The sequence below is a fragment of the Podarcis erhardii genome, assembly GCF_964252035.2.
Source record: "Podarcis erhardii genome assembly, chromosome: 7".
In the NCBI taxonomy this organism is placed as follows: Eukaryota; Metazoa; Chordata; class Lepidosauria; order Squamata; family Lacertidae; genus Podarcis; species Podarcis erhardii.
In genome coordinates, this window is record NC_138511.1 from 26405507 (window position 1) to 26641193 (window position 235687).

Genomic DNA, 235687 nt, shown 5'->3' on the forward strand with positions numbered 1-235687 from the left:
TCCTTTTATAAATGATTGTCCAATGCCCATTAATTCCAAATTTTTCAATCATAAATTTCCAAGATATATTATCAAAGGCCTTTTCTTCATCCACAAAAACTAATATCGCTTGCTTTTCATTCCTGGCCATCAAATATTCAATTATATTCATGACATTCCTTATATTATCTTTCATCTGTTGGCCAGGAAGAAAGCCTGCTTGGTCCTTGTACCGTCAGAACATTCTTCCTAATATTTAGTCAGAATCTCATTTCTTGTCACTTGATTCCATTGGTTCAGGTCCTAGCCTCCAGAGCAGGAGAAAACAATGTTGGTGGCAGTCATTTAGCTAATTGAAGATGGATATTGTATCTACTCTCGGTCTCCTCTTTTCCAGGCTAAACATGCCTCTTATTTGCAACAGGCCCCAGATCTTCTGCTGCTTTCCTTGCTCCCCCCCCCATCTGCATTTGCAGATTGTATGCAAATTTGGGTCGTGAGCCTGGGCCACTGAGCCCTTGAAGTAACTATCAGTTCCCTGGTGGACATGCTTATGACAGCTTCATTGCCAAAGCAAGGGTCAAGGAGTTAGAGCACACCCACCCCACCATCACATGTATGTCCATGGCCAAGTAAGCCCTACTCAGAGTAGACCCACTGGCCCAAAGGGAGGTGCCTCCTAGAGGCACCATTCACCTGGGGAGCTTGTAGCCAGGGCTGCTGCAACAAACTGCTGTGTAAGCCTTTGGGAGGCAGAGACACGAGAGGCCATCAGAGGAGGGAGGGAAGGAAAGAGGGACAGAGGCCAGTGTTGTCCATGGCATCCCTGACCATCATTCAAAGCACCCCAGGGTGCCACGGCACACTGGTTGAAAACCACTGCTCAGGGCAGAGTGTGCCAATGCAGTTAAGCTAGCACTTGCAACTTGACTGATCTCAAGGTCTCCCAAGACGCAGTCAACCCCCCCTCCCCCCGGCTCTTAGGTTTATTCAGCAAGCCCTAAACTACCTGGGCCCAATGTACCTTAATTATTTGCTATTCTACATGCTACACTTTGATCACTGACATCTTCTGGCGGGGCACTTTCATGGGTCATCCCATGGCCCTGAGATTTGGCAGGCCTCCACCAGGAACCAAGTCTTTGGAGTGCCAGACTGCCCCCTGCAGAACATCCCACCAGTAGAAATCCTGCCAGAATCAGTTCTGCTTTCTTTGAGATATCATTACAAACCTGTACCTGTTCAGATAGGTCCTTTGGGAGGCTTTTGTTGTTGTTACACAAACCATTCTTAACTGATGATTTGGTAGTATTACATCTTTACATTTTGCACCGCCTTGGTTTTGCATATTCTTTACTTAAATGAATACAAAAATAATTCTTTAGGCTGGACTCGAACCAGATGACCTTCTTCAAACAGAGAGACGGTCCTCTCTAAAGGCAAAACACAGAGCCACCCTAATGCAAATAAGGTATGCATTCAAGGTGAACGAAAGTCACCGCGTTCCTGTCAATTCTCTTGTTCTCGGTGCAACTTGCAAATAAACCTTTCCGTGCCCTTGGCTTCAGTAGACCTTTATACACCCTTGGCTTTGAAGGTGTGTACATCGCCCGGCGCTCTGGGAAGCACATTATGTACACAAAAGCAGTTGGAGATGCACTGAGCCAGCAGGTTTTGCCTTTGCTTTGTAGAAAATGAGGACACAACCTTCAAGTTAAGGCTGCCAGCCACCTGGTGGTTTGTGTGTTTGTGCGTGTGATAGAAATTACCTGGCCTTTACCTTTAAGTGCTGATGGAGCTGCAAAAACCTACAGCTGACGTCTTTCATGGGATGCAGATAAAGCTTGCCGTTTGCTAACATTTGTAGGTCAAGCCACGGTTAAAAAGCACAGAGGCTGGCCACCAAATTCTCTCAAGGAGACCTTGCTGTTTTGTTCATTTGCAACAAAGAAAGCTACCTTATACTGAATCAGCTCCACCTAGCTCAGTATTTGTCTCCACTGGCTGGCAGGGGTGTCTCCTGACCCTACCTGGGGGTGCCAAGATTGAACATGGGAACTTCTGCCTGAAAAGTGGGTGCTGTGCCCTGATATGCTAAAACAACAGCCATGGCATAGCGCATCCCCTGGCAGGGGTCCTGAACCTCTTACCATGCTGAAGTCTTACAGGTACAGTTCCAGTGACAGGTAGGTAGCCGTGTTAGTCTGCCGTAGTCAAAACAAAATAAAAATAAAAATTCCTTCCAGTGGCACCTTAGACACCAACTAAGTTTGTTGTTGGTATGAGCTTCCGTGTGCATGCACACTTCTTCAGATACAGTTCCACTCCTCCAATGGGAAAGAGAGTTAGTCTTTCTTTTTCTTTTTTTGCTCCTTGTACAGAAGTTAAGTCACAAGATGGTCCTGCCCAGGGTGGGAGCAAGGGAGACAGAATAAAGCAGCTGACAACACTGAATATTCCTACTTAAATTATAAATCCACATAGGTGAACTTTGTGCAAATCTCTGGTTCTCTTTGTTGGTGAAGTGTTAGTGTCCACTCTAAACAGAATCCCCAGCCCCAGATGTGCTACTCATAGTCCTGTAAACTTAGGAAAGTCAGGATCTGCCTTATACCAAGTCAGACCATTGCTTATCCAACTCAGTATTTTCTACACTGATTGGCAGCAACCAGCATGGTGTAGTGGTTAAGAGCGGTAAACTCATAATCTGGTGAACCGGGTTCGCGTCTCCGCTCCTCCACATGCAGCTGCTGGGTGACCTTGGGCCAGTCACACTTCTCTGAAGTCTCTCAGCCTCACTCACCTCACAGAGTGTTTGTTGTGGGGAAGGAAGGAAAAGGAGAATGTTAGCCGCTTTGAGACTCCTTCAGGCAGTGATAAAGCGGGATATCAAATCCAACCCTGTATGATTTCAGAGTAGCATCTGTCCAAGCCCTGCCGGGAGATGCTGGGATTGAACCTGGGAGTGCCTGTGTGCAAAGGCAGCTGCTTACATTTCTGAGGACTAAGCGATTGATTAAATAACTGATTTTCCTACTCCCAAAGTGCAGCTTTCCCCATCACTGACATCAAGTTAACAGGAAGCTGCACCATTTGAACTTTGGCCTGCAACCAGCTGTCAACAGGAAGCACAGCCAGAAGATGGAGCAGCCATGTCCTTAATGAAGCACGGTGTACCTTTTACACTAATTAGCAAGCTTCTTTTTCTGGGATCTGGATACTTCACACAGGCTGGCTCGACAGTTTTTATTTATAGGAGAAGTGTCACCGAGCCACCTCTCCCAAACGGCATGTCCTATCGTCTCGTTGCTGCAGGCAGCATGATGCTCCACTTAGAACCCAACAAGATGGTGCTTTGATGATGCTCTTTGTTCTATTTCCCCTCACCTGACTCTGTCACAGCTGCTAAGAAGCCTGAGCTGCATTTCCCACCAAAGCTGTTATCGCCTGGAAGGTGTTAAAAAAGAAAGACTAAGATTAAAACAAACACTGAAATAGCTCGCCAGCTACATGGGAAGATGTCTTTTCTTCTTCTTTTTTTAAAAAGAGGATTAGACAATTCCATAGAGGGTATTGCTAGTAGTGGCTACTAGCCACAGAGTGTTATGGACCATCTGGACGAGGAGGAATGGTGGGAGGCTGCAGCCAGAAAACCCTTCAGAAAAGTCTCAGAAGAGGAAAAGGAAGAGCCAGGGGAGTGGTGGTGGGATAAGGAAGATAGGTCAGAGGATGAAGTGAGGGCAGAATGGATGGATGCTGAAAAAGCAACAGGTTAGAGTGACAGAGAGGAAGAAGAGGCAGAGAGCACTGCAGACACAGGACAGGCAGCTGAGGAGGAGGTGGGGACTGAGATTCACAGGAGCCTGCCAGTCCTACTGTATTCAGCTCCCCTCCTCCCTTGTCTCCAAGGGCACAGAGAGCTTTGCAGAGGAAAGAGCACAGGGCCCCTCTCCCCAATGGAGTTCAAGACTGCTGGGAAAGCAGCCAGACACGAAGGAGACTTAGAGGGAAGAGGGAGGCACAGATTGTCAGTTCTGGCTGTAGGTTTCTCTGTAGTCAACTTTATTGCTCGTCTCTGAGATGCTATGCTGACCAGCAGCTGAACCAATCCTGACCCAGACAGGGGCTGTGCTCTACCTCCACTTTCTGAGGCAGCACATGGCCCTGAATATCAGCTGGTGGGCATCGCAAACAGAGAAAGGAGTGGTCCAGATATTGGTGAGGGGTGCATTAACCCCATTGCCTGTTTTTAAGCGGTGGTTCTTGCTTTTAATCAATCAGCATATATGTTTTGGGGGGGCGGGGTTGTCATGGTCAGACCACTTCCTGGTGAAACTTGGACTTTGGGGAGTCCTGATCCCTGAGATCATTGTCTTGAACTCCACAGGAGATGTGCATTGTGGCCCCATTTCTGGCTGAGATCATACAGGCCCTGTCTCTGTTGAACTTTTGGTGTGTGGTGAAGACTTTATTTATTTCAGCAGGCATTTTAAGAAAGCTTTTCTAACTTTAATGTTAACCTCAACTGAACTATCTCATTCATATATACAAACCCTCCAACATTTCTTCAATGAAAATAGGGATGTCCTAAGGGAAAGCAGGATATTCCGGGGACTAATCAGAAACAGGGTGGCTTCTGTAAATCTAGGACTGCCCCTGGAAAATAGGGAAACTTGGAGGATATCTCTCTATAATCATTGTGTGCCACTTAGAAACTGTAGCATTAACCAGTATGAAAGTTGTTGCAATGATATAACTGTGGCCAGAATGATTATACCAAAAAATTGGAAGGGAGGAAAAAACTCCCACAATAAGAGAATGGCAAATAAGATTTTGTGAATATATAGAATCAGCAAGACTTACAGCAGGGGTAAGAGGCCAATCAAAAATAAAAAAACTGATAGAGTGGACGTGTGTGAAGGAATACATCAAAAAACATTTTTCTGGTATTAATATATCAATATCAATATATCAATATGCAATGAATGAAACTTATAGAGTAAAAAATTGAGAAGAAATGGGTATAAGATGAGATAGTCAAAAATAAGATTGATAACACAGCAAAAAGAAGAAAAGAAACAAAGGAATCCACATATACAGAAGTCAAAATTTATGTCTGTATTTTTAGTTTGTATATTTGTTGTTGTTGTTGTTTTGTAATCTAAGTTGAGAGGTGTATGTAAAGGTAAGGGTAAAGGGACCCCTGACCATTAGGTCCAGTTGTGACCGACTCTGGGGTTGTGGCGCTCATCTTGCTTTACTGGCCGAGGGAGCTGGCATACAGCTTCCAGGTCATGTGGCCAGCATGAGGTGTATGTATCTATGCATAATAAGTTTATTTAGTGTTCTGGTTTGTGTTTGTAAGTATTGCATTTATCAATAAAAGTTTTTTTAAAAAAGAAATTATATAACTTAAGGGTTGTGTCCAATGTTAGTCCTACTCAGAGCAGGCTTATTAAAAATAATTTCAGGGGGTCTTCTCCAGGTAAGACTTAGTTGGACACAACCCTAAATAACTAAATAACTAAATAACTGCATTTAATTAGAGAGGGGGGGGGGAGAGTTCCTTTTTTTGGAAAAAGAAAGACATGCTTCTTTTTTGTAGATGGATGGGGCAGATGTTAAACAATCCTTGCAGGTGCCTGGTCATGTTTGGCTGCATTACAAATCCTGCACTAACCTGATCTAATGTGCAGCTGTTTCTCCGTGTTTGCCCGATTAACCTATTAAGAATGGAATTTAACCACAGGCATCATTTCTGCATAGCTGCTGGTTAATTTATTGACAAATTAAACACACTGTCCTTTCTCTCCAACCAGCCCACAGCAGGGTGTGTGCTCGTGTTACAGCAACAATCGCCTTGAAATGTAACTCCAGGACTTTCTGCAGAAATGATTCATATATGAGCTCACCACTGAGGTGTCCCTCAGAGTGACATGGGATGGTTGTAACAGAGAAGGTTGTCATGGAGATGCCTTCAAGCCTGTCTTTGAATTCCCCAGCAACTGAAATCCTGGCCAGTTCTGATACACACTTCAGGCAAGCGGTGAAGAAGCCCCGTGGCCCTCCAGATGTTGTTGGAAGTAACCAATGCATGAACCAGTAATAGCTCAGTCGGTAGACCATCAGACTCTTAATCTCAAGGTTGTGGGTTTGAGCCCCATGTTGGGCTAAAAGATTCATGCATTGCAGGGGGTTGGACCAGACCACCCTTGTTGCCCCTTCCAACTCTACAATTCTATGATTCTCCAGTGACATGGCTGGATCCCAAAGCACTCCCAAAGAAATCAACCTGCTCCTTCATATGACATTTAAATAGAATCATAGAATCATAGAGTTGGAAGAGAAAACAAGGGCCATCGAGTCCAACCCCCTGCCAAGCAGGAAACACCATCAGAGCACTCCTGACATATGGTTGTCAAGCCTCTGCTTAAAGACCTCCAAAGAAGGAGACTCCACCACACTCCTTGGCAGCAAATTCCACTGTCGAACAGCTCTTACTGTCAGGAAGTTCTTCCTAATGTTTAGGTGGAATCTTTTTTCTTGTAGTTTGGAACCATTGCTCCGTGTCCACTTCTCTGGAGCAGCAGAAAACAACCTTTCTCCCTCCTCTGTGTGACATCCTTTTATATATTTGAACATGGCTATCATATCACCCCTTAACCTCCTCTTCTCCAGGCTAAACATGCCCAGCTCCCTTAGCCGTTCCTCATAAGGCATCGTTTCCAGGCCTTTGACCATTTTGGTTGCTCTCCTCTGGACACGTTCCAGTTTGTCAGTGTCTTTCTTGAACTGTGGTGCCCAGAACTGGACACAGTACTCCACGTGAGGTCTGACCAGAGCAGAATACAGTGGCACTATTACTTCCCTTGATCTAGATGCTATACTCCTATTGATGCAGCCCAGAATTGCATTGGCTTTTTTAGCTGCCGCGTCACACTGTTGGCTCATGTCAAGTTTGTGGTCAACCAAGACTCCTAGATCTTTTTCACATGTACTGCTCTCAAGCCAGGTGTCACCCATCTTGTATTTGTGCCTCTCATTTTTTTTGCCCAAGTGCAATACTTTACATTTCTCCCTGTTAAAATTCATCTTGTTTGTTTTGGCCCAGTTCTCTAATCTGTCAAGGTCGTTTTGAAGTGTGATCCTGTCCTCTGGGGTGTTAGCCACCCCTCCCAGTTTGGTGTCATCTGCAAATTTGATCAGGATGCCCTTGAGTCCATCATCCAAGTCGTTGATAAAGATGTTGAATAAGACCGGCCCCAAGACAGAACCCTGTGGCACCCCACTAGTCACTCTTCTCCAGGATGAAGAGGAACCATTGATGAGCACCCTTTGGGTTCGGTCAGTCAGCCAGTTACAAATCCACTGAGTGGTAGCATAGTCAAGACCGCATTTTACCAGCTTCTTTACAAGAATATCATGGGGCACCTTGTCAAATGCCTTGCTGAAATCAAGGTAGGCTACATCCACTGCGTTCCCTTCATCTACCAGGCTTGTAATTCTGTCAAAAAACGAGATCAGGTTAGTCTGACATGACTTATTTTTCAGAAATCCATGCTGACTATTGGTGATCATAGCATTCCTTTCTAGGTGCTCACAGACTGTTTGCTTAATGATCTGCTCCAGAATCTTCCCTGGTATTGATGTCAGACTGACTGGGCGGTAATTATTTGGGTCCTCTCTTTTCCCCTTTTTGAAAATAGGGACAACATTTGCCCTCCTCCAGTCTGCCGGGACTTCGCCTGTTCTCCAGGAATTCTCAAAGATGACTGCCAGTGGTTCTGAGATCACATCTGCCAGTTCTTTTAATACTCTTGGATGCAGTTCATCTGGCCCTGGAGACTTGAATACATCTAAACTAGCCAAGTATTCTTGTACTATCTCCTTAGTTATTCTGGGCTGTGTTTCCTCTGCTGAATCATTTGCTCCAAATTCTTCAGGTCGGGCATTGTTTTCTTTATTGGAGAAGACTGAGGCAAAGAAGGCATTGAGGAGTTCAGCCCTTTCTGTGTCCCCTGTTTGCATTTCACCATCTTCTCCTCTGAGTGACCCCACTGTTTCTTTGTTCTTCCTTTTGCTACGAACATACCCATAAAAGCCTTTTTTGTTGCTTTTAACCTCTCTAGCAAGCCTGAGTTCATTCTGTGCTTTAGCTTTTCTGACTTTGTGTCTACACGTGCTGGCTGTTTGTTTGAATTCCTCTTTGGTGGTTCCCCCCCTTTTCCATTTTTTGTACACATCCTTTTTTAATCTTAACTCAGTTAAAAGTTATTTAGATAGCCACCCTGGCTTCTTTAGGCACCTTCCATGTTTCCGTCTCATTGGTATTGCCTGAAGTTGTGCTTTTACTATCTCCCTCTTAACAAACTCCCAGCCATCATGAACTCCCTTTCCCTTTAGTATTACTGTCCGCGGGATCTCACCCAGCACTTCCCTAAGTTTTATGAAGTCGGCTTTCTTAAAGTCAAGAAATTGAGTCCTAGTATGCTTGGCTGCTCCTTTCCGCTGTATAGTAAACTTCAGAAGAGCATGATCACTCGCGCCTAATGATCCTTCCACTTCTACCCCACTAACCAGGTCATCAACATTGGTTAGGACCAGATCTAAAATGGCTGTTCCTCTTGTTGCTTCTCCCACTTTCTGGACAACGAAGTTGTCTGCAAGGCCAGTGAGGAATCTGTTTGACCTTATGCTCTTGGCTGAGTTTGACATCCAGCAAATATCCGGGTAATTGAAGTCCCCCATTACTACTATCTCCCTTCCTTTTGCATGCTTGGCCATCTGTTCCAGGAAGGCATCATCTATGTCCTCCGTTTGGCTTGGGGATCTATAGTAAACTCCCACAATGAGGTCCCTGTTATTCTTCTCTCCCTTAATTTTGACCCAAATGCTCTCACTTTGGCTTTGAGGTTCTAAATCTTGGATCTCTTCACAGGTATACACATCCCTGACATATAACGCCACTCCTCCTCCTTTCTTGTCTGGTCTGTTTCTCTGAAATAGATTGTATCCCTCCATTATTACATTCCAGTCATGGGACTTATCCCACCAGGTTTCAGTGAAATGTATTTTTAATCCTTGTTGGAAGCCGCCCAGAGTGGCTGAGGAAGCTCAGCCAGATGGGCAGGGTACAGATGATGATGATGATGATGATGATGATGATGATGATGATGATTTTAATTTATACCCCACCCTCCCCAGCCAAGGCTGGGCTCAGGGCGGCTAACAAGCAATAATAAAAGCAAGTTGAATGAATACAACTTAAAAACAATATTAAAATACAACATTAAAATATTGAAACATTAAAATATTAAAATGCAGCCTCATCAAAGGAGGAGAAAGGAAAAAGGAAAAAGAAAGAGGGGGAGGGAATCAAATTGGCTCCAAGCCAAAAGGCCAGGTGGAACAACTCTGTCTTACAGGCCCTGTGGAAAGAAATTAGATCCTGCAGGGCCCTGGTCTCATGAGGCAGAGCGTTCCACCAGGCCGGAGCCAGAGTTGAAAAGGCCCTGGCTCTGGTTGAAGCCAATCTAACTTCCTTAGGGCCTGGGACCACTAGGGTGTTGTTATTTATGGACCTTGAGGCTCTAATTAATTATTAATTTATAATGGACCAATTTCTTAGACACAGGAACTACTCACCCACAGTGTTTCTATCATTCCAGGATTCAAGCTGAGATTGGTTTTCCTCCACCTCACCACTGCATCCCTGGTTTAGGACTTTAACGGCTAAAGCAGTGTTTCCCAAACTTGGTTCGCCAGCTGCTTTTGGGCTACAACTCCCATCATCCCTAGCTAGCAAGACCAGTGGTCAGGGATGATGGGAATTGTAGTCCCAAAACAGCTGGAGACCCAAGTTTGGGAAACACTGGGCTACAGCCAGCACCTTGAATTGCACCCAGACACAAACAAAATTTTGATAAATTCACCAAGTTAAACTGGAAGGGCAGGGGAGATTGAATCAGAAGAATGTAAGAATCCACCTTAAACAAAAGAGGATTGGCTCAGTACTGACTGTGATGGCTGGCAGTGGCTTTTTGGGGGTTCCCACAGGAGTCTCTCCCAGCACTACCTGGAAATGCCAGGGACTGAACCTTGGAACTTCTGCATGCATGCAAAGCAGAGAGCCAGTGTGGTGTAGTGGTTAGGAGCGATAGACTCGTAATCTGGTGAACCGGGTTCGATTCCCCGCTCCTCCACATGCAGCTGCTGGGTGACCTTGGGCCAGTCACACTTCTTTGAAGTCTCTCAGCCCCACTCACCTCGCAGAGTGTTTGTTGCGGGGGAGGAAGGGAAAGGAGAATGTTAGCCGCTTTGAGACTCCTTCGGGTAGTGATAAAGTGGGATATCAAATCCAAACTCTTCTTCTTCTTCTTCTCTGCCACCGAACTGTGAACGAGGAATTCAGTGGGGGAATTCCAATATCCCTGTGAGGCATTCTGTCTTTTATACAGCAGCCACAGTGACCAAGGGTATTCAGAGGCAGGAAATGCAATCTCTCCTCGCTCTGCACATAGGCAGGTTGCCACCCTGAAAGCCTCAACCCTGCTTCCATTTGAAGCTTCTTCATTTATATATATAATACGCATTTGGGAGTCTGATGCAGCAGGGGGAAGAAACAAATTGAATCAGCTCCCTAAAGCTGCTCATCAAGGAGATTACATGGAGCAAAACAATTACTTTCTGCCTTTAATTTTAATCCAAGGATCAGTAGCCTGGGGAGGGAAGTCACTCTCCCCCGCCCCCCTCGCCTGCTCCACAGTCTATTCCATGAGTCACAGAGTTGGACAATCCTTTTGTCTGACCCATCCTCTGCAGAGATTAAGAATATGATCTGGGAGGCTCAAATGCATGGTACCACCCGATATCATCTGCCTCCACTAAGGAGGGAGAGAAATTCAACTCGCCTTCGCATTTAGATGCTCACTCGACTAATTCACTCTTTCCAAAACGATATGCAAACTGAGACTCAACAATTTTTTTACTTCTCAGAATTTTGCAGGGCAGTTCTCCAGCATGTACAAAATGGCATATCATGGGGTGATATGTCCCCCCCCCAAAAAAAAATTCACATACTTGTGAAACTAAAGTATGAAAATTATTTGGGGGCAAATTGCTTTGCAAGAATGACCACTCCCTGCTTAAAACGAGGGGCGCCCTTTGCGTGGACGCGCGCAGCCCCTGGATCTGGAGTGGCTCCATCAGCATAGGCTTGGCTTTGCCTTCCCTCAGGTGGGATACCTGGAGGTCTCCGCCTACCTCAGTCAGTTGTCCAATCCCACCTGGGGGAAGTGTTGCCAAGGAGACCAGGCCAGGTAGGGGAGGGATTACCTGCCCACACAATAGAGGGAGGATCTTACCTGGGAATCCTCACTTGGTTCCAGAGCTTCTCCCACCCTACCCACCCTCAGTTAATGTCTTATTTTGCAGGTTAACTTTTCTTCACAGGTTTTTCAGGTTAACTTTTCTTCACAGGTATGCGGGCGCTGCTACGTTAAGGTCGCTGTTAAAGGGCCGGAAAGGACTTTCTCTGCATTGGCAGGTTTCACCTTTCCCATAGCAAAATGTCACAACTTTGGCGGTATCAGGCCTTGGGCGGAATCCTTTAGTCCATCTTCCTCTTTGCGGCGGCGATACCAGGGTTCCTCGTTAAAGGGGTTTCTGAAGGGAGGCTTTGACCGGACGCCGAAAGGTCGTCATTGCTCTCCCCTGCGGCGGCGGCGTAACGGGGGCGGCTATCTCTGCTTGAACATATGTTCTCCAGAGCCGGCTCATCCCCCCCCCCCACACACACAGGATAACCCTGATGCTCCCTAGGTCCCTGGCTGGGGACTGGGGAGGGAGAACGTCCAATGCCTGAGCCAAGGTCTACCCACATTTGAAATTTAATAAAGTTGTGGCCAATTTAATCCCATAGCACATTGTCTTGAGTCATTATTCCACATGACGGGGGGGACCGCTCGGGATCTGGGGACTCCGCCTGTCCACGCAATGTGTCTATTGGGCAAGAATGCATACACAAATTTTGCACTAAAGGGCTGGCGAATTTTCATAACGACTTGGAACACTCTGGTCTGAAGCAAACGGAACATTCTTGTCGGGAACAAACAAGGCTCAAAGCTGCTTGCATACTGAGATCCACATGGAGACTGGGATAACAAAAGCCTTGGTGATCCTCATGGACCAAATGAAAAGGCCTGAAGGACCATAGGATAGGCTGGAGGTCCCCACTCCCCGGATTTAGGAGGTTTGGAGGAACAAGAAGGCACTTTTTGGGCTGGGGGGAACCACAGATGGGTCCTGCTCCAATTTTTAAAATTGAATTTTAATAACAGCTAGCGAGTCACAGAAAGAAAGGAATGAAAGAAAAAATAGCTTTTCAAAAAAGGACAAGTTGTTGCAATTGCTAGTAAAGCAGTATAGGGTACAGCTATGTAATTTACTGAGTCAATAATAAAAATACCAAGAGGAAAAGGATGTGTGGCCTCTCATTACAAAGAGTCACATGGTCAGAAATAAAGCAATTGTATTTTTTTCAATTCAAAAAAGAATATTAAAAAATAACCATGGACTGTACTGAATCCAGGCACTCACATAGAGCTGTGGCAACTGACACACCTGAGGCACAGTATCTGTGTATAAATTAGACAAAATAGCAAAGAAGCAATTTGCCCCCCCCCCCCGACACTTTTAGCTTAGGAGAGGTTTTTAATTTTTTAAAAACAGTGACTGCCAAGTCACAGGTGTTTGAGGGAGAAAGCGTTTGTACCCATATGTGCTCTCAATGACATCATCAGGAGCATAGCGTAATCTGAAAAATCTGAGCTATTGTCTGATGAAAAAAAAAAATATGGAAAATGCAATGGAGGAAACCATTCTCATTCCTTGAGAAAGCCCTACACAACAGCTGCTGAATTCTTTCACACATAGCTGATACCAGCACTCAGCAAAGCCAGGCCACTTCCTGCTGTTTAGAGATGGATGCAAGGCTCTATGAAAGGAAGAAAGGTCAATGAAAAAATACAGCAGACCAAGCTCCCAAGAGATCAGGGAGCATTGCAGACTCGACCACTGAGTTTCCCCTGTCTTTGTGCTGGAATCAGTGCTGATTTCCTGAACAAATCTCTGCACGAGAACCCCTTTCTAGTCTAGTTCTGATATGTGGAGGTCGAAGGGGTTATTCAAGGAGACGGAGACATAGCCCTGGGCCTTTTCACAGCTATATTCTAGCTCTGCACTCACAAAACTGTATCTAGGTCATGCTCATTGTTTTGTGTCCCCCCCTCCTTGCAGCAGGTACAACATTTGCTCGTTTCAGGGAGACAGCGTGAGAGAAGTGAAAACGCTTGCTCAGTACCCCAAAGAATTTGCAGGGGCGCGGGTGGCGCTGTGGGTTAAACCACAGAGCCTAGGACTTGCCAATCAGAAGGTCGGCAGTTCGAATCCCCGCAACGGGGTGAGCTCCCATTGCTTGGTCCCTGCTCCTGCCAACCTAGCAATTCGAAAGCACGTCAAAGTGCAAGTAGATAAATAGATACCGCTCTGGCAGGAAGGAAAACAGCATTTCTGTGCGCTGCTCTGGTTCGCCAGAAGCGGCTTAGTCATGCTGGCCACATGACCCAGAAGCTGTACACCGGCTCCCTCAGCCAATAAAGCGAGATGAGCGCCGCAACCCCAGAGTCGGCCACAATTGGACCTAATGGTCAGGGGTCCCTTTACCTTTACATTGGCCTTACTTTGCTCAGATTCATTGTGAGATGTCTGGACATGTGCTTGGGGATGCGTCTGTGCAGGGCTATCTTAAGCATAGACGGCACCGGGGTGCAAAGATCCACCCGGCGCCCCCCCCCCCGATCGCCCAGTCCCAGGCACACAGAAGGGTAGAGCCTGCCAACTGCCTCAGTGCCTCACTGGCTGGCTCGCCCCCCAAACTCGTGGTACAGAGCCACCCGCAGCAGAAAAGCCTGCCATGGTGCTCCGACTGACAGGCGGGCTCTTCCCAGACTGGACTCAACTCTCGGCCTGGTCCCATGAGAGCCTGGCGCCCGGGTGTCCCGCTCCCCTAGCACCTATGGGTAAGACGGCCCTGGGTCTGTGGCTCACCGGTAAAGCATCTGCTTTGCATGCAGAAGGTCTCTGGTCTGATCATTGTTTGTTCTGGGAGGTCGAGCATAGAGTTGCTGCCGCCAGATGGAGAGAGAGTGGCTGTTGAAGCTTTTCTCCCTCCCCGATAATTCGGGAACTCAGTTATGTTTCCTATTTAGAAACTGCATGCCATTGGATATCAGGTGATGAGGAGCAGGAGCAATGAATGGTTGTTGCTTCCATATCCTGGTTTAGAGCTTCCCAGATGTAGCTGGTTGTCACACAGGATCCTGGACTAGATAGATCTGTTGTCTGATCCAGCAGGGCTCTTCTTTAGGATTAGAGCTAGGATCAGATAAAACTGAGATGGTGTTTAGTAACTAGTGTGCTGCCAAAGATTTCTGTGGTTGTTACTGGGCAGGAGAGGTTAGTGTATCTGTGTGTTGTAAGTAGCTTAGGGACCTCTGGGTATCAAGCAGCTGTCAAATCTAATAAATAATAAGAATGTTGAAACTTGCAATTTGCACACATGGCATAGTCTTAATAATAATAATAATAATAATAATAATAATAATAATGTGTATTAAAGCTGCTTTTACTTACCTTCCACCTGTTACCTGTAGGGCCAGTTAATCCTGGAGATCTGGCAACCTTAGGTGGGAATGCCTCAAAATCTTTTTTAGCAGGTGAAGTACTTAAGGAATTTGGGTTGATCATAAACAAAAGAGGTTCCCCCTCCCCACAAGGTATAAATAATTTATTTTTATTTTTATTTTTATTATTATTATTATTATTATTATTATTATTATTATTATTATTATTATTAGTGATGTTACTGAGCCTATTTGGGGAAGAGGACAAAGATTTGCTACATAAAAAAATGGGTCATTCGCTTTCCCCCCCGAAGATTTCCAAATGAATGACCTTGAATAGCAGTATCACAAGGTGTGGTTCATTACCTCATTAGAGAAACTTATGAACAGAAAGTGAACATTTCCAGGGGACAAAGGACACAGGAAAAGTTTGCAGCTGTGTGACATTGCTTTATTTTTTTATTAACAACTTTTTATTGGGTTTTATAAATAAGGATCATAGGAATAATAAATCATACAAATAAATAGACTGAGTCTTCTCATGTCACAAAAATAGCATAATAAATTTGTAGTAATATCTACAATATATGGTGCATTATTAGTAGTCAGTGTATAGGTTCTTGGTTTGTGAATTAGTTTAACGAAAAACAAAGGAGCAACAGAATAGAACAGAATTATCAGATAACATTCAACATCGCATAGCTAAACGCCCAGTCAAGAGCCCTTGTGGTTGTGCTTGGATTAAGTATCAGTAATATTCATTTTTCCTCCTATGCTACCAATGAAACAGTATAAAATGTTGGTATATTGATGAACAAGGGAGGAAGGGGTTCAAAGTGAAGGTAATATTTATGTTTAAATTTAGATTTAGATCAGCCAGATTTAACCAAATGCTGATGGGAGGGATTGTTCATTTTCTGGCTTACTTGTGTACGTTATGAAATTAAACCAGGCTGAGATAAGACTGTCTTTCTTGATCCGTCCTCTTATCAACTGCAGTTTAGTTGCTAATCTCTCAAGAAGGGCTGCTTCCCAAACTGTTTTGTACCAATTGTCTGTGCCATAATGGTATTTCCAGTGTTCTTTGGTTATTTTGCGTCTCACCACTTGTAATAAAATGTAAATCCAGATTGTTGTCTTGAAATATATCTAATAATAAAGAGAATTTTAGATCGGCTTCCAATTGTTATTTCATTGTTTCATTAATTCCTTGGAATATTGAATTCCAAGAAGGCTGGATTTTTGCACATTCACATGACATGTGGCAATATGTACCCTATGTGGGGCAGCCCCTTCAGCAACATAGTGAGGTGCCAGGATGGAGCATTTCCAGCTTCATAGGGGTTAGGTGGGGACGCGGGTGGTGCTGTGGGTTAAACCACAGAGCCTAGGACTTGCCGATCAGAAGGTAGGCAGTTCGAATCCCTGCGACAGGGTGAGCTCCCGTTGCTCAGTCCCTGCTCCTGCCAACCTAGCAGTTCGAAAGCACGTCAAAGTGCAAGTAGATAAATAGGTACCACTCTGGCGGGAAGGTAAACGGCATTTCTGTATGCTGCTCTGGTTTGCCAGAAGTGGCTTAGTCATGCTGGCCACATGACCCGGAAGTTGTATGCCGGCTCCCTTGGCCAATAAAGCAAGATGAGCGCCGCAACCCCAGAGTCAGTCACGACTGGACCTAATTGTCAGGGGTCCCTTTATCTTTGCTATTAGGGGTTATGTATCACCTACATATGAGTTTAAAGGTTAATTCTCTATTGCTCAGTGAAAAGAAAAACTTAAAAGCCCCCCCCCCCAAGTCTATTCCATTTCCCCTGGGTCAAGTTCATAGCTGTAATCACCTTCCCATTGATGTTTGATAGGGTCAAGTGAACTCACCAAAGCGCTAAGTAGAATTTTATAGATTGTGGATGTTATACATAGGCCTAATCTGGCACCTGCAAGGAATACGCTTCTTAATTCTTAATGCTCAACCATCTATATTGTCTGCTTGGTTCTTCCAGTCGATTACATCAACAGTAGATCATTCATTTGTAACCATCCTTGACCCCGAAATTTGTTTTGCACCGAGTGAGATGGTTTGCTTTCATTTACTCCCACTCCGCCTGCAGAATTAATAAAAGTTATTATTGTATTTATTAAAAAAAAAAACCTCAAGAACAACATGGCTTGGGAAAGCTCTGGGAGAGATGAGACCTTCAAAGCTGTCAGAGCCCTTGACTGAGATTTGTACTGATGTCCCTACAAGGCACGCACAGAGAGCATATCATCTGGTTCAAGAGAGCCGTGAATGAATCAACAGCTCCCAGTCCCTAGTCCAGGGGTTTCTGACCCCCAGTTTAAAGGACTGATCTATCCCATCCCCCCCATGAAATAAAAAACAACCCACCCCTCCAAGACCCCACTGGTTTGGGTGGCTGCAAAATAAATGAATCAGAAGGAACGTTGCAGTGCTGGAGAAGGCTGAGCCCAGTGACCTGTTGGGGATGTAAACCTACCCTACCCGGCCATCTGATCAATCACTAGGTGAACAGAGAGTGAGTGACAAACCCCCTCTTCAGCTGATGTGCATGGAATAGCTGAGGAGAGCGGACTGTCCCTCTGTGTGTCCTGGGTCCAAATGTCCATGCAAGAATGTAGGGTGGATGCCATCTCTCTTGGTCATGGCCATCACTGGCATGTGAGCAATGGAGAGTTGGCCAAGGATGAATGAAGATATATGGCCTAGTCCCACCCACCAACTTATCCCATCGCACTGGCTTAATGACAGAACAATTATATTACACTCATGCATGCATATTCATGCGCACCTAGACCATGCGTGGAGGTGCCCGCCAACATTTCTCAGGTGAAAATAGGGACATCCTTAGGAGAGGGTGGTGGTGGTACGGGAGCAAGCGTATTCTGCAATGACCTTTCAAAATATGCAGAAACAAGGACCTGGTCCTTTCCTGCATCGTGCAAAACTCACAGAGTATGTATATGTTTTGTACTTGGTTGCCTAGTACTGCATATGCAACATAAAAAGTAGTCTGCTCCAGCACCCCCAGACATTTTGGCAAATTCAAAAAATCCGCCTGGACAGATATTTTACCCCAGAAAAAGAGGACATGTCATGGAAAAAGAGGATGTATGGCAATCCTATAATTCAACAATAATAACAACAATAACAACTTTATTATTTATACCCCGTCCATCTGACTGGGTTGTCCCGGCCACTCTGTGCAGTTTCCAACATATATAAAACCATAACAAAACATTAGATATTTTAAAACTTCTCTATACCAGGCTGCCTGCAGATGTCTTCTAAAGGTTGTATAGTTACCTATCTCCTCGGTTCAGGGGTTGCATAACTCCATACCCACCAACATTTCTCTGATGGAAATAGGGATGTTCTAAGGAAAAGTGGGACATTCCGGGATCAAATCAGAAACTGGAATGGCTTCTGTAAATCTGGGACTGCCCCTGGAAAATAGGGACACTTGGAGGGTCTGCCTGGATAATGAGAACACCCTAAAAGAGGGGTGAGGAGCTTTTCTTAGCTCAAGGGCCAGATGAACATCTGGGCAACCTTCTGGGAGCCAAGTGGGAGTTAAGGGGCAAGGCCAGAGGCTAAGGTGAGCAGAGCATCAAATGTTAATTCCACCTTTGTACAGTTAGGCTAGTTTCTACCCTCACTCATATGCCCCTCTCTAACCAGACAAGCAAGAGGCATTTATCAAGGATACATTCCCGCCAGGCAAAAACACTCAAGGATTGGTGAGGCTGCAGTATATAGAGGAATCTAAGAGCCAGATGAAGAAGCTTGAGGGCCACATTAGGCCTATTCTCTCCACTGCTCTATAATGATAACAGTTTTTCTGGGTGATGGTGGTGTGGAGAATGGACTTAACAATAAATGCACACTGGGAGGTTAGTTGCACAATCCTTTGCAGGTTTACTCATAAGTAAGCCCTGCAAAGTTCAATGGGGCAAATTCCTAGGTCAGTGTGCAAGGGGCTGCTGGCCAATTTGCTCCATCCAGGTTTGCATTTTCGGTGCCAGTCCTCTTGTCTGCAATACGAGAACAAATAACACTGAAGACAGTAGAACTGAGCATATAGAAAGTGCTCATCATAGTTTGGAAGGCAAGGTTTCCAGTCCACGTGAAGTAGCTTCCATTTCCAAAGAAGCCTTCAGCCCCCAAACAAAATTAAACTTAAAGAAATAAGAGATGTATCATGTTGATAACAGATGGCCAAATTTATCATGATCACAATCATAACACACCAGAGAGTCCATAAATAAAGGAAAAATAGTAAAGCAAAAATTAAAAAGAGAGAGATTTGGCTTTCCAACTCTTCTCAGATTGCCCACCCACCCCCTGTTTTGCAATATATTCTTTTAAGCTACAGATATATAGCATTTTCTAAATTACTAAAATAATTTCTCCTTTAAAAAAGTGTCCTTGCTGCAGTATTTTTTTTAAAAAAAACCACAAGCAAACAATTACAACTTAATGAAACATAACTTGTAATAAAATCTGTTTCAAAGTATTTCTTCTGTGAACAGAGACATAGATCTCCTGCATGGATGACACACAGTCAAAATTTGTCTCTCTGTATGTGTACCGAGTTTTACTTTATTTATTTTCTGTCGTCATCATCATAGTTTCATTTCTACCTCACTTTTCTTCCAAAGAGCTCAAGGTGACATACACAATTTTCCTCCCTCCGTTGTGATCCTCAGAACAACCCTTTGCAATTAGACTGAGAGGCAGTGAAACCGCCCAGTGGGCTTCATGGTCAAATAAGGATTTGAACCCTGGTCTCCCTGGTCCTGGGGCAATACTCTAACCGCTGCAACTTGAGACCTGCTCTCTTTTGTTGGGTGGTTAGTTTGAGATGCTGGACGGCTTCTGCATTTCCTGACAGTGTGACTACTTCACAATGCCTTCTCAGCCAAGAAAACTCACTGGGTTAAGCTCAGGCCAGTTCTCATCCTTCAGCCTAAGCTATCTCTCAGGGTTGTTGTGATGATAAAGTGGGTCAGGGGAGAATGATGCGCCCCTTCTTGAGCTCCTGGGAGGAAAGGTGGGGGCATGAATGCAATCAATCAACAACGTTACAGCAAAGAGCAGGATGGAAACGTTCTAAATAAATATAATAAATTTTCATTTTGAACTGTTGGAGTATCTCATGGAGTTAAGGATTCCACGGCTTGCTCTGCCCTCCTTTCCTCCCCTCCTGAACTCTCATTTAGCTAGAAGAATTCCCTGTTTATGAAACTGAACCATGCACAGTTCTCTTCAGCTTTATACATTACTTATTCACAATGCTATCCAGGGTTGTAAAGACTGCAGAGAGAATAATTGGGTGCACTCTTCCCACCTTAGATCAAATCTACGCTGCCAGGTGCCATAAGAAAGCAGCAGAGATAGTGCAGGATAATACACACCCTGGAAATGATCTCTTTCAGCTTCTGCCTTCTGGAAGAAGGTATAGGGTTATAAAGGCCAGGACTAGCTGCCTGAGAAGCAGTTTCTATGCAAATGCAATTCTGGTTCTAAACGCAGCATAAGGGGTCTCTATAGTATAGTGTATTTTAAAATGGGGTTTCATAGTTTTTAGGAGTTTTTGAACTTTTTATGTAGTTTTTCAATTTCATTGTTCTGCATGGGACAATGACAAATAAAGATATCGTATTGTATCGTATCGTGTGCATTGACCATATATTTTTTTTCAAAAATACTAGTCCCTCCCCCCACAAGAAACTATGTTGATGTGACCGTGACCCTTCTTGTGTGGCATTTTACTGAGGCAGACATGCAAACAGATCTCATTGGTGCTGAATGTACAATCATATCAGGGATGCTTTTTCTTTGCTGTGTGTTATCATTAATGATATGCAGGGTATGAAGGATCAGAATACTATGGCAAATGGCACCTGCACAGTGCTATGACTATGATTCAGAAAGAGGAGTTTTTTAAAAAAGCAGAGCAACAGAGGCTCTCGGTGTATTCAGGCCACATTCACGTTAAGCTATCATAGCTCCCGCCAAAGAATTCTGGGAGCTGTAGTTCATTAACTGTGCTGAGGATCATTAGGAGAAGCCTGTTCTCCTCCCAGAGCTACAATTTCCAGAGTTCCCTGTAAAGAGGGATTGATTTAGTGGGCTTATTCCACACTACCTCTTCCTCTTGTCCCACTGCTTCCACCTGGGGGGAACAACTCTTTAGTGCTCAATCGGAGCAAACAGCAATTCAGGTTTTCTCTGGATTGACATTTGCTCCGATTTAGCAGTAAAGAGCAGGCTTTCCCTTGGAAAGGAATGGGGCAAGAGGAAAACCACTCAGACCCATGCCTAGAAAGTGTGGTTCAAGCAGAAAAGTACTCGGACCCATGCTTTCTAGGTACAGGACAAGCATAAGAGTGGACGAGCCCCAAGCCCAGCAAGACTTTCTGTTGTTTGTCCAAATGCATCCCAAATGTGATCTTGTTGCAAACGAGAGGTCGGGTGCCCCAAAGCCAAGAAAACATGCTTTTCCTTTCTGTGATTCTGCAGGGTCAGCAGAGCTTAATGTTTCTTCAGACACCAAGGGATGAAACACTTTGATAGACATGTAAACTTTGAAACAGGTGGACAAAATAAACTTCATGAGAACATTGATGCAGGTATCCATAAGAAGGCTTCCTTCCATACCAGGAACACACTGTGATTTACAGTGCAGCTGGGCTAATAATGTTTTACTTCTCTTCCTTGCTGCTCATCTGTTAATCGAAATAACTCTGCTATCTGAAATTGCATCTCACATAATCATAGAATGATAGAAACTCAGAGCTAGAGGATCCTTTGAAGGTCATCAGGGCTAACTGTTTGATGCAGGAAATCCAGAACTGGAACATCTCCAACAGATGGCTGTCTTTATTCCTTTAAAAACATTGTGAAAAAATTCTAAAATAAAGACTATAAAAAAAATAATAGAGAGAGAAAGAGAGACACACAGAGAGAGAGGCCAGAACAAAATCCCAGCCTTCTCCAATATTGGCGATCTCTGATCTTCTTTATTTTCTTCCCTCCTAGTGAATCTATTTTAATATTAATTTTAAACTCTGGATTGGATCAAGAGACCTAACCAGGAAAGGTTCCATAAAACTTAAAGCATTTCCCAGGGATATATAAATGGGGAAATACCATTGAGACTTTGATAGGAGTACTGAGCCCTTAGACATTTGTTTAGTTGCGATGCACTTTTGAACGGTTGTTGTCTCTTCCTACCCTGGTCTTTGGACTTATTCCGTGACATGCCAAGAGAAGGGGGTTCAGTCGTCATCATCTTCATCTTCATCATCATCCTTACTGGGTGCACATCTTTGGAAGCAGTTCACAATCAGCGCCAAAACGAAGCTTGACACGATAGCAGCGATGGAGACGGCGACGCCAGAGAAGATTATGATTATAAGGTCTGTGAGTGACAAACTAAATTTGCAGTCCCTGAAACTGGCCTCTGATAATTCACTGAGAAAGACGGTGATGTCTTCCACAGGGACAGTACACTGGATTTCATCGAGACCTGCACAGAGAGAGAGGGAAGGAGAATTTTTTTTCCCAAAAAAAGTAGCAATATTATTATTTATCCAGTTATAAATGTGACTCTTCCATACAAAATGAAGCACAGCAGCTCACTCAAGGAAGGCAAAGATTTTTGATGGTAAGATGAAATCCTCCATATAGCAATACAGATATATAACTTTCGTAAGCATACCCAGTCCATTTAGCATGTTTGTAAATTGGGTTTTATTTTATTTTGGGTTTGGGGTTTTGGGTTTTTTCAGTTCTGTGCAAAGGCCAAATAATGAGGCAAATCAAGTTGATCTAGGAGACTTCCGTACCCCCACCCCCTGAGTTGAAGTGCCGTGACAATACCCCCGCAATTGGATCAGTCCCCACCCAAGCCTCCTAGAATCATAGAGTTGGGAGGGACCTTGATGGTCATCTAGTCCAGCCCCATGCAATGCAGGAATAGGCAGCTTTCCCATACAGGGATAGAACCTGCAACCTCGGCGTAATGGGTACATCGCTCTAGCCAACTGAGCTATGCAACCTCTAAACCTCCTGCCACTCTTCCACTCTCATTTCCCCCCGCCCCCTGTAAAGAACAACTCTATAATTTCCTCTCTATATATATATATGTTTCTCTAGGACAGTTGTGTCCAAACTTTTTTCAAAGAGGGCCAGATATGATGAAGTGATGGGTCGTGGGGGCCAACCAAAGTTGATGAGCTTCTTTTAGGATTGAAGTTGTTGAAGTTTTTTAAGGATTTTACCCCAGGAAATAAACTGCCACAGAGGCTGGATTAGACCAACCGACAGGCTGGATTAGGCCCCCGAAACGGACTTTGTATGTGCCTGCTTTAGGAGCTCATACACACTTCTGCTTCTCCCATTACTTTCTCCTGAGAAGACCTGTTGTTTACCACTGAATTGAAACAAACGGCAATCTGTTTTTTAGTTTCCAGGCACAGAAGTGGAAGTGTGGATGATCACTTAATCCATGGGCTTTGCAAGAAGTGAGAATGTCCAAAGTGTTGCCTGTGGAGCACTGAACAACTCTGGATTATTTTATTTTTAAGGAACAGCAGAAGAGGATTGTGTTGTTGTGGTTAAAGCCTTCAGGGCCCATAGAATATGTTGAATCTCTGGTCTTCTTCCCTGCCACCACAAGCTACATATGTCCCAAGGTTTTATTTATTTTAAGAAGAAGCTGCGTGCTTTAAATACACTTTCAATTTATGGTTTTGGAAGTGACATTAGGGCTCATCTAGACTTCCACATGTCCTGCCCCTTTCTCCTGGGAAAACCTGATCTTTGCTACTGAATCGGAGCAAAAGTCAATAGAGTTTTACACGGATTGGTGCCTATAAAGTGTGCGACAAGCAGAAAACTGCTCAGATTCATGCTTTCTAGGCACAGGAGAAATGGGAGAGTGGGTGAGCCCAAGTAAGTGTGTCTAGGATCACAGACTAAAGCAACCCTTGTGTTTAAAAAGACTAGGAGACACGCGCGCGCACACACACACACACACACAGAGAGAGAGAGAGAGAGAGAGAGAGAGAGAGAGAGAGATGAGCATTTAATTGGAGATTTAACCAGAAGTGAATCATTGCAGCATATTGCAGATTAAAATGAACAGGAAGACCGGAGTTACAGCAGAGAGGAGACGGATCACTCTGAGATTAATCGTAGAACAGGAGACAGGAGGCCTGGAAAAAATCCAGTTCCCTGCGGAGAGGGCAGAAATTCACCCAGATCAGGGAGTGGCATGCAATCCCCAGGGTCAATGCTCAATCCATGTGCAAGCCTCTCCCCTTGCGAGTGAAGAGACAGATTGGGGGCAAGAGCTACTTTGCAATATGAAATTGCCCAGCTGGTGATGCTCAGCCTTATTCCAAACCCAGCGCTATCCTTCCCCTCTCTGGGTTCTTCTTTAGCATCCATTGCAGCCAAAACCAGAGAAGGACTCCTTGAACCCATCCTGCCCACTTTTCTGGCAGAGGTAGGGTGGTCGTGTGTCATTCTACTATATATTTTGGGAAATGGTTTGTATGTTCTCTCTATGTTTGTCTGCCTCTAGATATATCGCCACCCAACTTGGCATGAGGATTCCCAAGGTGGGGCAGTGGTCTTTGTTGGTGTTTGGACTTCGGGCACTATTTTCAATCAAGACAGTTGGTACTGGGTCTGTCTGCCATTTTCAATGCCCATAATGGGCAGTGAATCACAACAGAATAGCAGTTAGACTCCCAAATTGCAGTTGTGCTCCCCTGACAATGAAGGAGAAAAACCACTTGATAAGAACACTTTGCTTAGGGACCATTCAAACCCTGATGTTGATTATAATTACTACTATTATTATGGAGAGCCAGTGTGGTACAGAGGTTAGAGTGTTTCGCTAGGACCTTGGAGACCAGAAGTCCAAATCTCCTCTCAGCCATGAAGCTTGGGGTCCAGTCACTGCCTCTCAGCCTAACCAATCTCACCGATGGGGAGAACCATGGGTACAACCTTGAGCAAATTGGTGGGAAAGTTGGATAGAACGAAATGCATAAAATAGTTATTCCACTTGATGACTAAATAGGAGCAGTTTAGAAAGTATAAAATATCAGTTACTCAAACATTAAAATATAAGCACTCACAATTGAAAGAAAATGAAAACAACACAGAGGTGTAAACAAGAGAGCCAGGATGGATCCTAATCATAGAACTGTAAGAATTGTAAAGTTGGAAGGGACCCTGGGGGTCATTTAGTCGAACCCCCTGCATTGCAGGAATCATGACTGACAGAAGACCATCCAACCTCTCTCTGCTTGAAAACCTCCAATGAAGGAGAGTCTACCACCTTCTGAGGGAGTCCGCTCCACTGTTGAATAGCTCTCACTGTTGTAAAGTTCTTCCTAATGTTTGGTCCTTTCTTGTGTGAGATCGAGGGGATGCCTCTGTAAACAGGTGTGTCTTCAGAAGCTGGTAGAATTCCAATACCAATGGGGCCTCTTGTTGGGAAACTGTGTGCGTGCAGCTGCGCACACAGAGTCAATTAAGGTTTGGCAGCCAGCCAGAAGGCAATCTGAAGGAGTAAGTCTGCCTGATGATAACAGAGACATGGAGACCGCTCCCTGATTGGTCAAGCTCTCTCAAGGGAGGGATAATTAATGGCCTACTAACAGTTAGTTCAGGAGTTCAGAGTTTGGTGTTCAGAGTTGTTCTGTGTCAGTGAGTATAGTAGCTGTGAGTTGTGTATGAGAGAGTTAGCAAAAGATCCGTGTTCTGTTCCTGTAAATAGTCCACTATATATAATAAGCACCTAACTACAAGTTCCTGGTTCCTGCTTTGTCTATCCTGTCTGCAACCAAGTCGCCAATTGCTTCCGTGGATTCTGTGTGTACTCTGCTAGGCCTGGCTAAGGTCCTGCAACCAGTCAGAAAGTTGTGAAACACCAAATAGGTTTTGCCAATACCTCTTATATCTGAGAAGGAAGTGCACCCCATTGCATTGGTGCTACCAAGGGAAAAGCCTGTCTCTGTGTAACCACAAGCTGATGATTATCATTTCGTGACAAGACCAACACGGTTCCCTTTGTCAATCCCAGAGTCCTATCCAAGCAACAGAGGGGAGATCTGCCTTTGTTTAAGGCTTCGAATGTAAGTAACAAGACCTTGATACAGGCTCAGTGTCTTATCAGTCAACCAGTGCAAGTCTCTCAACGTTGCTGTGATATGTGACTGGTACAGACCCTTCAAGGGACAGTCCCAGATTTGCAGAAGCCATCCCAGTTTCTGATTTGATCCCAGAATGTCCCTCTTTTCCTTAGGACATCCCTATTTTCATCGGAGAAATGTTGGTGGGTATGAAGTTATCCAGCCCCTAAGCCATCAGAGACATCACCTTGCCAAGAAAGGTCTGTATAGTAAAAGCTATGGTTTTCCCAGTAGTGATGTATGGAAGTGCTGATCGCCGAAGAATTGATGCTTTTGAATTATGGTGCTGGAGGAGACTCTTGAGAGTCCCATGGACTGCAAGAAGATCAAACCTATCCATTCTGAAGGAAATCAGTCCTGAGTGCTCACTGGAAGGACAGATCCTGAAGCTGAGGCTCCAATGCTTTGGCCACCTCATGAGAAGAGAAGACTTCCTGGAAAAGACTCTGAAGTTGAGAAAGATTGAGGGCACAAGGAGAAGGGGACGACAGAGGACAAGATGGTTGGACAGTGTTCTTGAAGCTACCAGCATGAGTTTGACCAAACTGCGGGAGGCAGTGGAAGACAGGAGTGCCTGGCGTGCTCTCGTCCATGGGGTCATGAAGAGTCGGACACGACCAAATGACTAAACAACAACAAAGCCATCTGAAGGCAGCCTTGTATAGCGAAGTTTTTAAATATTTAATGTTTTTATATATTGTAATGGGATAAGGGGTTGCTTGTGGGTAAGCGCTAAAACGCTCCCAGTTTTGTAGTTGGTTTTAAACTCTCCCTAACCGGACAGCCATAAGTGCGTGACTGCCTTAATCACTGGCAAAATCCGTCAGTGGGCGTTTCCTGAATTTCTTCCAACATAAAAGTTCTTTGACAGAAAGTCTCCTCCTTGATTCCCTGCACGACAGCTTTCTGCGCAGAGTGGGCGTTCCAAGGGGAGGTCCTGAGCTCTCACCACTGGTCTCGCTTGAAGCGTCTCTGAGCCTCACCTCCGACGCTGTCTCCTCCTCCCCTCCTTCTTCAGCGGAAGCTCTCCCTCTCCCCCTGCTGGTTCCTTCCTCAGCATCCGAGGGTCTCCCAGCATCCGAGAGCCTCTCCACCACCCTGAGATCCGATGGCAGTTCCCTGACATATATGTTGGAAGCTGCCCAGAGTGGCGAGGGCGACCTAGTCAGATGGGCAGGGTATAAATAATAAAATCGTTGTTGCTGTTGTTGAAGAATAGGACATCCCTATTTTCATCAGAGAAATGTTGGAGTAATATTAGCTAGAAAAACCAAGGATTGAATGAGGGATCTTTTGCCTATAGAGCATCTCCTCTGCCACTGATCGCCTTTCCTGGTTGCGCAGAGCATCCTTTGGTAGCAGGAGTGGTGTCAGACCTCATGCTCTTGCCCGATCCCAAGGACAACCAGAGGGATCAGAGGAACATAAGGCAGATGCTGCCTCAGCTTAGCCGCCTGCTTTGCTGACAGATGCTGCTGGAGTTTATTGGGGTTTCAGCTTCGCTCTTCCTATCTGCAGAAATAATCAAATTGGCACATTGCCTCCGGAGGCCCATTGCCCCTGCCATTGACGGGAAGCTAGGGAAAGAGCTTCCTATTGGGTGCATTCCCAGCAGAGGAGCTGACTTGCCCCCTTTATTGAGGGGGCCCAAGTCGTGTGACTTGCTGACGTGGCGCACATGACATTACCACTCAATATGCTCTCCTTACAATGGGGGTAGGGCAAATAGTCTCAGCCCCCCTAGCTGGCATGCCTACTTCCTGACACACCTTGGGAGTAACAGAATGTGAAGTAATCTGGCCTCCATTCCAAGTAGTGATGATGGTGGGAGATTTGGTTCAGCTTGCACTTAAAGCCAAACTTACCTAATTCACACTTTCTGATACAATACAAGAACCACAGCCATCCTTTGAAATTTACACTTCTCCAAATTTTGTAATGCAGTTCTCCAGTCAAGTAATGAATACACTAGGGCAGAGGCGGAGCTAGGTGCTCTGTGAACCCAGGGGCGGGGCGAGCATCCCAGGGGGGTGCCACCCGCAGTGAGCATCCCAGGGGGTGAGACGCCCATGGGGGGTGGAGCCAGCAGCCCATGGCAGGCTGCTTCCTGGGTGGAGTGGGGTGAGCCACATTGCTTAGCCAGCAGCCTTCCTCCCTTCCCTCTTCCTTTTGACAGCTCTGGGGAGGCTCCCCCCCCCCACAGGAGGCAGCCCGGAAGCAGGGGGCAATGGCGTGCTGCCCACCTGCGACTCCCAAGACTACCCCGAGCTGTCAAAATGAAGGGGGAAGGGAGGAAGGCCGCCGGCCAGGCGGCGCAGCTCCGCCCCTTCCCCCGGCAGATCGGGGTAGGCTTGGGAGTCGCGGGCGGGCAGTGCGCCGAATGTCACCCCCCTCAGTGAGGGCACCTGGGGCAGACTGCCACCACCACCGTCCCCCCTTCCTCCGCTCCTGCACTAGGGTAAAGCATGCATATAAATGCACATGTTTGTGAAAATATAGAAGTCCTCTTCCCCCCCCCCCAAAACCCCCTATGGCTTTAGAGTGGCCCTGATGCAACCCATATCTAGGCCCCAAACCAATTTGGGAGCCTTACACAGTGTTTGTTTGTTGTTTAGTCGTTTGGTCGTGTCCGACTCTTCGTGATCCCATGGACCAGAGCACGCCAGACACTCCTGTCTTCCACTGCCTCCCGCAGTTTGGTCAGACTCATGTTTGTAGCTTCGAGAACACTGTCCAACCATCTCGTCCTCTGTCGTCCCCTTCTCCTTGTGCCCTCCATCTTTCCCAACATCAGGGTCTTTTCCAGGGAGTCTTCTCTTCTCTTCTCATGAGGTGGCCAAAGTATTGGAGCCTCAGCTTCACGATCTGTCCTTCCAGTGAGCACTCAGGGCTGATTTCCTTAAGAATGGATACGTTTGATCTTCTTGCAGTCCATGGGACACTCAAGAGTCTCCTCCAGCACCATAATTCCAAAGCATCAATTCTTCGGCGATCAGCTTTCTTGATGGTCCAGCTCTCCTTCCATTGCACAGTGTTTAATTAGTGCTTAATACCCATTTAAAGGTATTAAAGGTATTTTAAGTCCCTTCAACATATGGTACATTTAAAGCACATGATTTATTCCAATGAGTGCTGGGATCAGTAGCTTTCCCCCTCACAGAATTACAATTCCCAGCACCCTTAACAGACTACAGATCACAGGATACTATGGGGTAAGTCATGTGCTTTAAATATGCATCAAATGGGCTTTAATTGCATTGTGTGGATCTTCCCTCTCTAGTTAAACATGTGGTTTGGAAGGGGCCTGTCTCTCTCTCCCCCCTTGCCCTCTTGCCTTGCCATCAGAAACCCACTCATGGGTGTGTGGGTGTGTGTAAAATAAATACTTTTTCAGTGCATTGGTTCAACTTAAGAAAGAAGCCCAGTTACTCCAAAATCCAGGGGGAGATTCAGCCGAGCATTTCAGAACCATTCCTGGTGGTGGAGGTCACATACTTCTTTCAATTTTTTTCCAATTAGCTGCATGCATTTGGGTGTCCTACCTCCCGGAATTTTGGCATCACCCCCAGTCCCAGCCTCAAATTTCAAACAGTTGCAGTTTGTATTGCAACTCTAGCAAAGGTCCTGAAAATCTAATTACAAGGAATTTTGGTGCTGGCTAAGTAAAGCATCTGGGACATGACGTTTCAGCCACTGCAGAGACACTGGGATTTGGGAGACCCTTTGAAGTGAAGCCACACTATCCTGGAGTTAATAATGTCATTTCCTGGCCAGACAGATTCGTGAAACATTACATGGGACAGAATGTCGCCCGCTTTCCAAATTGATGGGGGCCGGTTCTCCAAGGGCAGAAGCAAAGACTTCCTCTTTCCTTTAGAGCCAACACAAGGGCATAAAGCTAAGGATGGAAACCACAGGAGGGGAAAGTTTGCCAGGCATCTGCTTGGCCACTGTGAGAACAGGATGCTGGACCAGATGGGCCTGATCCAGCAGGCTCGTCTTACATTCTTAAGGATGCTTCATTTTCCTCCTCCAAACTGCTATCAGGATTTTAGAGTTGCAAACGCACCAGGATGGTTTCTGAAGTGATTACATTGTTCTGCTTTTCTTTTCTTTTTATTTATTTCTCCAGAGACCCCCAAAATACATTATGAAAACCTGTATTCCCCATAGATGCAACACAAGTTAGTACAAAACTTTGAAACAGGTCTTAAGAATTTGTAAACGAAACAAAGTGCCTGCAGAAACAAAGTCCAGTCTGGAGAGATTCACAAATCAATCCCTTTACTAAAGTACAGTGGTACCTTGGGTTACATACGCTTCAGGTTACAGACTCCGCTAACCCAGAAATAGTGCCTCAGGTTAAGAACTTTGCTTCAGGATAAGAACAGAAATTGTGCTCCGGCAGCGTGGCAGCAGCAGGAGGCCGCATTAGCTAAAGTGGTGCTTCAGGTTAAGAACAGTTTCAGGTTAAGAACGGACCTCTGGAACAAATTAAGTACTTAACCCAAGGTACCACTGTATTACCTTAAAAAGGGGGCAGGGAGCAGTACTGTACAGCGAAAGTTGCAGTCAACTAAGTCCTACTCAAAGTAAACTCATTGAATTAACAAACCATATGTCAGGGCTTCTTTAGCTGTGGTTCCTGTATAGCAGGGGATTTGATGAACTGCATAATTCTATGATTCTGTCTTTGTGCTTTGTGGGAGAAAGAGGAGGCACAGAGCTGCCCTCTTTCCTCACTCCCTGACCACATGCTCAGCCATGCTTAAACCCAGATTAAACATATGGTACTGGGGTGGGCAGGTCTCACCTCTTTCTCCCTTTCCCCAACAACATGAGCGTGCGAACCATCAGTTATGCTGTTTCCTGCTGCTCCGGGGGGGGGGGGACCCGAACAAATGGATTCAAATTACGAGAAAGAAGATTGTGAATAATTTTCTGATAGTTAAGAGCTATTGGATAGTGGAACAGACTACAGTGGTACCCTTGGTTCTCAAACTTAATCCATTCCGGAAGTCTGTTCCAAAACCAAAGTGTAGCAAAACCAAGGTGCGCTTTCCCATAGGAAGTTATGCAAAACAGATTTATCTGTTCCAGACTTTTAAAAACAATCACCAAAACAGCAATTTAACATGAATTTTATTCTCTAATGAGACCATTAATCCATAAAATGAAAGCAATAATCAATGTACTGTACTATAAAATAAATAAGACAGTATTGTAGATGATAAAAGAAAATTTTTAAAAAAATCTTATTTGCACTGATTATAGTCATTGTTTGGATGGGGGGGGGCTTTTATCCATTTCCACAGTCACACAATCAATCAATCAATCAATCAATCAGTAACTGAACTGGGTTCCACACAGACACAAAAACAAATTAACCGAAAAAGCCTCAAAAACAAAAATGCAAAATAAATAGCAAAAACAAAAGCGTCAAATACAGTGGTACCTTGGTTCTCAAACTTAATCCGTTCCAGAAGTCTGTTTGACTTCCAAAATGTTTGGAAACCAAGGTGCAGCTTCTGATTGGTGCAGGCACCCTGGAAACAATAGCCGACAGCCGCATCAGACGTCCGGCTTCCGAAAAACGTTTGAAAACCAGAACACCTACTTCCAGGTTTTCGGTGTTTGAGAACCAAGGTACCACTGTACCTCAGAAGGTGATGGACTCTCTATCAATGGTTTTCAAACAACAGATGGATTGCCACCTGCCAGGGATTCTCTAGCTGCGATTCTTGCATTACATTGGGTTGGACTAGACGACCGTTGGCGGCCCCTTCCAACTCTACAATTCCGTGATTCTATCAATTCAGTGCTCTTATCTAGGTCAGCCCCAGAGTTTGAGGGCCACTCTAGATTGGGGGTACCCATGAACAGTCCTACCAATGACCCCAACTGCAGGGAGCCCTGGGGGCCTGGGCACCCACAATCTTTGGTCGCTCCAATTTGCCACTGCTGCCATGTATTCCCAGCACCCCTGCCACATGCCATCCCACTGATACCCCCCCCTCGCTTTCCACCTCACCATGAAATTGGGGAGATTTCACCCCTCCCATATCCAAGAATCTCCTGAGGAGCCTGCTGATTCTACAGAGAGGAGGAGCAATGTTCTGCTTTCTACTTATTCAGTGAGTGAATCAGTCAGCGAGTGAGTCAGTCAGTGTATCGGAGAGAGAGAGAGTGTTAGAGATCGTGTCTAGAGATAAGGTTGCTGCTAAGAGCAGCTGCAGACTCTCAGTGTAGCATTGATTTATGCTTAGATCTTTTAGCTCTGTATAGAGTTTTGTATCATAGTTGTAGCTATAGAATAAAAGGAAGATATTCTACAGAGCTGCTCTTCGAGTGGTTTATACTCTGCAAGACTCTGCAGAACTCTGCTGCGCAACGACTGTATTATTGAGACAGTGAATCCGGTGCTCTCAGCTCTAAGCTGTGAGTCCACAGCATGGTGACCTGTCCCTGTGAGAAAGGTGGTCGCTGGCAGTGCTACCCAGCTCGCCTAGCCCAGTCGGGGTTGAAGTGCATGAGTCCAGTTGGTGCACTGGCTCAAGGGGCGATGCTGACAGAAACAGCATCTGCCTTGGGGCCTCTGAGGCCCTCCGGTGGAAGCACAGGTCCCAGAAGCGCAGGCCCAGACCAGTTTTTTAAAAAATGGCACTTGCACTCCCACATGCAGCACAATGTCCTGGCATCATGTCACCCACAGTCAAGAGTCCAAGTTGGTGCCCCTGAGCCCTTCAGCAACCCCTTGTTTTGCCTCAGGCACACCTTTACCTGGCCCATCCTAAATGGCTCCACGAGCCAAATGGCGAGGCCTAGTGGATCTCATTAGGTCTCCTGTGCCACTAAACACTTTGCAAACAAAATAAATACTGGGGGCGGGGATTTTTGTTTTTTGGCTATGTTATATAACTTTGTGTTTTAGTATTGTGAACGGCCCTGTGGTTCTTGGATGAAGAGCGGTATAGAAATTTAATTTTAAAATACGTGCACAAATAAAAATAAACAGCTTACAGGTCTGTCAGCTTGCTTGCACCCACAAACTCCGCATCACAGATTGTGCACATTGGTGGAAAAAAAGCGCAGGAAAAGCAACCTTCATTTATTTCTCTCTCTTTTTTAAAAAAAATGTGAGGGATATATAATCCGCTTTTTGAGGAAGCCCTCTACAAAGAGGCTTTGCGACACATGTTACAAATCCCAGTCCAGCTCACTTAGAAATGCAGCCAACGGTAATGATAAAATCCAAAGCATACAAGAGCGATCGTATTTCACTGCAATAAGCCTTACAAGCAGGGAAACTTTCTTTAGCTCAAGGGCCACATTCCTTTTTGGAAACACCTCCAAGAGCCACATGCCAGTGGTGGGGTTAGGCCAAAGGCCAAAGTGCGTGGAGTGATGCCAACTCGCAGCCTCTTCTCTACCCTCTGTTCAGGCAAGGAAGAGGCCTGTTGAGAGTTCAAGGATGCATTCCACCTATGTAGAAATACTCAACAAGGACGTAAAGCAGGGCCAGTGAGGAGGCAGAGCCTGGGAAGAGAGGGCGGGGCTCCAGAGAGGGTGGTGCCTGGAGACAGTCCCAATGGCCAGAGAGTGAGGCCTGGAGAACAGCATTTGACACTGGAAAGTACTAGAATCTCCTTCATTGGAGGTCTTTAAACAGAAGTTGCATTGCCTCCAACATTTCACTGATGAAAATAGGGACATCCTATTACTATCCCCCCTTCCATGAAAGTAGGGATGTCCTACTCTACCCCCTCCAACATTTCTCAGGTAAAAAATAGGGATGTCCTATTACCATCCCCTCCATTTCTCAGGTGAAAATTGTTGTTGTTGTTTAGTCGTTTAGTCGTGTCCGACTCTTCGTGACCCCATGGACCAGAGCACGCCAGGCCCTCCTGTCTTCCACTGCCTCCCGCAGTTTGGTCAGACTCATGTTTGTAGCTTCAAGAACAGTGTCCAACCATCTCGTCCTCTGTCGTCCCCTTCTCCTTGTGCCCTCAATCCCCTACAATGAAAATAGGGACACCTTATTCTATCCCCTCCAACATTTCTCCAGCGAAAAGGAGGATGCCCTATTTCATACCCTCCAACATTTCTTCAGTAGAAATAGGGGCATCCAAAAGTGGGAGCTACCAGAATCAAATCAGAAACCAAGATGGCTTCTGTGATTCTGGGACTGTCCCTAAGAATCAGAACACTTGGGGGGGGGAGTCTGAAGTTGGATGGCCATCTGTCAGGGATTCTTCAGGTGTGATTCCTGCATCCAACTCTACAGTTCTATGATTCTATGACATTAGGAGAATGCACAAATAACACTTCTAAATAGGGCTGGAACAGCTGACTATATAGACCGTGATAGCAGGGTCATGTGTGGCCTCACAGAGATGGAAACAATTGACTGCCATCTTGTCCCAGGGCCTCACCAAAGCTTCTACTAGCTCTGCGAGCCATAGAACCACAGCCTTCCAAAAGGTAGTTTTGGAAGCTACACATAGCCCTGCCAACATTGGGTGGGCAACACAGTGTTCAGTGTCCTTCAAACAAGGCCACAAAACAAAAGTGAGGGGAGGAGATTTGCACAGCACAAGCATGTGACTGTGCCCTCTGGGCTGAAATCATTAGATAATGTGCAACCCAAGACCAAAATAACAGAAGTGACCTATCTGTAATGCTCTCACCACTTGTGTGTTCGTTTACAGGAGGGTTTTCTGCACCAAAAAGGCAGCGCCTCAGAAAACCTGGAGGGCACCAACTCAGCTTGAACTTTAATTGGCAACAGCTAAGATTGGAAGTGCAAATTCCTGTCCTATAAAGAACAGGGTTTCTTTAGAAGAAGGAAAAGGGAGAAGGGGCATGGGCAAAGTGCACTTTCTTCACATTCCTGAATTGCCTTTCTAGTGAAACTGAAATTTGTGAGGAATGGAAAGCAGAACAAAGCAAGCGAAAGGAAAGATAAGCATGGAACTGGTGGTGGTGGGAAAGACCATTCATCTCTACTTCTGTGTAAGGGGCAGGAATTGTGTGTGATCTGCTCGCTGAATCTGGCTGAGCCTTCCACAAACTGCTGCCTCCACGAAAACCCCACATTGACGCCTCCTGCATTTCTGCTAAAGACGTTGGAGCCCAGGGAACTGAGAAACATGGTGATTTCAGAAGCGGCCTTATACTGAGTCAGACCTTTGCTCCATCTTGCTGGCAGCAGCTTTCTGGGGTTTCAAAAAGGGGGCTCTCTCAGCCCTACTTGGAGATGTCAAGGATGGAACCTGGGACCTTCTGAATTCAAATCGGATGCTCTACTCAGAGCAATGATGTTTCCCCTTAAAAATAAAGCAAGGTTTCACTCTTCGTTGTTCTAACTGAGGAGCTTTTTAAAAAGAAGCTGAAGAACACGCCTTTTACTGAGTCACCATGCTAGTCTATCCATCTCAGTAATGAACTGAAGATCTCCAGGATCTTCAGGCTAAGGTCCCTTACCTAGCTTGTAGCCAACCCTCTCCTTCATGAAACTTGCCTAATCCTCTTTCAAGCCATCTGCGTTGACGGCCATTGCTGCCTCCTGTGGAAGAGAGTTCTGTAGATTTATATGCTGCATGTTTTAGTATTTTAACTTCTGCATGTTTTAAAGTACAGTGGTACCTCAGGTTAAGTACTTAATTCGTTCTGGAGGTCCGTTCTTAACCTGAAACTGTTCTTAACCTGAAGCACCACTTTAGCTAATGGGGCCTCCTGCTGCCGCTGCACCGCCGGAGCACAATTTCTGTTCTCATCCTGAAGCAAAGTTCTTAACCCGAGGTATTATTTCTGGGTTAGCGGAGTATGTAACCTGAAGCGTATGTAACCTGAAGCGTATGTAACCCGAGGTACCACTGTACTGTTGTAAAAAATAATAATCTTGGTTTTCTCATTTTATCTTTTTGAAAAACCACTTTGAGGTGTTTTATTTTTTAATCAAGTGGTGTGTTTTCTTTATGAAATAAAGAACAAATTAACCACTATCCTGACTCTTCCAACATTCAGCTTCCTTGGATGAGAGAGAGATAGTTCAGTCGGTTCTGCATGCATCTCTTCATCTCAGGGCTGTGAGTGCAAGCCCCACGCTGGGCAAAAGATTCCTGCATTGCAGGGAGTTGAGGTGGATGACCCTTGTGGTCCCTTCCAACTCTACAATTCTATGATACTATGATTCTATTCTAGGATATCCATGAGCTCTAGTGCTATGAGAAAGGGAGAAGAATATTTCTCTAGCCCCTCTCTCCTTGCATGCATAATTTTATAAACTTCTATCATGTTGCCTCTTAAGGGCTTGTCCACACTATTGCATGTCCCATGTCTGAGCCAGTTCCCCCTTGCACCTCTCCTTTCTCAAAAAAACCCTGCTCTTGAGTGATAAATCGAGCAAATGCCTATTTGGAAAAATCCCAAATTGCCATCTGTCCTGATTGAGTCCATGAGGAAGTGTGGACAAGCCCTTACTCATGCTTACTAAAAAATCCCAAATGCTTCAACCTTTCTTTCTTCAACCTTGCTCCATCCATTTGATCTGCAGCCATTTCTGGACAAACCCGGGCATCCCTGCTAGCAGTTTACAAACGAAATGCATCCTGCTTAGTGCTTTCATGGCTGTAGTTTTGCCTGCAGTGACTATCTCCTTCCTCCAGCCCCACCATCTGGGATATATTTGGCTATGTAGCAATAAAGACCTCAATTCTTGAGCGGGAGATGAAGCGGCTCTCAAATCCTGCCTGCAGCGACCTGAACAAGGAAACATGGAAAGCACACATCAAAACTAAGTGCCTAACAGAAGACAACCCAGGAACCTGTGCTTTGACAGCTAAATGGAGCAGATGAATGCCTGGGGGGGGGGTGACCGTGATTTTCTCGTCTTTAGTGGGCGTGTTTGAGGTTTGTGCATTTTCAGAATGCAGCTTGAGAGAGTGTGTGTTTATTGAAGGCTGGATTTGGGGGGCTCCCAAATGCCTGAAGGGTTGTCAAGATGGCACCTTCTGGGACCAAGATGGCACCTTCTGGGACCAGTGTGACCACCAGTACTTCCTATGGCGCCTGGTATATATGTCTTGGTATATATGTCCACTCAAAAACCCACAAAGTTCAAACCTTTGATCATATTCCTCCTGCTCACAGTCCATCCAGCTATAACTGAGGACTGGAAGGATTCCTTGACCTTTACACTGACCGTGTGGTATAAAAAGACTCTGTATATTGTTTCCTTGGAGAAGCTAACTAATGAGCTGAAAGTCACCAAGGGCTTTGCTGCACCGCAAGATTAAGTGGCCATATCTGGCGCAGTGGGGTGGAGATCTTTATTTACGTACAGGAGGTACTCTGAAAGACCACTTAACCATTTTTCCGCCTGTTTTCTGCAAGCCGTGTCCTCCATCATGTTGCGGTGAGATCACCGTAAACTGCCTCCCTGTTGTGGGGCGGGACTGCTTGGATGGCCACGAGTCCCCATTGGTTGCCCCTCTGTTGCTGGGGCAGAAATTTGGCTGGTTGGGATGGCTATTGGCTGCTGAGGGGCTATTTAAGCTGCTGCACGTCTCTGGAGAGTTTCTCTTTCTTGCGACATGCAGTGGATCACCTGCCCTCATCTTTATTTAGGCTTGTTCTTTTGTCCTTGCTATGCCTGTCTAGGGGTCATCTGTGTTGGAACAAGGGTCCGGTAGGAATTTTGCCATTTGGCTGATTGGCTGGTGCCACTTGGTTTTTGCCTAAAGGTAGAGTAAAGGGACCCCTGACCATTAGGTCCAGTCGTGGCTGACTCTGAGGTTGCGGCGCTCATCTCGCTTTATTGGCCGAGGGAGCCGGCGTACAGCTTCCAGGTCATGTGGCTAGCATGACTAAGCCGCTTCTGGCGAACCAGAGCAGCACACGGAAACACTGTTTACCTTCCCACCGGTGTGGTACCTATTTATCTTCTTGCACTTTGATGTGTTTTCGAACTGCTAGGTTGGCAGGAGCAGGGACCCAGCAATGGGAGCTCACCCCGTCGCAGGGTTTCGAACCGCCGACCTTCTGATCGGCAAGTTCTAGGCTCTGTGGTTTAACCCAGGCCTACCGTGTAGCAAATTGTCACAACTTTGTAAGGTTGGTGGTTAGGCATTTGGTTCAATGTTTTGAAGAGGGGACGTGGTTGGCTGTGCCTGCCCCTCCATCGCTGCTGCTAGGGAATTCTGCTAAAGAATCCAGGGGCTCGCCTTGCTTTTGTCTGAACCTTGTCAAGGGGCTAGGGCCACGCCAGAGCCCCTGTGAGCATCTGGGGTGAGCTGTGAGATTAAAGTCAGCTTCTTGCTCCCCCAAGATGCTTTCCCTTACTGACATATGGTGGTGCCCAGTGTCAGTCCTGTTCCTACCACTGTGCAGGTTCAGGTAGTCTGGAACCAATGCCTAAGCAACCACGCACATGCTGTCATCAATAAAGTTGTGGCCAAAATTAATGCCAAAAACCTTAAACTAAAATCTGTGTCTATTGTGTCTTTACAGTGGTACCTCGGGTTACAGACGCTTCAGGTTACAGATGCTTCAGGTTACAAACTACACTAACCCAGAAATAGAACCTTGGGTTAAGAACTTTGCTTCAGGATGAGAACAGAAATTGTGTGGCGGCGGGGGGGGGGAGGCCCCATTAGCTAAAGTGGTGCTTCAGGTTAAGAACAGCTTCAGGTTAAGAACAGACCTCCAGAACGAATTAAGTTCTTAACCTGAGGTACCACTGCATTTTGGGGGTGGTTTGGGGGGTCTTCACATGCAATTGCAATTTCACAGAATTCGAATTTTAATACAATTTGTATTGAAATTTGAAGTTACGATATTGCAATTAAAGTCAAAATGGATACTCAGCGAGACAGGTGCCCCAGCCTCCCATCTTCAGACACAGACACACAGGCATGTCAAGTCTGTTCTTGTACCCAAGAAATTGCTTTGGCGAGATGCAGATAAATTACCGAGGGCAAGCCCAGCACTTCAGCCCAGCCATATTTATTTAAGTGGTTTGTAGAGGTGACCATTTAAAGCCTTTTATGGGAATGTCTTGAGTCGTCGCAAGAGTGACCTTGTTTACTAATGGCTGATGCATTTTTAACATTACTTTTAATTAGAGTTTAAGTAGTCCTCGAAGTGTGACAGCGGTGTCTCCTTTCCCTCATCCTTGACCTTCTTTCGCTTATCTCTCCCCTCCGCCACCACCATCACACCATCCCTGCTGACTTACAGTACCTTGGGAGACATTTTCTTTCCAGGTAAGGCAAAAAGAGAGAGAGAGCCTCTCTCGTAGCACCACAGCTGAGTCCATCAAATGAAGGCTCTCTTCAGACACTTCGCCAGTGAAGGCCTTGTTTGGATACCATGCTAATGGTTCCTCTGAGCCAAAGCCCTTGCTCCACAACACACGAAACACACACAGTGGAGACTAAGGATGGGCAAATCTGTACAGTCTGATTTCACACAGTTCCTCATTTTCCCCATAATCTTGTTCAGTTTCCCGTGTTCACACATCAGTTAGTTTGCAAATTATTATTATCCTTGTGAAAATTCATCAGCATTTTGGTGCGAATTTCTCCCAATATACATTCTTGTATATGGTGCATATTTGTCTAATATACACAGTTGTGCAAAGCAATTGCCTGTAACATAATGCAATTGTGTATGTTGTTTTCCTGAGTACAGTTGTACCTTGGTTTTCGAACAGCTTAGTTCTGGAAAGTTCTGATTCCCGAACACCGCAAACCCAGAAGTGACTGTTTCGGTTTGTGAACTATTTTTGGAAGCCGAACGTCCAACAGGGCTTCCGTCTGGCTGCAGGAGCTTCCTTCAGCCAATCAGAAGCTGCACTTTGGTTTCCTAATGTTTTAGAAGTCTTCCAAGGTACAACTGTATCTGCATTTTGGAGGGTGCATTTACCCTAGTAAATAAATGCAGCTCGTAGAGGATAATGGGTGTATCTACATTCAAACTTTAAATGTTCTTTTTACATTTAAAAGAGCCTAGGGCACCATCACCAAAAGGAAACATCAAAGATTATTTTGAGTGGGGGCTAATCTTTATTATTATTATTATTATTATTATTATTATTATTATTATTATTATTTATACCCCGCCCATCTGCTGAGTTTTCCCAGCCACTCTGGGTGACTCCCAATTGGGTACTGAAAACAATACAGCATTAAATATTAAAAACTTCCCTAAACAGGGCTGCCTTCAGATGTCTTTTTTTAAAAAAATAGTTCCTTATTTCTTTGACATCTGATGGGAGGGCGTGTGTGTGTGTGTGTGTGTGTGTGTATGAGATCCATTATTTTTATAACACTGCCAATGGTCTGGAAAAGCATTTGGGTTGAAATCTTATTCATTATCATTATCCTCTGAAACAGTAAACATATATTTATGGTTCTGAATCTGGCTGGATAAATTCCACTCACAGCTGAATCCTAGTTGGGAGTTCGGACTAGACAAAAAATGATTCCCTGGTTCTGTGTTGGGCTGGGGAGTCAATGCATCCCTGCAGGGGGCGGGGAGCCACCTAGTGTGAACTTCTGTGCAAGAATCACAGCATTTTCCTCTACAGAGCATTGCTTCCCAGCAAACACACAGTTACAACTCCCTGGTTCCGTATGAAGGCTATTGGAAGGCACCCCAGCTCCGGGGCTTGGGGGGGCAGGAAATCCCGTATTAAAACACAATCAAACTAGACCAGATTGCTGGCATTTTTTGTTCTGCCAGACATCCTGCTCTCAGCGGCTGTTCTTCTTTGGGGAACTGAGCACACAGAGGAGCAAATAGTTTCACACTGGAAATGGATCTGCATCCCCCTTCAAAACATATTCCAAGAAGTCCTTTTTTAAATAAATAAATAAAAAGGTGTTAGCATCCAGCCAAGGAACCATAATAATCTTATCCCCAAGGGGAATTAAGCTTAGGTATATGCAACTACATTTGCTGTGTCCTTTAAATATCCTCAAACTCATATTCTCACCTACTGTTAACATTCAAATTGGGAGATCCTCACGGCGGAGTATCAAGGGAATACTAATTCCAGAGAGATTACTGAATCTAATGTCCTTTCTGAGAGGAGAAAAGGCATTGGGGTTCCTGTTTCTGGTGGCATAAGAAAAGACCTGCTGCAGGATCAGGCCAGAGGCCTATCTAGTCCAACATCCTGTTCTCTCAGTGGCCAAACTAGATGCCCCAATGGGAAGCCCGCAGGTCACCACACAAACTTCCTAAGAGCTATTTCCTTGATAAAGAGGAGCTGTGGACATTTTGAAAATGGAACAACACCTTTGTGTGTTGGTGTGTGTCTGCCGTTTTCAAATACGAGAAGGAACAAAACGTAACCAGGATGTGAATGGTTCTGGGAGTTGTTGTTATGGTGGTGGTTGTTCTGTCTGTCAAGGGTAAGAATGAGAGGAGACAGACTGATATCTAAGGAGGAAAAATCTAGAACTCAGGGATCAAATACCGTGCTCCAAAATATAATATTCGTTGGGCAGCAGGGCTCATTACCAATTGAGACTGCGTCATTACCAGTTGAGACAGTGTTGCTGGAATCATTTAAGCTTGGTCAGATAAACATCGTAAGGTTAGATAGATGGTTTAGGTGTCGCAGGCCTGGATAAAGGGGAAAGAGACGGAGTCCAACAGCACCAGAACCCATCTGGTTTGTTCTGTGGACCAAACATGCAGATTCTCAGTGGCTGGTTTTTAGGTGCATAATGCCTCTTGACAATGGAAGGCAGAGCATAGCCATCCTGGCTAGTAGCCATTGATAGCCCTGTGATCTACGATTTTATCTGCCCTGAGCCTTCCAAACTTAGAAAGTTGAACTGCTGCATTCAGAAGTGTCCATGTGTCTTTCTAAAAATCATTTTTGAAATGTAGACATGAGTGATGGTGCTTATGTAGCCAAACTGGTGGGTGTGATCAGAGGGGGAAAGTGGACAGAGCAGTGGCCCTAACTTAGATTTTTTAGGGTAGGCTATACATTTCAACCATATGAAAGTTGGGGGATTCCACACTCATATACCTCTCTTTATCCTCCATTGATAAAGAGACATTATTCCAGTTCTGGGAGAGAATTCAGGCAGGCAGAAGCACTTGGGAAGGGTGTGGATGAGAGAAGTGACCTGGAATATAAATTTCACCAGCATATTTTCCTTCCTTTAGAAGGCCCCATACAGATGTCAGTCCCAGGAGATCCAGTAATTTTCTAATTTGCAAGAAGCAATGAGACACTAGTGAATGTGGAAAGGCATTTCCATCACTCTCCCAGTTTCACTGAAGTCTGGAGATGAGGAGGAGGAAGGGTGTCACCAAAAATATAATGATGAGAGATTGCATCTGCTGGATCAGTGGCTGCATCAGTTTCTCACTTTTCCAATTTCAAGTTCATTTCTCCACATTTCCACATCGGTTTGTAATTATTATTATTTTAAAAAAAGAAGTTCTCATGAAAATTCACCAGCATTTCTGCGCAGATTTCTCCCAATATAAATCTTTTTTGTATGCCATTTTGTACACATTTTTGCAAAACAATTTTCCTCCGTATAATTCATTTTTGTATGCTATTTCCACTAATATATGCATTTTATACATAGACACTTTTTAATGTGTTTATCTTGGAGAGGAGAACTGCATTTCAAAATTCGGAGAAGTGCAAATTCCAAAAGGCAACTGTGTTGTGGCTTGAATCTTGCTTTAGAAAGTGTGGTAAGTTCACCTTTAAATGTGAACTGAATTGAATTTTTCCTTGATCCCTAACCAGAACCCTCTCATAAGCCACTGTCATTCAACATCTGGGGCAGGCAGGTGACAGTGTGCCTTCTGTCACATCAGCCTGGGTGGATCTACTGCAGGGAGTACCAAACATTTTGGACCAGTGGGCAAAATTAGATTTTTGAGAAAGTGTTGCAGGTGGCAGTAGTGGTAACATTACCCAAAATCGCTACCATTTGGGGGTGGTATGTGACATAGAACAAATTGATTGCCACTTCTAAACAGGCAGAAAAGGAGGCAGAGACACAAAATAGTGTGGGCATGGCCATCAGTCAGTGAGGAAAAGGCATCTACATCAGCTGCACCCAGGCACACTCCTAGAGAGAAGCTCTTTGGAGCTTTCATAGGGTTGGTGTCATATCCTGGTATCCAACAAAAAGTGGACATGGAACCCATGCATGTCCAATGTAGGAGAGGCCAAGTCAATCGGAACAGGAACGGGGCAAGAAGAGCAAACAATCACTTGTGCGTTGTAGATTTTTGAGAACTTTTGAGGAGACCTTTTGCAGGCACCATAGGAGGTGCAGATGGCCACAGTGGGCACCATGTCGGTGACCCCGATCTGGTGACATTTAGGCTGCAATCTTATACTCACTGACTTGGAAGTGAACCCCTTCCTTGTGCCTTGTGGTCCTGATCCTGATGATCACCCAACAATGGATGCAATTTAAATTTTAAAAATGAAGCCCATTTCTTGCATTCACATAATTAATGTGCCCTGTTTAGGGAAGTTTTTAATGACTGGTGCTTTAATGTATTTTTAAACTTCTGTTGGGAGCTGCCCAGAGTGGCTGGGGAAACCCAGCCAGATAGCCAGGGTAGAAATAATAAATAATTATTATTATTATTATTATTATTATTATTATTATTATTATTATTAGGATTTACTTCTCAGTAGACCAGCATAGGATTGTACTGCTAAACAGGAGAAGTGTGATCTGCAAGCTTTGGTGATTAGCAGGAATTTAACAGGAGACAGGTCCCTGAGTGATTATTATACTGTTAGAAAATCTGTGGAATGCTCTCCCCAGGGAAGTTCACCTGGCGCCTTCACTATACACCTTTAGGCACCAGGCAAAAATGTTCCTTTTCAACCAGGCCTTTGCCTGACTTGATCCATGTCCTATACCCTGTTTAAAAATGCTGGCTCTTTGGGGTTGGTTTTTTTTTTAACTGGGTTGCTGGTTTTGTTTTGATTTTATGCATTTTATATTTTATATTTTACTATTTTACCCTGAGACCTTCGGGGTAAAATAGGGCGGAATAATAATAATAATAATAATAATAATAATAATAATAATAATAATAATAGAAGAAGAAAATGAACATGGAAGTCACAACCTGCATCATCTTCCCCAACCTGGTGCCCTCCAGATAACTCTTCTGAATTACGTTGATTGGAGTCATACCCCAACATGTCTGGAAGGCACAAGGTTCAGGAAGGCTGGTCTACAATTAGCCATTGTGTGAGAGAGACTGTGTGTGTGTGTGTGTGTGTGTGTGTGTGTGTGTGTGTGTACAATAGGGGCTGCACCCCTGCTTGTTCCACTCACCAACCCCTTGCCATCCCCCACCCTTTACTCTCAGGAGCTTCCCCTCCACACCCCCTGCAATTACTAAGCTTTCCTTGGCCTCTTGAGTTTATAAATCCAGCATTGTGACAAGGCACTACAAATCCTCCAATGGGGCTGTGATGACAGACTTAACATTTTCAATGTGTGCAAAAATATATGCAAAGAGGGTCATTGTTTTTTCAGGGATGTCTTTTTTCAAGACATCCATTAAATCTTCCCATAAGGAAAAATGGGGACATGGGATTCTCCTAGGGAGAAGTAGCAGGAATCAGAAACTATCCCTGCTAGAAAAAAGAATATCCCGCAGAATACTATAGAAATACTATAGTATACTATAGAAACAATTGGAGCTTATCACTTTGGGCAATTCTACCTAAAATGGAAACAGAAGCAGAAATTGCCAGTTTTCATTTAATTGTCCCTTGGAAACCAATAATGAACCCAACACCTAGTCACTTTTGTTGCTTCAAGTGTGCAGGTCATATACTATTATGTTCCCCCAATACCATTGTATTTGCATTGCATTTCCTTTGCACTGAAATGTATGGGATGGAATAACATGATGGTATAATTTACATAAGTAATTATGTAAATTACATCACAGCCGATGTTGAAATGAACGGTGCTTTTTGCGGTAAACGAACTGCAGCAGAATGGAAACAGTGCTGCATGGATGAATGCAGGGAAGAATGGAAAATGTTGCCTCCTTACATCTCTAAGGGAACCCAGCACCCATGGAACATTACAGGGGGGACTGGAGTCCATGGCCTAATTGCAGCTCTTAACATACTGAAGCAAGGCGAGTGTCTATATAGGAGCAGGTGCTTCAGAAAGGGGGGGGAGAGATGCAATGCTTGATGCTCTGGCAGTGCTTTGTTAAAAGCTCTCTGATGGCCTCGGGGAGAGGCCGGCTTGCTGTGTCATAAGGCTTTGTCCTCCATCAGCTGATCCAAAGTGGCAGAAAGATCTGGTGTAGTTCTAGAGATGTGGAAACTGCTGAACTACACACACACACGCACACCAATTCTTACAGTTCTTTCACTGGAGCAGCAGCCTCTGATATCACTTCAGGCAAAAATGCAGTGACAAATCAAGTTATTTTTTTTTTTCAAACTATCCACACCACTCCAATCCACTTGGAACTTCTAGTTGTCAGGAAATTGTGGTACAGTACTTGACCCAGCCTAGCAATTCAGTGGTGCACCCCCTGTTTCTATCAACTCATGGAACCCATCCCTCCACTTCCACTTGACTTGGAGAATTAATGTGCCCTTCCCTGACAAACGGGATGCACAATTTCATATTATTATTATTATTATTATTATTATTATTATTATTATTATTCAAAATGGATAAATACACAGCAACTATTGAAGTGCCTCTACACAACTTCACACGATTTGCAAAATCCATGTTATCTACAAAAGCTGGAGTCGCTTTTTAAATAAATAACCTAAAAGAATCTCCCCTGCTGTTCCATGTGTGAACTGAAGTAGCACAAATAAAGTAGATATTCCCAGCACAATGTCACAAACCATTCAGTATTCAGAGGGCTTATTGCATGTGGCGGCGGCAGCGCTCCTTATTTATGTATACAACCTCCAAGAGTCTTTATTCTGCGCTATCCTATTTCACAAGGCCCCCTGTCTCCCTATGTAGTTAAAGAGCGTAAGAAGCTCTCATTATTAGGAGTTCTTAATTGCATGCAGGAGGAGTCCCCCCTCCCTCCTGCCAGTGAAGAAACTCACCATCAACCTGCCTTAGACGGCATAGATTTTGCTCTCACGGAATCAACAGACCCAAGAAAGAGACCATCTGTCCGCGAAGAACAGCCTGTACACAGACAGGAAGACAGACAAAACAAGACAAAGCTGGGTGGCAGGCAGCATGCCCTGGGAAGCTTTGGAAAAGATTTACCTTTCTGGAGCTTGGGCGCATTAGCCTCCAGCCAGCTGAAGAGGCTGGCAAAGTCACAATCGCAAAGCCAAGGGTTGCCCTCCAAGCGGATGGTCCGGAGGTTGGGCAACGCATCAAAGGTGGCCACATTCAACGTCTGCAAGTTGTTGTCATTCAGCTCCAGGACCTGCAGCTGCTTCAGGCTCTCAAAAGCGGCCTCGTCCACCTCAGCCAGGTTATTGTTCCCCAGGCTCAGCTTGATCAACTTCTCCGCCGACTTGAAGATGCCAGCATCCAGCTGCGTCAAGTTGTTGTAGCTCAGATCCAAGTAGACCAGCTTGCTGGAGCTGCTGAAGGTGCCGTCCTGCAGGGTGGCGATGGAGTTGTTCCTGAAGTCCAGGTAGACCAGGTCACTGTAGAAGATGAAGAAGTCTCCCGGGATCTCCTGGATGTTGTTGTCGGCGATGAGAAGTTTCCGCACGTCCAGCGGGAACGGGCTGGGGACTCGGGGAAGCCCTTGGTCCCGGCAGTCAATGGTGTGGTAGTCCATGCAGCTACAGACGGAGGGGCAGAGGTGCCCCGAGGGTAAGAAGAGCAGGCAGAGAAAGAGCAAAGGAGGTAGGCAGCAGAGCGAAGAACATGGCCACATCGTCAGGCACAAGCCAAGTGGGGGTAAGCTCCTGCTGCTAGGAGAACGGCATTTTTCGTCGCCGCCGCTGTTCAGTAGCAGTACCCGTGTGTTGAAGAGATGGAGCGTGCGTGCGTGGCTTGGAAGTGTGTTGTTTTATCCGAGAGATCACATATCGTAGATCAGATAGCAGCAGGCTAAAGAGGAGGCGGGGAAGAGAGAGAAAGAGAGAGAGAGAGGGAGACTAGTGGAGAGGGGGGAGGAGATGAATGAGAGGATTTGTGCAGGCAGAGGAATGAGAGTACCATCGAACGGAGGGGGGAATGAAAGGTGGCCAAGCAAACGGATGAGCCTCTTAAGGGTTCAGCGCTAAAGGAAATGAGGGTTTTGCTGCCAAAAAAAGGCCTTGTCAGCAGCAACAGGGTTTCCAATAAGGGAGCGGATAATAAAAACGAGGCTGGCTGTGTCTGTCATTGAATGCATTTTTGAACACATTGGCTGATGCTGCAAAGGCAGAAGGAGGCAGAGGGCAGGGCCAGACGTGGCGTTATTGCTCCTCAGTGCCTCTTTCTCCATCTCTGTGTGTTCCACATTGAATGTGGGCTCTTGCAGAGGAGTTTTGTTTAGAGCTCACCTTTGGAAAGGGAAAGCTGCCTCTCCCCACAAAAGCTGATCTGCCCCCCCCCATCAAGAAGGACATGATGTAGGGCTTAACTTGTGCCTCCGTAAATGCCATACTAGTTCACAGCAAAGCCGCTTTTATGGGGCTGTCCTTGGAGACCCTTCAGAAACCAGGGCGGGAAGTTGTGTCGATGCACCCAGTGAGAGAAGTTCACTGGGAACCACAGTGTCTGCCTATGAGTTGCTGGCAATCACAGATGAGGAGAGCTGCTATCACTCCCAGGTCCTGTTTGCAAGCTCTGACTTGAGACATCCAACTGACCTAATGGAGGAAGAGGGTGCTGGACCAGATGGGCCCACTTTGGCCTGATCCAGCCTCAACACTCTTCCTGTGCTCATTCATTCTTTCCCTCTTGAGGTCATCCAAGCTCCCACTTCCATTCAGTTTCGGCAGCAGATGGGGGGGGGGTGTTTGTTTTACTGGCCCCAGGGGAGGTGGAAGGCTATCAAAGTGAATGGAGCAGTTGATAAAATAATGTGCCGTCAGCTGGTTTCTACCCACACTGACACACCCCTCTTCGCCTGCCATCTTGTGAAGAAAGAGGCATTATCAGAGTTCAAGGACACATTCCACCCAGGCTAAAATACCCAAGGAGCGTATGAAGGAAGACTAGTGAGGGGCATTGCCTGGGGTGAGTCCCAGGGGCCTGATCGGGGGAGTGGTGTGTCCTGTTTCACTGCTCAAAGCAAAGCGGGAAGTGCTGCCTCGCTCTGCCCCACAAACCTCCCTGCCACCATGCCTCCTGCCACCACGCCACCTCCATGCCTCATCTTGCAAGATCTTGCCAGAAATCAGTGCCGATGCCAGTGGCGGAGCCAGTGGGCTGGGTGGGGTGCCCATAGGGGCATGGCCTCAGGACCTTTTGCTGTTTGAGGAAACTGCTTCACCCTGCCTCATGGGTGAGCCGGCCCTTGGCCAGATAGAGAGGCCTAGAAGGCCACATTTAGCCCTGGGTCTGAGGTTCTCTTCTCTTACCTTGAAGACCCATTCAGTTTCAGCGGCATATTGAAACATGCATGTTTCACTAGGCCTACGTGGGTGATGGGAGAATATCCTTCCTATTTTATTCTCAGGTTCGAGAAGTCATTTTGTACTGGGTTTTTTATCCACTAGGTTGTGTACTTGGTATTCTCTGTTGTAGAGTATATTGTGCTGAAACTCACCCTGCAAACTTTGGGTGAAGGGCAGGATATAAATACTGCAGACAAACCCAGAGGACATTTGCATGGCATGAGTTGACTCTCAACTCCTCTCTCGCTATTTACATACAGTATTGTTATCTGCGTTTCCAAATTGCTCCTCATCTGAATTTTGCAGTGGATTTTGGAGTTCTGAATCACCTGAGGAAGGGTCATAGGCCAGTGTTAGAAAATCTGCTTTGCATGCAAAAGGTTCCCAGTTTCAATCCCTGGCATCCCCAGGTAGGGTTGGGAGAGAACCCCACCTGGAACCCTGGCAAGCCACTGAATAGAAGTGTGGACAGTGCTGAACTGGATGGATCCATGGCCTAACTCAGCATAAGACAGCTTCCTACATTTCTGTGTTAACAGTTGCTCTCCCACTGTTCCCCATGGGAGACAAAGGTCACTCACTCTGGGCCAGCTCAGGACTTCATGGCTGCCCTGTTGATGACCATGGAGCTCCCACAACATATCATCATGCCATTCTCTGGGTCTGGTTATCTCAACCAGGCCAGAAGAGGGTGATCTGAGAGTGGGGGGATATTAACATCAGCTGCTTTTTTTCATGGTCAGATCACCTCTTGATGAGATTTAGACTTCCAGTGGCTTTTCCCTTCTGCAGAGTTTGGGAAACCTATTAGGATGGTCCACCTATGGTGGCTAATGGGTCCAGGTGGTTTGCTGGGATTTTCCAACTTATATGACTCATGCTCCTGTTGAAGCTCTGTTCTAATAGTAGAATACTTGGATAGACTCGGCTGTTGATACAATGGCCTCTGAGCACCCTCTCCCAATTGATAGGGACTGGCTGGCTCCTTGGTGTGCACCAGAGCTAAGGGTGATGAAAGAAGCTTGGAGATGGCTTGAAAGCAAATAGACGAACACTCCAGGTTCCCCATTCCTGATGCATAGAATCATAGAATCATAGAATCATAGAGTTGGAAGAGACCACAAGGGCCATCGAGTGCAACCCTCTGCCAAGCAGGAAACACCATCAGAGCACTCCTGACATATGGTTGTCAAGCCTCTGCTTAAAGACCTCCAAAGAAGGAGACTCCACCACACTCCTTCGCAGCAAATTCCACTGTCGAACAGCTCTTACTGTCAGGAAGTTCTTCCTAATGTTTAGGTGGAATCTTCTTTCTTGTAGTTTGGATCCATTGCTCCGTGTCCGCTTCTCTGGAGCAGCAGAAAACAACCTTTCTCCCTCCTCTATGTGACATCCTTTTATATATTTGAACATGGCTATCATATCACCCCTTAACCTCCTCTTCTCCAGGCTAAACATGCCCAGCTCCCTTAGCCGTTCCTCATAAGGCATCATTTCCAGGCCTTTGACCATTTTGGTTGCCCTCCTCTGGACACGTTCCAGTTTGTCAGTGTCTTTCTTGAACTGTGGTGCCCAGAACTGGACACAGTACTCCAGGTGAGGTCTGACCAGAGCAGAATACAGTGGCACTATTACTTCCCGTGATCTAGATGCAATACTCCTATTGATGCAGCCCAGAATTGCATTGGCTTTTTTAGCTGCCACGTCACACTGTTGGCTCATGTCAAGTTTGTGGTCAACCAAGACTCCTAGATCCTTTTCACATGTACTGCTCTCAAGCCAGGTGTCACCCATCTTGTATTTGTGCCTCTCATTTTTTTTTGCCCAAGTGCAATACTTTACATTTCTCCCTGTTAAAATTCATCTTGTTTGTTTTGGCCCAGTTCTCTAATCTGTCAAGGTCGTTTTGAAGTGTGATCCTGTCCTCTGGGGTGTTAGCCACCCCTCCCAGTTTGGTGTCATCTGCAAATTTGATCAGGATGCTCTTGAGTCCATCATCCAAGTCGTTGATAAAGATGTTGAATAAGACCGGGCCCAAGACAGAACCCTGTGGCACCCCACTAGTCACTCTTCTCCAGGATGAAGAGGAACCATTGATGAGCACCCTTTGGGTTCGGTCAGTCAGCCAGTTACAAATCCACTGCAACAACCTTGCAGAGTGTAAAAGATAAAAGGAAGCTTGTTTTCCGTCGTACGTGCACCAAAGGTGCCCATTCTACTTTCCCACCTCGCAAAGGTGTTGGATACAAAAAGATGAGATGTAATTAGTTTCCTGTTGGCTGTTGACATATGGTAGCAGGTAACTTCAGATGCTGGCTAAGTGCAGAGCTAAAGTTTCAAAGGGAATTAAGGTAATGGATAGTCATGGAGGGGGTGCAGCCTGGTTACTCCACGGAAAAGTAAAACCCAGGATCCACTGACTGCAATACTTTTGCCAGGACAGTAGGTAGCACTTCACCATTCCCTCCTGAGCAATTTTCTAGGGACCATGTGCCACTGGTGAGCGAGACCAGAGGGAAAGATGGGTGGAGCAAGGACTGAATGTAAATTTCACCTTTACAGATGCTCTGCCACTAAGTTAGCACTGAGATTCAAGTCCTAGACCAGCAAATTAAGACGGCCTGCTGTAAAAAGCAGGCATAATCAATTTTGCCTCCCCCCTAGTGAAGAATTACAAATGTGACAATGAATTGACTGACTACTCCACCTGTAGTTCCAGCTACTCTTTCAGAAATAATCGTTTCAGAGTGCCGTTTCCCTCCAGAGCAATTACCTTTTTTCAGGTAGTCTGCAATATTCCTTTGGTCCATTATTTCAATTGTCGTTGAGTTTCAGACTCAAAATGTTCTGGCCATTAATAAATTGCTTCCAGTATGCTTTTGAGGTCTACACTTGCCTTGGTTCTGAAAAACAGCTGAGATGAACTTCAAAATGTGGACAACTGTTCATGAGAACAGATTCCTTGAAAGATGCATTTTACTCACACATTTTTTGAATGCTAAGATTCAGGGCAGCAGTCATCCTTATTTTTCTCACCCGCCACTCTGAATGTAAAGATGGGGGAGAACTTTGATTTGGGTCACATTTCGGTGCAAACTTACATATTTCACAACTTCCTGAAATGATGTACCAACAGAAACATAGCTATCCTTTGAAATTCTCAACTCTCCAGTCCAGAAAAGTGTAAAGAAATAATGTATATCGGGGTAAACGTGCATAGAAATACACAAACTAATGAACATGATGTACAAATATATATATATTTTATTGGGGAAGTTTCTTGCAAAAATGTGCACATTGCAGGAAATGGGCCATAAAATGATGGCAAATATTCGTGAGGACTTTTTTTTTTTTTTAAGGCAAAGTGTTGTGGAAATGTGGAGAACTGAACTAGTTTGGTTTTTTGATATTCTGCTGCACACTTCACTTGAGGTCCTGTTAGTTTGAGAATCAAGGTCAGGAGGAAGAAAAGGTAGAGTATATAAAAGGATCCCACTGTGCTCAAAGGAAGCTGCTGGGTACCAAAGCTCACTTTCAAACCTCACATTTTAAAGAATGGTATCTGGACAATTCAAGCTCCCCAGATGTCAATAACTTAGTGCACCGGGTTTTAGTTTTAACAGGAAGGAGACGAACAGACACTTGAATTTACAAGTTCTCTCGGCTCTCCTTCAGGATTCCTTGTTAATGGATGGCAAGACTTATTCTATATGCTTGATTATCTTTAATGAAGCTTTCCACCAATTACCCAGAGTGGATGTGAAGCTCACTGGCCTGTAATATTCTGGATTCTCTCACCCCCACCACCTCCACTCCCATATAACTTTAAAAAATTCATGTTATGTTAGCCACGTCAGAAACGAGTAGCATGTTTTTGCTTTGAGAGCATGCAGTCCTAACAACATAAGAAGAGCCAAAGGCCAGGGCCAGCCCAATACATTTTGTCACCTGAGGCAAACCATAAAATGGTGTCTCTTTCTCCCCACCAGGAAAGAAGGTGTGAGTGAAGATCTATATCAGGAGCAAGGGGGAAATAAGACAAGGAGCAAGGCGGATCTCTTGGCCCCGTGGAACTTGCCAGCTGAGGCAGTCACCTCACCTTGCTTCATGGATGGGCCAGCCTTGCCGAAGGCCCATCTGGTCCAGCATCCTGTTTTCACAGTGGCCAGTCAAATGAAGGCATAGGAAGATTCACAGAGCGCCAGGCTATCAACAGCTACTAGACACTGCAGCTTTGTTCTATCTCCACTGCCAGAGTCATTATGCCTCTGAATACCAGTTGCTGGAAACTGAAGATGGGCAATGTGCTGTTGTGATTCAGTCCAACTTGTTGGCTTACTAGAGGCATCTGGTTAGCCACAGTGAGAACAGGATTGTGGACCTGATGGGCTTTTGGCCTGATCCAGCAGGCTCACCTTACCTTCTTAGGCTTGTAGCCAACTAAGTCCAACTCAGAGTAGACCCACTGAATTTAATGGACCTATGTTAAGCACATTCAATGAGTCTACAGTGGTGCCCCGCAAGACGAATGCCTCGCAAGACGGAAAACCCGCTAGACGAAAGGGTTTTCCATTTTGGAGGTGCTTCGCAAAACGAATTTCCCTATGGGCTTGCTTCGCAAGACAAAAATGTATTGCGAGTTCCTGCGGGGGTTTTTCCCTTCCCCCCCCCTTTTCCTAAGCCCTAAGCAGCTTATCAGCTGATCCGCTGATAAGCCGCTTATCAGCGGATCCGCTAAAAGCCACTAAACCGCTAATAGCGCTAATCCGCTAAGCTGTCAATGGGCTTGCTTCGCAAGACGAAAAAACCGCTATACGAAGAGCCTCACGGAATGGATTAATTTCGTCTTGCGAGGCACCACTGTATTCTGAGTAGGACTAGCATGTGACACAACCATATATAAATCAAAGGTGTCCACATGCAGCCCCTAGGAGGGGTTTTTAAGGCCCCTGATGGAAAGAGAAGGTCAAATCATCTCAGGAATGCCATCTTGAATTCAGGAACATGGAAATCCTGGAATGCAAGGTCCAGGAGTGACCAGAGCTTGGCTGGGGGATATGCTGGGCACATTAGTAGGGATTCTGCATACGGCTTGGAAGGGAATCAGCCAGAACATGCAATAAAGGTGAAGAGTGCATTAACATAACTAGAATCTAGAAATTGTAGCCGACTTAGACCTACTCAAAGTAGACCCATTTAAATTAAGGGACCTAAGTTAGTTAGGCCCGTTAACATCAATGGATCTACTGCAAATAGGACTGGCATGGGATAAAACCCCAGCTGTTCACCAAGTGAACCATTGAATCATAGGATTTTAGGGTTGGAAGGGACAAAATGGATCATCTAGTCTAACCTCCTGCAATGCAGAAATAAAGATGCCAGCTGTCTTGAAAATATGTAAGTCCTAGCTAGGCCAGAAGCAGAAGAATGTGAGCCTGCCTGGTGGGGGCAGGAGCTATTTGCTGGAACCCGGGATAATAATAGACCTGCTTCAACCTTATTTCTGCAGCCTTGGCCTGTCTTCTTCAACAAAGCTCCAGAGCCCCTGGTCCTAGCCCTCGTGAAGCCAATTCCTATCAGAAGTGCTTTTCTTAAATGTAAACCGTGACATTCATTTGTCCATAGGATGCCAGCTAAAGAGGAAACTGCTGGAAGGACTGATATTGCGGAAGCTCAAAGGGCATTTTTGATGCTCTCCGACAAGCTGCTAACTTTGCAAGAAAGACGACTGTCAGTTCATATGAATCTGCACACAGCACCAGAGGCTTCAAGTCCAGGAAGTGGGTCTAACAGGTAGATCAGGGCGGGCACAGTATCCGCTTCTCTGGCAGATATATTGTCTTTTCCAGATTGCCAGCCCCATAGCGCTATGGTTCTCCTATGAGCGTTCTGGGCTTTTCAGCTTAGGGAAATGACAGGTAAGAGGTGACATGAGAGAAGCTTATAAAATTATGCTACACAGGGAGAGTGTGGCTAGAGAAAGGTTTTTCTCCCTCACCCATAACACTAGAATTTGTGGGCATCCAAGGAAGCTGAATATTGGAAGTTTCAGAAGGAAGTTTCAAAATAATAGACGTAGTTAAACTATGAAACTTGCTCCTACAGGAAGCAGTGATGGCCACCAACTTAAAGGTAAAGGTACCCCTGACCATTAGGTCCAGTCGCGGATGACTCTGGGGTTGCGGAGCTCATCTCGCTTTACTGGCCGAGGGAGCCGGCGTTTGTCCACAGACAGCTTCCGGGTCATGTGGCCAGCATGACTAAGCCGCTTCTGGAGAACCAGAGCAGCGCATGGAAACGCCGTTTACCTTCCCGCTGGAGCAGTACCTATTTATCTACTTGCACTTTGACGTGCTTTCGAACTGCTAGGTGGGCAGGGGCTGGGACCGAACAACAGGAGCTCACCTCATTGCGGGGATTCAAACCACCAACCTTCTGATTGGCAAGCCCAAGGCTCTGTGGTTTAGACCACAGCGCCACCCGCGCGCCTGGCCACCAACTTAGATGCCTTTAAAAGAGGATTGGACAAATTCAAGGAGAGGGCTGCCAACGGCTGTTAGACATGACGGCCGGGCTCTGACTCCACAATCAGAGGCAGTGATGCTCCTGAATGCCAGTTTCTAGAAACTACAGCTCTTGCATTCGGGCCCTGCTTGTCGGTTTCCCACAGACCTCTGGTTTGCCACTGTGAGAACAGAATGCTAGGGTAAATGGGCCATTGACCTCATCAAGCAGAGGGCTCTCCTTATAACAGCCAGGATCCCCCTACATTCCAACCCACCACCATGACTTAGATTCAGATTGCCATGTTGCTCTCTTACCTGGCTGGTGGGTCGCTGATACTTCCCAGGAAGGAAGGGAAGGTGACAGAGAGGCAAATGCACCAGGAGGAACATTGGGCGGGTTCTGCCACCACACTTGCACCACACCGCCCTTGCTGCTAATGTGCCCCTCCCAATAAGTGACAATGACTCATCTTGCTGGGAAGCTTGCGGAGAGACTCCCTTCCACCCAGTGAGTCGCTTCTGCTCGGATCCATGGGTGGAAATTTTGGATGGTGCCCAGGGCCAGATTTAGGTTTGATGAGGCCCTAAGCTACTGAAGGTAATGGGGCCCTGTATATGCCCTGCTGTCCTTTGTCAACAACAAATTGTCGCTGTTTTTTGTGTTGAATATATGCTATATGGTCATTTATGGACCTAATAGGTATCTACAGGATGCGGGTGACGCTGTGGTCTAAACCACAGAGCCTAGGACTTGCCGATCAGAAGGTCGGTGGTTCAAATCCCCGTGACGGGGTGAGCTCCCGTTGCTCAGTCCCAGCTCCTGCCAACCTAGCAGTTTGAAAGCATGTCAAAGTGCAAGTGGATAAATAGGTACCGCTCCAGCGGGAAGGCAAACTGCGTTTCCGAGCACTGCTCTGGTTTCACCAGAAGTGGCTTAGTCATGCTGGCCATATGACCCAGAAAAACTGTCTGCAGACAAACATCGGCTCCCTCGGCCAGTAAAGCAAGATGAGCACCGCAACCCCAGAGTCGTCTGCGACTGGACATAACTGTCAGGGGTCCTTTACCTTTTAATAGGTATCTAAGGCCATTTGTACATGACAAAATATGTATTTTATCAAAGTAATTGTTGAACCTGTATTTTGGAAATGTACATCCAGGTTTTTTTTCTTTGATTTTTTGGGAGGGCCCTAAGCTATAGCTTGATTAGCTTATAAGTAAATCCAGCACTGATGGTGCCACAGGCCCCTGCATTAAAAGCATGTTGCCACTTGAGCACATTCCTTTAGTGGTATTCCATCAGCTCTCTTGAATTCTCTTTTGTTAAGAGGTGAGGTGAGCCCCAGCGTTGTTCCATTTTCCACATTTGTCGAAGCCTTTCCTTTTCTTCCAAGCCTTCCCAAACTGGGCTGCAATCCAAACCTCACTAACCTGGGAGTAAGGGTGGGAGAAGAAATTGTTTGCATTTTAAGGAGAAGCTACCTAATTTGCACTTCTCAAAGCAATACATGGGCTGAAACATAGCCATCCTACAACATTCACACTCCTCCAAACTTTGCAGTGCAGTTCTCCGACCCAAACAATGTGCACAAAAAATACATATATTAAGAGAAAGTGTGCATAATGATGAATTAATCAGTGAAAAAACATTAGAAGATGCACTATATTAAGGGGAAATATTTGCAAAAATGTATGTATTAGTCAATAATTCATGCACAAATGGTTTTATTGGGAGAAATTTGCACTAAATGTTGATGAGCTTTCATGAGGATTAAAAAACAAATAAATGGAAAATAGATGCAGAAATGTAGAGAACAGAATTTTAGGCTGTCAAACTGAGAAAAACAAAAATTGACAGATGTGTCCATCCCTACCTGAGATTAAGGCCTATTGAATTCAAAGCGACTTACTTCCGAGAGTATGGGTTGTATTGCAGCTTTAGTCTGTTTTATTTTTGCAGATTTCAATTCCTGATGGATTTTAAATGTTTTAATACTGTTCTGAGGATAAGTATTAGAGCGGTTTATAAATCCTTATGTAAAAATAAGCAAATTTGTGACATAACACTGCATCAAACCACCAAAAAAGGGTAGCCGGGCACTCTGGATTGGATTAAATTATCAGCACTGGAATCTCTGAATAGTCTGTCTGAACTGGTGTGATGACCCATTTACTCTCCCAGCTCCATTGTAAAACAGAGCTCCGTGGTAAACAGAGATAGATGCAAAGGGAGAGAATGCTTGAAGCTGAGAGTCGTGTTGCCTAATTAGGTGAATGGTGCACTAATTGTTGGGGTTGCAAGTTGCTGTTGGGTGTGGGTGAGCACACACATTCTGCCCAGGTGATTACACTTCAGCTAAAACCCAGGGGAAGATGTGATGAGGTAACTCCTCCGAAGGAGCTTCTGTCGGCAGAGTAGCAGAATTGCAGCTAAGAAGCCCTGTCATGTGCAATACTGCCCCTTTCCTTGAAATTAAAACAATGTCCAAACACTTGTTAAAATATTCCAAAGCTTGCAGAACATATAGCTAATGAAAAATATATGCAGAGTATTTGCATTTGCATGCTTCTCCAAGCATGGCCTTGGTTTTTCTTAATTGAAGATTACAGCTTCTTCCTTAAACATTCAACAAACTGCATCTTTCTCTCTTTCCAGTACTTGCATCCAGCCTTCTCCACATGCAGGCCATGAAGTTCCTTCTTGAAGGTTTCCACTTGTTCCTTCCAACAGACTACTGCTTATTGCTTCTTTGAGAGAACATCAACTTCTGTGCCTCTTTCTGTCACATACACTCGCACAGAAACATTAGAACTACTCTCCTCTATTGCATTGAGAGAGAGAGAGTTATCTAACACTGTCTCTTCTTCAGTGTTCATGGAGATGCAGCCATTACAAGTCCCTCACACACAAAACAAAATGGAGGGTGCAATAAAATGCCTCCCATGTGACCAGAGTTAAGCTATCATACAAGAGTTCCTGGGGAACATTCCAGAATCAAACACACTGCAATGCATTCAAGCAACCCCAATTTCAGTAAATTAAATTACAGCTTCTTCCCACCCTTCAAAGTTCAGGAAGTGCAGGCAACTGAAGAGGCTGCACAGAGTCGGAGGAGTATTTAACAAAAAAAGAGAAAAGGACAGCGTGCCAAGCCTAGCATCATTCTAGAGAAATTCTAAAGCACCCTGAAAAGGAGGTTTTTTAAAAAAATAAATTTGGACATTTCTTTTGCAGGAAAAGAAAACCTATGGGAAATGGGAGGACAGATTTCAGCACTGCACAAGTCCTTATCCAATCAACACTAGATGTGAAATTGATGTTTCTTTGTGGAAATGTACCACTTCCTTCCTTCCGCCCTCCCTTCTCCCTTCTGCTGTCCCTGAAGGAATTATTTGTGGGTTAGTTTGCTTGTTTTTGACAGAGAGGCCCATACAAATCGATTCATTAATTCAGTTACAACTCTCTGGGTTAGCCTGAAATTGATACACTGCCCTGGACTTAGCATGCTGTGCTAATCGATCAAGCAAGTTCAACATGAGGCAACTGTTACTGCTCAAAATGGGTTTCTCTGGCGTGTCAACGTGTAGCATCCTATCCCCACCCCAAATACCCCCCAGGACAAGAATGCAGCCTATTTATGACTTGATGTTTTTTGACATTTCACTTGCCTTGCTAATAAGATGGGTGAGATGTCAGGACAGATTAAATCAGTGTGCACAGCAAATCCCCAAAGGCCAATACTGGGAGAATTGAATGTGGTTTATCTCTCTCTTTGTGTATGTGTGTGTGTGTGTGTGTGTGTGTGTGTGTTTAAAATAAAACAGAATTCACTACCCAAATCTAACAGCTTGCAATCACAGTGTTTTGAAAAGCTTGGAGAAATCATGCAGTCTGGAAAGAGGCTCTGCTTTTGTACAAAACAAAAACCCCGTGTCTCAGGAGAAATCCATTTGGATCTTTGCTTCGGAGAAAGAAAAGTCACTCAGGTGCCAGAGGAAAGAGAGGGAGTGGCCAGTCCTCAGCCTCCTCAAGCTCTTGACGTGATCCAAAGACTGTAGCTCAGTGGCAGAGGACCTGCTCTTTGTGCCAAAGGTCCACAGGTTCGATCCCCACCATCTCCAGGTAGGGAGGGGAAAGTCTCCTGTGTGGAAACCCCTGAGAGCTACTGCCAACCTGTGCAGATGACAGGTGGGGAATCTCAAGCATGGGGTCTGAATGTGGCCCTCATGTTTCTATGTCTGGCCCTTGGGCCACATACACACTGGCTTTGCTTCGCACCACCTTGAGTTGTGTTGGCTGCAATGTGTCCTTGAACATTAGGTCAATATTCTGTCATTATTGTCCAACTCTGCCTAAATGTACTAAGTATATGAGCTCCTTCTTTCACTCTTAAGTAACTTTTACACTGTTGCCAAGACTGCATTTTCTTACACTTTCACTTCCTATTCTGTAATGAGTGAGATATGATGATGATGATGATGATGATGATGATGATGATGCCTTTTCCCAGTATCTAGCCTCATTGTGCTGATGGAAATTGTAATCCAACAACATTTTGATGCCACCGGGCAGTGGAAGTGTGGCGTTGCGTTACATAAACTTGCTGTAACAGCGGTTTGTTAACTCTACTTTTGCAGGTCCTTCTTGTTTAGGAATTGGTTAATAATGGAAATGTGTTTTTTTGTGTGTTTTTTTTAAAGAATATTTATTAACATTTCCAAAATAATACAAAAACAAAAGAGACACAAAAAATAACAAAAATACAAAAATATAAAATTGAAAACAATTAAAAACAGATACAATTTCCATTACTTATTTTCTATTAACTTGTTTCCCAGACCTCCTCTCACCTCCCCTTTTTGTATTCCAGTTCAAATTATTAGCTCAGCAAATCCTTATTGTAACTTATTATAACTTATTATAACTTATTATAGCTTATTTCTCAGCCTTTACATTACAGCTGGTAACCACTTAATTTCTGTCCAAAATCATTCTAACATCCATTAATTTTACAATGCTTCTGTAAGTAGTCTTTAAATTTCTTCCAGTGTTCTTCCGCTGACTCTTTTCCCTGGTCTCGGATTCTGCCGGTCATTTCTGCTAGTCCCATATAGTCTATCACCTTCATCTGCCATTCTTCCAGAGTGGGTAGTTCTTGTGTCGGTTAATAATGGAAATGTTGCAAGCTAGATCTAAGTCTACTTCTTATTATTACTTTTAATAATCACCTTCTAAACCACCATCTCAAGGCAATTTACACATAAGATCATTAAAACAGTTAAAACCACAAAAACAACAAACACCTGTGAAACAAGGCTAAAAGCCTAAAAACATTCCTTATTTGCAACCAAAACCATTTTGCTTTGTTACGGGGCCACCATAAATGGACAAAGCTTCCAGTCACTGTTCCACATTTTCCAGCACTGACTTGGTCAAAATCCCAGGAGCAGAGGAGGGATAAAAAGGCATTGACTCATCATCACCATTTTTTGCAGTACCAAACCCCTCAGAGTCTGGGGCAGCTGCTCCTTGTTTCCTTAGCCACAGACTGCACTTTGTCTTCTTGACAGACTAGACCTCAGCACAGCGGGAAGAAGATAAATCCCACCCCACCATGTCCTTTAACCCATCTTGTAGTGCTCCAAGTTTTGGTAGACCACATCTGCCAACATCTTTGACCTCTGGCCATGTTGGCTGGGTCTGATGGGAATAGAAATCCAACAGAAGGGGGATGGGCACCAGGTTCCTTATCCTTGTTTCTGACTTCCTTCAAGAGGCATCCTTAGGTTTCTCCTCCTCTCTCTTCCCTGGAATTCCCTTCAAAGCTTATTATAAGCCTTGAGGAGGTGTCTAGAGCAGTGTTTCCCAACCTTGGGCCTCCAGCTGTTTTTGGACTACAACTCCCATCATCCCTAGCTAGCAAGACCAGTGGTCAGGGATAATGGGAATTGTAGTTCAAAAACAGCTGGAGGCCCAAGGTTGGGAAACACTGGTCTAGAGTAAGGCTACCAGACATCCCCATTTCCCAGGGACAGTCCCCGGATTTACAAATCAGTCCCCTGACAAAATCCCATCTACAGTGGTACCTCGGGTTACAGACGCTTGAGGTTACGAATTTTGCTTCAGGATGAGAACAGAAATTGTGTGGTAGTGGTGTGGCGGCAGCAGCGGGAGGCCCCATTAGCTAAAGTGGTGCTTCAGGTTAAGAACGGACCTCTGGAACGAATTAAGTTATTAACCTGAGGTACCACTGTATTTAGTAGAAGTTGAAAAGTGTTCCCGGATTCATTGAAAAAATCTGGTAACCTTAGTCTAGAGGCCTGAAGCCAACCTTCAATCCCACTCATACCCACCTGAGCTAATCACTACTGAGGCGACTCATGAGCAGTGGTGGAGCAAGAGGATTGGGTGCCTGGGGTGGCACGCGTGCCCTGAGCCCAGGGGCGGAGCCAGCTGCCCATGGGAGTGGGGCCAAACACCCGTGGGGTGGGGCAAGCCGAGCCAGTGCAAGGTGCTCCACAGGGCCTCCAAGGAGTCTGCCTGCCTCCTCCCACTCAGCCACCCTACAGCTGAAGGGGAGGCGGCGGGCGGACCATTTGGTGCAACGCAGAGCCTGTGGTCCCGCAGTGAGTGCCGCCCAGCATTTTGTCACCCCCCTCAGTGGTGACACCGAGGGCGGACCACCCCACCACACCCCCTTCCTCTGCCCCTGCTCATGAGCAATCAGGTAGCCTAGCAGATTCTTCCCCACATTTATTCCCCATCAAAAAAGATCCTGACAGATTTCAGTTCAACTGATCAGGAACTTTATTAAAAGAATATAGCCTCAGCTGTGCCAAAGAAAAAGGACTTAATCTGTTTCTGTTAATCTAAGGTTGCCAGACGTCCCCATTTCCCTGGGACGGTCCCAGGATTTACAAATCAGTCCCCATACAAAATCCATTGAAGTTGAAAAGTGTCCCCAGATTCATTGAAAAAAATCTGGTAACTTTATGTTAATCTGGAATCAATTTGGGGAAAATCAAGTAGCAGTATATGTAAGTCATTACATACTCTCCAACATTTCTCTGATGAAAATAGGGACATCTAACTTCAATTGTTATTGTTTCGTTATTGTTATTTTACTATTTATACCCCACCCATCTGACTGGGTTGCCCCAGCCACTCTGGTCAGTTTCCAACATACAGTGGTACCTCGCAAGACGAATGCCTCGTAAGACGAAAAACGCACAAGACGAAAGGGTTTTTCGTTTTTTGTGTTGCTTCGCAAGACGATTTTCCCTATGGGCTTGCTTCGCAAGACAAAAACGTCTTGCGAGTTTGTTTCCTTTTTCTTACAACCATTAATACCCAGGGAATCCGCGCTCTGCAAGACGAAAAAATTGCAAGATGAAACAACTCGCAGAACAAATCAATTTCGTCTTGCGAGGCACCACTGTATATGAAAAAATAAACAGACATTAAACATTTTAAAAAACCTTCCCTATACAGAGCTGCCTTCAGATGGTGCAGTGATCGGATAATTCCATACCATCCAACACTGATTAAATGAAAATAGGGACCTCCTAAGGAAATGTGGGACATTCCGGGATCAAATCAGAAACTGGCATGGCTTCTGTAAATCTGGGACTGTCCCTGGAAAATAGGGACACCTGAAGAGTCTGTCTTTATTATTGTTGTTGTTTGTTTGTTAACTGTGTGGATTTTGAATTAAGCTGTGTGATTTGCAAAATCGTGGCTCCCTCTAGTGTCAATTTTGGAAGCTTACTTTCAAGCTCACATCAACCTTTTCAGGTGCCTAGAAAACTAGATGTGTTTATAATTGCTGCATTTGGCAATGGAAAATAGTTGCTTTTCAAAGGACCTTTGCTTTGAATCTGCATTGCACTGATGTCAAGGATTTAATATATGAGGAGTGCACAAGAGATACTGCATCTGTTTTTCCTAGAAGAAAGTCTCCAAGGAAATTACTAAAATTCTTAAGGAAAAGATCTGTTTCTAAAGTCTCTTTGAAGGGTACAACTGAATTACAAAATATAGAGAACTGTTCATTTCTTACCATCTGCACAATTATATACCCAATTCAAGTTGTGCCCCACTGCTTCAAATTGGGCTGCACTGGCTAGCCCTGAGTCAAATAGTTGCTGGACCTGAGTTGCCCTGCCCTTGCATGAAGTCTTGGGTTTACAATTTTGGGAGAGGGGAGACTGTGGCACTGGGGAGCAGGCAGCCTGGCAAGGCCCCCTAGATTTAGAGGCCCAAGTTATCCTGTCCTCACATGAAGTCTTGGGTTTGCAATTTGGGGAGAGGGAAGACTGCCCACTGGGGAGCGGGAGGGCTGGCGAGGCCCCCTACATTTAGAGGCCCTAGGCTTCAGCCTACGTAGCCTATACATAAATCCTGCACTGCCCTTTGAAATTCCTACCCTGCATCAGCTTACAACAATCTAAAATTCATTTTTTTTTAAATAATTTTTATTAATTTTCATAAAACAAAAAACACACAAATAAACAATACATGACTTCCCCATGCCTCCCCTTCACTGCACCCCTGTTTCAGAAGTTTTTAGCAATCCTTCATTCCTTTTCAATAATTAATTTCCCTCAAAATTTTCTTAACTTAAATATTTACAGCTATAGTTCTCTATTTCTTAACCCTTAACATTTTATCAGTCTGAAATTTTGCAACAGTTCTTAAGATATAGTTTAAATTTTTTCCAGTCCTCTTCCACTGTCTCTCTCCTCTGATCACGGATTCTGCCGGTCATCTCTGCCAGTCCCATAAATTCAACAACAATCTAAAATTCAGCATTGGAAACAGTTAGAACAAATCATAGCCACAGGGTAGTCAAAAACATGCATCTCACATGTCAAAGACTAGGGCAAAGAGATTCACATAGCAAAGCCGTGAGATGAACCTCTGTGGAGAAGGGATTCCACATCCTAAGAGCTACCATGAAAATGTCCTCTCCCAAGCTACCACCATCCCTGATGTCTGAGGGTGGTAGAACTACCTTTGTGAACAGCAGCACCAGAGAGGGTCTATAGGGAAGTAGGCAGTCTTTCAGATATTTGGGGCCTACGACATTTAGGGCTTTGAACGCTAACCTTGAATTTGGCCTGGAAGCAAACTGGCAACCAATGCAGCTGTTTTAAAGCAGCTGTTCATTTGAGTTCTAAAGGCAACCCCTGCCAGCAATCTGGTGGGTGCATTTTGGAGCAGTTTCTGAGTTGTCTTCAAGCCTAGCCCCATGTAGAGTTCATTGCAAGAATCCATTCTGGAAGTTACTAGAACACAGAGTACTGTTTCCCCACATATATTTCCCCTAATTTGAATGCCCCTAATATGACTCATTTGATATTCCCCCTAATATGATTCATTTTCACATGCTATTCAGTTGTGCAGTTTTATGTCTACATTACCCTAGTTTGTGTAATTCTGCACACACTTCTTGGCTGAAGAACCACACTGAAAAATTCGGAGAAGCTTGGATTTTGAAGGAGGCCGATATTCAGTTTGTGTCCTCCCCCCCAAAAGTGCAAATTAGGAAGGTCCATCTTTAAATGAGAACCAAATCCAGTTACTCCCTCTATCCCTAGTTCCATTACATAAAATTTGTCCCATTGGCTATAAGGGTCTCTTACCAATTCCTCGACTGCACCTCCACCCATTGAAATCTTCAGCCCTGATTAATATTGTCATCACAGTTGTCCGGTCAGTAGTTTAGCAGAGGATGCTCTCCGTGGATCAGCTGCAGCTGGAAACGGAGGCTCAAAAGGCAATTGCCGCTGTCCGCTGTACGTGGCGGCAGACATGCACATCACCCATTGAGCCCATGGCTGTTCAGCCAAACCCAAATCCACAGCTGTCAGAGGCTGAAAGGAAACGTTTGTGTCTACAGCTGACCCTGAGTTGGTACCGTGCTGCCTTTCAAATTGGCCTCATGAAGGGCTCTGTGGAAGGCCAGCAACTAGAAATAAGGAAAACTGAATGAAGAAATGAATGGTTTATCGCCCTTTTGCCAACCAGGCCTAATGCATACACATACAAATGCACACATCACAAGGCAAAGGTAAGCATCAAAATAAGCATTTGTCAAAAAAGTGCCTTTAAATACCTCCTAAAGACCCATCTCTTCAGTCATTCCCAGGTTCAAAAGTTCATCGTACTGTTGAGTTTTATTATTCATTTCTATTTAATGGAATGACTTCTCTGATTTTACAGGTTTATTCCTTTGATTTTTTTCATTTAAATGTTGCATATAAATTCTTCTTTCTCTTTGCACAAAACACAGTAAGATAATTTTTAAAAAACTGCTTAGGGAGTTGGCATTTCAGCTGACTTCCTATAAGTGCCAGTTGAGTCTTTCCTTGCCGTGAAACTGCAGCTTCCAAGAGGCACTTTTGCGGGGATTGTGCAGTACAGCCTAGTGGATAGAGTGTCATGCTAGGACCTGGGAGATGAGGGTTCAAGTCTCCATTCAGCCATGAAGCTCACTGGGTGACCTTGGGACAGTCCCCATCTGCCAGTTTTACCTACTTCACAGGCTTGTTGTGAGCATAAAATGGGGAAGGGGAGAACCACATATGCCCCTTGGAGCTCCAGCAGAGGAAATGTGGGCTATAAATTAAATAAATACTCTTTGCTCTGTTTTTAGTGGTGCACATATGTCATTCTGCACATAGGCAAAAAACACCGCAAGAAAAGTCATCATGGCGTGAGAGTATGATCAGTTATATTAGGGTGGGGTTTGCATCCTGTAGCGCATCAGAAAAACCACTATTCCTCGCTTTATAAGAAATCTTGATGAATTTGCACATGGAATTGATTGAAGTGCAGGTTGTTGTTGTTTTTAGGCAATGTTTGCTGAATACATGCAAGAGCACCATTAACGTATTAAGGGGCAGGGGGAGCTGCAAAGGAAATGAAGGGGGGAAAAAAGAAAATCCTGCAAACTGCACACACAGAGAGAGATTCCATAATCATAGAAATGTAAAACTGGAAGGGACCCCAAGCACCATCTAGTCCAACCACCTGCAACGCAGGAATTTTATAAATCAATTTTATAAATTCTGCTAGTGAAAACCAGAGTTCTGTTTTTGGTCTATAGCCTCAATCCCCAACCCCATGGGGCTGATAGGAAGATTGGGAGGAGACAATACCTGGGAAGACATCACCCTCCCTTTTCAGGATCTTCCAGGGTTCACCTAAATTCTTACGTGGGTTCACGTAAATCCTCACTATGCCAATGCAGTCACCACCACTCCTGAAATGTAGGAGATTTAGTCTGCCGGATCAGACTAAGACTAAGAAAGATGGCTCCTCAGAGAGGGCAAGGTTGACAGAGAGGGTCCAGGTCAACCAACCTTTAGAAGGCCTGACCCTCCTTCTGAGACAACCAGCCAGCACCTGTCACAGAGATCTGTCCAGGGTGCTGACGATGCTTTGCCTTGCCTGATTGTCATCCTGTCCTACTGGGTTTTACTTTGCCTTTCTTGGGAACGGACCTCCAGCGAGGCTCAGGCTGACCACTGAAAGAAGAGTAGAGCGTTGATGTCGTTTCAAGGACATCAGGGGCACCAAGTGGGGGAGGGGAGGGGCTGCCCCCCTCCCCCAAAAATCAGCAATTTCCATGTGCTGATGTCACACAGCCCAGGGCCACTCAATCAGAGGGGGAATGCGGTGTGCATGAGTGACACTGATATTGATTGATTGATTGATTGATTGATTGATTGATTATTTTAAATCTGTATACTGCCATTCATCCACAGGGGGCAGTTCACAACACAAAAATACAAAATGAGACCACAAAATACACAATAAAACAAAAACAAACCAATAACCGCCCTCTCTCACAAACACATTTAAAAGGCCATAGAAAGTTAACCAGCCAATCGTGGTTGGTTGAGAGTGGTTATAGAGAAATGTTTTGGCCTTGCACCTAAAGATATGCAATGAAGATATAAATATGTGCAGAAGTGGCAGTCGTGTCTTAGTTGTAAGCTTCACCTTCCCTGTAATGTGTTTCTTAAGTTAAACCCACTCCAGAATACCTCCACTCCCATGAGGTGAAGGAAACTGTGGTTGGACTGGGTCTCCTGCAATGGAGACTCCTGCGTTGGAGGGTGGCAGAGTGACATGTTCTGGCTGAAGGGGCTCTGGCACAACAACCTTGTGGGCTTGCTTCTGGGGCGGGTCCTGCATGCAGTCTCCTTTCTGATTCAAAGATGCTGACCTCATCCCCTGAACAGAGGGGATGTGGCCTGGATAGAGATGACTCTGCACATCTCGATGGGACCCTGCCCTTCCGGTAAGTGTGACTGCTGCAACCCAGTCTGCCCTTGAATCTTAAGTCAAGGGAGAGAAGGGCAAATCCAGAAGGACGCAGCAGGGTGAAGCAACAGAGCAATAAAGAAGCGGAAAGGAGGGAGTCCTCCCATCCCTTGACAACACTAGCAATTGCCAAGCGCGAAGGCAAAAGTCTGTTTTCCTGGCATGGCTCTTCTTCACGAGGTCTGTGTGTAATTATTTTAAGGGAGGAGGTGGAAAAGGTCATTGAGTACAAGCCACTCGTTTGTTTTGCTTTCATAATCTGTTTTCTCCTCTGAAATGAATTGCCAAGTCTTTCAGCCTCCTAAGAGGCTGGGCAAACTGTGTATTGTGAGGGCAAGTTGTTTGTTTGTGTGTGTGTGTGTGTGTGTGTGTGAGAGAGAGAGAGAGAGAGAGAGAGAGAGAGAGAGAGAGAGAGAGAGAGCGCTCTGATACTTACAAAACATGTAGCCAAACACATCTCAGAGACCAGACATTTTAGGGTGTGGAGAGTTTGAATGTTATTATTGGAAGGCACTGGTTTATAGTATAACTGAGCATCAACATTCAGACCTCCGTGAATGTAATAAAAGATACCCAAGTTCTTTAACTATCACGCAAACAGTTCTAATAATTTGTTTGCTTGTTTAAAGATCCCACAAGTACATCTCTTGAGAGGATCCTGCATGAAGAAAGCCTTGGAATTTAAATCCAAGAAGAACTTCACAAGTACAAGCCAAACAAGAACTGAAACAACAACAACAACAACAACAATTCATAGATCCAAAGATCCCACGACAGAAAAATACAAATATACAAACTACATAAAAGCAGAAAAACAGAGAAGAACAAAAATACAAATACATAAAAAGCCATAGTTTCTATGGAAGGGGAAGAAATTCATCTGGTTGGCAGAGTTGCACTTCCCAAACCAATACATACACCAAAACGCAGGTATCTTTTGAAATTTGCACTTTTCAGAATTTTGCAATGTAAGCTTTCCAATTAAAATGATGCATACAATAAATACATATGTTGGGGGGACAATTTGCACAAACGTACTTTAAAAAGGAGCAGGATGGTACAAAAATGCATTGTGCTGCAGAAAACTCATAGAATCACAGAATTGCACACACAAATGAATATGTTAGCCAAAATCAAAGGCAAAAGTGCATACCTTGGGAGCAGGGTACATGGAGATACACACAAATTTGCACACCCAATCTCCATCTGATGTGGATAAATAGTGTGAACTGAATGGAAGATTGGGGTGGGGGGAGATGAAATATCTGAAACAGGCAGCTTCATCCATCAGCACATTAGTTGGGATTTGGTATCTATATGGACGTGTGCTTAGAGACAGGTTGTCTCCACCCCCATCCCAGTGTGTAGAAAGGATTATGTTAGACCAGTTGTTACTTTTAGTGCAGCTAAGATTCTTCCAAGATTCTCCTCATCCACTTTCTCTCTGATGATTTCAGTTTCCCAAACTCTCTGGTGCAAATCATGCTTTGGGAATTCTCCCACCCGCTTTTTGATTTTTCAATTCCCAACCAACCCATTAACCCTAGAGAACTGTACAGTAGTTTTGTACAAGGCCAATGCATTACCAAGACAAAAAATCGGGTTTTTGGTTTTTTTACATATAACCAATATTCTCCTGTCATCATCACTCTCGCCACTCCACCCCTCTACCCTCCTGTCCAATTAAACAACAGCAAAATAATTCTTTTTAAAAAATGGGTTAGCAATAATGGAAAATACAGCATGCCCTTCTATGCTCCTCGAACGTAAAGGAGGGTGTTCTGTCTTCACCTCTCTCTCTTTAATCTTTCTTGTGCACATCACTATATATAACTGTCTCTGTAACTTTAAACCTGAGATCTTTTTTTTTTTTTATGAGTGACCAAACAGATTGCAGAGGGAGGGCCTTCCTTTCAGGACCACTTTGAATGCCTGCTCAGCCTTCCGTTAAAGTAAAAAACACCGATTCTTTTCTCAGTTACTTTCCCGTCACTCTTGTCAATGCTTCAGAGAAAGCAAAACTTTCAACTTCTTTGGCAGGCGGAGGAGAACTTGAAAACCCAAGCAAACTTTTTTTGCAAAACAAGAAGGCGCTTGATATAACTGGATTGCTCAAGACCAGACTTTTGTTTTAAAGAGTTTATCAAAGATGTTTATCAAGATGCAGCTCCTTCTTTTCCTGATAGGGAGCTTATCATTCCATGTTCTTGCTGAGGAAGGTAAGGAAAGTTTTCTTAGATATGCAGATGTCCAGAAAGGGATATATTCATACTTTCCTTTTTCTCTTTTTGGTGGCTGGCTGTGTTGTGTGTTATCAGTGCAAAGTTTTGCTTAGGCTGCGATCTTAACCCCACTTCTCTGGGAGTAAGCCTCATTAAAGTCCATAGGTTTTACTTCTTCGTAACCATTTTTAGGATTGCACTTAGTTCCCATCCTATCTTGAGATTCTATTGCTGCAGAATTCAGTATGACCGAGGCTGGTAAATTAAAAGTTTTTGGCGGGGCCTCCCGCTGCCGCTGCGCTGCTGCTGCACGATTTCTGTTCTCATCCTGAAGCAAAGTTCTTAACGCGAGGTACTATTTCTGGGTTAGCGGAGTCTGTAACCTGAAGCGTATGTAACCTGAAGCGTATGTAACCTGAGGTACCACTGTACAGTGTAGCAGAGAGCAAAAGAAAAATAATGAATTAGTAAATATATACATTATGGACCGTGGATTCTTTCAGGAAACAAAAATACAGCAGTGCAACCATCCCTGCCTTTTTTCAGGCATTTCTTTAAAAAAACTATGCTTTTTATACCATATGAATTTTATTTTTTAACCAACCGGTATCTATTTATGTTTTGTTGATGCTTTGGATTATACTTTTTTTAGGAAGTAATTTAATTATTGTTTGATTTTATACCAATGTTATATATTTGATGTTAGCTGCCCTGAGCCCGGTTTCGGCCGGGGAGAGCGGGATACAAATAAATTTATTATTATTATTATTATTATTATTATTATTATTATTATTAGATACTGATTGATTTTGTTGTATTTTATGTTGTAAGCCTCCTTGATGTTTTATTAAAGTGCAGATCATAAATAAAGATAATACATGCCTACTCCAAAGTAAACCTCACAATTTCATTGGGAATGTATCTCCCCCAAGGTAAGGTAGCATAGGACTGCAGCCAAAATCTCCTCTATTTAGTAATAACATTTTACTATTGGGCAATATTTCATATGGGAAACTTTCCAGTCAGACTGCAAATGATGGGGGGGGGGGGCAGTTATTGGCCCCTGGTTTTCCTAGGTTGCAGACTCAATTCCCAGAATAGCTAGTTCAAGTGATTTCAGGTATCAGAAGCAGCAGAGATCCAGAAGAGCAGTTGGCAGTGGAGTTGGACTCAGTAGAAGACAGATTTCACGTATATGAGGAACACCACCACCCATAGCTCAGTTGTTGACAACATGCTTGGATGCCAAAGGTCCCGTCTCTTGCCAAAGGATGTCAGATATCAAGCATAGGAAAGACCCCTCAAGAGCCAGGAGAGATTTCTTCAGCCAGAGCAGATAGTATTGGTCTACCTGGTAAAGAAGCCATGCTGATACTTCCTCCTCCTCCTCTTAATTTATTCTTTTTAAAACAAACACACACAAACCCTTAACAACAACAAAAACCCCAAAGCATACAGTGAAAGTCAGTGTTGGAACACACTGCAATCTAAAGCATAGAATATTATTTAAATCAGAGTAATCAAAAAAGTCTGGATGTCTGCAAAAATTCAGGGTTCTTCTTCTTCATTAAAAGAATAATTCAGTACCGGTCAGTTGTAAATGAGTCTTTGTGTCTCTGTCCTTTAGCTAGTCATATATATACTTTTAGTCAATTTGGGCCAATGGCCAAACTCTGTTAAGCCAATTCAATCAGGATGTCCCTTGCAAGTCTTTCCAAAACCGGGTTATATAACAAGTCTAGCAAAACTCATTTTATATTCTGATGTTCAGGGATCAACTCTCTTTGCAGGGTCTCTAAGCCAAGAGTGGGGAACCTGCGACACCCCAATTGTTGGTAGACTTCAATGGCCACCATCCCAATAGGCACTGGAGTCCAGCAACACCCCGAGGTCCACATGTTAGGCCACCCCTGCTCTGGACAGTAGGCTGTACCCAAGAGCAGACCCATTGAAATAAATGGACATGTCCATTCATGGAGGATCAAGCTATTGGTGGCTACTCATGCTGATGGCTGTGTTCTTTCCTCTACTGTTGGAGGCAGTAGGCTTTTGAATACCAGATGCTGGAAATCACAAGGGGAGAGATCCATTATTTCAATTGGTCTACTCTGTGGAGGCCTTAGTTGGATGCAACCCAGTGACTCTTGGAATGAGAAAGCACATTGGCCATAGCGCACAGGCAATGTAAAGACAGCAGAGGAGGCAAATGAGAAACCCATAACAGGAAAGCATATTATTCATTTCAAATGGTTGGTGGACTAAACTCATTCTTGCAAACGTAAAGTAATTGGGGGGGGGGGGTTGCAAAAGCAAGCCATAGACTGGTGGTTGTTTTTCACTTGTCATCCTGTAGGCTTCGTGCCAGCTGCATGTTGGCATAGCACAGGCCCCAGAGGGTGCCAGGCCCAGATGTGAAGAGGCCCAACACCCACAGAGAGGATAGGCAACATATTGCTGGGTCTGTTGGCGTTGAGCTGGGCTGCCTCCATCGGCAGGCTGAATCAGTGTTGCCCAGAATCAAGGCGTTCTCAGCTGGCTGCCTCACAAATTCCTCCTGTTTCCATTTCTTGGCAAAGGGAAAGGAGGAGGAGGCAGAGACAAGGAAGCCAACATGGAAGGATGCAGATCAATACTGAGGATTGTTGTTTATTTCCAGGATGAGTCCTGGCATGTCTAGCCAAAGATGTCCGTCTCATGATGGACCTGCAGGAATACTTTGTGGCTCTAAGAATGTAAGGAAAGCCTGTTAAACCAGGCCAATGGCCCATCTAGTCCAGCATCCTGTTCTCACAGTGACCAACCAGATGCGCCCACAGTCAGAATTGACTGTAGTTCAGTGGCAGAGCATCTGTTTTGAATGCAGAAGGTACCAGGTTCAATCCCTGGCACTCCCAGGTTGGGCTTGTAAAGATGACTGCCTGGAAACTGGCTGCCATTCCGTGTAGGCAATGCTGAGGTCTATGACTTTGTATAAATCCACTTCCTAGGTTTTCTTTCCCGCACACTGTATCAAAAGGAATGTATCTTGCTATGGATGAATTCTTCTCTTCAGAGGTATTTGTGGGTGTAACCTACAACCCACCTGAAAGAAAACATCCAAGATCAAAATTCAGAGTTGCATTCCAGAGAGACTGGAATTCCTTGGTGCATTCTTGGAGCTTGCAATTTCATCTTCCCGGAACAATCTCACATACTTGGGTCTGAGGCAGCCTCCCGCAACCCGGTGCTCTCCAACTATTTAGGACCATCATTCTTTACCGCTGGCCATGCTGACTGGGGCTGATGAGAGATGTGAACCAAAATATCAGAAGGGAGCCAAGATGCAGAAACATTTGCTTAAAAGTGAGGCAACATGCACTCCAACTGCCCCTAATTACTGATCGTAGCTCCCATTTTCTGGTCATATCCCTAGTAAGACATTGTCTCTAGCGCAGCCTTTGTCAACCTGTCTAGGTTGGCAGGAGCAGGGACCGAGCAACAGGAGCTCACCCCATCGCGGGGATTGGAACCACCGACATTCTGATCGGCAAGTCCTAGGCTTTGTGGTTTAACCCACAGTGCCACCCGCGTCCCACAATCAGTCAGATTGCTCGTCTCCAAATATTGTGATGTAGTTCCAGTTGTTGTTGTTGTTGTTGTTGTTGTTTTAAAGTGTATAGAAGTGAACATTTTGTGGGGTTGTGAACATTTTGTGGGGTTGTTGTTGGCATTCGCCTTTTTTGAGAGACAGTGGAGTACACCTCTGTGGGTGAAGTTAAACAGCAGCACTGAAATGACCTGGGCAAGCCTGGGCAAGTATGGAGGCCCTGGGCTGCCCAGATGACAAGACCCCCCTCTCGGTTTCACTGATGTGGTCCAAAGGAAAACAGAGCAATACGTTTGGCATCAGCTTGGCTGCAGGAATTGCTAGGAGGCGTACAAGGCACCATCCAACTGCCTTAGGGACTCCACTGCAGATTTGTGTAGAGTTTACTCCTTAGCTTTTTCTTCTCCCAAAGAGTTCCCACAAGGCAGCAGAGATTTAGGACCAGAGTTTTCCTTCTCCTAGATGGGCTACCTTCCCAGGTTGATGAGCCCCATCGTCCCCTAACTTCCCTCTACAGCACGTGCAGAAATAGATTTTTTGACCGTTGGACTCACTAATAGTCTGGAGTCTGTCTTTGCATGCAGGGGAAGTCCCTAACTCACTGAGGGTTTGAGACCCATCAGCTACCCTCACCTGGCTTAGCCGGCCAATCTAAGCCATTCCCAGGATTGTGCCTGCTGTCGCATGGTGACAGCTTCTAAGAGCCACAGGTGAGAGCTGAGTGCAGGGTGGGGACCAAAGGTGGACAAAATGCCCCAGAAGGAGCATGACATGTCCCACACCAGAGGTACTATTCTACAAGAAAAGACACTGAAAAGCAATATGTATTTTAGGAAGTGAACAGAGTGCAGAAAATGTCATTTACATGCTTTTGGGAGGGGAATGTGTTTCTTAATCTTCAAATTCAAAGAAAATTCAAACTCAAAGAAAAAGGTGGTGGAGGAATGGATCTATGATTGAGCAAGTGGGGGGTCTGACACATAACAGAAATAGAATGATCCCTTCCTCTATGAGACGTCAGAAACATCAGAGACGCAGAACTGGAATGTGCTATATCAGATTTTTGGCACAGCGAAGTGCATTGAGTAATTCACATCTGCACAAGCCTGCATCTGGAAAAACAAGAGAAATTTGGGAAGTGAGCTCATCACAAAGCCCTCAAGAGAAGAACACTGACAGTGAGATGTCTGTATCCGCTGCTAATCCTACTCAGAGTTGACCCATTTAAATCAATGGATACGACTGATTAGGCCCATTCATTTCAGTGGTTCTGCTCTGACTAGGATTTAACAGGATGTAACCCAATGTTACCTCAAGTCTATCTGGACAGTATAGAAGTACCAGCCTCTATAAATTAAAAAGGGGCAGAATCTTTTTTAAAAAAATAAATTATTTGGTTTTTCAGATTACAATCACATATCCAACATACAACATAAAAGCAAGATTCCAAAACTTCCCTCCTTCCCTTTGTGGGTCCTATTGTTAATCGTTCCCTCCTGCATCTTTTATTTTATTTATACCCTGCCCTCTCCAGCCAAGACTGGGCTCAGGGCGGCTAACACCAAGTATAAAAACAATTGATTAAAATACAACATAAAAACAAGATTAAAGTACAACATTAAAATGCAGCCTCATTTCAGTAGAAACTCAAATCAAAAACTTTTTGGGGATGAAAACGTCAAATCTTCACCAAGGCCAACTATCCAGACTGGTCCTAGGTGGGCCAGAAAGAAGCCAGGGAAGTCCCCAAATAGGAGTTCCATCACAGAAGGAGAAAGGAAAAAGGAATGAAGGGGAGGGGATCAAGTTGATTCCAAGCCAAAGGCCAGGTGGAACAACTCTGTCTTACAGGCCCTGAGGAAAGAAATCAGATCCTGCAGGGCCCTGGTCTCATGAGACAGAGCGTTCCACCAGGCCAGGTCAGTGTTGAAAAGGCCCTGGCTCTGGCTGAGGCTAATCTGACTTCCTTAGGGCCCGGGACCTCTAGGGTGTTGCTATTTATGGACCTTAAGGTCCTCCGTGGGGCATTATGTAATCTTTTAAAGCCATCCAAGTTGGCAGCCATCACTGCCTCCTGTAGGAGAGAAGTTCTATGGTTTAATTATGTGCTGCGTGAAGAAATCATCAATCCCTGACATCTCTAGCTAGGGCTAGGAATGTCCCCTGCCTTAAAATCGGTAATGATACATTGGGCTAAAGATATTGGCTATAATATACAGTTAGATGAATGGGAGAGGTTATGAAGCTATTAATTTCACTGCTTGCAGTTCGCTTAAAGAAAACGTAATGAAAATTATGTATAGATGCTATTCAACACCAGTGAAATTGGCTAAAATGTATAGAACAAAAAATGAATGTTGGAAATGTAAGGAAAAAGCGGGTACTTTTTACCATATGCGGTGGACATGCAAAGAGTTAAAAGCTTTCTGGGAAATGATATATAATGAGTTAAAGAAAATGTTTAAAACACTTTTGTTAAAAAACCAGAAGCTTTCTTATTGGGTATAGTGGGTAAAGAGATACCAAGACAAGATAATAAAAAAAATGTTCTTCTACGCAACAACTGAGGCAAGAATTTTGCTAGCCCCAAAATGAAAACAACATGAAATACTAACAAAAGAACAGTGGTAGATGAAACTGATGGTCTTTGCAGAACTGGCAAAACTGATTAGAAGAATCCAGAACCAGCGAGACCAAGCATTCCAAAAAGACTGGAATAAATTTATACTATACAGTGGTACCTCAGGTTACATACGCTTCAGGTTACATACGCTTCAAGTTACAGACTCCACTAATCCAGAAATAGTGCTTCAGGTTAAGAACTTTGCTTCAGGATGAAAACAGAAATTGTTCTCTGGCGGCACGGCAGCAGCAGGAGGCCCCATTAGCTAAAGTGGTACTTCAGGTTAAGAACAGTTTCAGGTTAAGAACAGACCTCCGGAACAAATTAAGTACTTAACCCGAGGTACCACTGTATTTGAAAGACAGCTGTAAGCAACTAACATCACTAGCAGGGTTAGCTGAAGATTTGTAAGATGAAATTGCTACCTATTCAGTTGGGTAATGGAACTTTTTAGGTAATGACATAATAAAAATAGGAAAAGAAGTGAAATTTAAAGAAGCAAAACCTAAGTTTGTAAACCATTAGGCAGAAGGGATGGAAGTCGTTAGGCTCAGTTGAGCCAAAAAGGTTAAGTAAGAAGATGTTACGTAATGTGATTATATGTAAGACTAATTTTAAAAAATTATTAAAAAAGGAATGTCCCCTGCCTGACACCTTCAAAGGCCATTGATAATTCCACACCGAAAATACTGGGCTAGGTAGACCAACGGTCTGATCTGGCAGGTAGCAACTTTCTAGGTTTCTATGTTCCCACATCCTCTCATCAGAAAACAAGGAACCAGCAATAAAAGCTGTTGGCCACGGAGACAAGAGTTTTTAATGCATTTCCCTGCTTCAGTATCTAGATTTCCTGTTCAGTGAGTGGATTTCCCCCCCCGCCTTTAAATATTTGATGCTCAATGCTCAAGGCAAGACTTTTATTAAATATTTGATGTTGAAGTACCACTGCAGGGAGAAGCTGGACTGTACATCATTAGATGTTTTTTCTCCTTCCTTAAAACTTTTGCCAAAAAAACTTTTTTTAATGGATTTAAGAGAGAGAGAGAGAACATAATATTCAAACCTCTTAAAAGCCCTTTGGATCTTTGGATGTAGAAACACATGTTAGTGTGCTTTTGCTTTACTGCAAAGAAAAGCCCAGTATAAAAGATGCAAGCAGTCTGGATCTTAATTTATATTTTTGTGCTAGGGACGCTGGTGGAATTTGATTGCATTCTGCCCTGAAATGAGCAGACTGATAGCTCCCCAAGTAATGTCCAGGTTGGAACAAAGGCACTAGTATTTGCCAAGTCCCGTTAGGGTTTACTTTTGAGTAAACACGCACAGATTGGCAGCTAGTTAGCTGGTGGTTGAGTGCTTCCCACATGTTCCAGCCCATTTCTCTGCTCAAAAAGAGAGCAAAATGTGTTTAAAATTGTGTATTTTGCATAGTGTGTAGGAAACTGTCTTATACTAAGTCAGATCGTTGTTCCATCTAGCTCAGTACTGTCTGCACTGACTGGCAGTGGTTCTCCAGAGTTGCAGAAAGAGAGTCTTTCCCCCGTACCTGGAGATGTCAGGGATTGAACCTGAGCCTTTCTGCATGCAAGGCAAATGCTCTAACCACTGAGCTTTGGCACTTATATTTTGATTTTTAAAAACACACTTAGAAATTTGTATTTTTAATATTTAAGTGCATATTCAAAAGCGCATTTAGATGCTTGTTTAAACAGGTATTTAAATATGTGGGGAGGAAGTGAGAGCTGGACCATAAAGAAGGCTGATTGCCGAAGAATTGATGCTTTTGAATTATGGTGCTGGAGGAGACTCTTGAAAGTCCCATGGACTGCAAGAAGATCAAACCTCTCCATTCTGAAGGAAATCAGCCATGAGTGCTCACTGGAAGGACAGATCCTGAAGCTGAGGCTCCAGTACTTTGGCCACCTCATGCGAAGAGAAGACTCCCTGGAAAAGACCCTGATGTTGGGAAAGATGGAGGGCACAAGGAGAAGGGGACGACAGAGGACGAGATGGTTGGATAGTGTTCTCGAAGCTACCAGCATGAGTTTGACCAAACTGCGAAAGGCAGTGGAAGAGAGGAGTGCCTGGCGTGCTCTGGTCCATGGGGTCACGAAGAGTCGGACACGACTAAACGACTAAACAACAACAAAATATGTGGGTAAGGGTGGCAGCTCAGTGGTAGAGCCTCTGCTTTGCATGTAGAAGGTCTCAGGTTCAGTCCTCGGCACCACTATGTAGGCCTAGGAATGTCCCTTATCCAGAACTCTGGAGAGCTGTTGCCAGTCATTGTAGGCAATATTCAAAACTATATTGCAGTCCAAAGACCCACAAAACAATTTCAAAACTAGATACAGTTAAAACGACCAGACAGACAGATGGAAGAAACCAAGGCAGTCATTTTGTTCTATCTAGGGCATAATGATCTTTGTTTCTTATAACCTCCGAAAGAAACTTTGCCATGGCCAGTGTAACATCATTTGACCTGTCTTTCAAAAGATATTTAATATGGGAGGCTTCAGATTTTCCCGGCAAATTTGCCAGTAAGGGTTTGATCTGTTGATCCCTTGCTTGCTCGTATTGCCCACAATGCAGTAGGCTATGCTTCATGTAATCAACGTCCTGATAACATAAACAAAGCCTATTCTGATAGGGGATGCCTCTCAGTCTGCCATTTAGAACTTCCAAGGGAAATACATTTAGTCTGGCTTTGGTAAATAAACACCGATAGGTAGGTACAGATAAATTCCTACGGTATGTAGATATCTGAAAGTCGTACCCGTATTGGATTCCAGCTGTGACAGGGTTACAAATTACATAAGATTGGGATCGCAGGTCGCTATGTGAGATGTCCCAAAGCCTTTGCCTCAGGGATTCAAGGGCAGTGTCATAACCCAGATGATATAAGAGGGATGATGGCAGTGTGTAGGCAATATTGAGGTAGATGGGCCAATGGTCTGACTCAGTATATGACAGAGCCCAATGTTCCTATAGCTCATATATTCAAATACAAAAGGTCCGTTTATGAATCACTTCCCATGAACTGTCCCAAAGCCATGTAACAAGTGAAACAAGAAAAAATGTGAAATATATAGACGGTAACCATTTCAAGTTCAATACAGGAAAAGATTGCGATAAAAACAACAGCATCAAAAGGCTTGTTGCAAAAGGAAGATCCTTAGCAGGTGCCCAAAAGGTCAATTCATTTTGTGCTTAAAGAAGAATGAGGTTAACTCTCACTTTCCAAAACCACGTGTGAATCAAATCCTGCAGAATTTGCACTTCTCTAAATTTCACAATGCTGTTCTCCAGCCAAGTAACACACAAAAAGAATGCATTCACTGGTGCTAAATATGCATATATTACAATGTGCAAAAAATGCAAGTCTTTGCGAAAGTGGTATAAGTAAATGGATTATAGCAAGGAGAATCGCTTGCAATAATATTATCAGGCAAAATGGTGTGAAGAACCTGTATGTGTTAGGAGAAATTCACACTTAAAATGTGGACGGACGACTTTTTATGAGGGCTCTTTGTAGGTTCCATTTGAGTCCAAACCACCGTTGCAAGTGGACAATGAAAGGGGCTTCACACGAATACCGATCAGTTGATTGGTGCAGATAACAGGCCCCTTTGAACTTAGATGGGTCACGGGGTACCACAACTGGGGAGGGTGCAGTTGCACTCAGGTCCTGCTTGGAGACTTCCCATCAGGCATCTGGTTGGCCACTGAGAACAGGATGCTGGACCAGATGAGTCATTGACCTCATCCATCAGGGCTCTTCCTACGTTCTTAGAAGAGTGCTATTTTTGACTGCAGCTCTGTGATGAGTGCAATGCATACTTACACGCCTAGCTCCACACCACATGGGCCTTAAATCTGAGGTATGACTCTCCTCTCTCATCGCACCCTCTTTTAAGTGGGAGAACTTCTAATAGTCTGGGAATTCTATTTGCAGCCAGTTATCTGTTGACATATAATAGGAGCTTAGCATCATTTCCTCCTCGGCTTTTCTCTTGTATTTTTGAAAACCAAAGGTTAACAGACAGAAGTGTCCCATTGCACACCTTTCCTGTCCTGATGGGATGCACAGGGTGATGAGTGATGCATGAATAGTGCTGCATTGTACACTCTTTAAGCCAGGAAACCCAACCGTTCATCGCTCACCATTTACGACAGAGCAAGCACATCCCAACAGCCCATTGCATTGCATTATTTAAAGGGAAGAAACGACTTAAGAGGATGGTTTTAATATTAAACAGCAAATCTGCCCAAGTTAAACCTTGTTTTTTAATGGGTTGACAAAACCTCACTAATTTATTACATGTGGACCCTATGTTCCTGGGGTATGCATGGTGGACCACAATGAGTTGGAGTGGAGAAGGCAATCCTCTTGTCTTCTCAGAAGGTTTGTTCATTTTGCTCTGTTTGTAATTTAGGTCCTTGAATTTCACTGGGTCAACTCCCGGTTGGATACAACCCAACTAAGTTGGCCAACAGAATCTTGATAGTAGCTCAGTGGCAATATGTAGCCAGTAATCTCAAATCTCAGCCGCTTCTCATCTGTTTCATTTAGCAAGTACAGTTTCACTGGAAGATGAAGCACCAACTACTGACAGCAGAGACAGTGACGTTTCTGAATTTCCAACGGTGAGTATCATTTATACGGGGATAAGTCTGTTTTATTCCTGAAGGTTATTGTATGTATGTATGTATGTATGTATGAATGAATGAAAATTGCATACTGCCCTTCATGCAAAGATCACAGAACAGTTCACAACATAAAAATACGAAATGAGAACACAAAATACGTAATAAAACAAAAACAAATGAATAACCCCCCCAAAATATATTTATTATGATGATATCAGGCTGTCCACCCAGCTCTAAAGGCCTTCATTTATTATGGCAGACCATGAAGACCAGACCAAAAAGTATCTAGGTTCATTTCAGTGAGGAGTCCAGTGGCCTCATATTGACAAGCTGAAACGTGTGCAGAGGTGGGAAACCAAGGTGACCAAGGGTCTGGGAACCAAGCCTTATGAGGAATGGTTGAGGTTGATGGGTGCATTTAGCTTGAAGAATAGAAGACTGAGAGGCGACATGCATCTTCAAATATCTGAAGGGCTGTCACGTGGAAGATGGAGCAAGCTCATTTTCTGCTGCTGCTCCGGAGGGTAAGAGCTGAACCAACAGTTTCAAGTGAAGAGAGACTCCACCTAAACATCAGGAAGAACTTTCTGGTGGCAAGAGATGTTCAACAGTGGAATGGATCCCTTGGAAGATGCTGGACTCTCCTTCATTGGAGGCTTTTAAGCAGAGGTTGGATGGCCATTTCTCATGGATTCTCTACCTGTGATTCCTGCATTACAGTGGGGTTGGACAAATTGCCCCATTAGGTCCCTTCCAACTCTACAATTCTATGATTCTAACAACTTTATGTTAGAGCCCACTTCATCAGACAAAGTTGGGTTTGGCTAAGGATTTTTTTTGCTGGGGATGGTGGGTGCGGACTTCAGGGATGGGGGTTGAATGGGCCTTAATTATTCCCCAGGCCATACCTTCTTCCCACACCCTGCTTGAGTGCTTTAGCCTGTCTGAAATGTATCCTTTTGAATTGTGATAATGCCACCCATTTGCCTGCTGGATGAAGGACCAAGTGTGAGTATGCAGAAATCTCTGGCTTTTGCAATTGCCAGAATGTAACTGACTGTGCAAAGGTGAGAGCCCCATCCAGTGTGCCACACATTTTGGCCATTTGCTTACTTAGAAGGTAAAACAGCAGCAAAGTACATACAAAATGCACTAAAATATGGGACACTAAAATATGATTGCACTAGGAGCTGTGCCTTCTCAAGGACTCTGCTCACCAACGTGCCTCAGCTGGTTGGAATGGTGGTGCTGATAACACCACAGTTGCAGGTTTTATCCCCATAAGGGACAGCTGCATATTCCTGCTTTGCAGGGGGCTGGACTAGATGACCCTCAGGGTCCCTTCCAGCTCTATGGTTTATTCTATTAAACCAACTGTCATTCCTCTCACATTACTGTTATTGTTATTAATTAAATTTCTAGACTGCTCTTCATCTGAGGATCACGGGGCAATTTAGAATATAAAAACACAAAAATACAGTGGTACCTCGGGTTAAGTACTTAATTCGTTCTAGAGGACCATTCCTGAAACTGTTCTTAACCTGAGGTGCCACTTTAGCTAATGGGGCCTCCGGCTGCCGCCGCGCGATTTCTGTTCTCATCCTGAAGCAAACTTCTTAACCCGAGGTACTATTTCTGGGTTAACGGAGTCTGTAACCTGAAGCGTATGTAACCCGAAGTACCACTGTACAGTTTGGAGAGGAGGGGCAGGTGTTATGCAGCTGGCTCCCACATCTTTTCTCCAGAGGAGGCTGACAGCACCAAAAGTTTAATGAGTTCTTAACCTGAGGTACTATTTCTGGGTTAGAGGAGTCTGTAACCTGAAGCATCTGTAACCCGAGGTACCACTGTACACAACAAGGTAGCAAACAAAAGTAATACCCCTCACCAACATACACAGTTTAAAAAGCCATAGGTTGTTTAATTAGCCAAAGGCTTGGCAAAAGAGGAGTGTGTTCACCTGGTGCCCAAAGATATGTTATGAAGGTGCCAGGCAAGCCTCCCTGGGGAGCGCATTCCACAAATAGGGAGCCACCGCCGAAAAGGCCCTTCCTTGTGTTGCCACCCTCTGGACCTCTCGCGGAGGAGGCACACGAAGAAGGGTTTCATATGATGCCTGCAGGATCCAGGTCAGTTTAGGGCTTCCTCTTCACAACCCAGTCGGCTACTAAGCTTCATTTTCCCTGGTCCCAGCTTGCTTTATTTATATATTACATTTATATACTGCTTTGATTTTCCAAGGATTTCAAGGTGATGCACATGGTTCTTCCTCCCCTCATTTTATCCTCACAACAACCCTGTGTGGTAGGCTAGGCTAAGAAATAGTGAGTGGCCCAAGATCACCTAGTAAGCTTCATGGCTGAGTGGGAATTCGAACTCTGCTCTCCCAGGTCCTAGTCCAACACCCTAACCATTACTCCATGCTGGCTCTCAATGTCCTATTCTCTCTTAGGCTGTAATCCTACACATGCATACCTGGAAGCAAGTCCCATTGAAATCAGCAGAACTTCCTTCTGCAAAGACTTCCATAGGATTATTTTGTTACTGTTTCAAAATAAACAAATAAATACTGGCATTTGTAGCAGAGCTGTATCAAGGTGGATCAGCATTATGCATGTTTCAAGAAGAGAGACATAGAAATGAATTATGCTTGCCTTTGTTTTCCTCTCTTTAAAACACATATATCCCTAAAACTAACAAACATAGTTCCCGGTGACAACAGAAAGCTCTTCCTTGGATGATGTGGTGACTACAGACAGTCCCCTCTCAACCAGTGATGATGCTGAAAACTCAACTGACCCAAGCTTACCAGAATCTGATGGTATGTGGTGTGCATGTTTCTAAAATGTTTCCTATGCAACTTAGGGTCATTTGCAGTGGAAGATTTTGTAATGCCCTGGAGAGCTACCTAAATTTAGTGCTTAATAAACAAAACCAAAAACTTTGAAACTCTCAAGCCTGCCTAAGATTGCATTTGCAAATGGTATCTAGTCCTCTCTTTTTGTTAACTTGTTTGCTAATGCACTTAGGAAATGGATTTTTTTCCATGTAAACAAAGTACTGGGGGAAGTCTGAAAAATTTAAAAATGTCCACCTCTTTCACACACACACATATATGTGAAAGATTATGATTCTTATTTTTTATTCAATTAATAAGACACATGCTGCTTGCAAATTTTAAAAGCAATAAAGCATAACGTAAGATCAGAAAAAGAACAGTGTGCTACAGCAATAGCTATTCAATACCAGCAAAACGCAAGGAAAACATGTTGCAGAATAGTTTTTTATTTGGCTAGATGGAAGACAGGCAAGGCTATCAAATGCAAACTGGATCCTTAGAGCCATCAACCATTACTGGTTACAACAAAAGTGAACAGGAAAGGTTTTCCTGATACTCGCTGCAGTGAAATATGTCACTATACTCACTACAGAGAAGCTATACTGTACTCACAACCCACATAGTTTTCCGCTCCCAGATACATTAAACACTTGAGTGTATTTTTCTTCTCAATGTAATAGGTCTTAATGAAAGGGCGTTGCTTGTTCTAGCAAAACATACCATCCATAGGCAGCAAAAATCAGCACCAAAATCATAGAATTGTACAGTTGGAATGGCCCAAAGGGTTCATCTAGCCCTGCAATGCATCATAGAGACAGAGGTTCTGCGGGTGACACCCAGTTTGCATGGGGGTTCCCTCCCCATGCACATTGGCGGAGCGTGCCCTGCAGCATGGCGAAGAGACAGGAATGTTGGGAGTTGTCGTATGTGGGTGCGATGGCCAGGACTCCCTATTCTCTATACAGACACGATAATTTTGGCTTCTTCTTTTTTAACAAATTACAAAGCGGTTTAAAATAATTTTTAAAAAATAAATACATCCCTGCCAGTTTCCACGAAACAAGCTGGTTAGTCTAGCCAGCCATTGGAAGAGTGCTCCACAGGCTGAGATTTCGGTTTCAAGCCAAAGGTGAATTAATAGTTACATAACGATGTATTGGGTAGCATCCCAAATTAGCTATCTGGTCCAAAAGTGTACTGTCATCTCCTTGGCCCATGCCTGGTTCCAGTCCAGGCAGACGACTGAAGCCAAACTTAATCCAAAGAACAGCACTGAGTGATTAGGTTCCTTTCTTAAATTACCTTAATCCGTCTTTGAACCTACAGGCATGCTAATGAGCCTCAGCCCTCTCATGAAATGAATCCGGCAACAGGCCCTCTTTCCTGATGAAGTAGAAACCCTTTTCATGTTCACTGGAAGGCAGCCAGATTCTGATTATTCCAGAGAAATCATTGCTAGCTACTTAGCACCACTGTGACACCTCAATCCCTTGTGCACTGTGGACTGCAGCACTGGAAGGAAGCCTCGAGGACATTAAAACATGAGCATAAAGATTTGCCAATCTGCTTGCACAAAGCTTACGTAGAGGTTCAATTATATTGGTTATTCATTCTGATTTGTTTGATGGGAGATTATATGACAATCGGCATTCACCCTAACCAGCATGCACTTTTCAATGCATTTCCCATCACTGCAAAAATGTCAGTTCCTTTTTTCTAAAGGGAATCCGACGATTCTATGATTCTAAGTGAATTCTACTGCAGGGGGCTGGACTAGAGGACCCTTGGTAATCCCTTCCATTTCCACAGCTTTATGATTCCATAGTTGAACCATGTGCTGTGTGTCCACGAATTCCATGTGCTATGAGAGAGGGAGAGTAGAGTTGCCATATTTCAAACAGCGAAAAATCCAGACAGCTTTTTTTCTTTTTTGCCAAAAATGTTGAGCTTTCATTTAGTTTTGCCCAAAGTTGAGTTCTTTTGGCAAAATTGCAAAAATGGCACTACCCATTTCTGCCCGGACACTGCTGCAAATTTACTGTATATGCTGCTCACAGTATACCGTATTTTTCGCTCTATAAGATGCACCAGACCACAAGACGCACCTAGTTTTTGGAGGAGAAAAACAAGAAAAAAAAAATCTGAATCTCAGAAGCCAGAACAGCAAGAGGAATCACTGCGTAGTGAAAGCAGCAATCCCTCTTGCTGTTCTGGCTTCTGGGATAGTTGTGCAGCCTGCATTCGCTCCATAAGATGCACACACATTTCCCCTTACTTTTTAGGAGGGAAAAAGTGAGTCTTATAGAGCACAAAATACGGTATATTGTACCTGGCTCTAACCAAGTGCCTTTGCATCTCCTACCAGCTTTAGATGTGAAAAGAGATTTCAGAAGGAAATACTGTAGGGGGCAAACAGCTTCACACTGCCCTCTGCCCCTGGTCCAGACCCCCCACTCGCTGGTAGCTAAAAACAGACATCAGTCAATCTGACCATGGATCTCACCAGCCTAGTTTAGCTCAGAAGGCTCTCCTTCCCCACCTCTGCCACAGGCAAGCACTAATAACAAATGTAGTGTGAAATGTTCGCATCAAATTTCCAAATTAGATGCTGTGCCCTGGTTTCACATTCCATCACAAGGTCTGACTTCAGAAGGCTGCGCAGCTCACGGTGACACTTTATTTCAAAGTCAGCCCCCGAAAAGCTGACGGCTGTGTCTGTGATGACGCGTGGAGATGTCCTCCTGTGGGTTTTGTACAAAATTGGGAGCGACTCCTGCGTTTTCTTTCGGAGGTCTGGGTTTGTTTATCAGCTGGATACAGAACTGCATGTTCTTAATTCTCCATGTGGCACATGCTTCCACCAGCCACATTCCTCCCACATTCCTCAGGAATGACCTGACCTCGATAAGGTAACAACGCATCAACCAGGAAAGGACTGATCACATCCCTGGCACATACCTATAGAATGACATTTCCAACCTAGCAGTTTCATTTTGCTTTTTGTAACTGTGAATCGTTCCCTCACTTCTCCTACAAAATAAAAAAATAAAAATCTGAGAAATGACTCTATAAATGTGCACCCTGAGGCTGAAATCAAGGTTGAGCTGTATGTAAGCTATTCCCCAAATACAAACAAGCTTCTGAGACCTGTCCCCAGGGTCAGTGTGAGACGAGAAAACCTTACAGTAAAACCCAAGCTGGAGAATAATCCATAGGTTGCCATCCTTGACAAAATGCAACACTGGAGAGGCCGAGTTAGTGACCCATATCCTCCTGTTTTGCTCCCGTTACCAAGATCTGAACAGTATCTTCATTAAACCCCTCTCACCAAATCTGCCAGGATGATCAAACACATTTTATGCCTTTCTACTCCTCTCAGATCAACGTGCATCTACTACTCTCAGGGTTGCCAAGCAAAATCCACCAGGAACTGACCCCGAGGGATGTAGCAATTTTCCTCTTTGGAGTTCGTGGCATGACTGTAACTTTCAAGGTGTCGATGCTGATTTGATATTGAACTTGGCCATTTGAATTCCCCTCTCTGCAGATGGCCTGGAAACGGCTACACTGGTTGGCATCATCTTTGGAGTCATTGCTGCTATCGCAGTCGCCACAGGGATTATCCTTTTCATTGTGAAGAAAATGGGGAGGTACTCGTAAGTATCGCACAAAGCAGACACTGTGGCAGGGCTTTCCAAACTTTTCAGGTTGGTGACACACTTTTTAGACATGCATCATTTTGTGACACAGTAATTCAGTTTTGGGACGCGGGTGGTGCTGTGGGTTAAACCACAGAGCCTAGGACTTGCCGATCAGAAGGCCGGCGGTTCAAATCCCTGCAACGGGGTGAGCTCCCATTGCTCGGTCCCTGCTCCTGCCAACCTAGCAGTTCGAAAGCATGTCAAAGTGCAAGTAGATAAATAGGTACCGCTTGGGAGGGAAGGTAAACGGTGTTTCCGTGTGCTGCTCTGGTTCGCCAGAAGCGGTTTAGTCATGCTGGCCACATGACCCGGAAGCTGTATGCCGTCTCCCTCGGCCAATAAAGCGAGATGAGTGCCGCAACCCCAGTCGGCCACGACTAGACCTAATGGCCAGGGTCCCTTTACCTTTACCTAATTCAGTTTTATTAGCAAACCAGGGGTTAAACTAACCCCTTTCCGGCCCCTGGAGGAGCGCAGGGAATGTTCACATGAAAAAACCTACACACTTCAGCCGACACACTAATGTGTCACGACCCAGTTTCGAAAGCTCTGTACTATGGTGCAGAAATGAGGAGAGACTCAGGTCACTTAGACTTCTAATATAAACCTACCTAATTCACACTTCCCAGAGCACACTTTGTACAATGACATTTTGCCTAATGCTGCTAAGGCAAGCATAGAAACTATATTCTGGCAAAATAACTGCCCTCTCCATCCTTGCTTTTCTTCTTCTTTTTAACAGTCCCTGAAACTCACTGAAGAGAGAAAGAGGAAACACATCAGAAGATTTCTTCCTTTTTTGAGTGAGTCTCCTCCCATGCTAACCATGGAAGATGATCACGGACAAATAGCAATTTGAGGACTTATAAGCCCATGGAGGAGATCTCACACAATTTCCTGGAGCAAGCTTTTTAAAATACAAATATGCCTTAAAAATTGAGCATTTCTTCACCTAAAATAGATACAAGAGGGGTGAGGTGGGGAAGATTTTGCAGGGAAGATTTTGAAAAGAACAATGCACAAGGCTGTCTCCTAACAGTGCTGTTTACAGGCATTATATAAAAAAGTATGTTGCTAGTAGGAATTCCTGAAAAAAGATGGTTTCTGCACTTTGTTTCCTATAGGGCTGGCAAAATGGTAGGGTTGCCGTATTCCCAAAAGTAAAAACCAAGACACCTCAAAAGTTGTAGAGGTTTTTAAATAAAAACCCCAAAATTGTATTTTTAGAAAAAACCATCAGCCCTAAAAATGGTGACCTGGGGGCCCTCCAGATGTGTTTGGACTCCAAATCCCATCAGTCCCAGCAAACATGGCCAATGATGATTGGGAGTTGTAGTCTAGCAATGTCTGGCGGGCCAGAGGCTTGCCAATCCTGCTATAGGGATGACTTTGGGCTGCAACCCTAAACCCGAAGAGTTAACCTTATTAAATTAAGTGAGTCATACTTCTGAGCAGTGATTTATCAGGCTGCACTGTTTGCTGTTTTTGTTTTGTTTTTCAAGAGACAGATCTCTTTCAAAGTCATTTTTAAATAATAATAATAATTTATTATTATTCTGCTCTCTTTGGGGAGGGAGAGTAAAATAGGGTTGTGATAGATTCTGCACTGGGAAATTATGAATTTTGGAAACTCGGATTTTACAAACTGCACTGGGAGATTCTGAATGTTTACAATCAGAATAAATTGTGCCAGAAAATGCTTGTTTTATCCTGCTTTCGAGTTTAAAGTCTCCCCAACTGCCTTCAAATAAATTGGCTTCCATGACTGCCTTCTTCCAGTGCTGGATTTAGGGCCATGTGGACATTTCCCCCTGCAGAAGGCACCAAGCTGAGGGGGCGCAAATTGAGAAGGTCCATTTGGGGGCACAAAATATTGGCCATGCACAGGGCGCACCATATTACAAAACACTGCTGAAGTCTGCACCTGCCCCTTCTGACCCAGGTGAATTTATTTTATTTTTACTGAATCAAACTTATTTACCACTTGATTGTTGTAAGATCTCTAAGCAGTTTCAAGAAATATTAGAAATTAAAAAACAGTTAAAAACAATTAAGAACATTTAAAATTAACAGCAAAAGACTTTTTTAACACACACACACACACACACACACACACACACACACTGATGTGCAAATGTGGAGAACAAAATTGAAGACTAGAAAAATGAGAGATGCAAATTGACAGATTTCCCCATCCCAGACTGTGAGTGTCGCCAATTTCAGAACTAATTTTAGGCTTTGAGCAGGAGTAGAAGAGAGGGCAGAGCAAAGCCAATCGAGAAATGATATGGGGGAAGCCTCTTTCATTTCTGGATGAGTGGCTCTTTGCAAAGTCGTTGCCTTGCATCATGGCAGCGGGTGGGATGAGCTGATCTCCTGGGTGCAATCCAGCTCTGACATTTGCCACAGCCTACAATATGTCAAGCGCATGGCTTGCTTCCTCTTCCTCTCCTGAGCAACTTCAAGAGAGGAAGGGGAAGTGGGGGTGGTAGCCTCTGTGGAATTTCAACAACAGAGGGCAAGTGCCCGCTATCCCGTTTGTCATGGGCTAAGCCAGACATGACCCAAAATTAGCCATGGAGTTGGCAAGGTTGCACCAATGGAATATTTTATTTTCCAATGCAAAGGGCAATCACAGAGACTCGATTCACAGTGGGAGGGGAAAGGTTAAATCCTTGCTACACACATAAGCACACACAAGGGTCCCAATTGGGATCCTACACACACACACCTGCTTATTTACTTTTAAGTGCATGAATCAGTGGAAGGTGATTTTTCCCAGCCCGGGGGCAACATTCCTTTCAGAAAAACCTTCCAGGGGCTGTATACAATGGATGCAACTCTTACCTTTGCTCAGTAGCCTACAGTTCCAGCAACACAATTCCAGCTACACACAAACACTCCATTTTGACATTATCACATTTCAAGGGCACAATCCACCCAGGCAAAAGCCTTCACAGCAGGACCAATAAGAGGTGTGGTTTGGAGAGAGGGGTGTGGCCTGGAAGAGTCCTGAGAGGCACTAGCTCTATGGGACCAAGCTGTCCCCCCCACCGCATATTTATTGGGAATGGGCTGGGCCACCACAATGTTGAGGGGACAGAAGCAGACGGGCATGGAGCCCAGCACAGTGCAACTTCAGTGGCCAGAAGAGGAGCCGCTGGCCATTGCAGACATGCTGGGCTGCGCTGGGCTCTGCACTCTGCATCCTCCCAGCAATGCGTGCCACACACGTCATGTGCATGTTGTTACATGCACAAGCTGTGCATCAGGCCCCTGGTGCCTCTGCCTGAGCCAGAGATTTCCTGCCCCTGGCACAGATGGTGTCTCATTTGGACCTCAAAATGATTGTCTTTATCTCAGATTGTCCCCTGAGGCATTGCACGCCTCTTCAGTCATGCACAGCTGGAGTTTATGAGCCAACTTCAAACTGCACCAATTTGACTCACATGGGCTTTGACCAGCATGTTCAGCAAAGCCAGGGCCGGATTTAGGTTTGATGAGGCCCTAAGCTACTGAAGGTAATGGGGCCCTTTATATGTCCAGCTGTCCTTTGTCAACAACAAGTTGTCACTGTTTTTTGTGTTGAATATATGCCATGCACCCAGTTCATGCAGAATGTAGGCACCCTATATATAGAAATGAGCAAACCAATGATATTTTAGGGAGCAGGCTAGCAGGCAGGGCCCATTACTTACATCATAGGAGCCTAAACAACACAAAACACTGTTGCTGTATGTAGGTTTTTTTTTTTTTTTAATCTTATATTTTGGAAATGTACATCCAGTTGTTGTTTTCCTTTAGTTTTTTTTTGGGGGGGGCAAGAGAGTGGGGCCCTAAGCTATAGCTTGTTTAGCTCATACGTAAATCCGGCCCTGAGAAAAGCTCAAGGAAGTTTCCGAAGTTTGTTCTCCAAACATGCAAGCCAAAGATAACTCATCCTTTCCAACATTTTGCTTGGGACACTCCTATTTTTATACAGAGCATCACTGCCCTTTCCCATACCTTACACCTTGGTGAAGGCTCTTTTTATTCCTGCTGTACATCATATTCACTGACTCCCATAATAGTCTGCTCTCTTCTGATTCCCAAGCTGAAGGGCTGTTTGTTCTTTGGGTTAGGGTTAAACGGGGTTGCGGAATCCCCAGTCTTGGGGCCCAAATTCAGCCCACCAGCCCACCGAGCAAAATCTTCTTTTAAAACCATCCAGGTTGGTGGCCATCACCACCTTCTGTGGGAGTGAGTTCCCTAGTTTAAATCTGCACTGTGTGAAGCTATGCTTTCTTTCATCTATCCTGAATCGTCCAACATCCAGCTTCCTTGGATATGTTCTAGTAGTGGCATGTGGTGAATTTGTTTGTATTAATATAACAGATAATGGCGTGCTGTCAAGGAAACCTGAAATTTGGGGATTCGCATATGCACGATTGTGTTGGGAAGTTGTCCTGTGTTGGGAAGTTGTCCTGCACACACACACCCCTGAAGAAGCACAAGATCAGATTGTGCTCACATATTTTGGCAGGCAGCATAGATCAAATGAGGGCAACTCCATGGGTGGAAATTGATGCCCTGTGTTGATGCTGTGGCAGGCTACCTTGGAGCTACAGCCCTGCTTCTGAGGTAATTTTAGGACAAAGCTAAGCTTCTCTTTGACCTGCAGGCACAGCGGTGTGAACCAGAATAAATATTTGATTGGGCCCAAACAGACCAAAATAGCACTGGTTCAGCCAACAACTTAAACTGTGTTTGCTTGTTTTTTAAAAGAGTAAATACAACTGTCTGAATATTTAGGATCTGTTTGCCCAGGGATAATCCTGAAGAAAACGAGGGGGAAATGATGGCATTTAAGGAGAGCTGTTCTGAATCAGGACAAAAGTCCATGTAGTCCAACATGGTGCTGTTACAGTGGCCAACCAGATGCTCCAGAGAAGGGGTGTCCAATGTGTGGCCTTCGATGCCTTTTTTGGCACACACACCCCACCGTGCTCTTGCTGCCTTCCTAAAGCTGGGTAAGCAAGGCACCATCAACCCCAGGTAGCAGGTTCAGGGATGTTGGGATTTGTAGTCTAACATCATATGGATGGCTTGCCCTGACGGTTCATCACTCATCAGGATACAGTGGTGTGACATGTACCAACTTCTTGTTTGGACATTATAAGAACATGATGAGTCCTTCTGGATCAGGCCCATCTAATCCAGCATCCTGCTCTTGCAGTGGCCAACCAGATGCCCCAGTGGGAAGCCTGAAAGCTGGACTTTTTTTCCCCATTGAATAAAAAATGCTGTAAAATGGCTACATACAAATTCAATAAAACAGAGAATACAGCACAAAGCAATACACAGTATAACAACAGTAGTTCCAAAGCAGCTCAAAAAGCCAGCCACAATGTGTTGATTAAAACCTGAGAAAATAAAAAGTTTTTTTAAACCACCTGCCCATATTGGTTCTCCCTTCTTTTCATGTGTAAGGGAATAAGAAAGTAAAGCTCTCCACCCAGCCTCACAAACCTGTCTGTGGGAGAAACTATATGGATTGCAAGCAGAACTTGAATGCAACAGCTCTCTACCCACCTGTGACTTACCAGCAACTGATATTCAGAGGCATACTGCCTCCCACAGTGGAGGGAGGACATAGCCATCGCTAACACAGTTGGAGTTGTCCCTGAAGTGGGGAGGTATCTATTCCTCCAGAATTCCTGATTATGGCAACAATAATCTGGGTCTCAGGACTACTGCAGAGCAGGAGATCTATGGAGATGCCAAACCAGGACGTTGAAATGGTCTTCTTGAGGAGAAGAGGGAGATGAAGCCACTAGGCTGAAAAAAGTTAGCTGCCCTAGCATTATAGCAAACCAGTGACGGGGAACTTGTGGTTCTCCAGATGTTGGCCTCCAAAGCTCATCAGCCCCAAGCAAATGGTCAGGGATGATGATGATGATGGGAGATGGAGTTCCACAAAGTGTGGAGAGCTACAGGATCCCTAAGCCCGCAGGAAACCCACACCAGTGTCACAGCAGGCAAGAGAGGCCAGCTGGATGCTGTCTGATGCGGGCCAGAAGAGAGCAGAAGTGCAGGGCAGTGAAAGGTCAAGTTGCATAAGCAGCCACCAATTATCCAAAGTGATGGAGGAAGGCAGGGTGTAATCGAAGGCAAGCAGGAGGTAAGTTCCCAAAGTAGCAGCTGACATTCAAGAAGGTCAAGTAGAGGCGGCCAAGGAGGGGCAAGGAGCAAGCACTCAGTTGCTCAGCCAGGCAACGTCCCTTCCAGCGAGACAAGAAGTTAGCATAAGAGCATAAGAAGTGCCTGCTGGATCAAGCCAAAAGCCCATCGAGTCCCACGCTCTGTTCTCGCAGTGGCCAGTCAGATGTCCTTGGGAAGCTAGTGAGCAGGACCTGAGCGCAACAGAACTACTTGTAAGCATATATAGTAAAAGCAGCATGAGAACTGTGCGTGTGCACATGGTATTCCATGGCCTGATAGACTGGACTACTGCAATGCACTCTACATTGGGCTGCCCTTGAAGGTAAGAACCTAAGAGCCCAATGGAAGAGGTCAAAGGCCCATCTGTTCCTGGAGTATAACTCCTACCATCCCAGACCACTGGCCATGCTGGCTGGGTGGTGACAGGTGTTAAGAACATAAAAACATATGAGCCTGTTGGATCAGGCTAAAGAGCACCAAGAGCCTTCTGAACGTTTCCTCACTATGAGAAGTGAGGTTACGGGGAACCAGGCAGAGGACCTTCTCAGTAGTCACACCCATCCTCTGGAATGCCCTCCCATCAGATGTCTATGAAATAAATATTTGACTTTTAGAAGACATCTGAAGGCAGCCCTGTTTAGGGAAGTTTTTAATGTTTGATGTTTTATTGTGTTTTTAGTATTCTGTTGGGAGTCACCCAGAGTGTCTGGGGCAACCCAGTCAGATGAGTGGCATACAAATAATAATAATTGTTATTATTAAATTATTATAAAGGCACATTAAGTCCATCATCCTGCTCTCACAGTGGCCAACCAGAGGCCTGTGGGAAACCTCCAAGCAGGACCTGAGCAAAGGAACACTCTCCCTTCCAGTAGTTTCCAGCAATTGGTACAGTCATACCTCATGTTGCGTTCTGCTCGTTACGGACTTTCAGCTTACGAACACGGCAAACCCAGAAGTGTTTACTTCCGGGTTTGCCACCTGCGCATGGACAGAAGCAATCTGCATGCTTCACACCCACGCAGAAGCGCTCGATCATGCCACGCACATGCGCAGAAGAGGCGCTTTAATTGCGGACTTTTCAGGGTGCAAACGGCACCCCAAAACGGATTAGGTCCGCAACTAGAGGTACCACTGTATTCAGAAGCATTGCTGCCTCTAAGTGTCAAGGCAGTGCAAAGCCATCTCCTCCATGAATCTGTCTAATACTAAGCCATCTAAATTGGTGGCCATCTCTGCCTTGTGTGGTAAGGAGTTGTGGTTGAACAATATCCGGAGAGCATCAGGTTGCACAAGGTTGTCCTTGAAGCACATGGAACTAACCAGGTTAAGTCACTGAAACCTATGCTGGTGAAACAAACTGGTGATGTCAGAAGCAACGGAACCTTCCCTGATTTAAACGCCAGAGCCCTGCAGAATACCATATGCCAAAGCATCCCCACATTTCCCATATTTGATTACAGGAAGCCATTTCCTCCAACATGTGATTTATCTGTAACTTGGTGTGTCTGCAGTTTGTGTTCCTCGGCAGTGGAGAAAGGGCTTGGGGGCAGGGGGCATGCTCAAGCAATCTGCTCCGTAAGCAACCCTTTTGCAATGCTCCTGTTCTTTTACACCTGCGGCTTGGGTTCCGCAGCTTGGCTGCAGGGCAGGATAGGGGTCCAGGGATAAGATGTGCCACTCGCTAACATGCAAAACCCAAAAATAAGCACAGATGGATTAGACAGCTGTCAATGGAAACATTTCAACAGGAGGTGAGCAAGGACCGCACCAGAGCTCAGCAACACCGATCCTGTTCTGGATTAGGGCTCCAAGGACTGAAAAGCCTCCTTGCCTCTTTTGGAATAGTGACATCATCCCCTTTCTCGACCACTAACAGGGAAGAGTCATGCTTTCCAAGTAGCAGAGGCAATGAATATTAGCATCATGCTTCTCTGAACTTTGCATTGTGATTGAGGAAACACTAGAATCGAAAACCTTTAGCTGTCTGGGCAGCTACCCTCATGTGGTGAGCTAGTAGAACTACAACTTAGGACATCAAGCAGGCAAATAAAGCTTTCTCAGATTCTGGGCTGCCGTTCCCTCCAGAATGACATTTGGGCTTTCCAGGACATGAAAGAGGCTTCCTGTTTCACTTAACCTGAAGAGGAGAGGTCTTTTTGCCTTTGGTGCAGTCACTGCCACTTACTTAAAGCTCAGCCCTCACATACAGACCTGTACAAAGGAGGCTGTGGAAGAGACTTATCACAATTGCCCTGTCATTAAACTTTTGGTGCTGTCAGCCTCCTCTGGAGAAAAGATGTGGGAGCCAGCTGCATAACACCTGCCCCTCCTCTCCAAACTGTACAGTGGTACTTCAGGTTACATATGCTTCAGATTACAGACTCCGCTAACCCAGAAATAGTACCTCGGGTTAAGAACTTTGCTTCAGGATGAGAACAGAAATCATGCGGCGGCGGTGTGGCAGCAGCAGCAAGAAGCCCCATTAGCTAAAGTGGTGCTTCAGGTTAAGAACAGTTTCAGGTTAAGAACGGACCTCTGGAATGAATTAAGTACTTAACCTGAGGTACCACTGTATTTAAGCCAGGCTCCTTGGAGTGCAGCGAGCAAGACCAGTATCAGAAACTTTATTGTCGGTTAACTCTGGTTTTGCTTTGAATTTATGTACTTCAGTCTAGAATAGATTTTTGTTTTGCGATATTGAATTGATTCTGTGTTTTCTAAACTGCTGTTTTTTGTCATTTTTGAATTTACTGGCACGCTCTGTATTTTGTATATTTGTATTTCCAATGCCCTGCGTTTTGATGTTTTGAATGTTTGCTGTAAGCTGCCTGGGGCAGAGCTTAGTGTAGAAGTAAACTCAATCAACCAAACTCAATCAACCAAATTATTTGCTATCTGGGGAAATGGCCATGGAAGGGTGAGAGCAGGGCGCTGGTGTCTTGTGGATGCACCTACAAGCATGTACATAAGGCTCAGTTTGCACCAGACCAAACTTTTGAAGATCTCAGGCTGAAAAGGTTCACAGTGTGCATGTGCACACTCTAGCAGAATGTTTCTAAAGGCACCTCCAGGAAAGGCAAATAAACAGTGGCAATGGGTAGCATCCAACTAATCAGAGTAGACCCACTGAAATGAAATTGAAATTAACAGACATAAGTTAAGGGGAGGCTGTAGCTTGGTAGCAGAGCATCTGCTTTGCATCCAGAAGGTACCTGCTTCGATCCACAGAAAATCCTAGGACTAGAACAGACCCTTGTCTAAAACTCTAAGAGTAGGGGCAGCGCAGACAATACTGAGAGAGATGGGCCAGTGAGTCATGCCCATTAATTTCAGTAGGTTTACTTGGAGTAAGACCAACGTTGGATACAACTCAGTACTTTGAACAGGTGTCAGAAAGCAGGAGTAGCTGAAACAATTGCAAATATGAGAACACAAAACAGCCTCTTCTGTCTTGTCCCTGAAGGGCTTCATGCTTCACTCAGATTAGGAAAACAGGACTGTTTCCTGTTATCTTCCAGCACGTTCCTCCAGCAGCATTGGGGCATTTGAAATGCTTGGCATGTTCTTCACATTCCAACCAACAAAGCATTCTTCGGCAATGTCGGAAAGAGGGAAGGCTGCAGTCGCATCAGGTTCCACCCATGGGATGGAGCTGTCAGCGATTGTGGTGAGAGAATTTCTCCAGTTCCGTTCCTGTATCGCTCCTTTTGTTTGCTCCCCATCTGATGCCCCGCTCTTCCTGGATTCCAGTTTGACTAGAGCAGTTTCTAAAATGGATTCTCAAATTCAAGCATGCCCCCTTTGCTGCAGTTTCATCATTCCCTTTCATCTGCATCTGTCTTGAGTCCAGAGCAGACATCCTGGAGGGGCTAGTTGGGAGTTGCAAGTGCTCAGGTCCAACCCTCCAATTCTAGTTTGCTTGCCCAGTCCGCTCCTATATAATGGGACACAAGGGGGCATGTCACTTGCTGGATCAATGTCTTAGCTTGCTTAGCCATGCACAGTACTGATTTGAGCATTAAAGATTTTGGAAGAAAATGAGTTTGAATTCCTTATCCTCCAGGGAGAGCTAAGACAGCACCATTGCAACCTTCCTGATTTTTCTGTGTACATGTGCACATCAGTAAACACATGAGAACTGATAAAACACTGTTTTATTGAAAAATCTTGCTGCGATTGTATGATGACCGCAACATTATTTGTGTGTGTGTGTGTTACTGGTCCACAAATATGGTCCTGTGTGTTGGCTGAAAAATATCTCCCCCTGAAAAACTTGATACAATATGTGTGAAGCTTCACCCCAATGTTGCTTAATCAATATGAAAAAAGGACAGGGGGAGTCCCAAATTTGAACAAATAAATAAAAGAAATATCAACAATATAATCCTAGGCAATTATCCTAGGCACCCCTAGAAGTGGGGAATGGGGGTGTTTCTAACTAACGTTTTTCAGGGTGGCAGGACAGAGGGCAGCTAATAACAATGGATGACATATTCCAGGAGTGAGGACCTGAGGGCTGCATTCAAATCTGGGCAAATGTCTGGGGGGCCACATGACAGTGGTGGGCAGGGCCAGATGCAGAAATGGGTGGACCAATGTACAGTATTTTCCCGTGTATAAGACTAGGTTTTCCCCCTAAAAGATAATGTCAAAAATTAAGGGGTGTCTTATACACAGATACATCTTCCCCATTTTCTTAAATCTAAGACCCCCAAATAGGGGGCATCTTATACATGGGGCATCTTATAGACGGAAAAATATGGTAACTTTGTTCAGTAGGCTAGTTTCCACACATGCTCATCCTGCTCCCTGTCTGCCCTCCATACAGACAAGCAAGGCATGTTCAAAGTTCATGGACACATTCCAGCCAGGCAAAAGCACTCAAGGAGGGTGCAAAATTGTTGAGTCTTCGGGACCAGAGAGACTCCTAGCTAGCACATTTGCAAAGATCAGCAGAGTCTGGTATGGTTTCAAATTGGATAGAGGATTGTTGAGATTCCTGCATTGCAGGGGGTTGGATCAGATAAGCCTTGGGATCCCCTCCAACTCTACGATTCTATGACTCCTGGAGGGCTGCATTCAGTTCCTGTGCCTGAGGTTCCCCTACCGCAGGCATATTTGGAAAACTCCCTGCTCCCTGCTCCATCACAGAACAAGTGAGCAACAGGAATTCCTTGGCAGGGCCTCACTATCTCTACCTGCACCCCATCCACTGTATTAACTGATGACTAATGATAAGATTTTCTTTACAGAGCAGGATGCTTTATAAATGGCTTTCTAGCACCAGCTAGTGGCAACATTAAGTGAAGACCAGTAAAATAATGATAATATTAATGAAGCAGCAGCAGCAGCATCCTGGCTCCCACTCAGCAAAGAACTCAAACTCAGGTTGCAGCTTCTACCCAACAAAAACAAAACAGAGGAACCAAAATTAGAACCATTTAAAACATTTTAGCCAGTTGCCCCAACCCAAGAGTGCATGCATGAGAAAGTAATGTGGGGGATTTCTAGATCTGAATAACGAATGACCTGAAGAATGACTTCTTCCTAAGGTTTAGTTGTCATATCCTTTCCTAGTTTGAACCCACTGGTTTGGGTCCTACCCTCTGGAGCAGCAGAAAACAAGTTTGTTCCGTCTTCCATGTCAAGCTTCCTTTGGAAACTTGATTTTGGCTCTCATATCACCTTCTCAGTCTTCTCTTCTCCCTGTGATGTGATCCGCACTGCAAAGCCCTTGGGTGCAGGGTTAGTTTGGTGCCACTGCCAGAGGAGGAATGGCTGCAGCTTAGGGTGCATTGCCTAGGGCAGGAGCAGTCAACCAGTGGCTCTGCATATGTTCCTGGACGCCAGATCCCATCATCCCTGATGACTGGCCACACCGGCTGGCACTAACAGGAGCTTTTCCTTTTTCAAAGTTACATTGCTATCTTGCCTATCTTCTGAAGAGCTTAAAGTGCTGTCCATGGTTCTTTCCCCATCCCATTTAGCCTCACAACAACCCTGTGAGGTAGGTTAGGTTGATAGGCAGTGGCTGGCCAAAGGTCACCCAGCAAGCTTCATGGATGAGTGGAGGATTTGAACCCTGGCCTCCCAGTGTAACCAGTATTGTAAGCACCACAGCAACAACCTGAGGACTTCACTCATCCTCAGTGAGGGTGAGCTTCTTCCGCAGTCACCAGAACCCCACGTAGCCTCTAGTCTTCATTGAGGACTGGCTGCTTGCTCCCCACATCCCTGGAAGTCGCATAGCGGGTGCTGTGCTCCACATAGTCTCTAGTCCTCATTGAGAACGGGCTGCTTGCTCCCCACATCCCCGCCAAGTTGTCAATAAGGGAGAGATCTGCCTATCCACTCACTTAGGGCCGGATTTAGGTCTGATGAGCCCTAAGCTACTGAAGGTAATGGGGCCCCTTTATAGGTCCAGCTGTCCTTTGTCAACAACAAATTGTCACTGTTTTTTGTGTTGAATATATAATAATAATAATAATAATAATAATAATAATAATAATAATAATAATTTATTATTTGTACCCCGCCCATCTGGCTGGGTTTCCCCAGCCACTCTGGGCGGCTTCCAACAGAGATAAAAAATACACTAAAATGTCACATATTAAAAACTTCCCTGAACAGGGCTGCCTTCAGATGTCTTCTGAATGTCAGGTAGTTGTCCATCGCCTTGACATCCGATGGGAGGGCATTCCACAGGGCGGGCGCCGCTACCGAGAAGGCCCTCTGCCTGGTTCCCTGCAACTTGGCCTCTCGCAGTGAGGGAACCGCCAGAAGGCCCTCGGAGCTGGACCTCAGTGTCCGGGCAGAACGATGGGGGAGGAGACGCTCCTTCAGATATACTGGACCGAGGCCATTTAGGGCTTTAAAGGTCAGCACCAACACTTTGAATTGTGCTCGGAAACGTACTGGGAGCCAATGTAGGTCTTTCAAGACCGGTGTTATATGGTCTCGGCGGCCGCTCCCAGTCACCAGTCTAGCTGCCGCATTCTGTATTAGTTGTAGTTTCCGGGTCACCTTCAAAGGTAGCCCCACGTAGAGCGCATTGCAGTAGTCCAAGCGGGAGATAACCAGAGCATGCACCACTCTGGTGAGCAGTCTGTAGGCAGATATATGCTACAGTATGGTAATTTATGGACCTAACAGGTATCTAAAGCCATTTGCACATAACGAAATATGTATTTTATCAAAGTAATTGTTGAACTGAAATACAATTAAGAAGTATATTACTAGTGAAATTTTGGAGGGGGTCCCAAGAGAGCTATAGCTTGTTTAGCTTATACGTAAATCCGGCACTGCGTAACTCACTGAAGACTAAGAGCCCCGCATAGAGCGGATTCTGCTGTGTTTTGTCCCTATAGCCCCACAGGACCCGTAGTCCTCCATGACGGCAACCTTCTTGCCTCCCACACCCGCCTCTAGTCCTCAGCGAGGGCAGCCTTCTTGCCCGTTCAGCATGCGCTACAACCCCACGGGGCCGCTAGTCCTCAGTGAGGACGGGCTGCTTGCCGGAGCCCCCTCGGAGCGAGAGCGCCTGAGCCCCACACATCGCTCTAGCCGCCGGGCTGCCTGCTGCGCTCCCACCCTAGAAGCCACCCCCCCCCCTCCAATCACCATCCCTCTAGACCTCAGTGAGGACGAGCTTCTCACCCGAGAGCCAGGAAGGCCGTTCCCCGCGCGAGCTCTTATTCCCTCGGGCGTCGCCGGCCGTTGAGTGGTCGCCTCGCGCGCCCCCCTCCCTCCCTCCCTCCCTCCCTCGCACGAGGCCCCCTCCCCTCCCCTCCCTCTCCCCCTCCCCTCCCGGCCTCTCCGCCGCCGCCGTCACTTCCGAGGCCGGAGACAAAATGGCGTCCGGAGGGGGCCGAGGGGCCCTGTGGGGCTTTTCGGGCTGAGCCGGGGGTCGGCTCTCGAGGAAGGACGAGGAGGCCGCGGCCACGGCGGCGGGCAGCGCAGGTAAAGGCCGGCGAGGGGGGCGAGGGCAGGGTCAAGGCGGCAGCCACTTGCCCGCTGCTTCTTCCCCTCTCAGCGAAGGGGGCTCGGCGGGGTGGGGAAGGGGATTTCGCCCCAAAGGTGGGGGGGGACGATACGCACACACCCCCTCCTCGCCAGCGGCACCCTCTTCCCCCAAAGGAAGCGGAGTGGACATGGGGTGGGATGCGGTGTAGGGGTGAGAGGTGTGAATTGGGGTGAGGTTATCCTAATTGGGGGAGGCACCCCCGCGCATGATCCAAAGTGGACTGGGGGGAGGGAGACGTGGATTTGGGGGGGGGCTGGAGGTGAGGCGTGTATTGATGGGGAGGGGTGTGGTGGAGTGGGGGGGGAGTCTCGTTGCAGGGGTTGCCCCATTGGGAGTAAAACTGGGAGGGGGACACACAAACACACCGCTTCCGGGGAAACCTCCCACCCCGCTTTAGCAAAAATAGAGGGGTGCAAGGGATTTGGGGTGGGGGTAGAGTAAGGGTGTGGTGTTGATTCAGGGGTGTTGTTTTTTTCATATTGCAGGTTTTTTTGTGGGGGGACCCCCCCCCCCAGCCCCCAAAGGGATGGGGCTTTTTCTTGAACAGTGTTAGGCCTGCTTTGATGGGTTGGTGTTTGTGTGTGTGTGTGTGTGTGTGTGTGTGTTGTATTTTATCTCAGTTGAGGAAGTAGGTCTGTAAGGGGGACCCCAGACCCCACCCCACACGTGTTGTAGTGTATAAGTATAGAGTTCCATGTTCATGTGCATGTGTTGTGTTTCACATAGCAGATAGGCGTGGGCCAGGAAAGGGGTCTTCTCCCTCCCTGCCTCCATGTCCGAATTGTGGTGGAATGATGGGATACGTACATGAATGAGTGTGTTGGTGAATATTTTGCTCCCAGTTAGAGGATGGGTGGGAGGACGCCTCCAGAAAGGATTCCTGCCCCCCTGCTAAAAGTGGAGGTGCATAAATGGATAGTAAAGTTCTAATGGGAAGGAGCAGGGTTCTGGAAGTGGGACTCTGTCCCATGCTCACAACTAAGTTTGAAGTATGGAGTTGAGTGGTTCTGAAAAGGACCCCCCAACACACCCACCCAAAGTTTGGTTGTAGGAGGTTGCATAAGAGTGTGTGCATCTAATTGCCCCTTAGACAGGAGTTTGACTGAAGGAGGGATCCCCCATCCTCACAGAAGTTAGGTTCTGGATTGGGGGTGCGACTTTAGCATGAATGGGAGTTGTGCTGAAAGCTAGGATGAAAAGATTTATCAATCCTCCCCATTGCATCCGAAAGTCAGAGTGAGTGCCTGGAAATAAAGCCACAAGGAATCTAGAGGTCCTGCTGTTGTACTCTGAATTTTGAGTCACTTGTATAGTGTCCGTAGAAGGAGAAGAGCCAGGAGATGTAATTGTAACAGTAATGAAGAAAAGCATACAATGAAAAAGGATGAAAATGAATATCTTTGAGGCATATTTGCCTTCAGGCAGAGTTTCCTTATTCTTCCTTATCTCCACCCTGCTTCCACCCCCACCCCCAAAGCTTGCTGCTCCCACTCACACAACATGCTACCTCCATAGATCTAAAGGGAAATGTGTCTGAATGCTGTTGGCTTCCGAAATTTGAAGCCAATGCTCCTTAATTGGAACTAAGGGAAAGGACTAACTGGGGAAGTTGTTGTGGTTTTATGTTAGAAGAGGAGGGTCTGTGGTGAGTGATGGGGTAGCTGGAGTACAGGGCATGTTTAGCCAGAATATTTGCATTTTTTACACATGATGCTGATGGTGCTTGTAAAGTGCTCTTTCACTTAATTTTAGAGCATCAGTGAATCAAATGTGCATTTTAGCCAATGAGAGCGTTGAAACTGATACATTATTCCCCCCTCCCCCTTCAAATGAGATTTGCAAATACACTAAACAAAGCAACAGACTAAAAGGCATAAAGGCAAGGAGAATAAAAGCATAAAGGCAAGGAGAATAAAAATACAAGATAAAAAAGCTTTAAAAAAATGAATAGCAGTGCCTAATAACACAACTCCACTTCTTAACACAAGAGAAGTGTATTCAGGGATATGTGTGTGTTGTAATAGCCTTTTCATTTCAGCGCTCCCATCCTCTGAAACAAAGCAGAAGTTGGCGTGCTGTTATCACCTTATCTGCTTTGTGTACACACCCAAAGTTAGCTAATGTGAGATAGTCCTTTCAGCCACTCTCTGGTATTCAGAATCAAGATGCATAAAAATTCATCCAACCTGTTTGGTGCATCTCTGATACTCCTTGAGTTTCTGAAGTCAAGGGGTGGTAATTATTACTTAACACAGAATATAAGAGTAAGATCTTGTTTTATTGTATCAGCATTATACTGCAAATGCTAGGCCATACTATGCACTAGCCTCCTGTGGGGCATTAGTCTCTTGTGGGGAAACCACCTCCCTTCAATAGCACATTGTGGTACTGGACAACCATAGTGGTTGATGGGAAAGAATGTGGCATTCTTGAGATGTCACCCCTAAAGATGGTACCTGCAGGATAAAGGACTAAACATGCAGAAGACAGAATCAGGATTCAATGTAGCCTTATCAGATTTGATAACTGGGTCACAACTAATAAAATGAATTTCAGTAGGGACAAATGTCAGGTTTTGCACTTAGAACCAGATGCACAGATATAAGATGGAGTACACTTGCATTGCCAGTAGTACATATGAAAAGGAACATGGGGTCTTAGTAGACCACAAGCTTGCAACAGTGGAATGCTGCAGCGGTGGGGAAAAGCCATTGTTATTCTAGGCTGCATCAGCAGAACTATAGTATCCAGGCTAAGGGAAGTCATAGTCCCGCTCTATTCTGCCTAGGTCAGACCACGCCCTTAGTACTGTGTCCAGTTCTGGGCACCACAATTTAAGAAGGATATCGACAAGCTGGAACATGTGCAGAGGAGGGCGACCAAGATGATCAAGGGTCTGGAACCCAAGCCTTAGGAGGAATGGTTGAGGGAGTTGTGTGTGTTTAGTCTGGAAAAGAGGAAACTGACAGGAGATAGGATAGCTGTCTTCAGTTATCTCAAGGGCTGTCACATGGTGACCAGAAAGAAGATTCCAACTAAACATCATGAAGACCTTTCTGATAGTGAAAGCTGTTTGGCAGTGGAACAGACTCTCTTGGGAGGTTGTGGACTCTCCTTCCTTAGAGGTTTTTAACAGAGGATGCTTTAGTGCTTTAGTTGAGATTCCTGCACTGTAGGGGGTTGGACTAGATAATCATTGGGGTCCCTTCCAACTGTACCATTCTATGATTCTATACCATGCAGGTGGTTGGCACCTACAGAGAGAAGTCTTGTTATACGTCTGGTAGAAGTTGTAGGGCGGCTGCATACTTTATTATTGGGATTTGTGTGTTAAGACAGGAAACTGAGATACATGGTAGTGTTTGTGTAGTGTTCCATTTTTCTTTTCCCTATGAATGTCAGTCTTTTCTTCCCTGCCTGCTCAGTATAGCTAGCAGATTGGAATGTTTTCAGATGTGGGCTTCTTTCACTCGAAAGTACACAGGGAAATGTGTGAAATGCTCAACGCTGACATTCAAAACAGAGCAATCTAGAGTAGGGATGGGGAACCTATAGCTGTCCAGACATTGTTGGACTTTATCAGCCCCAGACAGTGAGGCCAGTGATTAGGGATGATTGTAATTGTGGTCCAACAACATCCAGAGAGCTGCAGTTTCCCAGTCTCTTATCTTGTGGTATTGCAATTAATGTAAATCAGACAATGCTAATTTTGCATTGTTCAGTTGTTTCGTACTACACCCACCATATAGCTGTACTGGCTGGGAATGATGGGAATTGTAGTCCAAAATATCTGGACAACACTAGGTTGGGGAAGGATGAGTTGCTGCCTTGCATTTGAAAGTGTATTTTAAGTGTAATGAAGCATCTTTGGTCGTTTTACAACAGTTCATCACATTGTTGAGGTGATTTGTATGTTCAGTCAGTTTCTGTTTGTTCTCTACAGGGCATATGCAAAATTCAGCTATATCTGATTATAGCAGGGAGGTGATTGGGGATGTTATCACTGAAATGCTGGCTTAATGCGGCTTATTTCTTTCTGTGCACATTTAAAAACTATTACCTCAATGTCAGCGAGACCACTTGTACTCTTTGTACATCTATAAGAGTTAGAACATCTTGTTCAAATGTGAGTGATTAAAAGTTAAGCCATGCCTTCAAATTCTTGACAGCATTTGGGAGAAACTAGCATCTTACAGTATTTCAGTTTTTAATGGCTTGATTTGTGGAGTATTTTATGGAGCTACAAAATCAAGAGTGAATGGGTCCTTAATGTATCAAACTTTAATGTACACTGTGTGTCAAGGTCAGAATATTTGTCCATCTAGGCTACTTAGTAGGGTCGACTGGCAGCAGCTCTTTAGACTCAGGCAGAGGAGAGGCTTTCAGGCCACTTGCTCCCCGATTCTTTTAGCTATAGAGATGCTGGAGGTTGAACCTGACCTTCTCTTTCTTTTTTGTTAAATGCACAGTATGGTAAGGCACCACTTGTTAAATTCTTATCTGTATTCATTCTGCCTTAATTTCTCAGAATGTGAGTCTGCTTTCAACTATGAACTGTTCTGTCCCCCGCCTCAGCCCCCTGGCTGCCCTACCAAATCACAGGATGCATGAGTTTGAGTAGAATACCTGTGCTCTAAGAGCAATAATTGCTGTGACTATTTTGCAGCAATATAGCAATGTGACGCGGGTGGCGCTGTGGGTTAAACCACAGAGCCTAGGACTTGCCGATCAGAAGGTCGGCGGTTCGAATCCCCGCAACGGGGTGAGCTCCCGTTGTTCGGTCCCTGCTCCTGCCAACCTAGCAGTTCGAAAGCACGTCAAAGTGCAAGTAGATAAAGAGGTATCACTCCGGCGGGAAGGTAAACGGCGTTTCCGTGCATTGCTCTGGTTCACCAGAAGCGGCTTGGTCATGCTGGCCACATGACCCAGAAGCTGTACGCCTGCTCCCTCGGCCAATAAAGCGAGATGAGCACCGCAACCCCAGAGTCGGTCACGACTGGACCTAATGGTCGGGGTCCCCTTTACCCTTTCACCCCTTTGCAGCAATAATGAAACACGCTTTCTAGAGTAGAGGTCACCAGGTTCTGCAGGTTCAGGGATGGTATCCACACTTCCCCATAAGCTGAATAGGAGTAGCTGACTTATTATCATTTTCCAATACTGTAATGTCATTTAAATAGGGTGGACACCCCATGTTAAAGATGGTGAGTTGTCTCTAATGTTCTTACTTTGAATACATTGCCATCAAATATGAGAAGGCAAGACTCCTTGAGGGGACTTGCAATGTAGCTTTTACATACGTGAATATTTAAAAATAATAATATGAAAATTCCTTTAAAATATTAGCTTGATTTTCTTATGCCATAGAGCAGGGCTGAAGAATTTCTGGCCCTCCAGATGTTCCTAGACTACAATTCCCGTCATCCCTGACCTTGCTGGCTGGGGATGATGGGAAGTGCAGCCCAATAACATTTGGGGAGCCACAAGCTTCCATCTCTACTGTAGGCTCTCCTTAGGTGAAGTAGTGAATCCACCAAATCTCAGCTTCAGTTTCCCATGCCCCTCCCGTCTGCAGATTGTGATGCAAGGATGCAAGTAAAGTGCTTGGAGCACTTGAAAGTGCTACATAAATGCTAATTATTACTATAACATTTTGAAACATAGCTAGGAAGTTATGCAGCTTAGGTGCCTTTACAGTTATTTATATCTTTTTTTAAAAAAAATGTTGGGTGAAAAATTGTAGTTTTCTAGATTGCTGCTATCCTCCTAACTTGAAGAGGATCAGCTTCAAATCAGTTACAAACCTGAAGGTAGGCACATATGACAACTGTCTGTTTTTCTTTTTAGGGTTCATGTAATCACAGGAGTTACTTTGTTGTATGTATCTTTTCAGAAGGCAACAGGATTTCATAATGAATCAGGTGAGTTTAAATGCAAGACTTTCTCAAAAATATAATTGCTCAGATGTTAGCATACATATCTACACTTACTTTCTTCTGGTAAAAATAGTAACCCCAACCGAAATCCAAAATGTAAATCTTCATTATTGCAATGCTAAACGTCCTGCTCTCTCCTTCTCTTTCCCTCTTTCTGGTTGGGAAGTTGTGAAGTTCCATTATGTGAAAATTGATTTGTGTTCAGTTAACTAGATTGAATAATAATTTCACTGGCCCCTTCTTCAAGAGCACTCTTCTCTAAGAAAGCTTTAGTTATTTTGCATGAATAATACTTATATTTAGGCCATTTTAAAAAACCAGAAACTTGAGTTCACTCTTTCTCCCTCCTCCCTTCAATCTTAGCTCCATAATTAATATAATTTACCCCCCAAAAGAGAGAGAGATTAAGCAAAGATCTTTGCATGCCTTCAACATGAAACCCTGGAACTGATTAAATGGCCCTCTAGCTTTGTATTTTTGCATGCTTGAGAGTGTGGTCTTTTGTGCTAACCTTCTTCAGTCTGGTGCTCTCTTGTGTTGTTGGACTCACAGGAAGACCCACACCTAAATATCTAAAATGCCCACTTTCTTTTGAGATGAGCTTATTAGTAAAAAGAGAGGGTGTCCTCGTATCACAACCAGTCCCTTTTACCCAGCCCCCAGGTCATTGGTCCTTCATAGTCTGGCCCATCTCCCCTCCAGGTTGCACTTTGGAGAAAGGGAAAATTCCAGTTGTGTCTGCACCCAAATTACAATCTTAATACCTATGGAGAATTTGGTGGCACTTTCCCTTAGAGAGAGTTTTTGTTGCTGTTTTTATTTGCGTTGTATTTGTGCTAGTGTCATATTGAATCTTTGTGATGTTCCTATCCTTCTCACTCTGCCAATGGCATTTTGTGAACTTAAATTAATAAGAGTATTGTTAGCATCAGCATCATTATTAAATAAAATCATTGGAGGCTCTATCTTGCACCCTTTCCCTCCTGTGCCAGAGCATGCATCTGCTTAAAAGCAAAGCCAGGGTGATGTGGGATCTGAAAAGCTATTACCTTCCCACTTCCTGTCCCATTCTGTTGCATACAGATGCTGCTGCTATATAGTTGTTGAAAAGGAACAAGCCTGGGGGATAGGACACAGCTAAAATGTTGTCGCAGGATACTCAGTGTGGTAGGATTGCCACACAGGAATCCTCCTAGTAGCCACTCTGCTGTGATTTGGACTCTTTCTTCTCATAAGTTGTCCCCACCCCACGCCAGCTATGTACTCTACTAGTGGTGGTACTGGTGCAACAAAAGTTGACAGAAGGACATTTGCAGACTTCACATGTGGATATTGACATTGGCCTACAGTGGGTTCAGTCTTTATATACCTGTTTGACCTTGATTAAACATGTTTCCTTCTCCCCCATTGAATTGAAATGGGGGGTTGACTATGATAGTGGACAGATGATGTGGATCTATTTATTTATGTGGATATTACTGGTGTATGTTTAGAACCTTTCTCTCCTGCCCTTCCTCCAATGAGAAAACAGCAACCCACTGCATGTTTTATCTTCATAGCAACTCTGCTTTGGAGCCAGTACTGGCACCTCCCACAAGGCAGAACTGATTTACAGAGAAGGCCATAGCTTTGCAGGTGAAAGGTCCCTGGTTCAATTCCCAGCATCTCCTAAGTAGGCATGAAAAGAACCTCTGCCTGAGATGGGGGACTGCTGCCAGTCAGTGTAGTGATAAAGGGAACTGCTGATTTTGTCAACCTGGTGCCCTCCAGATGTTTTGGCCTACAATAAGTTCCAGCCAGCATGGCTGCTGATCTGGTCCAAAACAATGATATCCAACAGTACTCATGGCAAAGGCTCTATTGGATTTGAAATTGTTTTTATATGTGCAATTTTTTAAACTGTTTTTATAATGTAAGTTGTTACTGTATTTTGAAATTGCTGTGAGATGCTTCATAGGAAGAGATTCATAAATGAAATCATCACCATCATCTGGGGTGCCCTGAGTTTTTGAAGACAATAATGAGCTAAACTGACCAATGGTGAGACTTCCAATGAAACTTTTTTTTAAGAAAAAAGGAGGTTACATCCGCCAGTAAGAGCTAGCACAAGCTGTAGAGGAGAACGATTAATAGAATTTTGGGGCCCCAATTACCAACGTGAAGAGACACGGGTGGCGCTGTGGTCTAAACCACTGAGCCTAGGGCTTGCCGATCGGAAGGTCGGCGGTTCGAATCCCTGTGATGGGGTGAGCTCCCGTTGCTCAGTCCCAGCTCCTGCCCATCTAGCAGTTTGAAAGCATGTCAAAGTGCAAGTAGATAAATAGGTACCACTCCGGTGGGAAGGTAAACGGTGTTTCTGTGTGCTGCTCTGGTTTCGCCAGAAGCGGCTTAGTCATGCTGGCCACATGACCCGGAAAAACTGTCTGTGGACAAACGTCGGCTCCCTTGGCCAGTAAAGCAAGATGAGCACCACAACCTCACAGTCATTCACGACTGGACTGAACTGTCAGGGGTCCTTTACCTTTTTTTAAACTACCAACATGATGCATGAGTTGACATCTCTGATTGAAGGTAAAATGTCAGCTGATTAATGGGGAAAGCATGCTAAGATGATATCTAATGACCCTCACCATGTTAAAGTTTATTCCCCATTTAGGGTAGTTCTTTTTAGTTGAAAAAGTCTCCTTCATGGTCACTAGTTGCTATATTGAAAGCTAAGAGTTTGAATTTGAAGTTAACATGTTGTAAAACAGCTGGAAGGGTGCAATGCCTCTTGAATGATTGGCCATAAATCTCACCTGATAGCTCCTAGTCTAGTTATTTCAAATAAATATGCAGCTCCTCACCTGTACAACTGTTGCATTTGTGTATAATACATACACACAACAGCCCTTCTGTCAGCAAGCAAAAATCAATGGGAGAGTTTTAAAAGTTGCAAAATACCAACAATAAAAGCACTCACAAATTTCTCAAAATAAAAACCAACTAGGTCATGGCCTTACGTAAGGTGGGTCACAAGAGCAATGCTACATCATAGAAACATATGTTAACAATTGATAAATGCGTCCTGGAATGTTTGTTTGGGTTAAAGGTGGGTGCTGAGTCTGAAAAAGAAGTCTGCTGAGCTCAGTGATTGTGCTGAAGTCCCCCAAGGTTGTTGTCTGGCTGTCAAAATGACATCAGATTTGATGCCAGGCAAACTTTCCTGGGGAGGGTGTTCTACTTGCATCGACAACTGAGAAGACTGTTCTTGAATTCAGAAGATGGGGTGTACTGAACAAAGGTCTTTGGATAATACATAGGGCAGGTTCATACGATGGAATTAGGATTTCAAAGGTTAGAACTAGCACTTAAAATTGTGCTCAGGGCCAGCAGCCCACATACTTGTTGAAGAAATGCCGAGATAGCTGAACTCTGCTAGTATAGAACACAGCTGCTAGGCTGATAACTAGTTTTCCTGAGCAGTCTTCAAAGGCAGGCCCACCTACTACATGTTTCAGCTGCACAATCTGGAGGTTTACCATGGCCAAGCTATCTTTGTCCAGGAGGTGTCACTGTTGGTGTGCCATTCTTAGCTGGAGGAAGCCACTTTGTGCCTCAGTGTAGTTAATGGTCTGGGGTGATGGGGGTTGCAGTTCATTGATACTTGGAGAGCCAATGGTTACCTGTCTGTGCTCTAAGTAAATAAATATCTGCTTGCTGCAAACTTGAATAGTGGGTCTTTATGCACAGATTTATGTAGATATACCTACTTGTAGTGAAGGGCATCTTGTTTCATACCCCTAGTATTCAGAGGATAGTTGTGTGTTTCATATGCTTCTCTCTCCTGCATGCCAGCATTACATAGATCCTTTCCAGGTGAGATAAATAATTAGAAAGAACTGTTGAAATTAAATAGGTTGGGTCTTGAGCACTGCTTGGGTGAGTGATCACTTGGAGTCATAATTCAGCTTCTCTGAACTCTTGAGCAAAAGCCACAGGTATAACATGCATTTCCACTTAGCTATTCTTTCTGTCGGTAAACCCTTTAAGGTAAAGGTAAAGGTACCCCTGCCCGCACGGGCCAGTTGTGTCCGACTCTGGGGTTGTGTGCTCATCTCACTTAAGGGGCCGGGAGCCAGCGCTGTCCGGAGACACCTCCGGGTGACGTGGCCAGCGTGACGAAGCTGCTCTGGTGAGCCGGCACCAGCGCAGCACACGGAAACGCCGTTTACCTTCCTGCTATAAAGCAGTACCTATTTATCTACTTGCACTTAGGGGTGCTTTTGACTGCTAGGTGGGCAGGAGCTGGGACCAAAAGACGGGAGCTCACCCCACCACGGGGATTTGAACTGCCGACCATATGATCGGCAAGTCCTAGGCACTGAGGTTTTACCCACAGCGCCACCCGCGTCCTTCAGTAAACCCTTTCGTTCTCTTCTAAGGAATCACCATTTTAAAATAGTTACATTTTATGCAGATTTTTTATTTGTGACTTGTGAACTCCATTAAAATTACCTGCTTTTGAGTACATCTCTGTGTGAAGGATAAGGAATGTGTTTGCCAGCCAGATGTTCTTAGACTCTGACCTCCATGAGCAGGGTTTGAAATTAGCAGGGCACCAGGTGCATTTTGCGCCTAAAGATTCTCCATTTGCAAGCACCTCAACAAGTCTGGGTGCCATTTTTTGCACCTGGCTGACACTCAAGGATTACTGAAATGTATGTGCTTTGAAGCCTCAAAGTATATGTTAAGGATAGACAATATATTAAGGAGTTCAACAATTAAGAGTAGCGTGTTTTGAAAACTGATGTTTGGTACCAATATTTTGATTGTAAACACAAAATTAAACATGCATCAACAATTTCTGCTAAAAATGTGCTATTAACAATGTGCCACTTATGTGGATTGCATATTTATTCATGCTTATCAAAATAATAAAAAGTGTTGCCGTCCCCCCCCCAGCCCAAGTGGCAACTAGACATTCTGTTTTGGTGCCCACAACCCAGGTCCCAGAAGCCATTTGGCTCCTAGCTTTTCTACCCCAGTTTCTAACACTGCTCATGAGCCATAGCTAGCATAACTGATGGCCAGGGATGATGAAAGTTTTAGTCCAGGCACATCTGGAGAGCCCCAGGTTGCCTACCTCTGCTCTTTGGCTCCACTGAACCCACATTTTGTAAACTGAATGTAGGCTGTTGTGGAGAATGATTCTGGCAGAATTTTTTAATTTTTTTAATCTTCATGCTTATCCAAATGAGCAGGGTCCCACAAATACTGGATTACAACCAGCCTATCTTTGTGCTTTGTGGAGGAAACATTTCAAGGTGTGATGAAAAAGATCCAAACTTTGCTGCTTAGAACAGTCTTAAGATGGAGAGCAGGAGGGGTCAATGCACACTTATAGTGCAATCCTTGCATATTTACTCAGATGGGTTCCTCTGTGTACCAGAAGGGCTTATACCTTGATGAACGTACAAAGGATTGAAATCCAGTCATGTTAAACTGAGCTAGGTGCAAGCACATTTCAAGCAGTACTATGGGTTACTAGGACAGAGAAAGATGGATGTCCTTGCCTTGAAAATTAAACACTAGTGATAATTTGGATCTGCCTCTACCACTGCTCAGAACACATGGGACTCTTTGTAGGGTAGTGGGTGGGGTGAGGAACAATTATTTTGCTTTGCTTTGCTTCATAATAAAAGTTCCAGAATGAAGAATGTTGATGAGTTGAAGGCATTGGGACACTGGTAGAATTGCTGGGGCCCTGGTACAACTCCTGACGACCCCTTCCAGTAACAGCTGCATTGTTCTGTTCTATACAATCATACCTCGGGTTACAGATGCTTCAGGTTGCGCGTTTTCAGGTTATGGACACACCGTAACCCGGAAGTACCGAAACGGGTTACTTCTGGGTTTCGGCACTCGTGCATGTGCAGAAACACCGAATCGCGACCCACTCGTGCGGAGACATGGCGCTGCGGGTTGCGAACACTGTGGGTTGCGAACGTGCCTCCCACACGGATCACGTTCACAACCCGAGCGTCCACTGTATTAGCTACTGCCACAGAAAAGTCATCAGGGCCTCTTGTAGGCATAACAGTAGTGTTGCCACAATGCCAATGCCAAGAGCTGTCATTCTCCTCTTGGAGAGGGAGAATACCTTTGTGGCAAAGTATTTGTTTTGCATGCAGAAGGTCCCACGTTCAATGTCTGTCATCTTCAGTCTAAAGGATCAGGTAGCAGGTAGTGGGGAAGACTTTCTACCTGAGACCCTGGGGAGATACAGCCAGTCACAGTTGACAGCACTGCACTGGTATAAGGCAGCTTTCCATGTTCTGTTGCCCACAGGGGGAAGCTGTTTAGTATCTGAAATATTAGTTGTTAAACTTATGGCATACTTGGTCTTTCTTTCTTTCTTTCTTTCTTTCTTTCTCTCTCTCTCTCTCTCTCTCTCTCTCTCTGTGTGTGTGTGTGTGTATTTTATAGCTATTTCTTGCTTACTGAAGTGAATTTCACCACTAGCTTCTACATAGGATGCAAATGCACCTCCCCCACCCTCAAGTGTGGTCCTTGTGGGATTTCTGATATACACCATGCTTGGAAGTGGTATTAAGAGACAAACTGATATTTACAGCTTAATCCTGGCCAAACAACACTGAAGCAAGTGGGTTTTGCATATATGGTCTTCCACCATATATGGGAGCCAGTGTGGTGTAGTGGTTAAGAGCGGTAGTCTCCTAATCTGGGGAACCGGGTTCGCGTCTCCGCTCCTCCACATGCAGCTGCTGGGTGACCTTGGGCCAGTCACACTTCTGTGAAGTCTCTCAGCCCCACTCACCTCACAGAGTGTTTGTTGTGGGGGAGGAAGGGAAAGGAGAATGTTAGCCGCTTTGAGACTCCTTAAAGGGAGTGAAAGGCGGGATATCAAATCCAAACTCTTCTTCTTCTTCTTCTTCTTCTTCTTCTTCTTCCACAGTAACGTTTGATCTGTTATTTATAAGTATTAATGTGATTTTATTAACCACAGTGAAGCTTGTTTTACTTAAACTATGAAGCTGCGTGTTCATGCATTCCACCCCACTTCTCCATCACTTCTCTGAGTTAGATAATTTCACTTCTGGACTAGATGAACCACAGCTGCTTTTGTGCAAGCCCAAGAAACTGCTTAATCTTATTTGTGGTTTGTCTGAAACAAGCCTGCTTCAAACAGTTTTATTTAATCAATCCATAGTTAGTATTAAGTGCAGTTTAGGGTTCAGATGTTAGGCTCTTCTGTGTTTAAATGGAATGAATGCTCATTTCTCACAACCGTATTGGAAGACTTTGAGGAGAGTACATAACCCTCGGGCTTACTGAAGCTAGCTTTCATCACACCAAACTATTGTTTAGTGCACGGTTCACTAGGCTTTTGGGGCCAGTGGGCTCATCAGGAATATTGAGAATGTTGTGAGCACCAGTCCCAAAATGACCGTCAAGGGGGCATGGCCTATCACAAAGTAGCTGCCATGGGGACATGTCTTAACACAAAATAGATATTTTCTGAGATATTTTATGGATGCGCATACTGTGATGTTCACACACGGCCTATATCTTTGCTTTATTTTACTATACCTTGGTTTGTTGCTTCTGTAATAACTAGAGTAGAAGCTGAGTGAAGCATATATCTTTGACTGAAAGGAAGGTAGCTATATTTGCTATTAAAATAAGTGCTCTGAAAGTAATTTCCTTCACATACCTGTGCCTAGCCTTGTAATCCCTTTTGAATAGCAGTGCTTCAGAGGAATAAGAAAAAGAATTATTCATTGGCAGTGATGCTGATCTTTAGATATACATGCTGGGTGCACAGATAATATCTGCTTAATTTGGTGGGGCATATCAGTACACAATTGGCTCCCAAAGTCAAGAGCCATCCCACAATACTTGGGGGCAAAGGGGAAGAATATATTCAAATACAGGTAGAGATGCTTAGGCCAGCTGTCTGTAGTAGGTGAGGAACATGGTTTTTAGGGAAAGTTGTGGTCCATCACCTAGAATAAAGCCCAGATGTAGACCATCATAATCTGCTTTGCAGACTCCCTATAAGAAATGGCATTAAGAACCATACAACAAGCAGAACCATATTGGAGACATCCCACCTTCCTTGTTTGTTCTTGCATATTGTGTGTCTGAAAATGAAAGCTGCATTTCTGTTTAGTATGTCTAGTAGCTAGTGATAGCCTTAAAAAGTCATGTATCCTGCTGGCCGTCACGGCATCTGGTGGATCACTGAGTAGATTATGCATTGCATGAAGGATTTGCAGTGTTTCTCTTAATATCATCATTTTCAAATGTGCTTGGTAAACTAGTGTTTATGTGAAGTTGAAATGCCAGCAATTGCAACACAGCTTTGTTTATGGATTCTTGTGTTGTGCTGCCAGTTGTAACGCAGGTGGGTTGTCAGATTCTGCCATGTGTTTACCGTTGGGCTGTCCCCTTCCTATTTTTGTTTTGTTTTGTTTTCTTGATAGAACTCAACGGAGCCTTCAGTATCAGTTGAGACTTTGGCCGACGTACCTGAGCACGTGCTTAAAGGACTTCCTGAGGAAGTGAGACTTCTCCCATCTGCTGTTGACAAGACACGGCTTGGTAAGTAAATCTAGAAACAAGCTGCGGGCAGAAGACTGTTTAACCTGGGGAGTGTGGGGTGGAATCCTTCTCAGGATTTGCTATGACAGGGTGACTACATGATGCACCCTCAGCCCATGGTTTGAAATGTGGTATCCAATTTAGTGTCATATGTTGTCTCCTGCACTCTAAAGTCAACAGCACTACCTGGTTTGAGGTGAACTTAGATCAGCAGCACTACTGGCAAATGGCAGCCCAAAGCTGAATGTTTTGTTTTGAGGTTTGGACAAAGGCTTTCCAAGTTATTAAGCCCAGTTGGTGTACGGACATTACTCACACCTCTAAAACCCTGATACTTATCCTTGGCAACCAAACAGTTTGCAGTCCTTGGGGTGGCAAGTTGAAGTGTAGAAGAGGCGTCCCTGAATGAGTAGACTTTACACATATTGCTATCATTGAAATTGCCCCCATGGATACAATAGCAAGCTGCCCACAAAGAGATACATCTGGGTCCCATGAGAGCAGGTTTTGTCTCTTAAGGTCATCCAGGCAACGTGGGTGTATTCAGGATTGTTTCCCAGGGATGGTGGAGATGTAAAGTAGAACACCGAAAGGTGGGACAGGCTGGTTTCTCCTCCCCACCTCCCGCCCCCAAAAAGTGTGCCTGTCTATTTTGTCTTATATCTCAGGTTCTACCAACCTTTCATTTAAAATTGAACACTGGAGATTACCCCTTCAGAGCCTTGATCCAGGCCCCTCTCCCAGCAGATTGTATCCATTTTTACTGCCCGCCTCCCAGTTCCCAGCCCCAGATTATGTAGTCATCAGCATCCTGGCATTTTACTGCTTTTTCTGTTTCATGTGTTTTGCTATTAGTTGCATTAGTTTGTGATATGCTTGTTCCCCCTCCCCTCTTTTTGGATTCTCTGCCCCCTCCTTTATTTAGCCAAGCAAAGTTACAGTGTATTTATGGAATCGCTTTGTTGTCGTTAAGCAGTGTTGCATGGTTTTGAAGTATGCAATACTGCCAAAGAGTCTGATTGTGGTTCCTCATTTTATCTTCAGGTGTCTGGGCAACAAAGCCAATTTTCAGAGGCAAAAAGTTTGGTCCGTTTGCTGGTGACAAGAAGAAACGATCTCAGGTTAAAAGCAATGTGTACATGTGGGAGGTAAGCAGTGACTGATGAGCAATTCCTTTTTTATATAAAATGATTTGAAAGTTCTATAATCCTTTTTAAAAAGTAGCTCATGGTGGCTAACGACATCACTATCAAACAATAAAGCATGTAAAATAAACTGTAGATAGTTTTTCTCCTGGTTGTAAGGATCACCAAAAGCAAAACAGAAATGTAATTAGATTTTAAATTTAGCTTAACTCTCTTGCTATGGTAGCTGTCATTTTTAGACCAAGCCATGGTTTGTCTGCTTTTTAGTTTCTGAGAAGTAGGGGTAAGAGACTATTAAGAGGGACACGATAAATACTTATAAAATCATGACTGATGTATAGAGCGAGTCCTGCCTGGGGGCCAGGTGTGACCCTTTGGGCTTCCCTGTTTTCCCCCAGAAGACTCCTTCGGCCATTCCTTGCTGGTCCTGCTCCACATCCTCAAGTGCTGAAATGTGCCAGGAAGGCAAGGATTCTCTTGTAAATTCTCAATAAATACTGTGCAGGACAGTGTCTGCAAAAGTTGTCTTTATGCTTATCCTGCTTCACTATGCATCCAGCCTTAATCTAATGCAGATGCAGCAGTTAAGACAGATTCCAAAGTGAATGATCTTGTTGCTGAACATCCCTTTCTCTGCCGCCACCACCACCAGTGAGTAGCAAAAAATAGGCCTAAAGCCCAAACTTCCCACTCCAGAGAGCAACTTCCTGTCAGCACAGCCATGTGAGTAGGTGGTCTTCAGTCTCCCAGGGATCATCCAGTGGTGCTCCATATGGACCCAGTCATATAAAACGCCCACATTTTGAAACTGAGACGATGGGTGCATGCTCTCGTGATTAATGAGTACTTTTGTTTCTTTCCTCCTCTCTGTCTCCATGCACACATACGTTCAACCTCACAAGGTCTATTACCCAAACTTGGGATGGATGTGTGTTGATGCCACAGATCCAGAGAAGGGGAACTGGCTGCGCTATGTGAACTGGGCTCGCTCAGGAAAGGAGCAGAACCTGTTCCCTTTGGAGATCAACAGAACCATCTACTACAAAACTTTAAAGGTAGCAGTGCCTCTGTGCCTATATCAGTTGCCTTTGTACAAATTTCAATGCCCTGTCTTCCCATTGCTGCTGTGCAAAAGTGCAACCTGCTGCTACAGCAGATGCAACATAGCTTCATGGCAGAGTACCCGATTGGCAACCAGAAGCTCTCAAGTTCAGTTCATGGCATCTTCCACTTTAAAAGTTCTCTGGTAAAAAGCATAGCTTTAGCTCTTTGGGGTGGGGAGCTGTGCTAGGTTAGATGGGCCAGAAGTATGACTTTTTAAAAAGCTGTTCAGCTCTTTCTCAGGGACTATGGAGGTCTCCCATACATCTCTTTGCAAGAGACTGTAGTTCGGTGGTAAGATTGCTTGTTTTGCATATATGTTTTTTTTAAAGTTGTGGTCCATCCTTATTGTTTCAAATGCATTTGAAAGGGTGGGGTATAGGTTTTCCAAATAAACTGAATAAGGGCCATGTTAGAAATAGATTGGTGACCACAGTTAAATGTTCCATTTGAGGGATATGTGCAATTGCAGTACATTGCATCTGATGTTTTATGACATAGGGTTGTATCCAGTGGTTAGTCCTACTCAAATTAAACCCATTAAAATTAATGGGCACGAGTAACTTAAGTCTGTTGGTTTCAGTGGGTCTGTTCTTAGTGGGATACAGCTCATAAATCCCTAGTTGGCTGCTTGACCCATCGTTTTGCTTCGTGACATGCAGTACTTGAGCCTTCTGGAGGGATCCCTAACATTGATGTCAAACAGTCCTTCTTTCTACTGCCAGGATCTCCATTCTTCTGTATGTAAGGGGGGGGGGGGGAGAGACCCTGTGGCCTTTTCTGACACAGCTCTGACGTGCTACCCATCTTGAAGGCATGCTTTTCCCCCTTTAATGAAGTGTTGCTCCAATAAAATAGCTGTGTATTCTTGTTTCCTCTTCCACTCCTCATTCCTTTAGGTGCCCTATATTTTCTTCTGGTTTGTAAGTCATAAGCCAAGAATTGTCTCTTTAAAAAAATAATAATGGTATAGTTCCTAGCAAAAAAGTAAAGGACCCCTGGATGGTTAAATCCAGTCAAACTTGACTATGGGGTGCGGCGCTCATCTCACTTCAGGCCAAGGGATCTGGCATTTGTCCACAGACAGCTTTCCGGGTCATGCAGCCAGCATGACTAAACCTTTTCTGGCTCAACGGGACACCCTGACAAGTGCCTTGGTTATGTTCCGTTGGTCACAGGTCATTTGCCAGAAAACCTTTTCTCCATTGTTTCCAATAAACATTACTGTACATTTGACACTTGGCCATGAAACATTTGCTCTTTATGTATATTGCTGTTGATGCGTGGTGGGGGTGGAATTGGTCTATGCTTTTCGAGACAACACTTGTCCAAGTTACAGATAAATTCTTGAGGCTGCAAAACTTACATTGATCATAGCTTTTTAAGGTGCATTAACAAGAAAACATTGTTACAAGAAAACAAGAAAACTTCCAGTGACCTTCTTGGTTATTTTTGTAATCATGCTCAGAAACAAACAGTTTAATGTTAATAAGATTACCCAAAACACCAGATATTATGAGAAGAAGGTTACAAATGTTGCATTGGTGACTACAGAATTTCCTGATACTGTTTCTTCTTCTGTGTTGTTTTATTTGGCTCATTTTGCTGTTGATATTTTGTGATGGTGCTGTTTAATGTTGCTGTTTCTCATAGTTGACTTTTCAAAATATTATAAGGTACCTTGGATATTTTTAATTCTATGTCACTGCACACTTGTGTAGATAATAGCATTACTTGTAGAGTACGTTTTCCTCTCTCAGTCAGTTCTAAATTTATACTAACCTTCTGCTTTAGACAAAATCTGAACAAAACTTACCTATGTGTGCCAAATTGTAGACTTCTGTGATCTAATCAAATTGTTAATCAATGATAATTAGCCAAACCCATTTTAATGCTAATATGTTTTCCCCAGTAGAGTTGTGTATCTTCAGCCTTTTATGTTTTGCTATCTTGCCTATGTAATTAGAATGAGGTTTTTTATTAATCTTTGAATATGTCACCTCATCACAATTTCAGAGCAACTAGATCCAGGAATTATTAGGAAGCTGTAACAAAATTAAATTATTTCCACTACCTGTTTATTCTTGGAGGGGAGGAGACTTATGGCACTCAGCCTTTTGAGTGTCAGCCTTTTGAGTGTTTTTCAACAATGTGATTTGAGATTCTTTATATAGGTGGAAAGCCACCACTAACTTTCCAAGGAAGCAGTGCCAGGAACAACATGATACCACCTGCTGAATACCATTGAGAGCACCTGGTAGCATGGCTCTGTTAATTGTGCTAAAAATCTGATTTTTACATTTTTTTTTTTTGGTGAACCTCTGAGAATCATAACGGTTGAAAATTGTTCTGAAAATATGGTAATTTTTTTTTTTTATAATTGTGTTTTGATCCATTAAAAGGATTAGTTTTGATCCAATATAAGATGAGCCCTGCTGGATTAGACCAAAGATCCGTGTGGTCCAGCTCCTGTTCTCACAGTGGCCCACCAGATGCCTATAGGAAACCCACAAGCAGGACACAAGCACAAGTGTTTTCTCCTCTCCTGTGATTTCCAGCAACTGGTATCCTTTTCCCTCTTTTTCTCCCTGCATATCCTTGAATTCCCCCTGGGTCACTTTTACAAAACCAGTGTTAGATTGGCTACATTCCAGTCCACAGGTATGGATATTGATCTAAGGGACAAGTTGCATATTTTTTCCAGAAGTTCAGCAACTTTACATTTGAGTGTTTTGAAAACTCTCTGGAGGATGCTGCCTTGGTCCCAGTGATTCATCTTGCACTTAGGCTGAAATCCTATGTGTGCGTTCCCAGGATTAAGACCCATTGAAGACAATGTGATTTACGTCTTAGTAAACATGCTTAGCATTGCACTGTTTAAAGTATTTTAGCTATCTTTTTATAGCTACATTGTTGCAAAATGACATAGAGACAAAGGTACAGTATAGTGGAAAAAATAATCACATCAGAACAACTGTGCAAATTCATATGAGAAGCTCCTCTGGACTAGCTGTTCATGCTATCGGTTAAAAGCAGCCTTGACTTCTATTACAGTATCTATGGAAGATGGGGAGCATCATAATATGTCAGCATGACCCAGAATGTTTGTGTACGTGCCTGGTCATGAACTTACTCAGGAGACTTTGGGCAATGTTGTTAACTTTCAATAAAGAACTGTATGATAGTGAATGTAAAACAGTTGATACTCTTATCAGGTCAGAGTGTTTTCTGTCCTGCAGTTCTCTTACATAAGCTAAAACTGGTGGGGAGAGTATCGTTTCATTCTTGTCCTGCTTGCGGTTTTCTGATGGGCATCTTGTTGGTCACTGAGAACAGGAAGCTGGAGTAAATGGGCACCCTTCAGTCTGAACCAGCAGAACTCTTACTATGTTTGTAAAAGTATGTATTCCTTGTTCCATAGTCTCCTGCACCAGGTTTCAGAGTGGGGGCTGCAGAAATCAAAGTTCAGTGCTCAAGTTTTTTATATATATTTTAAAAGTCACAGAGCTTTCAGCTTTTATATATGATGGGTTGTGCCAACTAGGTTTTCCTCAGAGTAGATGCATTGAAATCAGTGGCCAGTACCATTCATTTCAGTGAATCTATTCTGAGTAGTACTAGCATCCAATACAACCCAATATATACAACCTTGGGTTACAGACGCTTCAGGTTACATACGCTTCAGGTTACAGACTCCGCTAATCCAGAAATAGTACCAGCTTAAGAACTTTGCTTCAGGATGAGAACAGAAATTGTGCGGCGGCAGCGGGAGGCCCCATTAGCTAAAGTGGTATCTCAGGTTAAGAACAGTTTCAGGTTAAGAACGGACCACCAGAACAAATTAAGTTCTTAACCCGAGGTACCACTGTACAGGGTAAGGAATCAGAGGTAAATGTACTTGGGTGTTACATCACATCATGACTGGCTGGAAAAGGTTCATGTATCTGTAGGAGGGAAATTACAACGTGTTCACTTATATGTTAAGAGGCGCTTTAGTAAGAGCTTTTCTACACTTTCATGAGGTTGGGCTGAGTGATCTTTTGTGGTCCCTTGCATTCTTTGATTCTGCAATCTGCTTTTATATCCCCACCTGAATGTTTATTAAAAGGCTGGCGGATATGAATAAAATGCATGTTATTATCAGTGTATAATAATATTATCAGTACAGTCAGTTAACAGGTCTCAAATGTGAAGACAGACAAGGTGGGCAGTAAAACTGATATGGCAGTCTTCATTTGCTTTAGTGCAGGGAACTGTAGTCTCAAAGTTCTGGAGGGCACCAAGTTGTTAAAGGCTGATTTAGGTCTGGTAAGCTAGATACACAAATGTTCTGACAGCTACCTCCAATTGCAGGCGGGGAGGCGGGGAATCTTGGGCTTCAAGGCCTACTTGCTGGGTGACCTTGGACCTGTTACTATCTTTCAGCCTAATTTACTGCAAATAATTGTTGTGAGGCTAATCCAAGCGGGGGGGGGGGGAGCCAAATAAAGGCCTTGCAAAACAGTTTTTATACCCCTCTGTAAAAGCTGGTCTTTGCGATCTGTGAGGGGCGTGTGTCTATTTTCTGCCCTGCCAGTAGCATGAGAGAGAGAGAGAGAGAGCCTCGTTCCTTTGCATTCTTTGGTGTTTGGCCTGCTGGTTTGATCAATTTTACTGAACTGACCCTGTGTTTAATTGGGTACTTTTATCTGCTGGGCTTTTTCCTGAACTGTATATTTTGATCTTATTATATTGCTGTGGCAGGGAGGGTGCTGTTGTAGAAGGGAAATAAATATCTCTAATACATGAATGAAGTCTTAAGAGGTTGGGGGGTGGACGTGATGTGTAAAGAGATGCCAAGGTCATAGATAATTGTTGGGACTCTTGTTTATGAATCCACCTGAAATTTAAGATCAAAGTCAGAGGGAGAGAGGGACATTTTAGTGGTGGTGTCCCATTCGAGGAATGTCCTTTCCCCAATAGATGGGGGGGGTGTTATTCTGTTTCTTAAGAGAAGACCATTCTGTTGCCAAAGTTTTTAGAATCGCCATCATATTTGTTTTAAATCCCTTCTATGTGTGTTGATCATTACGCTTGAGTTGCTTGCTTGTAACAGCAGAAAATATGGGAGGTCAGACGCGAACATCCTAGAGATGCTTAAAATAAAATGTGAAAGATTCTGTTTCCTTTCAAATGCATTGTTCATTTTTCCTCCTCGCCTTTTTGAGAAGAACCTGTTGAAATGAGCCGATGCCATTTGGAGAGGTGTGGGTTTTCTTGTGCTTTTTTATTATTTATTATTATTATTATTATTATTGCTTGCTTGCTTCTCTCCCAGTCTGCCATAAAGCAAGCTGGAGTTTCAGTGCAATGTGCAAGTCATGCTAATGCGCTGGATAAATGTAATCCTCCTTCCAGCAGAGGGGTGTGGTGCAACTGGCTCGCTCGCTCTTTCTCTCTCTCTCTCTCCTCTCTTCTGTTCCTTCCCTTGTGACGCTGCGCTTGCACAAGCCACCAAGGGTTAAAGAGTCCTTCCTGTTTGGCCAGGCAGGCAGTTAGGAAATCTGTTCTTAGTGCAGAGTACAGCTGTTTGTGATCCGCACAGCAAGCTCCACGCCCTCTGGCCCTGAGCCTGCTTCTCTCTCTGTCTCTCTCCCTCCCTCCCCCCTTCTTTTTTTTTATTAACAACCTTCCTCTTGATTGGTGTCCTGCTTGTCTCTTCTTATTCCTCCAGCCAATTGAGCCAGGCGAGGAGCTCCTGGTGTGGTACAATGGGGAAGACAACCCAGAGATAGCAGCTGCTATCGAAGAGGAGAGAGCCAGCAATCGCAGCAAGAGGAACTCTCCGAAAACCAAGAAAGGTAAGAAGTTTCGCCTCCCTCTCTCTCCCATCTCTCCCGTTCTCTCCTCCTCTCTGTGAAGGAAGAATCCAAGGTGGGGTGCGTGGCATGGAGTGGCATGAAAAAAAGGCAAACTTTTCTTCTTCTTCTCTTCCTTCCTTACCCCCCCCCCTCCCCCAGTTCCTGCTTGTAGGATTAAGAAACGCTCCTAATACTTTCTCACTGAAGGGAGTGTCATACCAGCAAGTATGTCTGTGTGACCTTCCCCCCCCCCCCCAAGCTCTGGTGCTTGCCTCCTCAATTTAAACAGCTTCCAGTTAAAGTTGTGTATATATATATATATATTCTCTGCCCTCTACCCCCCTTTCATTCGATCAAAGAGTAGAACGGTCACATCAATTTCCTTGGGGTGGGGGGAGAGATTTGACAGTTCTTTCTCCGCTGTGTCGGTCCTTTTCAAACCAGAAGTTAGTTAAAACTTGAAGGAGAAAAATAACCTGCTGGCAAGCTGAGTTTTTAAGGTTTTCATGTTTTTGCTTTATCAGACATGTTGGGGAAACGATATGGTTCTCTTTTTTTAACACCGTGGAAGTATTTTTAGTTGCCTTTGTTGTTTATTGCACTTTGTGCCAGCAGATGGATTCCGCAAATGATTTCAAAAGATTTAAAAAGCACTGCATTTTTTATTTTATTTTTGGAATTCTGCAAACATTTTATATTGCCTCCCGATAGTGTTAACTGTCATGAGTTTAGGTAGCAAATGACATTTTGGTGCATGGAGAATTTCAAGTATTGAATTCAGACAGGTTGCATTTAGGGTTTTATTTCAGAGTGGTGTTGAAATTTGGGTGATGACTCATCAAGACACGGCATTTGCATTTATTCCTTCATTATGCCTTTACTGTTTGCAGCACTGCACTAAAGAAAACTAGGCCTGTAGTTTGCGTTTTTTAATTTTAAACTTCTTATTGCGGGTGGGGCTGCTTTTGAAATTAATGGGAAGGAAAAGATCAGTCTATATTCAGAGAGGGAAACGAAAAACAAGGCCTCCATGTGTACATATTAAGGACATGTTTCAATTTGTAATGAATCAAACAAGTTATTCTGATAGAAACTATAACAAGACAGGTGAGAAGGAAGAAACTCATTTGGTTTTGGGATTGTAAGCAAATAAAATACTTCAGCATCATTGTGAATGAAAAATACATTGTTGTTTTTTTTAATTTAAATGTGGTTTTAGATAGTGGCTAAAATATAGGTTTTCCTATTGTACCGCCGAACTTCTGTGATAAGATGTAGGTGCCTTTGAGTTATAACTTCTGCACATTTCTGACAGAAGAAACAGAATATTTCTTAATATACTGTCCAGAGTAATTGAGGTTGTATTAAATTAAGTTTTATTTAGAGTAGACCTATTGAAATTAATGAACCTAAGATAGTCATGTCCATTAGCTTAAGAGGGTATGACTCTTGAGAAGGACTAACATAATGTTTATTTATTTTTTTACTCCAGAAAATGTGCTTCTAGGCTTTATATATGTATCCAGTCTTAACAAGAAAGCTGCTGCTGCTTTTAATATTAGTAGTAATTAGTATTAGTGGATCCACATTCCAGGAGCGATAATGTTACAGAGTGAGTTGGTGCCTTTATCTACTTCACACTAGTTTGGGGGGAAGGACAGGGTGAAGCCAGCCCACTTGGCCACTGATTCATAGAAGGATCAAGGATCAGATGTTCATAGAAGGATCAAGGAGTCCAGATGTTCTGGACTCCAGCTCCCATCGTCCCTTGTCATTAGCTATGTTGTCCAAGTCTGATAGGAGTTGGCGTCTACAATATCCTCAGTCTAAGAACAAAAACGGAGGATGTCATCTTATGTTCACTAACTTTGAAACAATCCCATTGATCAGGTGAGCAAATCCCATGTTGGGAATGGCACCAGCCTTATTAGTTGTGAAGTTGCTGGAGCTAATCCAAAGGAAACATAAGAAAAGCCCTGCTTGGATCAGGCAAGAGGTCCAGCATCCTGTTTTCCCAGTGGCCAGGCAGGTGCCTAAATGGGAAACCCACAAGCAGGTCCTGAGTGCAACAGCCCGTTCTACACTTGATAGTCACAACAGCCGGTATTGAGAGGCATAATGCCTCCAACAGGGAAGGTAGAATATAGTCATCGTGGCTAGTAGCCATTGATAGCCTCATCCTCCAAAGCTTACATAAGACTGTTCCAGGAGATGGGAAGTGTCAAATGGTCAGGTTCTCTCAACTAATAAAGGAAGGCCTTGCTGTTTGTACTTTGCCTCTGCCCATGCAACCCAGTGGAAGGGGTCATTTTATGGGGAAGGAGGTACCAAATGGCAGTTAGTCCCAGCTGAGTTGATTCAGCCAGCTTGAATGTCAAAAGCTTGAGGGCTGCAACACTTGGGATCAAAAGTTCAAAACAGTCCCCACTGAGTCCCCTGCCCCTGCAGTGCTACAGCATATGCTTCCAGTACTAGTCCTACTTAGAGTAGACCCATTGAAATAACTAGATGTGACTTACTTTCTCCAATTATGGAGGCAGAGCGTAGCCGTCATGACTGGCAGCCATCTATAACCTTCCTCTCCATGAATTAGTCTAATCTTTCAAAGCCATCATAAGTTGATAGCCATCACAAGTTCCATAGTTTGCTATGCATGAAGAATTGCTTCTTTTCTGCCCCAAATCTTCCAATGTTCAGGTTCAATGGATGTCCATGGGTTATGAGAGCAGGAGCAAAACATTTTACTATGCACTTTGTTATGCGATGCATAATTTTATAATCATCTGTTATGTCACCTCTTACTCTCATTTTCTCTAAATTAGAAAAGTCCCAGACACTGCAAACTTTCTTAGAAGTGTGTGTTGGGGGAAGAATCTGGGAATAATTATTCATTATGCGGGGGTCCCTTTTGCCACCCCCAACCCTTGCAGGCACATCAACCAATATTGGGCTTATAGGACAATAAGTCGGGTGACTTCCCTCTCTACTTTTATTTTGTCTTTACAAAACTGCCGTGTTTTGTCGTTTGTTGTTCTGGTTTTTTTAAAAAAGAATGCTTTTGAAAACTAGGAATGGCTGCATGTGCAGAATCAATTTGGTTGCTGTTTTGAAGCCTGGGTCTCCAACTGGAATTCAGCTGGAGTTGGGAGCAAAGGAATGACCATATCTGAGTGAATCCACTTAACCTTGGAAAATACATTGGCAGTTTGTTTCCCCGTTCTTTCCCAGAGTAACTAAATTAGAAGCAACTCCCTCAGAAGCTGCTCTGTGTCTCTCTGTCCTGTGTATAATTTCTGTTGCTGATGCAGCTATTAGGAAGTTGGGAAGCTGCCTTGTGCAGAGTCAGACCATTGGTTCAGCATTATCTTCACCAACCTGCAGCGGCTCTTTGGGATTTCACACAGCAGCTCTTTGAGTTTTCTTTCCCAGCTCTATCTAGAGATGCCTGGGATTTGACCTGGGACCTCCTGACTGGAAATTAGATGCTCTACCACACAGCTATGGTTCTTCTCCTAAAAACAAAGCAAGACTGGTATTGTCCACACTGACTGGCAGCAGCTCTCCAGGGTTTCAAGCAGGGCATGTAACCTGGGAGCTTCAGCATGCAAAGCAAGAGGAATGGTCCTTTCCCAAATTTGCAAGCTGTTTCTCTTTTTAAATTCAAGGTCGACACTTAAGCATACCTGGGCTCCTTTGGGAGGAAGGGCAGGATATGAAATAAAATAAAATCCCCATGAGAAGAGCCCTGTTGGATCAGGCATCCTGTTCTCACACTTTCTAACCAGTTGGCCATGGGAAGCCTGTAAGTAGGTCCTAAATGCAGCAGCGGTCCCTCCATTTGTGATTCCCAGCAACTGGCATTTAGAGGCATAGCACTTCCAACAGAGGAGGGAGAAAATAGTCATAGCCTAATGAGACAGATAAAGTTGACATGTATTAATTTTTTAAACTTGTTTTTAACTTGCATATTGATTATATAATCTTCTGTAAACATTAAAACGTCTATTTACAACTACAAATTGGCCTAGTAGCCATTATACTTCTACAGAGGCAGTGATGGCCACCAACTGGGATGGATTTAAAAGAGGATTGGATGAATTTATGGAGGAGTTACCAGTGGCTACTAGCCATGATGGCTGTGCTCTGCCTTCCCAGTTGGAAGAAGTATCGCTTCTGAATACCAGTTATTGAAACGCCAGGAGTGGGAGGGTTGCTCTTGTGCTTGAGTTGTGCTTGCAGGCTTCCCATAGGCCTCTGGTTCGCCACTGTGAGAATAGGTTGCCAGCTTGGCTGGGCCATTGGCCTGATCCAGCAGGCCTGTCTTACATTCTTAGTATTGAGAGGCATACTGCCTCACAGTGAAGGTAATACAGAGCACAGCAGCACCTTCTGATGAAAATTTCCATGCCCTTGAATGTATACGTAGCAATAAACTTCTGCCCATTACTACAGATAATAATAATACATGTGCCTAAAAATCCCAAGTAGTAGCCCCATGTGTGAAGCATGGTGCAAGTGTTATCTCAGACATCCAATACACACACAGCAGCAGATGCTTGTTTTTAAATACAGTGAGCATGTATACTGTTTATTATATAATGGTGATGGTGATGATGATGTATTATTTATACCCCACCCATCTGGCTGTGTTTCCCTAGCCCAGGGGTAACCGGCAACCTAAGGTCCGCTGGCCAAATGTGGCCCAATCACCTTCTAAATCCGGCCCGCAGACAGTCCGGGAATCAGCGTGTTTTTACATGAGTAGAATGTGTCCTTTTATTTAAAATGCATCTCTGGGTTATTTGTGGGGCCTGCCTTGTGTTTTTACATGAGTAGAATATGTGCTTTTATTGAAAATGCATCTCTGGGTTATTTGTGGGGCATAGGAATTCGTTCATTTCCCCCAAAAAAATATAGTCCGGCCCACTACATGGTCTGAGGGACAGTGGACTGGACAGTGGACTGGCCCACGGCTGAAAAAGATTGCTGACCCCTGCCCTAGCCACTCTGGGCTGCTCCCAACAGAATATTAAAAACACAATAAAACATCAAATGTTAAAATCTTCCCTAAACAGGGCTGCCTTCAGATGTCTTCTAAAAGTCAGATAGTTGTTTATTTCCTTGACATCTGATGGGAGGGCGCCACTACCAAGAAGGCCCTCTGCAATTGTATGCAATGGCCTTGTGTGTTAATGTTAGAAACCTTTTGGCCATACACACTTTCCCAAGTTCACATAGAGCAGGCATGCCTAGCTGGAGGTTAAAAAGAAAAGTTTTCAGAAATGAAGGTAGGTAGGTTTCTAACATTTCACCACTTGACACAACACGCAGTAAGATATGCAGAATTTGTGATGACAGCCTCTAGTTCAGCTAGCTTTAAAATGGGATTAGACTAGTTCAGCGATGTGAAGAGGTCTATCAACAAGCTGTTGGTTCATGATGGCTGTTGTAGATCCTCCACATTCCTGGGCAGTGTACCATTGAATCACAAGTGGGAGGGCTTTTGCCTTCGGGCTCGGCTGCTGGGAATCCAGGAAGCATCTGGTTGGCTAATGCGGCAAACAGGATGCTGGACTAGATGGGCCTTTGGTTTTTCTGTAGCCCAGACACAGTAAGACAAGAAGGCAGCATGCCACCTCTGAGCACCAGTTCACACGCAGCACAGATGGGGAGAGGCTGTTGCATGAGCTCCTGCTTCTGGGTTTCCCATGGGCATCTATCTGGCTGGCCACTGTGAAAACAGGAAGCTGGGGCAGATAGACCTTTGCATGATCCAGCAGCATTCTTTTTATGTTCTTAGTCTTATGTTTGTCTTACATGCCTAGTCAAGAATGAAACTTGGGTAAGAGAGCTTACCTCTCTTCTGGCCTGTTGTGGTGTAGGGAGATCAATATCGGGACCATAACTTGAATGATAAAGAACATGCAATTTCTTTTGAGGCATTTCCACCAGAATCCTAACATAAATCTTCCAGTTTCTGCTTAGATTCTCCCAGAACAGCTTGCCATGGTTCTGCATGGAGTATTTTCATGGGTCAAGACAGACTCTTAACAAAGTGATCTACAAGTCTGGGGGTAGTTTGATAACAAGCTATCCAAGCATACTGTTCTTCCCCGCTGGAACAACTGCTCCATTGTATTCTGGGGTTTTTGAGGAGGAGGGCATGACTTCGAGGAGCGCCTGGAAAATGACAGTTATTCTGCTTTTTAGCTAATAGGCATACTAACAGGTGCTGAGGTAAATGTGTCAGGCTCTGAATACACTGTAGCTGGGCTCAAAAGATGTTGAAGGGCTTATGTAATCCTCCTGGAATAGTTCCATAAACTTCCCTCCGGGGCCTTGAAAACTTCGAAGGCTATTCATACCAGCTTCCACAGTTCACTTTACAAAGTGTGACCAGGATCTGAAAAGCTGGTTAGTTTCCTGTGCCAAAGTGGGTTGTGGACTTGTTTCAAGTCTGTATAAAAAAATGTGTTTTTTTCCTCTCCAACTAAAGGCGATTTAAAAGTAGTTTGTGATGTGGGGAAGGGTCTGGAATTGCTCTCTAGCTAGGAACAAATGAGACAGTCTTATTCCAAGGCAGTGTATGAGTCGGTCTAGCACAATATTTTATACTCAGTAGATTCTACAGTGACTCTCCAGAGTTTCAGACAAGTGCTCTTTCCCAGTCATAGCTGGAGATGTTGGCAGGATTGAATCTGAGTCCTCCTACATGCAGAACAGCTGCTCTGCCATGGATCTGCAGCCTATATTGAATTCAGTATCTTCCAGAACTGAATTTGTTCCTGAAAGTTAACTGGTTTTGGAAGATTCTGTAACCTAATACGATCTACTAGTGTCATACATTTAGTTGAACGCATAATAAATTTTTAGCACTATGAAATGAGTTTACTTTAATTTTTATTTATAAAAGTATGCATGAACTGACAAGTCATGTAAAATATTGAGGTGGTGTGCAAGATATTCAGTAAAATGCAAGATCATTAAAGTGTGGCTAGTCAAGAAAGCTTATTACAGTGGTACCTCAGGTTACAAACACTTCAGGTTACAGACTCCGCTAACCCAGAAGTAGTACCTCAGGTTAAGAACTTTACTTCAGGATGAGAACAGAAATCGCGCGGCAGCAGCAGGAGGCCCCATTAGCTAAAGTGGTACCTCAGGTTAAGAACAGTTTCAGGTTAAGAACGGACCTCCGGAACGAATTAAGTTCTTAACCAGTGGTACCACTTTATTAAGATTTGAGTCAATGTGTGTGCTAAAGGAACTGCCAAGACCGCTGCCAATTTCTAAGTTTTCACAGGGAAAGAGAAGGGAGAACTGCTGTATTAGATGTATACCCTGCCCTTGTGTTGCAGTAAACCACAAATTGAAAATAATCATGCAAAATGAATAAAATATCGTATTAATAATTTTGAGAAACCTTTAAAAAGAGAAAGGAACTGCATGAACTTTACAAACACCACTAGACTTGCATGACTTAAAACCAGCTTCTCCGCTTCTGCCACCTTGGTTCCTTTACGTAGGAACATGTGTGTTTGTGCATTTCAAAACATTTTCTATTTCAATTGATGTGGATGAAGAAGGACTCTAAGGCACACGAGAAGCAAAAGGAGCCTGAGGTTGTGCTGTTCAGGTTCCCTCAGCAGCATATTGTGGGAGCAGTGTGCCCAACAGGCTCCTAAACTACACCAGATGCCTGAGGATATTCTGTATCAATGGTGTTGATCATTGAATAATCCAGTCAAACACACTAGGAATGCTCTCATTACCACCTTTGCATTTTGGCTGTACAAGATTTGCCGAAGTGTGAATTGACTGTAGCAGTATGGTTGAATGTTTCATAAGAGGTTTCCCCCCACAATCCATTTTTACCATTTCAAGCTGTGAGTCCTCATTTTTTCTTCCTATTCACCCCACCCCACCCCCCAATCATTCATCTTGCCTTAATACTTTCCCACCAAATACCCCAATCTGATTGGCCATCAAAATGTGTGGCAACAATTCAACTCCGAGAATAGGAGTTATAGTGTAGCAACTTCATCCCCCCCCCCTTTTGGGAAAAGTAGCAATAATGTCTCTCTTATTGTCCGTTAAAAAACAAAACACATAGGATTAGTTTCAGTCATGCCTTTTTTTTAATCTGTTGACGGTTCCTTCATTTGTCAGCATCTTTTTTTCCCACTTGCAGTGTCCACAAATTAATATGGTGGTCCAGGTGGGTTTGCATTAGTTATGTCCCTGAGTCAGGGATGGACTATATAGCTTACACTATGGGTGTCATAGCGTTCCCCAACCCAAATGCAGTGATCTCTTGTAGATGCCCCTGTGCCTTGGCTTCCCACTGCTGTAATACTTAATTTGTTTACTTTGCTAAATTTGCATACACCTTTTCACCTCTTTAAACAAATGGAGTGGGGTTCAAAGCAGCTTGCAGCCAAATAAGAACAAAACAAAGCTATCCTTTAAAAGCAACCCAACGCCCCCTGCCCCCCTCCTTGCAGTGAAACATAAGAACCTGAAGCATGCCCAAACAAAACTGTCCTATCCTGCTTCTAGAAATGCCAGCAGGGACAGAACTGAACAGGCAGCCTGTTGGAGGATGTGTCACAGCTCTTGTGCAGCAACTGAGCAGGTTCCTGCTTCTCAAAAGCCAGCCTGGCGTCTGAATGCAGTGTAACTTGAAACAAAGCCTCTTAAACTATGGAGAAAGTCCTTGCAGGGAGGTTGTGGGAAATGCAGGGAGTGCTCAGCTTGAGTGCTTTGGCTCCTTTGCTTAACCTGTTGCATCTGAAGGCAGCCGTAGAAAAAAAACTTCTGGAGGAAGGCTAGGAAAGAACCCCTTCTCCTTGACATCTTGTTTCCCCTCTTGTAAGAGCATTTTTTAAATATTTCATGCAGTTCCCACTTGCTGTCTATTGTCTAAGGGCCCAGGAGCGGTTTTGCCACCTCCTGGATTGTTATTGTGAACGAGGCTTCAGACTGCGCATCAAAACCCAATCTGCAACTTCCAAAATTCCACAGAGGTGCATTTGACTGTAACCTCATTCTGACATCCCTGCTCTGGCTGAGTTGTGTCAGCTGCTTACATCCCAGTCACATGCAGTCATTGTGGTTGTAGGATGCTGCAAGTAGGACCAAATGAAGTATGTTCCACCTCTTCACTTACTTTTAAATACCCATCTGCTGCTTTCCCACTTAAAAAAATAATAATAAGGTGCACTCCAAAAGTTTATCGCATAAACAGCCCACAAACTAAAGCAAGATAAAACTTATACTACTTTTTTTATTTTAAAAAATGGCAACATGTAGCACACACAGTCGATAAAACAAATGGATAAACAGCAATCAGTAAAACAAACAAATCAATGAGGGTAAAGTTAAGTTAAATGCCATTGAAGATGCTCTTTGCCACCCATCTACTATTTTGACTCAGGGTCACCTGGAGAATAACTGGGGGTGGGATAGTATTAGAGACCACTCATTGTGTGCAAACTGCTGTTTCTACATCTGCCTTAAAGCAGATGTAGACCACTATTAATCCCATTTTACAGAGGAGGCAATTGAAACCATGGGAGCATGCCTTGCTCCAAATTCCACCCAGAGAGACCTGGCTAAGTTTCTGTTGCACCCCAGGTCCAGTGGCTGCACCAACTCCAGACAACATAGGAAGTCGCCTTATACTTGGTCACAACACTGGTCCATCTAACTTAGCCTTGTTGTCACTGTATGGTGACAACTCTCCAAACTCTCTTTCAGGCAGGGTTTTTCCCCCCTCCCCCCCCCCCGCCTTACCTGGAGATTGAACCTGGTATGCTTCCTCAACTTTGGCCCTCCAGATGTTTTTGACCTACAACTCCCATGATCCCTAGCTAGCAGGACCAGTGGTCAGGGATGATGGGAATTGTAGTCTCAAAACATCTGGAGGGCTGAGGAAGCCTGCTCTACATGGAAAGCTACATCCTTTCCCCATCCTTGTATCCACATGCTATATTTAAAAAGAGAGAAAGAGCGAGGGCTGTGCACCAGGTCCAGCCAAATCACAGATCACAGACAGCTTTGGGATGACCTGGGATTCAACCGGATTGGGTTGAGGCAGCCGTGGGTTGGCTCAGGTCCACCCAGAGGGATCTGGGGCTGTTAAAAGAGGGGGCGGTCTGGCAGCAAGGTGGGATGAGGAGCACAAGAGCCTGTCTGCATCTCCGTCTCCCCCCACTTTGCTGTTTAATTAGGATTTTTATTTAGGGGCTACTCCGAAGCATGGGCCCCAAAACGGACCTGCACAGCTTTAGAGAAAACCCTCCACCTTTCCTTGTCTCATCCTTTTAACCTCTTGGCTATTTTCTGTTCCTTTCATGTGGTCTTGTTCTTCTCTGTTTCGACAGAGCATAAACCTGTTTGGTTCTACTTTTTTCTGTTTTCATTTTTTTCCTTTCTTTCACTGTTCTCATTCCACTTCCCCTGTGGTTTCATTCCTATATCTTTCTTGTTTAGACCAACTGGAGGATCCAGCCGGCGGTAGCGCGGGCATGTAGGACCCTTTGGTAAACCTGATGGTAAGTGCACTCACTCGTGTGCTTCTATCAGGCTCCTAACAGGCTTTGGGGCGTAGCAGCCACAAAACATCTGGCAGGTGGGAATTGCTGTTCTGTGCACAGGAGGCAACAGCATTGCCTTCTGCAGCTACAACACAGAAGTTTTCAGCCATGTCGTAGTAACTGGTGTAGAATGCCAAGGACCCAAAGTTTCATTAGTCATGAGTTCCCTCTTCAAAGAGGGAGGGAAACTGAAAAACTTGAGTGACTTGTTTTGTCATAAGTTGCTTGTGACTCTCCATGTTAAGCTGAAAAAACATTGCCTCTTTCTAGCTCCTCTGGTAAATACGCAAAGGGGGTTTTCCTCCCCAACTTTCCTATCTGCTGTCAAGATTGCCAAACTAAGGATGTTGATTTGTCTGCCTGTTGTGTCATTTAAATCTTCATTCCCCACTTTTTCTGTCCTCGCCTGTGACATGTGAGAGACAATTTGGTGTGGCTGTTAGAATGTCTGAACAAAACTTGATAGACCAAGGTACAAATAAACCCCCACTCAGCCCTGAAGCTCACTGGGTGAGCTTGGGCCAGTCACACTTTCAGCCTAATCTACTTTGCGGGGCAGTTGTGAGGATAAAATTGGGAGTGGGGGAAGCCATGCCTGCCACCTCGAGCTCCTTGGAGGAAAAGTGGGATATAAAAGTAGTAATAAATGAAAACAACACTTGGAAGTTTGCTGATAGTCAAGAGTTAAAATGGAATGCCAATAAGTAATTAAAATAAATGCTGCACAGCAAGTAAAAATGGCAGCCACATAGATATGAATACTACCTGCTCCTAAAACATGCTGGAATAGCAGTTTTTACCTGGTGTTCTGAATGCCAGCAGAGAGGGGGCAGACAAATTTCCAATATAAAGGGAGATCGCCTGGTTGAGATAACTGTCTTTTTCTTCTTGTTGTTTTACTCAGCTGTAGTTATAACGGGTAGGAAATAAAGTAGGGCCTCTATTGAAAATCTGGCGGGAAACCAGGTAATATTGCCCAGGATGAGATAGTCCTTTAGAGTTTTACTGATTTATTCGTCAGTATTTATACCACCTGTCGATGAATTCCTCTGGTTGGTTTACAGACTCATAACAAATAGAAAATACAATAAGTAGTGTAAACTCAGTAACCCAACTTCATAAACCAGCGCGCGCGCGCGCGCACACACACACACACACACACAAAAAAAAAAAACAAGCTAGGCCAGCATAAATGCAAGCTGCATTAAAATCAATACAAAACCAGTGTCAAACCAACAAGTGGTCTGGGGGAGTGCAAGAATTTTACAAAGAACCGAGGTAATATAACTAGTATGAACTAAAAGGTCCGGGAGAATAAAGATAACATAGTTTTTGCTAAAGAGGAGGGTGATAAACGTGTAGAAAATGCTGCATGGTTTGGAGAAAGGGTTTCTTCCTCATAATCCTAGGAACCTGAGGTCATCCGATGGAGCAGCTCTTATGCATGATGTGATATTATTAATTACAAGGAGAGGTCTAAATGCAGCTGCTGGAAGCCTGCAGTTAGGAGACTCTCAGCATAGCTCATGGTCCATTTTCCACAGTTCTTGGCCCTGTCACACTTTTCCAGAAGTTTGTAAACTACAGCGGCCTTCCTCCAGACTCTCTAAAGGTTGAAGTAGAAATAATCCAAATTCTGTTAAGTGTAAGTTGCCAAAGCGGAGTCCAGAATGTTCTGACTTGTGCAGCTTATTTCTTTTCTTAAAAATAATAATACAATATTTATATATATTTTAAAAATTACAACACTTTCCAAATTAAAATCAAATAACTTTGGACTCTCTCCCCGGTGGTTTCCTCAATTTTCCAATTAATGCTGAATAGTGTAATTATTCTATGCCTTATTTTCTCCACACTGTTTTCAGATATAAATTTTATTGCTGTTTTTATTCTAAAGCTACTTGCCTTTTAACATGTTCACATTTTTTTAAACAACCTGCAAACAATTTCCAATCCTCCTTAAGAAATTTCCCTTGTCTTGATCTCCTAATTTTGCTAGTTAAACTTGCCATTTCGGCAAATTCCATCAGTCTGACTTGTGCAGTTTCAACATTTTTATAGTATTGTTGCTTTCAGATCAGATACTTTGGAGAACCTTTTGAGTGCAGTATTTCAGGCTATCAGGGTCCAAAGGGGCATAATCCTAGAGAAATCGGGGAATATTTTTGGCTGGGAGAAAAAGATTTGGCAGGTCTCACATTACTTCTCTGCGAAACACAGAAAAGGCTTGTGCAAACCAGTTTGAAAAGTGATGGAAGTTGCTGAAGCAGTGGACACTGAAAAGCTTTGGACGTTTCCGTTTGCTCCTAGGACTCTGATCCAGTGGATCTAAAATTACATTTGCTCTCAAGTTGTCATCCTGGCTGTTTTTAGTAAGCGGGAGCAGCTGCACGCTGAATCGCCTCTTCCAGGGTAATTCCGTGTTAAGGTCATTCAGGTCTAATTCCAGAGCGAGTGTTTGCAGTTAGGAGTCTCATTAGGAGACTTTTAGGTGAGCCACTTATCTCTGGTATTGTTTCATTTCCAAGCCTATTTATTACTAGAATTTTTACCCAACTACTCCTCAAAGGAACTCCCGTTGCATGTGCCATTTCCCTTCCCACCCTTATTATAGCCTCACAACTGTCCTGCGAGGTAGGTCTATTCCAGGGGATGTGGAGAACCAGACGTTGTTGGAATCCAGCTCCCATCAGCCTCAGCCAACATGGCCAGTGGGCAGTGTAGATGGGTCCAATAACAAACTCAGCTCCACTCCCGGTCTTCACATTAGATTTCACTGCAGTGATTTGTTCGTGAGGCTATTACAGGCAAATCAAATATAGAAAGTTGGGAACGCAGACCAGCAGCAAAAGTACGGAGTGCAGAATGAATGGTGATGAAGGAAAGGCAGCAGCTCAGTGATCAGTACTATAAAGCAACTTAAGCCTATGAGAGAGCATCTCGGAGGAAGTTCGAAATGGGTTTGTGAGTGTCGTTGAGAAGAGAATCAGACTTCCCATCAGTAAACAGGGAGCAGAGTAGCAATTACGTGGAGTTAGTTGCATGCCCAGTATTAGCCCACATTTGACCTATGAGAAGTATACAGTCAGAAGGGAGAGAGATTATCAAACCTGCTTTTGGTGGCCGAGTCTCCAATTTGTTTTTTTTTTTGTTGTTGGTCATGGGTAGCGAAATAAAATTGTGCAGTGGACCACCAACCCTGTTCTTTCCAGATATGGGGAAAAGGTGAGCTAAGTTCCTCAACAGATCAGAAGGTCGGTGGTTCGAATCCCCGCGATGGGGTGAGCTCCCGTTGCTCGGTCCCTGCTCCTGCCAACCTAGCAGTTCAAAAGCATGTCAAAGTGCAAGTAGATAAATAGGTACCACTCCGACAGGAAGGTAAACGGCATTTCCGTGCGCTGCTCTGGTTCGCCAGAAGTGGCTTAATCATGCTGGCCACACGACCCGGAAGCTGTACACCAGCTCCCTCGGCCAATAAAGCAAGATGAGCGCCGCAACCCCAGAATCGGCCACAACTGGACCTAATGGCCAGGGGTCCCTTTACCTTTATTCCATAAAAGCAAAAACTGGGGAGATGATTTACCAAGGAAAGGGACCAAAAATAAGTGACTGTCCCTTGCAAACAGAAAGTGTGTATGTTGGTGAAATTTACATCGAGTTCATGCCATTAGCTGTGTTGCATCCTAAATTAGTCTTGAAAAATATGCAGTCATTTTTTTAAAAAAAGAAAAAAGATAGGTCAGAATTATAAACAGGCTTTTGTCTGTTGCTGATCTTGTTTCAGCTGAACGTGAAAAGATCTATAATAGGAAGGAGCTGAAATTGTAAGGGGAAAACCCCAATATTTTGCATTTCACCTGCACACAAAATTGTAAATCCTTACAATAGTTCTGTAAGGTGGGTGATGGTTATTTCCCCCTCTTTTTCCCATGTTAGACACTACAAACGTCTGTGCATGCTGGGATCCATGCGTGGCCTGCTGTTGTGCTCCACTTATACTATGCTGTAACAGTGTTTTTTTCTTTTACGCAGTGTTTTATTGGTGTGTGTGTGTGTGTGTGTGTGTGTGTGTGTGTGTGTTAAGCAATATCTCCAGAAGTTTGGAAACCAATTTGGTCAGCCTAAACATACAATTTATATGGGGTACTTAGCACCATATCTCCTTAAACAAAATTTATAGTAGTAATAGTACTAGGTGATGGAGGTGCAACCATCATGGCTGACTTTTTAAACAAGTATTGAGGGTTCCCACAGACCAATGATTTTGGGGGACATTTGTTAAGTTAACCTATTGATCCTTAATTCGATCTCATGCTGTGCCCTAGTTATTTTGTTACCGTATTTATTGTATTTTAAGTTTCAAATGCTTTATTGTTCATTTTCCATATATATACAACACATAATTTTCTTCATTTCAATCAGTCCTATAAGAATGTCTACGTTCACAAAAATTGCATACAAATTCAATTATGTGTTTTATACACAAACCTATGACTTCCCATCCTCTCCATATTTCTTTTATAATAAGCATCTTACTTTAATTTATCATTATTATTTTGTAAAAATTCTCTTTTCTATTTCTATTTCATTTTCTTTCATATACATTATTTACAGAAGTCATTCAAAGGCAACTACTGTGCTTAGATTACAACTACTTTTCAAATAAATTTTGAAATTATTCCATTCTAAAATGAACTCTTATCCGGGCTTGTCTCTGATTATTATTTTTTTTGAAAGAGAGGCTAATTCCACATATTCTGTCACTTTGAGTAACCATTCAGCTCTGGAAGGAAGTTTGTCATTTTTCCAATATGGAAAGATGGATGTATTTATTGTATTGTGAATTTGAGCTGATGGTTTTGGTTTTGTGCTGTGGTGGTTTTGGTCCCCCCCTCCCTTTTCTTCTCCTGTACTTTTATTTTTTTTATGAAATGTGCAGTGAAAAGAGAGAGAGAGATAAACACTGCCTCTCAATTGTTTTTGGAGATGTTGCCTTTAAAAGAAGTCAAAGCAATGAAAACAAATTGTCACGTCTTTTTTCTTTTCTTCTCCACCCTCTTTGTTTTTTTAAAGGGAAGAAAAAATCCCAGGAGGCTAAAAACAAAGGAAAGAAAGCAACCGATAAAAAGCAGAAAAGTGTTTTGGATTTAACTTCTGCCGACATGAAGGAGCCTAAGGAAGGTAAGAGTGCGTCTGTATGTGTGCACATAAAAATGAGAGAAGGTGCTTCCAGATTATCTGTTTATTAAGCATTCATTCCAATTTGCTTGTAGGGAGGTTAGATAACTGTTGCATCAAAGCCACATATTATTTCACACTTTCCAGGTCATTTTTCCTCAAAAAGTCCAACCTTTAGGGGAAGTGGGGTTTGTTGCACAAGAGTTCCAAAGCAACTTTAATGATGCAGCCTGAATTTGCTGGTATTGAATCGTACTGAAAAATACCAAAAGCCTGGAAGCACCCAGAGTTAATTTCAGTCCCTCCTTCTAATAGCAATCCTCTTGTGATTGCCACTAAGATTGTAGCCAAGGGGGGGGCATTTAGAATCAGTAAAGGTAAAGGACCCCTGGACAGTTAAGTCCAGTCAAAGGCGATTATGGGGTTGTGGCGCTCATCTCGCTTTCAGGCCAAGGGAGCCAGCGTTTGTCCACAGACAGCTTTCTGGGTCATGTGGCCAGCATGATTAAACCGCTTCTGGCGCAACGGAACACCATGATGGAAACCAGAGCGCACGGAAACGCCATTTATCTTCCTGCTACAGCAGTACCTATTTATCTACTTGCACTGGCATGCTTTTGAACTGCTAGGTTGGCAGGAGCTGGGACAGAGCAACGGGAGCTCACCCTGTCACGAGGATTCGAACCGCCAACCTTCTGATCGGCAAGCCCAAGCACCACAGAAAACAAAAATCTCTGAAATTCTAAAGGGGCAGGAACAAAACAGCTTAATAAGGACTGAGCCTACTCAGTAAACACATCATGGCTGATAAAATCTAGCAGTAGCGGATTGGCTGGCTTGATCCAGGGAGTCATTAGTACCTTGTTACAGGAGGGAGTTATTTCCTTGAAAGAGATGGTGGTAAGCCCCTCCCCCAAGGACACATTAAACAGAAAGAACCTAAAGGAGCAACTTCCCCAGTATCAACCATCTTTGGCCCTACAATCAGCAGGGGAGGCCCTTTTGATTGTTCCACCTCTGGCTGCTGCCCATGGCAGGGCCTTCTCATTGGGGTTCCCCATTGGTGGAATGCCCTCCCTGTTGAGGTGTGTCTGTCTCCCTTGTTTCTGACTTTCAGGGAAAATCTGAAAACACATTGGGTTCATAATTCTTTTTTTAAAAATATTATTATTATTTATTTATTTATTTATTTATTTATTTATTTAGTGTTGTTTTAAAGTTTGATGTTTGCCACACTCTGCTCTGTTGGGAGAAGGGGACATGATAGAAATTTGATAAATAATAGTAATAGATAATAATAGTAGTGAGTGTGGCACTTGGGCTGAAAAAAATTCCCTGCCTGTTTTATAAGATGGAACCTATTTTAAAGCCAGACTTGAAAGTCAAAGGAGAAAATAAATTGGAAATGCATTTGGAAAGTTTCTATGCATTTTAATTCCTCCTCCCCAATTTTTTTCCTTTTATAGGCCATAAACAGGAGGATGAAACTCCCTCTGTTTCAGCAGTGCTGTCCCTGGAACAGACAGCTGTGATCCAGGAGATGGTAAATCAAGACACACTTCCAAACTTGGTTATCCCCAGTCCGGTCAGTGGGCCCCATCCGGTGCCTGAAGATAAACCGGAAGCAGTAACGTGTGGTTCAAATGTTTTAGAGGAGGAGCCAGAAGAGGATGGGGAGGACCCTGAGGAGGATACAGGGGGGGAGGAAGAAGAGGAGGAGGAGGAGGAGGACGAAGAGGATGAACCTGAGGAGGAAGAGGAAGATGTCAGCTTCCCTAAAGGAAGTCCTGACATGGAACCCATGCCCATATGTGAAGACAAGCTGGAATCTGTGGAAGAGCAGAGCAGCATATCTGAAGACTCGCCAGAAAGCTCCCCCAAGAAAAAGGCTGTGGCAAAATTCCCCAAAGCGAGAGATGAATCTAACGGGAATATCCACGGTACGTTCATGTTTCCATGTCAGCATTGTGAAAGGAAATTTACCACAAAGCAGGGTCTCGAACGCCATATGCATATCCACATTTCGGCAATCAGTCACGCTTTCAAATGCCGCTATTGCGGCAAAGCTTTTGGCACCCAGATTAACCGGCGGAGGCACGAGCGGCGCCATGAGGCCGGACCGAAAAGGAAGCCCTTCCCAGTGCTGGCTTCGGCCCAGCTGTCGGAAGGCAGCGCCAAGAACCAAACAATTCCTGAAGATGGTATTAAAGATGAAACGAACAGCAGGCAGGACTTAGTTGCTGCGGAGACTGAGAAAGTTTCTCTCGAAATGCCAAATCCTGTTCTCTTTGAAGAGAGCAAGGGACCCAAAGAACTGCACCCGTGCAAATATTGCAGGAAGGTTTTTGGCACCCACACCAATATGCGAAGGCACCAGCGAAGGGTCCATGAGCGCCATCTCATCCCTAAAGGTGTCAGGAGAAAACCTGAGGAGCCCCAGTTTCCAGCAGAGAAAACCCAGCAGTCCTCAAATGTGTACGTAGCAAGCACAGACCTCGAAGAGGAGGGAGAAGCAGATGATGTGTACATTATGGATGTTTCCAGCAATATATCTGAAAATCTCAATTATTACATTGATGGTAAGATACAGTCCAACAGTAGCACAAGCAATTGCGAAGTGATAGAGGTGGAATCCAGCTCGACAGAACTGTATGGAATAAACTGTTTACTTAGTCCAGTGACTGTGGAAATATCCCCAAGTGTAAAGGCTACATCAGTGCACCTAACTGACGTACCGAAAGAGTCACCAGTCAGCGCAAGCGCCGAACCCAAAAAGAGGAGGACCGCAAGTCCTCCTCTTCTGCCTAAGATAAAAACCGAAATGGATCCAGAACCAATCACATCATTGTGTTCCTTGACTATTCCTCTTACTATATCAGCAGCCGATAACTTGCCTTTCCCCAAAGAGAAAAATATTTATTTATCATCAAAGCTGAAACAGCTTCTCCAGACACAGGATGGGAGTAAGGTAGCACCGTCTCCCCCATCATCATCATCATCATCGTCCTCAACTGAAATCCCCAAACTGGGACTCACAGCTACATCTTCGCCTCTTCTGCCCGCCGCCTCCAGCAGGTTCAAACGAAGGACCAGTTCCCCTCCCAGTTCACCGCAACACAGCCCAGCTCTACGAGACTTTGGCAAAGCAGGTGAGGCGAAACCTGTTTGGAATGACGCGACTCTGGGCTCAAAGATTGCCAAGCTAGAGAGTCATAGCAATTCTCCTGTATGGAGTTTGTCTGGGAGAGAAGAAAAAGAGACAATGAGCCCTCTTTGCTTGGAAGAGTATAAAGTATCAAAGGACTGGACGCCAAGTCCTCCATTTGGCAATGTGTGCAACCAGCAGCCTTTGGACTTATCCAGTAGCATGAAGCAAAGGTCCAACTGCAAGAACAGGACTCAGGCTCCCTGGGAATCGGTGTTAGATCTCAGTGTCCATAAAAAGGCATGCAGTGACACTGAAGCCAAGGAAAGTAACTCAGCGCCGCCAGCATGTAGTGGTGTCAAGAAGAAGCCAACCACATCCATGCTGCAGAAGGTGCTTATGAATGAATATAATGGGACTGATTCATCGTCTGAAAACCCTGCAGCTGAAACGAACCCAAGCCTGGGTGCCTGCAAAACAGAAGAGCATCCAGAGCCAGAGTCCAGGGCTAGCCTCCCTGTTCCAGTGGTCGAGTCAGATTCCCTGTGCCCTTCTCCTGAGACACCTTTACCGCCATCATCTACTGCATCTTCAAGTCAGGTGCCGCCTCTCCTGACTCCAAACTCTCCTTCCCCTCCACCTTGCCCTCCTATGTTAAAGGTTCCCACTCCACCACCACCTCTCCTGCCTACCGTTCCCTCTCCGCTCCCAGAGGAGCCCACAAGCATCACTCCAAGTTCATGTCCTTCTCCCTTATCAAATACCACTGCTCAGTCCCCTCTTCCAATCCTTTCCCCTACGGTCTCAACGTCTCCTGTTCCTTCAGTAGGACCTCTTAGTTGTCCTTCCCCTGGACCTCCCAACCTCTCTTCCTCCTCCTCCTCCTTTTCTTCCTCCTCTTCTTCGCTACTGTCATCCTCATCTCCTTCTCCACCTCCACTCTCAGTAGTCTCTTCTGTCCTTTCCCCTGGCGATAACCTAGAAAACTCAGTCCCTATTATCTCTTTTAAGCAAGAAGAGGTGGAGAGTGAGTGTCAAAAGCCAAGGGAAGACCCACACAGTTCCAGCAAAGCTAATACCATCCAGGAGACGTTTAATAAGAGCTTTGTGTGCAATGTTTGTCAGTCCCCTTTTCTTTCCATTAAAGATCTCACCAAACATTCATCTGTTCATGCTGAAGAATGGCCCTTCAAATGTGAGTTCTGTGTCCAACTCTTCCGAGAGAAAACGGATTTGTCAGAACACCGCTTCTTGCTCCATGGCGTTGAGAACATCTTTGTGTGCTCCGTCTGCAAGAAAGAATTTGCTTTTCTATGCAATTTGCAGCAGCACCAGCGGGACCTCCACCCAGACAAAGAGTGCACACACCACGAGTTTGAAAGCGGGACTCTCCGGCCGCAGAATTTCACAGATCCCAGTAAGGCTAAGACTGAACACATGCAGCTCCTGCCTGAAGACTCCTCCGAACCTTCTAAGGAGGAAGAAGAAGAGGAAGAGCTGAATGACTCCTCTGAAGAGCTTTATACAACTATCAAAATAATGGCTTCTGGAGTCAAGTCAAAAGATCCAGATGTCCGCATGGGCCTCAATCAGCACTACCCAAGTTTTAAGCCCCCTCCATTCCAGTATCACCACCGCAATCCTAACGGGATTGGAGCCACTGCCACAAATTTCACAACCCACAATATCCCACAGACCTTCACCACTGCCATTCGCTGCACAAAGTGTGGGAAGAGTGTAGACAACATGCCTGAATTGCACAAGCACATCTTGGCTTGTGCTTCTGCCAGCGACAAAAAACGGTATACACCGAAGAAGAACCCCGTGCCGTTAAAACAGACCGTTCGCCCTAAAAATGGTGTCATCCTCCCCAGCCCCACGAGCAACGCGTTCAGGCGCATGGGCCAGCCTAAGAGGCTCAACTTTAGCGTCGAGGTGGGCCGGATGTCCTCTAACAAGCTCAAAATCAGTGCATTAAAGAAGAAAAACCAGCTTGTCCAGAAAGCCATTTTGCAAAAGAAGAAATCTCAGCAGAAGGCAGAGTTGAGGAACAGCACAGCGGAGCCCAGCACTCACATCTGCCCTTATTGCAACCGGGAATTCACCTACATTGGGAGTCTGAACAAGCATGCTTCCTACAGCTGTCCCAAAAAGCCTATTTCCCCTTCCTCTAAGAAGAACTCTAAAAAGAAAAGTGGGGCATCCTCTTCCAGTGGTGATAAAGCTAGCAATCGGCGGCGGACAGCAGACGCCGAGATCAAAATGCAAAGCACGCAGGCTCACCTAGGCAAGACGCGAGCCCGGAGCTCTGGACCCCTGCCACTGCAGCTGCCATCTGCGTCCTTCAAACTGAAACAAAACATCAAATTTGTGCCACCCGTTAAATCGAAAAAGCCGAGCAGCTTGTCAGCAGGAAGGAACGCCAGCCCCGTAAGGATGTCCAAGATGATTCCAGGAGAGGGCAAGAAAGTGAAAGGGGTGGCCAAGAGCAGCTCCCCTGGGCTCTCGAGCAAAGCGTCCCGCAAGTTGCACGTCAGGATACAGAGGAGCAAAGTGGCCTTGGCCAGCAAGTCAGCTGTGGCAAACAAGAAAAAGGCGGACAGATTCAGCATGAAGTCGAGAGAGAGGGTTGGCGGCCCTGTCACCCGGAGTGTGCAGCAGGCAAGCAGCTCTGATGCCCCAGAGAGCAGCAAGAGGGAAGAAACCAGCACACGGCAAGAGCTGAAAGATTTCAGGTGAGTTTCTCTGCTGTGTCAGATCTTGCTGTTGTCAAGCACACTTGAGATGGCGTAAACCCCGCTGAATCCAGTGGCGCTTTAAGAAATGCTCTAGATTGCACTATGAAGCAGTCCCTTCAGGCTTTAAAACAGTGTTGGAGACCTCTAGCCCTCTGGCTGTTGTTGGGTTCCAGTTCCCATCAGCTCCAGCCAGTGGGGCCAGGGATTATGGGAGTTGTAGTCTCTAGCAACAGATGAGCTTGATAGTACTGCAACGTGCTTCACATGGAGCTGGTGCTTTGAAATGCTTTTAGGGAAACTGGCTTGTTATGGGACATAGAATCATAGAATTGTAGTGTTGGAAAGGGACCCTGAGGATCATCTAGTTTAACCCCCTGCAAACTATGCTGCTGTCCCAAACAAGGATCAAACTTGTAACCTTGGTGTTATCAGCACCACCAGCTGGTTAGAGCGTGGTGTTCTAACTAACACTAACCCCAAACTCTGCCCCTGCCACAGAATTCAGCCAAGAGATTACCCGAGATATTTATCTAGCAGATTGAGAAGTAAGAATACACTTTCAACAAGCTAACCACACAAATTTGCTTTCCTACATGACTTTTTAAAGTAGTTTCCAATGATCCTATTTCTCCTTCCATCACCACCACCTATGTGGGATTTCTTAACTTTGTCACATGTCAGAGCTAGCTAGTTAAATATATATATATATATCCTTCCTCTCCTGTTCCATTTTGTTAATCTTCCTTTCTCCCCACTGTTTCTTGCCACATAGGAACCTCCTGTGACACAACGAAACAGACAACCACAAAGAATCTCTGAATTGTAAATGAAATTTCCTTACCGAAGAGGTTGCATGCTCATCTTAAGAGAGGGACGACTGTGGAGGCCCCAATTCTCCAAGCTTGAAAGTCCAACCTGAGACAACTTTGACCCCCAAAGGGTAGACGATTGGCTTGCCAGCGTGCTCACACCGGGGTTGAGAATCGGTATGCACCAATTAGGCTCAAGGAATTATCAGCTGCGAGGAAAGCAGTAGGGTGCATGGTTCTTCCTTGTCCCCCCCAGCTTCGGTTTCATTTCAAAAAAGGACATGGATCGAACTGAACTGGAGTCAGTCCTGCCACAGAGTCCATAGCTCATGCTTCTACTTCGCTTTTTATCCGATGGAAAAGCATGGAAAAATAAAGGTCGATAATAAGAGATGGTGCCGCCAAAACTTATGCAAAGCCAGGTCCTCACCAGAAGTTCCCCATATATTCAGGGATGACAAAACGTTAACTGCACTCAAAATCCTTTTTGCTTGCACGTCGAGTATCTCAAAGCCTTTGTTTTATATCAGCCAGGATGAAAAAACTTAACGGGGAGAAGGGAGATGCCTTTCCCCTCCTTCTTGGCACCTGCACTCACTTTCCAAGACTTTTCTTTTGTTTCTGAACGGGTGGGCACAGATTTGGACATTGATGTTGCTTTCACCAGTCTTCTTTATACATGGGAAGAGGAAAGGAGAGGTATCTCTAGAAGGGGCGGAAGGAAGGTTTTGCCTGTCAAGCCCTACTGGCATCCATAGCTGAAATCTCGTCCAACGTGGAAGTCACCCAGTTTTATCGTGAATGACTTGTTCGCCATACAAAACTGTATAGCACAACTAAATACACAATTGGCTGACTTATCTGTATCTAATAACAAGAGCTACAAATTTTTCCTAGTTGTAAATCAAGATTATTATTATTAATTTCCTGGAAATATAGTTTTGTTTTGTTTTTGTTTTTTTCACAACTGGGGGGGAGGGGAGCAGTTAGCTTTGTTTGTGCACCCCGTTTGTTTGTTTGTTTTAAAAAAATCTTATTTGTTCTTGACTTCAAAAGTAATCTACCTCTTAAAATTTGTAGTTTTAATATTGTTTGGTGAAGTTGTGCCACTTTAACGCTTTCTCTTTCACTATCATTCCCTTTTTTTGTTGTTACAATTTTTTCCATTTTATGGGGACTTCTGCATCAAACTATTGTATAAAGAATTTGTAGCAAGTTTGGAAAAAAATAAAATATTTAAAATTATTTAAATTCTTTTTTGGACACTTCAGCTGTATTATATGTGATTTATATTTTACATTAATTTTGTTGCAGAGGGAGGAAAGGGTGTTGTTAATCTGGAGACTGTTCCTGTATTAAAGCTTGCTGTTCTGTAGGGGTTTTTTCACTTTTTTTTTTTTTTGCTTTTGTTTTTTTGAAGAGAGATATAAAGGCTATTCTAATGAAAACATTAAAATTTCCAATTTGCCATACAAGAAAAGGGAGGTTGTCATTGCTTTTAAACATGGCATCTTTGGAGATATTTAAAATACTTATATTTAAAAGAGAGAACTTTCCAAATGGAATTGAACTCTGTTGCTGTAGCTATTCCATATGTTGTTGGAGTATGCTTTCTTACTAACCCTTCACCATAAGGTCCCGGGATGGGTTGCAATAATATAATTTGTATTAATTTGCAAACAATTTAATTTCAGCGTAACTTAGGGACTGCCTCAACCCTTCTATCCTGAGTTGATGAGTGAGATCATTTGCAAAGGTGCTTCTGCCTGTTCCCCGAGTTGGTGAGGCTCATTTGACAACAAGAAACCAAGCTTTTAGTATCATTGGCCCAGTATTGTGGAATACTCTGCTGTGGCAGCAGAGATTCATCGAACGCTTTCTATTTCAACTTTCAGACGTCTGCTGAAAACTCATCTATTCCATTAGGCTTGTATGCAGGCAATTAAGAATACACATCTTTCCACAACGGTTGGCTGATTTTAACTTTTTCACGTGGTTTATACTTTTTGGTATTATTGTAAAATGCTCTGATTTTTTTTTTATGAATAACGGCATATAAATATTTTTTTATAAATAAAAGAAATGGAAATAACTGTGTAGTAATAAAAAAAATGAATGAAATGGTGACAATTCTAAAAACAAGTGAGACCGTTATGAATAATGGAGGTCGCCGAAAGAGGTGGGTCCCGCAAAGCAAAATATATTCAGCATTGAAAGCCCAGATAAAGGGGTGTACTTTCAGCATACAGCAGAAGACACGTAACAAAAAGGACTCAATGTGTCAATGTGGGGAGGGCTCCATAGGGAAGGAGCAGCCACAGAAAAAGTCCTCTTCCAAGCCAGAGGTCCCAGCCATGGCCGTTTGGGAATTATTGGCATCCATCTGTCTCAAAAGAATGGAATACAACTCGGCGGGGGGGAGTGAAGTCAAACTGCTGTGTTAGCAGCACCAAAGTGACCTCCCCAGGGTGCAAGTATTGGAGGTTACTGCCCACACACTTCCATTGGGCTTTTCTGCTTGTGTGGTGGCACCTCAGCAAAACTGCTTCTTAATGTTCGTAGCAGAGTTTTCCCCGGAAGCAGAGGACAAGAACAGGAGTCATACTCAAATTCACAGTCAAGAGCTTCTTTATTGCTTGATTGGTTGCACAAGCATTTCTGTTACTATTATATACAAGCTGTTTACGTTCCTGCTTTATCTCTCCAGCACAGTATAATCTCAGTCCAATAATTAACAACCCTGACACAGCAAAACTCACAGTATCAGCAGCACACATTGTCTTACTTCCAACCTTGTCTGTGTGTGTGCTTTCCTTGTGTGGAAATTACAATCTGCAACTTCCTTTATTTGCACCTCCAGCTGACACCAATCAAGCCTAGAGTGCCACTCCACACTAAAGAAAATTCTGGAACCCTCTTTAAAGCTTCCAGGAACTTTTATCTGTTTATTAAAAAATGTTTTCCTAACAACAAGCCTGGGCAGTGCATGTGGAGATCCTGGGCTGCCCAGATGACAAGACTCCCTTCTCGGCCACCCTAATGTGGTCCAAAGGAAAGCAGAGCAATACATTTGGCACCAGCTTAGCTGCAGGAGTTGCTGGAAGGAGGCATACAAGGTGCCATCCAACTGCCTTAGGGACTCCGGCTTTGTGGTTTGCTCCTTAGCCTTCTCCAGGAAGAGACCCCACAAGGCAGCAGATGTTTTGGATCAGAGTTGTCCTCTTTGATGGGCTACCTTCTCAGGTTGGTGAGCCCCATCTGCCCCTCCCTTATGGAGGGCACCGTCTTGACTACTCCTGCGTGTGCATTTTGTTAGAATCCTTTTTGCAAGCATTTGATTACATGCCAGGGATCCCTCGACAATACCTGAATCCTCTAGCATTCTGCAGGAGGTTGTGTGCAAGGCTAGATTAGAGGGAGAGCAGGAAGAGATGATGGGAAGGCATAGCTCTGTTATGAAACAAAGATGCAGGCAGCTTCCTTCTGCCAAGTCATTATTGGTTCATCTAGCTCAGTATTGGCTGGCAGCAGCTCTCCAGGGCTTCAAGGAGGGTACCTTCCCATACCAATCGGAAGATGCCAGGAATTAGCCATCAGATCTGCTTCCAAAGCAGATTTTCTATCTTGGGGCTCCAGGCCTTCGTTCAATACCGCAGGAATTGGCCATCAGATCTGCTTCCAAAGCAGATTTTCTATCTTGGGGCTCCAGGCCTTCATTCAATACCGCTTCCTTTGCAAGCAGGAAGTAGTGGGGTGGAGTTCCTGCCAAGCCTGTAGCCAGCCTGCCACTTCCAAAGGCGGCCAGCCCCAGAGTTTTCCAATAGCCTGGGCAGGAAGGAGGACTATGAGCAATGTGAGCACGTTCCCCTTTTGTGGCTGATGACAGAAAGGAGAGTACGCCATGGGAATGCCAAGTTAGCTACTCTCCAAATTTCCTAGCTTTGCAACTGCAGAAAGCATTTTCTCTTACTGTCTTTTGCAACAATATTTCCTTAAGCCATAAAAAAAAAACCCAACTCATTTTCTGCCCCAAAGAAAATTCAAATCTCTGCATGTGGTTCAATAATTAAGGGAGCATCTGGCTTCAGCTTGGAAGACAAATGGATAAAAACCCTCCAAAGTTTTACAATCTCACTTTCCACCATTCTAGATTTATAAGATGGCTGTTTTCATACATGCAGCAGGCTTATGTTTATTATTTGCCATGGAGATTTAAGAAAGCAAGTTGTTTTCTTGGTAAACTAGATGGATCCTTGCTAATTCCTCTGATCCAGCAGAGCAGCTGGGATGGCTGTAACTGCCTCTCAGCTGAGAGGAGCCAAGCAACAGCACCACCTTGTGGGAAATGTATCACACTCCCTTTTTGGTAGCAAACAAAACTAAATTGATGGGAAGACATGTATGTGCATGGTGAATTTTTAGAATTGAAATGGGGAAAGGCACACCTATTTCCACCCCAGAGTTAGACAAGAGGTAGGTAGTCCTGTAATGGAAATGACCTTGCTGAGAGGGGGTGAGATTAATAATCTGCAGGTGCCATTGTCTAAATGGAAAATCTCAGACCTGAAAACTCAGTGCAGACCTCTGGCCAGCAGGACTGTCCCAAGACCAAGCCCTTTTCAAGGCAAAACTCTCTTCTTCTACGCTCTGCACCCTGTTTGGGTACTTTTGCCTGGCTGGAATGTGCCCTTGAACTGGGGAAATGTTTCTTGTTTGCCTGGAGGGAGAGAGATGGTTTCTGTGTGGTTGGAAAGGTAAGAGTTCCGCCCATTGCTTTGCCCATTATTGCTTGCTGCCTGCATGTAGCTCCTGGAAAGTATCCCTCAAGGGAATGCTCCCCTCTGGCTGAAAAGCACACGCACACATGCACATGGTCTAAGCTGATCCATGCGTGTGGACACAAAGTGCGTAGGGGAAGAGAGTGTGCCACCCCCAAATGTTTTTTGAAACTTCAAATACCTAGGCTCCCAGGCCTGTGGGCCTAACGTCTGTTTGGGGAATACAGTGGTACCTTGGGTTAAGCACTTAATTTGTTAGGAGCCAGTGTGGTGTAGTGGTTAAGAGCGGTAGTCTCCTAATCTGGGGAACCGGGTTCGCGTCTCCACTCCTCCACATGCAGCTGCTGGGTGACCTTGGGCCAGTCACACTTCTGTGAAGTCTCTCAGCCCCACTCACCTCACAGAGTGTTTGTTGTGGGGGAGGAAGGGAAAGGAGAATGTTAGCCGCTTTGGGACTCCTTAAAGGGAGTGAAAGGCGGGATATCAAATCCAAACTCTTCTTCTTCTTCTTCTTGTTCTGGAGGTCCGTTCTTAACCTGAAGCACCACTTTAGCTAATGGGGCCTCCCACTGCCGCCGCGCTGATGCTGTGCAATTTCTGTTCTCATCCTGAAGCAAAGTTCTTAACCTGAGGTACTATTTCTGGGTTAGCGTAGTCTGTAACCTGAAGCATATGTAACCCGAGGTACCACTGTACTGATGCAGGCCAACCCTGTGTGTGTCCCTGCCCCTGATTTTTCTGTATAAAACAGGAAAGCCTGAAGAGTGTTATCAGGCCTTCCTGATCAATGTGATGTGGGAGAATGGAAAAACCTATAAGGCATGGAATTTTAATGTATAAGATGTTTCACTGTAAGAAAACTTGGGAAGTAAGTTTTATCATTGGCAGAAGTGCATACAGGAGCATAGGAAGCTTGCCTTATACTGAGTCAGAGCATGGATGTATTTAAGCAAAGGTTGGGTGGCCATCTGTCATCTATGATCTAGTTGAGATTCACACATTTCAGGGGGTTGGACTAGATGACCCTTGGGGTCCCTTCCAACTCTACCATTGTACAATTCCATGATTTGTCCCATCTAGCACAGTACTGTCAACGCTGCTGCACAGTGCCTCTCCGGAATGTTATTGTATTGTAGGAAAAGGCCGTAGCTCAGGGGTAGAAAACTCACTTCTGACGCAGCATTCTACACATTAATTTTGGATTGCATGAAGAGCTGCTTCTATTGTACAATGGTCTCTGCCTGCATGGAGCTTACACTTTAAAAATCAGCACAGAGGGAGGGAGATGGCCAGGGTCTAGAATATGTAGCAACATCCATTGGGTGCATAATTTTGTCTGGCTTGTAGAGGCTGGAGATTCCTGCATTGCAGTGGGTTGAACTAGATGACCCTCAGAGGTCCCTTCCAATTCTACAATTCTGTGATCCCCCAATTCTTTAAAAAGCAGGGCTCTATCATTTCCTTGGGGGTTATATTCTAGGGAAGACACATATTCTGGTCCTCTTCATTCCTCTTCATCATCATTTCATCCTTGATGAACACAGAGGTGGGGGGAGGCAGGCGCTTGCAATGGGTCCCTTTCTCTTGAGCCTGCTATTTCCATCTTTTTCCAGGAAAGCTTTCTCTTTTTTTCATTGCCGAGTTGGAGTGGGATGTAAGTGGGGGGGGGGCTGGAGGAGGAGAAAAGACTGCAGCAGATGCAAAGGCAACACTCGGAAGCTCCTCCTGCTTCTCTGTTTCAGATTGGGAGGGAGGGAGAGGAGATTTTGAGTGGAGGCACGAACCACAAACCGATGCCAGGCGGCAGACTGGACTGTGCCGTCAGTGGACACTTGCGTGCTGTCAAGTGGCACAACTGCAGCCGAGGAGGAGGGGGTGGCAGAGAAGAAGATGAGCTAGTGGGAGCAAAGAGGCAAGCAGCGGTGGTAGCAGTGGCAGTCAGAGAGGTGTGTGTCCAGCAGCTTTGGATCGGGGCCTGCCTCAAATCGCTGGCCACCTTACCGAAATATTTTTGCCTCGTCAACAATTCCCGGAGCATTGGGAGCCTGACAGAGTGATAGATGATCCTGGTTCCTTGCGAGAGCTGGGAAGAGCGTCGCCCTCTTCAGAAACCAAAAACCAGAGACTTTAAACAACGGGGGAAAGAGTTGAGATTTGCAAGCTTAGAAGGCTTGGTGCCTCAATGTTTGCTAACATCTTCCTGAGCACATGTATGAAGGGGTGTGCGTGTGTGCGATGGTGCATTTCGGGAAACGTTTGGAATCCTCTGCAAGGAAGCACTTGATTTGACAGGCTTCAAAAGAAGACTTTCTGGAACGGGCTGCGCCAGAGAAGAGAGCGCTTTACCAATTGCTGAAAGTGTCTTTTGAAAAGGAGCCTAGCTCCCTTGGAGCAGCCTCAGAGCCAGATCTTCAGTGCTCAGCCTGCTCCCATCTCACTGCGTTCTTCACTTAACAGAGTGTGATAAAGGAGGAGACAGACTTCCAAGGTTGAAGTGTCTTCCTGCATATGACTAATCCAGGAGACCCTGTCAAAGTTATGGAGACTTCAGCTATGACCTCTGGCCCTGTGGTTTGCCCAGTCACCTTTTCACAAGTCTTTGGGCATCAGTGCCAACTTCTGGAGGCAGGTAAGAGGAGGGCCAAAGCATCTGAAATGGTCGTTTTGGGGTGTGGCAATGTTTTCAGAGCACTGGTGATGTCACTGAGAAATGGCATCCCTTGCGGGACACATCGTGTTAGGTGGCCGCTTGGAGAGGTGGATTGAAGGGGGTGGTTTGAAATCCTGGTGAAGAATGTGAAACCTAATTTTCCCTTCTTCTACTTCTTCTTCTTCTTCTTCTTCATGTTGTAGAACGTTGTAGACACCTGTCAGGGATATGATAGGAAATGCTTCTTTTGCTCATGGCAAAGAGCAAAAAGGTGCCACGACTATATCAAGGCACCTGTAACACTCCAGATATTGCTGGAGTTCTGCATCTGCTTTGCATGCAGGAGGTCCCAGGTCCAATCCCTGCTTTCTCCAGGTAGGGTTGTGTAGCCCCATGCCTAAAACATTGGAAAGCCTGGGGCAGCTGGGGCAGCCAATAATGAGCTAAAAACGGACCAAGGGTTTGAATCAGTGCAAGGCAACTTCCTGTGTTGCAAACCCATCCCAGGAGCCTATCTCACTCCCACAAGCACCATCCAGTATGGACAATGATCAGTGACTATGAGATTTGTCCTCCAACAATGTATGGAGGCCTCACCACGAACTACACGGATGTTATCTCATTGCTCTAATATGAGACATTAAACAGACATGCTGGTCTCTATTAGGGTGGTTGGGTGGGAATGTCAGTCTGGTTTGGGCTGAGTTGTGCTCCAAAACAAGGAAAAGGCTAACATGTAAGGACTGAGGGACTTGTTTCAGAGGAGAGTGGGATGTGGGGTGGTAGGTCTGCTGACAAAGGCTTCAGAAATGTTATTGAGGATGGGAAGTTTGGGGAGGGAATATTTAGGCTCTGTGGCTGCTTACCAACTCATTAAGGGATATTAATAGGTCTGAGGCAGATGATGAAGCACTTTTTGCAAAGCAAAATAAATTTAAGCTGCAGGAGCAAAGAGGGGAAAAGCTCATAGATGCTGCTCTGCCCTAGCTGTGATAAGGACAAATGCCAGAAGACAGCTTATAGTGTGGGTGATGGTGGCTGCAGCAGCCTTCGTTTCAGGACCATGGATAGCTCCAATGGTATCTTACTCAACAGAGGCCTTTTCTCCCTTTTGTGTCAGGCTGCCCCTGGCAGGCTCCGCCCCATCCTGAAGAGTGGTGAGGCTTAAAGAGGCAGTCCCCTAGCCTGGCTCCTACTCTCATTGGCCACCCCTACCCTCCCATTTCCCATTGTTTGTGCTACTCTATTCATGCAGAGACTGGGGGAGTGTGAGGCCCTTGGCATAAAGTGGAATAATTCCTTGGGGAGGTGAGGATCTGGCTTGGAGGATGCTCAACAGGGTCACCCTGGGTGTTATCAGTGCCTAAGCCCAGAACCTCTGGGCCTGGTGTTGCTGGTTTCCCTGTCCCAACCAACTCCTGGCTGCTGCCTGGTACACTCCCCTTGGGCAGTGGGGTTGCTGTCACCAGGATCATCACCAAAGGAAGTCAACTCTTTGACCTCTCCAGATATGGCTGGGAGATCCCTAGAGAGCTGCTGACAGTCCGTACAGAGATAGATGGAGCCCATGGTGTGATTGCATAAGGTTGCTTCATATGTTCCTTATGCTGTAATGCAGGAGTAGGTAACCTCAGGCTCTTCCCAAACACAGACCCTCCTAGACCAGGCCCCTTTCCCACAAGTCACACCCCTTACCAGCCATGCTCCTTGCCGTCCTTGAATGCCTGGATGGAGTGTGCTCTTAAACTGCAATAATAAGTCCTCTAGCTTGCTTGGGGAGATCTGTGAAATTTCTGCTTTGGGTGGAATCCCTGCAATACATGAAATGCTACGGTAAGAGACACATACATTGCTCTACCCACTTCTGCCTCTGCTCCCACCCACCCCAAGTTTAGTTTCCCACGAGGCAATGCAGCCCTCAGGCTGAATCATTTCCCCACCCCATTGCAATGTGATTCCTAAGGCAAGTTCCCCCCCCCCGGCACCATTGAAGCCTCATTCTGTCCCAGCCAGTGTTTCTGTACATTGCTCAAAAGCATGATGCATTGTGATGATCCAGCCTAGAAGTAACCAAGGCATGTTGTTGTTGTTGTTGTTGTTGTTGTTGTTGTTGTTAATTGTTTATACCCTGCCCATCTGGCTGTGTTTCCTCAGCCACTCTGGGCAGCTCCCAACAGAATATTAATTATAGTAATAATAAAGTGATCAAACATTAAAAATTCCCCTAAACAGGGCTACCTTCAGATGTCTTCTAAAACTCTGATAGTTGTTTATTTCCATGACGTCTGATGGGAGGGCGTTCCACAGGGTGGGCGCCACTACCGAGAAGGCCCTCTGCCTGGTTCCCTGTAGCTTCACTTCTCGCAGTGAGGGAACCACCAGAAGGCCCTCAGAGCTGGACGCTCCTTAGGTATACAGGGCCGAGGCTGTTTAGAAGCTCTGGCCAGCTCAGGAACAGATGCAGTTGGCATACGGGCTTCTCCTGGGAAAGGTTTTCCTGGTTACCACTGCCACCTGTGCACCCTGATATAAGGTTGAATTCTCAAGCTATGAACTTCATTCTTCAGTGGTGCTACTGGGCCATCCAAAAGAGGTTGAATTTCTATCCCAGAGTCTGTTCTCCCTCTTGGACTCCAACATTTCTGAATTAAATCTATTAGTTCTCATGCAACCCTTTCCTGCCTCCAAACGCCAGTTGAGAATCTCAACAACTTCTCTAATGGTAGATTATTAGTTTTACCCTCCTCAAAATGTCTGTATTCATCTATTCAGCTGTAGGCTATGCAGAAGCCTGAACCAGGAAGTCTATAAGGATGAGACTAACACCCAGAATGGGGTCTAATTAAACACACTTCAGGACATAATATGGAATATTAAGAACATGAGGCTTTAATTTTCAAAGCAGTATGTTTCTAGTCATCAGGATTGAAGAGGAAAGGAAATGCAAATGGGTTTTACAGAATTTAGAAAACTGATAGGATCTGGTGCATATAGTTTGAATGCTGGCTTTTTATGCATCCCCCCACCCAAGAAATCCACACACAAGGAGAAGGGTACAGACCTATGATTGAGTACCAGCAAGACTCAAGTGGGACTAAATTATATGTTCAGCCCATCCCTAGGACAGAGCACGTAGACTTCATGGCTATTTGTTCATTTATATCATTGTTATATCACCTTATATAATATTAAATCTCTAAATGTTTTACATTAAAAATAAAAGTACAAACAATAGCATTCAATCAAGTTTCCAAAAAACTATGTAGATGCAGGACAAAACAAAATATCTCAGGTAAAGCCCAGAGCTCTCTGTGAAGAGGGATTGATGGTTAAACCCCTCTTGGAATTATAGCTCTTTGATGAGAATTTGTTGTTGTTTAGTCGTTTAGTCGGGTCCGACTCTTCATGACCCCATGGACCAGACCACGCCAGGCACTCTTGTCTTCCACTGCCTCCTGCAGTTTGGTCAAACTCATGGTGGTAAGCTTCGAGAACACTGTCCAACCATTTCGTCCTCTGTTGTCCCCTTCTCCTTGTGCCCTCAGTCTTTCCCAACATCAGGGTCTTTTCCAGGGAATCTTCTCTTCTCATGAGGTGGCCAAAGTATTGGAGCCTCAACTTCAGGATCTGCCCTTCCAGTGAGCACTCAGGGCTGATTTCCTTCAGAATGGAGAGGTTTGATCTTCTTGCAGTCCATGGGACTCTCAAGAGTCTCCTCCAGCACCATAATTCAAAAGCATCAATTCTCCGGTGATCAGCCTTCTTTATGGTCCAGCTCTCACTTCTATACATCACTACTGGGAAAACCATAGCTTTAACTATATGGACCTTTGTTGGCAAGGTGATTTCTCTGCTCCTTTTTTTTTTTTTTTTTAGGAGAATAGGAGACTCCTAACAACTCTCAGCACCCTTAACAAACCACAGCTCCCAGGATTCTTTGGGGGAAGCCATGACTGCTTAAAGTTAAATGTATGTTGTGAATATGGCCTCTGTCTGGCAGGCATACATTGCTTCCCCCATTCCCTGCCTGCCTTCAAAGTACCAACCCAAACAAATTTGCTTTGCAATGACCAGCCAGTCACTCAGCGCAGCATGATCTGAATGGACGTAATGAAGTGCAGAGTATTTTGGGCTTTCAGAGAGACAGAAAAATCCCCTTGCCTGTGGCAAAGGGTGCTTTGTCTCCTGTCAGCAGTAAGCAGAAAAGAGGTAGCTAACATGCAGAGGCTCCGAAAAGACAAGAGAGCTCTCCAGTAGGCAGTATTAACACTTCTGAAACCCCTCGTTCCAACTTATCCTGGGATCTCTCTTTCTTTTAAAGTTATTGCAATTATAAGAAAATTAAAAAGTGGGGAAAGCAGGACTCAGCTCTCATTAACAATAAGTATAGTCCATCCACCCAAAGAGATTGAAATAGAGCGTCAAAACTAGTTTGAACATATACAGTACATTTCCAAGCACAATTCAAAGTGTTGGTGCTGACCTTTAAAGCCCTAAACGGCCTTGGTCCTGTATACCTGAAGGAGCATCTCCACCCCCATCTTTCATCCCAGACATGGACGTCCAGTGCCAAGGGCCTTCTGGTGGTTCCCTCGCTACAAGAAGTGAGTTTACAGGGAACCAGACAGAGGGCCTTCTCGGTAGTGGCACCCACCCTGCGGAACGCCCTCTCAACAGATGTCAAGGCAATAAACAACTATTTTACTTTTAAAAGACAACTGAAGGCAGCCCTGTTTAGGGAAGCTTTTAATGTCTGATGCTGTATTGTTTTTAATATTCGGTTGGAAGCCGCCCAGAGTGGCTGGGGAAACCCAGCCAGATGGGTGTGGTATAAATAATAAATTATTATTATTATTATTATTATTATTATTATTATTATTATTATTATTATACATTCATATAGAGTAGGACCCGAACTATGGTACCTGGACATAAGTGGTCCATTAACTTCATCCAGGTTGTCCAGGGAAGGCAGGTATTGCAGGTATGTGAACAGAGGTTGCGTGGCCGTCTGTCAGAGATTCTTGAGCTGTGGTTCCTGCATTGCAAGGGGTTTGATTATTCGACTCTTAGGGTCCCTTCCAACTCTATGCTTCTGTGATTCTATGTGGTGTGTCTGTGAAGAGCGGCGGAGCCAGCAGCTGCTCCGCCATTTTTAGAACCTGATACTGGAAGTGACTGGGGGAGGCAGTTGCAGAGAGGATTAGCAATGTGAAAGACATTGGAAGAGAGGAAGAAAGAAGAGGCAACTTGAAAGGAGTGGAGAGGATTAGCAGTCAGAAACAGAGGAAGGGAGAGGAAGACGAAGGAGAAGGGGGCGGGGAGAGAGAAAAGATGGGAACAAAGGTGAGAGCGATGGACTTGAAGTGGCCTGAAAAGGCACTTGAATGTTCATATTTAATTGTATTTTTATTGCTTCTTAGTATTTTATGGCATGACAGTTTGAATTGGGGGTGGGGAATCATTTAAAATCATACAACGCCTTTCACAGAGTGTTACTATTGCTAAATCAGGCAGACAAAAACCCCACTAAGCGGACTTCAAAGACCCTCAGCAATTTTCAAGTGGTCTGTGGAGAACAAAGTTTGGGAACTTTGTTGATTATTATGATGTGGAAAGGGCTGTAAGTTCTTCAGACCATTGAGTCTGAGTCTGACTAGTGTTTATCCTTCCAACCTTGAAGCATAAAACTCTTTGCAACCATCAGATTTCACCAGCGCTATTTTTCTAGAAAAAAAGGTGCCCAAGCTCACCATGAACGTTGTTCTCTTATAATAGCAATGGTGTCCACCTGAGAGGTGCTTGAACTAAGTTCTGGAGAGTTCTGACTCAAAATAAAAATAAAAAATTGTCAATTTCAGTTCTATTTCTCAATTTTTAAAACTTTTAACTTCAGTTATCTAGCGTTCCATAAGAATTTCAGATTTTTTTTAACCCTCATGAAAATTAATCAGCATTTTAGTGCAAATTTCTCCCAATAAAAACATTTGTACGCAGTTTTGACTAATACCCATTTTTTGCAAGCAGTTTCCCCAATATAATGCATTTTTGTGTCTTATTTTCACTGACATTAGCGTTTTTATGCATACTTTCCCCAGGCATGTATATTTCTGTACACATTGGCTGGTTGGAGAATGGCACTGCAAAATGTGAAGGTGTGAATATTGAAAGATAGCTGTGTTTCAGTTTGCAGATTGCCTCAAGAAGTGCAGATTCCATTAAAGTGCTATTCCATTAAAATGCAAACAAAAGCAAATTCCTCCCTCATCTCTGGTGCTGTGTTGCTGTTTTCCTCCAATGTTCTCCACCAATTTATAGGAAAAGAAACTGCCCTTGAACATTATCTAAGGAGAGGCAACATTTGGGTGAAATTCTCATGTATAGGATTGCATTTTGTTTCATGTGCTTTCAAGGGTGCCAAATGGGGTTGGTGTGCTGTGGGTGTAAAGGTAAAGGTAAAGGGACCCCTGACCATTAGGTCCAGTCGTGACCGACTCTGGGGTTGCGGCGCTCATCTCGCTTTATTGGCCAAGAGAGCTAGCGTACAGCTTCCGGGTCATGTGGCCAGCATGACTAAGCCACTTCTGGCGAACCAGAGCAGCGCATGGAAACGCCGTTTACCTTCCCGCCGGAGTGGTACCTATTTATCTATTTGCACTTTGACGTACTTTCAAACTGCTAGATTGGCAGGAACAGGGACTGAGCAACAGGAGCTCACCCCGTCACGGGGATTCGAACTGCCGACCTGCTGATCGGCAAGCCCTAGGCTCTACACCCGCCTCCCTTGTTGCGGGTGTAGAATCCATCATTGGCAGCATGCTCAGACCCCACCCCAAAAGACTGGCTCAGCCCTTGCCTAAAGTCAAAGACAATACCCACCACATCTCAAACTGCTTTTCCTAAGCGCCCAAATCACATTGATCATCCCTGCAATTCTTATAACATCATCTACCATGTATATTACAAAACAGGTCTGTTGAAAGCAAACAGAAACATTTAACAAGATAATAAGCCTAGTGGTGGCACTAGTCCCTATGAATATGTATAAACCCAGTGAGGCAGGATGGAAGCCTTCATTTGCCCTGAAAAAGGCTGGGCAAGGAACCCTAGAATTGTAGATTGGAAGATACCCCAAGGTATCATCTAGTCCATGGGTAGGGAAACTAAGGCCTGCAGACCGGATTTGGCCCAATCGCCTTCTCAATCTGGCCCACAGACAGTCCAGGAATCAGTGTGTTTTTACATGAGTAGAATGTGTCCTTTTATTTAAAATGCCTCTCTGGGTTATTTGTAGGGCCTGCCTGGTGTTTTTACATGAGTAGAATGTGTGTTTTTACTTAAAATGCCTCTCTGGATTATTTGTGGGGCATAGGAATTCATTCATTATTATTTTTTTCAAAATATAGTCCGGCCCCCCACAAGGTCTGAGGGACAGTGGGCCGGCCCCCTGCTGAAAAAGTTGACCCCTGATCTAGTCAAACCCCCTGCAATGCAGGAGAGAGCACAGACAAATTATTTAAGGGGGGGAGTAAGGAGAAGGGAAGAAAATGTTGGCAGAACAGAAGGTTCCTTGTGGTTTGTTTCTTCTCTCATTTTTCTTTTTCTTTTTAAAATCCACAAATCAATATTTGTTTACACATCCCAGTTATATTTCCACACAGTTATATTTCCTTGCATGCGATAAACCATTGATTATAAGAGGACTGGCTGTGAGCTGGTGTTATCTATATTCCTTGTGATCTAAATAAGAAAGGTCTTTTGAAGAGAAATTGAACATGTTTTGAACAAAGGTTGGGTGGCCACAGATCAGGAATTCTTTAGCTGCAATTCCTGCATTTCGGGGGGTTAGAACAGATGTCCCTCTTGGGGTCTCTTCCAGCTCTATTCTATGATTCCATTTACATTCCATTGAGATCTTTTGTGAGCATCATAAGAAGGTGCCAGGATGGTGATCTCTGGTATATAACCTGCATACAAGGTAAAGGTAAAGAGACCCTGACCTTTAGGTCCAGTCGAGGACGACTCTGGGGTTGTGGTGCTCATCTCACTTTGCTGGCCGAGGGAGCCAGTGTACAGCTTCCGGGTCATGTGGCCAGCATGACTAAGCCACTTCTGGAGAACCAGAGCAGTGCATGGAAACACCATTTACCTTCCCGCCGGAGTGGTACCTATTTATCTATTTGCACTTGACATGCTTTTGAACTGCTAGGTTGGCAGGAGCAGGGACCAGGCAAAGGAAGCTCACCCCATTGCGGGGATTTGAACCGCCAACCTTCTGATCTGCAAGCCCTAGGCTCAGTGGTTTAACCCACAGCACCACCTGCGTCCCATACATACAATTTAAATGCATATTTGGAGGGGGGGGCATGTCCTTAAAACAAAACAAAAAATCAGAATGGACCTGGGCATAACATGGAACATGAATAGGTTGATCTCTAGCATATTTGGATATGAATAAGGTTTTTTTTTATTAAAAAAAAAACCCTCCTACCCCAAAGGCAAAACTGGGTCACATTTAGGCATCGATTTTCCAGAGGCAAGTTCCATAACTGGGAAACCTGAGCTCTTGTTTCCACATTTCCTCTGCTGCAGAAAAAGAAGAAATGAATTAAAACTGAGCTTGCAGGAATCTGTCGAAACAAACCTTTAGTGACAGCTCCCCTTCCCAAATACCCACAGTGACTGAAAGTCATATAAATGGCGGTGTCAGTCTCGATGTGACCCTAGTTGTCCATGCCTGGAAGCTCAATCCTTATTCCTGCGTGTATGAAAGTTTCTCAAGTACATTTGCTCCAGTTGTGAATCTTTCATGATAACAAGTCAGAGAACTGTTGGAGGGTATGGAGTTATGCCACCCCCGAGCCAAGGAGATAAGTTACTATACAACCTTTAGAAGACATCTGAAGGCAGCCCGGTATATGGATTTTTTTAAAAAAATAATGTTTTAATGTTTTATTATGTTTTTATATGCGTTAGAAGCTGCCCAGAGTGTGATGGTGATGGACTAAAGGTAAAGGTAAAGGGTCCCCTGACCATTAGGTCCAGTCATGACTGACTCTGGGGTTGCGGCACTCATTTCGCTTTATTGGCCGAGGGAGCCGGCGTACAGCTTCCGGGTCATGTGGCCAGCATGACTAAGCTGCTTCTGGCGAACCAGAGCAGCGCACGGAAACGCCATTTACCTTCCAGCCGGAGTGGTACCTATTTATCTACTTGCACTTTGACGTGCTTTCGAACTGCTAGGTTGGCAGGAGCAAGGACCAGGCAACGGGAGCTCACTCCATCGTGGGGATTTGAACTGCTGACCTTCTGATCGGCAAGCCCTAGGCTCTGTGGTTTAACCCACAGCGCCACCCGCGTCCCTGGTGATGGACTAGGACATCCCTATTTTCATTAGAGAAATGCTGGAGGATATGCATGTTGATGAGACATTGCCCCACAGAGCAGCTTAGCCAGGCTTCCTCAACCTAGGCCCTCCAGATGTTTTGGGACTACAATTCCCATCATCCCTGACCACTGGTCCTGCCAGCAAGGGATCATGGGAGTTGTAGGCCAGAAACATCTAGAGGGCTGAGGTTGAGGAAATCTGAACTTAGCTGATGCATTTTGTACTAGTTGCAACTTCCATAGCAACCTTAAGGGTAGCTCCCCAAACAACAGGTTGTAGCAATCCAGTCTTGAGGATACCAAAGAAACATCTGCTTGACCACCATAGCAAACAGACTAATGGACCAGATAAGCCTTCGGTCTGATTCAGCAGGGCTCTTTACGTTCTCAATACAAATGCCATCTTTCGAAGTGTGTGGGATGCATCGCTAGCTACAGTAATGGGGGCCATTTATCTTCCTTTCTGACGGAAGGATTTAATTTGGGCAATTAATGTTCCTGAGTGGTCATCGTCGTTCCTGGAAATTGAAAGCAGGCATTTGATGTTTATGATGCTGCAGAGACAAGCCAAGCATGTGAGGCTGATTAGATTAGTCAAGGACAAGCATGGATCCAATATCCACACTTAGAAACAGTGGAAGGAATTGCAGCCTGGCCATCTTGCCTCCAATAAATGCACAAAAGCCAACGCCAGAGTACAGGGTCCTCTGAGCAGACTGCCAATTCAGGTGGGGATCACTTGTTAATGAATGACACTTTAATTAGTTTTAGGAACCGAGGAACAGATTCAAGGCCTGATTCTTTGTGGCCAATCAGATGCTCATTTGAAAGCCACTGGGGCTACTAACCATTGACAACCTTCCCCTCCATGAATCTGTCTAATCTGCTTTAAAAGTCATCCACATTGGAGGTCATCACCACAGCCCATGATAGCACATCCTAGAGTTTAACTATGGGCTGAGTGGTTATGGTACCTTTTGTTGCCTATCCTGAATCTTCCAACAGCTTCATTGGTTGACCACAGGCCCTAATAAGCATTTCGCCAAGATGTTGACTCTTATGAGAATAAGCATCTCTATGAAGCTCCAGAATGTGGCAACAAGAGTGGTGGCTGGAAGCAGCCACTGGGACCATATTACACCAGTCCATAAAGACCTACATTGGCTCCCAGTACATTTTGAAGCACAATTCAAGTGCTGGTGCTGACCTTTAATGCCCTAAACTGCCTCGGCCCTATATAACTGAAGAAGCATCTCTACTCCCACCATCAGCCCGGTCACCGAGGTCCAGGGCCAAAGGCCTTCTGTATGCGATGACAGCCGCACGGATGCTACCAGCCCAGAGATGGAAAGAAGAGAAGTCCCTACCAGGGAAGAATGGCAAATCTAAGCGTACTATACCAAAATGGCAAAACTGATGGGAAAGCTCAGGAACCAAGAAGACCAAAACTTTTAAAAAGAAGGGGGGGAATTTTATAATTTATCACTGTAAGCAGATGAAAACATTAGCAGGATTGCAATCACTCATAATGTAGACAATGTAGATAATGGTTTTATATAAAATATGGATTATTGAAAAAGATGCAGAAGAAACGGTTTAATAATAGGACCCACAGAGGGGAAGGTGGGAAGTCCAGAGATTTGGAGGAATTTTCAAATGTTGATGTGTATAGTTCTTCAGTGGTACCTCTGTTTACAAACGCTTCTGGTTACGAACTCTTCAGGTTATGAGCTCCGCTAACCCGGAAGTAGCTGCTCCTGGTTGCGAACTTTGCCCCAGGATACAAACGGAAGTTGCGTGCCAGAGGCGCATGTGCACAGCGGGAGGCCCCAATAGAAAAAGCGCGCCTCAGGATAAGAATGGTTTCAGCTTAAGAACGGACCTCCAGAACGAATTAAGTTCATAACCAGAGGTACCACTGTATTCTTATAATTTTATACTTTTAAAATCAAATACAGTGGTACCTCGGGTTACAGATGCTTCAGGTTACGCGATTTCGGGTTGCGTACTGCGCTGAACCTGGAAGTACTGGAACGGGTTACTTCCGGGTTTCAGCGCTCATGCAGAAGTGCTAAATCACACTTTGCACATGCACAGAACCACCGAATTGCGACCCGCACATGCGCAGACACGGCACTGGAGGTTGCAAATGGTGCGGGTTGTGAATGTGCCTCCTGCATGGATCACATACGCAACCCGAGGTTCCACTGTAAAAATTATTTCAAAAAGAAGAAGAAAGAAACTGATATGGGAGAAACATATTCTCCTGCAGCTGGGGCAGATGAAGGCATCCGGTTTTGCTAGAAGGTGTTTCTTCTCTTTGCACTCCTCCCAGTGGTCATTTCCGCTCTGGTCATGGCTGTGGATATGCAACCTGACTGTCTCCAGGCACCTGCAAGGGATTCCCACACAGCAGGCTTCCAACATTCATGTCACCTCTGCCGACATCTTTATAAGCGCAGAGATGGTCTGCCAACTGGTTTCTGAAGCCAGCTCATCCTTGGGCAGAAAAGCAAATAGCGCTGAATAAATTTGACTTGTGCCTATCGAGCAGTTGTCGGGACGTAATCGCTTTCCACTGTGAGACTTCAGAGCGAGGCTTTAAATAATGCCCAAAGACTCTCCAGGATGTTTCCCAAGCAAGTTGCTTCTGTTTGCAGAAGTGACAGCCCGTCTCCAGCAAGAACCTCTTTGCCCGAGTCAACACCAACAGATCGCATTAAGTCATATGCAAGAACAGTGTCAGGAATGGCATTTTTCATGGCTGTTTGCAAATGACGCTTGTCATACGAGGATGACTGTGAACTCATTGAAGCAGCCAGTTTCTCACCAGGGGGATGGTTTGTTTCACTTACCTCCACCCTGTGCAGTCTTAGGGCTGGACAAATTCCCCATGGAATCCCTATTCAGTCTCCTTAAAAGCGACTACTTAATCCTGGGGTTGTGTTATTATTATTATTACTACTACTACTACTATTACTAGGACGTGGGTGGCGCTGTGGGTTAAACCACAGAGCCTAGGACTTGCCGATCAGAAGGTCGGCAGTTTGACTCCTCATGATGGGGTGAGCTCCCATTGCTCAGTCCCTGCTCCTGTCAACCTAGCAGTTCAAAAGCACGTCCAAGTGTAAGTAGATAAATAGGTACCACTCTGGCGGGAAGGTAAACAGTGTTTCTGTGCGCTGCTCTGGTTTCGCCAGAAGCGGCTTAGTCATGCTGGCCACATGACTCAGAAGCTGTATGCCAGCTCCCTCGGCCAATAACGCGAGATGAGTGCCACAACCCCAGAGTCGGTCACGACAGGACCTAATGGTCAGGGGTCCCTTTACCTTTACCTTTTAATCCTTGGGTTGTATTATTATTATTATTATTATTATTATTATTATTATTATTACTACTACTACTACTATTACTAATTATTAGTCACTTGACACATCATAGGTCTCTAAGCGCTGCTCAAATTTTAGAAGCTTCAAGGATTACTTAAAATCGGAGGGCAGAGGACAATGCATAAAAATGAAAATGATTACAATAATCTTTCCCCCCCCTTCAAAAACAAGCAGCAAAACCAGCCAATGTTTCTCACTTTTTCAGCTTTAATTTCAGTTCTTTTCATTTCCCCATCAGCTTTCAGCTAAAAAGAAAATGTTGCGAGAAAACCCACATTGTTGGATGCCTGTCTCCTAACATGGGCAGATTTTGTACATGATATATATGGATTTCTGCAAGCAATGGCCCCTAATAATGCATTATTATTTGTACATTATTTTGACTATTGGGAGCATTTTGTGCACATTTCCCCTTAATGTACACTTTTCTGTGCAGTTTTCCTTTCGGTTGGAGAACTACACTGCAAAATTCAAATGTATGAATTTAAGAAAGAGAGCTGTCATTTGGTTTGTGTATTGGTCCAAGGCAGGCAAAGTAAGTGTGTTGTTGATATTAAAATATGACTGGACTCAATTTCTCCCTAGCAGAGATTCCCTTAGATATGTTTCCATATGGTACAGTGGTACCTCGGGTTACATACGATTCAGGTTACATACGATTCAGGTTACAGACTCTGCTAACCCAGAAATAGTGCTTCAGGTTAAGAACTTTGCTTCAGGATAAGAACAGAAATCGTGCTCTGGCGGCGCAGCGGCAGCAGGAGGCCCCATTAGCTAAAGTGGTGCTTCAGGTTAAGAACAGTTTCAGGTTAAGAACAGACCTCCAGAACGAATTAAGTACTTAACCCAAGGTACCACTGTACTTTTAAAAGAGTGGCCTACAGATTTGGAAAAATAACTAAAGCCCTCCTTGTCAGAATTAATTTCTCCCTGGATTTTGGTGTTCAGAATTACCTAGTTTTGGTTTCCAAAACGGAAGCAGTTATGAGTCCCCTGGTGTTCCGCTTACGAATTTTTGTTTAGGTGAGTGATTTACCAACTCTTTCAGGTCCTTCTGTTCACTTGTATCTATTTATGTCTTGGGTCCTTATGGAAGAGGGAAAATGTCATCACAAAGCACTATCATGTTTTGGGGAAGGGTTGTGGCTTAGTAGCACAGCTTCTGCTTTGAGTGCAGAAGGTCTTAGGTTCAATACCCAGCATCTCCAAGTAAGGCCGGGAATGTCCCCTGTCTGAAACCCCAGAGAGCTGCTGCCAGTCAGTGTAGACAGTACTGACCTAGGTGACCAAAGTTCTGATTCCCTATAAGTCAGCAGGAAAACATGCAGCTATACAAAGCCTTAACTTGGTTGTAAATTTATTTTTTTCTATTTTATTTTTGTCTCATGCAAACTTATGAGGTACAGTGGTACCTCGGGTTAAGTATTTAATTCGTTCCGGGGGTCCGTACTTAACCTGAAACTGTACTTAAACTGAAGCACCACTTTTGCTAATGGGGCCTCCTGCTGCCGCTGCACCGCCGGAGCATGATTTCTGTTCTTATCCTGAAGCAAAGTTCTTAACCTGAAGCACTATTTCTGGGTTAGCGGAGTCTGTAACCTGAAGTGTATGTAACCTGAAGCGTATGTAACCCGAGGTACCACTGTACTTATACTTTTTGATAATGATAATAAGCACAAAGTTTTCACACTGAGCATTTCTGCTTAGCAAATGTGATAGTGACCTCCAGTGGCTGAAACAGATTCATGTGGTTAAAAAAAAAATGTAGAAGGAAACAAAATACAGTGGTACCTCGGGTTAAGGACTTAATTCGTTCTGGAGGTCCGTTCTTAACCTGAGGTAGCACTTTAGCTAATGGGGCCTCCCACTGCCACTGTGCCACAGCCACACGATTTCTGTTCTCATCCTGAAGCAAAGTTCTTAACCCAAGGTACTATTTCTGGGTTAGCGGAGTCTGTAACCTGAAGCATCTGTAACCCGGGGTACCAATGTAACCAAGGAGGAAGGCACAGAAACCAGAAAATATATACAAAAGGGACAAATCTATTCACAGAAGTTCTGGCTGATAAAATTTATCAAAGGGCACAGGACCCCTTCTTCAGGAACCATATTGAACGTTCATATATTCCATACACAAGCACCTCAGGCGAATGCAGCATGGAGCCAAAATAAGCCTCCACAGCTCATCTTTTTGAGAAGATTCTCCTCCTTGCATTCTTCTGAGAAGGAAAGAGACCTTGGAAGGTTTTGAAGCTCAGTGATGTGAGGCATTTTGGAACGCCACCTAATCCCTGTGTCTGGAATAGCAGTGTTAACATGGCACCCCAATATCTGAGCCAGGGGTCAGCAAACTTTTTCAGTAGGGGGCCGGTCCACTGTCCCTCAGACCTTGTGGGGGTGGGGGTGGACTATATTTTGGAAAAAAATAATGAACGAATTCCTATGCCCCACAAATAATCCAGAGGTGCATTTTAAATAAAAGCACACATTCTACTCATGTAAAAACATGCTGATTCCCAGACCGTCCGTGGGCCAGATTTAGAAGGTGATTGGGCCAGATCCGGGCCCCGGGCCTTAGTTTGCCTACCCATGATCTGAGTGGTGAGAGAATCCAAGTTGCTTACTCACGCTCACTTTCCTTGGAATGAAGGCCAGAAGAAGTTCCTTTCATTGCTGCTTCCTCAACTTCGAAGAGATCCCAAACATCATGTCTGGCCCGTAGCATAAAAAGAGTAACTGCTTTGTCAGTCACCTCTTACCTTTCTTCTGTTTTCCAAGATGGCACAAAGAAACCAGTTTGACCTCTATTTTTGACCCTGCTAAATTCTGCACCTGGCACCTTCTCTTAATACTCCAACTATCTGTTAAATTCTAACATTTGCTGAATCTAAGAATTATGAGGAGGATCTGGCACCCAGGAGTTATAATAATAATAATAATAATAATTTTATTTATACCCCACCCTCCCCAGCCAAGGCTGGGCTCAGGGCGGCTAACAAGCAATAATAAAAACAAGTTGAATTAATACAACTTAAAAACAAGATTAAAATACAAGATTAAAACATTAAAACATTAAAATGCAGCCTCATCACAGGAGGTAAAAGGAAAAAGAAAGAGGGGGAGGGAATCAAGTGTCCCTTATTTGAAGGGACAGTCCCTTATTCCAGCGCCATGTCCCGCTGCTGTCCCTTACTGATGGATGTCCCTTAAACGTCCCTTAAATGATGTCCCTTAAATTTCAAAGGAAGCAGCTCCTCTCTGTCTCTCCCTGCCGGCCAGGGAGGAGGGAGGCTCCAACTGTGTTGCTTGGCTGTGTTGCTCACCCAATAAGAAGTCTAAGAACGACTGGGGGGTGGAGCTTGCATGCCTTGTGTGTGGCTAGTTAATGCAAGCTGAGGAGGTTTTTGAATGCTGGATGCCATTTTGTTGCACATGCTGCTGCAAACTTTGCAGTGCAAAGCCAGGCCGGGGAGCCATCTTAAGTTGAGGCTGCATAGGCCTTGCGGTGCATGTGATTCAGATTCTATTCAGTTGAACCTCTGGTTACAAAGTTGGTTGGACAGTGTTCTCGAAGCTACCAGCATGAGTTTGACCAGACTGCAGGAGGACAGGAAGACTGGAGTGCCTGGAACAGGTGAGGCTGCAGGTCCCTTATTTTGGCTGCTCGTTCCTTATTTTCAAATCTGTAAGTTGACAGCTATGCTCCAAGCCAAAGGCCAGGTGGAACAAATCTGTCTTACAGGCCCTGGGGAAAGAAATCAGATCCTGCAGGGCCCCAGTCTCATGAGGCAGAGCGTTCCACCAGGCAGGAGCCGGTGTTGAAAAGGCCCTGGCTCTGGTTGAAGCCAATCTAACTTCCTTAGGGCCCAGGACCACTAGGGTGTTGCTATTTATGGACCTTAAGGTCCTCTGTGGGTACAAGGGTCCTAGGCCTTGAGGACTTTTGCTTCCCCTCCCAACCCCGCAGACTTACAATGATAATGTTGACATTGACTGACAGCTGCTCTCCAGATTTTGGGACAAGGGAGATGCCAAGCCCTACCTGAAGATGCTGGGGATTGAACCTGGGAACTTCTTAATGCAAAACGGATGCTCTGCAGTCAGCCACTCTGGCTGTTCCCCAAGCTATGGCACTGATGAATTATCCCCCTCCCTCTAAACTGCCTTTATCTTTAACCACCATGTAAAGGAACAGTTATATCCCCATTCCTGAATGTCAAACTGCGGTCCTGAGTTAGGAGCTTTGACTCTTCCCCCACCCCCATTTCTTTCTGCTCGGGAACATTTTCTATCGAGAAAAGCAGCAGATGAATTCTTTAACATTTTGAAAGCCAATTCATGCATATGCATTTCCGAGAAACCCCACTGAAATGGAATGTTTCATTTTTCATTATACTCTCTGTTCCTGAACTATAGAATTTAATGTCACAAGTGGCCGAACAGGGAAGGAGACCTAGGCTGCGTTTGTATGGAAGTGTATTCCGTTTCCCTGACATTTGCCGGATGTTTCCCTTACTGTTAATTTCCACATTACAGCTGAGCTTTCAGGTGACGTAAAAGCCCCTTCTGGAAACCTGGTGGAATCTACTACAAGTTTAGCACTCTATTTCCATGTTATTTCATTCCAGGAGGGGACAGGGAACCTGCTTGCAGCTGCCACAAGATATAAAATCACAGACTGTCCCAAACCCTTGGCTTTACCTGGTAGCAAGTCAGTAATGCCTAGTCTGATAGTCGGTCCAAAGTCCAGGAAATGTGGTCTAGGGTCAATCCAAATAGCCAAGTTCTGAAGTCCAGAGACAAACGCCAAAGCACAATCCCATGGAGGTCCAGGAGCATCCAAATCATGGTCCATCAACAGGGGCAGTTGAGCAGACACAGCCCCTCATCTCTGCTTCCCTTGTGATTGCAGCACCTGGGCTTGATGAGACAGATGACCCTCACCTGTTCCAACCTACTCCAGCTGAGGAATCACACCCCTCCTCCCAGAGCTAGTGAGCCCCACCTGGCCAGCTAGGGAGCTGGGCCCTGGGCCCTTTCCTGCCTTAGCCTCCTAGAGCTTCCCTTCTGCTGTGTTTGTGGAGACAGGGGCCCCTCTGGCTCTGGTGATGGGTCCTGCTGCTCTGGTTCCTGTGCATGGATCTCCACGCCCTTGCCATCCTCCATCACCCTGTGAGTACTTACTTCTCCATCCCCTGCTTGCTCTGGTATTTGCTAGTCCCCGGCTCCCCCTCTCATGAGATCCTCTTCCCCGTTGTCCTGCCAGTTCATGGCACAGATGTAAAGTGACAAAATTTAGAGTAGGACAAGGGAATCTCATGCCCTTTTTCATGGGGGAACAGAAAAGTGGGGTGGGGGGGTAGTAATGTTGTCCTATTTATTTATTTCGTAAAATTTATACACTGCTTGACTGTTAACAAAAAACAAAAAACCCAAACCAAGAAAAAGAAAATTAAAGTCATACTTTAAAATATACAAAAGTTGAAATACTAAAACAGATTACAATTGCCTAAGGCAGCGGTTCTCAACCTGTGGGTCCCCAGATGTCGTTGGACTACAACTCCCATCATCCCTGAGCTAGTTAGGGGTGATGGGAGTTGTAGTTCAACACCATCTGGGGACCCACATGTTGAGAAAGGCTGGCCTAAGGGCTTCTAAATATCTTGGTAAAGGGACCCCTGACCATTAGGTCCAGTCGTGGCCGACTCTGGGGTTCCGGCGCTCATCTCGCTTTATTGGCCAGGTCATGTGGCCAGCATGACTAAGCCGCTTCTGGCAAACCAGAGAAGCGCACGGAAACGCCATTTACCTTCCCGCCGGAGTGGTACCTATTTATCTACTTGCACTTTGATGTGCTTTCGAACTGCTAGGTTGGCAGGAGCAGGGACTGAGCAATGGGAGCTCACCCTGTCACAGTGATTTGAACCGCTGACCTCGGCAAGTCCTAGGCTCTGTGGTTTAACCCACAACACCACCCACGTCCTTTTAAACGTCTTGGGAGACTTGTCTAAACAAGAAAGTTTTTAGCAGGGGCCAAAAGGCGTATATTGAAGGCACCTGCTTGACAACTGTTGTTGTGTCACACCATGCCGACTGCTGTGGATGGTATTTAGTACGGCATGCTGGTCAAAAAGCCATAGTTCCTGCAATGTAAAAGGAACATTAGAAAACAGAACAGCCTGGGGTTTCAGGCAAGAATCTTTCCTCTGCCTAATCTGGACCTCCCAGGTTAAAAACATAAGTTCGTGCACTGAGCCAACCCTGCCGCTGTGGTCTAAACCACTGAGCCTCTTGGGCTTGCTGATCAGAAGGTCGGCAGTTCAAATCCCTGCAACGGGGTGAGCTCCCGTTGCTCTGTCCCAGCTCCTGCCAACCTAACAGTTCAAAAGCACACCCCTGCAAGTAGATAAATAGGTACTACTGAGGCAGGAATGTAAATGGCATTTCCGTACACTCTGACTTCCATCACAGTGTCCCGTTGTGCCAGAAGCGGTTTAGTCATGCTGGCCACATGACCCGGAAAGCTGTCTGTGGACAAATGCTGGCTCCCTCGGCCTGAAAGCAAAATGAGTGCCACAACCCCATAGTCGCCTGTGACTGGACTTAACCGTCCAGGGGTCCTTACCTTTTTACTTTTACCCTGTTATACACCTTGATCACGTTCCATCCTTACTTGCCCTAAGCTGGAATAGTCCCAATGTTGCAACGTTTCCCTATAAGGGACTGCTTAGTTTTGGATGTCCTTTTCTGCACTTTTTCCAATTCTACAATTTCCCCCTCCTTTAATTTCTGACTTCTCCTCTGACCCAGCAGGGACCCTTGACCCCCTGACCTTTCCCCATCACCATTCCATTTTTATGGTCGAACAAATCCTCATAAAAGATAATTGTGGGGGAGAAGATGATCTGGAACTTTCCATGCAGCCAACGATTCCCCCCACTCAGAATAACAGCCACTCAATCGAACACTCTCTAATTCCTCCCGTGGGACTTTTCATGTCTTGCTCTTCCGAGGGAGTAAATGAGGAATTGACTAATAAAAATCACAATCCTTGCCTTGTTAATAACTCATATTGCCCTTTGCTGTCAGAAGAGGCAGAGAGCCTGCCGCTCTGTTCAAAAGCTCATCAGAACAGGATGACCTTGGTGTCGAGAAAAATGGCTCCATATGGTAATGTAATCACAAAGGAGAAACATTATTCTCCTATAGATTATCCCCTCTAGAAATCTTAATAAGAGAATCATCATGTTGTAAAAAAGAAAAAGGATGGGGGGGGGGAGAGAAAGAGTTGCAGTTCCAGGTCATAAATCTGACTTCCTCTTAACCCCTTTCTTTCAAAGGTGGAGCATGCTTCTCTAGTGATTATGCTTGCAGCTACAGTCCTTTTTAAAAGTTCGCTTGGTAAACAGCATGTTTAAATTGCTCAACTTACATCCGCATAGACATACTAGGGGCTGTGCTCCTCTCTCAGCTCAACAACCCCTTGCCATTTCCCCATGCCAGTGCCCTAGAGCAGGTATAGGCAAACTTGGCCCTCCAGATGTTTTGGGACTACAACTCCCATCATACCTGACCACGGCTCCTGTTAGCTATGGATGATGGGAGTTGTAGTCCCAAAACATCTGGAGGGCCGAGTTTGCCTATGCCTGGCCTAGAGTTCACCTTCATGCCTCCTCCTGTTAAAGGTAAAGGTAAAGGTACCCCAGACTCTGGGGTTGTGCGCCCATCTCACTCAAGAGGCCGGGGGCCAGCACTGTCCGGAGACACTTCCGGGTCACGTGGCCAGCGTGACATTGCTGCTCTGGCGAGCCAGAGCCGCACACGGAAACGCCGTTTACCTTCCCGCTAGTAAGCGGTCCCTATTTATCTACTTGCACCCGGGGGTGCTTTCGAACTGCTAGGTTGGCAGGCGCTGGGACCGAGCAGCGGGAGCGCACCCCGCCGTGCGGATTCAAACCACCGACCTTTTGATCGGCAAGCCCTAGGCGCTGAGGCTTTTACCCACAGCGCCACCCGCGTCCCCTCCTCCTGTTACCCACCCCTTTTCTGAACCCTCTTGTACACAGACCACCTGCATCTTCTTCCTCCCAAACAGAAACACACGTGTGCAGAAAGGTTGGGGGAGGAGAGATGTCACCCAGTTTATAAAATTTATGCAAAAAATATTTAAAGTGGATTACAAATAAAATAAAACAATAGAATTTTCAGTAAAAACATTCTAAAGTCAAAATTGGCAATAAACTAAAAAATATATGAAAACATACACTAATGTTCTACATGTCTGAGAAGGCTTCTGAAAGCAAATACTGTTGTTGTTGCTGTTGCTGTTGCTGTTGTTGTTATTATTTTTATATGTCACACATGTAAATGGGTTGCCCCAGCCACTCTGGGCGGCTCCCAACAAAACATTAAAAACACAATAGGACACCAGCCATTCAAACCTTTCCTGAACAAGGCTGCCTTCAAATGTCTTCTAACAGTCAAATAGTTGTTTGACATCAGATGGGAGGGCACTGAAAAGTGTACGGGGGGGGGGCACTTGCCTGAAGTCAAGAGGCAGGGAGTTCCAAAGTATAGGTGCTGTCACGCTGAAAGATGGATTTCTTACAAAAGCAGAATAGGTATCGTGTGGCACCTTTAACAGTACAAATTCCATGGATTGAAGGGCATATATATGGGCATATATGGGGTAAGTCAGAGATAAGTCCCTCCCCCAAGCTATTAAGAGCTTTGATTACTAATAGTAACAGCTTGAGTCTGGTCCAGTAGCAAATCGGCAAGCAGTGAAGATCTCCGAGCACAGCTGTTACGTGCTGACATGTTCCTCCTTGTGTCGCGCCCCGTACACTGCTACAAATTAAAATTAGCCAACATGTTAGTATATCGGCCATAAAGCCGCAGTTCCAGAATGCAACAGGTAGCTCAGTGTGAAAGGAACATTAAGAGTACAATGCTAGCCCTTCTAACACATTATTGCTCATGTACCTAAATCCATCCCTTTCCTTTGCCTCTTGTCATTTCCAACAGGAGCAAAAGCATTAAAGAAGGAGGAGGACTGAAGATGAACCAAAATGCAAAGTCCTTCCTTCTCCATCCTCTCCTCTGCCCTGGTAGCTTGAACCTGGCTGGGCCTTGGATATGGTGGTTGGACTGCCATTACTATCCACCATCTCCAGTTCCTTCACATGGCAGCTGAAATTGTTTCCCATTCTCTTGTGCCTTCCACTCCTGCCCCAGTATTTTAAATATCTCAGATCCATGTCTCATTAATGCTGCAATTCTGAGTAAGAAGAAAGGGATGTGTGGATCTACTACTTCTTAGGTTTTCTACCAAACAGGTTGCTATGGTAACTCACACTCACATATACCCCTAGCTGTTGATGCTGATGAGCCTGCGATCTAAATGCTAGGCTTGTTTCCTTGCCATAAATTAATCACATTTTAAATTAACACATGGCGCTGTGTCATGTTCATTAATTTGTGCATGGAACTAGATATGCTGGCTTTCCTTCGTTTCTTTCCGCTATCCTTCCATCCCCCACACTGATACTGTAAAGAACAGGATGCCAGTCACTGCTGGAAATAGATATATTTTTACTCCTGTGTTGGAGATCATCCGTGTCCAAACTAATTGCTTCCCCAAAGCCCCTCTTGTCCCTGGATGTTTAAGGCCTAATGAAATAGTGTCTGACTTCTCAAGAATGTGGCCGGCTGAGATTGTACTTGGATGGGTACAGTTCAGATGCCTCTGTCTTTAGCTCATCTTCCACTCAATTGCTATTACATCCTCCTGACTCATAGGTTGTCCTTGGTTAACAAGATGGATGGGAGTAATTCAAGAAGGCATCATTTTCAGTTCCACCCTGAATTCGCCACATGACGCGCTGTTTCCCTTCCTCTGCAGTTCGCCTTCTGCCAAAAACAACTGTCCACTGAGGCAAAATTCCAAAAGGTGCCATTGCATTAGTCCAACCCATTTACTTCAGTGCAAAAGAAACGCAATGCAAAGGGGCAGGGATGGGAATGCAATAAATTGCGTATCGTTTACAGATTGAAAGTAACAACAGCAGTGAGTGCCGACCCTACGTTCCAGACATGGGACAAATAAGCAAACGTTAGGAATTTCCACTTCTGGATCCTGCCTTCGTCTGAATTCCTCTCAAGCAGCGAGAAAACACTTGTGAGGAGCAAAGTCCTTAAGCAGCTCTGGGGAACTTAATGGAAATATTAAAGGACATTGGACTTGTCTTGAATATGAAGAAGATGGAAAGCCAGGTTGTGGACCACAGCAAGCTTTGGAGACTGAGTGATGCACCAGGAAGAGGAAACAAATAGGAAAGGGCAGCTAACAAAGACCTTCAACCATAGGAGTTAAGTCCTGGGTTCTCTGAATCAGAGGACTGGGGTGAACATCTATTTTATGCTTTCTGTTCACTGTTCTGCACCAATTGTGCACCATTTCCTTCCTTATGTGCTGAAGTCCTTATGAAAATGGCCTGTACCCAGACCTAAAAGAGGTGGAGAAGGGCTGTAGTGCAGTGATCTGGCATGTGCCTGACATGAAGAAGGTCCCAGTTTTCAAGTCTCTGGGATTTGGAGAACTGAGTCAAAGCTAATGAAATGAATTTCAAAAGGGAAAAATGTAAGGTTCTAGAATTAAGAAGGAAGAAACAGCTGCACAAATATAAGATGGGGGGGCACCTGGGATTGCCTGTAGTACATGTGAAAATGACTGAGAGGTCTTAGTAGACCACAAGATTAACATGAGTCAACAGAGGGATGCAAAAACCCCCACAAATGTTATTGCTATTCTATGCTGCATCAACAGATGTATAGTGCCCTGATCAAAGGAAGTAATGGTCGCTGCTCCAGCCTTGGTCAGACCACACTTGGCCTACTGTGTTCTGGTTCTACCAGTTCTTGGCACCACAATTTAAAGCTATTGACATGCTGGGATGTGTGCAAAGGAGGGTAACCTAGATGATGATTACCAGACATCCCCGTTTCCCGGGGACAGTCCCCAGATTTACAAATCTGTCCCCGGACAAAATCCATCCCCGGATTTCATTTAATGTCCTCAGTTTTATATTTTAAGTGTTGTAGATTTATTAGTAGGGAATGATTGTTGCGTGATTGGTTCAACAGCACAAGACACATCATTTGGGGAGTTCCAGCGAGGCAAAATGGCAGGCGCCACGGCAGTGAGCAGCTCCTGAAGCCAGCCAGAGCCAACTGCGCTACCAGGCTAGCTCTGGACTGCTGAGACTGCCGCTGCTGCTGCCGAGGGGGAATTGGGGACGCACGGCACATCAACTGGGGGAACCGCTGACCCTCCCTCCCACAACCCATATCAAGCTGGGAGCAAGAGTGCCTGGCCACCTGGCCAACTGCCCAGCGGCACTCCAGGGCCAGTAAAAACCCCGGAGCTGACCCAGTGAGGAGGAGAGGAGAAGGAGAAGGAAGATAGAGAAAGAGGAAGGAGAAAAAAGAGGGGAGCCCTGACCTTGCCATGCCGCTGCCACTGAGGAGGAGAGGTAGGAGAGCACAGGAGGGCAAGGACACGTGGCCGAGCCCAGGACCGACCCGAGCCTACTCCATGGCAGATAGCGCTCCAAGAGAGCAGGCTCAGGCCCAGAGGAAGGCCATGCGACAGAGGAGACCACAGAAGAGAAGATATTATTTATTTATTGAAATATTTTTTTGAAATATTTCCCCCCTCTTTTCAAAAAAAGAAAAAAGTATTCCCAGATTCTTTGAAAAAAATCTGGTAACCTTAACCTAGATGATAAAGGTTCTGGAAACCAAGTCTCATAAGGAACGGGAGAGGGAGTTTGATATGTTTAGCCTGGAGAAGAGAAGACCGAGAGGTGATATGATAAGTCATCTTCAACTACCTAAAGGGCTGCCACAAGGTGAATGGAGCAAGCTTGTTTTCTTGGGGGGCGGGGGGCTAATGGACCAATGGATTCAAGTGACGGCAAAAGAGATTCTGACTAAACATCAGGAAGAACTTTCTGACAGTAAGAGTTGTTCAACAGTGGACCGGACTCCCATGAGAGATGGTGGACTGGAAGTTTCTTAAGCAGACATTGGATGGTCATCTGTCATGTATACTTCAGTTGAGATTCCTGCATTTCAAGGGATTGATCTATCTGACCCTTAGGTTCCCTTCAAACTCTACAATTCTGTGGTTCTGTTATTCTGTTTCTGGGAATAGCTGGGCATTTCTCCTGTCTGAAACTTGGAGAGATAATATTAGTCAGCATAGACAATTATGCACTAGAGGGACAAATGATACACTTCAGTATAAAGCAACTTCCTAGGTTTCTAGCTATGTAGTTAAAGCACTGTCTAATTTGGCTCCTGGAATTCAAGGGCAGATTTCCCCTGAAACAGCTGAGGGCAAATGTATCATGAAAGCAACATACCATTATGCCCAGATCATAAACCATTTTCCTCTTCTTTTGGAAAACGAGGTGGGGGGTGCTCCAATGACAGGAAGATTACAAGGGCAGAAATATTACCTCAGCTCTGAATTTGATTATAGAAGCTTTTTTTAAAAAAAAAAATCAATATCGAGCCTCTGTGTAAGTTTGCCTATTCATAATATTGCATAAATTTGATTAGGATCATAATTATATGTTTGCCTTTCCATATAAACTTGAGGACTCGTCTCCCAGAGGAAGAACTGGCAAAACAACAAGAGCTTCTTATCGCCACTGAGAATTCACAGTGAGAGACCGTTAAACACCTGAACTGGCAATCATGCACAAACAGTGGGGATCTGAAATGAAATAGTGACTCCAGTCACCAAGGAAGGGCCACTGTGTGAGAGTTACGCTGCAGTTCACAAAAGGAGAGGGGTAGCTGAATCAGAGGGTTCTGCCTAACTAACTTGTACTCTGAATAGCTGTAAGGGAAATGGGTAGCAGAGGAGTACAGTTATTCAAATTCCCACAGGTATTCAAATTCTGGATGATGGTTTGTCAAGAAATGACCAAAATATTCCTCCCCAATTTCACCACAGCTTTGTTTGTTAAATCTGTGGGATGACCAGCTGAAGGGTTCCAGCTCTCAGAGACTCTAGATATGGTTGCCAGAATATCAATTGCCCCAAAGTGAAACACCTTACAGGATTTGTGACTTTTGCTTTGGAATGAAAATATGTGGAGTTTAGCAGGGGTGGGGGTGGAGTTACATGTTGCCAAAGACTTGGAGGAACCTGAAAAATTCTATGGTGTTTGGTGGGATTTTATATACAACAAATGCAGACATACAGGACTCCTTCTCCGTGGTACAGTGTGAAATATGACTTTCCCAATTGTCTTTTAAGTACCCTACTTATTTCTATTATTCTTATTGTATTGATTTGTCTGATTTTGCTGCTTCAATAAAATACTATTTTAAGACAGGGCTGTTATATGTCTGGCTTTTTCCAGACGTTACTGAGATTTCAATGGTGGAATTGAAGTCTGGGGAGGAATTTCCAAAAGACGGCACTTTGTCCTGGATCTTCAGCAATCTTTTGTCCTGGATTTTACTTTTTGAAATATTTCAACCCTATTTAAGGGGGGAAAGGAAAGGAATTGGTGGCCAGGTATGATGGAAGGGCAGTTGGCAAAGGGGAGGTGGGGTTGAGGAATGGAGAGAACAGAGGTAGCAGCCGTGTGTGTGTGTGTGTGTGTGTGTGTGAGAGAGAGAGAGAGAGAGAGAGAGAGAGAGAGAGAGAGAGAGAGAGAGAGATCCAGCAAGCAAATTCCATTGAAGAAAAGCCTCAGCTTGAGGTGCAACCACCCAAAATTTCCTTGATATTGAGAAGTCTTTCGTTCCTGCTTCAATGGCTTTTGTGTTCAATACAGCACAGGCTTGCTGAAGCACAACCAAGGGCAATGCAGAGTGTCAGAGACATAAAGACAGCATCCTGCTAGGTCACAGTGGCGGCGGCAGCAGCAGTGGCAAAGCAGGGCCCGAAACCAAGTAGAGCATTACCGAGAGGAATAACAGCTATTTCTTGAGGTATAAGTCAAGCTCTGTCCTCTGAAAATGCAATACTGATCTAAGATCCTTTGCCTTTTAAACTTATTGAAAGGGCAGCTAAAGCAGAGATGGAGGGATTTTCATTTGTTTCATTCTGTTACTTTTTTCTGGCTCATCTAGAAAGGCCAGAGAAATTCAATTTAACTTGTGCGTTTGAGGTTCAGCCTTCCCCATTCACACTTTCTGAATCAGTAAGCAACCCAAAATGCAGCCGTCCTTCAAACACCCCGCTTCTCTGAATTTTGCCATGCAGTTCTCCAGGCACGCAATGGGTACAAGAATGTACGTACCTGGTTAAAGCATGTGCAAAAATTGCAAATGTAAGTGAAAGCAATATGCAGAAAAGCATTATATTGGGCAAGATTGCATTTAAAAAATGTGTATGTGATTTCGTACTAAAATGCTGCTGAATTTTCACAAGGACTGTTTAATAAATAATGCACAAACTGATGAAGTAATAAGGAATGGTGAATTTAAGATTGGAAATATGGGAATCAATGTCTAAAATAATTAAATAACCTGTTCAGATTTAGCCACAACTGTCTTTTCTGAGTATGTGGATGGACAACTTGGAAGCTAGCTGCTCTAATGAGCTTTTGATACGGATGTCAGCTGCAGCTAGGATTCCAATAGCCCAGCAACGGAAAACCTAGAAAACTCTGCATTTCTCCTTGTGATATAGAACATATGAATCATAGAATCATAGAATCATAGAGTCGGAAGAGACCACAAGGGCCATCGAGTCCAAGCCCCTGCCAAGCAGGAAACACCATCAGAGCACTCCTGACATATGGTTGTCAAGCCTCTGCTTAAAGACCTCCAAAGAAGGAGACTCCACCACACTCCTTGGCAGCAAATTCCACTGTCGAACAGCTCTTACTGTCAGGAAGTTCTTCCTAATGTTTAGGTGGAATCTTCTTTCTTGTAGTTTGGAACCATTGCTCCATGTCCGCTTCTCTGGAGCAGCAGAAAACAACCTTTCTCCCTCCTCTATGTGACATCCTTTTATATATTTGAACATGGCTATCATATCACCCCTTAACCTCCTCTTCTCCAGGCTAAACATGCCCAGCTCCCTTAGCCGTTCCTCATAAGGCATCGTTTCCAGGCCTTTGACCATTTTGGTTGCCCTCCTCTGGACACGTTCCAGTTTGTCAGTGTCCTTCTTGAACTGTGGTGCCCAGAACTGGACACAGTACTCCAGGTGAGGTCTGACCAGAGCAGAATACAGTGGCACTATTACTTCCCTTGATCTAGATGCTATACTCCTATTGATGCAGCCCAGAATTGCATTGGCTTTTTTAGCTGCCGCGTCACACTGTTGGCTCATGTCAAGTTTGTGGTCAACCAAGACTCCTAGATCCTTTTCACATGTACTGCTCTCAAGCCAGGTGTCACCCATCTTGTATTTGTGCCTCTCATTTTTTTTGCCCAAGTGCAATACTTTACATTTCTCCCTGTTAAAATTAGTCTTGTTTGTTTTGGCCCAGTTCTCTAATCTGTCAAGGTCGTTTTGAAGTGTGATCCTGTCCTCTGGGGTGTTAGCCACCCCTCCCAGTTTGGTGTCATCTGCAAATTTGATCAGGATGCCCTTGACTATGGACTCTGACTATTGCAAGAAAAAAAATACACGTGAACTACATGTTTCTAAGTGGATGGAGAATCCAGAACATTTATTGCTTCAGACTTAGAGGCACAACATTCACCATAAACACCAGAACATTCACCATAAACACCCATTCCCTGCCATGGGTGCCTTCCTATAATTTCTGTTGCTTTTAATTGCTTATAATTCCAGTTAAGAGAATAGGGCAGGGGGAGGGAGGGAGGGAGGGAGAGAGGAAGAGCTGCCCCATTCTCTTGACTGTCGTTTTAAAAAGGCAATAATATTCCAATCACCACATAAGCTTTGTGCAAACAAATTAGGACAAATGCTGCATAAAGAAATCTAGGAGACCTGTTGAAGAGAGCCCCAGACACCCCACTGAGAAGGAAGGACGCAGCAACACTGACAGATTCTCCATGTCCTCCCTCCCAGTAAATTAATTTTGCTGCCCAAGTGGCAGGGAGATAGGAAAAGCTGCTCCAAGTTCATTGCACAAAAGGCCAGATCAACTTTTGCAGAAGGAGAATCTGACAGACTGTGACCTCTGAAGCAGCTTCAATCTATCACCAGCTGAGACATTTTCCTCTCTGGAAGTACAGAGGAAAGCCATATAAATAACTTAAAGCGATGGGGGGGGGAGCAGTGGGGGCAGCAGAGAGAGAGCACTGAAAATCAGCTTGCTTTTCCTCATTTTATTGGGCAGAGTACCTGACTTTATGATTGCTGTTTCTGAAACATCTGACAGCTCTCTGACAGGTGTAGAGGGGTGTGTGTGTGTGTGTGTGTGTGTGTGTGTGTGTGTGTGTGTTTTAAGGCAGGCATAGGAAACTTTGGCCCTCCAGATGTTTGGGACTACAATTCCCATTGTCTCCGACCACTGGTCCTGTTAGCTATTCCACTTTTAATTCTATCTATCTATCTATCTATTTCTATCTATCTATCTATCTATCCACACACACACACACACACAATGTAATACAATGTAATCCTTCCAACTTTATGACTCTATGAGATTGTCAAAACAGTTGTAAGACATCAAAAGCGACTGGGATTTCAGACTGCAGAAATAAACCACAGAGCCTAGGGCGGTTCGAATCCTCACGGCGGGGTGAGCTCCCATTGTTCGGTCCCAGCTCCTGCCCACCTAGCGGTTTGAAAGCACGTCAAAGTGCAAGTAGATAAAGGTACTGCTCCGGTGGGAAGGTAAACGGCATTTCCGTGCGCTGCTCTGGTTCGCCAGAAGCGGCTTAGTCATGCTGGCCACATGACCCGGAAGCTGTGCACTGGCTCCCTCAGTCAATAAAGTGAGATGAGCGCCGCAACCCCAGAGTCGGTCATGACTGGACCTAATGGTCAGGGGTCCCTTTACCTTTGCGGGGTGGAAAGGACAACTTTTCAGCCAATGCAGAAAAACAACAGTGTTGGGACTTGCTTCCCTTCTAAGGAAGGGAAGAGAATTCAATGGGACTAAAAGTAGGAACTGGAAAGGTTGCAACCTAGGAGTCCTCCGGTCTAGAGTTCCAGTGGAGGCAGATGTACCTTAATCCTGGATACTCCATTCCCTCTCCCACCTGCTTTTCCCTCTCTTCTTCCTCCTCCACTACCCCAAGAGTCAATCAGCGTTCAGAGGCTGCTGAGCAACCTCAGTCCTCAATGGGCTGTTTAGGGGAGGGGATCCCCCCCTTTAGTATTCCCCTAACCCGAAATAAGCTTTTACTTTTAAACACCTTGTGGCTTCTCTGACACTGCTGGTACCGCTCTAGTGTCATGTGTTAATGCATATCCTCCAACAACCCACAGAATTGGAACACTCATTTTTGGAACACCCAAAATTGGAACACTCATTTTTTTTTGTTCCTGAGCTCTCGCAAGACTGAGAGCCCAAAAGACAGGGCATTCTGGGATCCTGGAATGACTTCTGTAATTCTGGGATGTCCTGCTCAAATTGGGATGGTTGAGAGGTGTGTGAATGGTGCTGTTTTGGTGACATAAGCAGCAACACTTACTCCTGAACATTGGAAACAGGTGGATTATTTATTATGATTTATTGCTATTTATGAAATTTCTATCCCACCCCTACCTAAGAACATGAAATGAATCTGTTGGATGAGGCCAATGGTTCTTTTGGTCCATCTTCCTGTTCTCGCAGGGGCCAACCAACTGCCCTTGAGAAGCCCGCAAGCTGGACACGAGCACAACATTTCTCTCCCAGTTTTTTTTTTTAATAATAGATATTTATTAGATTTTCCAATTTAGCACATAAAACAGAAATACAAAAGTACAAAAATACAAAGGTACATAATCAAAAAAGAGAAAACAAAACAAAACAAGACAAATATAATTTCCAAAGCTTATTTCTATTACCTTATTTCTCGAACCTCCTCTCACCTCCCCCTTTTGTATTCCCGTTCGTATCTTAATTCAGCAAATCCTTATATAACTTGTTTATAACTTATTTTAGCTTATTTACTCCACTTTTACTTTACAGCTGGTAACCACTTAATTTCTGTCCAACAACATTCTAACATTCATTAATTTTGCAATATTTCTGCAAGTAATCTTTAAATTTCCTCCATTCTTCTTCCGCCGACTCTTTTCCCTGGTCTCGAATTCTGCCGGTCATTTCTGCCAGTCCCATATAGTCGATCATCTTCATCTGCCATTCTTCCAGAGTGGGTAGATCTTGTGTCTTCCAATGTTTCGCAATCAGTATTCTTGCTGCTGTTGTTGCATACATAAAGAAGGTTCTATTATAATAAAAAAAAACCATTTCTCTCCCAGTGTGGCGTAGTAGTTAAGAGCGGTGGACTCGTAATCTAGTGAACCAGGTTCGCTTCCCTGCTGCTCCACATGCAGCTGCTGGGTGACCTTGGGCTAGTCACACTTCTCTGAAGTCTCTCAGCCCCACTCACCTCACAGAGTGTTTGTTGTGGGGGAGGAAGGAAAAGGAGATTGTTAGCCGCTTTGAGACTCCTTAGGGTAGTGATAAAGCGGGATATCAAATCCAAACTCCTCTTCTTCTTTTACTTCTTCTCCTTCTTCTGAGGTCCAGTGCCAAGGGCCTTCTGGTGGTTCCCTCACTGCGAGAAATCAAGTTATAGGGAACTAGGCAGAGGGCCTTCTCGGTAGTGGCGCCCTCTCTGTGGAATGCCCTCCCACCAGATGTCAAAGAGAACAACTACCAGACTTTTAGAAGACATCTGAAGGCAGCCCTGTTTAGGGAAGCTTTTAATGTTTGATGCATTATGGTATTTTAATATTTTGTTGGAAGCCTCCCAGAGTGGCTGGGGAAGCCCAGCCAATTGGGTGGGGTATAAATAATAAATTATTATTATTATTATTATTATTATTATTATTATTAATAATAATAATAATAATAATAATAATAATAATTTATTATTTATACCCCACCCAATTGGCTGGGCTTCCCCAGCCACTTAATATTATTATTCTTGCTGCTTTAATAATAATATTATTATTATTAATAATAATAATAACCCGAGGTTCCAAGAAACTTGCAGTGGATGTGGAGCAGTAGTTATTGTGGCTGGTAGCCATGGATAGCCACACCCTTCATGGGTCTAATCCACTTTTAAAGCCATCCAAATTGGTCGCCTTCCTGAGAAGCCCAGAGCGGCAAACACACAAACAGAAAACAATTCCAGTACCCTTGGCATTTGACACCTGAGATGCAGATTTTTCAGGGCCCACCCTATTCCTACGACTGTAATCAGTTTTAATTCTGCTTTTAATTCTGAATTCTAAATTGTTGTAACCTGGGACCCGCCGGTAAAAGCTCTCTACAAAAAGATTGAAACTTGGAGCAGGAGAGAAAGCAAATATAAGTTTGCATTTTCATCTCCCTCAATGCTTATGCTTGTGTACAATAAAAGCTCTTTAAAGCGGGGAGGGAGGGGGAGATAAGCCTCCCACAGCCGCTGTCTTAGGTTTGCTTAATCCCTTATTATTTATACATCACAGAGTTTTGTTTTGGTGGTGGAAACTGATGGATATTAGTTGGCAAGCAAAAAAGCTTCTATAAGGAGCAGATGGATTGCCTGTGCCTGTCTCTTATCAATGGAGAGTGAGAGTTGACTTGTGGAAAAGCCACATTAACCCCATAATTAATTCTTTCTTAAAAAAAAAAAAATCTTCCACTTGGGTCCCAAATTAGCAATTCTCACAGAAAATTATGCAAGCCAACAATGTGCAATATTACCGCTGCTAACGACCCTAATGGGCAATTGTTAAAAGCTTCGTTTCTCCAAGAGGGACAGGAGTAATTTTAAGCTGATGCTCCATTAGCAAACTATCGACCGCTGGCTACCCTCTCCTTCCATAGCACAAGCTTTGAGATGAAAGGTGTATAATTCATTTTGAAAGGGAAATGAGTGATAACGTTGTGAAAGCCCAAAGCTTCATATTTTAAATGCATATTTTTCTTTGTTATCTGAATGTGGGAAGCACAGTTCCAGCAGGGGTGTTACTCACTGGTAGAGCATCTGCTTTGCATGCAGAAGGTCCCAATCCTTGGCATGTCCAGGTATGGCTGGGAGAGACACCTCCCCAAAGCCCTGGAAATCCACTGCCAGGCAGGGTAGACTGCAGGGAGAAAATATGTGCAAAAATTACGCAAAATGGGGCCAAATATTTTCCTATTCTAAGTGTGGGTATAAAGTATTGCCCTCATTCTAATTTAGCTGTCAGGTGTGGTCACATCAATTCTTGAGGAAATCAGCCCTGAGTGCTCACTGGAAGGACAGATCCTGAAGCTGAGACTCCAATACTTTGGCCACCTCATGAGAAGAGAAGACTCCCTGGAAAAGACCCTGATGTTGGGAAAGATGGAGGGCACAAGGAGAAGGGGATGACAGAGGACAAGATGGTTGGACAGTGTTCTCGAAGCTACCAGCATGAGTTTGACCAAACTGCGGGAGGCAGTGGAAGACAGGAGTGCCTGGCGTGCTCTGGTCCATGGAGTCGCGAAGAGTCAGAAACGACTAAATGACTAAACAACAACAACAACGTGGTCACGTGTAGCAGAAGATCCTTGTCATCAGCTAACTGCGGTATCATCCCACTGACTATATGAGCTGCTGGGTTGTACTGGCCAAAAGAAGAAGAAAAAACATTCTTTTTAAACAAAGAAGGATGAAATTGCATCAAGCCTCCTTTTCCAGAGGGTCAGTGAACAGAAGCAAAATGGAGCAAAGTGTTGCTAGAAGAACCAAGGCAGGGACGTCCCAATCCTTGGCATGTCCAGGTGCTTCAAGCAGCTCCCTGGTACTTCCATGGATGCAGGTGACGCTGTGGTCTAAATCCCTGAGCCACTTGGGCTTGCCGATCGGAAGGTCAGTGGTTCGAATCCTCTTGATGGTGGTGAGCTCCCATTGCTCTGTCCCAGCTCCTGCCAACCTAGCAATTCAAAAGCACACCAGTGCAAGTAGATAAATAGGTACTGCTGTGGCAGGAAGGTAAACAGTGTTTCTGTGCGCTCTGGTTTCTGTCACGGTGCCCTGTTGTGCCAGAAGCGGTTTTAGTCATGCTGGCCACATGACCTGGAAAGCTGTCTGTGGGCAAACGCTGGCTCCTTTGGCCTGAAAGTGAGATGAGCGCCGCCACACCATAGTCGCCTTTGACTGGACTTAACCGTCCAGAGGTCCTTTACCTTTTTTTAACCTTTACTTCCATGTTGCATGTCCAGAACTCTACCCAACCCACCTCCTTGGGGTCCCATTGACATTATTTCCTCTCCAATGTCAGTCTGGGATGGATTCTGTTATGTATTCAGTGGTCTGTGTTTGCCTGAGCTTGAGTCTGGACTAAGGATTCTGAGCTCCAGATTCCCAGTGGAGGCTTAAAACAGGCACCAACAAATCGGTCCGCTTTGCTTTATCACAATTTCTCATCTTTCTGATCTTGATTTCAGATCTCTGTGTTTCTGCATAAGTTTCCAGATTGCCATAAAAAATTACCCAGCATTTTAGGACAAACACACGTTTCTGAATTCAGTTTTGCACAATGTGCATGTTTGGCAATCCATTTTCCCCCTAATTCGGTGCATTTATATTTAGATTGCATTTATATGCTATGCACACCTTCCCAGAATATGCACATTTGGTTAGAGCACTGTGAAAAGTGTGAATTTCGAAGGATGGCTGTGTTTCAGTTTGAGCTTTGTTTTGGGAAGTGTGAAACCTGAAAGGAGCCAGATTTCTCCCCCATCTCTACATAGAAATGTATATTTAAATATCTGAGCAGAATGCACTTATGACTTGTGAAAATGAGATGAGCTATACATAGACCGATTTGTCCATTCTAAATTCCATGGGGAGTTGACAACATAATTAGACATTGGCTATGGAGGAAAACGGGAGAGCTCCTGAGTGCTAGGATATTTGTGGAACATTATTTCCTTGTCCAGATGAGGGCAGGATTCCCTCATATCTTGAGGATATCTCTCAAGTCAGATTTAACATAAAGGAGTTGGCGGGTGCCGGGAGTGTTGCTGAATCAATGCACATAGCATTCATCAGATGCAGATCTCACTTTTTTGCATCAGGACCAGGTTCCTGCTTGTCAAGGCACTTTTAGCATGAAAGTCTTTCTCTCTCAATTTCTCTGTTTTCTTCTTGTTGTTGTCCCTCTCTCATCCTGGAGTTCAAGCCATGGGGATGATTGGTGTGACAAATTGTGGTTTGTTTTTTTTTAAAAAAAATGCCACCTTTCCTGTAACTCTTCACCCTCAATAAAAGCTGGTGGAATTAATAAGATTACATAATTGTGCTAAGAGGGGAGGAGAGGGGAAGGGAAGGGAGGGAGGGAGGGAGGGAGGGAGGGAGGAAAGAAAAAAGAAAAAGAGAGAGGCTTCCCCCCCTCTCTCTCCTTCCTTCCTTCCTTCCTTCCTTCCTTCCTTCCTTCCTTCCTTCCTTCCTTCCTTCTTGTCATGCTGAGACATGTATTTCTTATTGGTCAGCAATAGATGCTGCATGTCTTGTAATGTTTTTGTAAAACCTGGACTTGAACTACTCTAGGCTCCAGTGAACTAGGACACACAAAACACTGGCTGTTTCCCCTTAACACTGCAGTGATTGCTATCTGTTTGTGCTAGGGCCACGTATTTTGGGGGTGGGGGAGCTGTTCTTAGCATTTTGGTAAAAGAATAGCAGTGATAGTGTTGTGTCCAGTGCTAGCACTACTCAGGGTAGACCCATTGCACCATGAACCACCTACATTAGTCGTGCTCATTCATTTCAATGGGTTTACTCTGAGTAGGACTAGCAAGAGACACAACTCAGCAAGTTTATATTTCAGGCTGAAGTTATTGTTGTGGAATCATTAAATACAAACAGAGATTCCTCATGGGGGAGGCAGATGCACTCTGTGCATGCTCAGACGGTATATTTCTCAGGCTCATAATTCCAAATCATGTCTCCCCCTGCTCTATTTAAACCTCTTAGGATGTTTCACTCTTTGATTGAGTAGTATATTACAGAACATTTTCCTTCTTAGTAAGCCAATTGTGTAAATTTTATGAATACTGCCTTAAAATCTTTGAATTTTAATTCATTTTATTCTTTTAAAGTTCAGTTTCAGATGGATAGAAGTGTTTTCCTTTTTACCACTATAGATACATATATCAATGATGAGAAACAAAAACAAAACAAAAAAATGCTGCTTTGTGATATGATGCCCTCCACAAGTCTGTCTGTTTATTTGTTTTATTCCACTTATGAATCACTTCTCATACAATATCTCAAAGTGATTTCACAGCAAAGGATCAACAATGAAAAACAATTCCATATGGGGGGAAAGCAGTTCCGTATGTGCAAAAACAATAATAAAAGAAAACAATAATTGGGGGGGAGAGAGAAATTCCATATATTAAAAACAATGAAAAATGTCATATGCAAAAAAAGACTTTCAAATCCAATATGAATGCAGGCTAAGATGAAGCTTGTCAAAAAAAAGGAAGGACTTAAGTAGATATTGAATGGCATTCCTGATAGTAAGTGCCACCATGCTAAAGACCCAATCCCAATATTGCAGGTGTGGGGAGCCTTTGGTCCTCCAGATGTTGCTGAACTCCAACTCCCATTATCCCTTGCTCTTGGCCATATTTGCTGGGGCTGATGGGAGTTGCTGTTCATCGGCATCTGGAGGACCATAGGCTCCCAACCACTGCTAAACCATACCAAATGGACCTCTGGATAAGACAACATCTACAGGAGTCCACACACCCATTCTTTTAGTAGGCACTCTCCCAAACAAGAAAAACAACAGAATAGTAGGACAGGGGGGACACGGAGAGGATACTGGGGTGCACAGGAAACTGGGGTGGTGGTAGAGGAACGTGCCGATAGGCAGCAAAAACCAACAAGGAACCAGCTGGAGGGAATGACTTGTGGTTTCAGTTGTCTCTATATCCTAATGAACTGCATCCAATGAAATGTAATCTCAGAGCCGCTGTCTATAATCTTTGAGGGTTCTTGGAGAACAGATGAGGACCCTGTCGACTGGAGGTGGGCAATTGCCGTCCCCTTCTTCAAAAAAGGTGGGTTGGGGAGAGAACCTGGGCCACTACCAACCTGTCCAGATGAGGCCCTGGAACAGATAATTAAACAGTTGGTCCACCTCCCAACCCATCAATAAAGTAATATTTTCCAGTCTCATGGTTCTGAACAAAAGGATGGTTTAAATAGATAGCTGCCTATCTATTAGTTAGGCCATTTCACCATCTAACTCAGTATTATTCACAGCAGTGCTTTTCAACCTCAGATACTTCAGTTACTTTTTGAGTGCATTGTCCCTAATCAGCCACCCCTAGTCTCAAGAGCTCCCCTCCTGTCCTTTCTCCTTAGCTGTGCAGTCGCTACACACCTTGAACGACCAGATCTCAGACTTCATCATGAACAAGGCCAAAGCGCTGAGTGAAGATGACAACACTTTCCTGCCCAACGAGAAAGACACACTGAAGAACTCCATGGCGCTCATGAGACACCTCTTAATGGACGCGCAGGTACGAAAGCAGTGTGTTGCCCTGCCAATTATTGTTATTGATTTTCCGATATAAACCCAATTACACAAATTAGGTCCAAATTAATACAATTTTGTTAAGAGACTTCCCGTGCACCATTCTTGATGGACCTTTATGATCTAATATTACTGTGTTTCATATTCTTATTTATGTCTATTGCATTCCTTTTTTTTCAAAATTATCACATAATTAACAGCTGCACTCTTAATGATTTCTATTCGCGTTATATTATTTAACCCCCCCCCAAAAAAAAGGCTTCAAGTGAAGAACCATTGCTTTTTCCTTTTCATCCTGCGTCCAAAAGTCAGTTGTTGGCCTTATATGTCTCTCTGATGTTTTTCTTTTTCTTGCGGCATTTGGGGCTATCTCTCAACGTGTTGGGACAGGAGTAGCCTTGCATGCATCATAGATGTAGGGAATGCATTACCTTTCAATGGGCAGTGTCACTATTTGTCACTATTTGCAGGTGGGATTCAATCACAATTCAGGAACCAGAGATTTGAGAAACCTCCATATCACCCAGTAGATCAACACCCTGTAGTTCATGGCAGTTTGCAGGAGAGTTTCTCCTGTAAGTTCCAGAGATCTCTGAAGCCCACTCCATAACAACTCAGAACAGAGTTTTTCACGTGGCTGCCCCATTCTGTGGAATAGCATTCCTATTGAGATATGACATTTCTGCTCTGTGGGCTTTCATAACCTGATAAATTGGTGTTTACCATGAGCCTCTACTCAACAAATCTTTATTACGGTCATAGACCAGCATTTGAAATCTAAAAAGCGCTTTAGAAAGCTAAAAGGTATTAAAACACTAGGTGAATATAAAAGTCTGTAAGAATTTAAAAGAAGCTAAAAGAATTCAAAAGAAGGGTCGGGAACATTGGGCTGGTGTGGAAGAGCACAAAAGGTTGATATATAAAGGTTATAACTATCATTTACAGAGCACTCTGATATGTTCATTAAAACTGATTTGTGGCACAAGTCATCCTCCTACGATTCTCAAGTGCTGCTGTGCAGAACCTAGCAACGCTATACATTGTGGCAGGATCAGTCTCTGAGAGCAGCAGGGAGGTGTAAAATTGTCCTGTGCACCCTGGGTACTTTTGAAGCAGTAGAGAAATCAGGCTAGTATGAATGTCTCTGTAATACAGGCATTAGAGAAGGACATGATCTGCTGTTTCTATTTGTCCCGGGTCACATGGGCATTGTCTATCCAGGTAGTCAATCTTCCTGTATCGGCCTTCAATAATGGCTGAGGTGATGACATGACATTGAGTCAGGGTAAAAGCCCTTTGGTGTTCAGGGACTTCGGTGAGTCTCTACTTTCTTTTAGTCTTGCTTTAAATCATGTATGTATTTATTTTTAACTGTTTCTAATTATCTTGTGTTTTAATTGCCTATGGATCAAATTGTAACTGACAAGCCAATAGGCACCGTATCTCTATAGCTGCTAAAACGGATGGTTTCCATTGCATTCTTTCCATTGCATTCTCACTAGCCATCCAAAGAGAGTTGTTGCTAACAACCCATCTCTAAAATTGCCCATGCTGGGGGTATTCATAAAAAGATAAATTTGCCAATCATTTTTCCATGCTAACGAACGCACCTTATGATATAAGCGGATGTCTGGGAAATTAAAACCACCACCAGATATCAGCAAGTACATTATGTTCAGAGAGAAATGTGTTAAATATGTAGAGACCTCTGGGCACCAACAAAATCACCAATTAGTGTGCAAAGCAGGTGATCTAAAATTGGCCGCTAGTACTATTTCAGATTTTGACAAATTTAACTGTATGCACTGAAATACTACAAAAAAAATTTTTTTTTATTAATTCTGGTATAGATGTTTCAAATCTACTAATAAATAATAATAAATCATCAGCATATGAGGCTATTTTAAATCTTACTTGCACATGAACAAAACCATGAATTCCCCCAAGATTCAGGAACCTTTCCAGGAGTTCCAAAAATAAATCAAAGATCAATGGAGGGCTGCCTCCTAGTGTATCAAATACATCCAAACCAAAGACATCCAAAAGAATTCCATTTCTCCCTTTTTTGTTATTTAGAGGAAGAGGCATAAAATTCTTATGAACTTTATAAATTCTTGAAGAAGTTGAAACTTGTCCAAAGTAACAACAGAAATTGCCAATATACTTCATCAAATACCTTCAGCATCCTAAGATTTAAGTGCAGCTGGAGCTATTCTGTGTTATTTATGGCCATGGAATTGGATACCAGTCTTAGATGATCCACTCCCTGTCCATGCTGCATAAAATCCACTTGATTTAAAATGTACTACAGTTGATAACCAGTGTCTGAAATCTATTAGTCGAAATGGCTGTTAGCATTTTAACACGGACATAAATTAAATATATTGCTCTATAGTTTACATAACTAGTATGGCCTTTGCCAGGCCTGGATATAGGAGAAATATAGGCTCCATAGGTTGACATTGGCAGACCTATTCCCCACTTTTTCCCGTTTTCCTTAAATAATATGCTTAGGCAGTTAGGGGCAAAAAGAATAAATCAGTCAAAATATGTCTTATACCAATCTGTAAGAAAACCATCTGGTCTAGTTCTTTGTGGACTTCATTTTATGAATAACACTTCTAATTTTTTCAATTTATTATTCTAATTCAGTCAATAGGGTTGGTGTTCTTCCTATATAATTTTAAATAATTCTTAAATTCTAAATTTATTTCTGGAAAGCTCAGAGTGCCAGGCTGGTGGTTGCTGGTGTAAGGTAATGGTAAAGGGACCCCTGACCATTAGGTCCTGTTGTGGCCGACTCTGGGGTTGCGGCGCTCATCTCGCTTTATTGGCTGAGGGAGCCGGCATACAGCTTCCTGGTCATGTGGCTAGCATGATTAAGCCACTTCTGGCGAACCAGAGCAGCACATGGAAACACCGTTTACCTTCCCACCAGAGCGGTACCTATTTATCTACTTGCACTTTGACATTATTTCGAGTTGCTAGGTTGGCAGGAGCAGGGACCAAGCAACGGGAGCTCACCCTGTCACGGGGATTTGAATCGCCAACCTTCTGATCAGCAAGTCCTAGGCTCTGTGGTTTAACCCACAGATAAAGGACCCACCAATGTCCTCTACAATGTCCTGTAGAGTGTAGGTAGGCCACTGTTATTCTCACTCAAAGGGAACACATTGAAATTAATGAACACAGCTATCCTAGGCCTTTTTGATGGACCAAGTGCATAGGACCACTATTGGGAACAAATCATTGATCTGATCTGGTATATAAGGCAACGTTCTGCAATCCCACCTCTGCCTGGCTCCAACATTCGCTGTTCTGTTTACTTTCCAGTCACAAGCTCATCTTCAGCTATTTACCACTGCAGGGCGGGCGAGATTGAAAATAGTAACACATACGCCAGCTGTGTGGGCAAGAAACAAGTGGAAATATAGCTGAGTGCTGCTGATGTGCTTTCTTTTCTGAGTTGTAGTAATGAGTGTTCGCATTCTGCAGTAGCCAAGCGGACCTCCTCTTAGCCATGGAGACAGTGGCTGTTTTGTCAAGCGAGGCTTTTTAACTTATTCAAAGTCTTCCTCTGCTTGGCAGCCTTGATAGCTACTCCAGCATAGTTCTTGTTTCTACAGCGACAGTTAAATAGCCTGTGAGATGGCCTTGCCACCCAAACCTGCTCCGCCCCAGTCTCCAGATATCATTCCTGCCATGGACTAACCCAGAGAAATGTATAAAGGCAACCATTCTTGTCTCTCTCTCGCTCTCTCTCGCTGTCTCCCCCCGCACCCAGCTTCTGGGTGATCAAACGAGTTGTTGTCAAAAGGAACGAAATGTTGTGTGACCTTTTGCTATGTGTTTGCTCTGCAGTGGTGACAAGGACGCCTTTCATGCCCTGGAATGACTCTGGGTGGGAGGCAGAGTTGGAATCGGGGTGGGCAGGAGCAGCTGGTGAGATGACCCAACATGTTCAGAGGTGGCCTTTAAGCCGAGCAATTAAAGTAAAAAGTGATCAAGCCGTGCAATCGTGCAGTTGCTTCCCTTTTCGGCAACGAAAGGGAACACACGCACAAACACCCGCCTAAAGATTCCTGCACTCAAAAGAACCGCAGAATTATTAAGCAAACTGAATTAACGGCATATGTTCCATATGGCTCATAGGGAGCAAGGGCCATCTCACTTCCCTGGTCCCATTCTAGCCCCATTCATTACATCACAAGATTACTGAGAATTTGGGGCTATGTTCCTGGCCTGACCCCTGGCACTGGGCATGTAGAGGTTGCAGCTCGGTGGTATAGTACATGCATGGCATGCTGCAGGTCCTGGATTCAACCCCGGGGAAGACCCAGGAAGAGTCCCTTCCATTGAGTAATGGCAATCCTGAGCTAGATGGATCAATTAGCTGGAAGACCCTTTGGATCCCTTCCAACGCTACAGTTCTACGTTTCTATGGATAGTATCATCTTGCTCAGTTCATAAATAGCATTCACAGCTCAGTGACCAAGCCCCAGTTTTGCATGCAAAAAATACCAGGTTCAATCTCAGGCATCTCCAGGTGTAACTGGGAACAACTCCTAGATGCAACACCTTGGAGGGATCACATCCAATTGGGATGTGCAATGCTGAGCTAGATGGACCAACACAGTTTTCCATGTGCATATATGCCTATGCCAACCTCCACCCAGAGAAGCCCAGGCATGTGTAGGCCACCTTCCTAGGTGCTTTAGGGAAGTCCCTGAGTTCAATCCCTGACATCTCCAAGAAGAGAACCTTGCCTGCAATCCTGGAGCTCCACTGCCAGTCAGTGTACTGAGCTAGATGGAACAATGGTCTAAGGCTGCTTTCTATATGCTAAGTGTTGCTCAGCAATAGGATTCTGTTTGATAAGGGTGCCTGTTTGCACCAGTGTCTTGATTATATGCAGTTGTATCTTAACTAAGTCAGACTGAAATAAGACACCATGAAATTAGTGGAGCTAAGTTAGTCATGTCCATTCCTTTTTGTGTGTCTACTCTGAGTAGGACTACATTTGATGCAACCCAGGGAAGTCTGGGCATCTTTTTAATGAAAAGCTGGACTGCAATTATTATCATTATCATTATATCATCATTATAATTATCATCACTATCATCATCAAACCCCACCAATCTGGCTGCATTGCCTCAACCACTCTGGGCAGCTTCCAACACAAACATAATTAAACATCAAGCATTGAAAACTTCCTGATACAGGGCTGCCTTCAGATGTCTTCTAAAAGTCCGATAGTTGTTTATTTCCTTGACATCTGATGGGAGGGCATTCCACAGGGTGGGTGCCACTGCCAAGAAGGCCTTCTGCCTGCTTCCCTGTAACCACTTTTCTCAGTGGGGGAATTGCCAGAAGGCCCTCTGTGATGTATCTCAGTATCTGGGCTGAGGGGCAGGGGTGGAGACGCTCCTTCAGGTATACAGGGCCAAGGCTGTTTAGGGCTTCAAAGCTTAGCACCAACACTCTCAATTGTGCTCAGAAATGTACCAGGAGCCAGTGTAGATCTTTTAGGACTGGTGTTATACGGTCCCAGCAGCCGCTCCCAGTCACTAGTCTAGCTACCGCATTTGGCATGAGTTGTCATTTCTTAGTCACCTTCAAAGGTAGTCCCACGTAGAGCGCATTGCAGTAGTCCAAGTGGGAGATAAGCAGAGCGTGTACCATTCTAGCAAGACAGTGCACAAACAGGTGGTGTACCAGATGGAGCTGGTAGACAGCTGCCCTGAATACAGAATTAATCTGAGACTCCATGGGCAGCTGTAGTAAATAAATAATGGTAAAGGGACCCCTGGCCATTAGGTCCAGTCGTGACTGACTCTGGGGTTGCGGCGCTCATCTCACTTTATTGGGTCATATGGCCAGCATGATTAAGCCGCTTCTGGCGAACCAGAACAGCGCACGGAAACGCTGTTTACCTTCCCGATGGAGTGGTACCTATTTATCTACTTGCACTTTGATGTGCTTTTGAACTGCTAGGTTGGCAGCTCAAAGCAACGGGAGCTCACCCCATCACGGGGATTCGAACCGCTGACCTTCTGATCGGCAGTCCTAGGCTCTGTGGTTTAACCTACAGCGCCACCCGCGTCCCGTAGTAAATAAATGCTCATTGCAAAATATTCTTCTGTCAGTGGTGCGGGGGGAGTGGTGTGCCATTGCTTTAGAATACCCTGTCCTCCCCACAAATGGGATGTCTCTGTGGCTCACTGTGGTTTTAGGCTGCAAGTCTGGCTTGAATACAGTAATCTGTCACATTGCTGAGCAAAACCCACTCTTTTTTGGCATCAGGCAAACGTACAACCAGTGACATTGATGGGCTAAATAGGTGAAACTGTCAATTTTGATTTCTCTCTCTTCCTTATTTTTCCAGTCATATGTGTAGTAATCCGTATTTCCATGTCAGTTTGTGATTAAAAATTTAAAGTCCTCATGAAAATTAATCAGCATTTGGGGCAAATTTTCCCCATCATTATATTTTTGCATTCAATTTCTCTTAATGGAAACATTTTTGAAAAGCGTTAGGAAAAGTGCATTTTGAGGATTGTTTTTCTATTCTTTTAGTAATAAAAGTATTCTGTGCCAAAGTGGGAGGAGGCAGATCCCCCATCTCTAGTGAGGCACACTTTAAATCTGCCTAGGAACAAGCTGTTAGTTGCCCTCACCGCTCTTTACGGATTCTGCTCCACCCGGAAAGAAACTTGCCGGAAATTAAAAGCTCCGGAAAGCTTTCCTTGATTCTCTCCAAATGTGGTTTGCTTGAAGAGACGTCTCCATAAAAATCCAGAGATAAGAGTGGGGAGCTAGAGAGAGATAACACATTGTTGCTCTTATCTCTTTCTACCGGGAGCCACAAACTTACTTCCATGTAGCAAGAGTGATAGCGGACTCTGTAGAAACATTATTTTCTGACTTTTTTTAAGGTGACATATCGTGCTTAGCCTTAGTAGGTGCTAAGTGGGGACCCAGCTACTCTATTGTTATTCTTTTAAAATAGTGAGAGGGCACATTACTGCTCCTTCCTTCCTGCTTTTCTTATCCTATATGCAGGAAGCTTGTGTTAAACCAGGGCAAACTACCCCATATCTAAACTCCATTCTGGAGCAGTCAGTTCTGCTGACTGAGCCAGCCTAACCAACCCTTCATTTACCAGGTCATGTGATAGGTTGCCACATGAACTGCTAAATGAAGCTGTGACTGAGCTGAACAGGCTTAGGGGGTGCCAAAGTCCTCCCTCTCTAGTCCTGCCCCACTCACCCCGAATGCCCCCTTTCTAGGGCTTAAAAGGTAAAGGGTAAAGGGGACCCCTGACCATTAGGTCCAGTCATGACTGACTCTGGGGTTGCGGTGCTCATCTCGCTCTATGGGCCGAGGGAGCCGGCGTTTGTCCGCAGACAGCTTCCGGGTCATGTGGCCAGCATGACTAAGCCGCTTCTGGCGAACCAGAGCAGCACACGGAAACGCCGTTTACCTTCCCGCCAGAGCGGTTCCTATTTATCTACTTGCACTTTGACGTTATTTCGAACTGCTAGGTTGGGAGGAGCAGGGACCGAGCAACGGGAGCTCACCCCGTCACAGGGATTTGAACCGCCGACCTTCTGATCGGCAAGTCCTAGGTGTGGTTTATTACGGTGGTTTAATATATGCTAGCCTTGGGCTCAGCTCAACTGGCTGGGTCCCACGACAAGGAAGCTACATTGGCTTAAGAGAAGATGGGGAGTTAATAGCCCAGCTATTCCAGAATAGCCCAGCTGGGCCTGGAACCTCCCAGCTCAACTGGATATCCACCGGATACCCTTCTCATTGTGATGAATCTTGCTCTAGGATTGCTGTTGTATCAGGATAGTAGTAAAACTTACATAGTAAAACTGAGTTTAATAAGTTGTTGTTGTTGTTGTTGTTTTCCATTGTTCCTTCCAAAGAAGCCCATAGAAGTAAACAACAAAGCAATATATATTTTACAAACACAACTGAAAATATATTAAAAAGTGAATTATTAGGCACACTGACCTGATTCACACTTTCTGAACTAATTCACCTATTGCACTCTAAATCTGCATTGTTTTTCTGTGCCAAAATGCATATTTTAGCATAAATTGCACACATGGATGCTATTTTATAGTATATTCAAAAATTCATACTTCATGAAGACGTGTTTTTTTAAAAAGAGGTACAATTTTGAATTAGTTTTTTAGAAAAATAAAAATAAAATAAAAATGCAGAGTTACCGGGAAGTTGGACTTACAAATGTGAACCTGACATAGACTGAGCCCCATCCATTCCTAGTCACGAGAATCCAAGGATCAGGTCAATAGTTAGGAGTGACAGGAGTTGTAGTCCAAAACATCCAGGCAGCACCGGGGGGAAAGCCCCTAGGCAGAGAATTTGCTTGGCATGCCAAGGCTGCAGTTTCATCCTCCAACAATTCCAGGTAGAATGTGAATGGACTCCTGCCAAAAAGTCTGGAGAGAGACTTCTGGTCAGCTCACATTATTATTATTATTATTATTATTTATACCCCGCCCTCCCCAGCCAAGGCCGGGCTCAGGGCGGCTAACAAGCAATAATAAAAACAAGTTGAATGATTACAACTTAAAAACAAAAATTAAAATACAACATTAAAATATTGAAACATTAAAATATTAAAATGTAGCCTCATCGCAGGAGGAGAAAGGAAAAGAAAAAAGAAAGAAAAGGAGGGAATCAAATTGGCTCCAAGCCAAAGGCCAGGCAGTACAACTCTGTCTTACAGGCTCTGCAGAAAGAAATCAGATCCTGCAGGGCCCTGGTCTCATGAGGCAGAGCATTCCACCAGGCCGGAGCCAGTGTTGAAAAGGCCCTGGCTGTGGTTGAAGCTAATCTAACTTCCTTAGGGCCCGGGACCACTAGGGTGTTGCTATTTATGGACCTTGAGGCTCTCCGTGGGGCATACCGGAAGAGGCGGTCCCATAGGTACGAGCGTCCTAGGCCGTGTGAAGGGCTTTAAAGCCTTTCCCAACCTGATGCCCTCCAAAGGTGACTGGACTCCACCTCCCATCATCCACAGCCAGCATGGGGTGAGGGAGTTGCAATCTGTAAGAACATAAGAAGGGCTTTCTGGATCAGGCCAATGGCCCATCTAGACCAGCATCCTGTTCTCACAGTGCCTGAGGGAAACCTGCAAGCAGGATCTGAGCACAAGAGTCCTCTCTCCTCCTGTCATTTCCAGCAACTGGTATGTCAGCACCTGGAGGGCAGAACATTGGCTAATCCAGCTCTAGCTATTCTTACGGTGACAGATGTTGAATGAACCCCATTTTTGTTTAACTTCTATATAAACAGCATTGCAGTTGCTCCAAGCAGAGATGCTTCCTTTCCCTTTGCAGGAAAGGCTTCTGCTGTAATCCATGCAGCTGGCCCAGGTTTTCCATCACATACCCAAACCAGACTTTGCAGGATACTGGCTAGGCATGCGTACAGCTGTCGGGATTTGGCAGAGCCGCCAGCCTGGAATTGCATAGCCTGAGCTGCCGCCACAAACTGCCTGTGGGTCACCACCTCTTCTGCTGCAAATGCAAACAGTGTTCCAGCCAAGGAAATTTGGAAGCAGGTTCAGGAACACTCAGCCTAGCAATTTCTTGGATAAGGATCTGCCCGTTTCTCTTATTCGGATATAATATGATTGAAGGGAACTCAACCAGTTAGCCAGTTCTGTGACTAATATCACAGAGGATGCATTACCCCCCGAAAAGGACTTTCCAAATACAGAAGGCCCAGGGCTGGCTCTCCCATGAGGCAGACTGAGGCAGCCACCTCAGGAGGCATAGTCCAAGAGGGTGGGGTGCCACCATGGGTGCCCTGCCTGCCAATGACAGCAGAGAAGGAAGGAGAAGCAGCTTCGGAGGCAACTTTCAGCAAGACCTTCCAAAAGCCCCCATGAGATCTCTTGGAGTCCTCACAAGGGAATATTCCTTGCTGGAAGCCTCCACTGCTTCTCCTTGCTTCTTGGCCACCACCATGGGTGTCCTGCCTGCTCCCTGCCACCAGAAAAATGAGAAGTGACTGTGGCTTACTAGGTTCCGGCAATATCTCTCCAGAGATGCTGTCCACAAAACACAACAACCGTTTTGTGACTTTCTCCAAGTTCCAGATGTGTGCACTGGCTTATAAAGTTGGCAACCCTTGATTTAATAAATACTATGCATCATTATAAGGGAAGTGGGTGGCGCTGTGGGTTAAACCTCAGTGCCTAGGACTTGCTGATCAGAAGGTCGGCGGTTCGAATCCCCGCGATGGGGTGAGCTCCCGTTGCTCGGTCCCAGCTCCTGCCAACCTAGCAGTTCGAAAGCACATCAAAGTGCAAGTAGATAAATAGGTACCGCTCCAGCGGGAAGGTAAACGGCATTTCCATGCGCTGCTCTGGTTCGCCAGAAGCGGCTTAGTCATGCTGGCCACATGACCTGGAAGCTCCCTCAACCAATAAAGCGAGATGAGTGCCGCAACCCCAGGGTCGGCCACGACTGGACCTAATGGTCAGGGGTCCTTTACCCTTTACCTTTATGCATCATTATAACAATGCGGGAAGGCCCCTGCTTGGTGATGAGGATGGAGAACAGCCACTACTTTCATGTTATGAGAGAGAGAGTTTATTCTGTCCTGGTGAATCTTTGCTTTTATTGTCCCTGTCTTGTTAGACATAAACCACTTTGCAGCCTCACACATCACTGCGGACCTCTATGCACAAGAACAAGGGAGTTGGGCATAAGGTCGCTGCTTTAAAAGGTTCTGACATTTATGTGAAACGACAGTGACTTACATTAAAGTTGCCCTTGTCAATTACTTCGCTCTCAGTTGTTCTTTCTATCAGATCCAGATCTTGGCTTCCTTGCCGTTAAAAATAGATCAACCAATCCTGCTTTGGGGGGCAGGCCCCCATCTGTGCAAATGGGCCATAGCCCTACTTTTAGTGGCAAACTCATTAGCCCTCTGATTGAAGATATGCCTTTGAAGAAAGAACAAAAAGTTTAGGCATGGGCTGAAACAGAGATGGTGTCCCAACACACGAATTCCAGTTTTAAGAATCTGTTGGCTTGTAGAGCCACCCTTTAATGCAAGTGATGTGGGTTCTTCTCAGGCTTAGATTTTAACTGGAGCTGGGGCAGGGACCCAATCTTTCCTTCCCCCTTGCTGGTGCATTCCTCTCTTCCATGCTATAGACCTCCTCTTCTCATATCTCACACAGGAATTGTAGTTTCCCCTTCTTTTGCACCCATTCCTACGAGGCAGGGATAGCCAACTGGGAGCTGTCCAAATATTGCCAGTTGGAACCAGCACAGCCAATGGTCAGGGATGATGGGGTGACATCATTAACATCCCTCCATTGCTTACACACTGAACTCTATTTTCATGTCTCCTTGTTTTCCTTGGAGGACATCATGTTGGCTACCTTTACACTAGGACAAGTGGGGACAAGAGGAAAGGAGGGGAAGGGTTTAAGTAGAGAAGTTTGAGGCCGACATTCCTCCTATATAGTTGATGGAGCAGTTGCCAGAAAGCGCAGGAGGAAAGAATGGTGGGGAAGAGAGAGCGTACGGAAATAAGGAGAGCTGCTGTGTCAGACCAAAGGTGTATCTAGTGGTCAGCGAGATGCCAATAGGAAGCCCACAAGTTGAACATGAGGAGATCCCTTATGGATCAAGTCGACGGCCCATCTAGTCCAGCATCCTGATCTCACAATGGCCACACAGATGCCTGTGAGAAACCCGCCAGAGCACTCTCCCCTCACCACTGTGGTTTCCTGGAACTGGTAAGGTAAATGTAAAGGGACCCCTGACCATTAGGTCCAGTCATGGCCGACTCTGGGGTTGCGCCGCTCATCTCGCTTTATTGGCCAAGGGAGCCGGCATACAGCTTCCAGGTCATGTGGCCAGCATGACTAAGCTGCTTCTGGCGAACCAGAGCAGCGCACGGAAACACCGTTTACCTTCCTGCCAGAGTGGTACCTATTTATCTACTTGCACTTGGACGTGCTTTCAAACTGCTAGGTTGGCAGGAGCTGGGACTGAGCAACGGGAGCTCACCCCATCGTGAGGATTCGAACCGCCAACCTTCTGATCAGCGAGTCCTAGGCTCTGTGGTTTAACCCACAGCGCCACCCCCGTCCCCCTCCTGGAACTGGTACCCAGAATCTAATTGCTGCTGATAGCATAGTCTAACTGTGCACTATGTGAAGAAGTGCTTTATTTTGCCTCTCCTATTGCAAAATTAAAAGACTCCATTCCAGAATGCCAAGCAATGTGTAAATTAAAACCCAGATCCCCAAAGAACTGGTGACTCCTCCAGCAAGTGTCTGCTGCTACCATCAATAGCCATGCAGACTCCAAGTATAAGTAGGGCCATGTTTGCATTCTGATCACAGTTGCATTATTTCCACCCATGGATTTCTTCTCACCAGCTTCACAGCCTCTTTCCTCTGCATTTTAGCTCTCCTTCAGGCATCAGTGACCAGGCACTTTCAGCCAAGATGGTGCAATGTAGCTTCTCAATTTCCATTGTCATGCTCAGAGCAACTCCCCCACCCCACCCATTTGTATAGAAATCTTGCGAAAGTGTTCAGGCACACGTTGGAGAATGGTTTCTGATGTCATTGATAGCTCGCTCCCTTGGTTTCACTTTACTCTTACCATGCCTGACTATTGGCCCTGCTGGTTGGCTAGTGATGATGGGACTTGTAGTCCTACGGCATATGAAGGGCAATGAGTTCTCCACAGTTACCCTAAAATAGCCAGATATTGTAAGGTTTCACCTCTTTTTTGCTTCCAAATTGCCCTTTCTTTCTTTTTAAGGAAAGCATTCCATGATCCTTCCTAAGTCGTTCCATTTGAAAAAAAATGTGGGAAGTTCTTCTTTTTAAAAAAACAAAAAACCCCAACAATGTGGCAAACTCTGCTGAGAAATTAAACAAGGCAATCACTCTTCAAGTGCTGTGATTTGTTCCAGTGACCTTAATTAAATCCCAGTGGCCAACTGTGAAAATTAGGGTGTATAATTTGCACGTTACAGTAACTTGCTAGTGTTTATTAACCTTGCAGCTTCAAATGTAAGGTTTCAAGCTGTTGGGCACCTTCTCATAAGACTCTTGTAATAGAAGCAATTAGAATGGCATTTCGAAATGGATATATTCCCCCTCAGTAGAAAGTTGCTGCGAGTGGCTGATTAACCTGTCCAAGAAGGCAGGTTTGTGGGGTTTGAGGGTGTGTCTCTTTCCATTTCCTCCAGCCCTTCTCTTGGGTGGTCAAATGAGGACATTGAGCATACCTTGTTTTGTTTCCACTTGTTTGTGGCGAGTTTCTGGGCTCAGTTCATGTTGGGTTGGGTTTTAGCGCATCTAACATTAACACTTTGGTAACTGCATTATACAACTGCTCTGATCCCAGGATCAAAACTGGCAAAGCGCAGTTTGGAGATTGCAGTAATAAGAGAACTATAAATAACAACAATCTTCCTGCATTCAAATCATGGGTGTGTGGTAGTGTGGGGAGAGGGAGGAGAAAGGAGTTGGTCTGTATGCCATGGGTAGGGAAACTAAGGCCCGGGGGCTGGATCCAGCCCAATCACCTTCTAAATCTGGCCTGCAGACTGTCCGGGAATCAGCGTGTTTTTACATGAGTCGAATGTGCCCTTTTATTTAAAATGCATCTCTGGGTTATTTGTGGGGCCTGCCTGGTGTTTTTACATGAGTAGAATGTGTGCTTTTATTTAAAATGCATCTCTGGGTTATTTGTGGGGCATAGGAATTCGTTCATTATTATTTTTTTCAAAATATAGTCCAGCCCCCCCCCCAAGGTCTGATGCACAGTGGACTGGCCCCCTGCTGAAAAACTTTGCTGACCCCTGGTCTATGCTCATTGAGAGCTCTAGCTTTAAACCCAGTGATGGTGGTAATGGATTATTGTCGCTGCTTATTGCTATTGCTGTTGTTGTTGTTGCTGCTGCTGCTGCTGCTGCTGTTAAAATTTGTATACCACTCTTCATCCAAAAACCACAGGATGGTTCACAACATAAATTACAAAATAAGAACATAAAATACATATCAAATAAACAAGAGCTACTGGTGAGTAAGCTGGTGCCCACAGGCCTGGCATCAGCACCTGCTGCATTAAATTTTTAATTTATATAACACAGTTGATGTTGACCTTATAGAGCATGGGTAAGCAGCCAATGAGGAGCCCTGAAAATACTGCCAGTGTCCAACCCTCACCAGCCCCAGCCAGCATGAACAATGATCAGAGATTATGGGAGTTAGAATTTTGGAGCACTAGAGGTTTCTCCATCCCTGAGCTAAAGGAAAAGTCCATGAAACAGCATGCATCATGACATACCCGTGCACCAAGATGCAAATATATGCAAATTTCATTATTGTCCATGATTTATGCTGGGCGCAATTTCCTCGGCACAGAACAAACATCTCCAGTCCAAGAAAACTGAATTGATTTTCGAAATTGCCAAAGTATGTGGCTTCCCAGTGAGTGAAAAATAAAGACAGATGGCTGTGGATTCATGAGAATGTGTTTTGTTTTAATACAGAGGAATCATTACTGATGTCTCCATTGCACTGGCTTTAATTAGTTTCCAACACTTCAGTCTCCTATAACTTGCTCTTGTGTCATTTAGAGGAAAAACTGCAATTATGGCGTTAAAACAGACTTGAACATCAGGAATGACACCCATATTCTTGGAATGAGTTTCTACAATCCTTTGTTCCGCTAATGTGAACCAGTTTGAATCTGATGTTACTTCCTCCAATGGAGCATGACAATTTCAAGTTCTTTTTTGTGGGGTGGGGTGGGGAGGCTGCTCTTAAAATTGGGACAGACGGGTGCCGGTAACATATCAGGTGCTAGTCAACCAGAATCACTGACAGCTGGCTTTTATTGCAAGCAATGTTCCTCTATTTCACAGATGCCAATATAATATTGATGGGTTTAAACTATAAGCTTCTAGCCCAGATAGCATATTTAGAAGTATCTCCTCATGTTAGAAAGTCATTCCCAAAGCAGTTATCCCATCCAAGGAGACCAATGCTTGCAGAATTCTTCATTAAAACAACCCCATGATTTGCTCCGTTAAATGTTGAAACATACTTGGTCCTCCTGAAATCATTTGAACCCAAGGTATGGCTGTACTCCCTTTCCCAGTTTGGCTTCCTCACAACCACAGCAAGTGCTGCCTAAGGGCTGTGGGGTTCCACCCACTGAAGGAAGAAGAAGAGGAGGAGGAGGAGGAGGAGGGGGAGGAGGAGGGGGAGGAGTTTGGATTTGATATCCCGCTTTATCACTACCCGAAGGAGTCTCAAAGCAGCTAACATTCTCCTTTCCCTTCCTCCCCCACAACAAACACTCTGTGAGGTGAGTGGGGCTGAGAGACTTCAGAGAAGTGTGACCAGCCCAAGGTCACCCAGCAGCTGCGTGTGGAGGAGCAAGGAAGTGAACCTGGTTCACCAGATTACGAGTCCACCGCTCTTAACCTCTCCACCACTGACCACTGCTGTGTGTATTTGTGCACTGCATTATGTAATGTCATGAATAATTAGTGCCTGGAGTTGCTTGATTTCCTCTTCCCTCCTTGACACTTCAGTCTTGTCTATTTGAGGGGTGTAGTTTCGGGAAAGAGGGTATGGCAAGGAAGACGGCGTGGCCTAGCAGAAGTCCTTTGGGGACTGCATTTGTCCCCCAGGCCTGAGGTTCCCCCAGCCCTGTTCAAATTAATGCTCTTGCATTTTGAACCAACTGGAACTTCTGAATCCTCTTCAGAGACCAATACACAAGGAGCATGTGGTTGCAGAAGCAGAAGGATAACTTTGAGGGCTGGTCCCCTCCAGAGAATGGAGTAGATTGTGTCCCCAGCATCATATGCTGTGTGTGTGTGTGTGTGTGTGTGTGTGTGTGTGTGTGTGTGTTGCTTTCCTCCACACACACCTTTTTTCCATTCTGTGTTTTACATGAGCAATAAGTGAGTGCAAAACTATATCTGCCAATGTGACAGATAAGAAATAATGCATTTTTTTATTATTTTATTTTACAATCGTGCTCTGAATGAAGGCATGCCTTTACTTTTTCCTCCAGACTAAAAAAGAATATTGCTTAGAAGCCCCAAACTGGAAGACCTACAGCCCAGAACAAATCCATGTTGTGTTGTCATAACAACAAACAATGAATGGAAATGCAAATTCTGCTGCTCCCCCCCCCCCCTTCGTTTTTTGTGATGGGAAGGCTGCAGAAAATGGAGAAATATGCTCTACAGAGATTGGGCTGGTTAGACTAGTGTGGCGATAATAGGCGTTGGTGGAATGCCTGGCGGGATAAAGAGGGTGATTTATGGGGCACCTAAAGCAAGAATTATGTATCCAGCTACTTCAGTGCACTGGGTGAGCAGCAAGCTGGCTTGCTTTGAAACAGAATTAAGAATGTTTAGGCAAGGTTTCTGTCACCTGAATTTTTATTTTTAAGTTTTTTAGTTCAAGCTTCATAGTTTAGTTCAAGCTTCTTTTCCAGGCATGTTTCTATAGTGTCACAAAATCCAGGGCCAGCACAACATTATTTTGATGCCCTCACTCCCAAAACACACACACACACACAAAATAAACATTCCACATATAGTTGATCACATACAGGAGCAGCCAAATCTGACACCACTGAAAACAGATCAGCATTTTCCACCTTGATTGTGTTGGTTTTAGTAATTTGGTTAAAGAATAAAAAGAGAAATCCCTGAGTGCCCAGATCCAGGTTTGTGCAGCAAAGGAAAGGGTGGAATTGCAGGTTGTTAGACCTTTAAAATACCCCCTTATAAGTTTCTGCCAAAGCTTCCCACTTCTCTTAGTGTAGGAAAAGGCCACATGTTTTGTAAGCTAAAAATCATTTCCTCACAAGAGATCAGAGTCATGTGATTTCCCACACAATCTAAAGCAAACTGACTTAGTTCCTTGTCCTGGACACAAAACTCCGCCATTAACCAGACTGCACACTTCACGTTTTGCAACTCAGTTTCAGGTATTTTTTTGCATATAATTTACATGCATTTAGTTAAAACGCAAAACATAAATCTACAAAGCAAACTAGCGATTGAGCACGTGGCAAACTGACATGGAATGGATATAGATGGCTTTGTCAATCATTAAGACTGGTTAGTGCCATAGAAACCACAAGTGGCAAAACCTGTCAGAAAGGCCTATTACTGCTGATATACTGAATGCTTTGCTTCCAAGTCTCCCATTTGATCTCGTTTTTTTCTGACTGCAGCTAAGGGCAGGAAGCTATGCAATTTTTTTTTAATGTGCAGTCCCCAGTATACTTTCGGCACTAGCATTAAAATGCTTTCCAATTATGATGATGTTGCAACGCCTTGATATCTAGGGCAAAAGCTTCATGCTCCTTTTATAATGGCGCCACGTGGTATATTAAATGGGGTGGGGTGGGGAATAGCTATTAGGATGTGAGATATGTTATCACAAGATTGCGTTGATGCACCAGCAGATCATTTTTGTCGGCAATATAAACTTTATAAACATCACTTGCTTAAGTGCTGCCCTCTAATACCACCGTAATGTAATTTGTTGAGGCAGATGTTTGTGGCAAAGCTGGATTTTGCTGTGATGGTGCTGCCTTTGATATCAAAATCCTGTTGAATGTCACTGGAGAGCTGTGCCTTGATATGGCATCAAATAAAAGTCCAAGGTCCCCCAAGAAGGATTTAACAGAGAAGTTGAAAACGTGTCTTGTGCTGCTTCAACTTGAAGGATTATACATTTCCTCTCTCTCTCCTTTTTTTCTCTGTTTTTTTTCCCCCTGGATGCATGTGCATGTATAATTGTGGGGCATCTGAGTCTGTACCGTGGGGCATCCCTGAACCACTCACTGTCTTTTTGGTTGCTTCCTTGCATGGTTTACTCCTTATTGCAGAGGTTTCCAACCTTTTTGAGTCCACAGCTCCCTTGACCAACTACAGTGGTACCTCGAGTTACAGACGCTTCAGGTTCCAGACTCAGGTTACACTTGTAGAACATTACATGACTTGTAACCAATGCTAGCCCTACTCAGAGCAGACTTGCTGAAGTTAATGGCCAGGACTAACCGGTTTATTAATTTCAGTAGGTCTACTCTGAGTAAATTTTTTTAGATGCACCACCATCTTAACACACTTAGTTTATGTTAGGATCCAGCACAATGGCAAATTGCATTTCTCTCCCATGCCTGCTTGGAAGTTGGTTCCCATATACTGTAACTCAGTTATTTCTGATGGGACCTATACAGTGGTACCTTGGGTTACCACTTCAGGTTACAGACTCTGCTAACCCAGAAATAGTACCTCAGGTTAAGAACTTTGCTTCAGGATGAGAACAGAAATCGTGCAGCGGTGGTGCAGTGGCAGCGGGAGGCCCCATTAGCTAAAGTGGTGTCTCAGGTTAAGAACAGTTTCAGGTTAACAACGGACCTCCAGAACAAGTTCTTAACCCAAGGTACCACTGTACATTCTTTTTGCGGCACCCCTGTGGGGCTCGGGAGCCCAGTTATGTCACCCCTTGCCTGCAGAGCTGGCAGCCCCTTACCCCTTTTCGAACATCCTCCCTTGTGGAGTTTTCCCATCACACACCCTCCAACATTTCTCCCATGAATTCATCCCTCATCCCTATGCTTGGTGCACCTCTGTGAGCCACCCTTGGCTAGCCACACCAACGGTTCATTATCCCGTGATATGTGAAGCATTGCTACTGAGAAATCCTCAAGCGTTGTCAGAGCTTCAGAGCTGCAGGTGCATGTTTATTTATTTATATTAAAAAAAATAAGAGTTTGGTAAAGCAGTGGCTGAAGGCTTCATCCCTAATCCTTTGTTTGCCCTTGTTCTGTATCAATCACCGCAGCGAGTGGGAAAGCCATTGGTTTGATTAATGTGGAGGCATTCCTGTGAACAAGGTAAAACAATGCAGATGCCTGCCAGATTCTCCAATTGTCACTCCAATTTGATTAATCTGGAAGGGCAGAGGGAGCAAAAGATAAGCTGAGAGCCTGATACTGTACAACAGGGTGAAATGGGGATAGAATCATAGAGTTGGAAGGGACACCAAGAGTCATCTAATTCAACCCCCTGCAATGCAGGAATCTCAAGCAAAGCATCTCAATTTTGCATGCAGTTTAAATATTTGAGCTGCCCAACACCGCCCCTCCATACTCGAAATCATGGCAAAATTACCGGAGGCAATGCAAAAGTCATGCAACAAGCTTCTGTTCCAAACATGGGTAGACCAACCTGGTGATATTATTTGGCAGCAGAAGTGATTTCCATTAAAAAAAATAAATCCACTCCTTCCTGCAAGGCACTTCCAGATTGTACTCCAAAACCAAATGAAATTATGGTAGACTAACCATCAAATCCTATATTGGTCCCACCAGAAATAACTGAGTTACAGTATGTGGGAACCAACTTCCAAGCAGGAATGGGAGAGAAGTGCAATTTGCCATTGTGCTGGATCATAGCATAAACCAAGTGTGTTAAGATGGTGGTGCATCTAAAAAGAATTTACTCAGAGTAGACCTACTGAAATTAATAAACCAGTTAGTCCTGTGCATTAACTTCAGTGAGTCTGCTCTGAGTAGGGCTAGCATTGGTTACAAGCCATGTAATGTACACTCTCTGAGTCACTGGGGTGTACAAGCCAACAAATGTACACTTTTTTGCACAAACATTTGTATTTGTGTTCAGTTTAAGGTGTGAACAAGCTTGTTCTTAGGTCTGTTGGAAGACACCCTGGAGAATATTTCAGAGCTGAATAACAGTGGAATGGACTATTTCAGAAGGTGGCAGACTCTCCTTCATTGGATGTTTTTCAACAGAGGTTAGATGGCCATCTGTCAGGAATTCTTTAGCTGTGATTCCTGCATTAGATTACCCTTTGGGTCCTTTCCAACTACAGTTCTATTTTTCTTTCATTGAAAGAAAGTGTCTATATCATGTGCGTTTGCATGTATCTTGCAGAACTTCAGTATGTGCAATTAAAGAAGCACATCAAAACATCAAAAGATGTAAAGTAAGGGCCCCCTTATGATAAAGGCAGCCTGCATCCTTTCCAAACTGATACCATCTAGGACACCATCTGTACGCCGTCTGGTGCTGCATGCTGTAAACCTGCCTGGTGTCCATGTAATACACCGTCCTGAGAAAAGAAAATGTTGAAACTAGCAGTGTTGTGTTACCACAGGAGAACAGCTGAAACTGGAGATTACAGCCATGTCCAAGAGACGTGTTGTTGTTGTCATCCATCTGTCCCAAGAGACAATGGACTGTGCCACTGGGGTGCAGTCAAGCTGCAGCACTGAAGTGACCTGCCTGGGGCGCAGGAGTGCCAGCTTGGCTCCGCAACTGTGGGTGTGAAGCACAGGTCAGTATTCTACACCGACTGGCAAAGGTCCTCTGGAGTCTCAGTGAGAGAAGCATTGAAACCAGACTGGCCCAGTTGATAAATAACGGCAGGAGGAAGCTGTGCAGAGCTGTTTGAGACTCAACCTGGGCTTGCTTAGGTGATGGAGTGAGACTCATAACGTAGGTGCTTCCAGGCAGCCTGCCCATGAGGTGTGGTGAGGTGGTTGTCTCGAGATAGCAGGCTTCAGACAGCTCAGAGAGGCGGTATCGTTGTGCACCACTGTAACCATGCACCCTTGTGCCTACCAGTGCCCACTTTTCTTTGGGCTCTTTTCACTTCCTAGGCTGCCTCCAGGCAGCAGTGGCAGAGGATGATATGGTGCAGGGAAGCATTTTGTCCTGCATTGAGTGGCAAGACAACACGAGCAGGCCCTGGATCAGGAGTCAGCAAACTTTTTCAGCAGGGGGCTGGTCCACTGTCCCTGAGCCAGTGTGGTGTAGTGATTAAGAGTGGTAGACTCGTAATCTGGTGAACCTGGTTCGCGTCCCCGCTCCTCCACATGCAGCTGCTGGATGACCTTGGGCCTGTCACACTTCTCTGAAGTCTCTCAGCCCCACTCACCTCACAGAGTGTTTGTTGTGGGGGAAGAAGGGAAAAGAGATTGTTAGCCGCTTTGAGACTCCTTAGGGTAGTGATAAAGTGGGATATCAAATCCAAACTCTTCTTGTTCTCTTCTTCCCTCAGACTTTGTGGGGGGCTGGACTATATTTTTATGGGAGGATGAACAAATTCCTGTGCCCCACAAATAACCCAGAGATGCATTTTAAATAAAAGGACACATTCTACTCATGTAAAAAGAGCTGATTCCTGGACCGTCCATGGGCCAGATTTAGAAGGTGATTGGGCTGGATCCGGCCCCTGGGCCTTAGTTTGTTTCCCCATGCCCTGGATGCTACTTGGAGCTGTCCAAGGTACTGCCTTCCCTGAATGGTTGGGTTTGGGGAGCTTGACCTCTGTTCGTTTGACCATAGCTGGACCTTCCCTCTCCTTTGTATTAGCTTGACCTGCTGGACCATGTCCTCTGTTTGAACTTAATTTTGCTTCCTTAGATCCTGAATTGGGATGAATGGCATGGGACCTTGCGTCCCTTAGCTTATGCTTGCACTTGAAACAACCCAGAACTGCTGTGAAGGATGGAAATGAATTCACATACCAATAAAGGGACAGAATGGGTGGAATGAGGAGCATCTCTGGCCTTTGAATGTTTGTGAATATCCGGCGGTATTATAAAAGTATTGTGTGATATACACCCTTCCTTCTCCTTCTTTTTTTATTACTATTGACTAAAAAAAAAATCCTAATGCTACACAGAAGGGATTCCTGCTTTTTCTGTGGTGCTGCACAGCTCTCTACCACATATTTGATCCAGGACCTTTAATAATTAAAATCCTCAGCCATAGTAGCTGAGGCCCCAAGAGAATGAAACGTTATTTGCTCTTGCCTCCAGCACAATGCAGAAGTTCAAAAACCATATAGTTTACTGAGGACTGTATATAACCCAGATGCAATAAAACCAATCATAAAATTCAAAGCCAGCCTTATTAACTTGCACCTAATAAATTGTGCTATCTGTAAGGTGTGGTGCTTTGGGCTGAACGGCAGGAGGAGATGGTATTCTTTCTTTCCCTTTTCTTGCTTTTGCAAAGGGAGAGTCTCATTTTTTGTCACAACGGACCCCAATAAGTTGAAGGTGTTTGTTTGTTTTAAATAACCTAGGAGTTAAGAATTATTTGAGAGTGATCAGTGGGACCTGCAGGAAAATGTGTTGTGTTGAGTTGTGTGACACCCATAGCTCACTATGACTCTGTGTCTTAGTTTCATTCCCTACCGCACAATTCTTATTCCTTCCATCTCTTTCTCCTGCTGTTCTTCTTTTCCCTTTCTCTCTTGTTCCTTTTTCTGGTGCTCAGTCTAGCATTTCTCACTGCCTCAAGTGTTTTTTTGTCTCTCCCTCCCTTTCCCTCCCCCATCATAGTAAACATGACTGCATCAAGGTGGCTTGTTTTCATTTTTTGGGGGGGGGGAGCGTATAGCACTGCTTTCCTGACACACACGTGTGGAAAACCACAAAAAAACCCTCCTGATAAAAATCATACATACAATATCACCAAGATTGCAATTACTTTTCTTGCGGTGCTTTGCCAGTGCAAAACCACACACGTGTGCATCAGTAAAATGCAGCACCTAAAGAATCATTAGAAAATAATGCAGAATGATTCCACCCAGGTTCTTTGTTGCAGTGTTTTTATCGATATGCACACAAACGCTGGTAACGTTGCCACAGTATGCCAATTTTTTTCTTTTTAAAAAGAAAAGACAAGGAAGGTTCAGTCTAAAAAAAACACAACAACGTAGAATGACATTTTTCCCTGGTGGAAAAAAAATTCATATGAAAGTTTCAGCACTCAGTTCAGTTTCAAACCAGCCAAACACTCCTCTAGTTTATCAGAACTAGAATCCAAGGTACATTACAGGGTAATTGCCACGGTACTGTATATTCATGGAAAATAAAGAGTAAATATAGAAAAAGTTTGTTCATAAACATGCATAAACATGCACAAGCCCAGCCACACACTTACATATGCTCACCCTAACCCTCTTCTAGCAATTAGGTTTCAAAAGTTGTCTCCTTCCCCCATCATTTTTGCAGGCCTATTTCCCCCCTTTATATCTTTTTTATCGTTTTTCTCATCAACAGTGCATTCATAGCATGCAACATGGGATCAGTGGTACAGAATCTGCAGTTGCCATTGAAAAAGTGCATTCACCATCCCCCCATGGTTGCAAATTGTAATGTGATCACGTACCCATGCAAATGCAAAAATTCAGCTTGTGGGAGAATGTTTCATTGTGCCCAGCATAATACTTCTTCCATGACTAACAGCAATAGAAGGAAAAGGTGTTGCAGTCTGGGAGAGAAGGGTAATTTCATGGGATCATAGAATCGCAGCGCTGGAAGGGACCCCAAGGTTCATCTAATCCAACCCCCTGCAATGCAGGAATCTCAACTAGATCGTACATGACAGGTGGCCCCCCCCAACCTCTGATTAAAAACATCCAAGGAAGGAAGATGGCAGGGAAGGGAACTCGCAGGTACCTCTGTGGCCATGGGCACTGTCCATGGTGGCCAATATTCTAAGCACTCTTTCGAAATTTATTTGCACTGTCCTTTAGAGAAGGGGCGCACGTTCTTTCCAGAGCCCTCCGCCATGCGAAACCATACAACAGCTGCTCAGCAAAGCAAACCTGGACGAAAACAGACATAAACAGAGACATTGATTTCTATGGAAACGCAAGTGGAGAAGAGATGGCAGGGAAGAGAGTGGGCTTTTGTTTTATCTCCTGCAAATGCCTCGAGGAGGTGTCAATATGCTTGGAAGAATCTGGCTTTTTCAGAGAAACACCGTCCCTCCAGTGGAACTTGCACACTGTTGGCTACAGCTCTTAGTTCCTTCAATTCACCTACCTCTTTTCCCCATGTGAAAGTAGAAGAAAGGGAAAGCTAGATGGTCAGTGGTACGGAAAACAAGTCGTAGGAGCCAGGAAACTGACTTTCCCCCGAATTATTCCAGTGGTCCATCTAGCTCAGTATTGTTTACATTGGCTCTCCTTGGCTCTCCAGGGCCTCAGATGGGAGATATTCCCAGCCCTAGCTGGAAGAGGTGAAGGGGATGGACCTTCAGCATGCAAAGTAGATGCTCTACCACTGAATAAGGAAATGATGAAGAAGTGAGTAAGCCTTAAGAAAAGGAGATGAAAGGGGAGATCTAGCTCAAATGTCTGAAGCTTTGCCAGATGGGGCAGACAGCTTCTTTAACTTCAGAGAGTAGGACTAGAACTAACAGGTGGAAATTAACAAGAAAGCATATTTGAGCTAAATATTAAAAGTCTAATCTTGGGTGTCTTTCAGGGGGTGGGGGGACCTGTCAAAGATGCTGTTGCTACAGTGTTCTTCCATTGACCAGGAGGATCAAATGACCTCTAAGGGCCTTTCCAACTCTGTAATTCTATGGTATTGCATCACTGATATGCATATGGCCAAACAAGGAATTTCCATGCAACTGATTCTTTTTCCATTGTGCTTTCTCAACACACATGCACATCAGTTACACAAAGGGGGACTGATATACAAGTGCACTGTGTTTGTGTAAAATGTCAAACACAGTTTTACATGATGCTGTATACAATTGCATCCAAATGGTTTTTCATGTGTGCAGAGGATTATTATTTTTTTACAAAACACAATGCACAGGCACCCCTGTAAAGCTCCACACAAAGGCAATATTGATTCCTCAGTAGCAGTTCTACATCTGATTCTACTGCGATGTTTAAAAACAAGAATCACAGCAAATGTTCGTAAAATATGTCGCTGTTTTGCAGTTTGAGCTGGAATATACCCAAAGAGCAGACCTTCTGAGTGGACCATGAATTTTCCTGTCCTTTCTTTCAGACTCCACTTAGCAGGTTGCAAAATCCACATGAGATGGGATTGAGATCAGGAGTTTAGCTGGGCCTATGGAGGAGACTCTTGAGAGTCCCATGGACTGCAAGAAGATCAAACCTATCCATTCTTAAGGAAATCAGCCCTGAGTGCTCACTGGAAGGACAGATCCTGAAGCTGAGGCTCCAATACTTTGGCACCTCATGAGAAAAGAAGACTCCCTGGGAAAGACCCTGATGTTGGGAAAGATTGAAAGCACAAGGAGAAGGGGACGACAGAGGACGAGATGGTTGGACAGTGTTTTCGAAGCTACCAGCATGAGTCTGACCAAACTGCGGGAGGCAGTGGAAGACAGAAGTGCCTGGCATTCTCTGGTCCATGGGGTCACGAAGAGTCGGACACCACTAAACGACTAAACAACAACAACATGGCCACCCACTATGTTTTCCATGACAGATCAGAGGTTTGGTCCTTGCTGTTTCCCATATGCCCAGCTTTCTAACCACTGCAGCATGGGCAGGTTTCAGGCCAGTCAGATTTGCTTTGCTGGAGTGCTACTAGGGGTGATGACGAACAGTTGACAGTAGTTGGCCAGCAACACCTCACTTGATATTGTAGCTCCCCTGGGTTGCAGAATGGGTTGCAGGAGGGCAGACGAGCTCAATCAGCCATCAAACTACCCTTATGTGCTTATTTGCAAAAGGAAAACAACCTTCTCAAGCCGGGGTGAATAATGCCACAAGATGGTGCCGACATTTTACTACTAATGGACTCTCAAGTGCCTGAACAGTCAGGGCAAGTCAGGGGCCAGCGTGCGTTTAGCTCCGGGAGAAAAAGCACGAAAATGTTTCTTAATTAAGTTAACATCTGCCTGAGACTTTGCCTGTGCATTGTGATGATGCTGGGCCAGGCTATTAAAAAGCCGCCATTGTGGCTGCCTCTTCATAATAGTGTTTCTCAGGTCACCTGGGCCAAGGCGTGCGTCCCTTTCCGCACAATCTGGCCAGCTGGTAACCATGCTAATTAAAAGAGTTGCTGCTTGATTGTTGTGGGTAGCATCTTTTGTGAATTCTCTTCTCTCTCTCTTTCACACACAAACACACACACACATACACATCTTCCTGTTAGAAAGGCTGCTTGGCTGGGTGCCACACCTCTCTGAGACATTTGCTTCAGCTGAGTGCCACCTCTTCTGAGATGTGTGGTGGGGTACCTCAGGCCAGGGACCCAAACGCAGCTCTCCAGTCCTCTCTCTCCAGCCCTCAGGCTGTCCCTTCGCTGTCCCTGCTCCACACTCTCTTTCAGTGTGTTTCTTCTAACAGGCTTGTGCTCTCTAAATGTGATGGTGTGCTTCTTGCTTGACAGGATGGAGAGAAGTAGGGATGGTGTGTGGTGTGGTGTTGTGTGTGTAAACTTTTGGCCTTTGCCCGACTGTTTTTAGTTTTTAGACATTGTCCCTGGTAACACCTCTGGCCATGGAGGCACAGTAGAACATAGGAGCCAATTCCAGGGGGCCATGGGTGCTTGGGCACCCACAGTAATATAATTGAAGGGGCTGGGCACCCACAAAACTGCCTCCAAGAGAGAAGCAGTTCAGCTTTGCCCTCAGCCAGTGAGCAAGGCACCCTTTTCTAGGGAGTAGGGCTCGGATGTGGAGGCAGAGTTGTGCGGGCACCCACAATCCTGAGGGTGAGACGGTCCCTTGGAGCAGAGCCCTTATGGCTGGTAGTCTTATCCTCCTCTGTGAACTTGTCCAATATGAAGTTGGCCATCACTGCCTCCTGAGGGAACAAGTTCCCTGGTTGAGCTCTGTGCTGTGTGAAGAAGGGTTTTCTTTTATTAACCTGAGTGCCCACACATCCCTGTTTCATCTCACTTTGCACTGCCATACCACTGAAGAGAGAGAGAATTTTTCCATAGCCTCCCGCCAAGCACAGGTTAAGAAGCCCCCAAGCAGTCTTGCAATTCCTAATAGTAAAGCTAATGGATTCATTTATTCTGGCAACCTCTCTCTCTCTTTCTCTCTGCTGGAACATTATGAATCACTCCTTGGGATTGCTGAATGGCACAAAGTCTCTCTCCTCACCCCCCCCCCCCGCCACCCTCTCTTAATATATGGCTCCACAATCAGCCAGTTTTCATTGCCAACGAGACCCTGCTTTTATGGGATTATTTCTCATTTATTCAAAATATTTGCTGTGGATTCAGTGACACAGTCCCATCGATCTGATAGTTGACATGGTTACGTAAGGATGTGTTTTGCAGGAGTGGGAGGGGAACTGTAATGCAAGGAGACCAAAAAGAAAAGGGGAAAAAAACTCTCTGTTGTCAGCCACAGTAATTTATTCTGCTGTATACAGAGCTCACATTCTCCACTGTAGTGCAGATCTGCCTTTGGAAAAAAACAAAATAAAAAACAAATCAGCTGCAGAGCTTCAGCCCAGACCGGGGCTATTTTGGTGTGCCAGCTGTGGCATCTCCTGCACACAGATAGACTATGGCAATTGTTATCCATGCTCCAGTAACATCTAGGATGGGTTTTGACTGGGATTTGTGGTAATATGTCTTGCTGATATTCAGAGTGCTCTGTTGGGTTCTGGTTTGAAGAGCAGACTTAAAACCCTACATGGCTTATAACTGAGATATCTGATGGCGCTCATCCTTTTGTGAAGTCCCTCCTAACTGAGATAAGGTGGATAAAAGCCAGAGAGCTTCCCACTACTGGTGTCTCATGGGTAGAATTCACTCCTGAGCAAGGCTCCCCTGATATTGTTACCCTTTTAAAATAAGAATGTAAGAAGAGGCAGCGGGTGTCATGGTCCAGTTCATGGGTGATTGAAGTCCCGGCTGGGGACATCGGGACCAGGGGCAAGATGGCGGGGTGGGAGCAGGAATGGGAATCCAGAAGTCAGGAGTCAGGAAGCCAAGAGTCTGAGGGTCAGAGAGCAGGGAGTCAAGAAGCCAAGGGTCCGAGGGTCAGGAAGCAAGGAGTCACGAAGTCAAGGATCCAAGGATCGAGAAGCAAGGAGTCAGGGGTCCGAGGATCAAGAAGCAAAGAGCCAAATGCAGCAAGGCAGGAAGCATGTTGCTGTGGCAAAGAGCCAAAGGGAAATGCTCACCTTATATCCCTTCCCAGCTCTTTCCACCAGGTGCTGTGAGTTACCAATCAGCCTCACCTGTGCGGCCATGCCTTGCCTCTCCAGAACAAACTTAGGAAGGCCCCAATCCTGCAAAGTCCTATTGGTCACAGGGCCTGGCTCCTGCATGCACTCCTGACAGCGGGATCAAGCCAATGGCCCATCTAGTCCAGCCTCCTGTTCTCACAGCGACCAGTCAGATGCCTGTGGGAGCCCAGCAAGCAGGACTTGAGGCCAACAGCACCCTCCCCCTCCTGTCCTTTCCAGCTACTGCTATTCAGAATCATTGCTGCCTCCAACCATGGAAGTGGTGCATAGCCATTATGGCTAGTAGCCATTGATAGCCCTCTCCTCCATGAATTTGTCTAGTTCTCTTGTTCTCTTTTCAAGCCATCCACAAGGGTGGCCCTCCTTGCCTCGTGGGCGTGAGTTGCACTCAAGTAGGAGATGGGAGGCTGCTCCAATAGGCAGCATGAAGCCTCCCTTCACAGCTTGGTTGCTGGGGTCAGGGAAGGTGGAGGCAGCCTGGAAGCTGCATCTTAGAGCCCCTGCACCACCATCTTATGGGGACTTCCAAGCAGCTCCTGAAGCCAGCCAGAGCCAACTGCTCCGAGCTGCTGAAACTGCCGCTGCTGCGTTTCCTGGGGACATTAGATGAAATCCGGGGTCATTCCGGGCATGGAATTTGTCCGGGGACTTTTTCGCAAATCTGGGGACTGTCCCCAGGAAACGGGGACGTCTGGTAACCCTAATGTAGGAGGAGTGACTCCCCATTGGGGCATTTGATTGGTCGCTATGAGATGTTGGGTTAGATCTAGACCTTTGGCCTAATCCAGCACAGCTCTTCTTGTGCTCTTAATGTGGGAACTACAAAACAGCTTAGTATGCCTAAAAATGCAAGCCAACCTGGAGTCTAGTTTTAATCCTGCATCTTGCACCACATAAGTCTCAGGCTGGAAAAAGAGAGACAAGCTTTGCAATTGTTTTCAGATCTGCCAATGCTTTGGTGTTGCTTTGTCTGCTTGGCAGCCAAATCCATTTCAAATCCAGGTTTTAGTAAAAGCAAAGCCAGTGCGGTGTAGTGGTTAGAGTGTCTGACTTTGACCTGGGAGACCTCACTTAGCCATGAAGCTCACAGGGTCACCTTGGGCCAGTCACTGCCTCTCAGCCTTGGTTGTTGTGGGGATTAAATGATGAGCAGAACCGTGTTTGCTATCTTGAGTCCCTTGGAGGAAAAGGTAGTGTTTTAATGTAATGTAAATACTGTCTTTCTGTAATGTTTTATCCATGTACGTTGGCAACCTCGGAACACAAAGGCAATGCAATATTGAAAAGCTGTGGTGAATTATGCATGTTATAGAAAACTAAGCAATGGTTCGACTGAGCAGTCTTTGGAAACCAGGTACCGTATTTTTTGCTCTATAAGACTCACTTTTTCCCTCCTAAAAAGTAAGGGGAAATGTGTGTGCATCTTATGGAGCGAATGCAGGCTGCACAGCTATCACAGAAGCCAGAACAGCAAGAGGGATTGCTGCTTTCACTGCTCAGCGATCCCTCTTGCTGTTCTGGCTTCTGAGATTCAGAATATTTTTTTTCTTGTTTTTCTCCTCCAAAAACTAGGTGCATCATAGTCTGGTGCGTCTTACAGAGCGAAAAATACAGTAATTCTAACATCTGGTAAGAAATTTGGGTGAGGATTTCAGAGGTATCCTGGCGTTTAGAAATCTCCATAGCTGGAATAATGTGCTCTCTAGCTTCAGTGCATTCTCCAGAGGGCCACATTGTCTTATGGGCCACCTTCCAGGGGCCACTTTCCAGTTGTGAGAAGAACCAGATGCAAAAGTGAATGGGACAATGGATGTAAGAAGGCTCACTTTTGTAAGAAGGCTACATTTTAGGTGTGCAGTAGAGGACAATACACACAAACACATTCACCTCTCCATGCTCCAGCCAGCCATTGCCATAATTTGAGGACACGTTCCAGGCAGATAAAAGCATTTGAGCAGAACTTGGGAGATAGATGATAGAGAAAGATAGATAGATAGATAGATAGATAGATAGATAGATAGATAGATGATAGACAGATAGATGATAGAATCCCCGTGGCCAATTAGAGAGATTGGGGAGGGGGCATATTCAGCCTCTAGGCCTGATAATTCCCCAACCTTGATTTACAGCAACAGCTCTGCTGTTATTCAAAAGACATCAGTCTGGCTCATTTTATTTTTAATTTTATTTTTGCTTTTGTTTTGAACTAAGACCCAAGTCTGGAGGAAAATCCTTTCTGGGCTAACCACATTATAATTGAAGCTCTGTGGTTCAGGTTTCCCTTCCTCTTTAATGGGTTCTTAAGCATTTTGTGTTTTACTCAAGTAGGTTTCAGGCATAAATTATGAATTTCCTGGTGAACCATTAACTGCTCTGCATCTTTTACCAGTCAACATGTTGGCTATTTAAAGAGAATTTCTAATATCACCTATTCTGTAAAACAAGACAAAAACAAAAACGGAGGTTCTCTGGTAAACATTAGACTGGTTGGTGGTGTAAATATTACAGATTTTAGTTATCCACTCTCTCATGGGTGGTGTTCTCATCTCTCCCCCCCCCCCCCAATATTGACAAATAATAATTCCGGCAGCAGTTCAGAGACGCTGCATTGATTCCCTGTCCTCTATTAGTACAGTTTAGTTAACATATCTGAATAGTAAAATAGTAGAATTTGTGTGATTTTGAGAGAAAATACTTCACCCAAAAGCATTTTAAAATATGCATTCAAGAGCAAACTTTTGTGCCTTTTAAAAAGTGGATTAATGAAGAAGCTGGGCAAAATGGAATGATGATTCTATTTGCACATCCGAAAGTGGCATGTGCTACAAATAGAGTGATCTGTCCATTCCTGTTTCAATCCAACATATTACATACAAAGAGTAGGGAAGGGCGTCATTCCACCAGCAGCCCTCAGTACTGGGTTATTAGACTACCAACCCCAAGGCAAAATTCCTTCCAGGCCCTAAACCTCACTCTCTGCAGGAGCATGAACTCTCTGCCACTTTAGCGTTGCTGCTCCCGTGCTTGAAAGGAAAAGCTCACAGCTTTCCCGTGCCCCTCAAGTGATGGGGGATAAGGCAGTTGTCAGGGTAACCACAGGTATTTATTTCAAGACGAGCTGCGCAGACAGAAGGGTGAAATTCTGAGTCACGGCACTTGCCTGGAGAGGTAAGATGCAGCTTGAAAGAGCCAGTCGCTTGTTATGTGCCAAAGAGGCTCCCTATATGGCATGAAATGGTAAGCTGTGAAAAAGGGGGAAAGAGGGAGCTCTGTCATTTCTACCCAATGGGCTTTTAAAAAAAACCTCTGCTGTGCAATCAGTGTCACTCTGTTTCAACACATAGGGGAGTCTGGCCTTGGATGCTTCCAAGCAGTGTTAGAAACTGAGATATGAAAGCTAGGAGCTAAATGGCACCTTAAACCTAGGTTATGAGCGCAACAATGGAATGTCTAGGCACGCTTTTCTTATAGGAAGAATTCAAAGCTGAAAATGAATGAATTGCAGCTAAAATATTATGTTCATTTTTCAAATAGTCTAGTCCTTCCACTGCCCACCCCCCTAATATTCTTCAGAGGGTCTCTTCTCCAGTCTTCAGAGAGTAGCTGAAGGTTGGGAGCTCCTCCTTTCCTCCCACTCTGCCTTTTTAATCTGAAATCTTAGGCGCGGCACTGCGCCCAGAGCTCAGAAACTGCTCGCGCTAATGAAATTCCCTGTAGCAAAATGCGCCTAGAACAATGGGAGTTTTGAACGCTGCTTCCAAGCCCTGAAGGGGTTGGTGTGAATGGTATGTTACTCTGGTGGGATGGTGGGGCAGAGGAAGTATTGGCCCCATGGCATGCTGGACTGGTCAAGAAGGAGTTAAATTAGCATAACACATTCCTTCTGACAGCATGGAGAGTTCCAGTACCATAACTTTTTGCAATTATTGCATCATAGAACTGTAAGACTTGAGAATTCCATTAGCGCTCACCACATTGTACTGCTGGTTCACGTCTAGTAAAGCCTGTAGATTCTTTACATGTGTGTTGCTGCCTGCCCTGTGTTTGATTGTTCCTGCTTACCTGCATACCTTTAGATATCACTCATTTCGTTAATTCTGGCCCATTTCAGCATTCTGTCAAGATCATCTTCAATCCTGCTTCTGTCCTCTCTAAGAGTTTTGCTACCACACCTGGAATGGTGCTACAAATAGGTTAAGCAACACTACGGTGGAACCAATGGATTCAAAATACAAGGAGATTCTGACTAAACATCAGGAAGAACTTTTTTTTTGTTAAATGTTTTATTGAACGTTTTCAACATAAGATACAATAAAAGCCAAAGTAACCCAAAAAAGAAAAAGATGCAGAAAAGCCAAAATAAGAGGAAAAACAAAAAAATAAAGAGGCAACAGAGGGAAGAAGAAATAGATATAAAAACCCTCTATCACAATTGTATCATATCTTTTATCCATATACAGAAAAGTAGATCTTCTCAGCTCTCAGCTGGGAACTTCTGTTTCTTCCCTCTACCTCCCACTCTGGGGGAACTTTTCTGGAAGAGCTGTTTGACAGTGGAATGGACTTGGAAGGTTATGGACTCTCCTTTGTTAGGGGCTTTTATACAGAGGACAAGGATAGGTGGCCATCTTTCGGGGATTCTTCAGCTGTGATTCATGCATTGCAAGGAGCTGCTGACCCTTGGAGTCCCTTCCATCTATGATTCTATGAACCCAGAGGTATCTCATGCCACAGTTCCCTAAGTTCACGGGAAGCCATTGATTAGCACTCTTTGGATAGGTCACACCTGACTGGCGCCATCTAGCTAGTATTTTACTAGCATGGCAACAAAAATATAATAGAGAATCTTGTTGAAATTGGGAGACTTTCCCAGCCCCCCCCCAGGGATGCCAGCACAGAAAAAGCTTGCATCCAATTATTTTCTACTCATAGTAGACCCATTAACAGTTATCAATATGACTAATTCAGGTCTGTTAAGGTCGGTGCTCTACTCTTCGTAGAACTTCATTGGATGCAGTTCAAAGCATACGCTTTTGAGGTATGGGCCTTAGACTGAGTCAGACTATTGGTTCATCTGGCTCAGTCTTGTCTACATGGACTGGCAGTGACTCTCCTGGGTTCCCGGCTCCCATGTCTCTCCCAGCCCTTCCTGGAGGTGTCTGGGATTGAACGTGGGATGTTCTGCATGCAAATATTACCAGGCTAGGCCCATTTCTCAAAGAGTCCGTCTCTCCTCCAGTTAGACCCCATGAAAACATGGAGGGATAATTAGCTACCTATGAGGAGCACTGGATGATAGGGGGTGAGGGGAGAGCAGAGGCTGTTGCAAAGACACAACACCTTGTGGGTGCTTTAAGAACCCTTAATTATTTAATTGCTTCTGTTTCTTGTAAGGCTTCTGCAACTCTCTTGCGGCATGCTGGCATCTCCCATGAGAATGACTGCAATAGAGAGAGAGAGGGAGAACACTCTGACAGACTTTGAGCATGATGACTTGGATATCTTTGGACACGCTCTAGTTCCAACATCCATTTATCTGTCCCGGTGATTGCATGGAATTTTATGAGCTGTGTTATTTGTGAGGTCTGATAAGGTTAGCACAGCAGCCCTTCAGAGGTCTTCATTTCCTTCCAGGCTGTGGGTCCCCCAGATGTTGGGCTACAACTCCCATCATCCCTGAACTCTGGCCTTGCTAGGTGGGGGGAGGGGAGTTGTAGTTCAACAACATCTGGGGACCCACAGGTTGAGGAAGGAAGGAAGGAAGGAAGGAAGGAAGGAAGGAAGGAAGGAAGGAAGGAGGGAAGGAAGGAAGGAAGGAAGGAAGGAAGGAAGGAAGGAAGGAAGGAAGGAAGGAAGGAAGGAAAATCCTAGCAGATCCACAACAGGCTGAATTTAAAACACAATTAATTTTAGACACAATTAATTTGCTGATGAGGGCCAATCATCCAACATCTGTCAAATGAAGGTGCAAAGATGTTGGCAATGGTGTGCACATATAATTTTTGATGTCTGTGCAGAGGCTGGGCATCACTCTGTTGGGGACACTCTAGCTCAGCATTTCCTGCATTAAGCAGTCATGGAACAAGATGACCTTCAAGGCGCGCGCACACACACACACACACACACACCATCTCTATGTTTCTGCCATTTTCTTCTAATCGGCAGCAACTTTAGGTGCTGAAATGTGAAATGAAATACAAAAACTTTTAAAAGGGGGAGGAGTTGGAAAGTTCGTAGTTTTGGGGTGGGGTGGGGGGCATACACATCATAAGTATTATGCAAGGGTCAGTACTGAGTGGTTTGTATATTATTTCCCTTTTCTTTCTGTGTGTGTCATGATCCCATTGCCTAGTACCATTGTTACTCCAAGGAAGCCTTAGGCAACTCACAAATCACCCTGGTCAGGGACAAGACCATTTTATTAGGGATGGGTGAATGTGTTGATTTTGGGGTCACTTTTTCCACTCAGGTTCAGTTCTCCACAGTCCTACATGAGTTTGATGTATCTAATTTAAAACCTCTTACTCAAGGGCATAGCTTGCTATGAAGCAAGATGGATGTGTTGTCTAACTCTGCACTCCCTATAGAGGTTTACATATCTCTAAAAATAGCATTTTATCTCATGGCATGAAAAAACCCATACATGGTTCTTAACTGGGGACATGACAGGGAATGCACTGAGGACAAAGAGGAACCCTAAAGCAGAGGATGTGCTTTCAACAGATGGGAAAGTCTCTCTGACATCCTTAGCAATGATGAAGTAAATCTGGTGCTTGGAGGACCTAAAAGCCATAAGACAGGAAAGTTAACATCTGGCACACAGGACGATGCTGATCTTACAGATCAATTATCACTAATGAGAAAAGCATTCGTAAATGACTCAAATGCTGCTCCTGCCCTATAAACCACTCTTTAAGGGATCTTTACACAGAAGTGAGAGATGGCACCAAAATGGCTAATGAGGCCCTAGATCCCAGCCTAAAACAGCAACCTTGGGTTGATGGAGTAAAATGGCAGTTTGTGACTTAAGAATCCATATGGATGAGCAGGAAAATTAGGCATGGAGGGCGATCATTCACTTTAGAGGGGTCCTTCCCTTAGCAGGAAACCTGGTGAGATTTTAATATGACAGAATAGATAATGATCAGTCCCCCCTCTGATATAGAGCGTGTTTTAAGAGTCCTGGGTCCCAGGACACAAAGTGGCAGGAATAACACATTTCTCATAACTGAGTTCTCCGCCTCAGTAAAAGAAAACATATACATTGCCCTTTGCAACCTCCAGACCATCAGCTATAACAACACTTCTGTCAGGACTTATGTCCAGAAATTTTAGGTAAGGATATGGTTTTATGTCTAGTGGTAGTGGTCAGATTGGAGCTAGCACAACAGAAGGCCCTCAGAGCTGAATCTCGGTGTCTGAGCTGAACGATAAGGGTGGAGATGCTCCTTCAGGTATACTGGGCTGAGGCCATTTAGAGCTTTAAAGGTCAGCACCAACACTTTGAAATGTGCTCGGAATTGTAATAGTAGCCAGTGTAGATCCTTTAGGATGGGTGTTATATGGTCCCAGCAGTCGCTCTCAGTCACCAGTCTAACTGCCACTTTCTGGATTAGTTGTAGTAACCAAAGGTAGCCCCATATAGAGCACATTGCAGTATTCCAAGCAGGAGATAACCAGAGCATGCACGACTCTGGTGAGACAGTCTGCAGGCAGGTAGGGTCTCAGCCTGTGTACCAGATGGAGCTGGTAGACAGCTGCCCTGGACACAGAATTAACCTCTGTCTCCATGGACAGCTGTGAGTCCCAAATGACCCCCAGGCTGTGCACCTGTTGTATTCAAAGTGTTTGTGCTGACCTTTAAAGCCCTAAACGGCCTCGGTCCTGTATACCTGAAGGAGTGTCTCTACCCCGATCGTTCAGCCCGGACACTGAGGTCCAGCGCCAACATCCTTCTGGCAGTTCCCTCACTGTGAGAAGTGAAGTTACAGGGAACCAGGCAGAGGGCCTTCTCAGTAGTGGCATCTGCTCTGTGGAACGCCCTCCCAGCAGGTGTCAAGGCAATAAACAACTATTTTACTTTTAAAACACAACTGAAGGCGGCCCTATTTAGGGAAGTTTTTAATATCTGATGCTGTATTGTTTTTAATATTCAGTTGGAAGTTGCCCAGGGTGGCTGGGGAAACGCAGCCAGATGGGGCGGAATATAAATATATTATTATTATTATTATTATTATTATTATTATTATTATTATTATTATTATTATTATTATTCAGTTACCTCATTCAGGACCAGGGAATCCCCCACACCCGCCTGCCCCCTGTCCCCCCAAAACAGTCAGGATTCAACCTCAATCCGTTAACCACCATCCACCCTCCAGCAATTATGTGCTTACATATTGTAAACTGTTACAGATAGGTAGCCGTGTTGGTCTGCCATAGTCAAAACAAAACAAATTCCTTCCAGTAGCACCTTAAAGACCAACTAAGTCAGTTCTTGGTATGAGCTTTCGTGTGCATGCACACTTCTTGAAGAAGTGTGCATGCACACGAAAGCTCATACCAAGAACTGACTTAGTTGGTCTTTAAGGTGCTACTGGAAGGAATTTGTTTTATATTGTAAACTGTATGTGATCCTTGGATAGGAAGGGCAGTACAGTGGTACCTCAGTTTACAAACTTAATCTGTTCCGGAAGTCCGTTCTTAAACCGAAACCATTCTTACACTGAGGGGCACATTCCCTAATGAGGCCTTCCGCTGCCAGTGCCCTGTTCAGCTTCTGTTCTTAGACTGAGGTAGAGTTCGCAAACCGGGACACTACTTCTGGTTTTGCGGAGTTTGTAAACCAAATAGTTCGTAAACAGGGCTGTTCTTAAACTGAGGTACCACTGTATAGAAATTTAATAAAAGTGTGTGTGTGTGTGTGTGTGTGTGTGTGTGTGACGCGGGTGGTGCTATGGGTTAAACCACAGAGCCTAGGACTTGCCAAGCAGAAGGTCGGCAGTTCAATTCCCCATGATGGGGTGAGCTCCCATTGCTTGGTCCCTGCTCCTGCCAACCTAGCAATTCGAAAGCACGTCAAAGTGCAAGTAGATAAATAGGTACCGTTCCGGCGGGAAGGTAAACGGCGTTTCTGTGTGCTGCTCTGGTTTGCCAGAAGTGGCTTAGTCATGCTGGCCACATGACCCGGAAGCTGTATGCCGGCTCCCTCAGCCAGTAAAGCAAGATGAGCGCCACAACCCCAGAGTCGGAAACGACTGGACCTAATGGTAGGGGTCCCTTTACCATATATGTGTGTGTGTGTGTGTGTGTGTGTGTGTATTCTAGTGACCAAATGTCCTCATGAAGAACCTAGCTAATACACCCTCCATCCTAGGCTGGCTGTTCCATCTGTAAGCACATCTGACTTTTATGTAGACAGGAGACCATCTGGGAACTGCATGAAAGCTTTTCCAAGCCCTGCAGTGCAGAGAGCAGCATTGCTGCACCATAAATAAAATAGTCAATTATATACTAAATCAGTTACTTTACCTTTCATCCCTGAGGACACACAAGCAAAATGCCCCCCCTAAAAACATGTCCTTAACTATCCACGAATCGTAGAGAAGCTTGCTCTCCCCTGTTGTTTATCTGACAGTACAAGCCAAGCATGTCTACACAGAAGTAATCCCTGTGGAATTCAATAGGGGTTACTCCCAGAACACTCTCCCCTGCCACACACACACACACCCCAAGCTTGACTGGGCGCCTGTCAATCACTTGTCAATCACCATAACAATGATATCAATTCATCCATTTTTGCCCCAAAGCCACCAATAATCACACAAACTCTGAACACTGAGGCTGTAATCCTATGCATATTTACCTGGGAGTAAGCCTCTCTGAAAGCAGCAGGCTGTAAATTCCAGAAAACCACCTTTGATTTTTTTCTTTCTTTTAAAGTGTGCTTTATATAACAACTAACATTTAATTGCTAACTGAGTCCACCAGTTAAATGGCCTTAATCAGCTAAAATAATAATAATAATGAATCAGCTACCAGCACAAAAGTAGCACATTTTTTTATGAATGGGGAAAAAAACATAATTTGTTTTGCTTTAAATCATGCAGCTGTTACCTTCCGAGCCTTTGGATTTTTTACGGATGAGAGGAAAAGTGAATAATACCATACACACAAATGCCCTGAAGCTTTGAATGGTGAATTATGAAGTCATTAACATTTGCAAAATAAACATAATAGGCTTGTACAAGCCTTATGACACATTGCACAGGGATGGGAGAGGAACTCAGAATTATTTGAGCAACATTAAAAGAGCTGGATAGAAAAACTGCAACCATAATGGGAAGCAATGGCCGTGCTGTAGCCTCCAGAAACAGGTTCTGACTTTTTCTCATTTTGTGTGCTGTGTCCATTCAAAGCTTTCCAGCTCTCTTGCAAAACAAAGAAACACAAAACACAGATCAGCAGCCTGGGCTTTGCATCCAACTAAGTTTACTTGGAGTAGACCCATTACAATTAATGGACCCAAGTTAGTCATGTCCATTAATTTCAATGTGTCTACTCTGAGTCAGACTAAGGTTGAATGAAACCCATGGAGACTTTCTTATGTCCTCCTCAGAGTAGACCTATTGAAGTTAATGGACATTACTAAGGTAGGTCAATGAGTCTAGGGCCAGATTTAGGTTTGATGAGGCCCTAAGCTACTGAAGGTAATGGGGCCCTTTATATGTCCAGCTGTCCTTTGTCAACAACAAATTATCGCTGTTTTTGGTGTTGAATATATGCTATATGGTAATTTATGGACCTAATAGGTATCTAAAGCCATTCGCACATGTTGCCATGCAACGAGTCCATGCAGAATATAGGCACCCTCTATATGGAAATGAGCAAACCAGTGATATTTTAGGAAGCAGGCTAGCAGGCAGGGCCCATTACTTACATCATAGAAGCCTACACAACACAAAACACTGTTGTTGTATGCAGGTTTTATTTTATTTGTTTTTTATCTTATATTTCAGAAATGTACATCCAGTGGGTTTTTCCCTTTACATTTTTTTGGGGCCCCTAAGAGAGTAGAGGCCTAAGTTATACCTTGTTTAGCTTATATGTAAATCTGGCACTGAATGAATCTACTTCTGAAGTCAGATGAGCACCGCACCCCATAGTCGCCTTTGACTGGACTTAACTGTTCAGGGGTCCTTTACTTTTACATACTTCCGAATAGTGCTACTATTGCAGACCATCATTGGTGTGAATTGCTCTGTCATCACCGGAGAAGCTGAATAGAGAGGGGCAGTCTCTGATTGACATCTGACATAAACCTGCCAAGTATGACCCCTAGTTTAGTGTAGTGTAGTATGACCCCTAGTCTAGTGTAAGTGTTAGTGTACCATGTAAGGGACGTGGGTGGCGCTGTGGGTTAAACCACAGAGCCTAGGACTTGCCGATCAAAAGGTTGGCGGTTCGAATCCCCGCGACGGGGTGAGCTCCCATTGCTCGGTCCCTGCTCCTGCAGTTCGAAAGCACATCAAAGTGCAAGTAGATAAACGGGTACCGCTCCAGTGGGAAGGTAAATAGCATTTCCGTGCGCTGCTTTGGTTTGCCAGAAGTGGCTTAATCATGCTGGCCACATGACCCAGAAGCTGTACGCCGGCACCCTTGGCCAATAAAGCGAGATGAGCGCCGCAACCCCAGAGTCATCTGTGACTGGATATAACGGTCAGGGGTCCCTTTACCTTTACCTTACCATGTGTGCCCCCAGGAGCTCCTTGGAGAAAATGATGGGACAGAAATGCAAGGGGGGGCGGGAGTGGAAAACAAGTTGTCTTTAAACACACTTTACTTCTCTGTTACTCATTGATGCTCATACTAGGGAGGATGAAATCTGTTTCATCTTCTGCCTACTCCCCCCCCCAATTTAAAATTTGGCTCATCACATTTCTGCATCAGCTCCCAGGATCTTTTAAAATATGCCTGCATGGCCTATTGTCTGTACATTATGTTCACTAATACCCCCCCCCCTTTTTTTGTAAGCTCTTTCTCCTTATATACACATTTTGGTAGATTATTTTAGCCAAACAACTGCATTGCAAAATTGGAAGGAGTGCCAATTTCTTTGTTTTGGGTAAAGGAACAGCAAATTATCTTCTTTTGCTTTTTGGTACTGTTTTTTTAAAAACCTTTTTAGCTGTTTCGACAGTATGTACGCAAAAGGTGATGTTATGATTGCACAGATTATGCCTGTTAGCATTAAAGTGAGGACAAAACTACTTTCTCTGCCATCCCAAGCTTAAAATGGCCCTCAGTTCTTTGCTGTGGGAGCATCACAAAGATGGACTTTCCCATTGTTATTATTTTATTAATAAACAAAATAAACCAAAAATGGGCTTTCAGATTACAATGTGGCAATGATTGGCCTGCATCCCTGCATGATGTTGTTATTCTGTGAACTGCCCTGAGACTTTTGATGAAGGGTGGTATATAAATTTAATTAATTAATTGATTGATTAATAATAAATACGTAATTATAGGCTCTCTTGCTTAGCCGCTTAAAACCATACCTGCTGCTCTCTGTGGAGCTACGAATGGATGGATAGCAACTAAGCATCTGCTAATCAACAAAAAATGGAATTTTCTGTGCCCACAAAGCCAGACGAGCCAAATTTCCAATAATTGGCATGCTACACAAAGTTGTGGAGCTCCATTTTCTTTTATGGTTTCCCAGGCAAAGCCAAGGCACAGTAATGCCCTCTAGTGTTAGTTTCAAATCTCTCTCTCTCTCTCTCTCTCTCTCTCTCTCTCTCACACACACACACACACACACACAAACACACACACAATGTATTCTGACTAATAATAGCCAACTGACTGACTGAGCAAGAATGAGCTGTTGACTTGGTGGTGGATTAGCTCAATATAAACATCAAGTCAGTGTGTGGCAGTGATGAACAAGGCAAATTCCGTGTTTGGAATTCCTAGGAAAAGAGTTGGAAATAATCTTGTCAGAATAGCAATGTCCTTGTACAAATCTTTTGTGCTGTCAAATTTGGAATACGGTGTACAATCATTATCACCATACATAGGCTCCGACGGCTAGGGGCTGAGGCAGTTTCGGCCTGGAATTTGTATTTAGGAAAAGAAACATAAACGGTGAGTTTATGAGTTTATCCTTCCCTACAGCATCCAATGGCTTCTTGCTCGATTGTAGCTTGGCTGTTCAGATTTCCAAGGAGATCCTCTGCAAAGGACTCCAGGGGCTTCTAAACTGCTTCCTATTGATTTCCCTACTAAGATAGTTTATCGCTCCTTGTTACTTTTAAAAAGCAATGTAATCTGTGCTGCGAACTGAATAGGGTTTATTAGACAAATCCTACCCTAGCCAGTCTAAAGGTGGCTATATGGGATCACTATTCATGTTTGGTGATTTTTTTTCTCCTTAAAAAATAAAATTAAAACCCTATATTGAAAGTGCCTCTTCCCATTTCCTAGAGAAGAGTTGACACCTTCAGCTAGCGTCTCCCAAACTTGGGTCTCCAGCTGTTTTTGGACTACAATTCCCATCATCCCTGATGACTGCTCCTGCTAGGTGGGGATGACGGGAGTTGTAGTCCAAAAACAGCTGGAGAACCAAGTTTGGGAAAACCTGCCTTAAGTTAAAGCAGATCTGGACTGACTGCAGAAGAGTACCAGGTTGCCCCATGGGAAGACCCAAATGCTAGCAGCGTTAAGGGATTCAACATCATTGGATGACATGGTTGCTGTCAGGACCTTGCAATGTGAAGACAGGGACTCTGAGAATGAGGTCCAGGCTCATTTTACAGGAGGAGAACAGATGCAAAGCACAGGTTTACCACCATCCTCTGATGAGTGCCCTGCATTGCCTGTCTCCCTTTGCCTCACAGAAGTCAACAGCTGCAAAAGAGGGCTCTTTAAGAAGCCAGTTGGCTTCTCTGTAGGGAGATGGAACCTACCACATTCCAGGTCTGGTCAGCCTGGCTTCAGCTAGCTCTAGCTCCCTACAGGGACAGCATTTCCCTGTAGCTGCCTTAGGAGGAGAACGCTCTGAGCAGCAGGGCCTTCTTGGGGCTGTCCAAGGTACTGATCCTGTTTGCCTTACCTGTTTCCCCCTACAGCAGGCTTCCTCAACCTCGGCCCTCCAGATGTTTTTGGCCTACAACTCCCATGATCCCTAGCTAGCAGGACCAGTGGTCAGGGATGATGGGAATTGTAGTCTCAAAACATATGGAGGGCCAAGGTTGAGGAAGCCTGCCCTACAGCTTGAGTCTGGTTCCCATCGGCACCTACTGAAGTTCTTTGCTCTGCAGGGTCCTTGCTTCTGAGTGGAGATGCTGAGGGAGGGAGGAATCCCAAACTGGCCAAATCCACAGAGGAGAGGGCTGTTCATAGAATTGTAGAGTTGGAAGGAACCAGAAGGGTCATCTAATCCAAGCCCCCCTAAAATGCAAGAATCTTTTGCTCAATGTGGGCCTTGAACCTGAAATTAAGAGTCTCATGCTCCACCAACTGAGCTACTAGTCACAATGGCTATGTTCTGCCACCACAGCTTCAGGCAGCAATGCTTCTGAATACCAGTTGCTGGGAGCCAAAGGAGGGGAGAGTGGTCTTGTGCCCGTATCCTGGTTTCCTGCAGGCATCTGGTTGGCCACTGTGAAAACAGGATGCTGGACTAAATGGACCATTGGTTTGATCTGGCATGTTCTCCTTATGTTCTTATGGAAACCAAAAGGAGCACAAGTCATGTTTTCACTACTGCTGTCTTCTCACATGTTAAGGCTGGTCCATAGGCAAGAGTCTTTGATGAGCCAGGATTGATGGGACAACCAGAAGTCAAGGACAAAGGACAAACCAGAAAGCAGGATGGAGGAGCAAATCAGGAGCCAGGACCAAAGGATCTCACCTTTCACAGGTGTTTCCAGCTATCCTACAACATTCTACAACTGCAACTTCCCAGATGTGACTGGCTGCCCACTTCAAGAACTGCCAATAGTCATTTTGGCCCATTGCCCTTCTCTTGTCCATACCCAGAACACTTCACACCAGTCAGAGAGTATTCTCATAACAATATTATGGGGTGATTCTGTTTTCCTAATATGTTTTTATCCAAAAGAATATGTGTCACCTTCTTAGTGTTGGGGAGGATCCTAGCTCACTCTGCATTTTTGGAATCACCCTTCTAATTTCTCTCTCTCTCTCTCTCTCTCTCTCACACACACACACACACCTCTGACCCATGTGAAAATTGGAACATTGTTCTGTGGATAGAGTCACATAATCAGAACCGTGTGTGGGTCTGGACTGTACTTAGAAGGTAGGCTGTAGGACATGGGGGGCAGAGATATATCCCCCCCCGTACAGTTCTCCAGGATTGGGGCTGCACATTATGAAATACAGTCACTTCTTGGAAGCATTTTAAATGGGAATTTTTAATTTTCAGAAACAAGGAGCCCTCCAATCACCTCATAAGTACTTCCTACTTTTACAAACTAACACAAAGGCAAGAATCATTTTTTAGAGAAACAACAGCATGTGTCTCAGAGGGATCTATTACAATCTCACCCACTGAATGAAGTCCTGCCCACAAAATCCTCTTTACGATCTGACCATCTCAAGATCTGCCTATAAACGAGATGAAATGGAGCAAGGTTTGGAGGGGCATTGGGCATTGGGGACATGAAGCTGGCACAGGACAGAAATAATGTGATCCATCCATCATGACACCTTGTTAGTTTGTTTGCATGTCTATTAATTACTGGAGGACAGGCTGATAGTAAAATATGCATAGAGTAGAGCCATCAGCAACAGCGCCACCTGCAGGTTTCGGGAGCTAGGGATGGAGGCGGAATCTGTTTTGAATGGATTCATAGACAGAATTTGGCTGTTCTGACCTAATCAAGTATTCTTTTCTATGGACTGCCTCATCTATCAACGGCCTGCTTATGTCTCAGCTGTTTGTGCCTTGTCAGGTTTTCTTTTCTTTTTGAATCAGGCTAATGATATGCAACATTATAGACACACAAAATGCATGTTCTGTGTATATCAAATGCTGTTGTACTCCAGATCCCAATCAGTCTGAAACAGAATGGCTAATGGTCAAGGATGACGGCAGTTGCAGTTCAGAAGCAGTCAGTGAGCCACAGACACCCCTCCCCTGATTTAGAAGTCAATGCATCCCCTGGGTTCAGCTCCACTGAAAACGAACTGGAATACAATTTGATGTAGAAACAGATGGGGAGCTTGACCCGACTGCTAACTGACTAGTCTCCTAATGAAAATAATGGATTTTTTTAAAAAAAAGGGTTCTACACTCTTTGCAGTGGCTTGGAGGCGCATGGGATTTGGGCAACTAATTCTGTTTAATCCCTTCCAAGAAAGCCCCAAGGCTGTAATATGCAGATGAGGAAACACGGACAATGAAAATCAATGATTCTTCCT

The 235687-nt window shown here is 44.6% G+C and overlaps 4 protein-coding genes and 2 long non-coding RNA genes across 7 annotated transcripts; 3 read left to right on the forward strand and 3 right to left on the reverse strand.

Annotated features, from left to right (window-relative positions):
• Positions 1–3208: 3208 nt before the first annotated feature.
• LOC309347128 lies at positions 3209–5818 on the reverse strand. Its single transcript, XR_014158876.1, has 2 exons — positions 5660–5818; positions 3209–3426 (listed from the first exon to the last, which is right to left on the reverse strand). It is a non-coding gene; the product is annotated as an uncharacterized lncRNA (long non-coding RNA).
• A 10983-nt stretch (positions 5819–16801) lies between these two features.
• LRRC38 (leucine rich repeat containing 38) lies at positions 16802–47957 on the reverse strand. Its single transcript, XM_081871321.1, has 2 exons — positions 46181–47957; positions 16802–22210 (listed from the first exon to the last, which is right to left on the reverse strand). Exons 1-2 carry the CDS (start codon positions 46806–46808, stop codon positions 21960–21962), a joined length of 879 nt encoding a protein of 292 aa, XP_081727447.1. The 5' UTR covers positions 46809–47957; the 3' UTR covers positions 16802–21959.
• Positions 47958–69198: 21241 nt separating this feature from the next.
• On the forward strand, positions 69199–88638 carry PDPN (podoplanin). The gene is made up of 5 exons (XM_081871449.1): positions 69199–69539; positions 80325–80398; positions 83108–83222; positions 86788–86896; positions 87684–88638. Exons 1-5 carry the CDS (start codon positions 69470–69472, stop codon positions 87688–87690), a joined length of 375 nt encoding a protein of 124 aa, XP_081727575.1. The 5' UTR covers positions 69199–69469; the 3' UTR covers positions 87691–88638.
• A 7830-nt stretch (positions 88639–96468) lies between these two features.
• On the reverse strand, positions 96469–100891 carry LOC309347056. Its single transcript, XR_014158802.1, has 2 exons — positions 100802–100891; positions 96469–97079 (listed from the first exon to the last, which is right to left on the reverse strand). It is a non-coding gene; the product is annotated as an uncharacterized lncRNA (long non-coding RNA).
• Positions 100892–100953: 62 nt separating this feature from the next.
• PRDM2 (PR/SET domain 2) lies at positions 100954–147507 on the forward strand. Of its 2 annotated transcripts, XM_081870722.1 has the most exons (9): positions 100954–101104; positions 107016–107089; positions 115594–115711; positions 116756–116859; positions 117759–117911; positions 123671–123797; positions 139466–139573; positions 141037–145450; positions 146226–147507. In XM_081870722.1, exons 2-9 carry the CDS (start codon positions 107048–107050, stop codon positions 146236–146238), a joined length of 5079 nt encoding a protein of 1692 aa, XP_081726848.1. In that variant the 5' UTR covers positions 100954–101104; positions 107016–107047; the 3' UTR covers positions 146239–147507. The 2 variants fall into 2 exon arrangements, with proteins under 2 accessions (XP_081726848.1, XP_081726849.1); XM_081870723.1 differs by lacking the exons at positions 100954–101104; positions 107016–107089; positions 115594–115711; ... (1 more) ...; positions 117759–117911; positions 123671–123797 and adding an exon at positions 134289–134350.
• Positions 147508–152792: 5285 nt separating this feature from the next.
• LOC309347020 (uncharacterized protein) lies at positions 152793–234309 on the forward strand. The gene is made up of 3 exons (XM_081871450.1): positions 152793–153669; positions 190971–191128; positions 234028–234309. Exons 1-3 carry the CDS (start codon positions 153549–153551, stop codon positions 234037–234039), a joined length of 291 nt encoding a protein of 96 aa, XP_081727576.1. The 5' UTR covers positions 152793–153548; the 3' UTR covers positions 234040–234309.
• The last annotated feature ends 1378 nt before the right edge of the window (positions 234310–235687 follow it).

Excerpts from the sequence above, each read along its gene's own strand:
- PDPN (XM_081871449.1), top strand. The coding sequence starts at position 69,470 with ATGTTTATCAAGATGCAGCTCCTTCTTTTCCTGATAGGGAGCTTATCA. Across the intron at positions 69,540-80,324 it reads CCATGTTCTTGCTGAGGAAG|CAAGTACAGTTTCACTGGAA; the intron begins GTAAGGAAAGTT and ends TGTTTCATTTAG. Across the intron at positions 83,223-86,787 it reads AAGCTTACCAGAATCTGATG|ATGGCCTGGAAACGGCTACA; the intron begins GTATGTGGTGTG and ends CCCTCTCTGCAG.
- LOC309347020 (XM_081871450.1), top strand. The coding sequence starts at position 153,549 with ATGACTAATCCAGGAGACCCTGTCAAAGTTATGGAGACTTCAGCTATG. Across the intron at positions 153,670-190,970 it reads GTGCCAACTTCTGGAGGCAG|CTGTGCAGTCGCTACACACC; the intron begins GTAAGAGGAGGG and ends CTTTCTCCTTAG.
- PRDM2 (XM_081870722.1), top strand. The coding sequence starts at position 107,048 with ATGTATCTTTTCAGAAGGCAACAGGATTTCATAATGAATCAG. Across the intron at positions 115,712-116,755 it reads TGTTGACAAGACACGGCTTG|GTGTCTGGGCAACAAAGCCA; the intron begins GTAAGTAAATCT and ends TTTTATCTTCAG. Across the intron at positions 139,574-141,036 it reads CATGAAGGAGCCTAAGGAAG|GCCATAAACAGGAGGATGAA; the intron begins GTAAGAGTGCGT and ends TTCCTTTTATAG.
- LRRC38 (XM_081871321.1), bottom strand. The coding sequence starts at position 46,808 with ATGTGGCCATGTTCTTCGCTCTGCTGCCTACCTCCTTTGCTCTTTCTC. Across the intron at positions 22,211-46,180 it reads TGCGCCCAAGCTCCAGAAAG|GTCTCGATGAAATCCAGTGT; the intron begins GTAAATCTTTTC and ends CTCTCTGTGCAG.